Source organism: Schistocerca americana, chromosome 1, assembly GCF_021461395.2.
Source record: "Schistocerca americana isolate TAMUIC-IGC-003095 chromosome 1, iqSchAmer2.1, whole genome shotgun sequence".
Taxonomy (NCBI): Eukaryota; Metazoa; Arthropoda; class Insecta; order Orthoptera; family Acrididae; genus Schistocerca; species Schistocerca americana.
In genome coordinates, this window is record NC_060119.1 from 730,400,797 (window position 1) to 730,689,154 (window position 288,358).

At 40.3% G+C, this 288,358-nt stretch overlaps 1 protein-coding gene across 2 annotated transcripts; it reads left to right on the forward strand.

Annotated features, from left to right (window-relative positions):
* The first annotated feature begins 3,871 nt into the window (after nt 1-3,871).
* On the forward strand, nt 3,872-148,353 carry LOC124610567 (UDP-N-acetylglucosamine--peptide N-acetylglucosaminyltransferase 110 kDa subunit). Of its 2 annotated transcripts, XM_047140168.1 has the most exons (18): nt 3,872-4,019; nt 4,123-4,237; nt 4,702-4,852; nt 36,149-36,392; nt 57,224-57,292; nt 61,132-61,328; nt 124,413-124,502; nt 124,580-124,685; nt 129,679-129,920; nt 130,014-130,167; nt 130,503-130,784; nt 130,896-131,135; nt 136,893-137,213; nt 137,458-137,643; nt 137,744-137,971; nt 140,760-141,012; nt 145,750-145,873; nt 147,421-148,353. In XM_047140168.1, the coding sequence occupies exons 2-18, from the start codon at nt 4,138-4,140 to the stop codon at nt 147,575-147,577; spliced, it is 3,144 nt and encodes a 1,047-aa protein (XP_046996124.1). In that variant the 5' UTR covers nt 3,872-4,019; nt 4,123-4,137; the 3' UTR covers nt 147,578-148,353. The 2 variants fall into 2 exon arrangements, with proteins under 2 accessions (XP_046996124.1, XP_046996125.1); XM_047140169.1 differs by lacking the exons at nt 3,872-4,019; nt 4,123-4,237; nt 4,702-4,852; ... (1 more) ...; nt 57,224-57,292; nt 61,132-61,328 and adding exons at nt 119,110-119,327; nt 122,233-123,029.
* The last annotated feature ends 140,005 nt before the right edge of the window (nt 148,354-288,358 follow it).

Below are 288,358 nucleotides of genomic sequence, written 5' to 3' on the forward strand. Positions count from 1 at the left end.
ACGCCTGTCATATAGTGTATTAAGAATACTCCATACCCCCAGATCTAGCGCCCCTTCCCCCCTACAAAAAATCGTATTCCGTCCCCTGCTCATATATAAACTTCAAATGGCTCAGTTGGTCCAATCTGACATAGATTATATAAATTAAAGTCCTATACATCCTACTCGTAAACGCGTACTTAGTATTCATAAATGCCCGACAAATAATCTAAATAATTTCTTTCGAAGATAAACCGTTGTCTCCCAGTATCTACATCTACATTTATACTCCGCAAGCCACCCAACGGTGTGTGGCGGAGGGCACTTTACGTGCCACTGTCATTACCTCCTTTCCGGTTCCAGTCGCGTATGGTTCGCGGGAAGAACGACTGCCGGAAAGCCTCCGTGCGCGCTCGAATCTCTCTAATTTTACATTCGTGATCTCCTCGGGAGGTATAAGTAGGGGAAAGCAATATATTCGATACCGCATCCAGAAATGCACCCTCTCGAAACCTGGCGAGCAAGCTACACCGCGATGCAGAGCGCCTCTCTTGCAGAGTCTGCCACTGGAGTTTGCTAAACATCTCCGTAACGTTATCACGCTTGCCAAATAACCCTGTGACGAAACGCACCGCTCTTCTTTGGATCTTCTCTATCTCCTCCTTCAACCCGATCTGGTACGGATCCCACACTGATGAGCAATACACAAGTATAGGTCGAACGAGTGTTTTGTGAGCCACCTCCTTTGTTGTTGGATTACATTTTCTAAGGACTCTCCCAAAGAATCTCAACCTGGTACCCGCCTTACCAACAATTAATTTTATATGATCATTCCACTTCAAATAGTTCCGCACGCATACTCCCAGATATTTTACAGAAGTAACTGCTACCAGTGTTTGTTCCGCTATCATATAATCATACAATAAAGGATCCTTCTTTCTATGTATTCGCAATACATTACATTTGTCTATGTTAAGGGTCAGTTGCCACTCCCTGCAGCAAGTGCCTATCCGCTGCAGATTTTCCTGCATTTCGCTACAATGTTCTAATGCTGCAACTTCTCTGTACACTATAGCATCATCCGCGAAAAGCCGCATGGAACTTCCGACACTATCTAGTATGACGCCAATCAATTAAAACCTGCCATTTGCTTTATAATGTGCCCATGTGTTAGTTCTACTTCAGATCCTCACGCATTCTTATTTCCATGAGAACTATAAACCGTCAGTCGTGTAGCCAAAGTCTGTTGAATTTTCATGTTCTGTGAAGTGCGCAACTGTAGCTTATATTCTGCTGACTGCAGTACAAAGTAGTATCATTTTCATGGTTTACTATTTCGAATAGAAGCAAACGTTTCGTCACATGCGCTTAAATCACTGCAAATTCCAGTACACGAACTCCGAATACGATTGAGGTAATCCCCATTATGTGATTTAAGCAACCATGTAATTATTCGCGTGCGCCAGATTCAGAACACAACAATAACGTTTTAATTGACTTGCTCATACTGAGTGAAAGGGGCAATCTATAAATATTCAGTTTCAAGAGAGACAACTTATCAGCCAAGATCGCATTTGTAAAACCTTTATTTACAATGACCGGTTTCCGTAAACAGAGTTACCATCATCTGATCTCGCTAAAGCTTAATGGGACACTTGCATTAACCTTTATCGAGATCAAATGATGGCGACTCTCTTTGCCGAAACCGATCTTCGTAAATAAAGGTTATACAAATGCGATCTTGGCTGAGAAGTTGTCTTGTTTAAGTTGAATATTCTTTTATCCGAGTCTTGGGTCAAGGTAGATGTTCCCTTTACTGTAGTCTTGTTGTCAACCCAAAAGGATGGTCTACTCTTAAACGTGATATTCAGTCACAATAGTATACGCGAGGTAAATATATTATTATGATATTTTGCATGATGTTGTGTGACTTTATTTTATTAATGATACAGTTACTTAGAGCGTAAGGTTATCATACGCCCATGAATAGCCGGACACTCTTGGCTTTATAATTTTGTCTGGGGTTGCACGAATGCCCAGGGTGACGTATATGGGGAAGTGTGGTTGTCGGTTCCGCCACAACTTTTCACTTAGTCGTTTGGCAACGCAATAGGGTTATTGTGTATATGTTGCTTTCGTGTATAGAACAACTCATCTACACGTTTTTGATCATTTTATCTGTATTCGTTTTTTGCCTCATCGTTTAGCAATGGCTAAAAGAAAATGTTTTTTTCATGTTAACCTGCAATAGGAATAGAAATTTTTGAAATATCAGTATTGAGTCAGAACTTCCTCCTTGTGTATTTAATGACACAATGAAAACAAACAAACTATTTCTGAAAGAAAGTCCTGTCTAGTGAAAAATTGCAACTTAATAAATAAAGCTAAATACTTCAGTAAACTGTTAAGACTTTTAAAAATATATTGTGTGTTGGACGCCAAAAAGTAAAAGAAAACGGCGAATGTCCTGGTCTGAACCCAAAAACATATGATATGCCTATTTGTGTGTAGTTTTGTATTAGTGTCACATGTTTCAATCATTTGTTCATACCATCATTTTTTTGTTAGTGACAATTAACTAATTCACAGCAGAACAGTCATTATAATGATGCTATTCAGGTGTGATGAATGGCTGTATGGCGACGACCAAGTGAAAATGAATCTTAATATTGTAAGCATTAAGGACTGATTACCAGTCATTACACTAGACTGACGTTTTGTCAAGAGCTGACAGGATGTTTCCAAAATCTTTCGTGTTGAACATCTTGTAGATATTTTCGTGTTTTGCGAGAAACCTGTTACTGCAGCCAACACAGTCCACATCATTAACTTAAAACACACACTATAACGGTCGTATCATCTTCCATAGGCTGCACCCGAAATTACTGTCATCTATGACACGCTGTCTGCATGTGGGCAAGTGCTCAGATCCGTCGCTAAGATCACCCGATAACGGTATCACTGAGTACGTTTTCTTTAGGAGATTTCGTTGCGATACTGATTTTAAAGATTTCTGAAAGGCCTAAAACAGCTGTCAACAAGGCTGCCTCTTTGCTTGACTTTTTGGAAATTACGTATAAAGAACGAAAGTTGCGTTCCGACGGTCATACGGCGATCGGAACGCGAAATAATTTTTGTTTGGTTGATGCGGAGTGGTAAGCTTTAGCGCCTACTTCAGGCTCGTTAAACGAATATGAATTCAACTTTTGTTTCATTAATCACCGCTAAACCCGGACTCTGTGCAGTTAAAATTTGCACTTTTAGTTGTAACAAGATGATTAACGTGAAGTCAGAGCTGTAGCAGATAATTTCGTATCGATGTTTCGAATGATAAAAAGGAGGCCTAGTATTTGTGCTCACATTTCAGATCTTTATTCCATTAAGAAATATCAATATGCAACTTTGACATTCACCTCGTGTCGTAACAAATATACTCGATTTAAGAAACCTTCATAGTGTGTTCATAAACGCTGTACATCTCTGTTCGTAGCAGAAAGATCTTAAATCCCATTTTAAAATTCCCTTTAGAGTCAATAGACAGGATTTTTATTAAAATTATCTGGCTTTGCCAAAATATTACATGATGACACTTCAAATGAATTACTAAGTATACACTATGGCGAGAGACATTAAAATATCATTGCATTGGTCAGTGAAACGCATATTTTAATTTCATACTACGCGGATTAGAACACGCCACTGTGATGTACCCTGCGCGCTATCTATCCGACGGATTTTGTACTTCGTGAAGTTACTCGGCATTCATAATAAACTAGACTTGCTGAAGAATTTTTCTCTGTATTAACATATTTGAAGCATCGATTGGAAGTGGTGGATCCAAAGTCCACTTTGTTTGCATTTATCTGAGTTTACATTAAAAGCCTATAGCTTTGTATATCATTTTATCGTATTTGCAGCTCCGGCTGCTGCATTTGTTTCCTTAGCCAATCGGAATCAAGGATGTACTCGAACGCTATAGCACGCCATCTGTCTATTTTAGTCACCAATCATCCAAAAAAGTGCATCCATCTTGATTGCTGGTAGGCAACGTGGAATGGGTTGGATTGTTAAAAATTACGTGTAATTGCTGTAGGTTCAGCTGATTAGTGTATAGATATTAATTTATACCTGTTCAAACTGGAGTCGTGGGCGGCTTCGATGCAGGCACAGCAAGTGCAGCAGCAAGCCCAGCATCAGCAAATTACCGGGGCCAATGTCATTCTCAAAATGAATGATATACAGCAGCTCTCGACTGTCAGTAAGTATTGTTAATGTTCTTGATTGGAGGAAGATTAGTATTTAAAACGAATGGTACGCCTTTTTCTTGGATATATTGTTTTAGGTTATTGTGGACATTTTCAGTAGTTTTGATAAATGCCAAATTACAGAATTATAATGTCGGACATATTAGTTTCATTGCATTGAGTGATATCCACGTTTATGTATTTGCTTTGGTGTTTTTCCGTGATGAAAATAGTACCATTGCGAGATTCTGTTTTTTAGTTTTTGTAGCTAAGTAGTTCTAATTGTGTCGATGGTTAGTTAACTCTCGCACTCATATTTTACTAAAACTCGGTCGTGTTTGTTAAATTTTATTTTTCTTTACTTCAAAGTTTGACCAAATCTGAAATTATGTTGTGATCTCATTTCTTTGAATAATCAGACATTGACGAAGTTGCACTGGACGTTGGTAACTTAAGATTTTACCCTCTAATTTTCAAGGCTTGCTGGAATTGGCGCATCGGGAGTACCAAGCAGGCGACTATGAAAATGCTGAAAGACACTGTATGCAATTATGGAGACAGGAGACAAACAACACTGGAGTATTGCTGCTCCTGTCATCTATACATTTCCAGTGCCGCAGGCTTGATAAGTGAGCAATATCATTTTGTTACCGCATAGCGTTACAGTATAATTATATTTACATTTTTCACTTGTGTAACAGTGTAATACCATTTCACAAACAAGTGTATATGCAGGGCATTAGCAGCTGCTGAAAGTCCTGGTTAATGAAAACATGGGTGACAGCTCATAACATTTGGTTGAACCATACTAACAAGTTAATGGCTTACAGCTGCAGCTTCATGTGCAACAAAAATAGTGACATTAATCCATGACAGGTTAACCCAGTCTAAGAATATTTTTCACCTTTGATGATTAATCTAATAATTTTTGTTGTACCTGGAGATGTGGCTGTAAGCTAGGAATCTGGTAGTGCAGTCAACTAAAACAAAGTTTTACTAGGTGTGAGAAATTTTTTTATCATGTCATAGCATTTTCCACAGTTGCTACCCACTAGGCCTACCTAGATTAATATTGGAATTTGGACACTTAATTGAAATATCATTGTGTTCAGGTAGAAAATATTAGAAAAGGCCTGTAGATCATAATGAAATGGCTAGAGAAAATGCCTTATTTCAGAAGTGTTAACTGTAAATCCCAGTACTTTGTTTTGGGACTTAAAAAAATAGAAGTTAAATGACAGTTCTGTATTAATGTCTTAAGAGTGATAAATTTCTACTTGCCTTAAAACAAACAGAAGTTTTTTGTGATTTCAGTCTTTTGAGCTGTAGTGTCATTTTGGAAGACTGGGCTGCAAAGATTTTTCCAGCCATCTTGATGAGTTTTGTGAGAGATTGCTTAGTTCTCTTTGGCAAATGCTGGGCTATATTGTGGTAGAGGTCCATCCCCTTCCCTTTCAATAGTCCATTTTATGAGAGACCACCTAATAACTTAAACAAAAACACTATTTTGCCTGGTCAGACTGTATAATACAGAAAAGTCTTAATTCTGCCTCCAGATTCAAACAAAATTTTGGTAATTTCCAAGAATGATTACCTATCGAAGTCGCGATGTCCAAACGATAAATACCGAACATGTGAGCCTAAATTGATCACACAACTCTGGTGGTGGGCGTTACGAGTATGTTTATGATGGTCACTACAGCAATGACAAAAGAAGACCATTAAAAAAATACTTGTAATGACAACGGAGATGACTTACCTTACTCGTTGTCATCATGCGGAAGTCCATGTGATGTGTACACTATGGGAACAATTCCCATTTTGTCATTTATTCTCGGAGGTATGTAACTTAGAGCAACTAAGGCAACGACGGAAAACAGATAAAGACAATCACAAATAATTGATCATAACACCGGCCACCAGAGTCGCATGAGCGATTTACAGTTGCTCGTTCCATATGTATAATTTGGACACCGCAACTTTGATGGGCAATCATTCTTGGAAATTATCAAAATTTTAACCATTATTATATAGCAAGAGCACTAACGGACACACGATTCAACAATGCATTGTCTAAATATGTTACTTGACTATTTTAGTTTACTGTGTCCAGCCTAAGAACTAAACCAGTGCCTATAAACTAAACCAGGATACATTGAACCATACATTCCATAAGTTTTTTTATTTAGAATATTGTGAAACATTCCATGGCATGTATTGCAATTTAAAAAAAATTTATACTTGGTGAATGTAAAAGAGCTCCCTCAGTAGGATATCCATTTTGAACTCCAGTCTGATTAAAAGTACCACATTGTTCTGAATTCACAATATGAAAATATGTGGTCTTCTCGAACATTTTGGAAAGCGAAGTAAGAAGTGAGGCTGGCAGTTAATTATTGATACATAGTAACATTTCTTTGAGAAGTCTAACAATGACAATTTGAATCCATCTGGGGAAACACCTCACATTAATTATATTTTACATTTGTAACTAAGTCACATTACATACTATAAGTACAATAAATACAGACTTTTACTTTTGAGCTTCATGGTGATTTTCCTTATGGTAGATGGAGGTATTTGAGAAATTTCCACAGTATTGCTTCTTCAGCCCACCATTTTTCTCTTTTGAACTATTTTGCCCAATTTTCTCACCAGCCTTTGAAAAGTTTTATTATTATCACCACTTAACATTAAGTGATAAGTTGTCAGTCTTTTTTTAGTAGAGCACTTTGTATCATGGTATCATGATTGTTTTGTAGATTTCCCATTTTTCAGTTGGAAGATCATGCAATACCAATATGATACTGTGTGTGTGTGTGTGTGTGTGTGTGTGTGTGTGTGTAGACCTTACTCCAGTCACTATTTTTTAAGCTTTGCGTGGAATGTTTCTACGTTAGATAATTAATCTCTCTCAATTTTTCTGTATGTACAGCTAATTGTAGAGTAACTAACTTTGCACCATGACTTGGCAATTCACTTACCAAATGATAGAAATGAGTTCAATCAACTTTTCCTCTTATGAATGCACAATTTGTCAGTGCAATACTGTCTTTGTCTACTTGAGTAGTGAACTTACACGACTGATACTAAATGCTAATAACATCTGTAGAACACCTTTTCCGTGAGATTTTTGTAAGCAGTTTGTTAGAATTGTCAACCAATAATCCATTCTACTTGTTCCACAGTATAATATGTTAAAATGTTTAGAGAAAATTTCCCATTTACCTAGTGGTATTGACCTGTATACTGTAGTACAGTATTACATTGTGTAGCATTAATTTGTGGGATGATGTTCAGGCAGTGTGTTTCTTTCATACTATTGAGATCTCACATTTTTTGAAACAACCAACAAATTTATTTATTACCTGCCCCAATATTCTGATCAGACAAATTGATTTCTCCTTTCTCCCTAATCGTATATGAAGAATTGGAAGTCTGACATAATTATGTTATCCTGATTAAATTCCCTGTAGTTCTTCCAAATAGTTCCTGCCAAATATTATAATGGCACCTCCTATGGCAAACACCTTTCTCTTTTCTTGCCCAGATTTGCCTTATTATATTGATGCTGGAATTTTAGAGTTAAATATTTTTGACCACGTGTTGTTGAAATTGTCATTCTGGGTCAGCCAGTTGCACTACCATGGTTTCCTTGAGTGTGGTTGACTCATTCAAAACAACATTGACAGTATAACATAAAAGTTAAGAGCCCCTTCAGTTGCAAGAAGAGTTGGACTCTTACACTTCCTCTGGCATGATCCACATGTAAACAAATTGTACTGATAATATAGGAAAGCAAGCTTAAACTAGCCTCCATTGCTTGTTAGTGTGAGTCTCCAGTCAGTTTTAATCCTCAAAACATAGCAAACCCACTACATTTTCGTGGATTACAAGCTTTTGGTAATGGCAGCTCTTTCACGGATTTTCTATGTTTGCATTTGTAATATTTTCAGCAAACGTGCATTCTATATACACAGCAGTCTTGTTGTTAATCGCAATTATCCTATTCATGCTACCTTACTTGTTAGAAGGTTTAGTTTCCTACCTACCTGCAGGTACTAAAAATTCTAAACGCAATTGCTTGGTGCACAAACACCTTGTAGACTGTGACATGTTGTGGATGCATAGTGTGACCACTGACACTTCACTGTCTATAAAAGTCAGTAAGGTCCAGAAAATGACAATGAACAGATGTGAAATTACCATATGACACTTTAAGAGTGTTAAATTTTTCAGTTGGCCATTAGGATCAATTTATCAAATCATCCATAGGTTTGGACCCCACAGTGTCGAATAATTCAGATTTGTTACTTTTTTTATTGTAAGTACCTATGCAGCAAACAAAACATACAAAATGTCATACTTGCACTCTGCCTACACCACTTTTTTCCACATTTCGAGATCTGAAAGTGGCTCGACCTGAGAGCGTCTTGAAACAAAAATATCCATAACTTCAAAACTATTCTGCCAGAAAATTGAAACTGTCATGGTAAAGCTCTAGATTTAAGCTGTAATTTGATGTAATAATTTTGTCATTTATCCTTCATACTACTAAAATCCAAAGGCATTCCTTTGTAAAACGGCCTTTAAGTCTTAAAAATTTCTTAAATTTCACGAAGGATAAAGAAAGGGCTATTGAGTAATAAAATTAAAGACTGTAAATTACCCAAGAGAACAAAGATGTTAGTGATAAACTGGAAAGTCAATATATTCCTTCAAAAACAGCTGACGTACAGTAGAAGCCCTTCATAATGTGGTTGTGGTTGGACATGCTTTACTCCCATGTCACAGTGTACTTGGGGTATATGGAGTGTGAGCTATGCAGTGATAAACTACACATGGAAAGTTACGAAGTGCACATAATCCAATATTATATAGATCGTACTGTACTTACATCTGAAGAACAGCAGAAGTAAAAAAAATTCAGAAACTTACCACATAGGGTGCAACTACACAAATTTCACTCAAATGCTTAACAGACAATTACAGGAGTTTAAGTGTATTACAGTAAAATATCAGATATAGTATTAAAATTTACAACACTGCTTTCAAACTACAGGGTGTCACACAAAGTACTGCTTTAAAGAAGTTTAGAAGTTTGCCGTCTGTGGTTGGTCAATTCATGCAGTGTCTTCAGTGCATGCTGTTTTAAGCTCAAGCACAACAACACAATTTGGTTTGGTTCACTTTTTCACTCCATCCATGTAATCAGTTTCTTTATATTGTGCAATATTTCTATGTGTAGTGATATCAACATCTATACTTTCTTCTTAAGTTCGATCATCCTCATCCTTGACTGCTTCACTACTCTCGTTTCAAACAGCATTGTAATGTCCTTGTCATCTAAGATCTCCGAAATCTCTTCTTCATTGTCGACAACCACCCAATGGTTCAAAGTCTAAGTTCGATATTGCACTGCAGAACATCACATGCAGACTGGATGTCACTGCTGTTGAAATCCATGGCGCTTCAGTGTGTATTCGTTGCATTTTCTTCAATGGAACACTTCTTTAGCAACTGTGGGTAGTGGCTGGAAATATGTGTTGCCACAGCGGGCCTACTGAATATGTAACACACTTAAGAATGTCCCCATTTCCTCCTCTGATTACTGTTGAAGTGAGCAGTTCATGGCAGTAATGAGCCTTAAATGCTCATATGATGCCCTGATCTAGCAGCTGAGTTAATGCCATCATGTTTCTTTGGCAAAAACAGTGTTTTTCTTTTTCCATCTTTTGATTGCAATGCCTCAGAAGGTGGATGAACCAGATAGTGATCAAGGATTAGTAGAGTTGCTTCTCTTAGCTTAAGAAACTGCCATTGCTTCCTCACTGACAGAACAAACTCTCCTTGAAACCAACTGGTGAAAATGTCCCATCATCCAAACATTACTTGACTGCCTGTAAGTGAGTTGTAATGACATGTTAACACGCAGGAAACATCTTGCACTTTTATCTTTACATATACAAATAGCTTTCAGCTTATGTCCGCCAGATCTATTCGTGGCAAAGAGGAGGGTTATTCTACGTTTGTTAATTTTCAAACCCATTGTACTTCCTGCTTGCTCCCCCTCCCCATGAGAACTCCATTTGGAAGCAACTGGTGATAAGTGGCACATCATCACAATTATACACATGACAGTCATTTAAATGTTCGTCTACCAGTACTTAATGTAAAATTTCATGAAACTGAAGCAGATTCACTGATGCAAGACATTGCTTCTATGTCAATGGTCGTTTGGCGCATTCAATTTCCATAATGAAAACCAAATGTCGGAAGCTATAAAATCTTTGTTTGCCATGTAAATCAAAGTGAAAATTTTCAGCTATGACATTATCAACTGGCCTGGAAAGTGACACCTTCACTTCTCTTTATTAAGTCATCTATAAAGGCATTCATAAAGTTCACTGTCTCTTCCTAGTTTAGCCCTTTCTCTGTCCATTCCGACATCACTTGCAATTGTGTTCACAAAACTAAGTTTATTCTCATCTTCATCCTTCCCCAGATTGTTCCTTCAGGCACACCACACTAGGCTGATAAACTTTCTTTAGTTTCACCACTTTTCACACTACCAATAATTTTTAGTTATCATTCACAGAATATACTTTCCATTTCTGTGAGAGTGTAACAAGTACTCAGAAAGCTAGACAATGAATAAATAATTTATAATCCACCTGATGGTTCTGCTCATTTCGATTAATGCCAAGCATTGTTGCATAGTCACTTTGTTGACTGTATAACAGTGTTAACCGTGAGACATGTATGCAAACCTTCTGTCCAGCAACAATCCTGATCTGTTAAGGCGATCCTTCTGGTTTTGCTTATTGTCTAGAGAGCTTGGAGGTTTTGCAGCAGTAAATTATACTGCAGAATGGCTACATGCAGACTGTAATAAAGTTTTTCAAGTTTATAAAATGTATTGAAAATGCAAAAATCATTCATAAATGGTATTCTATTTTGGGGGCATCTTATTTCATACCACATTTTACCCATATCCGCGTATGTTGAGCTTCTACTGTATTGGACGTACTAAGAGCTGGATTAATGTTGTAGGAAAGTTCTTTTAGAATATAAATACTTTTTGAATAAAGGAGACCAGTTGTTGAAATGTAGAAGGGTGGAGTTGATAGGCACAGGCAAAAGGAAAGAAAACTCGTTAGCTTTTGGAATAATCCTTTTTTGAGTTAGAGTGAAATACGCAAGAATTTAATTAAGATGCCATTAATCCTCCATTATGTGTGTGATGATGGTCCTAAGTAAGAAAAGCCAATTGAAATAAAACTACATGGGAGTACGTGAAATCTTCTCGGGTGATCAGCCGAGTAAAGGCGTCGTCTTCTCGCAACGTTTCGAAGGGTTTCGTACCCATCATCTTCAAGCGAAGATGATCGCTTGAAGATGATGGGTACGAAACCCTTCGAAACGTTGCGAGAAGACGACGCCTTTACTCGGCTGATCACCCGAGAAGATTTCACGAATGGAATATGCCGAGAAAGTCTCAAATCACATTTACATGGGAGTAGTTTCAAATGTCTTTATGTGGCAATGAGGAAGGAAAAAGGCTGCACAAGGCAATTGCTTGAACTATGTTGCTTTAAGTCTAATTTGTCATGACACCACTTAATTGTTTTGTATAAGTGTGTTGGTGGTGGTGGGTGGTGGTGGTAGATTCTTCCAGTATCTTTTTAGGATACAGTTAGCTACAATCCATACAGTAAAAGAAGAGCCGTAACAGTTACTGAAAAGTTGGCACGGCTGCTTCATGCCTCTACCATAACCAATTGCATATTGCAGTTTTTCTACGTGTTTTTACATAGTATAGCTGGTGTGCGCAACGTCTGTGTGCAGGTGGACAACTTTAATAGTGTGTCTTTTACTGCCTCTGACAGTCTGACTTCCATTTGTGTATACTTTCATGTGGGTTATGAACCCAGTAAAACATTATTAACTGGGGTAACTTTTTACTGCATCAGTCAAGTCTTTCAAGTGAGTCAAATAACATTGGAAAATGAAAAGATATAAGATGGATGGAACACAGTTTCTCAGTATTCAAAAATTTGGCAGAGGTAGTTTCCAATTCTGGAAACATCAAATGGAAGTTATCTTTCGTACTGAGAAATTGCTTTATGTTGTTGATGGATGTAAAATAAGGCAAATTGCATGGAACTTTGGGGATGAGCTTAATGTCAAAGCAATGCTTTTTATTTTATCTGGCACGGAATTAGACCAGCTGTAAACTGTTATATTTTTTGTTACGAGAAATATTTGGAATCATCTGAGGATAATTCATGAACAATGATCGGCAATAAATGAAATTACATTGAAACAACGGTTTGTGAAAGTGCCGCACTGTATTACTATTGTGCAACACACTAGTAAAGCTGAAACATTGGGGCAGTCTCTTGCAGAAGTTGGTGAACCAGTGGGAGACATAGATAGAATTGCCAAAGTTTTTGGTGGACTTTCAGCTAACTGTGGTTTTTTTGTTACTGTTTTGGACTCTTGTGATGAAAGCAGGCAGACTTCCGATAATTATCAGCAACATTACTGAGAGAAGAGCAATGTTTGTTGTAGACAGAAGGAACGGCAACTGCATTTGCTGCTGTTATGGTTATTCACAAAAAAGAAGAAATCAGTGTTCATAAAGCAATTGAAGCTAACAATTCTTTGATCAAGAAGCATGTTGAGTGCTATTATTGTCATAAGAAAGGTCATTGTGTTGCTGAATGGAAAACAGCACTGTTCAGATTATCAAGAGAAAGCCAAACTAACCACCAGGCTGTGTGTGTGTGTGTGTGTGTGTGTGTGTGTGTGTGTGTGAGAGAGAGAGAGAGAGAGAGAATGAATTTGAAACATTTTGGCCACTAATTGTGATGTTTAGCTTGCTGATAGTGCAATATCAAAACCTGACTTCACAGGTAATGGTTTTCAACATTTAAACTACAAAGGAAGTTCAAAGTTTCTGTCCAGGTAAGAGATAAATCAGCTGTCCATGCTGAAAGTATTGCATCACTTAAGTTAAATGCACTACGGTCTTTCTGTGTACACTCAGATATTTTGGTGCTTCCTAAGGTCACCATTTCAGAATCTAGTGATATTTGGTACATGAATGTCTTAATAGTAAAGATATTTTAATAGTGAAATGGCCAAATAGTGCTGGCCTAACTGTACTATTTTTGATAAATTGAGGTTTGAAGATGCGAGGGAGTGTACCCAGTCACTAATTATGAACCAGTTTCCCTGTTTTCAGAGGCCTCTTAATCAGTAATGAGTTGATCTACAGATCTTCACCCTTTGGTTCACTTCCAAAATTCTGAGAGTTGTGCAGCAGTTGTTAATGAACCACAATCTTTCAAGAAGGTGATGGTGTCGAGAGACAATGAAAGATGAAATTACCTCATTGGCAATAAATGCTACCTTGGACTTACTGGATTTACCTCTGTGTCATCGGAATGTTAGCAGAAAATTGGTTTACAAAATTAAATTTGAACCAGATTGTTGTATAGTGAAGTATAAGGGCAGTCAGATGAGAGACAGATGGAAAAAAGTTAGTAAACTGTTAATTATTTCCAAATTAATCTCTATAATTGTCAGTGCGGCAAGATGGACAGTGCCTTTATCGAAAAATGTTTGTGATTGCCTATTGAGCCATAATTGTACCCAACTATGTGCCGCCTCTTCCAAAGCAAATAAACGGTCATGAATGTCTTTTTCTTCAGAACCCCAAAATTATGGAAATTGCATGGGTAGAGGTGTAAGAGCTTCCCAGCTAAATTTCTCCACGTAGTTGAAACAGACTTAGCAGCATGTGGGATAAGTTACGGCGATTACTTTTGTAATAATAAAGTTTACTTACTTTTTTTCCATCTGACTGGTTTTCATTCGGCTACCCCGTATATAAAGTTTGATCATGTACAAAAAGATATTCCCAGAAACTCAGACTTGATTATGGGGAACCTTTCCCCTTGTTATTAAGTGTGAATCAACAGCAAACAAGAGTGGGATTGGTACTAAGTATGGGCTGTTGTTCTGTTTTATCTAGTGATATCTTTGTGCAGGTCGACAGTATCTTATTTGTGCAGCTGAAATAAATGTATCTTTGTCATCACCATCCGACTCATGATCTTACATTCCTTTGTGTGCTTGAAAGGTTGCCTTTCTCCAATTTCTACTATGCTCTCTATCGGTGGGAGATTATCGTATTGCTGGAAACTTATCATATGGTAAATCCACAAATAACAAGCTTTAGATAGATTTGACTGCCTTTCATGTTCATTCTACATATAAACTTTGCAAACCATTGTGAAGTGCATGGCAGAGGCTGCATTCCATTTTACCAGTTATTAAGGTTTCTTCCGTTACATTCACAAATGGAGTGTGGGAATAATGAGTGTTTGAATGCCTTTGTCTGTCCTGTAATTTTTCTAATCTTGTCCTCATGGTACCTGTGTGAGTGGTACATAGGGGGCTATAGTATATTCCTAGAGTTGTCATTTAAAGCTGATTCTTGGAACTTTGTTAAGACTATTTCAGGATAGCTCAAGTTTATCTTCAAGAGTCTACCAGTACAGACCCTTCAGTGTTTCTGTGACAGTCTCACGTGGATCAAACAAACGTGACCATCTCTGTGTGCATTCAGTATCCCTCTTTACTGCTATTTGGTACGGGTCCTGCACACTTGAGCAGTGTTCTGGAACTGGACACACAAATGCTTTGTAAGCAGTCTCCTTTGTAGTTTGGTTGCAATTCCCAGTATTTTACCAATAAACTGAAGTCTACCACCTGCTTTGCTCATGACTGAGTCTGTAATAATTCCATTTTATATCGCTACAGAGTGTTGTACCCAGGTATTTGTATGAGTTGGCCTATTCCAACAGTGACTCATTGATGATACAGTCATGCGATACCATGTTTCTTTGTTCTGTGAACTGCAGTGTTTTACATTTTCGAACATTTAAAGCAAGTCGCCAATCTTTGCACCACTTCAAAATCTTAACAAGATCGGATTGAATATTTATGCAGCTACTTTTAGACCGTACTTTATTACAGATAACTGGATCATCTGCAAAACGTCTGAGGTCTACAAGGTCATTAATATACATCATGAACAGCAAAGGTCCCAACACACTTCCCTACAAAAAAACAGATACAAACTAGGCCATCTTGTATAACTTTTTTTGTGCTCACGTAAGCAAAATAATAAATTTTTCTGAAGCTGTTTGCGTATGAATAATAATAAACCGACCAACAAATTTAATGCTCAACAAAAATGTGAAGTTTTGCTTTTTCTGTCTCCAATGGTAATTGTGGGGTACACTTGAAACTTTGCACATTCTCCTGCTGCTTTCTGGTAGTTTCCAATCTGAGAGTGGAGTTGATGGCTTTTCTAAAAGTACCAGAAATGGCTGTTTTCAGCCAGTTTCTTCAAAAAAAGTATTTTTCAAACACTTTTAAACAGTTTTCATTAGAAAGACCATGTTCTAAACCATCTAAAAATATATATTTGGTGTTGCAATGTGAGGATATAAGGCTTTAGAAAAAGAACAAGTTGGAGGTGCACTGAAAATAGCCCATATTCCCATGGTACTCAAATTAAATCTGATATCTTTTATTATGTTGTACATTATTTTAGTACTATCTGTAGAAGATATCCAAAGTTCAGGTTACTGGTAAATGAACTCGAGTCGAAAAAACTGCTCGTAAGCAGTCTTTTTGTATTTAAGATATCTTACAGCATTCAGCTCTAAAAATTCTTTTTGAAAAAAAAAAAAAAATTAAATGGCATAAGGAATCGAATAAAAAGAATAATTTTCTCTTTTTTGTGATCCTTATAATTTGAGGTAATCACATTTGAAACTTGTTAATTTTTTGGGTTCTCTTGTATCAAAATTTCTTTCCAAACAATCCCATGAGTGACATCTGGCTGGCAGTAAAGTTTTCCTCACAATTCTACAAATTAAGTAGCTTGAAGGAAACAAACATGAGATCCTAAAACAGACCTCTTCCAGCTGTGGCCTCTTACATTTACAGAAACTGCAAGCGTGGGAAACTCTAGCGTTGAAACTAGAAACTCTGCCCGACAGGCCATGAAGGCCCAGCTGTACTGACCAGCCGCGTGTAATCCTCAGCTCACAAGTGTAACTGCATGCGGATACAGAGGACACACCACTCTTCTGGCCGTATGTCAGTTTACAAGGCTAGAGCCACTGCTTCTCAATCAAGTACCTCGTCTATTTCGCTCACATATATTTGGCACCCATCCTAATGCTAGCCCAGCTCGACAGTACTTTACTGCAGTGGTGTTACCACTGCAGCAAGGCCATTGCGAAACCAAGCATTGGTCACATAAAACTCCAGCATTGGTCACATAAGTTTGAAATTGTTGTTATTATTATTATTATTGTTATTATTATTATTATTATTTTCTTCTTTCCTTTCTCAGACGTTATGTCTGGTTAAAAATGGAAAGTGATGCGGACCTTGATCAAGTGTGATATCCTTTTAAATGTACGGTATACGTTACATTGCATTTAAGAACTTTCGGGTAATTGAACATGTATCAATAATTACAGATTTCTGTAGTTGTATATATATGTTTGGATGTAGCTGTATTGCGTTGATGTACTGGTGGATATTGTGTGGTATGACTCATGTAGTTGACAGTGTAATTGGTATAATGTCAACTTTATCTTGATGCTACATGTCCTTGACTTCCTCACCCAGTTGGATGTATTTCTCATTTTTTCTGTATATTTGTTGTATTGGGTATGGATACTTTGATTAGTTGTGTTAATTTCTTCTTTTTATTGGTGAGTATGTTGTCAGGTTTGTTATGTGGTGCTGTTTTATCTGTTATAATGGTTCTGTTCCAGTATAATTTGTATTCATCATTCTCCAGTACATTTTGTGGTGCATACTTGGATGTGGGAACGTGTTGTTTTATTAGTTTATGTTGTATGGCAAGTTGTTGATGTATTATTTTTGCTACATTGTCATGTCTTCTGGTGTATTCTGTATTTGCTAGTATTGTACATCCGCTTGTGACGTGATCTACTGTTTCTATTTGTTGTTCGCAAAGTCTGCATTTATCTGTTGAGGTATTGGGATCTTTAATAATATGCTTGCTGTAATATCTGGTGTTTATTGTTTGATCCTGTATTGCAATCATGAATCCTTCCATCTCACTGTATATATTGCCTTTTCTTAGCCATGTGTTGGATGTGTCTTGATCGATGTGTGGCTGTGTTAGATGATACGGGTGCTTGCCATGTAGTGTTTTCTTTTTCCAGTTTACTTTCTTCGTATTTGTTGATGTTATGTGATCTAAAGGGTTGTAGAAGCAGTTACGAAATTGCAATGGTGTAGCCAATGTATTTATATGAGTGATTGCTTTGTGTATTTTGCTAGTTTCTGCTCGTTCTGTAAAAAATTTTCTTAAATTGTCTACGTGTCCATAATGTAGGTTTTTTATGTCGATAACTCCCCTTCCTCCTTCTTTTCTGCTTAATGTGACTCTTTCTGTTGCTGAATGCATGTGATGTATTCAATATTTGTGGCAGTGTGATCGTGTAAGTGTATTGAGTGCTTCTAGGTCTGTGTTACTCCATTTCACTACTCCAAATGAGTAGGTCAATATTGGTATAGCATAAGTATTTATAGCGTTTGTCGTTTCTTGCTGTCAATTCTGTTTTCAGTATTTTTGTTAGTCTTTGTCTATATTTTTCTTTTGGTTCTTCTTTAATTTTTGTATTATCTATTCCTATTTTTTGTCTGTATCCTGGATATTTATAGGCATCTGTTTTTTCCATCGCTTCTATGCAGTCGCTGTGGTTATCCAATATGTAATCTTCTTGTTCAGTGTGTTTTCTCTTGACTCTGCTATTTTTCTTACATTTGTCTGTTCCAAAAGCCATATTTATATCATTGCTGAATACTTCTGTTATCTTCAGTAATTGGTTGAGTTGTTGGTTTGTTGCTGCCGGTAGTTTTAGATCATCCATGTATAGCAAATTTGATTTTGTGTTGGTATGTTCCAGTAATATTATACCCATAATTTGTATTATTTAGCATGTTGGATAGTGGGTTCAGAGCAAGGCAGAACCAGAAAGGACTTATTGAGTCTCCTTGGTATATTCCACACTTAATCTGTATTGGCTGTGATGTGATATTATTTGAATTTGTTTGGATATTAAGTGTGGTTTTCCAATTTTTCATTAGTATGTTTAGGAACTATCAATTTAGGATCAACTTTGTATATTTCCAATACTTGTAGTAACCATGAGTGGGGTACACTATCAAAAGCTTTTTGGTAATCAATGTATGCGTAGTGTAGCGACCTTTGTTTAGTTTTAGCTTGATATGTCACCTCTGCATCTATTATCAGTTGCTCTTTACATCCTGCTTTGCAGCAGTCCTTTTGTTCTTCATTTATAATTTTGTTCTGTGTTGTATGTGTCATTAATTTCTGTGTAATGACTGAAGTAAATATTTTGTATATTGTTGGTAGGCATGTTATGGGGTGATATTTTGTCGGGTTTGCTTGATCTTTAGGTTTCAGATAAGTTACTCCTTGTGTAAGTGTATCAGGGTCTGTGTATGGGTCTGCAATGTAACTGTTAAATAGTTTAGTTAGATGTGAATGTGTTGAGGTGAACTTCTTTAGCCAGAAATTTGCTATTTTATCTTTTCCAGGGGCTTTCCAATTGTTTGTAGAATTAATTGCTCAGGTGACGTCATGTTGCAAAATTATCACTTCAGGCATTTGTGGTATCATCTTGTATGTGTCTGCTTCTGCCTGTATCCACCACGCATGGCTGTTATGCTGTACCGGGTTTGACCGTATGTTGCTCCAGAAGTGTTCCATGTCTGTTATGTTTGGTGGATTGTCTGTTTTAATGTGTGTGTTATCTATTGTCTGGTAAAATTTCTTTTGGTTTGTGTTGAATGTTTGGTTTTGTTTCCTTCTATTTTCACTTTTTTGTATCTTCTAAGTTGTTTGGCCAATGCTTCTAATTTCTACTTCTTTTCATCTAATTGCTCTGTTGCTTCGTGTTATGAGAGTTTACCTAACCCCTTTCGTTTTTTGTCTGATATTTCATTTCTTACAAATTATTATTATTATTATTATTATTATTATTATTATTATTGCATATCCAGGGTTACCATAGGTTCTGGAAATCAGGGAATTTCAAAAATGTCAGGGAAATTTGAAGAAAACGCTGTAATAAGTTATTTTTTGTCTGTAGATGAAATGTTTTGTTTACTGAGGTGCTACACATCGTTGCTGCCTGGGTGAGCTGAGCCCGTGTGCCGCTTCCCTGTTCCCTCACTACTACTGCTTCTCCCCTTCCCCACACTCCCATCAGCTTCCAGTCAGTACTGCCACCACTTCTTACTGCTAGCCTAGCAACCTGCCAATGAGGGGCAGGGAGACATGGTGAGTGGTTTGTTTGGGTCTGATTCTAAGATTGTAGATGCAGTGGCTGGAGATGGCAGCCATGTGTGCATGAATTGTCTGAGTGATCGTGTGAATGTGTGTTTGCTCTTGTTTTCTAACAAAGGCTATGGGTGAAAATTTAGTTCTGAGAGTGTGATTGCATTTCCTGCGTGCCTGTCTGTGGCTCAGCAATTGTCTTTACAATGAGTTGCTACCTGTCCTCATTATTGATTGTCAGAGTATTTGTACAAGTTACTTGTTGCATGGGTTGGTCACAGTGGCCTCATTTTATCAACATGCTGTCTGTGACTTGTGAATAGCTGGCCACATGAGTGCATTTCCATAATAACAAGCCAAAACTGCAGACTCTTTCTAAGGATATCTAAAATGTATCAGGCCAGCCAGTCTGAAGCTCTTTGGTTCCCACTAATGTGCTGGCCCTGCCCGTCAGATCTAGTCTCACCAATCTGCCTGCGCCGGCCGGAGTGGCCGAGCGGTTAAAGGCGCTACAGTCAGGAACCGCACGACCGCTACGGTCGCAGGTTCGAATCCTGCCTCGGGCATGGATGTTTGTGATGTCCTTAGGTTAGTTAGGTTTAAGTAGTTCTAAGTTCTAGGGGACTTATGACCACAGCAGTTGAGTCCCATAGTGCTCAGAGCCAACCAATCTGCCTGCAGGCCAGGTCTGTTCGTGTGTGCGTGTAATGCTGGGGATTTTCATGGTTTATCTGTGGACCCAGGACTGTGGTGCTGCTCAGCAGGCCAGAGGCTATTTCTGATGCATTTCAGGAATTGTGACTGTCTCACCACAAGTACATTCCACATTGTTTTATAGAAATTTCATATGTTCTAATACATTTTGGCACTTCAAAAGTAGTTCATATATTGGAATGTGTGGGCGATAAGAAGAAGAAAATTGTCAGTTGCTGGCAGCTTGTGAGGAGTATTCTCACGTATTTTTTGAAAGAAAAATCACACAATACTTATAAAATAATAGATGTAATAGTGGGTAATAACTGACAATGATGAATATAGTAGAACCAACCTTCAATTGGCAATCACCTACAGTGCTGGTTTATACAATTCTTCCCTGTCTTATACTCTTCTTTCAGGAGGCTTACTTTCTTTGCAGGTTATTTCTGAAATCATTGAAGGTATTTTAAATCCTTCTTGTGGCTCCAAAACAGCCTTATTTTTGTCGCCAAATGTTTCATTTTATTGATATAAAATATCAGCAGTGGTCTTGATGAAACATATATACCATTTGGCTTGCTTTCTCCATCTAAAAACCGTTCATTACAGATGATGGTGTTAATACTTAAGGTTTTTGCTCACATTAGGAAACACAGTCTGCTTGAAAGTTTTTTAGATATTTCCTTGTTTACACTATTGTTTCTTGTACTGTGCTTGTAAAGGTGGATTGTCGTAACTTACCCTTGAGATCTCAAAATTTATCAGGTAAAAATGCTAGAACTTGAATGGAAATCAGGGAATTCCACCTGGGGAAAGTTGTTGCAACCCTGATATCAATTCGCCAGTCACCATCTTCAGTGCAAGGTGGGAGACTCACTCAGTCATTCACAAAATACCACTTCAAATGTAGGTGTGTGTTGTGAAGAACATGACAACTAGCAGTTTACAGAAATATATCAGCAGCTTGGATTCTGTGTACACACACTCTTATCAGGTTTGGGAACATGTGGTAACGAAACTCACCCATGACTGCTGTTCCACAGCTATCGGCCATGGCCCCTTTGGTGTTGGGGGTGCTGGTTTTCTCACTTTAGAAGGAAGAGCAGTGTTGAAGCCAGCATGGACCATACCAACACATTGATACAATGTTTCATGTGTATGCTGAAGTTCCATATTAACTGCAAACTAAGCTAACAAAAAGTATGCTACACATTAAACCAGAATTAAACTAGCACATCAATAACATTACACAATGAAAATATTTAATAATAATTCTCTACAGCATTAATCCAAAAATCTCAGGAGGGCTGCTGTGAACTTCACCAAAATTCACACACTGTGATGGTGGTGTAAACCCTGCGGACTGTTTAAAACAGTGTGTGATGCAGCTGTTATTTATATGAATGTGTGGTGTGTGTTCTTTTGGACATGCCCGGAAGAACAGACACTACGGGGAATTCACAGCTGTGATATAATATATGTAAATGCAACTATTTTAGTGTCACTTCCTAGTCATCAAGTGCATACTAAATAATTGTAGAACATAGTAAAAGATATCAGATTTATTTGAGTTCCAATGGAAGATAGGTCCATTTTCAGTGCACTTCCAGTGTCATTAATTTGTAGGGCCTTACATGCTTGCATTGCAAAACAGATATATCTTTTTGGTGGCTTAGAACATGGTCTTTCTAATGAAAGTGGTTTAAAAGTGTTTACAGAAGACCCTTTCCATTTTCGGCATTTTTAGGGAAATGGTCACCTTTGCCCTTAATTTGTAAGCTATTGGCAAGCAGTAGGAGCCCCTCAGGTGGCTCACCACCCTTTGGTGAGTACGTGCTTGGCTACCACGGACCCCTAGCCTCTGCAGCATTGCTTTCTCTAGACTCTGTTACCTCCTCCAACTTTGTCACATGGTTCTTTCGATTCAGACCCTGCTTGGACTTGTTCATGATTTTGGTCTTGATTTTAGTTTCACTCCCAGTGCTATCTTCACCTTCCATTAACGGTTATATGGTCCCCATTATTAGTTTTGACCTGACATTTTTTTCAAAACTTCAAAGAAATGAATGTCATGCAGGGTTGGTCGCCCATTGTGGTGTATGCCCGTGTACCCTTCCACCTTGGTACCCTTCCACCTTGGTACCCTTCCACCTTGGTACCCTTCCACCTTGGTACCCTTCCTTCCGTTTTGATGAAAGAAGAAACGGCAAGAGTATCTTAAAGAATATTTTCTCATAATGAAATAAATTGCCAGCTGTGCTGATTTTGATGGTGACTGATTAATGTCTCGCTATTTCAATATGTAATTGACAAAATGGAAGATATTTTAGGCACAAAACTTTTACTTCATGGTGCTGGAAGTGCGAAAAAGTTTAAGGAAAAATTGAGGCTTTACAAAAGAACATTGAAGTCATTGTCGAAAGGAGAAACAAAAGTTTCAGCAATGAAAATTTTGCAAACTGCAGTAAGATAATGCTGAAGGCTAAAGTAATAGAAATACTGCGAGTGCAGCTTACGATCTAAACAAAAATTATGTAAATTACGGTGCTAGTGGCTACAGGTTAAGTGTTTGCAAACACAAGAGCAAGGGAAAGATACACTTAAATAGCAAAAAGTTACGCCATATCTTATCTGAGTGTGTGTGGTGGTTCCATTCATTTGTTTCTTTGGATTGTTGAGAATTATATTTTGTAACTGTGAGAATAATAACTAGTTACACATGAAAGTCGGAACTGTTTTTCCTACAGTTGCAATTCTGAAAGTAATATAATTTATGCAAATTCTCATTGTCTGACTTAGGCCCTAATTAAAGATGGGTGTCATTTGGTCCAGAAACTTCAGGGCAACAGAAGTATAGAATCAACTTAAAATCTAACAAGCCTAATGGTACAAAGAAAAAGTAAATTTAAGTGTATTCAATCTTTGATTGCAATTCTCTCTCAAGTTAAATAATTTTAGAAAAAGTCTGGAGGCAAATTTTTCTAATGATGTTCGTTAATAATTCCAAAACGACTGATTACCTCAGTCACAATTCCTTATTACTATTTACTGTAGTAAAATTTTTAGTTACTCATTATTTTTAATTTGGTTTCCAGCGAAACTAAATGCATGATGGTAATTAACATATTAAAAATTGTCTGAATATTGAATATACATGAAATAAGGTCAGAGTAATATCTCGACAGGTTTAGGCTTATAATTCATATACAAGATGTGTACGACTATAGATTTAAATAGAAATAAAGAGAGAACAGTTACAGTCGTTACCAGGAGTGCAGTAAGAGCAGATGGATAGATTCCAGCTAGCTCTTTTCGTACATTTGTCTTATTACCATTTTTAATGGAATCGGTTCTTTATTTTGTGTTTGAATTGACTTTTTCTTTTTACTTACTGTTCCCAAACTGTAATAACTTGATTACAGTCTAGCCAACATACATCTATGGCAGTGCCTCAGTGTTGCTGCAGCTCTATAGAAGAGTATTGTTTTCAGTTACTCGGCTTTGGTATTGTTTGGATAAGAGTTCAAAAAATTAAGCTATAGGTTCCTGTGGAGAAAGAACAAAACAAATTTCATAGATTGATCATCCCTTTCAAGTCTGCATGAAGCTTGGTACCAACTTTAACAGGGTTTATATGATTAAGATCATTTATGAATCTGCTTCAATGACACTGACGGGCGAAGTGTGCTGCATAGAAGTGGTCTACATACTTGATTTACTATTAACACTTGGATCGAGAATATGTGGTTGTGAGCCCTTTGGGTGATTTTTGAGTTACTGAATTGAGGGAATGTGTTTATTTAGCTCTGTTAGTATTGAGGGAAGTCTTCCGGTTGCTAAGGTATCAGGCTTTGATTTTCAAATGGTCTTCATAAACTTGATTCAGTTACTCTCTTGACAGTCCACCACGAACTCACGTACCATGCCCCATTCTGCCTCTATATTGTAATCAGTCTTGTGATGGCCATTGTTGAGACAATTTGTTCACTTTTTATGTTGTGCAGCAGTGCCAACAGAAAAGTAGGATGTCCTTTGTTTTTTAAGTACACAGTTTTTCTTGTTACACAGAGATCTGTGCATTGAGTGGAGTCATCAAATGCTGCCGCATCATGTTCTGAGCAGTTGGTAGGTGGTTGAAACCTGAAATTGATAGCAGTGAGATTTTTGGGAAAAACTTGTGTATCACAAGGATAGGCGAGTGGGAAATCCAGGTGATATATTTGTTGCAATAGAAAAGAACGAAAGAAAAAAAGACCTCAGATCCCCTGAGATAGAAATTAAATCTGCATGTGAGATTGTTTGGGCAAGACTCAGTATCAGCAGTGGGCATAAAACTGTTGGATGCGACCTCAAATTCAGCTTTGAGGTTGTGAAATCGCACAGTGTCAATGTAGCATTGCCATCCCTGCGTCCCACTGTGCAATGATCCATCAAACTCTTACCTTAAGGGGCGAAACCACCAGTTACACAACCAGTAGGCAGGAAAGGACAGGAGGAGTACTCCTGTGAAGATTTCCTCCGTCCCTCCAGCTAAACACCACCAGTTTTTCCTTTAACCGGAAAGGCTTGAAGAAGTCCACCAAAGGCAAACGGTCTTCTCCTTCGCCAACTTGAAGATCCTCTTCGACCATGTTGCTGTGTGGTACCTTAGCCCAGCCAGCCTCTGTCTCGCCGTTGTGCACAACCAACTGTTTTTCAGTGTTGGACTCCACGGACCGACTGCACAAGCCAGCTAATGCTTCTGTGGAACCCATGGCGCAGGATCCTCCTGCATCTGTACTCTGTAGTAGTGACTCTATACCCGCTGTCACTTGGCAGTGGCTGAGTTGACACACCTACATCTCTTCCTCCTCATGACTGTCCTCCAGTGGAACGTTCGCAGCCTTCGGTCCCACGAAGATGATTTACAACTGCTTTTGGCATTACATTTCCTTCAGAAAACAAAATTTCACTCTCGCAGCCGCTTCGAGCTTTCACATTACTTACCGATCCGTTTTGACCTTCCCCGTGTGGTCGGCATTCCATCTCATGGCAGCGTCATGCTGCTCATAGGGGATGACATTCATAGTCAGCCCTTCTCACTGACTGCTCATCTTCAAGCTGTTGCAGTTCGCTTTTTCCTTCCCCACCTGACTTTTTCCTTCTGTACTATTTATGTACCTCCATCATTGGATGTCACCAGGACAGACTTCCTTCAGCTTATTGGGCAGCTACCTTCCTCATTTTTACTACTCAGTGACTTTAATGTGTATCATCCCCTTTGGGGTTCTCGCAGGACCTGTCAGAGAGGTTCCCTCTTGGCTGACCTTAACCAACTTAATCTCCTCTGCCTTAACACTGGAGCACCCACTTTCCTTTCCGACTCCTTGCACACCTATTCCCATTTGGACCTATCCTTTTGCACTGCCCAGCTTGCCCATCGTCATGAATGGTCCATTCTTTCTGACACCTACTTGAGCGACCATTTTCCATGTGCTCTCCGTTTGCTGACTCCTACCCCATCCACGTGCAGGCCCAAATGGCAGCTTACTAAGGCTGACTGGCGGCCTTCGAATAGTTAGATTCCCCAGTTGTGATAACCAGGTGGACTATATCACCAACGTTATCCTTACTGCTGTAGAATATTCCATTCCTCGCACTTCCTCTTTACCACGTAGTGTCCCAGTCCCTTGGTAGACTGAAGCATGCTGCGATGCAATTCACGCACGGAGACGTGCTCTTCACCTTTTTAACTGTCATCCTACAATGGCAAATTGCATTCATTATTAACAGATGCATGCAAAGTGTCGTCACGTTCTTCGGAATAGCAAACGAGCTAGTTGGATTTTATTCACAAGTTCTTTTAACAGTTCCACCCCTTCCTCTGTCGTGTGGGCCAACCTCTGATGGCTCTCTGGGACCAAGATCCATTTCCGGCTTCACAGTAGCAGATGTTATCATGGACCCTATTGATATTTCAAACACCTTGGGGCCACCAGTTTGCGGAAGTTTTGAGCTCTTTCCCACTATCACCCTCCTTCTGCCGTTGGAAGTGAGCAAAGGTGGCTCGGCCGATACCCTTGTCTTCTCTGAATCGTGAGTGCTACAATGCCACCTTTACTATGATGGAGCTTTATCATGGTCTCAGTTCATCCCGCTCCCCCACCCCAGGTCTGGACGCCATCCACATTCAGATGTTGCAGCACCTTTCTCTTGCCGGCAAGCACTTTCTCCTTACCATGTAAAACCGCATCTGGGCAGAGGCACACTTGCCAGATGCTGGCATGAAGCCACCACCATACCCATACCTAAGCCTGGTAAGGATAAAAACCTACCTTCTAGCTACCGCCCCATCTCTCGTACCAGCTGCGTTTGCAAGGTGATAGAATGTATGATTCATGCCCAGCTGGTATGGTGGCTCGAGTCTCGCAATTTACGGACGAATGCACAGTGTTGATTTTGAGCATGGTGTTCTGCAGTTGACCATCGCATTACATTGTCCACCCATTTCATGATGGTTTTCTGTGGAAATCCCAGACTGTGGCTGTGTTTTTCGATTTGGAGAAGGCCTACGACACCTGCTGGAGAACTGGTAACCTCCGTACTCTTTACACGTGGGGCATCCGTGGCCACCTGCCCTGTTTCCTTCAGGCATTTATACAAGATTGAGTTTTCAAGGTGCGTATGAGTTCTGCGTTGTTGGACACCTTTATCCAGGAAAACAATGTGCCTCAGGGTTCCGTCCTGAGCGTCGTCCTCTTTGCTATCGCCATTAACCCTATCGTGGCCTGTCATCCACCAGGCATCCCAGGCTCCCTTTTTGTTGATGATTTTGCCATCTATTGCAGTTCTCCATGGACCTGTTTCACTGAGTGGCGTCTCCAACGATGTCTTGATTGTCTTTACTCTGAAGCATCAACAATGGCTTTCACTTTTCCACTGACAAAACCGTCTGTATGAATTTCTGGTGATGCAAGTGGTTTCTCCCACCATCTTTACATCTTGGACCTGTTGCCCTTCCATTGAAACTATGAAATTACTGGGGCTCGTGCTCTATAGGAAACACTCTTGGTCCTCCCATGTATCTTATGTGGCAGCCCGTTGTACGCGGTACCTTAATGTCCCATGTGTCCTCAATGGTACTTCCTGGAGTGCTGATCACACCACTGTCCTTAGTTTGTACCAGTCACTTGCTCATTTGAAACTCGACTATGGGTGCTTTGTTTATGCATCTGCACACCCACCCTCTTATGCCGTCTCAACACTATTTGCCATTGTGGCATCCGTTTGGCTGCAGGCGCCTTTTACACCAGCCCGGCTGAGAGTATGTATGCTGAAGCTGCTGAACTATCCCTGTTCTACTACCATGACTTTCTCCTCGGCGGGTATGCATGCCACTTGTCTGCCATGCATGACCACCCGTCCTATGCGTCCTTCTTTTACGATTACTTTGATCATCAATATGAGGCTTGTCCTTCTTCTCTGTTACCTCCTGGAGGCTGCTTTTGGTACTTGATACGGCAGCTTAACTTCACATTATCTGCACCTTTCCCGGTGCGTGTGAACCCTTCACCATCTTGGCTTCATGAAGTGGCCCATGTTAATTTTGGCCTTCATTCGCTTCATAAGGATACTACTCCAGCCTCAGTCTATCGCCTTCAGTTTCACGACCTTTGCATGGAACTTCGTGATAGTACCTTTGTATACTCTGATGGCTCTCGGACTGACCGCAAGGTCGGGTGTTTCATCATCATTGGCACTCGTGTCTTTCAATATGGGCTTCCGGCACACTTCTTTATATTTACAGCTGAGCTCTTCGCCTTGTATCAGGCCATGGAGTACATCCGGCGACACAGCGTTTTCGATTGTGTCCTCTGCTCAGACTGACTCAGTGCCTTTCAAAGTCTGTCCACTTTACACCATCCATCCCTTAGTGCAGCAGGTCCACGAAAACAGTCAACTGCTCACTCTTGGCAGAGCCAGTGTGATGTATCTGTGGGTTCCTGGTCATGTCAGTCTGCCAGGAAACAAGGCTGCTGCCAAAGCTGCAGTCCTCCCTGCAATTACCTATATTCCCTCCGATGATCTCTGTGTTGCTTTTTGTCAGGAGGAGGTGTCCTTTTGGCATCACCAATGGTCCTCCTTTCACGGGCAAAAGCTCCGGCTTACTCAGCCTCTCCCAGTGGCTTGCATGACCACCTCTCGGCCCTCCTGTTGGGAGGAGGTTATTTTAGCTCGGCTGTGTATTGGGCACTGGCTTTTCAGCAATCGTCATTTGCTAATTGGCACTACCCCACCAGTTTGTATACATTGCACTCAAGTTTTAACTGTCTGCCACTTCCAGATAAAATGTCCACTTTTTAGCCTTTTAAGTTCACGTTTGGTTTTGCCATCAGAGTTGTTGGCCATTGTAGCAAATGATGCGCGGACTGTCGACCGCGTCTTACTTTTTATCCGCCAAAGCAGTATAGCAAAGGCCATTTAATTTTTAGTTTTGGACCTCTGTTTCTGTATGGTGTCTTTTTTTAGCCCTTTTTCGATGTGCCTGTTTTTAGCTTTCTTCTATTATATCAATTGGGACTGACATATAGTCATGTTTTAACTCCTCTCTGTCCTCGTCTTCTATAGTTTTGACTTGGGCACATATGACCCCAGTTGTTTTTGCGCCCTAAAGCAAAACAAAACCGAACCAAAATAATTGGATCCTTCTGTTGCCCATTTTTCTTATATGTAGGTTCCCCAGTTGTACCGTAATAATCAGTGAAGATGTTAATCATGCAACAATTGCTTGGCAAAATTACAGTTTTGTTACTGGTGGGTGTAACTAAATGCTTTCTCTGAAAACTACCTACAACAGTGTGTTAGGAATCCCACTCATGATGAAAATATATTGGATCTGATGGCAACAAAACAAGGCAGGAGCATGTAGACGAACTCTGGCTCAAATTTAAGAATAAATAGTTGACCATGCACTGGATAGGTGCATACCTGCATACCCAGTAGAACAATTCATAATGGTAGGGAATCTCCATGGTCTACAGTCCCTGTAAAGAAACTTCTAAAGAAACAGATTACTGCATAACAAGTGTAAAACAAAGTGTAGGGCTATAGATATGGAGGTGTTGAATGAAAGATGTTTGGCTGTCAAGAGAACAGTGCACAATATCTTCTGAGACCACCGTAGCAGAATATTGTCAAGTGAACTTTCACAGAACCCAAAGAAATTTTGGTCATATGTTAAGGCTGTTTGTGACATCGAAGCTAGTGTCCAGTCCCTAGTGAAAAAGACAGTAACAGAAATTTGTGTCCCAAATAGCTTCAGGGCTCGGGCTTGAGAAATTGAGCCCCCACTCATATATGATAAATGTAATACTATCTGTTAATACTACAGTGAGGAAAACTGTCATAAGACAGCAGAAAAAAAGTTACAACAAAAATTTCATAATTTTTAGTAGTCAATCATTACTTGCAATATGAACTGTTCTGAAAAATCCTTATCAGTGTGGTGGTGTTTTTGAAACTCTGTTACTCCTTTCAACTTATTCTTTCACTAGTTTAAAATTCTATCAGAGGCAAACATAAATATGAGGGTTGGAACTTAAATAGTGGCAACTACTTATTCACAACTGATACAAGAGTCACATGTTTGCACCTGTGACTGCCCTTCAAAGTAGTGATCATCGTTGTGTAGAACCTGTTGCCAGCGATGTGGAACGTGTAATATACCGTTACCAGAGCCTGTTCTGTTGATGGTGCAAACGGGGCGGTCTACTGCCTGTTGAATCTCTGGAACAGTTCTGAAGCGAATGCCACGAAGTGATTCCTTCATCTTCAGAAACAAATCAGTCACTATGACTTAAGTCCCGGAAGTATGATGGATGGTACAGTACTTCCCAGTCCCATCGACCGAACAGAGCAGCCACAGCTTGCGCTGTATGTGCCAGTGCATTGTCGTGCAAAATGATGGTTGGGTTGTGCAGAAAGTGTCGCCGCTCCTTTCGCAAAGCTGGTCACAGGTGATGCTCCAAAAACGAACAGTAATACTGTGCATTGATAGTCTGCCATGGAGGAATGTAATGCATTAGGATAACACAGTTGTACACGAGAAGCACCGTAACTTTACACTGCTCCATTCACATCATCAACATAACAGGCTCTGTTACCAGTATACCATGCCTTACACATCACTGGGAACAGGGTCTACACAATGCTAGTGACTACTTTGAAGGACAGTAGCAGGTGCAAACATGTAACTCTTTTGTATTGGTTAAGAGTAAATAGTTGCCACTATTTAAGTTCCAACCCTTGTATATGTGAAACACATTTTCTGACAGTAGATAAAAGGGGTGTTTCTGAAACTTATAAAAACCAAACCTTTTGGGTTTTTGCAAGATTGTTTTCACAACAATGTTGTGTTCCTTACCAAAGTAAAGCACAGCTCCAGAGATAAAGTGATGCCATAGTCAATTTTGTAACTTTAATAGTTTGATTCTTCTCGTATTCACTTTTATGTTGGTATCTTGAACATCTTGGCGACCCACCTTCTTTTTATGGAGAACACGACCTTTTTCATAAATGGCGTATGCCAAGCCCGAATAGTTGGCCAGGACAGTGGTTGCCTTTCATACCATGTTCGAAAGTTTCATTGCTCGTGGCTATCGATTTTTGTCTTTATGAACCAGGCCACATACTGATCTTTCTTCTTTGGTATCTTCATTTTATCATGTTTTAAAACTCAATTTTGCATAAGAATTGCATCACCTAGAAAACTAAAAAAAAGAAAAGAAAAGAAAAAGCTTAAAGTTGATTTGCCCCAGGTTGAAATTATCTAATCATATGTTGAAAAACATTTGTTAATATCTCGTATAGTTTGTTATTAAAATCTTAAGTTGTAAAGATAATTTACAGAATGCCTGTACATCCACTGTGCCCCACTCAGCTGCTCAGAGATTTCCTATTTTAGTCTGTGTTTTTTGTCATTCATACTGGGAAACGCCTCAGAAGTAATCTTGATCGTATATAATGGGCTAAACTACTCAGTGTTACTTGTGGCATTCTCCATTTTCTACCTTAGTTTAGGATTGTCAGACGTGGTGTTGTGGAGAAAAAGAAGAGAGATAAACAGCAACAAACAGTGAGGTGAGGTGGGTTGTACAGAAAACATGAAATGAAATGACCGTGTATAAGAATTCCTTGGTGGAAGATGTAACCATTACTGAAATTAGTGTTTTGTTTCTATTAAACTACTATATACAGTATTGTGCATGTTGTAAAAAGGTTCGTCCCGTCTATTTCTGCTGATGATTAACACAACTCTTGATTCTATGCTTCTTATTTGCAAGGACTTTATAGAGATCACAGTTTTTGCATTGGCATTGGTTGGCACTGGTACTCTCTTGTTGTTGTTGTTGTTGCCGGCCGGTGTGGCCGTGCGGTTCTAGGCGCTTCAGTTTGGAACCGCGTGACCGCTACAGTCGCAGCTTCGAATCCTGCCTCGGGCATGGATGTGTGTGATGTCCTTAGGTTAGTTAGGTTTAAGTAGTTCTAAGTTCTAGGGGACTGATGACCACAGATGTTAAGTCCCATAGTGCACTGCAGCTCTTTATGTCTGAAATCTGTTTTGCCTATAAAGTTTTAAAATTAGATACAAGAAATTTGATGAAAATTACTGCCTGAACTAAAAATGTATTTTGTGACTTGCTTTTGAAGTTGTTAGCTGAAAAGAAATGTTGGTGTACAAGGTGATAAGTCATTAGATTATGGCATCTGTGTGGGTAATTAATAATCAGTGAAATTTTTGGTGTAACACTGCAGAACAAAAATTGAGAAAGTTGATTGTACACTTACAAATTAGAATTACAGGTGCCACTGTATTACACGACAGCATTCACATTAGCAATAGTACATAATAGCTGTATATAACATGCCTGTTTTGTAAAATGTAATTTTTGTAAAACAGAGGATGCAAAAACATTTAACTACATCCAGTTATTATCTGTAGTTGAGATAATTTAGTTGGTGTAATTCATCAGCTAGAGGTGTGTGTGTGTGTGTGTGTGTGTTTCCGAAGGCTTCGTTGGTTGACAGCTCACTTTGAGTTCGTTTGTTTGTGCCTATCTGTGAGTAGCAACTGTCCTTTTTTTAATATTGTTACGTTCCAGCCTGGATTTTCCAGTGTTTGATTTGGAATCATAAGTCACATTTTTGTGTTTCATTTTGAGAAGCATATAGCAACAAAAGTGGAGGACAGATGGTCTGTATAAAAGCTACACATCACAAAACTCTCAGCAGTGTGCATGAGCAATGATACTGTTGAAGTAATTCCTTGCTACATCACCATCTACTCCTTGTCTACTTTCCCATTCACCTCCATCTCATTACACTCAAAATTTGATCTTTGATGCCAATGTGATCTACAGTATTTGTTTCCGTACCTCACCCAGAATTCCAACACCTTACTTTTCCATTGCTCACTAAGTAACCCACAATTTTCAAGTGGTTTTTACATTAAAAGTTTGTGTTTCATTGCCATAAGTAAAAACTAGTAACACACACAGACTGTAAACTTCAGGTGCTTCGGCAACTTCATTTTGTAACACTGTTTAATCCACCAAAGGCTCTCCTCTCTCTCCTGCTGCACTCCCCTCCTGTGCCACCCCTACACCTCACACACCAAGAAAAAGAATTGTTGTTTCAACTTCCCAAATCAGCTGCATTTTTTACTTTTCCTTTTGGTGAACTCCTTGAATATTAGTTGAGCTGATTTCAGACCTACTTCCAAACATGCTCTATTCAGTTATTCCATTCATTGTTGACTGTTACTTGCTCTAAAGACAAAGAGGATAATGTTGTCAGTAAAATTAAGGTAGTCCAAGTGCATTACAAGTACACATTCCTTCTTGGTTCAGCAATTGAGTAGACAATGTTGCTCTATAGCAACACTAATTTCCAATAGCCATTTTATGAGCAATAAATCTGCTGCATTTTAATAATTGCCCTGTTGAGCTGCTGGATGGCACGTTTTTTTTTCCTTACTATGTCTGTAAACGGTCCAGTGCAGGTTCTTATCAATATAAATATCCAAAAATCATTGAATATTCTGTTTAACTTGTTGAGTTTTCCCTTGTGTATGATTTGTAACAGTGCAGTCAGGCATAGTGCAGTAAGAATTGCTGTTTCCAGAGAAATGTTTTAAAGTTCCTTCATTAGGCTTGATTGTACTATTTTCATCTTCAACAAGGATTACTATTTCAGCCTGGATGTATGATGGCAGAATCTTTGTGTGATAAGAATGGATCCAGTATCATTCTTCGTGGAATGCCTGAATTGACTATTCTCCACTCCGAGTATACTGTATTGTTATGTAGTTTCCTGTGGTTTTTTTAATGTAATGATGCATTCTTTTTGTGAAACAGAATTAAAATTATGGGGGTGATTATAGTTACAAAGGTCAGGAGTTTGATCCCTGCAAGTCCCAGAATTTTTACACATCACTCATTTCATTCACTACTGACAATTTTTTTTGGTGTGAAAAAATTTGTTACAACATAGTTTGACAAGTTCTAAAAATAGCAGTGGAAAATGTTTTTGTCTTTTAGTAATAGTATAACCTTATCCTTGAATTGATAAATGGCATCTTCTATAGAGATTGTTTCTAAATCCAGATTGAAACTGCCTTCTTTACGAATAGATTTATCATCCATGCATACATAATCTTTGCAAGTATCTTCAAAGAGGTGGTGAACAGTAAGATTTGTTGGTAGTCTTAATGTTACTATGCCTGCTCACCATACATCAGTCAGGCATCCGGCAGAATGATTGATAATTGTCTTTGAGTTTGGTATTTAATGTTACATATGGCAACTGGAACATTTGTGTTTGGACCTTAGAACAACTTTGCAATCTGAAGACACTCCACAAACTAAACCACAACACAATAAATGTGTAATAATACAGCCGAGGTGGTTTCCATAGTAAGTATTACTGTATATTACCACACGTACAGCATATTTCAGCCTATCTGGAAATATACCATCTGATAGTGATGTTTTGCGTCCATGCGTGCGGGCAAGTACACTCGCGCGTACTGCTGAATAGCTGCGGATATATGAAGATTATTATTTTAGCGATTTACGCAAGATGATATCAATCGTGTTGCAGTTGCTTTTGGGAGGGTTAATTACACACATAAATTATTTGGCAGAGCATTGAGTAATTAGAATTTGGCTGTATGTGTGGGGGATTGCGTCTTGTATGTGTTTTCTTGGTTTATGTCTTGAACTGTCCACATTACTCTCTCTTGTTACATTCAGGAAATGACCATAAAATGTGTTTGTTACCTGTCCACTATTGCTTACTATTTGGTCATGTTCTTAAAAATGTAAATCTTTACATTCCTCAAATGATTTTGCTGTTTGTCGTTTAACTGTTTGTCATATAGATTCAATTTTACTATCTGAATTATAGATTTAAGGTGTTACACAAATTAATTATCTATGTTAAGACAGCACAAATTGTACTTTAAGTCATAAGAAATTAGTCTTCTGATCTCTTTGCTTGCCCTTAACAATTTCATATTTTTCCATGCACATGATGTTGGAATTCTTTTTGTAATACATGACTTTTGTGTTTTATTAATGTGTGTGCCTCTCTCTCTCTCTCTCTCTCTCTCTCTCTCTCTCTCTCTCTCTCTCTCTCTTCCCTCCCCCCCTCCCCCCCCCCCCCACTTTTAGCTAATGAATTTTACATCTGATGATGACAGTGAGGGGTAGGGGACACCGCACCAAGCGCACACTTCATGCTACAGATACTGTGGGTAAAGGAAAGAAAGAAAGAAAGAAAAGAGACCAAATTACATGGAAATATAAAATATAGGTCCAACTGTGAATGTGAAAGTTACAGAGAACTACAGTAAACAGGTTTGCTTGTTATGCAAAGAAGCAGCCAGCTATCTGTTACCTTAATTACTGCAGATTGTGCAAGATTAGATTTGTTATTGCATGAAGATGCAAGATTTTATATAAATTACTTACAGTTTCTTCCAGAAATGGCTATTGTTTATGAATGCATGATGTCTGTTCTTTCGGACATGTTTGAAAGAACAGATAGCATGCATTCATATACTTGATTGCCTCGATGACCAAGGAATCTACCAGCTTCATCGCAAATGCACATTTATGTCCGACCTCCTGCGGGTATCTGGAAATAAGTGAGTGTCTAGGACTTGGATGGGTAATGTGGAAGGTGGCACTGAGTAGGAATGTGGGTTGCCTGGGAGGCAAGACCAAGATAGTCCACCCAGTTGTGATAAACAGTGTACTCAGGGTGGGCAGTGGTTAACACAACTGAGTAGTAAGCAGGAGACAACAGGTTTGAACGCCAGTCCAGCACACATTTTTCATTCATCACCACAGGTTCTGCATCAAGTCTCTATGCAGCTGACATCAATAGCCTCTTTCCTTTCCTTTATCTCCCTCCTATTTACATAATATTATTGGGTTATTACATTTATTCTGCCGAACATGGTGGTCTTGTTAACTGAGAGTATATTCTGTGCTGAATTCTGTTATACAATGTGTAACAGCATATTATATGATGGGTGTCACAGAAAAAGCCCTTCAGATTTTACTACTAGTGGAATGTTTTTACAAATGTCTATCACTTATTTAGTTTTAATAAATTGGAAGAAGATCGTATGATATGATACAAAATATTGTATCATAACATGTAGCTTCTTCGTTTAAAAATTCTTGTAACATTTTTAATTGACACTGCTGTGATAGAATTCCCAGAATAATCTGTCTTCACATTTTCACAGATCAGCCCACTTCAGTACCTTGGCTATTAAACAGAATCCATTATTGGCCGAGGCATACAGCAATCTGGGCAATGTGTACAAAGAGCGTGGTCAGTTGCAAGAAGCTCTGGAGAATTACAGACATGCTGTTCGTCTTAAACCAGATTTTATTGATGGTTACATTAATTTGGCAGCTGCCCTTGTGGCGGCAGGTGACATGGAACAAGCAGTACAAGCATATGTTACTGCCCTCCAGTACAATCCAGTAAGTAATGCCATTAAACATTTTTTTTACTGTCAGCCATTTCATGTATATTTGAAATGTTTACCTGTCATGAATACTGTGGAATGTGAAAATTCAAAACTAGTGTAGGGTGCTGATGAGACAGTGCAACAAGAAACAGTTGCAGAACAGATTAGAGGAAAGGATACGTTTACAAAAACTGACTTCACATCAGGCCGTGGTAGAGAGACAACAAATTCTAAGTACATTGAATCGGCATACTGCTGATTAGGATGTAATGTGGTATAAAGTAAGCCCCCCATACCCCACCCACAAAAAAATCATTTATGAATGATTTTTGCACTCCCAATTATAAACTTGAAAGAAATCTTATTGGTCTGCATGTAACTTTTCTGCAGTATAATTCACTGCTGCAACCTCCAAGCTCTCTAGACAGTAACCAAACCAGATGGCTGTAATTACTCTGTTTGGTTTGTGTTGCTTGGCATTAATTAAAATGAGTAGAACCATCAGGTGGATTATAAATTATTCATTCATTGTCTAGCTTTGAGTGCTTGTTACACTCTCACAGAAATGGAAAGTATATTCTGTGAATGATAACTAAGTGGTGAAACTAAAGAAAGTTTATCAGCCTAGTGTGGTGTGCCTGAAGGAACAATCTGGGGAAGGATGAAGATGAGAATAAACTTAGTTTTGTGAACACAATTGCAAGTGATGTCGGAATGGACAGAGAAAGGGCTAAACTAGGAAAAGACAGTGCACTTGATGAATGCCTTTATAGATGACTTTTAATAAAGAGAAGTGAAGGTGTCACTTTCCAGGCCAGTTAATGTCATAGCTGAAAATTTTCACTTTGATTTACATGGCAAACAAAGATTTTATAGCTTCCGACATTTGGTTTTCATTATGGAAATTGAATACGCCAAACGACCATTGACATAGAAGCAATGTCTTGCATCAGTGAATCTGCTTCAGTTTCATGAAATTTTACACTAAGTACTGGTAGACGAACATTTAACTGGCTGTCAGGTTTATAATTGTGATGACGTGCCACTTATCACCAGTTGCTTCCAAATGGAGTTCTCAGGGGGAGGGGGAGGAAGTAGGAAGTCAAACGGGTTTGAAAATGAACAAACGTAGAATACCCCTCCTCTTTGCCACGAATAAATCTGGCGGACATAAGCTGAAAGCTCTTTGTATAGGTAAAGATAAAAGTGCAAGATGTTTCCTGCGTGTAAACGTGTCATCACAATTCACTTACAGGCAGTCAAGTAATGTTTGGATGATGGGACATTTTCACCAGTTGGTTTCAAGGAGAGTTTGTTCTGTCAGTGAGGAAGCAATGACAGTTTCTTAAGCTAAGAGAAGCAACTCTACTAATCCTTGATCACTATCTGGCTCATCCACCTTCTGAGGCATTGCATTCAGAAGATGGAAAAAGAAAAACACTGTTTTTGCCAAAGAAACATGATGGCATTAACTCAGCTGCTAGATCAGGGCATCATATGAGCATTTAAGGCTCATTACTGCCATGAACTGCTCACTTCAACAGTAATCAGAGGAGGAAATGGGGACATTCTTAAGTGTGTTACATATTCAGTAGGCCCGCTGTGGCAACACATATTTCCAGCCACTACTCACAGTTGCTAAAGAAGTGTTCCATTGAAGAAAATGCAACGAATACACACTGAAGCCCCATGGATTTCAACAGCAGTGACATCCAGTCTGCATGTGATGTTCTGCAGTGCAGTATCGAACTTAGACTTTGAACCATTGGGTGGTTGTCGACAATGAAGAAGTGATTTCGGAGATCTTAGATGACAAGGACATTACAATGCTGTTTGAAACGAGAGTAGTGAAGCAGTCAAGGATGAGGATGATCGAACTTAAGAAGAAAGTATAGATGTTGATATCACTACACATAGAAATATTGCACAACATAAAGTAACTGATTACTTGGATGGAGGGACAAAGTGAACCATACCATATTGAGCAGTTGCACCTGACAAGCATACAAAAAGCTATGCACTGACAGTAGTGCATTGAATGATCTGCCAAAGAAAGCTGGCTGCTTTAAAGCCACAGAATAATGATGTACTGTAGCTTGCAGGCAGTTTTGTAAATTATTCTACTGCATTTAAACTCAAACTCTTCTTGTTTGGTAAGCTTCTGAAATGTTTTATTCGTAATGTTTTCTGTATTGCCTTCAGAGTTCGCATAATCTCCTCAAACGTTAGAGAAAAGCATCACCACATCGGTCACCTTAAACTGTTTAGTGCCTGTTAGAATGGTAAGGCTCCCGGTTCTCTTCTTGTCTACAGCTGATAGGTATTCCTGGAAACGAATGGTTAATCTTGTTATTGTTAAAGAGGTCAGCACTGTGACATTATTGGATTTCCCACAAAATTCATCTAAAACACTTGTACACACATTACTGACATAATACTGTACACCAATGAAAATTTGTTGCTCTTGGGATTATAACACAGTTACCAGGCAGTGAACTGCATTATAATACAGATTTCATGTGGCCTGTATCTGTTAACATTGATGCCTTCATTTGTTGGCTGTAACACCTGAGATGCTATCATGCGGTGTCTGATAAAGTAAATACTATGCATGTCCTATTTACAGAGGTTATTTTCAGATGTAAAACAGTTTGATCATACTATAGGATAAAAAAACCACTCACTCTGTCATTTGCGTCTCACCACTCCCGACTGCCTTGATCCTGTCATTTTTTTCTCTTTGGCTGCACAAAAACACAGTTTTTTGTACTGTTACTGGTCACATTGATAATTTAATAAGCAAGCCTGTGTTCGTACTGTATAAATACAAACATGTTTAAATCAGCCAGAAACAGTTGTATTAGAACTTTCACAAATTTTGTTGAATTAACAAAACTTATTGTTAGCAAGTTTTCTTATAGTCTCCATTTTTTAATTTTACTGTGTCATCTGAAATAAAGTAAATGTATTTTGTCAATGACAGAAGGTCTAAGATTCGCTTTTCAGTGTGCAAATTGTTACCTATTTACTCATTGACCTTGAAGATGAATGGAAACTTAGCCAGATTACAGCGAATTTCTAATTAATAATGTACAGACTGCAAGTTTTACAATATGGAACCTGCTGCTCTTGAATCTGAAAGATTAACCCCCATCCTTTATTTTTTAGAAATTCTTTTCATATATTTGGACACTAGCATTGAGTGTGTGATGATTTGCACAGATGCAAACAGTTGATAATATTTAAAGTGAATGTGATATCTGAAGTGCAGAATACCTCTCATAACAACCCAATGGGAAACTATGTGGATGTTAAATGAACAAAAATACAATCATCAGAGAACATATCCTCATGAGTTGTTTTTGATCCCCAAATTTTGCACTTTGGTGGAAACTGTCTCCTTATGCCCCGAGGAACTGAGAGTAAATAATTAGTAAGCTGTCAGTGGAAAATAGCTACAGATTGATAGCACTATACTTCAGTGAATAAAGTAATTTCAAGAAAAGTTGCTACTTACCTTATAGCAGAGATGCTGAGTCACAAATAGGCACAACAAAGACTGTCACAAATAAGCTTTCGACCAATAAGGCTTTTGTTGAAAACACACACACACACACACACACACACACACACACACACACACCTGTGGTCTGTGGCAGCTGTTGAGTGTGGTTTCAACTGCCAGAGACTGTGTGTGTGTGTGTGTGTGTGTGTGTGTGTGTGTGTGTGTGTGTGTGTTCTGTTTTGTTTTCAACAAAGCCCTTGTTGGCTGAAAGCTTATTTGGGACAGTCTTTTTTGTTGCGCATCTCTGCTATATGGAAAATAGAGGATGGAATGTAACAATATTACGAAAAGGGAGGTTGATACTCATCATTCTCTAATAATTTCACTGAGTATAGTAAAAGACAGACCTGAATTGTTACAGAAATGCAGTAACTTTTTAGAGTTCATACATGCCGCTTGCAGTTGACCTACTGTGGAAAACTGGTAATCACTGTTCAGTGGTAATATGATACACATACATCAGGATCATCCTAATTTTTCAATTTCCTAAGAGTTCAACCCCCCTTCCCCAGTTTTCTCCGCTCAGCAAAATACAGATCTGTGCAAAATTAAGCTCAAAACTGCAAAATAAGTTGTGAATAAGAAGTACTGAAATTTTCACTCCAAATTCTTCAGATAATTCCTGTTTTATTGAATCTATATGCAATCACTTGAACACACTAGTAATGGATTTTGTTTGTTTTCTGTTAACTTAATGAACTTTGCTAGAGTATGTGATTTGCTGTTGCGAAGACATGAGAAAATGCATAATATTTAAAGTGCAAACCGTTCTACCAGATTGTTACTTGCATTGTTATTATTAGACTTACACTATTACCACTTCGTAAATTTCATTAGTAAAAATTTATATATCTATAGTGTTACATACTTGGTTTATTTACTTCATAAACAGCAGTCATGTTGTCTTTCATTGATTGGTTTTAAATAGTTGTTTCAAACCATTTGTGTGGCTGTTGCACAGGACTTCAGTGATGGGCTCGCCCTAGATCTAGCTTATTCTGATAGTTTATCACAAACACCAAGAACTCATTTTTACATCTTGTTGACAGCACTTGCATTCAGATCATTAGGGCCAAAACTGCCTTCTTAAGTTTTAAGGATTTTCTTTTACACTTAGTCATAAAGCTTACACAAATAGAAGTGCAATATTGATCACTCAAAAAGCACTTGTTTTTAGGCGAAAAGATTACAATTCTTGTTGGAAGAAACGATCGTGCCTTTGAAAAATTACTCAATCTCTCTTGTGCTCTTTGTGCAAATGGTGAATGTTTCATTGACAAGCTTGTTCTGGTCCTTTGGAACAGTGGAAAAAGAGATTAAAACTTTTCATGACAATAAGGCTAAGTGGCCTTTAGTGATGTAGATAAAAAAAAATTGAATCACAATGAAGATTGAAAATTCTGTTTCAATACAATGGAAAGGTGCTCTCAACATTCACTGGCATTCAAAGGTTTAATAGATACAAGAAGTAACTTTCCATGGCAAGGGGCCATTGCTGGGAGTCCCTAGAATTGTGATATCTTAAGACAGAGAGCAAGCAAAGGCCATTTCACATATAGTAGGGAAATGGAGTGTAACTGACTAAATTCAAAAGCTTCATTCTAATACTACAGACAGCAACACAGGTGAGGAAATGGTTCCTGTACAGATGTAAAGAAAAAAAAAATTCATCCACTTCAAAGTTCATGGAATTTTTGAAATACATTCATTGAATTGTTAATTCTTTCAGCATCAGCTGTATTCAGCAGCTATACTGTCCATACAGCTGATGCTAAAAGAATTCACAATTCAGTTAATATATTTTGAAAAATATTTGGATGGCTGTAGGATTGTCAAGTAAAATAGGTGTCCTTGGATTTCTTGAATACAGCCTTTCCACTCTGAACCAACACCAAAACAAGAGTACTTTCTCTGGTTACTGGCAGGTTACTTATACCAGGAACGTACGTCAGTGTAAGTGGGTGGCAAAGCGTTTTCACATTGAATACGTACCTATCTCAAGATCAATAATTGATATAAAATTCAGTTAACTTGAGGAGAACGGCTCTTTAAAAATATATGTATATTTCTTGTTCGAATGTACATACAAGCCTGACTTCTCATCAGAAACAATTAAAGCACCATATTGTGCTTTCATATTCGTGGGTCATCTGATTGTCATAATACTGCTGTGCCTATCACTTAGGTTGCTATGAAGAGATTTTTCAAACTGCACCTTGTGTGTAGTTCTTCAATCTGACTCTATCCTTAATTGATGATAATCAGAGTGTACATGCTGTGGGCAACTGGGAAATCTGGGATAAACCCAGGAATTTTTTGTCCAGGAAAAAACTCGGAAAAACCCAGGAATGTTAAGAATTCTGGGAATTCATAATTGTTTTAGTCTTTAGTTAATTTTTTTTGTAATGTTGACTGGTAAGAACAGCAAAATGTGTCAAAGACTTTAGTACGAAGTCTAAGGAATACTTCACAAAAGCAAACTGCTACTGATAAGCATTACATCACAACTGTTTACATAAAGTTCATTCTGAGCAGTTGCCAGCAGGCTGATGTGCATATGCAGTTCAGTTGTGTAGGAGCAGTGCCTTCTCCCACTTCTGGCTGCTGAAAATGTGACTGCATCAGTAGCAAGAAGCAGTCATGCTACACAGAAAAAATTTTCTGGTGTGGCCAGTTTGCCAGATTCATGCATCCGCAGAGCATTCTGGGTTTTAGTGGGGAGGGGAATAGTGACCCATGTTTATGTTTAGTGATTTTGCTGTTTCCTGATGTCCTGTTTCTTCTTTGCTTAAAGTTCACATGTCAAATAAAAGCAAAACAGATTTCTGTAGCCGGGAGCTATCAACTGTGAATTAAAATATATTCACATAATTATGGGAGGCTGTTATTAGCTTAAATTTTCTATTTTATTTTCACATTTTTGGCAGTCAAGCATTAATTGCCTTGCACAAATGAAGTTATTTTTGTCGGTTTGCTAAATAAATGTGGATTTTATTAATCTTTTCTGCAGATGCTGTCAGTTTATAAGAAATGAAGTGTTTACATCCCACAGTAGTGGTCAGTTTAAACTGTTCGCTGAATTTAGATGCACATTTTCATCTTCTAGAACTTAGGGCATTATGCCATAATAAAGAATCAAACATAGGGCACTACAGTACTGGTACACCAAGAAAAGTTATATCCTGAAAACTGCACTGAGAAGCTTAATATCAGGTTGGGGCCTACTTCATTGTCAATCAGGACATACGAATTTGTTCTTTAAGCCGAATTATGCATTCCTATGTTCTTGTAGTATCCTTTGATATCGTATTTCTCGTATGACGTCATGTAAGTTCTCTTAATGCTGCATGTGTACGAACATACGGGTTTCCTACATCATCGTAGCTGCCCACGTGCAGTAACACTTGTTCACTTGTTTTCTGGTGCTATCTGGCAGTTGCTGAAACGAACACATGTCTACACCCAGAGTTCACGGGAAAATATTGCAAATGGTTCTTCAAAAAGCGTTATTATGTTCAAAGGAAATTTTCTGTTAAACAAGATGAACTATGTTATGTGTGAGAATTTGCAGTGAATTTCTTAAATTACAGGGCGTTTGACTCTCATTTAAAAAGTAACACTTTCAGGACCGGCTACTTTGAATAATTTCGAGCCCAAAAGACCAGACATTGTCGTCGTTTAAAATTTTACTGGCACATTTGTGTGGTGTATCTTAAAGTGTAACACACATTAAAAAGACAAATAATATATATGAAGGCTTAGCTATTCTTGTAGCTACACTATGTACATCAATTTAAACCATTTACTTTCCCTGTTTGTGCATTCGTGCTGCTGAATAGTGATGTTGCTATTGGCTGACTACATCACGTGTCCCATGCTCTGAATATCTGCTGTCATTGGCTGATGACATCACGTGACATGAGCTATGACTGGCATACAATAGTGCATTGCAATCTCTATTTTAGTGCTTTGGAAACTAATGTGCTGTGTTTGGTAGAATTCAGATTTATACTTCCGTAATATGAAAGTATGGAGTGCATCGTAATATGAAAATATGCAGTGTACATGTTGTTGCACATCAAAGATCTTTCCAAAACGTGCTGGGAAGTTCTCGCTGGTGTATGGAACCTTTACCATTCAAAGGATTGATGTTTTTACAGTTGGAACAAATGTATTTTTACCTGGTAAATTTTTTGTCCATGTATACACCCTGATATTCCAGCAGTGATTAAGGCAAATATGGCGCAAGTTATGCTCTAAGCAGACAAAGCTGAACAAGAGGTTGAAGAAGATAAATCACCTGAAAGGGTACAATATGCATTAAAGAGGTTTTTCTTCCTCCAGACATCACATTTCCATCTTTTGTTACTCTTAGTGCCTGTAATTTTTTCAGGAGATTCTCTGTTACCAACTTTCTTGAAGAAGCCCTTTCAGCACGAATGAATGCTCCTGCTCACAAAAGCGAAATTAAAAATATATTGGATAATATTTCTTTGCAGAAAGAGAATTCATTCTTCAAAGTTTACAATAAAGTTCTAAAAAAGGTTTAGAGTTAGAAACAGTTTATTAAACATATCAATGCTGGTGAGGGTAACAAATACCTAACTAAGGCCAAAGCCATTCTTAGGGAGAAATAATGATCAGTATGTCTTTGCTCAAATCATGTATATTTGTTGAGTAATATTGGGAAATATTATTTGGAAAATTTGGGTGGAGAATGTTTAAAAGGTCGTGCTGTGTCTTTGATGTTTCTGTAAATTTGTATGAGAATAAAAAATAAATGGCAGAGATAGGAAAGAGAGTATCAGTTTTGAAGAGAAATAATTGATGCATTTACTGTTTTCCTACTTGTATTTGTTTTGGTGTCACGTAGCCGTGGTCCAGTTGGGCAGAATTTTTTGTGAATTATTTTTTTTACTCTGGTAGGATTAAGGATAGAAAGCAACATTTTACCTTTCAGAATGTTAGCTATAGCTATGGGCCACCTTAATGCACACATATAAAATGGAATTACAATCAAATCCAAAGAAACCAAATGAGTTTGTGTGATATTCCATCTTATGTATGTATGTATGTATAAATATAATGGAAGGAAACATTCCACGTGGGAAAAATTATATATAAAAACAAAGATGAGGTGACTTACCGAACAAAAGCGCTGGCAGGTCGATGGACACACAAACAAACACAAACATACACACAAAATTCAAGCTTTCGCAACAAACTGTTGCCTCATCAGGAAAGAGGGAAGGAGAGGGGAAGACGAAAGGAAGTGGGTTTTAAGGGAGAGGGTAAGGAGTCATTCCAATCCCGGGAGCGGAAAGACTTACCTTAGGGGGAAAAAAGGACAGGTATACACTCGCACACACGCACATATCCATCCACACATACAGACACAAGCAGACATATTTAAAGACCAAAAATATGTCTGCTTGTGTCTGTATGTGTGGATGGATATGTGCGTGTGTGCGAGTGTATACCTGTCCTTTTTTCCCCCTAAGGTAAGTCTTTCCGCTCCCGGGATTGGAATGACTCCTTACCCTCTCCCTTAAAACCCACTTCCTTTCGTCTTCCCCTCTCCTTCCCTCTTTCCTGATGAGGCAACAGTTTGTTGCGAAAGCTTGAATTTTGTGTGTATGTATGTATGTATAAAGGTTGATGAGCTTTACAATTTTTATGACCCCACATTCTTTCATCCAGGTAAAAAGAAGATATCCTCCAACTGGTCCTTGACTGTTGTGAATACTCATTTTTAATTTCTTAGGATGTAATAAATAGTTCATGAAATTTTGGGCATGCAGCCATGTAAATACTACTTTTAAACTAATATTTTGGACGCATGTCATCCAGCCATCCTCAGAGCAAATTGCAAGACTGACAAGGTGCCAAGCACAGCCTTACATGCCCCACCGCAGTGGTAATGCGAGTGTGGGTCACAGATGCTATTTGGCGGCAGAGAGGTGCTCTTAACATACGCACCACCTGTGCTGAAATCATTCAGATATTGATTCACTTATCAATGTATAATCAGTGGTGGCAACACCTGGTCGACTTTCCTGTAATTTAATTACACCAAGATCTGGAGTCCATGCCTTACCCAAATTAAAATCATTATCTCTGTTTATTAAGTTATCGGTTAATCTAATTTCTATTGCTTTCTTTAAAATAGGATCCCAAAAGGAAGAGGTGGAGGTTAAAATCTTCCGTCACTGTAGTTCATCAAATGTCCCATATCTATACAATGCTCTGCCACAGCTGACTTGTCTGGCTGTAGTAAGCATGTGTATCTTCAGTGTTCCATGCACCTCTCATGAATGGTGCATGTTGACTAACCTGTATCTGATTTATCACAATTTCTGCAATGTGTGTGATAAACGACTGTGTTACGAAGCAATAAATCATCTTTCACAGAACTGAGTAATACTGCAATTTTTACCAATGACCAGAAGATAGTCTTAACACCGTGGTTTTGAGAATACGGCTTGTCTTAGAGGAAAGAGTGCCCACATAAGATAAGAATGCTCTTGATCTGGAGATATTAGTTTTGTCTTCCAGATCACATACTTACTTTGTAGGATTCACATTGAATTCTCTCCAGATGTGTTGCTGGGATTATCCATTCGCTTTAAAAATTGTCTTAAGGTTTATGATGAGCTCCCCATACAAATTGTCATTCTCTTGGATATACAGTGTGCCCTATTTACTAAGGGCTTAAGGACACCTTTTATTTTTGAAGGATGATGGCAACTACTTTGATGTAAATGTAGATTCATACATGATGTCCCAATGCGCCTTCAACTTCACGACGAATGAAAACATCCAAAAAGAGGTGCAGCCATCTTTTGTATTTCCATAGCAAATTTAATACTAGATTGTTGAAATTTGGGTGCTCAAGAAATTGATGTAATTCTTGCTCCTTGTGAAGCCATACTACAAATATGTTGTCCATGCACCTCCAGAAGACCGTTGGTTCAAAATGTGTAATCCAGTGCCTTGCCCTCTTAAGTCTTCCACAAGTAATTTAGATACCAGGGGGAGAGGGCACTTCCCATAGCAACACCATCAGTCTGTTCATAAAATTCTCATTAACTTGAAAATAAAATGACAGGAATACATGCCCAAATAGGGATGTGATGTCTTTGTCTAAATGTTGGCCAATAAGAGACAAAGAATCCTTTGAAGGTATGAATCTATATTTACATGCCAGTAACTGCCATCTCCGTTTCACAAATGGGGGGGGGGGGGGGGGCGGCTCCTAAAGTCCTGAGTGCAAAGGGCAAACTGTGTATCCTATAATGACAATTTCCAAGATGATCTCAAACTCCTTCAGAGTGCTTCTAAAGTGAATGGGTATTCCCAGCAGCAAATTCACATAGGATTCAGTGTGAATCCTAGGATGCAAGTGCATGATCTGGAAGAAGAAAGTAATACATTCAGATAAAGAGCATTTTTGCAATATGTGGATGCTCTTTCCTTGCAGATAAGCCATGTTCTTGAGAATCATCCTGTTAAGATGATTTTGTGGCCACATAAACAATAATTATAGCCTTACTCGGTTCTGTAAAGGATGATTTATTGCTTTGTAAGATGGGTGTGTATCAGATGCATTGCGGAAATTGTGGTAAATCCTATATAGGTCAGACAACATGCACTGCTTACGAGAGGTAAACGGAAAAATAAAAAAAAAAGCTTACAACAACAGTCAGCCAGTTGTGACTGAGCATTGTATAGACACGGGATATTTGATGAACTACAGTGAACGGGAAGTTTTTACATCTACATCTTCCTTTTGGAATTATATTTTCAATGAAGCCTTTCAAATTTTATTAACCGATAACTTCATATAAATAGAGATAATGGTTTTAATTTGGATAAGCCTTGGAATCTGGCTCTTAATGTAATTAAATTGCAGAGTAGTCATGAAGGTGTTATCACCACTGAATATACTTCGATAAACAAGTCAATCGTCTGAACACTTCCACTTTAGTTCGCGAGCGCGCGCGCGCGCGCGCGTGTGTGTGTGTGTGTGTGTGTGTGTGTGTGTGTGTGTGTGTGTGTGTGTGTGTGTAAAAGTGTACCTCTCTGCCACAGACCAGCATCTGTCATCCACATGCGCAGTACCACTGCGGTGGAGCACACAAGGTTACTCTCAGCACCTAGCCATCAGTCTTGCGACTCACTCTCAAGATGTCTAGATGATAGGCGGCTGAAATATCAGTTGAAGAAGGGTATTTGCATGGCTGCATACCCAAAATTTAATGGATTATTACTAATATTATTTATACTTGACAGCAAATTATTCAGGCAGTAGAATGGTCCAGTATTGGGCAATCCACTCGGGTTCCTTCCAGAAATTTTCGTGAACAACTTAGAATTACAATATTTCAAAAGTAATGATGAAAAATCTACTCACTTAGCGGCGGCAGTGGCGCGCGCGCGCGCGCGCGCGCACACACACACACACACACACACACACACACACACACACACACACACAGACGACAGTTGTAATTAGCCAAGCATTCAGAGCCAGTGGCTCCTCCTTCAGGCTGAGGGATTGAGGGGGAAGTAAGAGGGGTGAAGGAAAAGGACTGGCGAGATCTAAGAAAAGGGGTTGATTTCAAGAGAGTCACCCAGAACTGTGGGTCAGGGCAGACATACTGCACAGGATGAGAAGGAAAGACTGTTAGGGGCTGCATTGGATGAGATTTGAAAACCTGATATCTTGAAGGTGGAAGACAGCATAATACTCAAGACAGGGATTACTGCGTAAACATCATCCACGAGTTAACTGCTGGTATATGACATAGGTTGTTTCACATGTCGTTCACCCTTTGATAATATATGTTTTGCCAGTTGCAGAACTTCTATAAGTGGTGGTAGGGGGTGCATAGTGCAAGTCCTGCAGCGGGGATGGTCACAGAGGTAGGAACCTTAGAGTAGGGAGATTGGTGCAAAAGGAGCGTAGGATCTGACAAGAATATTGCAGAGATTGGTACACCAACTAAAAGCTATTCTAGGTGTATTGGCAAAATCTCAAACAGAATGTATGCCAATTCAGGGCATGATTTTAGGAAGTTATGGCACTGTCAAAGTAGCTCATTAATACATTCCAGACCAGGATAATGCTGAGTCACCAGTGGTATGCTCTGAAGTTGTTCCCTGAAGGGATCAGCAGTACCAGGATTGGGTGTGTTGAACTAGGAAATCTGCTTTTGAACTAGGCTGGTGGGTTAATTCCGCACAGTGAAGGAATGACATCATAGGTTTGGAATTAGATGGGCACTGACAGAGGAAATGTTCAGCAGACAGACACACTGAATTTAGTGTGGTGGCATCAGCGGCTACAAGTAAGGTGTGTGATGGGAGTGGGATGTGCACAGACTTCAGACATCTTGGAGACAATTTGTATCTTTGATATAGGAGGGGGGGTCTTAGTACTACGAGTTGCGGATGCTGGTCAACTAAGGCAGATATTCGTTTGATTGGTGCTTTGCAGCCAGCAACTATAGGAGAGCTAGGATTATTGGTTTTGTAGATCTTAGGAAGAGGGTAAAAGGTGGGGGTGTGTGGTTTGGGTGGTGTGAGAAGTTCTATGGATTGAGGTGTTAATCCTTTTGAGGGGCCTGAGGTTTTAAGCATGGACTGCAGGTAAGTTTGAATCACAGGGGTTGTATTGATGGCAGACATTGTAGGTAGAGGTGTCAGACAGCTGTCATAGACCTTCACTAACATAATCCTTTCGGTGAATACTACAGTGTTAGATCCTTTGTCTGCTGTGAGGATAATGATAGAGCCATCAGCTTTTAGGGAATGTAGAGCCTGGAGTTGTGCAGAGGACAGTTACGGTCATGTTGTAGGGACCCGAGGAAGGTCTGTGAAACAATGCGGGATGTGAGGAATTCTTGGAAGGCTTGTACGGGATGATGTGAGGCACTGGTGGTGGATCAAGAGGGATCATCCTGTTGGAGGAACATCTGCAGCTGAGCAATATAGCAGAGGTTGAAGAAACCGCTTCACTTGTAAAGTTCTTTTATTATCACAAGACCGGTTTTGGACTCTTACAAGCCCATCTTTAGGTGTCGGAACGTGGCACTGTGGCCCCCGAGCGCCGCTTTGGACATGTGTTACTCCTTGTTCTGCACTCACAGGCAGTACACTGCGCCTAGTACACGTCCACTGTGGTGCTCGGGGGCCACAGCACCAAGTTAAGACACCTAAAGATGGGCTTATAAGAGCCCGAAACCGGTTGTGTGATGATAAAAGGACTTTACAACTGAAGTGGTATGTTCAACCTCTGGCATTTCCAATTGTTATTACATGTGAAGGAAAATAGGTCATTCACCAAAGCAACATGATCAAATGCAGGTGCAGGGCTGAAAGAGATACCCTTAGATAATACAGTTATTTCAGGAGGGGAGAGTGCTTTGGATAAGAGGTCGACACTGTACTGTTATGACACTGATTATGGGTTATTCTTGGTCTGGGTGGCAGTGGTGACAGCTGTGGGATGTTCAGGAGGTTGGCCAAGCTTGGTTTGTAGGAGAGAGGAGTGGCGGTTTATGGTGTGACTGTTTAGGGAGCCACAGAGGGACAGGAAGGGAAACACCACTGTTCATGTAGTTTAGGAGAAGTTGGGAAAGCTTTTTGAGATGAAGTCTGGTGTGTTGTCAAAGTTTGAATTTGGCTTGGCAGACGATACCATCCAAGGAAACATGAGGGACGGACAGACAGCTGCAGAACTTTGCAGGAGAAGTGAAGTCTGGTGGAGTGTAAATTGGCTGGTGAGGAATATAGTCACAGATTAGCCTGGTAGAAGCAAGAGATTGCTGTATTTGAAACTGTGAAAGAGCCTGGTGTAGAGTAGTATTACATCCAGAAATGGGGCCTTTCAATGTTAGGCCTTCGGAGTAACTCCAAGGGACAAGCAAGTTTCAAGAAACAGAATGAGAGACTAGTCTCGATAGTGCAAAAGCATGTTTTCGACAGTGGGTGTAATATGGGATGGGATTCATCATGGCAAGAGAGGATAGTTCGAAGAGTTAGAAATCATAGGATTGGCAAAGAAATAAACAAATAGATAAATAGATAAGCAGAGCATGTTAAAGATAGAAAAATGGAAGAAAAGAAAGGAAAAAATTTGGTTAAACCAGAGAAAATCCGCACAAAATTGTTAATAAGGGGTAATGAGTGGGCAACCTGGTGATACGAAAAAAATTATAGAAAAAGGAGGAGGGGAAAAATCGATTGGGAAAGTCGTGAAAGCAGACAAAATTTTAAACTTTGCAGCCTTCCAACATTGCTTCACAGCCCTTCCTCAGGTCCCTACAACATGACCCTAACCTGTCTTCTCCACAACTCTAGGCTCTACATTCCCTAAAAGCTGATGACTCCATCGTTATCCTCCCAGCAGTACTTGACTGAAAGGAGTATGTTAGTGAAGTTCTATGACAACTGTCTTGACACTTCTACATGTGTCTGTCATCAGAATCCCATCCCTGTGATTCAAACTGACCTACAGTCCATGCTTAAAACCTCAGGCCCCTCACAAGAACTAACACCTCAATTCATAGAACTTCTCACCCCACCCCACCCAAACCGTGCACCCCCACCTTTTACCTTCTTCCTAAGATGTACAAACCCAATAATCCTGGCTGTCCTATAGTTGCTGGCTTCAAAGCCCCTATCAAACGTATATCTGCCTTAGTAGATCAGCACGTGCAACTCACAGTACAAAGACTCACCTCCTATATCAAAGATACCATTTCCTAGATCGTCTGAAATTCCTTAGTCAGTGCCCACCTGATTCCAAACCTATGATATCATTTCTCAACACTTCCTTACAACTACTTCACCTTTGAGGGGCAGACATACAAACAGATCATGGGTATGGCCATGGAACCAGGATGGCTCCTTCCTATGCAAACCTTTTCATGGGTTGCTTGCAGGGGTTTCCCTGGGATCCATAAGTTTTCAGCCCCTGGTTTGGTTTAGATACATTGATGACATCTTTACAATATGGGCTCATGGTGAGGCTGACCTGTTGAAATTCCTGGAATCTCTGAATACCTTCTCCCAATTAAATTTCACATGGTCCTGTTCCCGGTTCAGTGCCACTTACCTTGATGTTGATCTCCTCTTCACCGAAGGCCAACAAACAACAGTACTTAACATTTTGACAGTTGTCATCCTTTCCATGTCAAATGTTCCCTCCCATACAGCCTTGGCATCCAAGGCAAACATATTGGTTCACATGCAGACTCTTTAAAGCAATACACCACTATTCTCACCTCAGCTTTCACTGTAGGGAATTACCCCACCGGCCTAGTACAAAAGCAGATTTCGTGGGCCATCACATCCAATCCTGGTACTGCTGATCACTCTACAAAACAGCTTCCGAGCACACCACTAGCGAGTCAGTATTATCCTGGTCTGGAATGTGTTAATCACCTATTTCAACAGTGCCATGACTTCCTAAAATCACTGAAATGAGATCTATTCTGTCTGAGATTTTGCCCAACACACCTAGAATAGCTTTTTGTCACCCTCCCAATCTTTGGATATTTGGCTCATTTTCACTGGTCATTGCACATTTTAACTAAAAACTAGTGATGATGCATAATTTGCTGTTTTTACAGTATGGTATAACCCTACTTCTGTGTTCCTGGAATGAAGGTTAAGTTTCTTGATACCAGGACCCTATACTCAGTGAATTTGAAGCAATAAACATATTAAGTTGGAACAATTTGTGCCATAATTCCTGCCTTGCAGAGCTCTGTTCGGCGTAGTATCAGATGGGAGTAACTAGGTTTGTCTGAGTAAAGGTATCATGACCAGTCACAACCATTTTCAAATTGCGTATGCCCAGTTTTGTGATTGTTGACATCTTTGTCGAACCATACTTAGCATGTTTCATTGTTTGACCACTTGTAGCCATAGTTGACACCTTCACTCACTTTGTGTTGCTCAAATGTTTTTAGTTTAAAAAAAGAGCCAATTATGTGTTTCATGCTGAGCAAAATGTGTCTGAGAATCTATCCTCCTTGTAAAGTGCAGTATTTACGTATGTATTTTTTGTAACATAATACGAGCAAACAATGCGAGTGACAATTTGCTTGTGTGGTTTTCTTCATAACTCAGGAGGCACAGTACCTGATAACCTCAAAAAGATGACTACAGTGCAAGAGACTCAGAACAACACATATGAAAACACTGCACAAAATACTTACACAAATACGTCCACTTGACAACAAGAAAAAAATTCTCAAAATGCGTCATGCTAAGCATGAAAAAATGCATAACTAGCGCAGTGTTCCATTATTTAACAAACAAATTACAGCTGGAGGCTTTCGAGAAACATTGATTATGACTTGCGTAATTAAGTAAGAAGTTTGTACTTCTCAGACAATTATCAGTTCCATTTCCATCAGTGGTTTTTATTAGATAATAAACAAGACCCTGACAAGTATTTTCATGTATATTATGTACGTATGACCTACATAAAGTGCGAAAGTACAAGAGGTGTCCTGTATGTAACTTTCACAGCTTAAAACGTTGTTCCCACATTTTAAATTTCCTGCATTTAATTTTTTTTGTTTAGTCCTGTGAAAAGTGTAAAGGTGAAGTTCCACTGTATTTTATAAATGTATATTGGTATGGTCAATCTCGATCTCATTTGGATGCTTCACAATATGACTGTGACGTACAGCTGCATGTGATTGCTAACTGAGAGGCTACTGGTTAACAAACTGATTACGAACAGGAAGAGGCATGCAGAGTCAATGCGCCTGCTGCCCACACCCCTGGTTTACCCATTATCCCTTCATACCAAAAGCTTTAGCAATAATTAAATTATATTACTTAAGTTGTTATTTGCAAGTCCATAGTTTATTTACATTTATTTTTATTTGTACAAAGTTTGGAGTGTTTATATGTAATGTGTAACGTATTGTGCACCATGCTGCCTGAAAGAAGAAATGTTGTTTCATGGATAACTGACCATCCTGGAATACTTTTGTCAGTAGCAGGGATTTAACCTCCAAAGATAAAAATACTTTTAACATGGCTCTGTATGACGCATTCATTGCAAATAATATCTCTCTTCACAAACTTATAAACACTATCCTCAAAGGTTTCCTGCACAAATACTGCTTAAATCAAAATATGCCAGATGAATCAACATTGCATAAAAATTAATACTGGCAGTTCACCTGTGTGTTCTGGTGGAAATACGGAGTGAACTCGAGGACAACATTAACTGAATTTTAGTTGACAAAACTACCGATACTTAGGGCTGTAAAATTACAAATGTAATTGGTGGTGCGTTAAAACGAGAGTTGCCTTCTTCCTGTTTAGTGACGTGCAAAGAACTTGAAAAGATAAATTATTCTATGATTGCCTGCTGGGGTGGCCGAGCAGTTCTAGGTGCTACCGTCTGGAACCGTGTGACCGCTACGGTCGCAGGTTCGAATCCTGCCTCGGGCATGGATGTGTGTGATGTCCTTAGGTTAGTTAGGTTTAAGTAGTTCTAAGTTATAGGGGAGTGATGACCTCAGATGTTAAGTCCCATAGTGCTCAGAGCCATTTGAACCATTCTATGATCACTAGGTTTGTGAATGAGGGTATAAAAAAAAAATTTCCGGAATTTTCTGCAGACGAACGAGTGTTAGTGTTTCTCTCAGATGATGTTCCCTTTATGATCAAAGCAGGAAAAGACCTCCAAGTATTTTATCCCAATTAGATTCAGGTGAAGTGCTTTGCTCGCAAAGTACATCACCTTGCTGAAATAGTACGATCCATGTTTTGGAATGTAAGTACATTGATTTCATCCACAAAGAAAGTGTTTAAGGCACATGCTCACATCAAAACCCATCAAGAAAAACTACAAAATGTGCTGTTACCTCCTGAAACAGTGGTAACACGTTAGGGTATGTCGGTTGAAGCTGTGTTTTACAGTGAAAATTTCAATGCAGTCAAAGGTGTAGTAAGTGACTTTGATAGTGCAGATCTGTGGCAGAACTCCTCACTGTCAGATATATTCCCAAGAAAACTTAAAGAAAAGTTCAAAAAAACATTTTGAATAGTAACCCAAGCAGCGATTCCTTGTCCCAGATTGATAGTTTTATTAATGGGATGGGTGAACTTTTGTCAAAAATTAGTGGCAACATAGAACAAGGATTCAAATACTGCCCAGTTACTTCAGTTGATATAGAACGGTTCTTTCCTGCTTATAAAAAAATGTTTAGAGTGCTCGAAGATACAATCCTACAACTGAACATTAACAACAGTATTTGATCGTTTGTGTGTACAATTATAGCAAAATGTAAAATAATTTGTAAGTGAAAGTTTAGTTTGATAATATTAATTAAATTTCAGCATTATTAAAAAAAATCCTGCTTGTATGTTGTTCTTGGAATAACATATTACGGAGTTCTTGAGCGTGCTACTCTGCATGTGAACTGTGCATATAGATTGTTGTGTGGCAGCTAACTTGCATCGCATTTGCTTGCTACCGACAATGATAGCAAAGAAAAAACAATACTTGAAACAAGGTGTGAGTCTTCTTTTTGGAATTTGTTTAAAAAAGTAATCTCAAAAAGAACCCTGCCTAACCTCTACCAGAAAGTATACAGATCATGAGATCAACATTCTAAATGTTTTGATTTTTCACGTGGCTGGCACTTTTCCTCGCAGTCGGTATGTACAGGTTCATCGGGGAGATATATTGCATGCAATAACTACTATGTTTTTTTGTTATATGATCTTGTATGTCTCAACACTTTCCATGCATATTTTAAACAGTTTTCATGTGTATTTGCAGGTATATTTTGAACTTCTTATGTTGTATATAGTCTGTTCTCTACTTAGGAAGCGCTAATATAATGGCACGGTGGAAGAGAGTAATTAAGTTTGCAACTTGGTTAACAGCCCCGACAGTAACACACATTTTACAATAAAATTTGATGTAAAAAGAAGCATAAATTTCATTGACATGCATCAAAGAATTTATTTTCCAGTTAAGTGCCTCAGACATTTGCTTTTGGCATGAATCCATGACTAGCATTTCCGACATTGTCTGACTTAGTGAAGCAACACAATGTTACAGACACACAAGGAAATTGATATACACGTACTATATTTCTACCCGTTGTGGTCATTATCAAGTATCGTTTATAGTTTCTTCTCCACTGGGCTTAGTATCGGCTGTGTGTACAGCTGATAATTTAACAAGTGCAAGATTGGTGATTGTTAGGGCATAGGTCCCTGATCACTACTGCTGCTTGCACTTTTCTTCACTCATTTTGGGATATTTTGTACTAGTCAGTAAGTTAGGGTGGTACAAACAGCTATAAAAATTCACTCAGCCTCAAGGTTACAGTGTATAATTTGAAGGATTTAGCATGAAAAATGATATATGCTAAATTCAGAGCTCATGTCCATCCTATTCACATAAAGATAACTCAGCTGTGTTGGGTGTTTCTTCCATGAATCATGTACTCCTCCACCCTCTCCCCCAAGACCCCTACCCAGCACCTTATGGACTAAATGATTCTAACAAAACAACCTAGAAATTCCTAGTTCAGGTGGTTTTGGAAAACACACACACACACACACACACACACACACACACACACTCACTCACTCAATTACCGCTGCCTCCGGCTGCTGAGGTCAGCCAGAGATAGTTTTTCTTCTCTCTCTCTCTCTCTCTCTCTCTCTCTGTGTGTGTGTGTGTGTGTGTGTGTGTGTGTGTGTGTGTGTGTGTGTGTGTGCGCGTCTGGTTTTTTTTTTTCTTTTGTTTTTTCTTTTCTCCAGAAAGAGTGTTTTGGTTGAAAGCTTACCTGTTCAGTAGTATCTGTGGCATGCATGTCTATAATTCAACTTCTGATGTTAAGAATTCAGGCATACAACAGTAGACAAAGATCAGCCAATCTCATATAAGGGTAATGTGGCATTGTGGTTTTTCTCCACACAAAATGTATCAGTAATGTAGGTGATAGCTCATTACTCTCCAGGAATGTATATATTGCACAAAAATTCATAATCAGGAAAGTATTGTTTAAAGCAGTTAAGTTTTCTAGTCCTCCCTGTATAGTGTGTGCTGTATTGTAAAAGAGTAGTTCAGTTCCGTTTAGTGTAAAAAAAATGGTTAGAGGGATAGTCAGGTACATAATAGTAGTAAAGTTTTTCATTAAATGTAATATGTGGTGATCTGTGTATGATAATAGGCATTGGATTGGGACAGTTTATTACATGGTTGTATTTACTTGCTGTTACAGGATTTATATTGTGTGAGAAGTGATCTGGGAAATCTGCTTAAAGCACTGGGAAGACTTGATGAAGCTAAGGTAAGGTTTTGTCTTACACCTGACCTTTCCATTCCTTTCCTTATCACATGAAGTTTACTCAGCTTGGCAATTATAGAGGAAATGACTGGGGACAGTACTTCCTCTGCATTTAAGTATTCTTTTAAACATTGAATGTTATAATTCTTGCTGAAAAACCATCTTTGTGTACAATTTAGCAAGCTGAGTGAGCTCCTTCCTTTCCAAAATCCTATTCAACTATCTTTACCAATAGTCATTAACACAATGGTATGAATTTTCAAAGGCTGCTAAAAGTAATTCACAAAATTTGTTGGCTTGCCTGGTGAAGGAGTAGATATGCATCCAAGTGTATTGAATCGTAAATATTCCTGGTTAAGATTTTTCTTTTTGTCTGAGATTTATGGTAAAAGATTATCCACTGTGTCATCACACACAACGTTAGAAGAAAAGGAGGTTGCAGTAACATTTGTTCCAAAAAAAGAAAAATATGATGGAGTGCCTCACGTTGCCAGATTTTTGGGCACATAGGAGTAAAACAGCTTTTTCCTATTGATTGTATTGTCACATTCACCAGCTATGAGTCCAGGTGGTGTTTTCTTGTTGTTGGAGCACTAATGATGAATTTGACATTACATCTGCATTCCTTCCTTTCTCCTGCTTCCATGTGCAGCTTAATGCCCAGTGACTTTACCATGCTAATTTCTCATTAGCATGCTAAAGTAAAGGCTGGAAACATAAGTGGTATTGGACAGCGCATTTGCCAGTACCAACTATGGAGACTCACAAAATGCAGCGCCACAGTTTTCAAGAAATAACAGCAGTGTGGTTTGTAACAGATGCTGATATTTCTTGAATTATTTTGCTTCCATTTAAGAGTTACTCGTGAGGGAGACGACATGAGTTACGTCAAAAAGTGTTACTTTGTTTACAGTTACTGTTTTATACTTGGCAATTCTCGACGGGTAACTCGCGCAGCTGTGACCTTCCATTTTCCAGTCCTTGGCGATATCAAACAGGAAAAAGTTGTTGAAAGTTTCATTTGTATGTATGATCTTACCTGGATCCAGATGAAAAATTTATATTTACTTGCAAGTTGGTAAAACCATTTGATAAGTTTCATATTTTCAGGCAATTTTCTTGAGTTGCGCAATGTATCAGATTAAGCATGTGTGCATAATGTCTTAACTTATCATATGGTTTACAGCCAATTTCAGGCGATAGTGGTTTGAAATTTTTTCATGTACTGCAAATTAGCCTTTGAAAGATTCAAACACATTGACTCATAAAAGCTGAGTGGAACCAAAGTGCTGGAGACAGGGGGTTTTCAATTCATTCAAAATCATCTGTTTCTGATACAGCTTTCCTTGTTTGGTTGGATGGAGTTTATTAAAGTACATACCTGTTTGAGTAGTGAAGCTTTCATAGAATACTATTAAGATTTGCTGTGAATTGGCATCATTGGTTACATTGCAGTTATTACATTAGTTTGCTTTTTCATTTCTGACTTTACACACACACGTAATTCAGTAGTGAATAAATTCCAACATGTAAATGGAAATTAGTCTTTGTAGGAAATGTGGGAATAGGTCATGCATAAAACTAGACAATGAGTGCTCAAACCTTGTTGTAACTTCTTTTTTTAATTTTCTGGTGAAAGTTGTATTAGAAACATGTGTAATTTTACTTATTGCATTAATGATTTGTTAATCTTCGTGCAGATTTTACTGGTGAAGGAATAAATTCTTTCATCAAAGTGACTGGCAAAGTAATTTTGGAGATTCTTGTTACATAAAATGGAAGTTCTGTAAGTAAAAGTAGAACAAAGCATTAGTCTGTTGTTTGTTTTCGGCATATTTTACCAAGCTCTGCAAAGTCATTGAAATTCATAAATAGTTTACTGTTATCAGTTAAAATACATGGTAGTACTGCTGATTAAATTTCAGCTCAAAGGCTTAGTGTTTATCACATTATAAGCTTACATATTTTACAGAGTAGACATGCTTTAACACAGAACATTTTAAGAAATGCACCAAAGCCTTATTGGAGAGCAAATTGTGTGGCTCTTCCATTTTTGGCTTGCTCTGAGGTAATATTTGAACTCTAATACACTATTATTGCAAGTGTTGTAGTCTTTAATTATGAACAGACAGCAAGCTTCTATTTTTGTAGGGAGGGGGGTGGAGGCAGTACTACATCACTCAATGTCACCAAGAAAGATTTTATTGTATAAGGAGTAATAAAGTGATAGAACCGTAATGCCTTTCTATAGGCATTAACAAATGGGAGGCTTGAATTGCTCTACAGCAAAGACTGAAATCATTGTTACGTCTTAAAAGTTTTTAAGTATATATAGAGCTTCTTTGTGCTCTGTGCATCAAACAAGGAAAAGTATACCATTGCTCAAAGTTCATTAATCCATTTGTGTGGGAGGTGAAATATGAGGGAAACAATACATAACAGAACTTAATGCATACTTACTTAATTTCTTAATTTTCCTGTCAGTTCTCTGTTTATTGATTAATAAATGATAGGAACTCCAGTTTAGTTGTTGGTGCCGCCCAGGCTTGTCACGTGTGCCTTTGTGCGCTGATTAATGACATGCTTCTTGTTCTTTCTTCCCCCGACTGGGAATGGCTCTGTTAGATGGAGGCGTTCATCTCGTCGACTGCGCGCTCGATGGTGGGCGGGCTTGTTGGTGTGCCAACTCAGTGATAAATGTAGTCCTAGTGGCTGGTGCCCCTCAGGTAAAGTAGACCACTGGGCCAGTCTCCTACCTCCCCGCGATGCTGCAGGAAATTAATTAGTTGCGTGCTGTTATCCTTAATTATTCTGCACATTCCCCCTCAGAATGAAAAAAAGATTCTTTTGTGTTTTTTTACCCGTTTTCAGAAGTGATACATTTGATTTTTTTAATTCTCGAGTCTTTATGAAATTGGCTGAATGTGCTTTTGTTTAATTGCAGTATGTAGCTGATTCATGATAGAAACCAAACCATTAAATAGTGAATGATGTTTTGGAGACAGCTCTAAATTTTGAGTTTATTATGACAATGTTATCATCACTCCTTCAGTTCAGGAAAAGGTACAATTTTGTTTCTTCCAAAAATGAACTTTATTTATTGGTTTGTTCCTTTTAAAAATAAATTTAAAAAAGGAATTGCATCTGACATCGTTTTTAAGTCTGGCTTATTTATGTAACTTATCCATTTGCATAACCTCCTAGGAGGAGACTGGCTTTTCAATTTAAAACAAAAATTTTCTGCTGCTCATATCTTGTGTGTTTTAGGTTACGGAGCAAATAACACTTTTGTGTTTCAAGCCTTGTCTCCCGCGCGCGTTAGGCGATTTGTTTATTCCTTACATCCATTGCTGCAATTTCCATTACCTATCCTCTGTCACTAATGTAACATGTCCTGGTTGAAAGTAATTTCGTATTTTAGTGGTTGCATTCAGTGTTGTTAGAGGCACTATTGTAGTACTCTCACCCAGGGCATGTTAGGCTATAGCTGCAGCGTGCTGCGTACGGCAGTATCAGGTTATTCACATTGTTAATTTGATCGCCTGTGGATTACCTGATACTGTGTTTTACAGTGGAACCAAGTGTTACTGCCCTTTGTCACTTTGACTTGTCTTATTAATTTTGCTGTGGCACTTGATGATGCTGTCATAGGATGACCATTACTCCCTTCCTTTATGAGTATCATTATTACTCTTGAAGGGAGCGGTCCGCAATGCTTGGGAGCAAGGCTTTGCTAGCGCGAGCAGCAGCGTTTTTTGCAACTGCCTGCGAAGCACCTTCTTGCTGATTAGCTTTTTTTCCTGCCCCCACCCATCTTCCCTCGTACCCTTACCCAATTACAGGCTTGCTACCTAAAAGCAATAGAGACTCGACCAGACTTTGCTGTGGCATGGAGCAACCTTGGATGTGTATTCAATGCTCAAGGAGAGATATGGCTGGCTATACACCATTTTGAGAAAGCTGTGGCACTTGACCCAAATTTTCTGGATGCTTATATAAATCTTGGAAATGTGCTGAAGGAAGCAAGAATATTTGACAGGTAAGTTAGTAAATTTTGTGTGATTTTGTAGGATATGAAATAGTTGTCTGTCTGTGTGGATGTGGTATGGGAAGCTTTTGATGAGAATTAACATTTTTTACTCCTTTTTCTGATGTTACAGCATTTTTAATTTTTGAATATTGATTTTATTTCAAAGGTAGACACAAGTAATCCGATCTAACTCTCCTTTGCTTGCTGGTACATTTGTTAGTTCATTTTGTGATTTACAATAAAGTTTAGAGAGAGACAAGTAATGAACTTAGAGTTGATACATAGTTGCTGACAAGCAATACAAATTGCAAGAGCCAGGTGAGTTAATATAGTTATTTGCAAATTCTTGAAGTGAGAGGATAGTTCCAATGAAGTTTACAAAAAATTACATTAATCACTTCATGATTTTTTTAAAAGTATTGTGCTACTGTTGCTTCTAACAAGGAGAAAATCCCCAAGTGTTTAGCTAGGTATTATTAATGAAAGTTATTAGAGCTGTGGCTACTGTAATTATGAATGTGGTGAGCTACGAAATCAATTCAAGAACTTTGTACACAAAATTTTTGTAAAATTACCTTCTACTTACTGTGCATGGTATCCTTCAGAATCGGGATGCACTGAACCCTTGTGAGGCAAACGGGAGAGCTACTTGATTGAGAAGTAGCGGCTCTGCTCTTGTGAACCAACATACGGCCAGGTAAACCAATATACGGCCAGGAGAGTGCTGGGCTGACCACATGCTCTCCATATCTGTATCCAGTGGCGATGACGCCTGTGGGCTGAGGATGACACGGCGACCGGTTGCTACCATTGGGCCTTCCAAGGCGTATTTGGACGGCGAGAGAGAATCCTGCAGAATACTGTCATCTACAATTCATATACTGTTCCCAGTACTGTTTCCACTTCCAGAAGCAGTCTTCGTACGCCTCTTGCTGAATTGCACAAAGTGCTGTCTGTAAATTTTGTTCTATCTCATCTGTTGTTGCACATCTTCGTCCTTTAAACATCTCAGCCTCATAACCATAGACCTATGTCACATCACCAGTTAAGATTCTCATTTGCGCGATTCAAAAGGTCTTCAAAGTTTCTTTCTGGTCTTGACTCATGAGCCGCACGACGAACTTGGTGGCAACACAATGCATTCCAAGATGCTGTGTCAGGATTTCACGACATTATCCCACTGAAATTTTACATTCTTTTGCAATCTCTCGGACAGTCGATCTTAGATTGGCACGCATAGTTTCACTGACCATGCCGACATTAGTGCCGTTAGTAGACACTAAAAGACATCCTCAATGAGGATCATCGTTCTTCCACCCAGCCATTTTTTAACTGTGTGAACCATTCATAACACAAAATATGGCTTAAGTGCTCATCACCGTAGGCATTGTGCATAATTTGGTGAGAGTTTCACGGAAAATTTGCAGACGTGTTGTTCCTACAACTTTGCCATCTCAAAATTTGCAAACTGTGTGACACAATGTTCTACTCAATATGGCACTGAACAATAACTAACAGACATGCAACAATAAAACTTCTGACAGTTATATGTTAAAACATGGGTACTTGCAGGGATGCTAACTGCATTTCACTCCAACGCACAGTTGGCACAAAATTATTAATGTTTTGGAATTTTTTGAATAGACCTCGTATATCAGTGTCAGGTTAAATATATGCAGTCTTATGCTATTTATTGCCATAAGCTACTCTACAGAGAAGTTTAGTTTTAACATATCATAACTTAAGCACACATTTGAAATACCAATAACAGTTCCTTGCAGCTCTGCACTTATTCCCTAGTACTGCAGACTTAGTTTCCTCACAGTAAAACTTGCAGTTGCCAGTTGTCGTAATGTACTTTTTTGAAGCGTGTGACGATGTTATCTCGTTCAGACCAATGAACTCTTTTTGAAATTGAACTCCATCTTGTTAGCATATTTACTGCTTGACCAGTGCAACATTCATATGTTATATAACGCAGTTTCATCCTGCTCTTAGTGAGTTCATAAGTACAACAAAAGCAAACAGCTCAAGTTAGCTTGCATATGTGATAAACAGCAATCTTCAGGAGAAAATAGAATGCAAAGTGAAATAGTGAAGCAGCCTACTACAGTTACCGATTATAAGAAGAGATTTTTTTCCACAGTTCATCATTTGAAACATTCAGTGTTTTCTTATATTTGCAGATTAAACTTTCTGTTGAGGTTAACAATATTATGAAAGAGATGCTGAGTCGCAGATAGGCACAACAGACTGCCACAAAACAAGCTTTTGACCAATAAGGCCTTCATCAAAAATAAATGGACAGATGACTTGTGCTTGCCACATCCACCCCCTACAGCACGTGCGCGCGCGCACACACACACACACACACACACACACACACACACACACACACAGACAGACAGACAGACAGACAGAGAGAGAGAGAGAGAGAGAGAGAGAGAGAGAGAGAGAGAGTGTGTCTCTGGCAGCTAAAGCCAGATCCATTCATAATATTGTTACATTCCATTGTTTGACTTCTGTTGAGGCTAACATTTTTGTATTGATTAATAGTGTGTGTCGGGGTCATCTTAAGTAGCTTTGGCTACTGAGGTCATGTGCAGGTTTATTTTGTAGAATTCATAAGGGCAGTGCTGAGCAAATGGTAATTGCCTTTGAAAAGACACAAGATTTCCTGATGACCCGAAGCACTCGATACAGTATCGAGGTGCTCAAACAGTCGCGTGGCATTTGACTCGCGGGGCACTAGGGCAAGGGATATGTGAAAAAGTGTGAACCAGCCACTACAGTATCAATTGCTATGCTTGAAATATGACAATTTTGTGACACACACAAGGAAATAACACCAAATTCTGTCATCTGACAAACACTGGGTGTATTTGAACAGGTTCGCAGTGAAAGTTCATACTGTGTACAAAATGCCGCTTGCTTAACTAAAGGTAACATTCAAAAGTGGAAATGTTGTCCTTCAAAAAACACTACTTGGTTTGGAACCCAGATCAGCATTTTATTTGATTATGAGAGACTGTAATGATGATCCTGAAATTCAGATGAAACAAGAAGGGAAATTTATCAAAAATTGTCTAACAATCAAAATAAATCATGTTGAACTGACAAATTTCTTTTGGGAAAATAAATGACAGTGGCAAGACCTGTCGTGGAGATAGTATCAACATACCCGAGTTAATGGTGCGATGAGCCCAAGTTAGAGAATTGGACTGAATCGTCATTACGAGCTTCTGTTTGTGTGTTAGTTGCTGTTTTTTCATATGACTTGCACCCTAGGAGATAGTCCGTGTTTCATAGTTGGTCAGACACAGAAGTACAGGAGGGTTGGAAGGGGGACTGGTGAGTGTGGGAAGGGGAGTCGTGAACCGGCAGCAAATTATGACATTTTGCCAACCATGGGAATCTGTATTGTGTACTTCAGGTTTTTCCATGCTACAATGTTGTAGGAAAGGCGCTTACCGCTGAAACAACCGGTTATACCGGTTATTTTCTATGCCAGTTCAACCTGACTTCTCAAAACCGCTAAAAATAACCAGTTTTTGAAATAACATATTTTTGGTTTTTTATTCATAGTACCATGCTTACCCGATCATAAGATAAGGTTTTTTCCAAATTCGTCATTCGAAAAATATGGGATCATCCTATACCCAGAGAGTAAACTATTGTTGCTGAGGCCAACATTTTTACACAGTTCAGTAGATAAATATAGGGATTGTCTTAACATTTGCAGATGAAGCTTTGGTTATTGAGGATTCATACAAATTTGTTTTGAACCGTCCCAAAGGGCTTGGCATACCAAACAATACTTGTATTCGAATAGGCTTGAGATTTCCCAATATGCCAAAGTGCTTGATACAGTATTGACCGTATTGGAGCGTGGAGACTGCGTTAGTGCCAGGGATATATGAGAAATAATGAACTAGCAACTACAAAAATAGAACGCTCCGCTTAAAAGTTGACAACTTTATGAAGTGAACTTTAAATTGTGTCAGATACACCCATTTGTTGTATTTGAAGAGGATTCAAATAAATGTTCTCATACATGTATGAAGACCATCTACATATATTTATATTGCTTTTTAAGTAAAGGTAGCATGCAAAGGCAAGAATCTTATCCTTCAAAAACCATTACTTGAGGCAGAACCCAAGTCAATATTTTATTTCGTTATTAGAAATTAGATTGGCTTACATGTTAAATACAATTGTTACAGGCTTGTAATCAGCTCTAGAACAAGATGACATTCAGATGAACTGGGAAGGCAATTGAATCCAGAATGAAATGTCTAACTAACGAAATAAACTGTATAACACTAATTGTCACTAGATTGCGAGACAAGTGAAAGTTTGATAATTGGACTAAATAGTAATCTTCTATTTATGTATTAGTTGCTGTTTGTATATACAACCTGCACCCTATAAGATATTGCCTTCAGTGTTGCTCAGGCACAGCACTACAGAAAGTTTGATAGGGGACAGTGACCCAGCTTGGCTGAGAACTATAAGTGCGTGGAGGGGAGTGTTCAGCAGGCAGAAATTTTGTAGTACAGCCAACAATGCGAAAGTATATTGCATGCTTTGGCTCTGTATGAACATCTACCATGTTTAAACTGAAGTAGGCCTGAACTCTGAATCAAGCTGACTTCAAAATAGGGCCAGTACTCGACAGTAACATAAATGTCAACAGGAGATGCTAAAGTCTAGATGGGGGTCAGTGACTTACTTCCATGTTTATGACTACAATGTTGTCATATAACTGGAACGATTGGGTCTGTATCACTTGCTCGTTCTTCATAGCTAGTGAGAGAGCGGTAGGCAGAAAGTGTGTTTGGAAGCAAGAGACATAGTGACATTCTCATGTCAGTACAGAAGCGAAATCGGATACTTATTCGGATAAAAACAGCTGTGTTCTCAGGCCCCACGGTAACCACAACCTCAGAAATTGCAGTTTAGTCAGAAGAAACAACCTAATACTTCTGGCAACAAAGTTACAAATCTCACAGCTGTGTTATTATTGCAAATTAATGTAAACCATGTAGACAAACAAAAATGACATAAATTTAGATTATATGCATTGTTAAGTTTGCAGAGAGATACTTTGTCAGTAAAATTTTGATTAGTTGGAATACGTTACGAATAAATTTTTCTTAAGGAGCGTCTTGAAAAAGGGGGGAGGGGGTTGTATATAATCTGGGTCATCTTATACCCGGGTAAATACGGTAACAACATGAATCAAGGCAATTAACACTTTGCCGTCCACAGGTCTCGTACAAATTAATTCGCTTGGCGCTGGCAGCAATAATTCAGATTACTTGGCTTGTTGCTGGCCACTTGTGTCCTTTTAGTTGATGACAAGCTTCAAACACATGGACTTTTGTTCGCTTCAATTTTTCCAGAAATCCTCTGTTTTGCCATATCGTTCCACAAACTTGAGTTTTCTTTTCAAGTAACTTCTCTTCAAGTTCTACACTGTTATAATAATTATCCACGTAGAGGTGGCCACTTCCATAAGAAGTTCCATCACTGTTTTTGCTTAAGGTTGTCCAGCGCTGCTATATGTCTTGAATGAGAAAATGTATCCCGTACTCGAGTCTCTCAGAATCTGAATGAGTATGCCATATTCCGTAGTTTTCGAATTGTAAACTTTAAAATTTAACTTTCCACGCCATGGTATCATTCCTTCATCAATTGGGATGTTTTGGCTTAGATTAAATGTTCCTTTAAACTTTTTGGAAAAATAATCAATTACGAATTGCACATTGAAAAGCTGGTCAGCATTATCTGGTTTGTTGTTATTGTTGGAAAAATGTAAAAATGATAACATTTGTCTGAATCGGTTGTGGGACATCGTTTTGCGAAATACCGGTGTGTGTATCAATGTATTTGTTGACCAGTAATCATCGATCCTTGCTTTTTCCACAATTCCCATGAGGATAGCAAGCCCAAACCATTTTCTAAGTTCGGGTACCGTAATGTCATCAAATTTGGCTTTTTTTATCCAGTTTCCTTCTTTTGCAATTTTGACTGGTTTTCATGGTTTCGCCTTAATATATTCAAATAGATCATTCCCATTATATAATTCTACGATACCCATGACGCTCTATGTATCTTTGGGAAATATGTGTGGACCCTGAGATACTCCAAATTTTTTTGTTGGTCCTCAGTAAATCAGTCTGTTTTCTTCGTCTGATTCATCCGAATCAGTTGGCAAACGTAGAGTTTGCCGAATTCTTCTTGGATGTATTTCACTATCTTCTGACGATTCTGCTTCACTTTCAGTTTTTTGATATCTTCTTCTTCCCAATTGGCCAAGTCGTCCGAAATGTCAGACAAGATGTCTGCGAATTCATCGTAAATAATCGTATCGTCTCTTTCGTCTGCCGTGATGAAAGTGCACAAGTACTTTTAAAAACAAAAAACTTGTTGTCATGTGTAACTTATTGTCACCTAAACAAAACACGAACAGAATGAAAAAGATACTGAAGTGCTGTAACTGGCCACTGCATGATACTATGCTCACGACACCACTGTGGTGTTGCCAGCCGGTGAGCGATATTATGCACGCGACAACACTGTGGTTTCGCCGGCTATTGACCGCTATTTCATGCACGACACCACTGGTGTCGCTGGATGGCAAGGTGTTAATAAAGGTTTCTATTGTGTTGTCTGTCAGAATAGCTGGTGTACAGACTGGCAGAATTCAGAGGCTCTCCCATAAATTGTGGCAATAAATGTAACAGTGCAGATTATGTTGGGCATTGTTTTCTCTTGGCGTCACATGGAACCATGAGAGTTAAATACTACGTCACCATTACGGCTTTACCTTGTTCACTGTACTAACCAACAGGAATTAAAATATAAAGTACTACTGATAATGGATGTCAGTCCAGATCACCTTGTCTGGCCAGCTAATCTATTGATAGAATTCAGTATTGTTCTTGACAGACAGACATTATGATCAGGATGAAATTGGACTTCATAATATGTGAATATGACAATGGCACAAGAGTGACTTCACCACACTGATGAAGGCCACTTGTAACAGTAGGCAAAACATTGATATACAAGACAGCATGACCACATAGTCACATACCCTGCAAAGTATTACTGAAGACTGTAACAGCTGTGGAAGGCAGTGCTCAAACATATATAGTTACAGTGTTGTTACGCAACTGGAAACAAGTGTTTACAAAGAGTTACTTCACAGAACTTTTCCTTTGATCTCTCTGTTTATTTAGTTTTCTTTCTCGACTTCGCTATAAACATTATTTATATTTCCATAAAATTGCCATTGATTTCTTTATTCGAGCATTGTGTGCTCTGAGGTCCTGCTATACAATTAATTGTTCATGCGGCATCTTCATTACTAGTTTTATTTACAGTTATGCAGGAAAAGCTGATAATGCTAGCAGACATCAATTTTCTACAATGCATGTTTTTTAAGTAAGTAGTTTTGAAATTAAAAAAAAGGATGTGCTAAGATATCTCAATAATTTTATTTTTACACGAAAGCCTGTACCTTAATCTAATTTTCTACATAATTTCTGTCAATATTGAGGCACTTGTCATAACATTATACCAGTTTTCGAATACCCTCCTCATAGAAGTCTGCTGCCTGATTTGTTATCCACTGCATCACCACTGTTTTGACTTCGTCATTGTCTAGAAGATGCTGACCGCTCAGGTGTTCCTTAAAGTGCAGCAACAGATGGTACTCACTGAGGGCAAGATTGAGCTGTACGGAGGATAATGTAAGAGTTTCTCATCGAAAAGATGTTATGAGATCTTTAGTCTGATTCGCCACAAGCGGTCAGGCATTATCTTGCAGCAAAACGAGGCCCTTGCTCAACTTGCCACGTCTTTCGTTCTGGATTGAACGGCGTGGATTGTGGAATGTCTTAGAGTAAGCTGCTGCATTGATTGTCTCATTTCGAGGCAGAAATTCCACAAGCAATACTCCTTTTCGGTCCCAAAAAACTGTGCACATGATTTTCTGGGCACAACTTGTTTGCTTAAACATCACTTTCCTGGGTGAATCTAAATGCCGCCATGCCATTGACTGTTGCTTTGATTCTGGTGTGACGTATGCCACCCACGTTTCATCGCCCGGCCCGTAACAATTTGGCTTAAGAAATCGTCACCGTCATTGCGGTACTGCTCAAGGAAAGTCAATGCACTGTCTAAATGTTTGGTTTTGTGCACATCCATCAACATTTTCGGTTGCCAACGTGCACACAATTTTCGGTAATTAAAGTGCTCGGTAACAATGCCATACAAAACACCATGAGAAACATTAGGAAAGTCATCCCGCAAGAAGGAAATTGTAAAGTGTCGTGTTTTCTCGCATCTTATTGCCCACTTCTTGCACCAAACTTTCATTAACGACCGAAGGACGCCCACTCTGTTGTTCATCATGCACATTTGTGCGGCCATCTTTAAATGCTCTCACCCACTTTCTTACCATTCCATGACTCATAATGTTTTCTCTGTAAACTACACAGATCTCATGATGAATATCGATTGCTTTTAGGCCTTTAGCACTAAGAAAATTTATAACAGTCCGTACTTCACAGTCGGCGGGACTCACGATTATCGGAGGCATCTTAAACACTCAGTACACAACGTAAACAAGGAAGAATCAGACTGTAATTGTCAGTGCGTAGACAACAGATGTAGGTACCCAGTGCGCATGTGCAGAACGCCGACCGCAGCACTGTGGCCGTGGTGTGGCAAAATGGTACTTAAAAAACATGCCTCATATATTCTTTCAGAATTCTGATAATGGCTATTGCTTATAACCAAAGACATAACATTTACGAAACAACAGTATTACGAAAAAGATGGGTCCCTACTCACCGTAAAGACAACACATTGAATTGCAGACAGGCACAGTGTAAGGATTGTTACAAATAAGCCTTTGGCCAAAACCTTCTTCAGAAAAATGTTCACATGACCGCTTCCTCCGACCAGACAATAGAAACGCATTGAATAGGAGCAACAATCCTGAGTGGTGTGGGGAAGGGGTAGGAATAACAGGATGCAGGTGAGGGAAGAGGAATTAGCACAGCCAGGTGGAACATGCAGAGTCTGCAAGTGCCAGGACAGGACTGACAGGTGCATTGCTAGGAGGCTGTAGGGGGGAGGGGGAGGAGAGGTGGGAAGACTATGAGGAGCAAAGAAGAGGAAAAAAACCAGTGGATACACTGGCAGAGCAGTGCACAATTAAGTAGAAAAGGCAAATTGTTAGGATGGGACAGAAACAGTTGGGTGGAGGGTGTGGGGGAAATAGGTTACCACAGTTAGAGGCCTTTCTGAAATGCACAGATAAGAGTTATTCTTCCTACAGCCCCTACATGCTCTGCCCAAGTAGCGCCATTTAGTCTTCGCCACCTGTACCCTGCTATCCCTCCCACTCTCCCTTCACCTGCCTCACTTCGGATTGTAGGTCCTGTTCAACAAGTTTCTGTTGCAGTCTGGCTGGAAATGGCAGCTGTGTGTGTGAGGTGTGCTTGCTTGTTGCGATGGGTACATGTTTCTCTTTTCCAAAGAAGGCTGTGACTAAAAGGTTCAGTGTAACAACTGGAAACAATTCTTTATGAAAAGTAAATTCCAGAATTTCTCCTTTGATCTCTTTCAGTTTAATTCTTAAGACTGCAGTCATCTTTTTGGTGAGAAGCAACATATCCTTTAATTGTAACACTGTTGACGTTCCAACCTGAACTTTCCGTTGTTTAACATGTACAAAACAGTGTGCGTAAGAGCATTGAATATAGCTCTGCAACTAACCATTCTAACAAGACAATAATATATATATATATATATATATATATATATATATATATATATATATATATATATATATATATATATTTTCCTTCCATTATATATATATATATATGAATTAATAGAGGGAAACATTCCACATGGGAAAAATATATCTAAAAACAAAGATGATGTGACTTACCAAACGAAAGCGCTGGCACGTCGATAGACACACAAACATACACACAAAATTCAAGCTTTCGCAACAAACTGTTGCCTCATCAGGAAAGAGGGAAGGAGAGGGAAAGATGAAAGGAAGTGGGTTTTAAGGGAGAGGGTAAGGAGTCATTCCAATCCCGGGAGCGGAAAGACTTACCTTAGGGGGGAAAAAAGGACGTGTATACACTCGCGCACACACGCACATATCCATCCACACATATACAGACACAAGCAGACATATTTAAAGACAAAGAGTTTGGGCAGAGATGTCAGTCGAGGCGGAAGTGCAGAGGCAAAGATGATGTTGAATGACAGGTGAGGTGTGAGTGGCAGCAACTTGAAATTAGCGGAGATTGAGGCCTTGTGGGTAACGGGAAGAGAGGATATATTGAAGAGCAAGTTCCCATCTCCGGAGTTCGGATAGGTTGGTGTTGGTGGGAAGTATCCAGATAGCCCGGACGGTGTAACACTGTGCCAAGATGTGCTGGCCGTGCACCAAGGCATGTTTAGCCACAGGGTGATCCTCATTACCAACAAACACTGTCTGCCTGTGTCCATTTATGCGAATCGACAGTTTGTTGCTGGTCATTCCCACATAGAATGCATCACAGTGTAGGCAGTTGGTAAATCACGTGGGTGCTTTCACACGTGGCTCTGCCTTTGATCGTGTACACCTTCCGGGTTACAGGACTGGAGTAGGTGGTGGTAGGAGGGTGCATGGGACAGGTTTTACACCGGGGGCAGTTACAAGGATAGGAGCCAGAGGGTAGGGAAGGTGGTTTGGGGATTTCATAGGGATGGACTAACAGGTTATGAAGGTTAGGTGGACGGCGGAAAGACGCTCTTGGTGGAGTGGGGAGGATTTCATGAAGGATGGATCTAATTTCAGGGCAGGATTTGAGGAAGTCGTATCCCTGCTGGAGAGCCACATTCAGAGTCTGGTCCAGTCCCGGAAAGTATCCTGTCACAAGTGGGGCACTTTTGTGGTTCTTCTGTGGGGGATTCTGGGTTTGAGGGGATGAGGAAGTGGCTCTGGTTATTTGTTTCTTTACCAGGTCGGAAGGGTAGTTGTGGGATGCGAAAGCTGTTGTCAGGTTGTTGGTGTAATGGTTCAGGGATTCCGGACTAGAGCAGATTCGTTTGCCACGAAGACATAGGCTGTAGGGAAGGGACCGTTTGATGTGGAATGGGTGGCAGCTGTCATAATGGAGGTACTGTTGCTTGTTGGTGGGTTTGATGTGGACGGACGTGTGAAGCTGGCCATTGGACAGGTGGAGGTCAACATCAAGGAAAGTGGCATGGGATTTGGAGTAGGACCAGGTGAATCTGATGGAACCAAAGGAGTTGAGGTTGGAGAGGAAAATCTGGAGTTCTTCTTCACTGTGAGTCCAGATCATGAAGATGTCATCAATAAATCTGTACCAAACTTTGGGTTGGCAGGCTTGGGTAACCAAGAAGGCTTCCTCTAAGCGACCCATGAATAGGTTGGCGTACAAGGGGGCCATCCTGGTACCCATGGCTGTTCCCTTTAATTGTTGGTATGTCTGGCCTTCAAAAGTGAAGAAGTTGTGGGTCAGAATATAGAAAATCCATGGTAATACATGCAATGTGCAAACATTAAAAGATGGGGAGTTAGATCGTATTACACACCTCATAAATTCCATCAATTGCTTCCTGTAATCAATAACCATTAGTAGTATTGTTCGGAGTTTGAACCTCCCCAATTCCAGTAAGAGTGTAAACAACTTGATTTTTACCTTACTGTCCTTCACTCTTACTTGAGACATGTAAATACAGAGTTTATTGTGATTATAACCACAGCAGTAAGCACAATTCATTACATTGAGAAACACTAATAGTATTTGCATTAATTTATGCTCTTTGTACAGTTAACATCATAGTTCAGAATAGCTTCTGTTGGTGGCAATAAATGTTTCAGAATGCTGATCATATGTATACAAATATTCTGCAGTTTCATAGTTATCTGTTGAGAGGAATCTTCTCCTTTGGGATCTAAGGTAAACTTAAAAGAGAGTGAAAATTATTGTCAGGAAATAAGTCAGTGGTGATGGTGGCTGTATGAAGGACTGATGACAACTGAAACATTGAGAGTTCCCATACAAGCTACTTCAAAAGAAATATTTGGGATTAAAATCAGGAGACCTCCCTGGCCACTAAAGGGGATTGCCACACACCATGCCCGACATAGGCACCATTCAGTTAAGTTGCTCTGTACAGCAAGTTCATAGTGAATCATTGCTCCATCCATTTGAATTCACATGGGTTGATGTGGATTCTGACAGAATAGGCTCTGAGAAAAAATAGAACAGTGTGGAATTAACTCTCTCTGTAAGCAAATGTGTACTTTGTATTTATCCAGTCAAAGTTGCAGCCCAAATGTAAGTGGATCATTGGATTTGAAATTGAGTGTTATCTGATGCACAGTAATGGGCCTTTCACATGTACAAAGTATTGTCTGTGGTAAATGAGGGGTAATTGGGCCAAAGACTGTTTGTGAAAAAAAAATCTCGTTGGTTATTACTTGGTTCCCACAGGCAATCACTGAATTCAAGCCTGCAATAATGGCCTTCAGAGGGCAAACATTTGAATTCCAGTACAATGTGGATCTAAACATTACGCAGCATTTGGTGCACAGGCACGATGAGGCAGCAGTTGGAATGCCTTGTTTCTGAAATATCTTGGACTTATCTACTAACTCTCAATGTACCTTATCTCTTAATTGCCTTAGCGGACTGCATTTTAACGTTATGTTTTATGAACAGTTGGTTGGAAAGTCTGACTAAAATCTCTGATGTGGGGAATAGCTAGAGGTAATCAAAGTACTAAAAACAGTGGTAATAAGAATTTTGAGTAAAGTAGGGTGGTGGTGTCTTTATTTTGAGAATTTGTTGAAAGTACTGCCTTACTGTTCATTATTCCATATCATAGTAATATGGCAAAACTACCCAAATCACTTCCACAGCATAAATTACACTAGAGCTCAGTGAACATTAAGAATGACACCACCACCACCAGCAAGATTTCTTAGTTGAAGAGCACTTACTGCAGACATCATCTACAGTTGCATTGTAGTTTCTGAATGTTTTGATTTGTTACAATTGTTGTACCATAATTTATACTAAACCAGTATGTGCTTCTTATATGTACTATTCCACCTACAAATAAAATTCAGCCTTGATACAGACCAAAAGAAATTTTCTCTGTGAAGAGTGGCTAAAGTTATAAATTAATGTAAGAATACCTGTCTAAAGTAGTGATTCTCTTAATTAAATATTAAGATTGTTTAGATATTGAGGTATTCTATAATGCTCAGACATGGCACAATTTGCTACAATGGTCATTAGTGATATTATTGATGAAGAAATCCTTACATCGTATAAACTTTTATACACAAATTGTACTGTAATTGAGACTTGTAATTTTTCTGGGTCATAAAACAAAAGTTTTTGAAAGTTTATTCTGTTGCAGAAATGGTAGGGAAGGTAAGTCTTACAGATCTACTATTAACACAACAGATTTATATTTGTTTCTCGCAGTTGGATGTTGTTGTTATTTGCATTGCATATGATTGTTCGAAGTGCATCATAAATTTGAACCTCAGCTAAAGACTCAAGAATTCAGTGAGTGGTCTACTATAGCACAGTTACTGTTTTACAAGGATGTGACTGTAATCATAAAGTAATCAGTGTGCAAATGTAGCTCTTGCAACTGAAACTGTCAAATGTAGTTCATGAAAGTTTGAAGTAAACACTGTTCACCACTTTAAAAAATTTTAAGCTACACCATAGTACAAAGTAAACATTATGAGACAAGCATAATTCTTTCAGCTCGGAGACGAGCATAATTCTTTCAGCTCGGAGACGAGCATAATTCTTTCAGCTCGGAGACGAGCATAATTCTTTCAGCTCGGAGACGAGCCTAATTCTTTCAGCTCGGAGACGAGCCTAATTCTTTCAGCTCGGAGACGAGCCTAATTCTTTCAGCTCGGAGACGAGCCTAATTCTTTCAGCTCGGAGACGAGCCTAATTCTTTCAGCTCGGAGACGAGCCTAATTCTTTCAGCTCGGAGACGAGCCTAATTCTTTCAGCTCGGAGACGAGCCTAATTCTTTCAGCTCGGAGACGAGCCTAATTCTTTCAGCTCGGAGACGAGCCTAATTCTTTCAGCTCGGAGACGAGCCTAATTCTTTCAGCTCGGAGACGAGCCTAATTCTTTCAGCTCGGAGACGAGCCTAATTCTTTCAGCTCGGAGACGAGCCTAATTCTTTCAGCTCGGAGACGAGCCTAATTCTTTCAGCTCGGAGACGAGCCTAATTCTTTCAGCTCGGAGACGAGCCTAATTCTTTCAGCTCGGAGACGAGCCTAATTCTTTCAGCTCGGAGACGAGCCTAATTCTTTCAGCTCGGAGACGAGCCTAATTCTTTCAGCTCGGAGACGAGCCTAATTCTTTCAGCTCGGAGACGAGCCTAATTCTTTCAGCTCGGAGACGAGCCTAATTCTTTCAGCTCGGAGACGAGCCTAATTCTTTCAGCTCGGAGACGAGCCTAATTCTTTCAGCTCGGAGACGAGCCTAATTCTTTCAGCTCGGAGACGAGCCTAATTCTTTCAGCTCGGAGACGAGCCTAATTCTTTCAGCTCGGAGACGAGCCTAATTCTTTCAAAAAAGAGAAGTCACTGTGTTAATCGAGAAGCATATACGAACAGAATACCACGTTGCACATTTGGAATCGCAAAAATTCAGTAGAGTTCTAGCCTTCTATGAAAGTGGAGTCAGCAGCGGCAGCTTATCAATTGCGCACAGATTGTATACATTGTTTAGTTTAGTGGTATTTTTACTTACATCTGAGTAGAAGTGAACAGTACCACATTATTCAGCTGTTTTAGTACTAGATATTTTTGCTGTAAGAGTTAGCATATTTTACGATAGTTTGTGTTATTTCAATTTGCTGGGTTAGGGTTACATATGCTTCAGACAATAATTGATCAAAGTGGGTTGTGGACTGTGTTGTGTATGGATGCAGGGGGAATTGGACACTGTCTGTAAACAGCTGGAAGCCAAGTTGGCCACAGTTCACATGCTTCAGGCTGCTGCTGTGGAGTCAGGTGATGTTGGGGCATCTGAGATAAATGCCTTGGCACATATGGAGTCAGTAGCATCGCTGGGCATACCTGCTTCTACTGCATCTTCTGATTCTCACGTCCTGGCCAGTTGACACCTGAAGGTGATAGGCGAATGGTGGCAGGGGCACGAATCTTGGGGTCAAAGGGTACTGGCCACACAGTGTGCCATATTTCTTAAAAATGGGGCTCAGGTATTGTGTGCTGCTGAAAGTCTGCCAGAGACAGCACAGAACACCTCACTTGTTGGGACAGTGGCCCGGACAAGCACAGTGTGTGTGATTGGTTGTCATTGAGAGCTCCAATATTAGGCAGGTGATGGAGTGCCCTCAGTAAAATATTGAGCAGGTTGGGAAAGAAACCCACTTTCCACTCAGTTCGCCTGCAAGGGGCTCTCATCAGAAATGTGGAGGCCGCTCTGCCAGCAGCAGTTAAGCGCACTAGGTACACTTGGCTGCTAATTGTGGTTATGTAGGCTTGAATGACACTTGCGTCTGGGTTCGGCTGCCTATTCTTGGTTCCTACAGGTGTCTGGCTGACCAGATGAAAGACAGCTAGACCCACCTGCAGTATGGAAGCAGAACTATAGTTTTGTAGCATCATTCTCAGAACTGATTGTCATCTGGTTTGGAGCAGGTGAAATTTCTAAACCAGAGGCTAAGACAGTTCTGTGATTAGTGTTGTTTTTGGCGGCAGCGGTGGTGATTTTATCTTCTTTATTGTTCTTCTTCTTTCTTTCGCAATTTCTTCAGTTTTACTCCACAGTTGATAACCAGTAAATTGTGGTCAGAGTGCAGTTCAGCCCCTAGAAAAGCCTTAAAATTTAAAACGTGGTTCCAAAATTTGTCTTACATAATCTGCCTCCAGGTAACTTCCACACAATTCAGGAGCAAGATTTGTCTGGCTTCTTTACAGATACCCTCCCTGTTGTGGATGCACATACGGTACAGCTACCTGTCTTGCTGAGGCACGCAAGCTACCTTTCCAACAGTGAGGTCCATGGTTCGTGAGGGGTGAGACAGTATTGGATGCAAATTTCTCGACCTCTGTTACCAAGTAGAGAATTAAAAGTTTCCCCTTAATAGGTCAGGAAGAAGATAAGGTAGTGTGTGTGTGTGTGTGTGTGTGTGTGTGTGTGTGTGTGTCAGGATAAATAAATTCCTCCACAAGCTAGATAAGATGTCTTTTGAGTCTAGATAAAGTAGCGTTTGTCATGTTAGATTAGAGAAACAGTTAATATGTTATTAGTTAACTGCAGGAGTGTGTATGGAAAGGTGCTGGAACTAATCTCGCGTACAAACAGTAAGGGTGTCTACATAGCTCTAGACTCTAAAAGCTGGCTGGAACTTAACATCAGTAGCAGTGAAATTTTAAATTTCAATTGGATTGTATATTTCAAAGATAGGTTGAATGCTGTGGTAAAGGCATGTTGTTGAGCCTTAAATATGATGAAATCTGGGGAGTCTTAACACAGATGGGTTGAAGACAAGTGTTAAAGGCGAATCAAACTTGCTCATGAGATGCTTTTGTAGACCCTCCAGCAGGAGCAGTGCCAGAGCAGTTGAGGGGAGACATGAACATTTTGAATAAATTTCGTGGTCATGTTAAAGTTCCAGGTTGAGATTTTAATTTGTCAGCTACAGTCAGGGTGACTTAAGTGATGAAGACAAGTAGTGGGGACAGAATCATTTGAAACTGTTCTAAGTGTTTTATCAAAAAATTATCTTCAACAGATAACCAGAGTACAGATTTGCGGCGATACCTTAGACCCGCTGGTGACGAACGGACCCAAACTTTTCGACACGTTGTAGAACAGGGAATCGGATATCTTAATGTTGTTCCAGCATCACTGGATAAGGCTGTAAATGGGAATAAAAAGAAAGGCCGGACGATATTTCTGCTTACCAAGAATGACAGGAAACAGATTTCTTGTTACCTGAGTGGGCAACACAAAGATTTCATATTCAGCACTAACAAACTTCAGTATTAATGGACAAAGTTGGAGATTAGTAACATACTTTAGACTGTTATGTGCCGAGAAAGCTCTGAGGGATAAAGAAAGACCTACCATGGTTGTACAGCCATATTAGAAAACTGCTACGAGAGTAAAGACAAGCCTTGCAGACAAACAGAAGTAAAATGAAGCTTAAATTTGTGTGAAGCAAGGTAAACAGTAAATGTTCAATGAATTTGATATTAAATTCTGTCTACTGACATGACAGAAAATCCTCAGAAGTTGTGGTCTTACGTTAAATCAGTAAACAGATCAAAGCCATCTTTCCAGACACTGAGTGACCATAACACCATTGGAACAGAAGATGACAGAGAAAAGGCCAAAGTACTAAAGATCTTTTTCCGAAAAGTTTCAAACTGGAAGATCACTGTAGTGGCTCCTTCAAATTGTTGCACGAATGACAAAATGGCTCATAATGAAATAAGTGACTGTAGCGTAGAGAAGTAACTAAAATGAACTTGATGGGATACTGATACAATTCTCACGCCATTCCCGTTTTATAGTAGGATCTTCGAATAGAAGCCCAAACCTGTAAGTATCTACCTCCGAAGTTGGTTATTTATAGAACTTGGAACATGTTTTATGCTTACATTTTATGACATTTCTGGAGGCAAAAAATTTTCCAGTTTAGAACCCAACGTGGATTCTGTTAAGTCGTGTAAAACCCATCTCACTATTTTCATCCACAAGACAGGGAGAGCAGTAGATAAACACAGACACCCAGGTAGATGCTATGTTACTTTCATTCTGGAAGGCATACAATACAGTTACACACTGCTGCATAATGAACAAAATGTGTGTGCACAGACCAGAAGACCAACTGTGTGATTGGATTGAAGAGTTTCTAGCAAACAGAATACAGTGTCTTATTCCGAATGGAGAGTTATCTTCAGATGTAAAAGTAACTTCTGGTGGGGAGGGTTACTCTACCATTACCTTCTACAATATTCATAAATGGCCTTAGTAGATGACATCAGAAGTTCCATGAGGCTTTTCACAGGTGATACTACTGCATGCAGAGAAGTTACAACCACGGAAAATTCTAGCGAAATGCAGGAAGTAGTATAGAGGATTGACACTTAGTGTAGGGAGTGTCGGTTGACCCTCGACGTGAACAAATGTAAAAGGTGACAATTATTGATATATATGAAATAAAATCGTCATAACTTCTGAACAGTTTGTGTTGGGATGTTCAAATTGCATGGTTGGCAGCAGAGCAGGATCAGAATTAGTATGTGATGTATGATTTGGTTTAGTGATGAAGCCCACTTTCATTTGTGTGGATTTGTCAATAAGCAAAATTGGCGCATGTGGGGGACTGAGAATCTGCATTTTGTTATAGAGGTCTTTTCACTCTCAATGGTGATTGTGTGGTATCCAGTGTCCAGTCACCAAATAATCAGTGCGATATTCCTTGATGGCACAGTGACTCCTGAATGGTATGTGACAAGATGTGGTTCATTCAAGTCAGAGCTTGACTCTCATCAAAGCAGGAGAGTGTTCAGTATCCTGGAGGAGCAGGTTTGGGACCTGCATTCTGGCTCTGGGCTACCTACAGGCCACTGGCATGGGCCTCGATTGGCTGACGTGTTCTCCGGCTGTAAAAACTTGAGACTTCTTTTTGTGGGGCCGTATTAAAGACTAGTTGTACACATCAATAACCCCAAAACCATTGCTGAGCTGAAAAAGCCATTTAGGAGGACATCGACACTGTCTATCACCCGACACTTGTTCGCCTGCGCCACATCGTAGCCAGTGATGGCAGGCATATCAAACATGTCATAAAGTAAACCCGAATATCTTTAGTGATGTTCACATGTTGTATAAAGTGTGGTCACCCTGTAACTTATTGCGAATACATAGACCCTTTATTGTATGACGGCACAGTTGCTGAACAATCGCTGGAAGCAGTTACTTCAATAAAATACCTAGGAGTATGCGTACGTAGAAATTCATGAAATTGTGTGTGGGGGGGGGGGAGGGGGGCGGGGAGATTCATCGGAAGAACTCTCAAGAAACGCAGTCCATCAAAGCAAGTAGCTTAAATAAACAATCTTTTAACCAGTACTTGTTTTTGCTCATTGTGTGAGATTCGTACCAGGTAGAACTGATAAAGGAAGTACAAAAGATCCAAAGAAGATCAGTGCATTTCGTTGAAAGTTAATGCTTATTAGCATGAAAGCATCACAGAGATGATCACCCAACTCCAGTGGTAGACGCTGCAAGAGAGGTGTTCTGCACCACATTGTGGTTTATTGTTAAAAGTTTCGAGAGTACACATTTCTAAAAATAGTTGAGAAACGTATTACTTCCTCCTCTGTATATCTTGTGAAAAGACCACAATACACTTAGTGCATCATGCCCACACAGAGGCTTACGGACCGTCGTTCTTTCCACGGACTGCTCACAACTGGAACAGGAAAAATGGGTAAGTGAGAGTGGTACACAAAGTACCTGCCGCCGCACACCACAAGGTGGCTTGCAGACTACAGATGTAGAAATACATAATATTTGGTAGTTTTGCATGGATTGCTCATTTTTAATTCTTGTCAGGTGTTCTGCCTGTGAAGAATCTCTGATTTGCTAACTTGAATCACTGACAGCGTGTGTACAATACTTCAGCATCAGACGAGCTATAGCTTATACAAGGTGGTCCAAAACAGTCTGAAAAGTTTTCAAGAGTGTTGTAAGAGAGGCTCTGCTGGGAAATAATAGTTATGAAAAAATTTGGATATGTTCACACAGTTACAGACTTACTTAGCACTGAAGTTAGCCAGTCAGGTTGTCACGTGTGCAGATTACAGCCTGCCAGAGGTAGTGTTGCCAAACATATTAATTGTTTGGTTAGATGAAACCAAACAAAAAACATGGGAAATTTTTGGAGGGTACTAAGGATCGAGCCTGCAGCCATTCGCCTTAGTGAGCACTCATTTCAAAGTAATCCATGATGAAAAAAAGAAAAGAAAATGAAATTTTAAGAGACATCCTAGTGCACGAAAAATATAGTTCTGCACAGAGTGGAGGTGTAACATAGTGGTTAGGCGACATAAGTAACATGCAAAAGCTTGTGGGTTCGAACCTTGTCAGGTGATTTGAAATTTTGAATTTCAATTTATTATCAAAATGACTTTGAACATAACTTCGATCAGTTCTTAGCTAGAGGGATAGGGACTGTGTTGTGTGCGGATGCAGGAGGAGTTGGCCACAGTTCAAACGCAGCTGGAAGCTTTGTTGGCCACAGTTAACAAGCTCCAGAGTGCCACCTTGAGGTGCGGTGGAGATGGGGTGCGTGGGGCAGCCTCTGCTGTACTAGATGTCCAAAGGGGGGTGGGGGGGGGGGGATGTCACAGCTCTGTCACTGAGCCGACCTTAGGTGCGACTGAGCCAGCCAGCCCACCCTCACCTCGGTGTGGGTGGTGGACTATGTCGAGGTCTCGAGCCTCAAGGCGAAGACTGCATGGAGGATGCAGCCTCCTGCCAAATCCCATGCACTTTGCTAATAGATTCAGTGTGCTATCTGATGCTGGGGGGAGGCTGAGTCGAATCGGAATGCACCTTCTGCCAGGATAGTGGCCGCTCCTTCAGCAAGGTCCAGACAGGCACGTGGGGATAGGGGTTTGTTAGTTATTGGGAGCTCCAATGTAAGGCGGGTCATGGAGCCCCTTAGGGCGGGGAAAAAGTCCGACGTTCACTCGGTGTGCTTGCCGGGGGGCCTTGTCCGGGATATGGAAGAGGCTCTTCTGGCGGCTATCGAGTGTGAGGGGTGCAGGCAGCTGAAGATTGTTGCACATGTCGGCACCAACAATGCCTGTCTTTGGGGTTCCGAGGAAATCCTTGGGTCCTTTCGATGGGTGGCTAAATTGGCATGGGGGCAGCCTCCATCTCTCGAGGAGTGGAAGCAAAGCTGACAATCTGCAACATTGTACCCAGGGAGGACCAAGGTCCTCTGGTTTGGAGTCGAGTGGAGAATCTAAACCAGAGGCTACATCAGCTCTGTGATGAAAATTGTTGTAGATTCCTCGACCTACTCTATGGGGTGGAAGGTTGTATTACGCCTCTCGATAGATCAGGGGTGCACTACACACAGGAAGCAGCTGCATGGGTAGCACAGTACTTGTGGCGTGTACATAGAGGTTTTTTAGATTAGCTTGCTCCCCACAGGAAACAAACTGTTGGTCTGAAAAATTACCATTTCATGTCACTGATGTTGGTGTGGCAACTGTAAAAATTGTTAGCTCGCCTAAACAGGTCATTCCAAAGAATTTAAATTTTCTTAATCTCATGTTAGTAAATGTTAGAATTGCCTGTAGCAAGATCTTAAAGTTACTCTCCGAAATAAACTGTAGCAATGCCAACATTGCATTAGGCACCGAAAGCTGGTTGAAACCATACATAAAAAGCAGTGAAATTTTGGACTCTGACTGGGCAATGTTTAGGAAGGATAGGACTGATACTATGGGAGGTCGTGTGTTCATTGCTGTCAAAAGCTGTTCAAATGCAGTTAAGATCGATACTGGGTCGGACTGTGAAATAGTCTGGATAAAGCTGTCAATCAGACAAGGATTGACTATTCTATTAGGATGTTTTTATAGACCACCAGCATCCACAACAAACGTCGCAGAATGGTTCAGGGAAAGTCTTGAGTACATAGCAAATAAATATCCAAATCATCCATTAGTTATAGATGGAGACGTTAATCTGGCATCCATTGACTGGGCAAATTGCACGTTTATCGCAGGGGGCAGAAGCAAAGCTTCGAAGTTATTCTAGGAGCACTCTCAACATACAACCTTGAGCAGTTGGTTAGAAAACCTACTCTAGATGGGAACATATTAGATATCTTGGCAACAAACAGACCTGATCTTTTTGAGGATGTTAATCTAGAAGACGGTATTAGCGACCATAATGTTGTGGCTTCTATGTCAGTGGAAGCTACAAAAAAAAGCCTAGAGTTTTCTTGTTTGGAAAAGCAAGTAAAAGTGTCATTAATGAATATCATCATAGCTCGAAGCATTCACTGCAGGACACAAAGATACTGAGCATCTTTGGTCGGAATTTAAAGGTTATTTTCCACCATGTGCTAGAGAAGTAGTATGTGCCTAGCAAAAATATAGGGGAGGGAATGGATCCACCTTGGTACAGCAAACATATTTGGAAGTTTCTGAGAAAGCATATAATTTTGCACATTCGTTTTAAACGTGATCACTGCCCTGCTGACAAACAGAAATTATTGCGAAATGAAAGCAGCTGACAGAAGGACAATGAGAGAGTCTTTCAACCAATTTGAAAGCAATATTTTATCTGCAGATTCTAAAAGTAACCCCAAAAAATTTTGGTCGTACGTAAAATCTGTGAACGCTACAAATAATTAAATACCTTTTCTTGCTGACCATATGGGTAATGTAACGGATGATGATAAACAGAAGGCCGAAATTTTAAACCAAGCTATCAAAAACTCGTTTATGGTAGAGGACTGCAGTACCATTCCCCCTTTCAGTTATTGAACAAACGCAAGGATGGCTGGCGTCGTGTTTACTGTATCTGGAATTGTAAAACAGTTAAGATCCTGAGACACCAGGAAGGCATCTGGCCCAGACGGTACCCCATAAGATTTTATGTTGACTATGCCACAAATATAGCACCATTCTTATCAATCATCTATCAGACATCATTGGAACAGCACAAAGTTCCATGGGACTGGAAGAAGACCCAGGTCATAGCAATCTACAAAAAGGGTAGATAATCGGATGTACAAAATTACCGGCCAGTTTCACTGACATAGATTTGTTGTAGAATCATGGAACATATTTTGTGTTCAGACATAACGACATTCCTAGACTCTGAGAAGCTCATCTGCAGAAACCAGCACGGTTTTAGGCAACAGCGGTAATGCGAGACACAGCTGGCCCTCTTTGTGCATGATACACAACTGGCTCTAAATACCGGCTCCCAGGTTGAGGACATATTTCTTGACTTCAAAAGCGTTCAACTCTGTTTCGCACTGTCAGTTGCTCCAAAAAGTGCGTGCTTACGGTCTGCCCTATGACATAAGCAGTTGGATATAAAGTTTCCTGACAGACAAAGAGCAGTATATCATCCTGAATGGGGTGACTTAAACAGAAACAAGCGTAACTTCAGGTGTTCTCCAGGGGAGCGTAGTAGGTCCGCTGCTTTTTAAGTTTTACATAAAAGATCTGGTTGATGGTATTGGCAGCAGCATTAGACTGTTTGTGGATGATGCTGTAGTCTGCAGGAAAGTAGTATCACACGAAATTTGTGAACAAATCAATGAGGATTTGCAGAAAATTAATGTGTGGTGTAATGACTGGCAGTTATCTCTCAATATTAGTAAGTGTAACCTACTGCGTGTAACAAGGTGAAAATCCCCATTAATGTAAGAATGCAAAATAAATGCCCAGTTTTTGGAAGCAGTAACATCCATCAAGTATCTGGGTGTGACTATTCAAAATGATCTCAAATGGAATGTTCAGATTACACAAATAATGGGCAAGGCGAACTCTAGATGTAGAACATCATTTCTATGGAATTAATTGCATTAAATGTTCATTTTGCTTCATTTTTTCTTCATATCGTTTTACCCATTGGAATCTTTGTGCAACTGATGTGGATTATTTTTATTCATCTGCCATAATATTGAAACATTTGAAATTGGTTAAAAACCAGTTAAAAACCAAAATACGAAATAGTCTATATTTATGGTGCAGTGGCATCAGAAGTGTATTTCATTACAAGAGGTGGATGTTGTGGATGGCAATCCTCATACAGATATTGAAAACATAAATCTTCGTTGCACTATAGAAAAAATAGTCACATGAACAAAGGTAGCAAATAAAAGTGATCTCCCCTATTCGTCTTATCAACCACTACAAATGAATTCGCACGTGGAATAACCCAGATTGGAAATACAGTGTTGTAAATTGTGCGAGCCTCCAGTGCATTTTGACCCACAGCACTGTATATTAGTGTATTCGTCAAATGAACAGTGATGTTGCAGCATGGTTCCCATACATTCTCTGCTGTGGCAGTGCATGTCACGCACACCTCCGTTGTTGTCCCATCGCATCTCATTCCATGTACATTTGCAGCTAAATGAACACTTCAGACAATGATTATGTCTGTAAGATTTCGGAAAATCATCAAATGACTGGCAGATAAGTCTGCTCAGTTGTGCTTATAGTGTAGATGGCGGCGCAAGAGACTCCTGAGCTGTTGGTTCGAGCTTGGTCCTTGCTTCTGTAAATTCATTCATTTTTTGTGTTGCTCTCTCTTGTTTGGGTTGAGGATAATAAATAAAGAACACATTTGGCAACACCGCATCTGGCAGACTGCTTAAATTTGCATTTGTAATGACCTGATTGGCTAACTTCAATGACATATAACTCGGAAATGGCGCAACATATCAAATATTTCTTTTGTAACAATTATTTCACAGCACAGCCTCCCTTGCAACGTCCTTACAAGCTTCTCAGTGTGTTTCTGGCCATCCTATATAAATACAACAATTGGGCACGAGTTGAAATAGAATAGTAAATAGAGGGGAATATTTTTCTTCAGGGGAAGGGGGGGGGGGGGGGGGGGGTAGCATTGTGAGAGTATAGTAGTGGGTTTTCGTCAGAGTGTTTGGTATCCTCTAAGTTACTTCATGATGAGACTTCTGTAGTTAAAATTTATAACTGAGGTCTTGGGGGGTTCTTTGAGTAGCAGTTGTGTGCACAGATCATTAAACTACCGCCTCTTAAATTTTTCTGTTGGCACTACACATGCTGGCAGATGACGCTCACCGGGCATTCGCCATACCCACACCTTGCCATCACATCGCCGCATTGTATACAGTGATTTGTCACTCCACAAAACAGTTCTTCCACTGTTTTCCAATGCCGTCCAGTGTTTACTTTTCTTACACAAAGTGAGGCTTCATTCGGCATTTACCGGTGTGATATGTGGCTTTTGAGCAGGGGCTCGACCATGAAATCAAAGTTTTCTCACCACCCGTCTAACTGTCATAGTACTTGCAGTGGATCCTGATGCAGTTTGAAGTTCCTGTGTGATGGTTTGGATAGATGCCTTCCTATTACACGTTATGACCCTCTTCAACTCTCGGCGGTCTCGGTCAGTCAACAGACTAGGTCGGCCTGTAGGTTTTTGTGCTGTACGTGTCCCTTCACATTTCCACTTCACCATCACATCGGAAACAGTGGACCTAGGGACGATTAGGAGTGTGGAAATCTTGCGTACAGATGTGTGCCACAAGTGATACCCAATCACCTGACCACGTTTGAAGTCCGTGAGGTCCGCGGAGCACCCCATTCTGTCTCTCACGATCCTAATATTATGTTGTCTGGTTGCTGGTTAGCCAAACCAGTTAATTCTGCATTTCATGAAGCTCAGATCTTACGGCATAACAAAATTGTTCCCTTCAATCAAGCATGGTGTATTTTTAACCTGTTAACTGTTTGACCTTAATTCCAGTTTGTCTAATTTCATACAAGGCACATGTGCACAAACTTGCACAGAAAGTTGATTCGTGAAGCTTGTGAAATGATTGACAGACTCCAATGCAAGGCAGCAAACATTCATCATTTCTCGCTAGCTGTGATTGATGACAATACACAGTGCATTGTATGCTTCAAAAAGACTTTGTGTAAGGAACAGTGTCAGCTGGAATTTGTTGTTACACATCGTGATAGTGTTTTTAGCATATGGAAATGAGCCATCTGGTTGAGGTGACAGGTAATCTGAATTGGTACTAAAAGGGCCTCCTTTTGAACCAGATATTACATTCTGCTCATAATCTTAACAATGGTCGTAACAGTACCAAGCCTAATCAAGTGGTCCGTGTTCTGTGTATGGCATTTCTTGTCATGGTTTTGGTCACTACAGGCTGTTTTATCATACTTTCTCTTGTTAATGACTCTGTGCAGAGAAAAAGATATCAGATGGGTCTTGTAACTAGAGTTACATTACGAATCATGAAAATATGTCGTGTTGGCCCATTCATTGGGATATAGCAGTCTCACGTGTGGAACTATAAGAAGGAAGCTAAAACCGGGACTGTCTTACTAGTTTTCAGAATTTGAAGGTGTACGAATCCACTATAAGCAATATGTCAGATATAAGGGATGATATTTGAAAAAATCTTTTTATTTTATAGCTGATTTTGGTGTTATTTGCCAATTTTGTTGTGAGTTAGTGAAACCAGCTATTCCGAGCTGTCATCTACTGTTGCAACATGTTTTAAATTCTTCCATCTGTCAATATGACGACGACTGATGTTTCCATGATGTCACATGTCCTGTGCTGTGATTTGTTGATAGAAGCAAAGGGACGGCACTTGCTGATTCACATGTTTACAAAACTGAAAAGCATTCAACAAATATTAATTGCAAGTTTTAGTGAACTGATGTCCTCAGAGTTATAATGTTTTTATAGGAGAGTGATCCAAATTTTGTGACATTTCACTAAAAGCTGCCAGTTTTGAATTATTACTTTCTTTACTGTTCTTGCAAAATTTTCTTGTCTAACAGTATCATTGCACAAATGGATAATCTGCCCTAGTTATGGTGGGAGTATTTGGACAAGAAAGTCACCTTAATGCAGAACTATGGCCAGTTTGTTGCAAGACTCATAATTGAAAACCATAGTGTCTGTAACAGTTGTTTCAGACTTTGTTTCAGTTTCAAAACTTGGATTTTCGTAGCCATAACATTGATCTTAGGAATTTTTTGTTTCAAATCTGTCTGCTTAATATTATTTTGGAGGATGACATAAATGGAAAAATTGAAACAGAGTTAATGCACAATTCAGTTTCCTTTGCATGAAGAAAGATAGTCTCATTTAATTTGAAAGAAGGTCTAAAACCATTTAGGAATTAACTTATGTCATATTTGCACTGGGGCAGTAACCCACAGAGCCATCAGTCCACGCACATGCGCGTATGCACGCAAAATTAACTTTGTCGATAACTGAAATACGAAGATTTCCTAGTGTCTCTTTACTTTCTTGGGTTTGATAACTGACATTGCATGCAGTCTCATGAAGGAAATAAGCATCAAATGTTTGTGACCAATGAGGTTACATGTTTGTCGTGTAAAGGCAAGTAGTGGAGTTATCGTTCGAGCTTTGAGGAAGCTCAGATGTATTTAAATTTATTGAAGGACGAAAAAATGGAGCCAAAATATTCCTTAAATGTGTTCCATGGTAATTAAAGGGAGTGGTAAACCTATTTTGTGATATAATGTGAAACAGGATTTTTTAATTGCTCTCTTATCTTCACTGAATGTCCTCGTAAGATTCACTGGCTCAAAGAACTTACAAATTTTAACTCACATTTCATACTCTAATCATGTAGAGAAGATTGCCTCCTTAAACTCACTTTCCTTACATTTATTACAAGTATGTAATGAACAGGGGAATTGTAGAATAGACAAATCCAGTCTTCATTTAGAAGAGGAAGTGGTGCCAATGTGAGCTTGAGAAGCATTACTGCTCATGATCTTACTATCAAGGCTGTTGAGTTGTGCATTGGTGTAAGAAAAAGTGACAGTAAGTGAGGGATAATGAGCTGCAGCTGTGAAAAATGCACTGTCCTTTTAGAGTCATTGGTGGTATGAAATACTGTTGCCCCTGTAAGGTGTTTGTCAGTGACATGGCAGGAACATTGGTTTGGACACCTTCACAGAAACAGTTGCCAATCTGAATGTTCTTCCAGTGCTATATAGTCCTGTTGGAGAGGGTATGCTCGTGCCTTGAAGCAGTGTGGGTGGACACGAAGTAAGTTACTTTAGTGGATCGTAGAGTGTTCGTTTTTCATGTGAAATTTTACAGTAAACTGAATGACAGTGTCTTAAATATGCAGCTCTCTGGGCTTCCAATTTGCATATTGAGTTTGGTGGTGGTGGTGGTGGTGGTGGTGGTGTGTTTCATTTGCAAATAAATGAGTTTCGTGTCCAAATTTCACTTCTTTAACTTAAGTTTCTGTGAATTAAGTATTTTAATGTCAGGTTTTTGATGTACCGAAACTGTGAACGCAAAAGATTTTGGGTGACAAAGTTTATAACTGCTGTTACACAGATTGCATCCCAATTATACATTGGTGTTGAAAAGCAAGTTACCTTCTTAACCGGATCAGCTCTGTTCCCTATGTGCCTGTCTTGCAAGTAGAAGCTATTAACTGTAGCAGTACCAGGGGGGAGGGGGGGGTTGTGTACTTAATGCACTCCTTTTAAAATTTTTGTAATCACCAGTTACTTTATACTTCAAAATTTTGAGAAAAATACTTGTTTGATTGGCTCTTCCTACCACATTCCATATGTTTTACATCTTACAGTTAAACTAAACTGGGAGCTAGGAAGCAAGAATGATTTTTATGCTATTTTATTTGGTTTGTACACCATAAAAATTGGCAAGAAGTAATGATGAGCAAATCAATTAACATTTTTTTTACGGAGTGCACAGCAATCATTAACCCTCTTTCGCACACGGTTCTTCTGCACTCCCTTGCCGCCCCCCCCCCCCCCCAAAGCGATTTTCTAAATTCCGCCACAGAGCTAATAAAGTGCTCGTACTGTTTAAAATTGCTTCTTGTGCTGATTTATGATTTGGAGGGAGCGGTTTTCACCGGTGTGGCGGGAACCCCGCTGGCAAGCATACGTTGCGGCAGCCAGCGGACGCTTATAGCGCTAAATAAAGGGACAGACCGTAGCGACCGTTGGAAATAGAGCTCCGGGCGTGTAGCCGCCTCTAACTGGACTGGCGTTGCCTTAGCCCTCGATTCATCGTCCGCGCGTGCCGCAACGGCCTCAGCTGCTTGCCGTCTAGAAGAACGTTTGGCCTGTCATTGCACAAGAACACAAATACCTCCAGTTGAATACTTAGCACGTAGTGTTACGATCTTCCTGCCAAGTGCCAAATTCAAAAGCCGTGTGTAATATCTAGGCTATCATACATCCACTAACAGTAGCGTTGTAGGGCTTCGGCAGTAAGAAAAATCGCATTACAGAAAGCGATCAAGCAAATCAAATGAGTAAAATGTTAGCTGCATCATCGACCGATGAATGTTGTTCGGTAGTGTTGGCGCTTTCCGGGAAAGTGTGTAAATGTGGCTAAAACAGAATCAAAACCGAATTTCAACATTCAATATCTGTTTGTCAGGAATTGTAGTAAACCGCCCTACATACTTGAAATAACCAAAAGAATGATAAAATTGCCTGTTGGAAGATAAGTGTGTAAAAAGATTGCAGTAAAGTCCCATGCCGCCGCTTGTACATCGGGAAATTTGACTCGGCAGATCGATAAGATACCAAGGACAATACGATTCGGGGTAAATATTTGTAATAAGCTGGACTCCCAGTATGTTTCGAAAATAATGCAGGTGTCAGGTACGACAAACGTTTGTGCTAACTTAAAATATTAGATATCCCGAGGATGTATGTTGTAGTGGTAGTAATAGTAATAATAAAAATAATATATTGCTCAATGGCCTGGTGCAAGTCGTACAATTGGACGGCACGTCGGCGTCTTGGTGTCCCTGTATGAGTAGACTTATTTTAAATTATGAGCATAAAGGTATCCCTTAAAGCCACGTACGAAAATCCACGGCCAGTGTTACCATATTGCGTTTCTTGTACACAGAGACGTGCAGTGTATTTAAGTATAGCACCGAAAGGCAGTGAAGGTGATTTCAGATAGCATTCCGATCGAATTGGTAAGTTGGTGGCCCTTGTCAGCATATTCCGGTTTTGTTCGTGATGGGAGTACCTCTAGTACAAAGAACGTTCTCTGTTGTGGTCAGCATCGTTTGTTTATCATTTAAATTCACAAGAATGGGACATTTCAAAAGACAAACCCATGTGTCGAATAGTTCAGTGACCAATTTGATCTCAAAAAGCAGTTGAATTAAGCACGCTGTTTCATATGCGGATTCGTTGATCCAATTAGATGCCATATCTTGTACCTACTAAAATCATAAATATTTTAATACTTCCCATTTCGAAATAGATTATTGATTACCGTGTTAGTTTTTAAAAATTAAAACTTTCGAAACGGGACGTGTTACGTAGAACTTTCGGAAACAATTTAAGCAATGTCGATTTCATATCTTATAACCTTTCTACTGCATACAATGTTATCCTTTAAAAAAATTAGTTCAAAGTGAGTTGCAAATGCGCATAGTCGTAATAAAAATTCGCTTTCAGAAAATTATGCGGAGTTCTATATTTTAGGCACTTGAGTTTTAATAGAAATATGTAACGTAATAAAGGTCCAGGAAAATTAAATCTGTAATGGTCTTTATTTAGATTTTATCAGACCTTAGTGTTGTTCTGCCACGAAAAGGAGATTTCGAAATAGATGGCGACCGTGCACCCATGTGACGGATGACGTCAGTTGGTCGTGTTCCAGCCGTAGCGCTCTCAGGAATGTCACAGAAGAATCAAGGTCAGCTGTGCCATTTTCGTGTCCTGTAGTTGAGTGTATTTATTGAAGCCTGATGGCAAGAATAACATGTAAATGATCTCGTAGAATGATAACGCAATTTGTTTGTGAATACTCAAAACTTCATTTGATTTTATGGTAGCGCTACCGCTTGATGCAGGCTAACTTTGTTAGAGCAGTGAGGAAATAAGACACAGCAAAGGCAGGCGCACTTCTTCAGACAGTATCTGCAATGAAAGGAATTGGATACATATGCGCCAGTTATTGCCAGTTACTATCGAAACTTCTGCAAACGCGGAAATGCATTCCTATTGTGAAATAATTATACTGTAATACATTGGGGACTAAAAGGACCAACGCACATTGTAGTGCTCGGTCTGCTGCACGATTGCCCTAACCCGCTTAGAGTATCGAACTCTGTCTCGGCGCACATGTAAACCAAAATGATCAAAATTCAGTATGTTTGAGTCGACAAATGCGATTATGCGGTAACGAAATCATTCCTTATTATTCGGAATTACAATATCGTGATATGGTTTCGCCCAGTGTCGTCACACATTCAACGCTATTTGAGGGAGGGGGCGGGAGTCTTAACACTGTGGAGCGATCTCATTTCCGAAGCTTTTGGGGATGGGGAATCGAATTCCTGTGTATTTGGTACTGTTTCCCATAGTTTTACTCTATGGAATGTAGGGAACCTGCACGTACGAATTAGTGTTAAGAGATTGTTGTTGCCATAGTCAATCGACACGATTTCGTTATTTGTGAAAGGGGGGAGGGGGGCGGCGGCTCGAAGTATCCTGTGGCTATAAATCAGCAGCCAGTGGAGAAGAAAACCCGACCACGATAAGGCTGATGTGAAAATCACACAGCATTTCTACATAGGACCCAAGTGGACACTGTATCTCTGTGTGACTACCACCCATTTAATTGATTTGCCTGGTGTTTGAGGAGCAGTGGATTTACAGTCAGTTCCACACGGAAGTGTACGCCGCTACCTGTATGAAATAACACTATTATAAACATGTTTACATTAAAATACATAGTACTAATTGCACAATTACCTAATAGTTAATTCAGTCTCCGCCATTATCGATTAGAGCTTGTATCTTTTTAGCATGATTTTCACGAGATTTTCGGGATATTATCTCGGTAAAGATTTACATATCGTCCTGATCTTACATGGGAGCTGTTTCAAAGTGTATACAGGGTGGTCCATTGATAGTGACTGGGCCAAATATCTCACGAAATAAGCATCAAAAGAAAAAAACTACAAAGAACTAAATTCGTCCAGCTTGAAGGGGGCAACCAGATGGCGCTATGGTTGGCCCGCTAGATGGCGCTGCCATAGGTCAAATGGATATCACCTGCGTTTTTTTAAGTAGGAACTTCCATTTTTATTACGTATTCGTATAGTACGTAAAGAAATATGAATGTTTTAGTTGGACCGATTTTCTCGCTTTGTGATAGATGGCGCTGTAATAGTCACAAACGTATAAGTACGTGGTATCACGTAACATTCCGCCAGTGCAGACGGTATTTACTTCGTGATACATTGCCCGTGTTAAAATCGACCGTTTACCAATTACGGAAAAGTTCGATATCGTGTTGATGCATGGCTATTGTGATCAAAATGCCCAACGGGCGTGTGCTATCTATGCTGCTCGGTAGCCTGGACGACATCATCAGTGTCCTGACCGTTCACGGGATAGTTACGTTATTTAAGGAAACAGGAAGTGTTCAGCCACTTGTGAAACGTCAACTACGACCTGCAACAAATGATGTCCAAGTAGGTGTTTTAACTGCTGTCGTGGCTAATCCGCACATCAGTAGCAGACAAATTGCGCGAGAATCGGGAATCTCAAAACGTCGGTGTTGAGAATGGTACATCAACATCGATTGCACCAGTAGCATATTTCAATGCACCATGAATGTCGTGGCTAATCCGCACATCAGTAGCAGACAAATTGCGCGAGAATCGGGAATCTCAAAACGTCGGTGTTGAGAATGGTACATCAACATCGATTGCACCAGTAGCATATTTCAATGCACCATGAATTGCATAGCGACGACTTTGAACGTCGTGTACAGTTCTGCCACTGGGCACATGAGAAATGGAAGGGAGAATAATTGGCCCCCATTTCATAGATGGCAATCCAAATGGTGCAATGTATGCTGATTTCCTACGTAATGTTCTACCGATGTTACTACAAGATGTTTCACTGCATGAGAGAATGGATATGTACTTCCAAAATGATGTATGTCCGGCACATAGCTCGCATGCGGTTGAAGCGGGATTGAACAGCATATTTCATGACAGGTGGATTGGTCATCGAAGCACCATACCATGGCCCGCACGTTCACCAGATCTGACGTCCCCGGATTTCTTTCTGTGGGGAAAGTTGAAGGATATTTGCTATCGTGATCCACAGACAACGCCTGACAACATGCGTCAGCGCATTGTCAATGCATGTGCGAACATTACGGAAGGCGAACTACTCGCTGTTGAGAGGAATATCGTTACACGTATTGCCAAATGCATTGAGGTTGCGGACATCATTTTGAGCATTTATTGCATTAATGTGGTATTTACAGGTAATCACGCTGTAACAACATGCGTTCTCAGAAATAAGTTCACAAAGGTACATGTATCACATAGGAACAACCGAAATAAAATGTTCAAACGTACCTACGTTCTGTATTGGAATTTAAAAAACCTACCTGTTACCAACTGTTCGTCTAAAATTGAGACACATATGTTTGTGACCATTACAGCGCCATCTTATCACAACCGAAAAAAGTGGTCCAACTAGAACATTCGTATTGCTTTACGTACTACACGAATATGTAATAAAAATGGGGGTTCCTATTTAAAAAAACGGAGTTGATATCCGTTTGACCTATGGCAGCGCCATCTGGCGGGCCAACCATAGCGCCATCTTGTTTCCCCCTTCGAGCTAGACGAGTTTCGCTCTTTGTAGTTTTTTCGTTTGACACTTAGTTCGTGAGATATTTGGCCCGGTCACGATCAATGGACAATCCTGTATATTGGCTTTCATTTACGCTTCATGTTAATATACGACCACACATTCCGATCCGATTTGTATCCGGAGACGTTTTAGGTCAATCCATCCTGGACACCCCGTTGTCTTGTTTCCAGGCTATACAGAGACGGCTGCGATGTTACGGATCGTTATCCTCTGAAGCACCCATTTCGCCTCTTTCGAGCCATGTAGCTTTTTAACGGACCTCAGAAGCACCCATTTCGCCTCTTTCGAACCATGTAGCTTTTTAACGGACCTCAGAAGGCATTTTTGATAAATACTGCACATTTTTGCACTGCCTCGTGACACTTCAGATATTTTGCACTCATTTTGAACTGCAACCAACAAAACATTCAACACACACTGTTTATCTACACTGAAGAGCCAAAGAAACTGGTACACCTGCCAGATATCGTGTAGGGCCCGCGCGAGCACACATAAAGTGTCGCAACACGACATGGAATGGACTCGACTGTCTGAAGTTGAAGTTGTAATGGAGGGAGTTGACACCATGAACCCTGCAGGGCTGCCCATAAATCCGTGCGTGTACGAGGGGGTGGAGATCTCTTCTGAACAGCACGTTGCAAGGCATCCCAGATATGCTCAATAACGTGCCCATCTGGGGAGTTTGGTGGCCAGTGGAAGCGTTTAAACTCAGGAGAGTGTTTCTGGAGCCACTGTAGCAATACTGGACGTGTAGGGTGTCGCATTGACATGCTGTAATTGCCCAAGTCGGTCGGAATGCACAATGGGGATTAATGGATGTAGGTGATCAGACAGGATGCTTACGTACGTGTCACCTGTCAGAGTCGTATCTACACGTATCAGGAATCCCATATCACTCCAACTGCACACTCCCCAAACCATTACAGAGCCTCCACTAGCTTGAACAGCCCCCTGCTGACATGCAGGGTCCTTGGATTCAAGAGGTTGTCTCCATACCTGTACACGTCCAACCGCTCGATAAAATTTCAAACGAGATTCGTCCGACCAGGCAACATGTTTTCACTCATCAACATTCCAATCTCTGTGTTGAGGGGCCCCGGCGAGGCGTAAAGCTTTGTGTCGTGCAGTCATCAAGGGTACAAGAGAGGATCTTCGGCTCCGAAAGCCCATATCGATTATGTTTCATTGAATAGTTTGCACACTTCACACTTTTTGATGGCCCAGCATTGTAATCTGCAGCAATTTGCGGAATGTTGAACGATTCTCTTCAGTCGTCGTTCGTCCCGTTCTTGCAGGATCTTTTTTCGGCCGCAGCGTTGTAAGAGTGTTGATGTTTTACCGGATTCCTGATATTCACGTACACTCATGAAATGGTCGTACGGGAAAATCTCCACTTCATCGCTAACTCGGAGATGCTGTGTCCCGTCGCCCGTGCGCCGACTGTAACACCACATTCGAACTCACTTAAATCTTGATAACCTGCCATTGTAGCATCAGTAGCCGATCTAACAACTGTGCGAGACACTAGTCTCACCAGTGCCGAGCGCAGCGCCGTATCCCGCCTGGTTACGTGTCTCTGTATTTGGCTACGCACTCCTATATCAGTTTCTTTGGCGCTTCAGTGTATACATTGTGCAAAAGCGCATTGAGTACAGATTCGAGACCACTATCAGAGAAGTCGCTGCGGACATAGTTTTAAAAACAATCTCGTACACTTTCTTGTGGAACTGACTTTACATTCTGACGTGGTGAAGCTGTAGTCATATGCCCTTGAAAGTATGTTGCCAGCTAGTCAGCCGGACGGAGCTGTAAAATGACATTTCATAGTAATGACTGCAAAGTTAACTAGGCCTACGTTGGTTGTATAAGGCCCGCATTTCAGGCCACATATTTAATCTAGAGCTATTGCTCGCAATAATTCATCAGCGAATTGTTTCGTCATGACTCTTATGCACTATTATACATGGTGCTATTGGGGATGGCATGTCTCGGTTTCCTCAAACATCAGAAATTGTTGATGTAACCAAATTGGGTGCGATTACACATTAATGTGAAGGTGGACCAGTGTAACAGGATTTTCACTTTCGTATTACGAGGGTTGTTTTTTAAGTAAGGGCCGTTTTTATTTTTAAAAAAGATACAAATACTTTTGTAAAAAAAACTTTTATTTTCTGATTCTGCACACTTTTACCTATTTCTCTACATAGTTGCCTTGTTTATTTAAGCACTTGTCATACCATACAACTAAGTTTTTAATTCCCTCTTCAAAGAATTCGGCCGCCTGCTCCGACAGCCAAGAGTTCACGGCCGCTTTCAATTCATCGTCGTCATTGAAGCGCTGCCAGCCAAGATGGTGTTTCAGGTACCGGAAAAGGTGAAAATCGCTAGGAGCAAGGTCGGGGCTTATGGTGCATGGTCCAAAACTTCCCAGCCAAAAGAATCAATCAAATCCTGAGTCTTTTGAGAGGTGTGAGGCCTAGCGTTATCGTGCAGGGGCAAAACTCCTTTTGTCAGCATGCCGCGCCTTTTGTTTTGAATTGCTCTGCGGAGCTTCTTGAGAGTTGCACAGTAGGCATCTGAGTTGATTGTCGTACCTCCTGGCATAAAGTCCACTAACAAAACACGGCGCCGGTCCCAGAACACAGTTGCCATAATCTTGCGCTTTGACAGCGTCTGTTTGGCTTTGACCTTGACGGGTGAGATTGTGTGTTGCCATTCCATCGATTGTCGCTTGCTTTCGGGAGTGATATGGGATACCCATGTTTCATCTCCAGTGACAATTGGGCTCAACATGTCATCCCCTTCTTCCTCGTAACGAATCAAAAAGTGCAATAAAGTGGCAAATCTCTTCCCTTTGTGGTCTTCTGTGAGGAGTCTGGGTACCCACCGAGAAAACAGTTTGTTAAAGTTTAGGTTTTCAGACACAATTTTGTACAAAACCGATCTTGAAACTTGTGGAAATTCCAAAGAAAGAGTGGAAATTGTGAATCTTCTGTCCTCACGAATCTTTGTTTCGACTGCAGCCACCAAATCATCAGTGATCACAGAGGGCCGGCCTGAGCGTTCTTCGTCATGGACGTTTTGACGGCCATTTTTAAACTCTCTAACCCATTGACGCACTTTACCTTCACTTATTGCATTCAAGCCATAAACTTCAGGGACCGATGGCCATAGCAGTCTGGTCCCTTTACTCCCCCCAAACCAACCAACCAACCAACCATAAACTTCTGTTAAATGACGATGAATTTCTGCAGCTGATAGGCTTCTCGCGGTCAAAAAACGTATCACTGACCGTATCTCACACGCGGCGGGCGATTCAATAGTCTTAAACATTATAAAGTAGCACAGCGATGCGTACACGTCAGCTACAGAGCTGCAACTTGCATCAGTGTGAACGGGAAGGATGCCGGCAAGTGGCGCGGTGGCTTGTTGCGGCGTCCGCGCGAACTACGGGACTATACGCGCGAACGGCCCTTACTTAAGAAAACAACCCTCGTGTATATATATATATATATATATATATATATATATATATATATATATATATATATATATACCATACAACTAAGTTTTATATATATATATAACCCTACGTTCAGAAAACACTGCAAAAAGTAAAATGACATTAAGAACCAGATAAATATCCAGCTCAACCGAGACTCAAGCCATAAAACTTTGTTTTTTGAAAGTGACAGCAGTTGCGTCACCACATCACTCTTAAGGAAATAATCTGATTCTTCTTGATCGAATGCTATGGTCTGGGTCGTAGGCAGATCTTGTTGTTCATGCAGTAAAAACAGTGGCAAAATGTTTGGAAATAACTGGGTAGCGTATTTGCTGTTTACGAATGACGACTTCGGTCTGCTGCGACTGACAGTAAACAGACCCGAGTTGAGTGCGCCCGAATGCAGATCCACTTCATGTGGGCATGTAGCCCACTGGGCGTAAGTGGCACAGCGCCGGCCAAGACAAAGATGAGCTGCCATAGCTTTAGCTTTCAGTTCTTGTTTGTTTCGTGATGAGGCATGTGTGGAGACCACCGCCCCCGCCACTGGGGGTAAGGTGAGATTTTACTGCTGCTTTTATGGAAGTGCCTCACGTGAAGTACTAGTCGCATCTGTAGCACTTCGGAGATAAGAGTAAGGTAGTCGTAGTAGCCTATAGTGGGCAATCTTTAATGGTAATTTCATAAGAACTACATCTTCTTGTAAAATACGATTTTGTAATTCATAATGTGTGTGTACTTGAATGTTAAAGGTTATTTGAAACTCTAAATAATAACTTACATAGCCACAGTGCACTTATTTGACGGGTCGATGTATTAGGATGCAACTTTCGTGGTGGAGCACCTTACTATACCATCACTTCCCTTTTCACTTCTTGTTACCATGCCTTATCTCGTTCAATGCCAGACACGTAAACGTATACTGTACTAGTTTTGGCTACTTTGTTTGGTGTCTCCGAAACCATTACGTTTAGTCATTACTATTTATGGATAACACGACGGATCTGTAAGAGGTATTTAAATAGTCTCAATAACCTCTTCGTTTCAGTGGTGAGTTAAAACTAAAAATTTATGGAGGATTCCTCCGCTCAATCAGGATTAAAATCTCTTGCCTGTGTATCCTTAATCAAACGTTCTGCCTGCTGTCATTAATTACTTTCTTGGCTAGATGGAGAGATTACGGAGGAAGGGGCGAATGGAAAATGTTACAAAATCATTTATCGTCCGAAAAGATATATCACGCGCTTCACTGCTCCTCTTCCAAATTTCCATTACTATAGCCATATACGAATATTGCTTGAAAGAGTGGCAGGTGAATTTCGTAAGCGGCTCTCTTGTCTGCAGAAGTCTCTGAAAAATAGTAGTCCCCGATTTACTTTCCAATTCATTCTCTTCCGAGTTTCATGTTTCACGTTTTTTTAGTGTCACTCTAATCATGCGCTGTTTGGGTAGCCTATATTCATAATAGACGCTAACCAATCCTATTTGTTACCTACTTCACCGAAAGCTAGACATTGTTCCAGAGCCAAAAGAAATGTTGTGTTCTGCATGCTACATATACCAATGGGCTTTAGAAACCTACTTGAATTTCAGAAAATTCTTCTTACTTGCATGAAACAAAAGATTAAACTCAAGCGAAAATATCATTCACTCAGTGCTAATTGTCAAACAGTTTCGTCTCTCTCTCTCTCTCTCTCTCTCTCTCTCTCCAAACTTGAAAATTTCTCCAACGCCTATAGGCGTGAACTTGTTTGCATGTACGTTGCTTGTTAAAGAAATCTGCACTGCAGTAAAGGACACATTGCGTGGCTGCATTTTTAAGCAACAGCTGCATTGCGTGCGTATCTCACTTCGGTTGTGACGCAGTAGCTCGTCGTTCCACATCGAAATAGATCGACCCGCTGCATTTATTTCAGTCAGGCAATCTTCGTGAAATGTAAGCCAATAGGCGGTGCAGCTGTATGATATTCTTAACAACGTTCTTGTCCTCGGGGACTGTTACGTCACTATTCACTTCGCATATCGTAAAGTTTCAGGGATTACGCTATTACGTAATATACAATATCTGCAGCCTTGGTACTTCATTGCGTTAGTATTACACAGTAACACGGAATTTACCACACACACACACACACACACACACACTCACTCACTCTCACTCTCTTTCTCTGGCATTAGGCATACAGATTGTATTGAACACAACGCTGATTTTCTCGTGTCAGACCATGTTTTCATCTTATAGCCGGTCATTAGACTTCTGTACCAGATGGTTCAGCGATTGCCATTGGACACTGAACTAATTTATAACCTTCATATTTAGATCAGTTTAGGGTCGCTGTGCTCTATTCCATTGTTCATTAGAACAATAATTCATGTTCAGAATGTATTTCGAATGCTAAGATAAACTTTGCTTAAGTGTTTGGTAGTCCATGTGTTGCATAATTTTGAGCGATGCTATACATTTTAAACCTTAGAGATTTATGTATCATTGAATGTATAATCTGAAGTTCGCAAATCTTGTACATGTGTCGCATCTAACTTGAAATTATTCGTTATGTCATCTTGCTGTACTCCTCTAGCTTCAAGTAAAAATGTTTAATTGCCAGAACGGTATTCGGACTTGTATCCCATCAGTGCCATATACAGGGTGATTCAAAAAGAATACCACAACTTTAAAAATGTGTATTTAATGAAAGAAACATAATATAACCTTCTGTTATACATCATTACAAAGAGTATTTAAAAAGGTTTTTTTCACTCAAAAACAAGTTCAGAGATGTTCAATATGGCCCCCTCCAGACACACGAGCAATATCAACCCGATACTCCAACTCGTTCCACACTCTCTGTAGCATATCAGGCGTAACAGTTTGGATAGCTGCTGTTATTTCTCGTTTTAAATCATCAATGGTGGCTGGGAGAGGTGGCCGAAACACCATATCCTTAACATACCCCCATAAGAAAAAATCGCAGGGGGCCAGTGATGAAATGCTCTGTCACGGGCTGCCTGGCGGCCGATCCATCGCCTCGGGTAGTTGACGTTCAGGTAGTTACGGACAGATAAGTGCCAATGTGGTGGCGCTCCATCCTGCTGAAATATGAATTGTTGTGCTTCTTGTTCGAGCTGAGGGAACAGCCAATTCTCTAACATCTCCAGATACTGTAGTCCAGTTACAGTAGCACCTTCGAAGAAAAAGGGACCAAAAACTTTATTGGCTGAAATGGCACAGAAAACGTTCACCTTAGACGAGTCACGTTCATACTGAGTTGTTTCCCGCGGATTCTCAGTGCCCCATATACAGACATTGTGACGGTTGACTTTCCCGTTACTGTGGAAAGTTGCTTCATCACTAAACACAATCTTTGAAACGAAAGATTCATCTGTTTCCATTTGAGCAAGGATAAAATCACAGAAATCGATTCTTTTAATCTTATCAGCTGCAGACAGTGCTTGAACCAATTTCAGACGATAGGGTTTCATAACTAACCTTTTTCGTAGGACTCTCCATACAGTTGATTGTGGAATTTGCAGCTCTCTGCTAGCTCAGCGAGCGATTTTCCTGGGCTGCGAACAAATGCTTGCTGGATGCGTGCTACATTTTCATCACTCGTTCTCGGCCGTCCAGAACTTTTCCCTTTGCACAACACCCATCCTCTGTAAACTGTTTATACCAACGTTTAATACACCACCTATCAGGAGGTTTAACACCATACTTCGTTCGAAATGCACGCTGAACAACTGTCGTCGATTCACTTCTGCCGTACTCAATAACACAAAAAGCTTTCTGTTGAGCGGTCGCCATCTTAGCATCAACTGACGCTGACGCCTAGTCAACAGCGCCTCAAGCGAACAAATGTACAACTAAATGAAACTTTATAGCTCCCTTAATTCGCCGACAGATAGTGCTTAGCTCAGCCTTTTGTCGTTACAGAGTTTTAAATTCCTAAAGTTGTGGTATTCTTTTTGAATCACCTTGTATTATGTACGTCTGTATCAAATGACTTGTGTGTCAAGCATGTAAGTTTTGTGATAAAACTGATGTGGATCCCTGTGGTAGACAGGTTGCGGTGTGTACATGTTCTAACTATTAAACAGTCACATTCCTTGGTCGTATTGGACACTACTGTCACGGGAACATGGAACTCATGGTGTACAAATAATCTTTTTATGGTTTCGTACGTTAGAGTCGAAGAAATGATAAATGAAGCGCAATATTCATACGATATCTGCAATTACATAAGGATTTAAGGTAGTTGTAACTGTGGTTGGGTTGTCAGTCCTAGTTGTTATCGTTTCCCAAGGTTGATGCGAACTTCAGCCAAACTCTCAGTTGAAGACCACTACTAGATGAAATGGTGTTGCAAGAAGACGGCTTAAAATGTTAAGACTCAAGGAGTACACTGTGCCCTGTGAGTTCGTGTGTGTACCTCTCAACCTGAACCACGTGGGTCTGTGAAGGACGGTTGTTTGTTGGAGATGGGCGCCGCTGTGCCGCGGGCTGGCGTCGCTGCGGTATTGATTTATTCTGCGCGCCGCTTGTGAGCGTAATGCGCATGCGTGACCCGCCACACAAGCCGCCTGCTCTACCGGCCGCCTCGCGTCCTTGCCCACCGAGCGAGCTTCCACACCCCACACTGGTACCACGAAATTGTTAACTGTGGATATTCAGTTTGCGGAAGTGCAGTGGAGATAAAGCGAAGTAATACTTCCAATCTCTTTATACTTCGTATCTCTTACAAAAGTAAAGTACTCAAGGATGCTAGTTTGGGATAAATGTAGTTGCGTTGCTTTCCACTTCAATGGAAGCATATTTCACCGCTGTTGTACAATAATCAGTGGGTTCATTTTATTTCCAAAAACGTCCTATATATTGAGAACCAGCGTCTTCAGTTCACACCTGTACGTATCACATTGAACTAACACCAATAAATTAAAAGTTAAAGCAGAATTAAGATGTACGCACGATCCGTCTTCGAGAGATTGAATATAAATAGCACATACTTAGTGTTACTAGAACTAACATACACATAACCAAATTCAGTAGTTCGAGAGGTAAATTGCAGTTATGAAAGGTAGTAGACATCCCAGTATCTGTTGCAAAAGGTGGTAACAAACTGTGATAGAAATGGCAAAATAGAGAAATAAGAGGACTAATAATCACCCGAAGGTGCATTCATTAGTAAGCATACGTTTCATGGCGTGATGTATGACAATATGGTCAGTATTACAGAGATTATTTTGTGCGAGAATGAATATGCTGTGATCGCTCAGAGAAAATACTGAGATGCCAGCGAGGAGGGTTGCCTTAATTTTGCGCATTGGTAACTAGCGTTGTCAATAGCTGACGTGGAGCCTACAGAGGAAGTATGAACATTAAAGTCTAGATAGGATGGAATCAGCTGAGCTTGAGAGGGCAAAATGTCCGTTTCATGGCACGTGTTACCCATTTCAGCTGATAAATTTTTGCTATGTAAGTTTTTTGAAGGAAAGTATTTAATTCTTACCATGGATGGTAACTGAGGTCAACACGGCAATGGGAATTAACGCAACGAAGTTTCAAAAACTGCGCCTAATATACAATATTGAACATTGTTTATATTCTGCGTCTGTAGCTAAGGTCAGACGTAATAACAATGATTTGTACCAGACAGTTTTCTCTGCAGAGAAGTAACATTACTATGTCGACTGACAAAAAAACCGCATTCGCACTGTAGACACTTTAATGATGTGTTTCTGTGTGGGGTTCAACGTTCGACTCCTATTCAAAGTATTTGACACTTTCACCGCGGCCATAGTTAACACAGACCGAGCTAGTGCAGTGACTACGGCACTGGAAACTCGTTCAGGAGGATCGGAGATAAAATTCTCTACCAACAATGCCGGATCGGATTTTCCGTGATTCGCCTGAATCTATAGACGAAATGCCTGGTTGATATTATTAGAAGGGACACGTCCGATTCTCTTCCATTCTTTGTTTAGTTACTTTGCGCTTCGTCTCTAACGACCTACGTCAACATTAAGGCATTAACATTCCAAGTACACTGTTCATTGTGCACTGTAAGAGAAGTCTATTAGCGGAGCTAACAGATTTAGTTACGGCTCACATACTTACGAATGGATGTTCAGTTTTTCACTAACTGCAACGCAGTAATCTTAGTCTTGTATTGTAAAGTCCTTTCACCGTATTATTTGGCAAATTGAAGTGGTTCCGTAGGACATCTGCTAATTTTTCATAAAATTATGCGTTATGAATGGGTTCAGACATCTTTTGCACTAATCACATATTGGATCAGCCTTGGCAGTAGATAAATGTGGTCAGTTAGTGGAACTACTACGTGGTTATGATTACACTTTCGCTACGTGAGTATCCTACAATTACTCGTTTTCCATGGGGACAGAGAAACTGCGAGGAAGCATTTGTAACGATTTTGCGGGAGAGAAATGACGAGGAAACCATTGAAATAAAAACATTTTATTTTCCACATGAGAGGGTAGCATTTGTTAATTGCGTACTGCGTTCACGTCCAGGTTACAAACGGTGCTCAGTGTGCATCTACGACAGCCTGGAACCGCACTAGAGATTGCTTTACTGCTGCCCGAAATATTTCTGGTGGGATGTTGGCTGTCGTGACACAGCTCGTGCACCGCTTGAAGATCGCGTTCTCAGCCATAGCAACAGTAACGTCTTCAATAACTTGTGGCGCATTTGGCCGTCGGCCTCTTCCAGGAGCAATTCCCAAATCGCCAGTTGATTCAAACTTCCGAATCATGATCTTCAACCCCGGTGCAGATGACGAGCTCTTCGTATTCCTTTAATGCGTCGATACATGCGAAAAAAAGCAGCACGATTGTTGTTGTTCTGATAAAACAGCTTTACGAGTAAAGCTTTGTCACCTTGTCAACAACCATGTTGACTGTCTGCAACTATAATGCACACTGATTGCGATTCAACCCTGCACCACCGTACCAATATCGACGCCTAACGCCGAATCATGACGCTTAACAGTACTTATAACGCAAGTCCTGCAGCGCACAGACTGAACGTCATTCCTATAAATTTGGATGCCCATGCGGTTAATAGTTTCTCGGTTACACTGGCTCAAATAGTGAAAGTGTAATTATAACCACCCATTACGTCAACAGTTGCGGCAGTTCCTGCAACAGTGTGCATTATTAGCAGAAAGTAACAGCACTGAAACACAAGATAAGTAGGTAAATACCTTCATCAAAGTTATTACACGCACGACCGGTACCTCAGTTTTCTGTCAGACGCAGTTGCCAGAATTCGTAAATTATTTTCCGTCGTTAGACGATGCGCCGCGACGTTCTCACCTGGTGATCGCAGCACACGACGCTGTTCAAAAGTGACACGTAGTGCAAACGTGGAAACATTCATAGCACACAAAATGAGAGATCGTGCAAACGTGCAATCATTCATAGCGCAGAAGTAAAGTTTCCGGGTAAGTGGAAGACATACTTCTTACACACTAACGCAGAATTGGGCCTTATTGCTGCATCAGTTACACGCAATTTTGAAGTCTCTAAAGAACTCACATTTGTCACGTCCTAAGTTTCAGTTCTTCACGTACTATAATTGTGTATTTACTTGCTTTGTGTTGTGGAGCCCGTCGCTGTGTTCGCAGAGATATTATAGCCAGCTGTTATTCGTAGTAAGTGAGAATTCAAAGCATTATTTAATTCCATTTTTACCATCGAGATGAAGAGGCATAAGTTAGAAACTTTTTGCCAGGCGATTATGACACCCCTCCACGACACGTTCGCGATTGACTCGTTCAGTTTGTAGTACTATTTATTTGTAATTGGCTGCGATCTGATAACTTTAATTTCTGTCATGGGATGCTAGCGCGAAACCCTGCTTTGTCAATAATAAAGTTCGACATTCGCGGCTAGCTGTTCGTGCTGTTGAGTAAAAAAGATCGCCGTAGTACAGACATAAAATGAGTAACCATAACGTCCAAACGGCGGCTTAAAAGAATCTGCCCACGAATTGATAAACACTGTTGTATCATCCTCTATTATGCCGTCCTCTGTTGAATTAAGATTACTTCATTGTGTGATCTGTGGAAGGTGCACCTCAATTACAGTGTTTAATTGCTTAAAATCAGTTCTGAATATTGCACTTATAAGCAAAAGAGGAATCGCGGTAAAGTAAAATAATAAACCTGGTGTAATAAAACTAATGCAGGTCCAGTTCTTCGACTTACCAAATGGGAAAAAAAGACAGTACAGAGATCATAAGAAACAAAGTTACTAGTGAGAAAGTAGCAAAAAATGTAGAAGTATTATCAGCTGTAGACTGTAAACAAAAATGAAAGTGCCAAAATCAAAGTTGTGAGAAAACAGAAAAATCATTAGCTTCATCAGTTTTTCATTCCGGAAACGCGTGAAAAGTCTTTACATACAATAGCTTTTGAAAGCTTAATGTCATCTATAGAATACTATCCAAGCAATTACAACTTTTTTGTGAACATTTGATGAAAAGAGGTATGTGCAAATTCCTGGGCCCTTAAAACTGAACGAAGTGCCCTAAATTATAAAAAACAAAATATACAAGTGCAGAGTAAGCAAACAGTAAGTTGAGGATAACATTTTGGTAAAGAAAGGAGAAAACTGTCTTTAATAAATTTGATTTATAAAGCAAAAATACTGGTACGTGGGGCTATAGTACGCTTTAAGTAAAATGTTGAGTATTCTTGAAAACTTATTACCGAAATAATTAATTGGAAGAAAAATGTAGGGTACAGTACTTCTATTTGGGCTGAATATAAATATTAAAATCCTATTAACTTTTAATAAGTAAAAATTCTTCAAACCGTGGCTAGTAATTTAGTTCAGTGTCAAGTTCTTCCTTTATGCATGAAATTCTTTTATTCGATATGCTTCAGCTTAAGTCTTGATTTCATTCCCAGCTGTGGCAGTATTGTCATTCGTTACCTCCCTTTTTCTTACATATTAGTCTGACAGTTTCCGAGGAAACCTCTGAACTCTCAACTCATTTTCTTTTTTCTGTGAGACTAAAAGCGGTCACAGCATAAGTAGCAGTAGACTGGGACAACATACTTACGTTGAACCTCGTCAACGTAAGTGCTAGAAACCAGTAGCATCGTATTGTTATCTTGGCCACCGGAGTTGTCGCTCTATACTACTATTTTTTTCCCCGTGTTAGATTATTTTTAATGCCTGTGAATATGCAACTGGCGATTACATTGCCTCCCTGACCACCCGAATCCTCATGCTAAACAAAGATAAATCGCCGATTGCTGTCAGCCATGAGCAAACAAAGAGCAAAACAAAACAACTGTAGTTAGTAATAAATATGGCGGTTTAGTGTTCATAAAGAGAACACTGGCTGCAAGTAGACTGAAAACGTACAGGTATCTCTTACAGAAGCTACTGATTCTTCACGATGTTTCACTATTACTTTGGCTCGCAATTCATTCCTGTGGTGAATTTAGAGTGAGTTTCTGTGTCAGTTCCTCTGCTCATTTTATACTTTCCTGTGTAACAAATAGCACATATTACGTAACAAATAGCATACATTACACGTGGCTTGTCTCGGTTACCGAAGTCTTACTGTTAGACTTTGAGAGTGTGGTCTCGCTGATTTTCCACTCTGGGTCATGGCACAGTAGCTTTCCTCTTTGGGTAAAATTTCAATACATCAGTTATTAGAGCTACACCATCTGCGGTGTATATTCACTTTTACGTTAGTTAACCTCTACGTTCAATATAGACGACGTCATCTTTTTTTTCTGCAGCCAGAGTTTCGCCGCTTCGCTTTGTGCCGTGAACTTCAAGGAAGTTTTTTCCAATGCGTTTCCCCATTGCCACCAGGAAGTGACAACAAAGCAGTTGTCAGCCGACGACTTCCTTCTGGATCTGTGCGCTCCAGCATTGCCGCTTACGTCTAACGTCACTAACGCGTAACAGTCTGATGAAATATGAATTTTGCTTCACGTTGTTCGCCGGGCTGTAAAATTGGTAAAATGTATTACCTTTTATTTATAATCATTGTTCTCGAATTCATAACGGCACCGGAATTAGAGGCATTACTATTAATGGCATTACTATTAATGTGGTTGTTGCTGTGAACAACTAAACTACTAGAGCCTTAAGGGTCCATTCTCCTCAGCGAATAAAATCAGCAGTTTTACAATGTTTTTTGACAGACTAATGAAGCAATTACTGTGAATTTATTTTCTCATCATTTATTGACTCTTGGACAAAATTTTCTGATTTTCAAAAGAAAATTTCATTGTTCGCCTCACATCCGAGGAATTAAAATTTGCTCTGTCCAAAATGAGATGTCCATGAAGGAAGACCTGCAGTATGCAAATCTTACCTGAAATCGAAAAAAAATTTCCTGGTTTATAGGATATTACGCACGAAGTTTTTTGGACTTCGTAAAAAATAAAAGGTTGACCATTGAAACAGAAATGTAGTTATATCGTGTTTTTAGCCAATATTTTCGAATAACTAATGAATAAAATAAATGCTAATTTGCGCGAGTAGTGAGTGAGCCAAATTTCAGAAACTAAAGTTTCTGATATTTGTGTCAATTACTTGCACATGTCTACAAGGAGCAATAGGCTAATTTTTTGTTTTAATTTATTCATTAATTATTGCAAAAAATGTGACCTAAAACACGAAAAAGATCTCTTTTCAAACCTCAATTTCATTATTTTTCAGATTTCAAAAAAAAGTATGCCATTACTTGGTATGCAATATCCCATAGCTTAAGAAATTTATTTCAGATGAGAGTTGCAGAATGCAGGAATTCCGTCGTGGACGCGCCTCATTTTCACAGAGCAACTTTTAACTCCTCAGATGAGAGGTTTAATGCTGATTGAATCCAAAAATTTTCTCCAAGAATCAGTAAATAATTTGCAAAAACATTTACGTTAATTACTTCATTAGTTTTTCCAAAAATAGTGTAAAAATTGCTTATTTTATAGGGTGTCTGAAGAAATGAACCCTTAGAACAATCTTAGGCCTCCTCTCATTAGCTTCAAAAAGAAAGCCTATAAGGTTAACATTAGCGTTTTAGACCTACCTCATTAGGGCTCCTTTAGGAGGAACAGTTTTTCCTTCGTATCTGTCCCCGTCCGACCCACTTCTCCCCTTTGGCGGCGCTTTTTGAGGCACATAACTTCATTGAAGCTCCGCAATACACTTGAAACTCTGAAAACACGGCAAAAAGCAGCACACAGTAATCTCCAAGACGTCCAGATAACCACAAAACTAGTCAAAAGGTGCTTGGCATATGACCGGATTTGGATACACGGCAGGCGCAATCTTGTTGCTGAAGCTGGAACTGTTTTCGGCCTGACCATCACATAACCCGGTTTTACCCCATTGGCATAGGAACATGCCAATATCTTAGAAATAAAATGGAAATAGTAGACACTGTGCATCTGAGGACCTCGGTAAAAATTCAGTTGCCTGTTCTTGATGTCCATTATTTTTGCCAATCATTTCCCTCATGAAATCGGACTTCTTAGGCCGCTCTGGAAACTGGCCACATTTTCTTTGTTGGTAGTGTAGCTGATTCTCTTCTTTGTTGGGGCCTTTTCAATCTTCCCTAGGTTTGAGACTTAGTGCTACCAGTGCTTCGTATTCAAGAAGTTGAACTTCATTGCCAGCCTGCCTATGCCGAAGCCAACAGTGTACCACAGTCACATCAGTGAAATAAAAGAAAACGCGCAACCACTATCTCCTGTTTCGCTGTGTGCGTGCTTATGTCAGCTATTGATATCCACTTGGCATATCGGTTGGAGAGCCGCACAAGCTGAAGCGACTTGAATGCACGAATTGTCAAACCAGTTAGTGATGGTAGTATCACTACCTTCTGTAATTGACAGAAACGTAAATGAGAAGTCTCCCTAACAATACCGGGTGATCAAAAAGTCAGTATAAACTTGAAAACTTAATGAACCACGGAATAATGTAGATAGAGAGGTAAAAATTGACGACACACATGCTTGGAATGACATCAGGTTTTATTAGAACTACATCTACCGTTATCGGGCCTTTTTTTCTTCGAGGAAATGCGTGATTCTGGTTTTGTAACTGCTACCGTGACGGGTGAGAGGTACGCCGATATGTTACAGAATCGCATCATCCCCAGCCTGGCTGATCAACACCAGCTGGAACATATGATGATTTTGCAGGATGGCGCTCCACGCCATATTGCTAGACGTGTGAAAGATCTCTTGAACGCGTCGTTTGGTGGTGATCGTGTGCTCAGCCGCCACTTTCGTCATGCTTTGCCTCCCAGGTCCCCAGACCTCAGTCTGTGCGATTATTGGCTTTGGGGTTACCTGAAGTCGCCAGAGTATCGTGATCGACCGACATCTGTAGGGATGCATATTGAGCATTTCCTGCAAAGAACATCATCTTTGCTTTGTCTTACTTGTTATGCTAATTATTGCTATTCTGATCAGATGAAGCGCCATCTGTCGGACATTTTTGAACTTTTGTATTTCTTTTGTTCTAATAAAACCCCATGTCATTTCAAGCATGTGTGTCAATTAGTACCTCTCTATCTACATTATTCCGTGATTTATTCAGTTTTCAAATTTATACTGACTTTTTGATCACCCGGTATGTAACGATAATCAGTAAAATGTTTAATAGATAATGTGCAGTTAATGACGTCAGTTGCGTCTTCGATGAGAGAAGTGCGGTATGATGATCAGCCAAGTAGAACCTTTAATGCGCGATGTCTACTTCAGTGGACAGATGTCTAATGCGTTCGGAAACTATAAGTATGTTATGTGCATAAAAACCTTATAACTTTACAACAGTACCACCAGACAACAACTGTAAAATTATTTATCAATCTTGACGAGCGCTCATAGAACAACCAGGAGCAATAGTGGACACAGCCGCTCGTTTACGATTTATAATGGCCATTTTAGCTACCTCTATGTTCGCTAAACTTTCTTAGGGGTTCATTAGGAACTACCAAGGAAGCAACACCGGTCGGTCATGTACAATACAGTGGACTGCCTGTGTTTGCAGACCGTGGACTGATTACAAACATCTGTCATTGTAGTGTGCAAATAGTAATGCACCAAACCTTTGAATTTAAATTCCTTCTCTAACGCTCTGAGTAAATTTGGTGCACAGGGGGAGCTATCTCAAAACACTAGATGATTTTGGGTGTATTTCGCATTAGTTTGTGTTGACGGGTTATAATTCTTCTCTGTGTGAAGCAGAAAAAAGTACAGTTACTGGACAGGATTCGCTTACGTAACATGGTCACAGTAAAAACTGCTTCCTTAGCCACCATTCCGTTTCTTGGCCTCCCACGAAGTATCATAAAAGTGAGGGTTATTTTATCTCTTGATAAATAAAATATGGTATAGACAAACGTTACATCATCGTATCACAACATTTCAAGATTGCTTTACCAGAAGTATTTTTCGTTTGGCAGCGAACAGTTTCGGGTATTCTTCGGATAATAAACATGTTTAAACAGTATCTTACCGGAGACTGTTTTCTTGTGCGTTAATTGCTTGTGTGGCGGCAGTTGATCGAGAATCTTGTTCCCGTTGCTGTCTGATACGCGAGAGATTTAAATCGTTGTTCGCAGTTAGGGTCAACTTCTAAAGAGTTCAAGCTGGAAAGTAAAAACAGTTTGCCCTTGAGAGCTGTAAGACAGGTGAGGTATCTCCTACTTCAACGCTGCCTTAAGATTGTTTGTGTACTCCTAAAAGACGAACGAGGTGCGAGCAGAGAAAATACACAACTTATACAATGGCGAAACTTCGTCCGTTGCTTTGATACCGTGCTAAAGCATTCCTAAACTACAATGTTCTGTCTTAGATATAACAAGAGCCAGTTTTAGAACAAGCGTCTAGTTCTTGGCTGGTAAGCTGAGATAATGTTCAGTGTGAAGACAGCTGATTACCACATCACTACCCCATAGTCTTTCGCAGTGTTACGCGCATCCATTGCTCCTTTCTGTGGAGACATTGTAGTCCGGGTGTTAACAGGAAGTCGCCGAACAAGTAGATTGAGACTTGAAGAAGAAATAAAGGGTGTCCCAGGACGACGATCATTCGAAGCACAAAAGTCAGTAAACATACTAACATGTACACCTTAAAAAAACCATGAGCACCTCTTCAGTAGAAGATATATTACACAGTAGCAAAGAAGAAAAAGTGCTCATAACTTATAGCAGTATGCACTTTGAGCCCATGCCTATGCGACATGAACACTTCTAATGATCGTTCCTATAATATCGTTTAATATTTACCATTCCTCCTGGACACCCCGTACATACGTGGAAAAGTTTTAACTCAGACAATAACTTGTGCGAGTAATTAATAAATCTTGCTTCATTTTGGGGTATTAAGACAGTAAGCAGCAACTGGGAACTAAGCTAAATAGTGTACGTTAGTAAACCATAGCGTCCAGCAGTATTTTAGTTTCCCTTTACACCTGTATTTAAAAACATTTAATATAAACTTCGCTGACGCTTTAGTCGTTCTCCGTGAATCATTCTTCATTTTTATTGACCGCTTTCCCCGGTTTCTTTCTTTATATATGTAGATTATTAAATTCATTTTGATTTCACTGAAGCCCTTTGATGAATCGTTGTGACAGGAAGTAGTTTCCTCAAGCAGAGAAGCGTCACGCCGTATTGCAGATATTGATCGCCACCGTCCCGCCTCTCTTAACGTAATTCTGACAACGTATTGGGTCGCAGTAGGTCGGTTGATTTACTGATACGAAATCATAGGACATTCTATTCCAGGAGAGCATTTTTCTTTATCAAAACTGTCGTTTCGTACTTACAGCTGATCATTATTGTAGATTTTAGTTTCCCCTTCTTTCCTCCGTCAAGAGTACAACTTTCTTCCCTTTGTTTTCAAGTTACCTTTTGTAGCCTTTCTAAAGAATTGTTAGTAAGTGTAAATTCGTTTCAACAATAAAGGCACAACTTGAAAATTTGCAGAATCTGATTTAGCGCTGTAGCATCTCACTACTCAATTCTCAGACTTGTATTCAACAAAGTACATGAAGTGCGAATTGATTAGTGCTCTTGTTGTTCAAGGAATAATTGTTTTCATGGCTGCAAACTTTAATTAAGAGGGTAGTCCCAAAAGTAAGGTTTTCTATTTTCTAAAAGTATATTGACCTGCTTATTTCTGCAATGGTTTACATCAGTTTACAGCTTGAACATTTAGCTATTTTTCGACATAATCACCATTTCTTCCGATGCATTTTTGTAGACGCGGTGGCAGTTTTTGTATGCCCATCTCATACCAGCTCGCCGCCATGCTGTTCAGAAAGTTATGAACCTCTTCTTTCAACTCGTCGTCGGAGCTGAATCGCTGGGACAACAATTAACGCTGACAGGTACTGTGAGACTGAAAAAACTCAAACGGGCAATTCTGAACCGGAGAAGAGGAATGATGAGCAAAGGCGCACACATTCTCGATGTCAACGCTCGCCCACACATCGCTCGGCAAACCGTTGCTCTCCTGCAACGGTTTCAGTGGAACATAATCACCCACTCACCCCTTAGTCCTGACTTAGCGCCCAGTTGCTATCACATGTTCCCTAGGTTAAAAGATCATTTGGCCGGAAAGCGATTCAGTTCCACGACGAGGTGAAAGTAGAGGTTCATAACTTTCTGAACAGCATGGCGACGTGTTGGTATGACAAGGGCATACAAAAACTTGCACAGCGTCTACAAAAATGCATCGACAGAAATGGTGATTATGTCGAAAAATAGATAATGTTCAAGCTGTAAAATGATGTAGACTATTGTACAAAGAAACAGGTCTATGTACTTATAAAAAAATAGGAGACTTGCTTTTGGGATTCCCCTCGTAAAATGTCTGTGCCAACTAGAACGGAGATATCATCTAATTTAGTAGAACTGAACTAGAATTCAACGAGTTCACATATAGTGCATTACTTGACTTGTCGGGGGGGGGGGGGGGGGGTTGTCAGTATTCACAGCCATTAGTACGAAGTACAGGAGCTAATAGTTACCGCAATGGCCAAAAAATTGGTCTTGCTTGCTGGAGGAGAATGAATCAGTCTCCGGCCTGTTATACTAACTAAATGTAGTTCATGGTTTTCACTAGTAACTCATCAATTGCTCTGGCTGTAGTGACCTCGACGTTGATGGTACGTCTAGCCCTGACCTCACTGACTCGTCATCGCCTGTTACGATACCATTTTTATCAGGGAGCTATTACATTAGAACATTGATAATTAAAAACAATTTTTTCGGATTGCTATCATTTACGAAAACACATTTTACTGGCGTTCATAGAAATAAGAAACACGAAGTACAAAACTGTTCGTATATTATTTCGTATTACAAGCCTTGTAAACAGCAAAGAACTGACCAAGTAGCCAAGGCTGAAAAATTCAAAATGGGTATTAAAGTACAATAGTGTACGAAAAGAAGATCAAAATTTGTTGTTTTTTAGTAGTAGACTCATTTTTTACTATTTTGCTAGTTCTCTCAAACGTTTTAAAGATATCACTCTCAGCTTTTTATAATCATTTTATTATATTCGTCTCAAGGGTTGATCCATTTTCAGCACGTCGTTGTTGCTAGACTTTCGTTGGGTCATGGTAGTCGATGACTCTGCCAAATTATTTCATCGTTCTTCAGCATTTGATATTGTCATTACATTTCATGTAATTCTGAATGTGTGCCCTTCAATTGGAGAAAGGGCACAGTCCATCACAAGCGAAAGTTCACAGGGAGGTAAATCTTACTGCCCATGTTTCGGTAGGACATGGGTAGATTGGCTTGAGAGGTTGCGCAGTAGTATTGGAAGAGGAAAAAAAAAGTTTCATACGTTTGGCGCTTCCGAGCAGTATTGTGCTGTTTGTGGGCAGTATTGGCAATATACTTGTCAGTTGCTTGCATGCTTCGTTAATGTACAGTGTCAACGCTTTAAATGAGTCCAAAACAGGAAGAGATTCCATTCATGCACCGAAACGTACAAATCATTGCCGACGTTATGGGACATTAGAATGGATGAACATAAAAGCCAGAAAATTACTCCTCCTAAGTTGTTGTTCACCAAATACACTTCAGTTTGGAGGGATGCTTTTTAATTCTTTAAAATCAAAGTTCCAGTAGCGTATAAAATATTGGAACACCAACTAAAAAGTTCTGGCATAATCATTTTCTCTTTCAGCCTCAATTATCTCAATAAATTTTGACGAGTGAAATTTTACCTCACCTTGTTTGGTGGAAGAAAACTTTTGTTTTTTCTTTATGCTTGAAAGAAAGTGTTATCGCCCAGAATTTCAAACTAGACTAAATCACATTTTTACGGCCAGCTCATAACTAGCGGAACTTCTAGGTGGTGCGCGTGCGCCAATTTGAATTTGCCAACTGGAACGCCTTCGGTTAACCAGCCTTTCGGGTGATCGCTATTGGGATAATAAATTCCCTTTATCTCTTTCGACAGCGATGGCTTTATTCTTAAATGTTCCATCTGTGGTTCCCCGGTGTGCCATGGGACTGACTCAAAATACGTTAATTACTTGGGCACGGATTTTCCAAGGCGAAATATTATGTATATATATATACGGTCCTTGCGGTGCATCATTGTTTCCAATCAACGGATGTAGTTAACTGCATAAACAAAGAAGTGGAAACGTGGCCTCAGTTTGTTGGCAGCGGTAGCAGGAGCAGGTGTTGCGTTTCCTGCAACTACAGACTTCGCGGGCACTTTGATGTACGATGTGCCGCATCTAATTTCGTCCCAGTTTAGAGACAGCCCTGTGGACTTGCCAGTTCCAGCCGTTGGACTTGGCCCGCCATCCCGAATTTTTCTTTTTTGTATTCTGTGCTCTTTTACTTGTTTTGTTTTTATATGTCTCATTTATAAAAATTATATGAAATCTGCTAACTTTGACGCGTTTGCATCTTTTCGACTGCTCTGCTTTTTCAAGATATCTGCCGCGAATTAATTTTTGGGAAACTCATAAAATCGTAATGTAGATTAACAAGACTAAACCTTGAACGATTAGTAAAAGTATTTTGACAGGAGAGGATGTTTTATACGAAGTAAATTTTTAACACGCATGGAGGTGACTTGCTCCGTGTGCAGAGGCGTGTGTTATTATTCTCTCTTCACATCTTATCACCTGATCTATTAACAGTTCGTTGGAATGCTAATATTTTGGCTGAGTCGCTATGATTGTAGTGCTACCGGTGGCGTATGATAGTGATGCATGCCAAAGGTTACGCCACCGGGAGCAGCTGCGGCTAGCAAATTTTGTTCGTGTGCCAGATGCCCACTGATACACTGGACTCGCTCGTAAGATCGCACCTTACGGATTGAACACGCGTTACAGGACACTATTTCTGTAAACTATTTTCAAAACTAATATACGTATGTCCAATTTGAACAGTAAAGCTGTTAAATTTTGTGTGTCCTTTGCCCCATTTGTAGAAAGCTCGAAGTTCTCAGTAAGAATTATACACCTACTGCAAATGTACATAAAATCTTAACGCCAAACGCCATCGTTGTCTGGCAAGTTCGTGCCGTGACGCTGTGATGGGCTCTGTATGTAACAGAGTGGTAGAAGTTATGGATTTACAGTTTTTCACCAGAATCGTGACGTTACGAGAGAATGCTTCATTGTCTTAACTGTTTTAGGACGGTAAACATGTTTTTATGAACTGTATCTTCACATCCCATGTATTTGTGTAGTTCGTATTGATCATGGTTATATAATTTTTGAATGTAATTGTGATACCTTCCCCCACAATAGGAAATGTTGTTAATGGAAGTACATTCATATTTGGAAAGTACTTTTGGGAGGGAATAAAGCTCTGGACTCGGAACTTCACAGACATGTAAAGCAGCAGTTACTAAATTAGGCATTGTATTTCGTAGCTGACGTCAACCAAAGGGACCAATCGCAAAATCGGCCGCGTCTCGGCTTTAAGAGTGCAGCTGAAATGTTTTCAATTGAGCAACGACGAGTAGCAGCTGTGCCTGCTGCATTCCATAACCACCCTGTCAGACTGTGACGCATTTTCCGACGGTGGCCGATTACAACAGATCGATCGTTAGGGCATCGGTCACGACATTTGCAAGCTGCGCCCATTACTCGCGACCAGATCTTCAGTTTGTTGCTGAATGTGAAATCTTAGTTCTGTATTGCGGTCGGTTTAACAGAAACTATTTCATGGGACTTCGCAGAAAAGCACACTAAGGTCGCTCTGTGGTTTGTGTGACATTTTGTCAATTTGCATTCCTATTTCCGATTTTGTATGTTGTCTTCAGGTACTTACCCTTTTTGCCACTCCCCCAATACAAGTGGGATGTTGTTAAAGGAAATCAAGAGCAACAGCTCTTACGTTATACTGTAATCTCCCCTTTCCTGTATTCTTGCGATTCGCCACTGGGTTCAATCAAGTCACCCTTGGTCACAAATAAAGGGTGTACATAAAGGTGGGGAACACTTCCAATTATTTATTGCACAAGAACTTAACATTGTATAGGTGTCATACATATTAAATTTTGAAGAGAAACTCTGAAAGTCTTTTCAAACATTCGATATGCGAACCATGAGTGACCCGGCAGAAGTCAATACTGTAATCGAATTCTTGCCATACCCGTTCCATCATGGCAACGTCAACTGTGGCAGTCGCTTCCCGTATTCTCACCCGGAGCTCTGCTAAATCACGTGGTAGAGGCGGTACATACACCACATCTTTAATATGCCCCCCACAGAAAAGTCACACGAATTGAGATTTGGTGATCTGGGAGGCCATTTCATGAAACACATGTCCCCTTCTGTAGCACGGCCAATCCATCAATGCGGCAGCTCCGTGTTTGCGACTAGCGTTGACTATCGGCAATTTACCAAACTACATGAGGGGGGGGGGGGGGGGAGAGATGACGCATGTATGATGTTTGGTTCTTGTGCAATAAATAAAGTGTTCCCGGACATCATGTACACCCTGTATAGCTGTAGGCGTAGTGGAACTATTTGATAAATCTTTCCATGTACGGGATTCACGATTTCGTAAGTGGTATAGCATTTTATAGCAAAGCACGAGCTCTGTTTCGTTAGAAAATTATTTATAGCACCTGAATGTGCTCGCGCAACGTTTTTGGCCATGGAGCCCATGCAATCCCAAGGAAATGACCACGTCTGTTTTTGTAGGTCAGCCCGTTTCGGTTTCCTTTCTTGGTGAATTTTACGTTGCTGCCGAAGATTTTGGCCTTTCTGCTTGTCGTCACGTATTATCAGTGTGGAATTCAGAAAAAAAATCCCAACAATGTAATCTTCGTTCGTACAACTTTAATACAAAACTTACTCCTCTTTAATCGTTGACGCGTTGGGGGGTTCTTGAAAGATGTACGTAACTGATTACAGTACATAACCCATTTCTTTTAACAAGTTTTGTGATAATTATTCAGCTCGAGCAGCTTATGGTAGTACTGGCCGCTTAATTGAACGTTGCAGACAGTTAAACGCATACGCAGGCGCAGTCGTAATTTCGTTTCCGGACGGGGTCATGTACCGGCCACGGTATGACCCACGCCGCGCAGGATATGACCTATGGGGGCGTGGCCCACGTGGGTTGGTGGAGACGTCACGGGCGCTGCTGCCGCTCCCACTCGCCCAATCACTCAGTCGCCGCCGAGCACTGGCGCAGGACGCGTCGCTGTTGTACGCCTCGTGCACCGTTTTCTCTCTTGCAGTTTTTGGTTCACCGGTAAACTTAAGTGAGATTGCATTAGCACGGTTTGCCTGGTTCCAGGTTTCTGTTTAGTACTGGCGCTAGGTTCGAAGCATTTGATAAACATACGGTGCGTTTCGTATATGAGTAAAGACACAGAAGAAGCGGAGTGTTTAATCGTACTCCCGCAAACAACACGTCTTCTTGGTAAACGGTTATAATATTTGATCATGTCAGACAGTAAATAAACTACTTAAACGTATATTTAAACAGTAATAAGTCGTCTAAGATGGGTTTATCCATTACTGCATTTGTCACGTATTATTGACACCTGTTACATGTATCGTATCAGACAGGCGAACTGTTTTACAGTGATACAGTTAGACATTAATGTTGTTTGTTTTTATTTTGCTTATGGTTGGAGGCTACAACTTTCTATGTTGATCAGGTTTACAGAATTGTCAGCTTACAAAGTACTGACAACAGCATCATTTAGCAGTTTGGTAACATCCTGGGTCATTTATTCCCCAGTATGTGCTTAGTGTGTGTGCACCTGGTATGAATTCACATCAGGCTTAGTGAAGTACTGTGCTCATGGAACACCTGAGGAGCCTGAGAAGCACAGGTTGTTTTCTGTTCATAATCTCACATTGTTTCCACATGTGATGAAGGGAGTTACCAAGGATAATTCCTCTTCCTTAATTTGAAAAGAAATTCACCTGACCTATGCACTTGGCAGTGAGATGCTTCATAAATTTTAATACTCAGTTTAGGCCTCGGCCTTTAGTTCATGTAACTGCAGACATTCTGTGCTATAAAGGATACAGTTGGAATGTAAGATACTTCTGTTGCAATATACATGACAGCATTTGTTAGGTCTAGTGACATTTCTTTTTTAAATATCTCAGTGTGATTCATTGAGATATCCCTGACACGAGCTTACTAATGAATCCTTGATAAGGCATGAGTAAATATAGGTTTTTGTTTTTTATGGCAAATGAAAACAATTGTGAACTTGACAATAACAACATACATTTTACTGGAATGCAGATACGATTACAGCAATTTCTTCATGCATGGGTCATAAGGTTTATGTGTCTTTACTAATATCTCCAGATTGTTTTCTCTAGAGCCTGAAATTGAGTTAGCTTTACTAGCATTAGAAATCAAATTGGTCGATAGCATGTCTCAAACTGTTGACTTAATTTTCTTCCTTTCTTGTAGGTTCTCTAAGTTCTCTCATCCCACATTCAGCTTGTCAGGTGGTGTTCTATTATAATTAAGAGATGTAAAAGTCCTTTCTTAATCACATACAACTTGGTTAATTGTCTACATTAACTTCAGCAGATGTGGAGAAATTCCTATTATCTGGTCATTTTTTTGGTATAGCGCTGAATATTTGGCTCGCATTCTAATGATTCATCTTTGCCATTTAAACTTTCATGGAGGTAAAATGTTGTGATGCATTAAATTTGTGTTTATAGAAATAAGAGGAGTCACACTTATTTCTTCTTCTTCTTCTTCTTCTTCTTTTTTTTTTTTACAAACAGTTCACAAGCAATTAATTTTTTTACTCTTGTGTGTGACTATTCTTAAAAAATGTTAACTGTCACAATCATTTTCTGAAAAATCCTATATTTATGTGTGTAAATAGTCTAGTAATTTGGACAATTGCACCTGTATATTAGTTGAAGATGCAAATGCTTCTTCATTAGGGGTTCAGTCTGTTCTGAAAGTGCATTTTCTATCTGTTGAGGTTGACCTCAATCTCGTTCCATAATAAGATTTCTGAACTGCAGGTATCCAGATTAAGATGAAAGATACTAGCCAACCTACTACAGTTTCTATTATGTACACATAGTACACAGGACAGTGGACTTAATTATGTGCAGTTGTTCATAGTTATTGTTACAGTGTATCAGAACACACTTTTGATTCAGTATCTTTATATTTTTACAACTGTGTTAAAGTGCAGGTTTTACCAAAAGGTGGGGGAGATGGATTTTCATAATTGATGAGTTGGTTTCTATGTGGAATCTAGCTGTCAAATTAGTTTCTCCTTCTGTCTGGAGAGTATTCTGTAGTCACCTGTTACATGCACTGTGTCTTTAGAAGTTGTTATAAATTTAATTTGGAAGTTTTTTTTAAGATATAAATTGTGATGGTTAAGTTTAGAAACAAGCTAAATACAATCAGGGCTCTTTAACCTCAATATATTAGCACAATTTTGAGAAACAGTGTCAAGGTATGTGGGGAAAATTTATATTTAGATCCTCAATGTGCATGTATATTGACACAATTTCATGTGTAAAACACTTAACTGATCAGTGTACATAGAGATACTTTATATAGAGAATGTAACTGGCAGTCTCTGGCAAGAGGAAGAAATGGTATTGTGGATTATGAGATGTACAGAATATTACCATACAACAGTAGTAAATATAATAATCTCCCAATGCTTGAAAACAGCAAAGAGCATAGTGAAAGTGTTAAACTTAAATAGCAGTAATCATCGTGCCTCTTCTGAGTACAGTGTCCGTAAAACTGTCCAGAGAATCAGCTGAATCTCCTCTTTAGGTAGGAAGTGCAGTAATAACAGGAACCATTTATGATAAGTTAGTGATGGGTTGCTGCTGTTAATGCATTACTGATTGCAGGAAGTGATGTATCTGTAGCAATGGTTCCTTCTTGCAGTATATTTTAGTCATGGTAAATAAGAAACTAGCCATGCTGCCTTCCATACGTTTGTTAATACTACACTTGGATTGCCTGGCTATAGTGAATTTTAATTGATGATGTAGTAAAATGTCTTTCAAACTGTTTGACTGATAACATCCAAGGCATATGATTACCAATGAAAGATATTTTGTGTGTGCGCGCGGGCGCCTGCCCGCACGTGCCCATGGGTCATTAACTACAGTTTCATTTCCAGTGAACGCAGCGTTGTCGTTGTTTTGTTGTTGAACAACAGGGTAAATTTTCTTGGTCTGTAGTTTCTTGAGATACTAAGTAGTTAGTGAAAACTAGTAAACTTTCAGTATTCTTCAGGGCAGACTAGTACTCTTATAATGTAGCTGTAAACCAGTTTATATTTCTTTTGAAATTTTTGTAGCTGTTGCTGATAGTGGTTTTTCGTGGCGTAGGAGGCCGAGTATAAACAGCAACAAACTGCACGTATAAGTTGGCTTATTTCAGTAGGCCACATCTTAGAAGAGGATTGTTGCAGACAGCATGTGAATGATTTGCTACAAACAATACTTTCCTGTACATTCTATACACCACCTTCTATTAAAGTGCCATTCTTATCCAAGAAAAGAATGTTCGTCTTTCTAATGGTGAAGCCTGTCAAAATGTGGTTCTGCAATTTTTAAATATAAATTGTGGGCATAACAGGCATGTTTCCCCAGCTTATAACTGTGGAGCAAAGCCACACAATTAAATTGATTTTTAAAATGTGTTGGGACAGTTCGGTGAAGTGACAAGTATTTCACAGTAAAAGAAAACATGAACAACACAGTGTTTCCAGTCTGTCACTTTCGCTGCTCAATAAAATTTACGTGGATTTAATCCTTAGAAAGGTAATTGTAGTTGTGGAATCATGTTGGGAACTGAGGAGTGAAACATCTGTGAAGAAGAAACTGTGTTTACAGGATAATATAAAGTTTAACATTTAATATATTTGAAAAGGTGCTTGTGAATTCGAAAGGAAATTGCGGAAAAGTCTTTATGCACAAGTCATGCTGGTCACACCATGGACTATCAGTGCATCATTGTATATACGATCATCACCATCTTGCCACCCAAGGACAACCGACCAGTCTCTGGTTCAACAAGTGGCGACTGGGAACAGCCATCAAGGCAGCATGGTGGTACCTGCTGTTTTGCGTGGCTCAAGTGCTGCCTTAAGAGGTCCGCATTATTAAAACGTGCTCGAGTTACTTCCGTAGTTAAATGAATGGTTAATATGCATGGACTGTAATAGCAAACTTGTCAGCATGTTTATCTGTTTAGGAAATTGTTTTTAATCAGTTCTTTGTGACTAATTGCTGTAACTGACAAGTTATTAATTAAGAGAAATTGTTACACAATTCACTAGTTATGGTTTTCCTAATCTGCTATGCAAGACCAATAATGCACTGATGTTTGCTTGAATGCAATGCATGCTTTCAGTTTCTTGCTTTAAGTTTTTTCACCTTCTTCTTTTGATATGCCTTTGACGAGTTGTCAGGTAGGAACAAAAAATGTTGGAGACATGATACATAGTGTGCTACTTGCTAGTACTTTTCATGTCATTCAGATCATATGCAGCTTTTGTCACCTAGCAGTATGCCGCTAATTAAGACCATTGGTATACAACTATAGAATGCAGTACACTGTCATGACACTTTTTCTTATGCTTCTGTATGGTAAACTTTTGAACCATTTTTTTACCTCATCAGAATAGATGCTGCCTGCTGTATTTCTGTTGGGTTGGTCTGTGCGTTTTGTAGGCGAATGTGTTTATGAAAAATATTTACTGCAGTCTGTAGTGTTGTTCTTAGATCAGGTGGAATTGTGTTACTGTCATTTAATAGAAGTGCCTGCAACTTTGTCATATTGATACTATACATTAAGACCAAAGCCACAGAGTGTAAAAATGAAAACAACTTCAGAGAAGTCCTATTAAACATCAAGAAATGTTTACAAGTGATAGCTAGTTCTGGATTAAGGATCAAATCTATCAGATAAAATGGCAGTGTATAACATTATCTGGGTAAAGAACTCATTGTTTTATTTGCATGTTAATACTACAGTAAAAGCAGCACCTGTCACTGTGTTAAAGGCCAATATACTAAACAAAAGAAATTGTAAGTAGTTTCTTGTAACGTAATGTAACAAAGAAGCTAAACAACAGTGAGCTGTAGGGTGACTTGCAGTAGATATACAGACATTGCCAATAGCCTCCAGTATCCATGAACATTTTTTACAATGATAAGAAAGTTGAGCAGCTCCATATGTCTTTGTGATTAAGGCATTGTGATGATATGTCATGATGGGAAAAGAGTTATCTGGAAATTTGTATGTTTAACAGCAGAGTTTGATGTAGTTGAATTAGTTGATAGTCTTCAATCCCTTGTTCTGATTTGTTTAATGCAGATAGGTATATGGATAATGAAGCAGAAGGGGCACATACAGGTCTCAGTTACAGTTTGATTTTTAAAATGCTTCAGTTCATCATAAGAAACTGTTTAGACATAGATTCTGTACACTTACTATGTTCTGAGGAATGAATGCCAGTTTTTCTGTCAACAGAGCGGTAGCAGCCTATCTCCGTGCCCTTAATCTCAGCCCTAACAATGCTGTTGTGCACGGGAATTTGGCTTGTGTTTATTATGAGCAAGGGTGAGTAGTACATTAATTTATGTAATTTTTTATGAAAAGATTTGAATATATGGTAAGCCTTTGTTTCGTGTTTGTAGGCTTATCGATCTCGCCATTGACACATACCGTCGTGCAATTGAGCTACAACCTAATTTCCCTGATGCCTACTGTAACTTGGCAAATGCTCTCAAGGAAAAAGGACAGGTATGCTTTGGTTTAAACCCTTTTTTCCATAATCGAAATTTTAACTTCAGTCTCATTTGGTGCTATTAGTATTGACATGTCGGTGAGACAGGTGACACTGAAGTGATAAGAAGTGATAACATGATCATCAATTTCTCTCTCTCTCTCTCTCTCTCTCTCTCTCTCTCTCTCTCTCTCTCTCTCTCTCTCTGTCACCTTTTGATTATTATTAATAATGCAATATTGGCATACTAAGCCTGATGTGTAAATAATTTCCTTTCCCTGTCTGCTGTCTCGCTGAAATAATTTGTATTAATCCATTGACTGATAAGTTATGAAGTGGCATGCTGATAGTTCACATACTAATTAAAATTTAATAAAATGATGAGGTATTAATAATAAATATTGAAGTAAAGATGGTCTTAACTGTTCTGTTAAAGTTGTTCTGCACAATAAGGAAATTTTTTTAAATCTAACATCTCTTCTTATTGTGGATGGAACTGTGAAAGGCTTCAAACCGTTTTCAGTCATGTGGCACATTGCTTCAATGTGTTTCTCTCAGAAGTTTAAAAGGGTCTACAGTAGTGTTTAGATTGTGGTAAAGTGTTGCATAATATAGCAATGGTCTTTAGTTATAGACGAGATCCAAGTGAAGTGACATATTGGCTAAAGAACTAGCTTTTGATTAACATCTCCACCCTCCCATCCACAGTTTGGTATTTTGTGGTTTTCTTGCAACAAAAGTTGGGTCTTTTGACGACACGTTTGATAAATTTGCTGCCGTTGTGGTCCCCCCCCCCCACCCCCCCCCCCCCCCCCCCCCACCCCCATGTGAGCTAGTGCTCTGTTTCCAGTGACCTCTGCCTCAAATAAATATCACGTTTGTGCTCTGTTTTCATCCATGGTTAAATTAATAGGTGTTTCCTTTACATTCACAAAGTAATGAGTGGGTGTTCGTATCTTCTCTTCGTTTAAGGATTAATTTCCTCTAAATAATTAAAGTTTCTACAACTTCTTCTACATTTTCCATCCATTATTCATTTGTAATTTAATCTAGTATTTAATTTGGTTTGTTTTATTATAGTTCATAGTTATTTTCATCACATTGACCATCCAACCCCTCCCTTCTAGTTCCCACACCCTGTCCCATTGCAGGTCTTTACCTTTCATAGAATGACTCATTTTCTTTATTTCAAACTAATTCTGAATAGAATTAGTATCTCCCATATAATTTGGCCATTGATCTGAAATATTTAAACTATCTCAGTGAGTGAAGTATTTATCAGTCTATGCTAGACTTGTAGATAGTGAAATTTTGAAAAACCCTTTGTATTGTGAATGAAATAATCTACAATGTAAAGGTTTTGATAATGTGCTATCAAGTGGTCAAGATGCTTCTGAAAACCATAAGTTACAAATGCAGTTACCTATGACAAGCAGGACTCTGAGAATAGGGGAAATTTACAAGCAATAAGTTGATTATAGCCAAAGAAATAGTTTGAAGAAAAAACTTTCATATTCAAAGCACCTTGTCACCAAAAAAAGAGTCTTGCAGCCAAAGTAAACTTCATTGTCACAAATTGCAAAAACATAATGTGTAGATTACCTAAAGAACCATGACTGTACACTATGTGATCAAAAGTATCCGGACACCCCCAAAAACATAAATTTTTCATATTAGGTGCATTGTGTTACTACTGCCAGGTACTCCATATCAGGAACCTCAGTAGTCATTAGACATCATGAGAGAGCAGAATGGGGCACTCTGCGGAATTTACGCACTTCAGACGTGTTCAGGTGATTGGGTGTCACTTGTGTCGTATATCTGTATGCAGAATTTCCACACTCGAACAACAATAAGTCCACTGTTTCTGTGATAGTGAAGTGGAAACATGGACATGTACAGCACAAAACTGTACAGGCCGACTTTGTCTGTTGACTGACAGACTGCAGACAGTTGAAGAGGATCATAATGTTGTAATAGGCATCCATCCATCCATCCAGACCATCACACAGGAATTCCAAACTGCATCAGGATACATTGCAAGTACTATGACAGTTAGCCGGGAGGTGAGGAAACTTTGATTTCATGGTCGAGTGGCCTGCTCATAAGCCACACATCACGCTGGTAAATGCCAAACAATGCCTCGCTTAGTGTAAGGAGCAGTAAACACTGGACAACCGAACAGTGGAAAAACATTGTGTGGAGTGACGTATCACGGTACACAGTGTGGCGATCCGATGGCAGGGTGTGGGTATGGTGAATGCCCAGTGAACGTCATCTGCCAGTGGTGTAGTGCCAACAGCAGAATTCGGAGGTGGTGGTGTTACGGTGTGGTCGTGTTTTTCATGGAGGGGGGCTTGCATCCCTTGTTGTTTTGCGTGACACTATCACAGCACAGGCCTACATTGATGTTTCAAGCACCTTCTTGCTTTCCACTGTTGAAGAACAATTCAGGGATGGTGATTGCATCATTGAGCACCTGTTCTTAATGCACGGCCTGTGGTGGAGTTTGTACACAACAACAACATCCCTGTAATGGACTGACTTGCACAGATTCCTGACCTGGATCCTTTAGAACACCTTTGGGATGTTTTAGAGCAGTGACTTCGTGCCGGGCCTCACCAACCAACATCAATACCTCTCCTCAGTGCAGCACTCCATGAATAATGGAGTGCCATTCCCCAAGAAACCTTCCAGCACCTAATTGAACGTATGCCTGTGAGAGTGAAAGCTTCAGCTTTACCAATGGAGGGTGCCACGAACGTTTATAGGAATAGTTCCGGCCACTTACACTGTTGTATTTGGATATATATGTTTTATAATTGTGTGCAAAAATTAAGTTGTGGTTGTTAGATGCAAAATATTGTAATTTACCTGTAGAGAAAGGTTTTGCATCACATCACACCAGCCTTGATGTTGCCATCAGCAAAAGCACTCCACCTCCAAGAACATGTGTCAGATTTAAAAGAAAATACAATCAATAAAAAAATCAATTAAATGGGACATGGGTGTCAATGTTTTGGCTGTTTGTGGTACAGATTGTTTACTTGTGTTGAACACTTCTTGCCAGTTGTCATGGAGACACTGAAATGTTGAGACAATTGTTTATAACAGGCATTTCTGCTGTGAACTGTAGCAGATTTAACAACAAAATAGGTTTTTGCATATTTACACAAGTTGTAGACAAGCGCTGCGTAGATAAATTGATTTAAAAAGACGTGACAGCAAACATGCATAGAAATATGCTTGAGAAAATATGAAATAAAAGTAGAGTGAAGAACTGTTACATATACTTCCTTGGAAGACTGCAAAGCAATGTTATTAGCATGGCATAAGAGACTGATCCTGAAACTGATTGCAAAGCCACAATCCTGACAGACAATACACAGCCGTGAATGTTCAGTAGCTATGTATGAGGTGAGGTGTCACTAGGAACTAAGGTTACACCGATGATATTCCTGGAGTTTCGTCTCTTTCAGAGAAATTAGTGTGCAGTTATTCAGAAACTTGCAGTTGCCAATTGTGCAGAGTTTCAGCCACTCATCACCTACAGCACTGGTTATAGGTCAACACAAACGGTGATTTGTGTGGGTAACTGGTCTTGTGAAACATTTCGACCAGTTATTAAATTTCTGTGGACTAAAAAAAATTGCAACCACAGCTGAAATTCACCGCAGTTCGTAAAGGTTTACAGCGAGACTGTAATGTCTTGTCAGCATGTTGCAGAGTGGCATCAAAAGTATACAACTCGTCTAGAAAACTTGCTGATGATTATTGCTGTGAGTGACCCAGTGAAGTATCAAAAAGATTTAAACACAACTCAGCAAGTAAGAGCTGAGTCAGGACAATAGGAGGATCACATTACAGCAGATGACAGTAGCATTTGGAATGTCATTTGGAAGCATTTGTCTTACTGTTCACAGTATTTTGCAGTACATAAGTTTTTCATGATGTGTTCCACAAAATCTAACCAATTAGCACTAGGACAAGCATGTGGGGGCAAGCCTAAAACTTTCGCAATGGTTCTCCACAGAAGAGAACAGTTTTCTTCACCACATTGTCATGGGTGATAAAACATGGGTCCATGACTGCACCCCTAGTAGTAAGTGGTCTTCAGTGAAGTGAAAACACACCTCTCCAAAGACAAAGAAATTTGAGGAGATGCCATCTGTGGGAAGGTGACAGTCACATTGTTTTGGGACAGGATATGTGCCATTCTCATGAGCTTTTTGCAAAGAGGGAAGACAGTGCTGGCTGATAATGCAAGACATTGGCACGATTGCGTGAAGCAGTCTGGAGGAAACAGCCAGGAATTCTTAAAAAGGGTGTCAGCTTCTGTCATGATAATATGCGAACTCTTGCAGCTTAGAAAATCGGTGTGCTGTTGAAGCAGTTCTGCTGAGACATTGTTGAACATCCTCTCTACAGTCAAGACCTCACTCAAAGCGACTTTCACCTTTTTCCCTACTCGAAGGAGCGTTTGGGAAGCTGACGACTTGTTCTGACAAGGAGGTCTATCAGTTTTCAGTATTGCTTCAATGAAATAAAAAGTGCACGTTCCACTGCAGGGCTTTGTAACCTTAGTTTCTGATCATCCCTTGTAGCATTACCCACAACATAAGCAAAAAGAACAATCACTATTGACAGAACCAATCATTACAATGGTAGTTTGTTTTTTTCTTAAAGTGATGAATGAAAATGTTTTGGTTGCTTAAGTGTCTAGTAGAAATTATAACAAGTACCAAAAAACATAGCTGAAGTTACAGAAGTTGTCATTTTTGTAGCGATTGGTTATTAAATAAAACCTGCTTGGGTGTCAGGATATGCAGACCATCATTGTTCTGACAAACTTAATTATTTTAGTACTAACTCAGTGGCACTTGAAAATATGAGTAAAATGCTTGTGAATGACTGTCACCTATACTTGATACGTAGCAATAATCTGCAGAACATGGGTTTGTGATTCCTTTACCAAGACGACAATACAAATCTATCCTATTCAATTTATAGGTTGTGGAAGCAGAAGATTGTTACAACACAGCATTGCGGCTATGCCCCACACATGCCGACTCACTCAACAACTTGGCGAACATCAAGCGTGAGCAGGGCTACATTGAAGAAGCTACTAGACTATACTTGAAAGCCCTCGAGGTGTTTCCTGAGTTTGCAGCTGCACATTCAAATTTGGCATCTGTTCTGCAACAGCAAGGGAAACTCAATGAAGCACTTATGCATTATAAGGAAGCTATCAGGTAATTATAATAATTCAAAAAAGGTCCTTAAATATTGTCTGAGATTAACACTTTCAGATTACTTCAAACGTGTTAATATAACTGCTTACACAGGATCCAGCCAACATTTGCTGATGCCTATAGTAACATGGGCAACACATTGAAAGAAATGCAGGATATACAAGGTGCCCTACAGTGTTACACAAGAGCCATACAAATTAATCCAGCATTTGCTGATGCGCATAGTAATCTGGCATCAATTCATAAGGTAATACTAATAATAGTTCACGTGTTCTATAAATCTTTCATTGCAGTTATTTGTAATTGAGAGAAAACATTATTCACTAAAGTTCTCTACAATTTCACTGTTATTTGTGTGTGTGTGTGTGTGTGTGTGTGTGTGTGTGTGTGTGTGTGTTTGTGTGTTTGTTTGTTTGTTTGTTTTGCCAGTTGGCTACATTTCTATTGATAATCATTATGAAATAAAGATTCCTTCACTTTCAGAAATTCTTGGTAATGGGAATTGCTAACTAAATATTGTCATTATGTACTAAGATCTTACAAACTCTAATGTGAATGATATCTCTTTTTGCTCCCACGTAGGATTCAGGAAACATACCAGAAGCAATTCAGTCATATCGGACTGCTCTGAAATTGAAGCCTGATTTCCCAGATGCATATTGTAATCTTGCACATTGTTTGCAAATAGTATGTGATTGGACAGACTATGAGGCTCGCATGAAAAAACTTGTGAGCATTGTGGCAGAACAACTTGATAAAAATCGTTTACCGTCAGTTCATCCTCATCATTCAATGCTGTATCCATTATCTCATGAATTCCGTAAGGCTATAGCAGCCAGGCATGCCAATCTATGTCTTGAAAAGGTAAGCTGCAACAATTCTATTGTGCCAAATATTTAGCCAGAAAATTTGTAGTACCTAATTACAAATACTAATTGCATTAACTTTTCCCCTGTTGTCCACTTTTTGTTACAGATTCACGTCTTACACAAACCACCTTACAAGTATCCTAAAGAGCTAAACGCTAGGTTGCGCATTGGTTATGTTTCTTCTGATTTTGGTAACCATCCAACATCACATCTTATGCAGTCTATTCCTGGACTACATAACAAATCTAAAGTAGAAGTCTACTGCTATGCTTTGAGTCCTGATGATGGGACAACTTTCAGAGCGAAAATAGCAAGAGAAGCTGAACATTTTGTTGACTTGTCACAGGTAATTTACTTTACAATGCTTTTACTGTTAAGAAATGGAGTATTATTTCTTTGGCACATTTATAAAAAGAATTAAGAGATATGTTGCTGTTGTTGTTGTTGTTGTTGAGATATGACAGTTTGAAAACCCAACTGCTTAAGTTGAATGGTACACAGGCAAAGTTTCTGTCCAGTGGGTTTAAAATTTTCGTGGTAGTGATGTAAGAATGAAAGTTCCTTTGCCTGGAAAGTCTGCAGCTCAGTTGATCGTTAGTCAAGAAACGTACCAGAATTAAAGAATGCAAGATAGTTCTTTCTTTCATAGTTACCAGATTCCGTTCATTGATGATTGACTATTGGAAGTTTAAAACCATTCCTTATTAATTACGAGAAATTACCCAGTCTTCCGATCACTCTCTGTTAATCATATCATTAGCAGGGTGTAAAAACCCTAATCTTCCTTTCTGTTTTTGCCAAAATAATTAAAATGTGTTTATAATACTCCTGCTGGTGCCACAGCAGTGTTGTCGAATTATTGCAACATTGTGAAGAATCTGAGTGTGCTGTAATCTCTACATATTTTTGTATGTTTTTAGTTATGTTAGGTGAGAAAGAAGGTGAAAGTTTTTCTTTAACTGTCAAATAATTGCAGGATGCCAGTCATCGTAAAGCAGCTGTATTTGCTGAGTATAATGTTTTAAGAGAAATGCAGTAGCTCGGAACAGTGTATGATCTTGGAGTGGTGAGCAGTGTAAAGGCTCATCAGTTGTGTATGTGAAGAAAAATTACAAAGGTTTTCTAAGACATTTTGTGCTGCAATGTTCGGAGTACTTATTGCACTGCAAAAGTACATTCAATATTAGTATAAATTCCCTATACATATGACAGTGGAGTAAATGTAAACAAGACATTGAGTTAACAGAGCACAGCGCTGAAGAGGTCTGCCCATCCAGATTCCCCTAAGTCGTTCCAGGCAAATGCCGGGTGATTCCATTAAAAAAGGACAGTCAATTTCCTTCCTTCCCTCCCTCCCTATCCTTCCATAATCAGAGCTTGTGCTCCGTTTGTAATGACCACATTGTCGATGGGACGTTAAAACTCTTAAATGTTACTTACTTACTTCTTGGTTTGATGGCATAGCAGATCATTGCCAAATTTAATACCCTTGAGGGCATTCAGTTGACAGAAATCTTACAGAGAATGAAAGCAGAGTTCGTTGTTGGCTCTTTCAAGGCCTCGTGTGTTTGATTGGCAAGACCACAAATAAGTTGAAAATGAGGGCCCTGATTGTCATCTGCACATGAGCGTTGTAGTAGAGAACTTAATGCCATTAGTGATTTCAGTGAAGGTGACATACATTTTATAGAATGCAAATTTTATATTAAGATTGGATTAAGTTACAGATGCTGTCAAACCAACATTTCAACGGAAATAGGTCACCACAAATTTGAACAGAAACTGAGACATATGCAAATTAGTGAAAGCCTCAAATGTTCGCAGCTAAAGACATATTTGTTCCAGCCTCATTGTGACCTGTGATAAAATGTGGGTACCCCACTACACGGTTGAGTCCAAACAAGTTTTTAAAGAGTGACAAAGGATTGGTGGGACAAGCAAAGTGAAAGCGAAGACTCGATTGTCAGGTGGCAAGGTGTTTGTGCCAGTGTTTTTTAACAAGTGTGGTGTTCTGCATATTGGCTTTTGGCATGTGCATCACACCACCACTGCAGCAGATTACTGTTGCCGTTTGAGTGAAGTTACTCAAATATTGCAGCAAACAATGTGATGAAGCAGTAAAAGTCATTCTCCCTGATGGCAAAGGCACATTACAGTTTATACCTTTGTCTTAAGGCTCTTAAGTTTTCTGTGTCTTTGGAGGACAAGGAGACTCTAATACACTAACAATATGAGGGTGACTCAGCAGTGGAAGATTTCGTACGTAATTGGCAGATGATGTTGCTCGAACCAATCTATCTCCCCTCCCTCCCTCCTCACAACACTAGGGGAGGTGCATTTCTAAATCAGATTATGTACAAAAGTTATGCATACTTTTTTGTGTCATATCAACAAATAATAAATTGAAAACAAAAGTCTGAGTAACATGTGATCTGCCCTCGTAGAAGCAGATCTTTACAGTAGAAAATTATTGCATGATATCTTGTGTGAACTCTCTAGGTTAAATGTTGGAGTTTTATGTTTAGCTCGTGATATAAGGAACTCCAAAATTGCTGGTGAATACTTTAAAGACATTTTTTTATTATATACAGTTGAACTTCGGTTATTTTCTTTTATTAGTGCCAGGCAGTTGTAGCAACTGGAGCCATTCCGTCTTAATACCATCTACATTCAGATTTATTGCTCTTGATAACTCCGTGAGCTCAGTAGGTTATAAAGTGTGTTCTGCCTCTTCTTCTGCTAAATACATACTATACTATCGACCTTATAATGTTTGATGGAGGCTGTTATTGGATATCACTATCACTTCTCCTAGGCAGTTCCATTCATGGGTGATGGATGCAAAGCACGGCTGTTGGTAACACTGTATATAAGCTCAGATTTCTGTGATCTTTTTGTGTCATGGCCATTTTGTTGAATGTCTGTGGGAAGAAGTAACGTGCTTTCCTCTTCTTGGAAGGCCCATACTCTGAAATCTCACAGCAAACATCTACATGCTTCATAATGATTCTTTTAGTGTCTGCCACTAGTTAGTCGAACATCTGTGATGCTCTCTCACATATTAAACACACACTTGGAAAAAATGTGCTGCTTTCCAAGGAAAAAATGTGCTGCTTTTCCAGGACTATAGTTGCACATGAGTCTGTCAAACGGCCCGTCCGAGAAAAGGGAATGATGTATGCCTGTTTCCTGACTTTGAAGACCTTGTTGCTCCAGGCCCTATGTTAAATTGCTACTGCTTTTATTATGTTCATTTGCCTTTCCTATGTTGAGCTGGTTAAGTTGATTTTCCATTAGAGAATCAAGTAGCTGCAAAGATGTCTGATCCATTTGCATATTTAAATAAAGAACAAAATAACTGAAGATATATTGTTTACTTGGTAGAAAAACATTCATTTGATGCTTGCTCTCCTTAAGTTTATTTTGTCGTGTACAGCTTTTGTGTGTCTATAAGGCTTTCACTTTGCGTAATAGTGTGCAGAATCTATCTTTGCTTCCTTAGTGACTTGTTGAACTGTGGCAGATTTTTCTGATACCTCACCATCTTGTTTGGCACAAATGTATATGTACAGTACTGAGGAATTGTATCCATTGGTACTCCACATTTTCGACCTCAGAAATTCATGCTGCCTGCTCAAATAATGTGCTCTCTTTCCATCACAATTGTTTTCTCAACGTTCCTCTAAATGCCTCCAGTCATTAATGCTATAATTTTTATGACAAGATGATGTAAGACCTTACCTTCACAAGGTCAAGGTAAGTTCAAGAAAAATCTTGCCCAATACCTGTCTGTGGCACCTGTTCGTAACATTTCTCCCACATTGTTCATCTGGCAAGTTGGTATCTCCCCCATTACCATAGCATGACCGGGAAATGTGATTTCATATCCTCAAAGCATTCTTTCATTGCCTTGGTTTTGTAAAAACATCAGATTACATTTGACACCCCCCCCCCCCCCCCCCACCCCTTTTTTTTATTTATTTATTTATTTTTTTTTTATGAAAAAACCTGGTTTATTTTCCACTTACCATACAGCAACAAATATGCCACCACCAGTACCACCTAGCCTATCCATGATGTATGTTATTCCAATTGAGATTTAAAATTTGCTGCTGATCAATTCTGATTTCAACCAGCTTTCTGTTGCTAGTATTAAGGGGTTTAGAGGCAGCAGAAAAAATCTGTAGTATGTAGCAGTTACTGAGCACACAGTTGCTGTAGTAAATAGTTACTGGTATTCATCAGTTATTTTAATAATAGCCAACACTGCATGCAATCAGTTAGCGAACTGCATCCTGACCATGTCATATTTGAGTATCGATGGAAATAACATGTTCCATCTAGTTCAAAGTTTGGTATTCCAGTACTCTTGTGTCTGCTGAAATAATCATCACTGACACTCAAGTAACAATACTTAAACATAGTGAATTGTGATCTATACAGGATTAACTATCAAGTCCACTTAGATGAAAATACTGAATCATTTTGTTGACATTTAATTTGTAGTTTTACATGAATAACTGAAGTGTCAGTAATTCACAGTTGGCATTCCAGTTCCCCAATCTTTTACTGCCACATGAAGGTATAAAAGTCCAGCCATTTGTTTCTTTTATTTCATTGTTGTAAATAAGAGTCTTACAGTGGTGTTCCTCAGAAAAGCAACCATTTATTTATTTTTTAATTTCTGAGGGGGTTCTAATTTTTTCTATGAATAATGGCAACTTTGTCATGAGTTTTGAATCAGAAAACAGAGCACAGTTCAGAGTCCCTGTAATTATCTTGTTTTGCAGTTTGATATTATTATTATTTTGAGTCACAAGTTTTCTTCAGACATTCACACAAGTGTGTAACATACCAGCATCTTTCCAAAGCTTTTGTATAATGTTCATTTAGAAATAAGGCAAACAAAGATTGTCCTACAACAAAGAATGACAAACATCCTGAATATTTGTATGACTGATGTGGACAGCTGATTAGTTTTAATGTCAAAAGAAACTCTGGTTATAATACTGATTCCTTTTTTAATCTGAGTCAATTTTCTCTCATACGCTTACATTACCAAAAGAAAGTTTTATCCTCTTACACTAATTGGTAAGTCAACGCTGTGCCACAAACATGATTACTCCATTGTTGGTGGAATGTAGCAGCTATTCTATAATTCCACAGTATTGATCAAGCATTTGACCTGTAGCATTTTTATTGCTACTTTACAGTATTTGTGTGTGTGTGTGTGTGTGTGTGTGTGTGTGTAGGGAGAGGTGTTGAAGATTCGAAGAAGAAAATAGGAGACTAATAAAAAGAAAAGGAGAGAATCTGAGAGGAAGAACTGTGGAGGCTGTGGGCAGGAAGGAAGATTGTGATAGAAAGGGAAGCTCATCATGGGATTAACTTGGAAGGATGCTAGAGAAATTAAAGAAATGACTGTCCAAAATTTCTTCTTAAAAAATGCAAGACTTCGCTTCCCAGCAGTAGCAACAAAGATACATCAGTATACAAATACTGAAATTATGCTGCCAATGAGCACTACAAATGCATTTAAAATGTTGATCTTTCGCATAGTAAATGTTCATTAATATGCAAAGGAATCATAAGTCTTTCATTTTTAATTAATAAAATGTGCAAATCAATTACATTTCTCTCCACTGGTCCATTTCAGTTGTCTTCTGAAAGCTCCTGATGTAATCAATATTTCCCTCACAGAAATAACAGAACTAGATAATGGCATCCTGTTTGTAGTGGACGCCTGAGCTATTTCAGGTGCCGCTAAGTTAAACGTTTTTAACAATAATAGTATTGTTATAGGAAATACATTTTCCAAAGAATTGCTTTGCTGACTTAAACACATTACAGCAATATTGACACACAATCTACATGTCATTAGTGACTGTCAAGTTTTGCTAGAAACCAGAATGCATTGGAAAATATGGCAATGTAGTACACTTTCTACATTTCATTATTTCCAAACGCATAGGTGTTTCTCATAGGCATGGTATGTTGGAAAAACATTTTTTAGAATTTGAAACACCCTTTAAGGAGTGGAGAATTGTTTTCAGTTTGTGATTTTTTGTAATATCTGTTTTGCCTCCTTTCTTTTTTTAAATAGGTTCCTTGCAATGGGAAAGCAGCTGACAGAATAAATTCTGATGGAATACACATTTTAGTGAACATGAATGGTTATACCAAAGGTGCTCGTAATGAAATATTTGCACTCCGGCCAGCGCCAGTGCAGGTAATGTGGCTGGGGTATCCAGGAACAAGTGGAGCATCATTTATGGATTACCTCATAACAGATGTAGTTACATCACCTCTTGAATTGGCTAGTCAGTACAGTGAGAAATTAGCATACATGCCACACACATATTTCATTGGTGATCACAAGCAAATGTTTCCACATCTCAAAGAGAGAGTTATCCTTACAGACAGGGTGAGTGTTATTTAAGCAAGTTTTTGTAGTTCATTGTGATAATGTAAAAAGAATAGTATATGTAATCTGCTACTACAGATAGTATTCCCATTTTTATAAAATAATTGAACAACCTGAGTGAGTGTGTATAATGTGCATTAGTGTCTTCATAAAACACAGCATCTACAGCAGTACTTCCTGAAATGATTATTTTATTCCACTGATTAAATTTTATAAAAAAAAAAAAATTACATACTTTTTTCAGTCAACTGGGAAGAAGGAAGTGCCGGATAACGTAGCAGTTATCAATGCTACAGATCTGTCACCTATTATGGAAAACACTTCAGTGAAAGAAATACGTGAGGTGGTTTCTTCAGATAGCAAACATAGTTCGCGACCTGTTGAAATTTCTTTAAAGGTAGCTGAGCTACCGACTACCACACCAATTGAGGTTTGTTGGAACTTACATGAACAGAGACGAAAATTAAATTTATGTACAGATAAGAAAAAGTTCATTGTTGAACTGGACTAACATTTAAAACTAATTTCAGACAATGATTGCATCAGGGCAGATCCAAACATCTGTCAATGGTGTTGTTGTTCAGAATGGGTTGGCTACAAATCAGACTAATAATAAAGCTGCAACAGGAGAAGAAGTTCCTCAGAGTATTGTGATAACAACTCGACAACAGTATGGCTTGCCAGATGAAGCAGTTGTTTATTGTAATTTTAATCAGTTATACAAAATTGACCCTCTCACTCTCCAAATGTGGGTCTATGTAAGTATTACTACCATTTACAATGCTTGTTTCCTCTTGAAAACTGAAAACTCTGAGATAAGTTGGAATGGTAAAATTAGAAATAGGTACCAAAGAACAACCACATTCAGCACTTAGTCTGGCCTTAATTCATTGTAAGTTCAATAATTTGTTAATGTGGATGTTCCCTTCAACAAGGTCATGGCCAGTTCTGTAACGTTATCCTTGATTAGATTAGATTAATACTAGTTCCATGGATCATTGTACAGGTATATACAATCAATGTGTTGTTGCATTCTTGTCAACAGTATTTGCCTCATTACTAAGGAAATAAATTTTTGTGCAAGTAAAAAATGTTGTTGGTAAAAGTTGAATAATAGCTATTTGACATGTACCATTGGTTTTCAGTTACATGCATCCATATTGCTGGTGTGTGTGTGTGTGTGTGTGTGTGTGTGTGTGTGTGTGTTCATAAAACACAGCATCTACAGCAGTACTTCCTGAAATGATTATTTTATTCCACTAATTAAATTTTATAAAAAAAATTACATACTTTTCTGTACAGTTCTGTAACGTTATCCTTGTACAGGTATATACAATCAATATGTTGTTGCATTCCTGTCAACAGTATTTGCCTCATTACTAAGGAAATAAATTTTTGTACAAGTAAAAAATGTTGTTGGTCTTGTAATCAGTCCTGGTCTTCTGATAAATTTTTGATCTACATATCAAAAATTTTGAAGGTATCTATGAACTAGAATAACAGATACAAATTTGTAGCAAACCATAATTCTGGTTTCTTTCAGCAAAAATATTAACTACCAATGCATTCATGAAATTTAATGCTTACATTTGTGCGTAAAAACTAATTTGGAATCATTCATATTTTAGTGTAAAAGTAGGGATTCACTGTATTTGGTCTATCAATATATTAATAATCAATGAATCAATGCCTCATTTTTCAAGAGCCTTAAGTAAAGATTTTGTTGAAACTGAACCTGTAGCTTTTTCAGCATGCATGAATTCCAAACTGTACAATTTATCCATTGCTTAAAAAAAAAAAATAAATAAATAAATAAATAAATAATTATTATTCAGTTGGAGACAAATTTAATGAGGATCTGGTGGATTAAAAAGATCATGTTGATAAACAAACTATGGATCTTTTTCTTCTCTTCTAAGGTTGAACAGTGGAAGCCTTGCTTCAGTTTTGGATTCTCTTTCTGCAGGCTTTTTGTTAACAGTTCTGCTGCTGCTTTTCATTTGTTTTTAATCAACGCAGTTGAAAACCTGTAAGCTCCATGCACTATACTTTCATATTTTTAATGCCTTTGTACTCTGCATTAAGCATTAATGTCATATTTTTCATTATTGGCTATCAGAGTCTCTGGATTCGCCTTATGGTACTACACAAACATTTATAATAATCTCCATATGCCTGTTCAATATTCTTCGGAGGTTGCTTGAGTAATAAAAAGTCATGTCTAGTAGATTTCTTACCTCCCTCATATGCTTAGTGTTCACAGTCATTTGTGTAGTCATAATTTCTCGTGTCCTCTCAAAATCCCCTGCAATTAGTTCAGTTTAATTTGTCATATTTTTTATGACCCTGTTATTGTTTCTCATTAATAGTTTCCAAGTTCTCAGTATTTGTGGCTCCTACTTCGGGAAGTGTCTGTGGTGATTACGTGCCAGTGGGTGGCCAGAGGGTGATACTGCAATTAGTTGGCAAAAATAAAAGTGACTGTAGACCAAATCATATGTTACCTTATGGTGACACCTGTGTGAACTTAAGATTCTAATTAGCCGTGGAGCTTACAGAAGGCAGATGAAGTAGACTAGTGGAGGGATAAATGAGTGACATACAGTTGATTTGAACTTCTTTTAATTAAAAGTAGATTTAAGCTTCCCTTGAACATTAATAAATTTCCATAATGCAAAAGGCCTTAATTTTATTGAGGTTGTAATGCTAATTAGCAGCGTATTATCACCATTTGTGTTGTCTGTGATGTGTAATTGTTGCTGTTGTAAAACCAGTTCTTTTTCACTCTTGAAAAACAATTTTCAATAATTTCTGAAATTTCTACAGTTTTATTCTGAATTAAATTCTTGACTCTAAGCCCCTTCTGTCACATCCTTGTTTCCTGACCTCAACAAGTGACTTTTTCCCTCAGTCCGTTCTTCTTTTTTGCCCTGCTCCATACTCATCCATTTTTCTTCTAATTTTCACACATAATCACTAATCATAGAAGTAGCATTTAAGTTTGAGGATAGCTGCGAGATGGAGCTTCAAAAAGTGGCTACATCATCAGATAACTAAGGGTTAGTGATGTATGTAAGCAACATGGACTGTTATTGATTAGTCGGAGGGGCTAATTCTGTGGCTATATGAGTGTGCAACAAAATTGAGGTTCATTTATAAAGCGAGAAGGTATGTTTTTTGGTCATGGCCATCCATTTGGTTGGTTTTGGGAAATAATCAACAGAATGAGGAAATACGGAAAAAAGGGCTAATGGTTGCCTTCAGTGGGTCCTTAAAATCTTTGTGCAAATTATTTGTGAGAACATTCCTATACAAATAGATTAAAAGTGCCAGAGAAAGTGTTTCTTATGTGAGATACAGTACTTGGTGTCACTGCATCGCAGTTACTTTTATGAATAAAATTAGTAGAATTTCACTGCTGGGCATTGTTTATCAATGGGGAAGGTAAGGGCTACAATCTTTCTATCAGTATTCATTTATTTTTAGTAGTATTGCTACTTGCAATTGCAATGGTTATCCCTCTAATTGAGACACATTGTTTTACAGATTTTGAAACATGTGCCAAACTCAGTTTTATGGCTGTTAAGATTTCCTGCTGTGGGAGAGCCAAATTTGCAGGCTGCAGCCCAGCAATTAGGTTTGCCACCAGGCCGTATTCTGTTCAGTAATGTAGCGGCAAAGGAAGAGCATGTGAGACGTGGCCAGCTAGCTGATGTCTGTCTTGATACTCCTCTTTGTAATGGCCACACGACAAGTATGGACGTCCTTTGGACTGGTACCCCTGTTGTTACATTGCCAGGTAATTCATAGTTTTAAGAAGTGATTGCAATCAATATGTAATAATGTCTCTGTTCTTCAGTATGCATGTTGAAAATAATGGTCCTGTGAAGGAATATGCAGGTGAAACAATTTTCATAAAACCAATGAATTAGTTGTGTAATGTAGTGCTATAATTTCTTTATATTACAAACTTTTGGAGGCTTGAGAGATGAACTTTGAGTAGAGCTACATAAAGCCATTGTATTTACATTTAATGTAATTTGGTTAGAACTTGACGTAAATGAGAAGAGTGAAGGACACATCATATTTCTGTGTAATTAGCTGGCATTGGATAAACTACTCCATTAGAAAACAAAAATGCAGTTTCTTAGTCAATAGACAGAATAATAATAATAATAATAATAATAATAATAATAATAATAATAATAATACACAAGGAATACGTATCTGGAACCTAAAGATCAAGCAGACACAGCAAACCCAGCAAAATATCGCTCCATAACATGCATACCAACAATATACAAAATATTTACTTCAGTCATTTCACAGAAATTAATGACACATACAACACATAACAAAATTATAAATGAAGAACAAAAAGACTGCTGCAAAGCAGGATGTAAAGAGCAACTGATTATAGATGCAGAGGCGACATAACAAGCTAAAACTAAACAAAGGTCGCTACACTACGCATACATTGATTACCAAAAAGCTTTTGATAGTGTACTCCACTCATGGTTACTACAAGTATTGGAAATATACAAAGTTGATCCTAAATTGATAGTTCCTAAACATACTAATGAAAAATTGGAAAACCACACTTAATATCCAAACAAATTCAAATAATATCACATCACAGCCAATACAGATTAAGTGTGGAATATACCAAGGAGACTCAATAAGTCCTTTCTGGTTCTACCTTGCTCTGAACCCACTATCCAACATGCTAAATAATACAAATTATGGATATAATATTACTGGAACATACCAACACAAAATCACATTCGCTATACATGGATGATCTAAAACTACTGGCAGCAACAAATCAACAACTCAACCAATTACTAAAGATAACAGAAGTATTCAGCAATGATATAAATATGGCTTTTGGAACAGACAAATGTAAGAAAAATAGCATAGTCAAGATAAAAATACTGAAAACAGAATTGACAGCAAGAAACGACAAACGCTATAAATACTTATGCTATACTCATTTGGAGTAGTGAAATGGAGTAACACAGACCTAGAAGCACTTGATACACTTACACGATCACACTGCCACAAATATAGAATACATCACATACATTCAGCAACAGAAAGATTCACATTAAGCAGAAAGGAAGGAGGAAGGGGAGTTATCGACATAAAAAACCTACATTATGGACATGTAGACAATTTAAGAAAATTTTTTAGAGAATGAGCAAAAACTAGCAAAATACACAAAGCAGTCACTCATATAAATACATTGGCTACACCATTGCAATTTCATAACTGCTTCTACAACTCTTTAGATCACATAACATCAACAAATACGAAGAAAGTAAACTGGAAAAAGAAAACACTACATGGCAAGCACCCGTATCATCTAAGACAGCCACACGTCGATCAAGACGCATCCAACACATGGCTAAGAAAAGGCAATATATACAGTGAGACGGAAGGATTCATGATTGCAATACAGGATCAAACAATAAACACCAGATATTACAGCAAGCATATTATTAAAGATCCCAATACCACAACAGATAAAATTAGACTTTGCGAACAACAAATAGAAACAGTAGATCACGTCACAAGCGGATGTACAATACTAGCAAATACAGAATACACCAGAAGACATGACAAAGTAGCAAAAATAATACATCAACAACTTGCCATACAACATAAACTAATAAAACAACACGTTCCCACATCCAAGTATGCACCGCAAAATGTACTGGAGAATGATGAATACAAATTACACTGGAACAGAACCATTATAACAGATAAAACACCACTATATAACAAACCTGACATCATACTCACCAATAAAAAGAAGAAATTAACACAACTAATCGAAATATCCATACCCGATACAACAAATATACAGAAGAAAACAGGAGGAAAAAATTGAACAATACATCCAACTGGCTGAGGAAGTCAAGGACATGTAGCATCAGGATAAAAGTTGACATTATACCAATTACACTGTCAACTACAAGAGTCATACCACACAATATCCACCAGTACATCAACGCAATACAGCTACATCCAAACGTATATATACAATTACAGAAATCTGTAATTATTGATACATGTTCAATTACCCGAAAGTTCCTAAATGCAATTTAACATATATCGTATAGTTAAAAGGAAGTCACGCTTGATCATTGTCTGCGTCACTTTCCATTTTTAACCAGACATAACGTCTGAGGAAAGAAAGAAAGAAAGGAGGATGATGATGATGATGATGATGATGATGATGATGATGATGATGATGATGATGATGATTGTAAATCTGTTGTTGTATGGTGTGTAAGGACGTTTAACTGTATGTGCATAAAGCTATCCCTGGAAATAGCATAGATATTTAACTGATAGTGTGTGTCAAAAGAGAACTCCAGAATGCAGCACTGAATGTGGTACATCGTGGTTCAGGCCACAGAGGTGAGGTGAAAGGTATATGAACTAGGAAATAGTTTTTCGGGTTCAAATCTAATAGTGTGCCCTACCTCAAAATGGGCACAACATGTCTTCAGGGCTACACATCCGTTGTCACTGTACCACATCCATTGTTATTTATAGTTCTTTCAGTGGTGGTCTGAAAAGTTATTGATGTTTGTTTCTGCTGTTGGCAGTTTGTAGCCGCCACTTTAATAAAAACAACTACACCCATTGAAGCAATGAACATAATACCTTTTTTTTTTAAAAAAAAAAAAAAAAAAAAAAAAAAAAGTGATAGTAAGGATATTAAGTTACTTGCTGCTGTTCCATCTGTTGGTTACTGCTGATTTTATAATGCGCATATGAGGGAACTTCAGAAAGTTATTTATATAGTATGGCAGTCCAAATAACTTTTATTGAACACTGTACTACCCTTCACAGTGACATAAGTACTACATTTCAACATACTAACAAAGTCTCTGTAAACAATGGTTGGAACTGCCCCAAATCGTACAGTCCCTCGATGATTCAGATCAGCTTCTTGGTTACAGAGCAATTGCCAATCATTGTTCTGGACACAGTCTGTTGTAGAAATATTTGATGTCAATTTCACGTTGAAATAATCTTCATGTAATAGCAACAAGCTCAAATCTTAGACAAAAACATTGCAGAGCATTACAGGCTGCCAGTATCTTATCATTAAAGAAACAAATCAAATATTTAAAAAAGAGTAAATTTGTATATTTAATGATCATTTGCAGTCGTGGATTGGTTTATGACAGCATTGAGAAATGTAGCATTTCATGATCTTGGCACACTCGACTCTTCTTCTTCTTCTTCTTCTTCTTCTTCTTCTTCTTCTTCTATTCCTCCTCCTTCTCTCTCTCTCTCTCTCTCTCTCTCACTCTCTCTCTCTCTCTCTTATTTCCAACTTCAATCGTCGATCACAGTACATTGAAATTGCCTGGCAATTGATTTGTATTTTAAAAGAGTAAAAATAGTAGAAATAGTTCACTGAATTTGCAGTCTTTCCAGTTTTACATAATTTTTAACAATCATTTAAAGTTCTTTTCAGACAAGTTAAGACACTTTAAACAGTTTTTTTTTCACTACAGAACCCTATTGGGTGTATTTGTGTAGCCAGGAAGTGCCCATTATGCAGAGACACCACGTCATAAAGTTTTGTCAGTGAAAAAAAAAGCTGACTAAAACATAATTTAGTGACCTCAGAACTTCCGCAATGATGATAGAAACCTTGCCACATATCACTACTTTGATGCCTCATACCTGATATTACGAGTAGAAGTAGGCTGACTACTTTCATCAAGATCGTTATCTTAAGAACATGTGGTAAAAATGTTACAGAAGTGGCCATACCCATAGTTCGTAGTTTCTGTATGCGAAAAGCATGTGTTTTTGGTATTTTCTCCAAAACATAGCATGAGCAAATGGCACTTTCATGAGACACCTGAAGTCCACCCTAAACCACAATTAAAGCAACAGAACCGACCAATTTGCTCACCGGGCATGGAAGGGGGAAGTGCTTAATGTTTAGATTTTGACTATGTACCGTAGGATGGCTACAGTATGCCCTTTCTTTAGATAAGTGTGCAAATGCTCACTAGGCCAAGAGCCAGCCAAGACGTGTGACCTTTATCTCTGTGGTCAGTAGAACCTGAGATATGGCCCCTGCAAAACCGCATTTTCACATGCAGCTTTTTGGATCGTATTGGTACTAGGCAGTTTTGTGCATGTCTGCCAGGTCATTCATACGCAACATCAGTAGTAAGGGTCCTAACACACTGGGGCACAGCTCAAGTCGCTTAGTTCTTCCATTGATTCCCCATCCAAGATGACATGGTGCGTCCTCAATCCAGTCACAGATGTAATAGTTACAAAACACAAATGCCCCTAAAACCTAAGCCACCAGCAGTTGTATGCAAGAACAAGTCACTGTCCAGTAAACAATTTATGTTGCCTTGGTCTAGACCATTTATTTAGAGTAAAATAGAATGGCAAAAACTGAAGCTTCCATTTGTTGTTGTTACTGCATTTTTTTTTTTACTCCCACCCCACTGTTTGGATGCATATTGAGATGTGTGTGTGTGCGCAGGTGAAACGCTGGCTTCAAGAGTAGCTGCATCTCAGTTGGCTACATTAGGATGTCCAGAGCTTGTGGCAAGCACACGCCAAGAATACCAGGACATAGCTGTTCGTCTTGGTACAGATAGAGAATAGTAAGTAAATTAATATTCTTGAGAATAGGTTTGGGGTCTTTGATAACATATCCATGGTGTGTGTGTGTGTGTGTGTGTGTGTGTGTGTGTGTGTAAAATTACAAATTTTGTTTACAAACTTCACTAAATTGGTTTCTGTCTGATGAAATCAAAACTAGTCTCTAGCATATTGATTTCGTCCAGTAATTTCCATGATAGTTATAGGTCTTTTAAGAGAGAATTCATGTTGATTCAATTAGGATAACACTATAACAGACAAAATTGTGTTACATACCCTATGTGATCAAAAGTATCCGGAAACCTGGCTGAAAATGACTTAAAAGTTCGTGGTGCCCTCCATCGGTAATGCTGGAATTCAGTATGGTGTTGGCCCGCCCTTAGCCTTGATGACAGCTTCCACTCTTACAGCCGTACGTTCAATCAGGTGCTGGAAAGTTTCTTGGGAATGGCATCCCATTCTTCAGAGTGCTGCACTGAGGAGAGGTCAGTGAGGCCTGGCATGAAGTCAGTGCTCCAAAACATCCCAAACGTATTCTATAAGATTCAGGTCAGGACTCCGTGCAAGCCAGTAAATTACAGGGGTGTTACTGACGTGTAACGACTCCGCCAAAGGCCGTGCATTATGAAGAGGTGTTCGATTGTGTTGAAAGATGCAATAACCATCCCCAAATTGCTCTTCAACAGTGGGAAACAAGAAGGTGCTTAAAACATCAATTTAGGCCTGTGCTGTGATAGTGCCATGCAAAACAACAAGGGGTGCAAGCCCCCTCCATGAAAAACACGAGCACACCATAACACCACTGCCATACACAAAGTGGGGCGTCGTTTGGCATTTATCGGTGTGATGTGTGGCTAATGAGGAGCCGCTCGACCATGAAATCAGAGTTTGCTCACCTCCTGCCTAACTGTCGTAGTACTTGCAGTGGATCCTGATGCAATTTGGACTTTTGGTGTGATGGTTTGGATAGAGGTCTGCCTAGTAATACATTACGAACCTCTTCAACTGTTGGCGGTATCTGTCAGTAAATAGACGAGGTTGGCCTGTACACTTCTGTGCTGTATGTATCCCTTCACATTTCCACTTCACGAGCACATCGGAAACAGTGGACCTAGGGATGTGTAGGAGTGTGGAAATCTTGCGTAGAGACGTAGACTTAACACCAAATTACCTGACCATGTGCAAAGTCCTTGAGTTATGTGGAGCACCCCATTCCGCTCTCACGATGTCTAATGATTACTGAGGTTGCTGATACGGAGTACCTGGCAGTAGGTGGCAGCACAATGCACCTAATATGAAAAATGTCTCTTTCTGGGGGGTGGCCAGATACTTCTGATCACATAGTGTATATGCCAACTTGCGAAACAACCTTTCAATTTACTTAAAAAGTAGCTGGAGGATGGGTAGTAAAGAAATCTGGGATAATATAATCTTTTTCCCTGTTTTTCTCACTTTTGTGCCCCCCCCCCCTCACGTTTTTTTTTGTACATAGTCTATTGTATGCTATTTCCATGAGAAGTTACATTATTCGTTTCCTTTTTTTTTCCAGCTTGAAAGCCACTCGTGCTAAAGTATGGCGAGCACGAACTGAGAGTCCATTGTTCGACTGCTTACAGTATGCTCAGGGTATGGAAAAACTGTTCCAGAAGATGTGGGAGCGTTATCAGCGAGGTGATAAGCCGGACCACATAACTGACGTCAAATAGGTGCACTATTTGTACCGAGATTCTTCCCTTCTTTAGCCTGTACCAATCAGTACATTAGCCGCCATACGATAGGCGGTAGTATCCTGATCTATTTATGTCATGAAGCTGTGACTGCATTAGTTCTTGGCCCTGATTTCACATAAGGCACCACCATACCGTAGCCTCTCTTTGATAACTGTGCCAGATGAACGTTACCATCTGTGTTAATTATCCGAAGTTGGGCATCAGATGCATAATTGTTTACTGTGAGTGGTGGTTGCCTCTAGATATTTTTCCGGGTTGAAAATGAACTTCTGCGTTCCCAGAAGTATTATCTGCTGCATCCAGTTGTTGCTTGCAGAGATCAGTTGTGTTGCTTTAAGATGTATTTCCGTTGTGTCGAACATTAAAAAGTATTTGGACTGTGCTGTGTGACTGAAACTGTTGACACCATGTGTCTTCAGAGATAGCATGCACAATATTTTTAAGTGTCTGTATGTTCTGTTTTCAGTGATTGTGATATGTTATATATGTTATGTGATATTTCCTATGCCAGTTGTGGAGTAAAATGACGCAGAAGACACAAGGAGGAGCCATATGAAGTTCATTTTTAAGAAGTGATGTTTAATTTTATAGAACTAAAGTACCTGTGAAGGACAATTTTCTGTGCATTATTCAAGATCTATCTCTACAAAGACAGCAGTGTCTGTCTGGTGTATCTGCTGTTTTTGCTGCTCTCAGAGATTTATGAAACCATGAGCTATTTTCCTAAAAATAAAATTAGGCCTCTCCTTTTATGATTGTTTTCTTTCTTCCTTTCTTTGGCTCTTCTTTGCACACTGTAGAATACGTTGAAATTACCCCAGTTAAATAAATAAAAATGTAATAAATGCTTTTGTATATCATCTAATTATTTATTACTTTGTGTATCTTGATTTTGTTGTGCTGTTTCCAGAATAAAATTAATTGCTACTATTTTTAGGTGTATGAGCAAAACCAAGGAGCCTTCCTTTTTTGCATTTTGAGGATTTGTGAGAACTTGCATTAATGAAGTAAGCAAGCTGCAGGAATTTTACGACAAATTTACCTAGAGGGCAAAAAGAGTTCTTGTTGCAGTTCTGTCAAAAGTGTAGAACACACAGGGATGAGCCATGGATGCATTAAATGTTACTTATGAAACACATGCATTTGCACACAGTCTAAAAGTGTGACAAAAAAATTGAATATCTTGGATTTAATTTCATCTCTCTACTGAAATTCCTTACAGAACAACCCTTAAAGATTATGCAAGATCTGTCAAAAACTATCACTGGATTTTATCTTATTTTTGACTGATGAAAACACGAAGTAAATTATGGATATTTTACAGAATATCTACAAACCTATGGTTTGTACCAGACATCTCATTGGGGAATGCAAGTTCCCCGCTTTTGTAGTGAGTAGACCTTCATGGGTTCTACTGAGAACCTTAACTGCTCTCTCTTCTTCAGTAAGAAGTGTGATGTTGACCAGGATGCTGAACTTTGTTCAGAAATCCCTCTCTTTAAATAGATAAAACCAATTTTTCTATGAAAGGTGCAAAGTCACAAAAACAGCCACATGAACTAAGTCGGTCTTGTCCATTATAAAATATCTTCTGCTGCCAGTCAAAATTTTTCTTAAATTTGTGCACTACAGGTTTCAGGAACTAATTATGTTATCAAGAGCATTTTCCAAAAGCTAATTATTTCCTGAATGCAAGGTGCACAAAATAAAGCAAAATCTAGTCTGCCAGCAGAAAATGTAACAAAAATCATCATTTTTTACAGTCCCAGACTTTGAGTAACATATATAATGGATAAAATACAACTAAAGTATGTTGGACCACTTTAACTGACTCTTGTTTATTTAACTGCTGCATGCAGAAAATGTTCTGTTAAGCAGAGACTGTGCTTCAGACTGAAGTTACAAAACAACAGTTAATGCAAGAACTGGTATCTAGAACGTTTTCTTTTCAGTATGAAAGGCAACAGAGATAATTTAGTCATCTATAGTTAAAAATTTAACATGTTCCTGGCAAGTGAAAACTCACATACTTTTCACATAATATATTCCTTAAAATTTATAATGTCTTGTTCATAGCTTTATAAGATCTTTCAAAATGTCCCACCACTTCAGCAGCATAGTTATACATAAGTAATACTCTCTTGAAAAAAATTTTCACATCGTACTACCATACTCCAAAAAGCAACTTACATTTGGTTGCGAAGAAAATGTGGGCAAATGCAACAATTTTCTGCTGTATTCAAATGAAATTTAAAACATTTTGAGCTGCTTCCCAACATAGTATGTGACATCAAATAGTAGATAGCACTTGCAAAGTCTCATCATAGAACTCTGCCATCAACGACCTTAACAGTCATTGGTAAAATTCTTTCTTTCCAGCTTGGTGAACTGGTGTAATTATTGGGAGGCAGATCAAAGCTGTTAAGATGATTCTCAAAAAACTCATTTGAAAGTTACAGAGGGTTAAGAATTTTCAGGACAGTGCTTTGAAGATCACTGTGGTACAGGAGAAAGATACCAAAGCTTAAAATACCATTCGTTTGTTTTTAAATTTCTCTTCTTACCTTTCTTAGTGTTCCAGTGTAACAATTTGACTGGTGTGCATCTTTCCAAAGAATTTCAGCAATACATTTGCCAGAAATAAAATACTGAATAAAAAATGTCTGCAATCATTTCACTTTTGTATTGTGAACTGAAGTGCATGTGTACCTTGCAGAAGGCTGTTGTTTCCGTGTTTGCCTACAGGGTACATGTTTCAAAACTTACAACGAACAGTTGAAAAACAGTTATATACATATCTTAGGAGGAACAGGGAACTTGAAACACTTTCATAGATCTCTCTCTGTTACAAAGAAAGTTTGAGGCCCAATGGGCACAAAACTAGTAGCTTGATATCTCAGTTAACCACACCATGCAAATTTTTTTCTTGAAACAGTAGAAAAATGACACTAATTCTTTAACTACTGATAGTGTTATTAGTGTTTCATCCATTTTGCACATAGGGGTTGGGTTGTTTGGGAGAGGAGACCAGACAGCAAGGTCATCAGTCTCATCGGATTAAGGAAGGACAGGGAAGGTTGTCGGACGGCCCTTTCAAAGGAACCATCCCAACACTTGCCTGGAGCAATTTAGGGAAATCGTGGAAAACCTAAAGCAGGGTGACCGGCAGCGGGATTGAACCGTCGTCTTCCCAAATGCGGGTCCAGTGTGCTAGCCACTGTGCTACTTCGCTCAGTTTTGAACATTAGTCTCTGAATAGGCAGTAGTTACCACCTTGCCTGACCATTACATCACTTCGTACATGGTGAAACAGGTGGTGGTATTGTAACTCTTGACATTCTCTTTTAAACGACACTAATTTTGTAGTGAATGCTGGAATGTTTATCCTTTCACCCAGAGAAAATTGCCATCCTTATTTTTGTTGGTCAGATAAAAGATTCCAGTGGCTGTGCCAAACATTCATCACACAAGACGTTAATGTTGCAATCGTCTTCCCTTTTGGGATACTTGATGCTTAATGATCCAATATTATATGCAGAACATTACGTAAGTGAGTAACTTTCCAAATGATCTCCTCCCCCCCCCCCCCCCCCCCCCCATTTAAATCTCTCTTTCTTTCTGCTGGAGCTGTTCAGTTCTTCTTGCAAAGATTTAAAAGCAATATTTTCTATTGAATTAAAAACTTGAAGATATCAAGTGTTACTAAATCAAATAAGGAACTCAAACTCGTTGGAGAGGACCAAAGTCGGAGAAAACTGATAGAAGAAACTATGTTGTGGGATATTTGAAGCAAATTTAACGAGTTGTTGAAATACACCACACGTTTTCAGTGTCAGCGATACAGGGCACGACTGGAAACAACAAGTGCTAGAGATTTATGTAAAGTTTCAAAACACGGAAAGGTTGTGCGAAGTATTTGTGACCAAATACTTGGAAAAAACCTGTAATTTCAGGTACTCGATAGGTCCCTCTTACAATAAAACTAAATATTTGTGCGTGGCATACTGATACATTAGTCTGTGAATGTTGTATCGCACGATACGCACGTATTTAGAACAAATGGAGAGTTTATTTTTGGTAGGTGCTGAAGAATCTTACATACATGAATAGTCAATGCATATTTTTTTCCTAAATTTAAGGATGAAAAGCTGAGGTGTGTGCACAGATTAATTGTAATAATGTTGGTACTACTTTGTTTCGAAGAATAGATCCCATTATATTGTGGTGTCAGTCTGTGATGCTATGTAACACATTAGGAGGGAAGTATCAAATGCATGTAAACATGCCTAAAAGTTCTCGTCATCACTCGTACAAAGCTAAAGAAAAATTTACATCATTGAAGAACCAGAAAACACTGGAAACTGTGCAGCCGGAATAAAGAACAATGTGAGCAACGGTTGTATTAGTGACATGAAAAACAAAATATGGCTTCAAGAAGTGCTTCAAAAAGTGAAGCATTTGGACCTCGAAAAAAAAGACTGTGTGATTTTGTAGATGAGGAGCGACAGTATGGATGCACAGTGTCCTGTGAAATGTGCCAACTCAAAAGTATTGGATTTAGCCAAAGAACTGGGTTTCAAAGGTAGCCATAGCTGGCTGCCTATCTAGATTTTTCATTTGAAATTGATTAGGCTTCCTGAGGAAAAGTACCATTGCTCAACGGCTTCCAGATTCATTTCTTTTAGATAAATTTGTGCCACGAACATTCCTACCACTAATTGGTAATGTGGAGCAAATTCCAGTGTGTTTTGAGATGCCACTCAACACAGTGAACGGTAAAGTGGAATCCAGCACCATCAAACGAACTGGCAGCCATAAGAAGCAAAGGTGTACAGTGATGGGTGTAAATGGCGATGAATGAAAGCTACCATCTTACGTAATATTTAAATGGAAAACTGTTACGAAAAACAGTGAACAGCATGTTGGTGAGAACTAATCTTAAAGGGGTGATGGGTAATAACCTTTTGGTTCACTGGGTGATGTGAGTTTGGCAACATCGCCCACATGCGTTACTGAATTTAAGTAACTTGTTGGTCCTGGAGAGCTCCCTTGGACGTACGACTGAGGAATTGCCAGACAAGTTACAAAATGGGAAAACAGTCTCCAGCAGTAAGACTTTAACATTACTGCTGGAGACTAACACTGATCCTGCAGCCACAAGATGTTTGTATAAATTGGCTATTCAAAGCTGCACTTAAACAGCAATATACACAGTGGATGGCCAGCGGAAACCACAGATTCATGCCATGTGGAAAAATCAAGTGGCTGGATTTGTTAGAGATTTGTGGGTGTGTGAAATGTACATGGGGCTCCATTCTGCTAACACTGGTAGAAAAATCCATCAAAGAAAAATGAAGTATACATTTCAGTGGATGGAACCAAGGAGGATGATGTGTGGGGAAGGTGGTGGCAACGATTATTCTTCTGCTAATGGTGATGAAGAAAGTGATGAATAGAATCATTGTTAGAATAATTAAATAAAACACAAATTAAAGCTCTCCATCTCCCCCCTCCCCCCAATCCCCATTAAAATTAGGGTGTGCAGATTATTTGATGGTGTGGATTATTTGCTTTTATATGGTGGTACTATTGCTGTGAAATGCAGCATCATTTGTTCCCAGTTAAAAATGAAATTATCACTTTATGTAAAATGGATTACATCAGGGAACTAGTCAGTTATATTTAAATGTCGCAAATGCATGAAATGGTTGAAGTTGGAATTGTAAGTTAAGGATTATCTTCATTGCAGCATCTCTGTGTGAATAAATCCTTTTCAGTATGGTGTAATTGTAGTTAACACAAGAACATTCATATCTCACTGCTGATACAGTGATGTTCACTGATACTTCGTGTGCTGGGGATTCATCTTTAGGGCCACAAACTTGACAAGGAACTGGAATTCTGACTATGAAAACTCCCCATTGCACCCCTCGCAGATTTAGTGGTAAGAGGGCCCAGTGGACAGCTCATCAAAAACTGAACAAAGGTCAAGCCTGAAAACAGGAAGACAGTGTACTGAACAGTGGAAAAAAACGGCAAAACAGAAACAGTGAATGATTTAACACAAGAAGTCCAATGATGAAACAACAGTGTCGTGGTTCAATGGTCACTGTGTTGGACTGCCAAATGGGCGAGCCGTGTTCAAACTTCTCTTGTGCCAATTCTCTCCCCCCCCCCCCCCCCCCCTTTTTCCCCCACTGTGTTCAAATTTGTGTCTGTGCTCTGGTGTAACATTTGTTTGCAACAATATGTAAGGTAGGGACATACAATGACAGCTGATTCTGCACTACTACTTTATTAGCTGCTAGTAAGAATGGCTTTTGAATAGGAACCACAAATGTTTTATGACATGGTGACAAGTCTGCTGAATCCTCCACCAGAAAACATCTCTCATGTGTCATACGTGGTATTAGTGACAGTATGTGTGTCATATGATAGGAATCGTATACAGTGCATGCCTGGTGAGGGAGTGAGATATTCCTCCTTGCCCGAAGTGTTCGTATGAATGTGAATGTGATCACTCCCAAGTAAATGATGAAAACATAAGTTTGTTACATAAGCTGCAACAAGTGAATGCAACAGTTCACACTCACAGTTCTCTGTGCTCTGTTTTTGAAGTTGTATTCCATTCTGGAAGTTTAGACTCTTGAATGCCTTTGTTGTAACATTTTTCAAACCTATTTATTTGTTGTTTTCATTTCTGCTAGACATCTATTTGATATCTCCTTTGCTCTCATTGTTCATCATATTTACTTGTGACTGTAACATATTGTTACCACATGACTCACCTTGTGTAACAAATGTATAGTATAACAGCTGTCAAGAATACAGTAAGAGAACAATCATTTCAAAGGCCAGATGGAGAGTTCATAATGCTGTGAAAAAAAGTAAAATAAAAATAAATGGCACGAGCAAGTTTTGAACTTGGGTCGTTCGGTTTACAGTCCAATAACGTAGCCACAACGCCATTGATCCTTTTAGTCACTCTATATTTTACTTCTTGTCCTTGGACCAGTCACTGTTGATATTACGCATTTTTTTATCCCCCCACCCCCACCTCCTTGTGAAATGAATGTTTTTAAGCTGTCTATGACTTATAGTCATTCTGTCTCAGTACTGCTGATAGTTGTGTTTATAATGATGCTCCATTAGCAGAAATGTTTGTATGAAGAAAAGCAAAATGCCAGAAATAATAAAAGTATGTGTCTAGTTTTGACATAGAATGCAATGCAGTCAGTTTGCTAGTATCTGTTCCAGAAATTACACCTGTGGAATACTTCAAACTATTTGGCTCTGATGAAATGGTACGATAAAATTATAATCATTGGGTGTGCAATACATCAGAGACTATGTACTTTATATGGTATTAATCACTTTCTAGGTAGTGTGGAGCTCTCAGATATGTTTGTTGCACTATACAGGATAAATACAAAGCCTAAACCATTTTACACCTCACAGAAATGTATCTAATCAGTATTTGATTTCTTTTGTGACATTATCAATGTCAGAAAGAGAAGCATATGTCTTTGCTGAATTTCTGCTGGAAGATAGCCAATGCACTTCTGCAGATTGGAAAACTCTAGGGAAAAACACTCCGTCTGTCATAAAGAAGTACATAAGCATGTGCAACCTTCAAGAATATATTACTTATCCGGTACTGGTAAGTGATGCAAAATTTGAGCTGCTTGTATATTGGCCAGTGCATATCATCTCCAAACAGAGGTCCATGTTGCCTTCAGAATGTAGTGTACTAATAAAGTGCTAAAACTGTAGTGTGGTTTTGTCTCCATAAAAAAGTTATCCAGTGAGAGAATGCTTCAGAATTGATCATTCTTCAAGAATATTTTATTAAGATTTTCACACAACTGCTAATTTGTAGTAGGTCGAAGTAAATTCATTTATATACAAACCATTACATTGATATTTTCAATTTTTTAGACTTCACACACACACACCATTTATTCTTACCTCAATTATAAAGTCTAATGAGCAAAAGAAAAGGACCTATTACCATGAAGATGCTTTCTCTGTGAATGTATAAGAACTACTACACCTTACTGGGCTTCTCTGTTGTCATTTGGTGGCCGAGCAGTTCTAGGCGCTACAGTCTGGAACCGCGCGACTGCTACGGTTGCAGGTTCGAATCCTGCCTCGGGCATGGATGTGTGTGATGTCCTTAGGTTAGTTAGGTTTAAGTAGTTCTAAGTTCTAGGAGACTGATGACCTCAGATGTTAAGTCCCTTAGTGCTCAGAGCCATTTTGTCACTTGGCTTGTCAGCAAGGAAACCTTAATTCCTCATCCAAGTCCCACATACGGCTCGACAGTCAGCTAAGGCGAATGACAAGTAGTATTTAGGACAGGGTTGCATAAATCGATGTTGTCAAAGTCCTGGGACTCTTGTGGTTATTAGTTTCTCTGCAAACACCAGACATAATTTGTTTTAACATAGAAACTGTATAGGCACCAGTATTCTTGCCCTTCAGCTTTAATTTTGCTCCGATTTAGATAATTTTATTGCTGCAAGATCAATTTTGAGCTGGAAAGTTTTCTCCATACACCAATAGAAGCTAGCACACTTTTAGAGTTATTACTGCACTGTATCTGCAACCTATCATCTGGAATCTTTTGTAGTAACACAGTTCCAAAGGTTTCTGTGCTTGCATCAATGTGTGTCCAACTACGAATATTTATTTATTTAGTTAGTTTTTAATTATCTGATGACAGGATGTCTTGGGATGTTTCGAATGCTGGTCTCTGTTCTTCAAACATATATTCCTGATTATTCGTCAGTAAGTTGTGTGGCGATTTTGCAGTTGTAGAGTTATTTGAGATTAACCTCCTAAAGTACACTATTAGTCGTGGAAACTATATTACTGCAGTAGATTTCAGTCCTGGAAAGCCCTTTTTTTTTCTGCTCAGGTGGTGGTCCAGTTTGTCCATATGACATAGCCAAGAAATTTAACAGGTTTTTTCAAGAAGCGAAATTTTGCAAAATTAATTAAAAATTCTATTGTGATGTAATTTTCAACACGAAACCAAACTGCTGAGGTACCTTACTCTCACACTTCACTGTTATTATTATACTGTATTTGTAAATAAATACTACGTTCTCTTGAGCCATCACCGAGAACTGTAGGTGAATTTGATAATCTAGGTGGAGCTTTCATGTGTAGTCAGTCACAAAGTAAGTGTCCTTTTGTCTCTCCTCTTCAACAACATGAAACAATCAATTCTTGAGGTCTTATGTGCAAAACACACCGTCATTTTGCACTGCATCCAAGAGATCTTGCAATTGTAGTGGATGGTTATCGTTCACTGTAGTAGTGCGTAATTTTCTGTTGTGAATATAAAAAACATTTTCCCCATTTTTCTTTTTTACTTTTGCAAGCTGGCAAGTATTTCTGAATGAACATGGTTCAGTTATTCCTTGGTGAAACTGCACCCGGACGTGGTTGTCAACAATTTCTTTCTCTCCTGGTGACACTATCTAGTTCTGTTACAAAATGATTGTCCGTCTTTAACAACAGTCTTCGTTCTGACATTGGCATACAGTGTCTTTGTTAAAATATAACTAGGCACTAAATTTCAATATGTTCTGTTGTTTTGTTGCTGTCAGAGCTTTCAGTGTTTGGATTGTCTTCTCTATGAGTACACAAGATGAGTATCCATTTTTCTTCATAATATTAACTCCAACCTTGTTTAATAAAACTTCATATTGTCTTGAAAGTCATTCATAGCTACTGTGACTAAATTACACTGCCTCTAGAAAGAAAATAAGTATGTTAAAATTTTAATATCATCAATCTCAACTGTATTTGTAAAATATCTCTGTGGAGAGACAAGCCTTTTCCCAAAATCCTCTGGAGATCACATCTGTATCCCACAATGGTCTCAAACATCTTTTCGTAATAAATTGACTTTCAGAATCAACAAACGCTCTCACTTCTCAACAGTGTATTCAAGCGTATTAAGTTTATAAGTGTTAACGCTCTTCTTAACAGCATTTACATTCCTTGTCACCTTTTTTTAAATATCTCATTTGCTTTCACGATTGCAATAATTTGACCTGCAGTCACTGACACCATAATTGTTCATGTATGATGCCTTTGTTGCTTTAATCTGTAGTTTCTTTGTTACTGGAGTTCCTGAAATTGTTGTTGCTGTAACCTTAACTATTTCCTTTTGATAGTGACTTCACAGTAATTTTGTGGTGCCCTTTTTCCATTAAATTAAAACATTTGCAAGCACAAGAGTAGTTCTGTATGTGAATTGTCTTCTATCCCACACATCATGTAATGGAATAGCGAGTCATCTTGGGTCAGCACGGCTGGGAATATCTTTCAAATGAGAAAACTGTTTCGAAGAGACATCATATCTTCTTGTGTTGATACAGTAGTTTGAGTGTCTCTGCTGCACTTCATGTCAAATTATTGCAATGCTTTTTTTTACTGTGCAGCTGAGCATTTTTTGAAAAAGCAAGAATTTGCAGTTTGGTTCAACACATTGAAAATGCTATTTCCTTGAATCCAAGATCCAATTTTGAACAGGATTTCTATCACTGCCACTGAATGTCCTCAGGGTAACAACATTTACGTAGGTCACGTGCATGTGAGGAGAATTGTGCTTCACATTTATTATCTGTTTCTGAATTAGAATCTTTTTTTCAGCTTCTTCTACAGTAGACTTAGTATTTTATTGTTATCCTTTCAGATTGCATTCTCTTCATATCTGGTATCACTTTTGTTTACATATTCATTGTCACCAAATGTTGCTTCAGAGTTAATGTAAAGGTTAACATGCTGTTGAGAGATCAAACTTGGGGTGCCATATTCAGACTTGTTTCATCTACTAGTATTTTGTTTCGTTTCGTCTTTGGCTACAATGTATAAAATTTCTCCTTGCGTCTTGGTGCTGCTAATTGTGAATTCTTAATATAGGTTTAAAACTCCACACAATAACATCATTATTTCTTTGCAGACAAAGTGGCGCGCACAAAGGCTTGTCTTAAATCCTGCAGATGGTCAAAAATTACGCCATCAATTGTTTACTTGATTGTGACTGGGATCCCCCAAAATTTGAAGGAAAAGCCTTTCTATTCTAATTTTCACGGAAATGATATTATGGACTGACACAAGAAAAACATAACACTTAAATGTCATTAAAAAAAATTTACTTTACATCCCAGTCACTTTCATGCCACCAATATACTATTTTACGATAAAATACTGTTGTATGGTCTTGTTATGAGTCTAGAAGATTGCAAACAAATCAAGCCATAAATAGAAGTAAGATGAATGGATTAATACTTCTTGACAGGCTTCTCTCTGTGTCTTTAAAAGTGTGCATGTGTTACCTCTTTAGTCACAGCATCCAACATTCCAGGCTTGCTCCTGATTGATGCTTCAGTGTACTCTTGAGGAATCATCTTCCATTCGTTCAGGAGGACCTCCGATAAATCCTTTGAATAGAATTGATAGGCCCTGCTCCCCAACTAGTCCCCCAAGTCATAACATTCCTCTCCACGTCATCCAAGAACTTGCACGAATTTTGTAACATGGGTGTGCGTTGTCACGCATTAGTGTAAACTGTAAAACTATCACCCGTAAAATGGAGCAAAAGGCACATAATCATCTGAAAGGATTTTACCAGTGTGTCTGTAAAGCTCCCATGCCCCACAAAGACCAAATCTTTCCTTGAAATCGTATGGATTCCTGCTCACTACATGAGATAACGACCACAAAAAGGCATCCTGGATGAGAATGTGCAGGGGGAATACCTTACTCCAGGCATTGTCCCCTCTTTACCATCAGGTAATCACAGGGCAAACAGTGGACAACACTTGCTGAAACTGTTGCACTCTCCAGCTATTCCCTTGTGAAACATAGTTGAGGTATAGGATGCTGACAACAGTTCTGGGCCTGGAGCAGGTTTTAAGGATTGAAGTGTGTCTTATTCCAGTCATCTTTGAACAGTTCTCTCACTAACACTGACTCCTCCAATTTGGTGGAGGCAATGTCATGCTTCAGTGGGGGTGGTTTCATAGTTGTAGAGAACTAGAAGTTTAAAAGAGTGGTGGTTCTCTCTTGCCACTGTTAAAGTCTTCGGGCTTGGCAACTGGTTTCCTTGCTTAGCTGCCAGTTCCGTTGTACTTTCCTATGGTTCTGGAAATCATGGAAGGTGTAGTTCTCAACACTTCTGCAGTATAATGCTTGTTGTGACCATCTCCCGCCAAACAGTGGCTTTTACTGCATCTTCAGGGCTTAAAAACATGGTTACTTCAGAAAACTGATTATAATCACAGGAAGATTATACAAACATGTATGACTGAAAGGGGAACAATACAACAACAAGTGCTGTATTCACATTGGAGTGAATTCCGTACTTTGGGCTAGAAAGATTTAACATACCACAGAATGAAATGTGTTGTGAATCCTAACTGTTGGAAATAATGGGTTTAATTGTGTGGTGAAAGGCTGAGGAATGAATTGAAACAAAGGTAGTTCACTGTGCAAAATTTATGGAGTTAGAGTTGACAGATGTTAGCTGAAAGGAAATACTATAGGAGAAATGCTAACAAATAAAAGATATAGAAAGGGTGGTGAGAAAGATTAATGGTGGTTACACAATGGGGGGTTTTATACACCTTTCAGCAGTTGGCCCTGCATTTTAAGGAGTTGTAGAAAAAAATGTCAAGGAAAAAGGTTGAAAGAAACCAAAGGGGCTGAGCAAGATGTAAAGATTTGGAAATGTTACTTCAAACCAACACTGTCAGAAGCATCAGAGTTCTGTTTGAGTAACATGTAACGAGAAATCCGCAGTGGGATGTTCATGTGTGAGCTGTTGTCCAAAGTGTGAACAAGCAAGTTTGCAGCACCCAGTTAGAAATATTTTTAATTCTTTTAAATGCAAGACCAGTCTCATGACAGCCAGCAGTAACATTCTTTCCCAGTGACAATTACATGGATGGTGAATAGATAAGCATTTCCAGGTCTTAATGGTGTCAGTTATGTTCATATTTAAACTGTTGTTACAAGAATTTAATTTACAAAAATATTATAACTATGTATTGTAGTGACAGATGGTATGATTAAGTTTGTCAGGTAAAAATCGTTACACTAAGTTTATAACTGCATCACCTCATCTGCCAACCTTCAAATGTATTGTGCACAAAAATAATCTTTGCACTTACATGAGACTGACAGTGAATGTTTAGTTTTCATGAAAATAATAATTGGTTTCTAGGCTGTAGTCACCTCGAAACTATTTTTGTCTTTTTAGCTTGTCCTTTCGATGGAGAGAAGGCAGAATCTTGCAGTGTTTTCAGTTACGTGTGTCCCTGTCACTGGCAGAATTTACTCTATAAGAAAGCCGTAAATTTTTCTACTACTTGATTATTGTACAGTTCTTTCCCATATGACCACTCGGAAAGACGAAACATGTGACACAATTGTTTGCTAACATTATGCCTTGTGTAAAGAAGTTGTTACTATGTCAGCACAGGCCCTAAATTCTTAGTTAGCAACTGTAAGTAAGAGAAGTGATATCAAGAAAAAAGTTGGGTTCTCTTTGCATTGCATTTTACTGAAAATATCTATCTCCCTGAGGAAAACACATCCTTCAGAATAAGGATGCTGCAGATTGAAGAGACTTCCCAACGTTTGACCTTCTTTAAAACCCATTTGATACATTGTGTTTAGACAGAAGCCTTCCTCTGTTCAAAGGGACATAACTCACAAGCATTACACTTACAACTTGTGGAGAATAAAAGTGTTAATGTTGCAGTTTCAAGAGTGGTTACAGCCTAGCTATGATTGTTTATGCAGGAGGCTCTAGTGAGAGATTATGAACTAGAGAAAGTGAGAGATAAATGACCACACTTCTAAAACCTTACTTTCAGAAAGGACATTACTTAAGTTGCCTTTACCTTGCAATATTGAAAACAAGAGAATGTGGCAAGTACTAAACAAATCTGATTAATGGGATAAAAAATGCTTGAGAGTACTGGATGAGAAAAGGTCATGATAATGCATCTGTCCACTATGTTGCTGTGGCAAGGAGAAAACCTGGAGATCAGACACATGAAATGGAATATCTACCCTATTTTCCAGATTTAGAACCTTTAGATTTTCACCTGTTCAATATATAAATAAATATGTGGCTGGAAAAAATGTTTTGAAGTCCAGTGACGAAGTTATATGTGGAATAGGTGGGTATTAGGGAAAAATGTTTTATTTATTGAGAAGAGTGATTGATGTATTAGACACACATTTTTATAACAACAATGGAAAGGAGAGATTGAGCAAGAGGAAGCATTGAGTTGCAGACAGGTACAGTGAAAAAGTATGTAGAATATTTAAGGCGGCGTCATTAGGAAGTAGAGCGCGCGTGCGAACGACCACTGTATGCAGGACTGAGGACAGAAAGTAATGCCGAGAGTGTGTGTGTGTGTGTGTGTGTGTGTGTGTGTGTGTGTGTGTGTGTTTTCTGCTTCGAGAGGAGTACTTTACCCAAAAGCTTAAATATTTAGCACTCTTTTTCATTGTGCCTGCCTGAGCCTCAATGCTGCCTCTCTGTGATGAGTAGCAATCCGTCATTGCTGTTTTTTAGTTATTCCTCCCTGGACTTCCCATTTTTAGACACAGTTGCATTTATGAGGAGACTTCAAAAGGTAAGTTACACAGTGTTATGGCAGGCCAAGTACTTTTTATTGAATGCTGCACTACACTTCTAAGTGACACAGATAAATGACACTGTTTTTTATTAGAGTTTGTAAACAGCAATTGGAACGTTCTACATCTACACCTACATCCGTACTCCGCAAGCCACCTGACGGTGTGTGGCGGAGGGTACCCTGAGTACCTCTATCGGTTCTCCCTTCTATTCCAGTCTTGTATTGTTCGTGGAAAGAAGGATTGTCGGTATGCTTCTGTGTGGGCTCTAATCTCTCTGATTTTATCCTCATGGTCTCTTCGCGAGATATACATAGGAGGGAGCAATATACTGCTTGACTCTTCGGTGAAGGTATGTTCTCGAATCTTTAACAAAAGCCCGTACCGAGCTACTGAGCGTCTCTCCTGCAGAGTCTTCCACTGGAGTTTATCTATCATCTCCGTAACGCTTTCGCGATTACTAAATGATCCTGTAACGAAGCGCGCTGCTCTCCGTTGGATCTTCTCTCTGTCTTCTATCAACCCTATCTGGTACGGATCCCACACTGCTGAGCAGTATTCAAGCAGTGGGCGAACAAGCGCACTGTAACATACTTCCTTTGTTTTCGGATTGCATTTCCTTAGGGTTCTTCCAGTGAATCTGTCTGGCATCTGCTTTACCGACCATCAACTTTATATGATCATTCCATTTTAAATCACTCCTAATGCGTACTCCCAGATAATTTATGGAATTAACTGCTTCCAGTTGCTGACTTGCTATTTTGTAGCTAAATGATAAGGGATCTATCTTTCTATGTATTCGCAGCACATTACACTTGCCTACATTGAGATTCAATTGCCATTCCCTGCACCATGCGTCAATTTGTTGCAGATCCTCCTGTATTTCAGTACAATTTTCTATTGTTACAACCTCTCGATACACCACAGCATCATCTGCAAAAAGCCTCAGTGAACTTCCGATGTCATCCACAAGGTCATTTATGTATATTGTGAATAGCAACGGTCCTCTGACACTCCCCTGCGGCACACCTGAAATCACTCTGACTTCGGAAGACTTCTCTCCATTGAGAATGACATGCTGCGTTCTGTTATCTAGGAACTCTTCAATCCAATCACACAATTTGTCTGATAGTCCACATGCTCTTACTTTGTTCATTAAACGACTGTGGGGAACTGTACCGAACGCCTTGCGGAAGTCAAGAAACACGGCATCTACCTGTGAACCCGTGTCTATCGCCCTCTGAGTCTCGCGGACGAATAGCGCGAGCTGGGTTTCACACGACCGTCTTTTTCAAAACCCATGCTGATTCCTACAGAGTAGATTTCTAGTCTCCAGAAAAGTCATTATACTCTAACATGATACATGTTCCAAAATTCTACAACTGATTGACGTTAGAGATATAGGTCTATAGTTCTGCACATCTGTTCGACGTCCTTTCTTGAAAACGGGAATGACCTGTGCCCTTTTCCAATCCTTTGGAACGCTACGCTCTTATAGAGATCTACGGTACACCGCTGCAAGAAGGGGGGCAAGTTCCTTCGTGTACTCTGTGTAAAATCGAACTGGTATCCCATCAGGTCCAGCGGCCTTTCCTCTTTTGAACCGATCGCGGTCCTCTGGTTTGGAGCCGAGTGGGAGGCTTAAACCAGAGGCTCAGACGATTCTGCGGAGATCTGGGGTGCAAATTTCTCGACCTCCGCTATCGGGTGGAGAAATGTAGGGACCCCCTGAATAGGTCAGGCGTGCACTACACGCCAGAAGCAGCTACAAGGGTAGCGGAGTATGTGTGGAGTGCACATGGGGGTTTTTTAGGTTAGAGAATTCCCTCCCTAGGCCCGACAAGACGCCTCCTGAGACGCGGCAAGGTATGAGTAGGCAAAATGCAACAGGGAATAACAATATTAATGTGCTAATAGTAAACTGCAGGAGCGTCTATAGAAAGGTCCCAGAACTGCTGTCATTAATAAACGGTCACAATGCCCGTATAGTACTAGGGACAGAAAGTTGGTTGAAACCAGACGTAAACAGTAATGAAATCCTAAACTCAGATTGGAATGTATACCGCAGAGACAGGCTGGACAGTGAAGGGGGGAGGCGTGTTTCTAGCGATTAGAACTGCAATAGTATCGAAGGAAATTGACAGAGATCCAAAATGTGATATGATTTGGGTGAAGGTCACAGTTAAAGCAGGCTCAGACATGGTAATTGGATGTCTCTATAGGCCCCCTGGCTCAGCAGCTGTTGTGGCTGAGCACCTGAAGGATAATTTGGAAAATATTCCGAGTAGATTTCCCCACCATGTTATAGTTCTAGGTGGAGATCTTAATTTGCCGGATATAGACTGGGAGACTCAAATGTTCATTACGAGTGGCAGGGACAAAGAATTCAGTGAAATTTTTTTAAGTGCTTTATCTGAAAACTACATATTAGACCTTCTGGTGACAAACAGACCCGAACTATTTGAAACAGTTAATGCAGAACAGGGAATCAGCAATCATAAAGCGGTTACGGCATTGATGATTTCAGCCGTAAATAGAAATATTAAAAAAGTTAGGAAGATTTTTCTGTTTAGCAAAAGTGACAAAAAGCAGATTACAGAGTACCTGATGGCTCAACACAAGAGTTTTGTCTCAAGTACAGATAGTGTTGAGGATCAGTGGACAAAGTTCAAAGCCATCGTACAATATGTGTTAGATGAGTATGTGCCAAGCAAGATCGTAAGAGATGGGAGAGAGCCACCGTGGTACAACAACCGAGGTAGAAAAAGCGATTTTAATTGTTTCTCTATCCCTCTGTCGTCTAATTCTATATCTACCATTTTGTCATCTGTATGACGGTCTAGAGAAGGAACTACAGTGCAGTCTTCCTCTGTGAAACAGCTTTGGAAAAAGACATTTAGTATTTCGGCCTTTAGTCTGTCATCCTCTGCTTCAGTACCATTTTGGTCACAGTGTGCGTGGGTATTTTGTTTTGATCCACCTACTGCTTTGACATAAGACCAAAATTCTACCGATTAATCAATTCCTAGATGACAGAAATTCGCTCCTAGATCATGGAACCATTTTGAGAACAGTTGCGTGATCGGCTCATTGTTGTAAAATCTTCCCCATGGAAATTGCATGGTGCAAGATTTTCTTTCCTTCCTTTGTGATCAGCACCTACATGCTGGTGCAACTTTGGTCAAACTGTTGGCACCATTTCACTACAGCTTGATGCAAAAATTGCATTTGTTCCGTACACCACCAGAATTTCACAGTGAACCAGTGTGCAATTTAGACATTTTTATCACAAGAACTGTACTGTATCATGTATTTCAACTTTGGAGTTTCCAGTTTCTATGCACACAGTGATGCACCTGTTATCTGAAATGCAGAACAATTGTCTCTGCAGGTAACCTGGAACATGTACTCGGGTCTAACAGCACTCCAATCTGGTTGTGCAAAGGTCTTAGCATGGGGCGACGTGTAATTTAAACTTCTGAAGACCTTAAATATAATAATCATATTACAAATTTGTGTCTGATGTAAAAAGTTTATACGTGGGTATTTTGTAGACGTTATGGAATTGCATTTCAGGGATGGAGTACTGAAAAAATAGGGAAGAGATGGCATTTACCTTGAGAGACACTACACTGTAAAAATAAGTAATAGTTTGACTCTTTTACGTAGTATTTCACTGTCTAATAACTTTGCACAGCTTTCCCAAGGTAGGCATGTAAAGCAAAATGAAGTATACTGAGCTTGGGGGAGAAATTTGAAAAAAAATAATTATTGTGGCTCTAAATTGTCATTCATTCTGCAGCCAAGTGTGCTGCAGTTCTGAAACTTCCTCGCAGATTAAAACTGTGTGTAGGAGCAGAACTAGAACCTGGAACTGTTCCATGTGCAGGCAGTGCTCTTACTGAGCCATACTGCTAAGAGTAAGGCTCTTAGAGTTGGTCATGGCTGGGTAGCTCAGTCAGCAAGGAGAATGCCAGCAAAAGACAAGATTCTGAGTTTGAGTCCCCGTTTGGCACACGTTTGATCTGCCAGGAGACTTATTGTGACTGTTCAAATGACTGCTTAGAGACAGTGGAAGGAAGAGTGAAAAAATAAAGAAACCATACAAAATATTTTGAATATTCATAAAAAAACTTCAGCTTGACTACAAACTTCCTAATTTTTTGGTGTAAATTTCACTACTGGTTTAGAAGCACTTGCAGATACCTAAATACCTGCACTCAGGGCCGTGACAACTGCTGAATACAACACACAAGCACCATTTTCACCTCTTAAGTTAAGATGGCAAATAGGATACATTTGTAGGTACCCTCTGCCATGTACTTCACAGTGACTCGTAGAGTGTTGATGTAGACAACTAGAATACGTAAATAAGGTTCCTCGTAAGTGTCGTGTCGTCGGTGGTATCTTATACACTTAGCAGCTATTCAATTTTAGCACATGTGTTAGCCAGTATGTCTTGTGGGATCATTGCAATGAATGTCCTCCTCCTCCTCCTCCTCCTCCATCATCATCATCCTTGTTGCCAAATCTATTACAGTTCTTCTGTAGACATTATCCTTTGAATACTGTACAGAAGAAAAAAAACAGGTGAAAATTAGTTGTAAGCAATTACACTGTCATTAGTGATGTATCCTCCAAGAAAAATATTTGGCGCATCCAGTAATGTCATACAACGATATGCATAAAATAAGTGAATGATCTACCTAAACCAGGGACCTTGCCGCTGTGAGATGATCGACATGATTCTAGGAAGGTTATCATTGGAAAGGCTAGACAAACTTGTTTCTGGAGATGGGGCAGCAGTTTTGGTAGTAGTTGCAAGAATGGTCTGGTTGATTGACAGACAGACGCCTTGTAACATTAGCCAAGGTGATATTGCTATGTTGCAAGGGGACATTCCAGCCGTTGTATTTCCTGAGGAGATTCAGTCCTATTGCATGGATTAATTTTTATGGTATACTTGGGCTCAAACAGTTCCCCTTTCAGTACTCTGGGCAGGTGTTGTTAAAGGGTCTGTTAACATGGAGGGAAGGATAATATCTTGCATTCTGCGTATCAGTTTGTAGAATGTTATGTCTTGTAATTGTGCAGGTAGATTAATGAATCTGAAAAGAGGAATTGATAGGTTTTAATGAGGCATAGTGAGAATTCGTGAATTGTCATGGTGTGCAGAGCAGGATTCCTGGTGAGGATTACTAGTGTATGAGTAAATCTGATTATGATAAAGAAAATAGGAATGTGGGTAAACTGTGAACAGCAAAGCAAATAGATTATCAATGTAGACACAAATCACCACATTATTACAAGTATAAAGAGCTGCTCGCCCCACAGATCTATAGACTGAAAAAAGTCATCATGAGTCAACAGAAATTGTTTTGTTCAGTAAGAGAGAGAGAAAAAAAAAATACTGATAGAATACTGTACAGTGCACAATTTAATTGGGAACACTTAGCTCAATAAACATCAAAGAAGGCTGTAAGTGTACATGGAAGAGACCTGAAACATGAGAAGATTTCAGGTAGGTTATATATGGTAAGACAGTGATTTAGAAACCCAGTGTCTAAAGTGAAAACATTTGCAGGAGCATAATTTATTAGTTATGAAATGCAGATTAAAGCAGAAGAAGCTATGAAATTAATGGAACTTGGATAAGTTGTAACAGCTAGATGTTGTTGTGAGTTTCAAATGGTACTTTAGGCAACAAGTGACTGGAATAGTACAAATTGATATGATAGAAGATGAATGGGTAGCTCTGAGTGATTAAACAGTGATGGCATCAGAAGGCAGAGCCTTGTCAAAATCCCTGAAATACACCTAAGATGCTGACAGTTTGTGAAAGAAGAAAATATATAAATGAAGCTAGTATAAGGGAATGCAGGTGTATAAAAAGGAAAAGAGATAGAAAGTGTAACATTCCTAAGCAGGAATGGCAAGAGGAGAAATGCAAAGCTGTAGAATGCAGAAGTGGAACAATACTTTTGGAGGAAAAGAGGATTTGTTGCCTGAACATTATTCAGATGGCGAAGCAGTACTATGCAAAGAAGGGAAGGCTGAAAAGTGGAAGGAATATATAGAAGGGCTATGCAAAGGAAACAGTCTTGAAGGAAATATTGTGGAAAGGGAAGAAGTAGTATATAAAGTTGAGGTAGTAGGTATGATAATGTTAGAAGAGAGTGACAGAGCATTGTAAGCCATAACAAGCCAATGGAAAAGCTGACATTCCCTCAAAATTACTGATATTCTTCAGGTAACATAGAATGACAAATCTGTTCCACCTGGTAAGTGGGGAGCTAAAGAAGAAATTTAATAATCCCGATTTCAAAAAAGACAGGTACTGTTACGTGTGATTATTACTGCACCATCAGTTTAACAAGTCACAGATGCAAAACAATAACAGGAATTATACATAAAAGGGCAGAACAATGAATAGAATCTGTTTATTTCTTCTGCTTGCCATCCAGTTTTTTTGTCTTCAACTGCTGTAAAAACAAAAACTTGTAAACTGATCCTATGATTCCATTGTTAATTTGTAGAATTTTCTTTTATATGTGTTCATTGTACGTTATTTTAGTATTGTTATAATTGATTTTCAGGCTTGCTTTCAACTTGCTCTATTAAATTATTCCATTCACTGTTGCCTTAAAGGCAAACAGTAAAATGCCATAAGCAAAATCGAGGTAATTCAGATGATATCCATTAACTTGTATTCCTTCTTATTCTCACTTCAAGAGTTGGAAACTTCTCTAGGATTGTTGAGAATGGTTTTGTTGATATGGAACCTCCTTGCCTCACTCCTCTTTCATTTGTAAATTTCTCACTATTCTGTTGGAAGCTGTAGCATTTATTTATTTATTCGTAAGGTTCACATGCAGTTTAAAAATTACAGGTACACAACATTAGTATATTTATATAGTAAGAATGCAAAACTACTTATAAAACATAATTTCAGTATCTAAGTTCTTAATCCGTACAACAGCTGTATCATCCATCAGCTTTCATGTGGTTGCTCCCACCCAGCTGATAGGAATGCGAAATGTTAATTGTCTGTTACGGAGGCTCATGGTCACAAACCAGAGGATACGTAGCACCCCTTTTGTAAAGAGTGTCTGCGAATCATCCATGCTTAGTGTGAGCTATGTTCAATTTGACCCATCATTTCCTGGCGAGTTCTGTACCAGCAGTGTCACAGTTATACTTTCAGAACCACTCATGCTCTTCAGGAAGCCAATAAGTTAACAGTTCTGACCCCACAGGTGTCTCACCCTGTATTACTGGCATGTAGCTGTTCTGTTTGCCATAATGGTGGGTTTCTTGAATGAAGTCTGCTTTGTTGTAGATTTGGTATGATTTCCTGTATTGGTAATCCCAGGTTCTCCTGCAGCTTGTGGTATTCCATAAGCAAGACCTCACTTCTATGGATTGTGGATGGATACATGTTGCTCAGCAAAGGAATCCAATAAATCAGTATTGGCCAGATTGTCCCAGTTATTAACCACATAATTTGGTTCAACTGGATGTCGATCAAGCATGTATATTCTTCACTATACATACGATGTACCAATCCCTTGTTTCTCAAGAGATGTTAGTACATAAGTAACTGAAACTGAGTAGAGAGCTTTCTCAAAATCTCTGATCCCAGACAGAGTGATAATTCATACTTATTGCTCCTTTCTATAATTTCATTCACAATGGTCCACTATGCTGTATCCATTTTTAAAGCCAGTTTGTTCCAATATCTGTTTAAAATCAGATGTTTTTTCAGTGCAGTTTTCATGAATGCTTTGTGTATTACTGATAATAGGGTAGATGTAAAGTAGATAATTACAGGATTTCTCCGGTTTTGGGATGTTATCTTCTTTCACAAACAATCTGAAAATAATTGTGCCAGTTTCTTTTCTACTTTCTTTCATCCATCTGTAATAGTTTCCTTTGAAATACTGCAATGTTCCAGTGCCTTCCCTTTCTTTATACTTCAAACAGCTTTGTGTGTTCCTTGTGGAATTTTTTCAGGAATGTAATTTTTTATTATTAACTGTCTTTGTTTCTCATGGTAAGTAGTAACTAAAAGTGACATTTTATTGTGAATATGTTTATTAACAGATACTGTAGTTGAGTGAGTGCTGCATTCTCATTTAAGTGGAAACAATTAACTTTTGTATCATACACCTGAAGTGCTAACCTGTACAACTAATTTTTGCAGCTCACAAATAATGAAAATTTGTGTAGTGCAAAGCATGCTAAATGATTTAATTCTGTTTTTAAGTATTTAATCTGTGTTGCAATGCATGATAAGTGTGTATGGTGCTGTAGCATAGTCGTGCAGGGAGTGGTATGTGCAGGTTGTGGAATGGAATTCCTTTGGGGCAACTGTAATGGGGATTTGAATGAGGAGCTCAGTGAGGCTCTCCCATAGAACTATAAGCTCCACAAAAAATACAAGAGAATTCCTGGACAGAAGGCAAAACTTTGTGCCCTTCAGGCTGAATTGGAGTACACAAAATTTGAACTAGATTGTTTGAAGGGGAGGAGAAGATCATGGGTACTGGGTAAAAGTAAGAAGTACTGGGCAAAACGGGAACAGCTCTTCAACTTCTTCATCTACATTTGAGCTCACAATATCTACTGAGTTTGACTTCTGACATGAGGTAGGAGAGGAAAAGCCTCATCCAGCTTTAGGTTACAACAGGAGTCAGCAGTCTTCTAGCAAAGAAACTAAGTAAAGGTCAGTATCAAAAGAGAGCAGAAAAAAATGTCTATTAAGATAGTAGCCATGATGGGTGTAGACCAGATGGTACAAGACAAATTAGGAACAGGGTACCAGTAACAAGTAGTGTGAAGATGTAGGGAATTTGTGTAAAGATTCTGACAAAGAGGATAAGGTCATTGTAGTAGGTGGAGTTGGGAACAACATAGGAAGACAGTATTAGGGATGGCTTGGATGAAATAGGAGTAGCTGCTACACACACAAATGTGAGTTTTGTGGAGGTCGTACTGTGGCCAGCTCTAGTTCCACACTGCTGAGAATCACGTGAAAATGGAAGTGAGCTGAACTCAAACGAAATGAAATGAAATCTCATATAAAAGTGCAGTGCCTATTGCTACAATTGGGAAGTGGGGATATACTAGTCATGGCCTGCACTTGAATAAGTTGAGCTTCTTGCAGAAGATGTAATGGGGACCACTATCACATAAAGCTAGATTCGTGTATTTGCTGGTGGTGGAGCGGTACCTTCATTTGGTTAGAATCAGGATTCAGGCACCCCGTTACAAAAGAAGTTAAAATAATAGGAGAGCCTCACAAAATGCTTAAGAATTCCCAGAAAAGTAAGTTTAGCTTATTTCATCAGAATATTAGAGGACTGAGCAATAAGGTAAAAGAGCATCTTGCCTGCTTGGAAATTTTAGAGGGCTCTGCAGAGATTGACATCCTGTGCCTATTCAAGCACCACACAGCCACAGGTTAGAAAAGTTAAATATAAAAGATTACACTTGAGCATCTTACCCACGTAGAACTAATATCGGAAAAGGAGGAGTAGCTACACATGTTAAGACAGAACATAAGTTCAAAAACATCTAGCACATATTCCAGGAACACCAGTTTCATAATACCCACTTCACACACAATATTCTAAGACCCAAGGATAGGAAGAACCTTGTAGATTTGATATTTAAATTTTTTAAAGGTTTTTGATTCTAAACTGAATATGTTGTAACAGGCAGAATGCAGCAAGTTATTCTGTATGGAGAGCTATCCACTAACTCAGAACTAAACTCAATTGCTCCCTATGATAGCATTGAAACTGTTCACATTATTTATTAGTGATTTATCTGATAATGTTGGTTCTAACTTATATAGATTACAAAGTTCTCTTAAAACACAAGGCAGTAGCAAGTCCAATTTTAAAAAAATCAGCACAGCACAAAGACCAGCAACTAACTACTATCAAAGAGAACTATAAGAGTTATGCCCTGTTTGAAGTGCAAAACTTTAGTAGGCTGTAACAGGACTAATGAGTCACATTGTGTTCAGTCATGCTATGCAAATGTTGTTATATGGAGATGTGATGCAGTGCGATCACATAAGTTTGGTTATAGGTAAATCAAATGATATACTTTGATTTAGGTAGTTCATGAAATAGATAGCTTACACTTGTGTGGCCTATAGAAGAATACTTTTCAAATGTGTGGGATGCTTACAAGGTTGAACGAATAAGTGATATCAAGTGTATGGAACATAAGACAGCTTGAATGATCACAAACTAGTTTCCAGTGAGGGAGAGCTTAATGGGAATTTTAAACATATGCCATACAAAAATGAAGAGCTTGTATAATGAAGAAAAAGAAATTGAAAATTGTCTAACAGAAAATAAATAAAAATTGAGGCACAACAAGGTTTACTTTCTTCCTTTCATTTTGAGAAAGATGACATCATGTAATTATTAGACATCAACTTTAAGAATGCCTAACTAAAAGTAAACAATCAAATATGGATACTTAGGCAGACACTTCAAGTACCATTGACAGTCAGGTTGCTATGGTGTAACCAGCAAAGATTTAAAAAAAAAGTAATTGAACTGGCAAAAAACAATAGATGTTCTGGTTTCAGAAATTGTATACTGTTCTGACTTAACAGAACCTCTCTATACCATTTTCTATTGTCTTTCTCCTTTCATCCAGTGTCCTCAGCAACTGACTCATGTAGTAGAAGTGTCTATTCATGACATTCAAGTTAAGGTTTTTTAAAAAAAAGTAGCCTATAATAGAATACATAAACAGTTTTCCAAATAGTTTGATAATAACCCCTCAGTTTGGTTTTTCCAAAGTTTTTTTTTTTTTTTTTTTTTTTTTAGAGAGAGAGAGAGAGAGAGAGAGAGAAAGGCCAAAGTTGGTCAATGAAAAGTTGTTACGTTAATATTTGCTGAGATCATGCCAAGTATTTTTTTATCATGGTACCATTTTTTTACTTCTTTCATGACTGTATTACCTCCATAACAGAAAACAAACATTTCTATTAACATACTTGCTTTACACAAGTAACAATAAATTCAGAAAGGGAGACATTCAAATATGGCATGCCACTGGACTTTCGCACTTGGCCTGTTCCATTGTGTATATGGTTTCTGACACAACAAAGTCATTCATAACAAGAAATTACAAAAACTATGAGATATACTGATGGTATGAGTAGAATAGTGATAGGGGAGAAGGAAGTTCAACATGTCATCAGTATGAGGTAATTAGAGATGGAACAGCACTATAGTCTGATAAAAATTACTTGTTAACTGACACCTAATATCCTAGAAATAGTCTCAATGTTTCTCAAGAATTGTCCACTATTGCAAACAGATCACTATAATATTTGGAACAATTTGATCTGCCACAAATTACAACAGTCAACAATTTGTACATCGTTCATGAGTAGCTGATTCCTGTTTGACTGAACTTCGACCTAATGGAAGGTGACAGCTGTGGTAGCAATACTGTAGTGGTACATGACAGGTGTCAACTAGAAACTGCTTTTAATCAAAGTGTAACTCGGTTGGATACACATGGTACACATTAATAATCATTTGCATTCTTGTTTAAGGAATCTTTCTCGAATTTGCAAGAAATGATGGTGGATGAGGATTTTAATCCTACTTTTTCTCTATATGAGTCAAGTATAAGTCTCATTAACACTGTATTAAACTGCTGTATTTCAATTTTGCTTCCTGTTTGCTCATGGACTCCACTCCAAGATGGAGATTCATAGTGACAGCAATTTCTTTTTTTTTTTTTTTTTTTAATGAAAGACAGCTGTTGTAAGGGTCCTCTTTGTTATGAAAAGAATGGAATCCTTTTTTATCCAATCATGACTAAAGAAGAGACTGAACACACTGGCTGCACCAGCAATAAAACATGGCAATAGTAGGAGATACCTCAAAAATGTGGTTAGTGATTCAGTAAGTCCCAAAAAAAGTTTTTAATAATAAATATGAGGAGAAGACAAAGAATTTTTTTGGGCCCAAGAACACAAAAGATCTTTTCTTTCATTCACACGTCAAGAAAAGTCAAATTGTACTATAAATGGCACAAGCAGCCTTTGTGGATTAGTTCTTTAAAGCATACTGAACACTAGTTACAAATAAGACAAATCTATGTATTTATATCTAGATCACTTCATATTTCATTACCCACCCACCCCCCCTCCCAATATCTCTCTCTCTCTCTCTCTCTCGTGTGGTATCAATCATTAACGTGACCACCACTTGTGTTCACTGTCAACATGCAATAACCACTCATAGACAGCAGGTGGCAGCGCTAGCAGGGGAGGGTATATACAGTGTATCAGTGGGATGTGGAAAAAGGTGCAGTCATTATCATAGAGCAGAAAGAGAGTGATTTATCTGACATCCAATGATGCACGATTATTGGCTTTCAGGCCAAGGGCGGAAGCATTTCTGAAACATCTGAGTTTGTAAATTGTTTATGTGCTTTCTCACATAATGTGTACTGTGTATGACAAAATGCTGACTGAAACTGATGCTAAGGTAACTGGGGTGCACCAGAGGCCATAGACGACAGGGGTGAACGACAGCTGCAGAGATCGGTCTACCAGCAGCGTCTCCTCAATAACCATTCAGTGAATGTTGTTCTGTACGGGTCTGCAGCAGGTGCCTGGTTCATGCAGTCATGTTGACTGATGTTCATCAGCAACAGTTGACCTTTCCAGATGAATCATGCAGTCTAAAATTAAACACCTTGCAACAGTCATCAGAATAGTCCAGGCCAGAGGTGGGAGCATTATGATCTGTAAAATGTTTTTTTTGCATTCTGTCATTGATCCTGTCATTCTGGAAGATACTACTGATCAACACAAACATGCACCTATCTTTGTGACCATGTCCATTCCTATATGCAGTTTTTCCCCTAGGAACAATGGCATCTACCAGGACAATATAGCATGTCACACTGCTCTCAGACTATGTGCGTGGTTCTGTGGTTGGAAGAACACCAGGATGAGTTTACTGTACTTCCCTGGCCATCAAACTCCCTGTATTTAAACCCAATTGACAATTTGTGGTACCATCTTGATCAGGCTGTCCTTGCTGTGGATCCTCAACTGAGAAATGCAGCTATGGATTATGCTAGGCAGCTCAGAGCATCCCAGCAGGGCACCACAGCAGTTACACGGATCTATGATATATTTTCTGTGTTTGTGTCCAGCAGCACTACTACAGTCATGGTATTTTAGAATCTACATATCTGCTGGTTACTATGGCTGTCAGTTTCTGCCTACAGCTCAGAAACAATCAAGATTCTAACAGAGATACATGGACATTTCAATGCATTTGCATATCCAGAAGTGCCATCAGTTTTTATTATTCTCTTTACTCATCATGTGACATGCTTAACTCCTCCAATGACAGCTGATACTGGTCTCTGTAAAGTTACATAAATGCTTAGTATCAGGCAGCAGCAGCTAAATAGTGTAAGAGTAAGGACAGTTGTTGTTGTTGTTTCTCAAAGTAGCGGCTGCTTTTATGAAGACAGTCTGAAAATAATTCCCAAATTATCAGTAAGAATAGGTTAGACCACTAATGATTTCTTGTTGGGATAATTTATAGAAGGAGCCTACAGCAAATGCTTCTGCCAGTCAATGTGTAACTCAACTCATTTCACACATCTTCATGGGTGGGGTTTGAGGAACATGATGTGTGAATTAATGCTTCATTCTTGACAGCTGTGTCATGTATGGCAACTATTCACAGATTCGTTTTTTTTTTTTTTTTTTTTTTTTTTTTTTTTTTTTTTTTTTTTTTTTTTTTTTTTTTTTTTTTCTGTCCTTCAAGAAGCGTAACACGAAATTATGTTTCTTTGCAAACTGTACACATCTATGATAGACTCGGATATAAAGTTTGTTTTATATTTTAAGTTTGTAGCGGTAGAAAATGTGAATCAGGTATTCAGCTGATCATGTCATATTAGTGGTCCAAACGAGTCCATGTCTGATAGTGGGTCAGAAATAAATTTGTGGAGTGATGACTATTCAATAATAATGTACAAAGTGTTCATCACATATAACTATGTGAAATTTAATTCCCTTGTAAACTCTGTATGATTGGTGACTAGTATTTATAATTTCAAGGTACATGGCTGATAAAAATCGTGATATCAAAACATTTATGGGATAGTGACCTTATTCATGGTATATAAATTCATATGTGTGTATGGCTCATTGATTTTTTATACTAACCTATATGTACTGTGCTGTTAGTGACGGTAAGTTACTTTCATGGACATTGATCTCTGTTTCACTCAGGCTTGCATTCCAACTTCAGTCCACGTAAGACCAACAATATCTCCATTTCAAAAGCTGAAGCATATTGCACATTAAACATTCCCTTCTGTACAGCTGAGGTATTCATAGTAAATCTACCTGCTCTTAACAGTAAAGCCCTCAACATCTTTACCAGTCACTTCTAACTTGTTAGTTAGTTATATGTTACATAGCTTGTATCAAAATCATGTGGAACAGGTAAGTTTATAGGATAAGTGTATATGACACGATTTTAGTTTACATTTAAAACTTGTTTTGCTATCTGTCATGCATTTCATGGTATTGAGCAAATGACCAAATTTTTGTTGCTGCATATTGAACTCCATTGTGAGCCACTGACAGCTTTAATAATGGGTGATAAACTTCATTTTTCCTAGGCATTGTAGGCATTTACTTTGCTATTCTTGTCTTAATGTGATGGATAATGTATGATGAACTTCATTAGTAAATATATTTATTGTGATGGTGCAGTTAGAATGCGTAACTCCTAGAAGAGGTGCCTTCCTGACAATTGTGGAGGAACACCACACATGTTATTCTCACAGTTCACTTACGTGCAACCAGTACTTTCTTTCTAAAGGATGAGTTACCCCAGCAAATTATTCCACAAAACATTATTGAGTGGAAATATGCATAATATGCCATGAGGTTGATGTGATTGTTTCCAAGACTAGCAATTGTACAAAGAACAAGAGAAGCTGAACTTCATTGTTTGAGCATCTCAGTAGTATGCTTCGTCCACTTGAGGTTTTCATCTGTATGTACACCTAAAAATTTGGAGTATTCTAGGCTGTTTATCGACTCCTGTTCATGTGATATATCAGATTTTGGTATGACTGTTTGTGGAATAAGCTGAATAGAATGTGTTTTCTCAAAATTAAGGGGGCTCCAGTTTCTTAGAATTACTTAATAATTCTTTGAAAAAGTCATTAACAAACTCTTTTGAAGAGGTTTGTTATAACACTAGTATCGTCTGCAATAAGAATCGATTCTGGATGATAGTGGAAGGTCATTCACATAGATAAGGAATATGAGTGGAATCAAAATGGAATCTTGTGGGACCCCCTTGATGCTTTCTCACAATAACTAAACTTTTCTTTCCATCAGCCCTTTCAGAATGCTAAGTGTGATGTGCTAAGTAAGTTTTTATTTTTTTTACTTAAATATGAGACTGATCTTGAGTGGGAAATTTCCTGGCAGAGTAAAACTGTGTGTTGGACTGAGATTCGAATGCAGGACCCTTGCCTTTCTCAGGCAAGATGCTCTACAGACTGAACTACCCAAGCATGACTCGTGACCCATCCTCACAGCTTTGCTTCTGCCAGCACTTCATTTCCTACCTTCCCAACTTCGCAGAAGTTCTTCTGCGAACTTTGCAAGAACTCCTGGAAGAAAACATATTGCAGAGACATGGCTTAGCCACAACAGCCTGGGCGTGTTTCAAGAATTAAATTTTCATTCTGCAGCACAGTGTGCATTGATATGAAATGTCCGGCAGATTAAAAATGATGAATCCTCGACCTTGACACCTCCCCCTATTGCAGGCAAGTGCTCTACCAACTGAGCAATCCAAGCACAAATCACAACCCATTCTCACAGCTTTGGGAAGGTAGAAGATAAGGTAGCTGGCAGAAATGAAGCTGTGAGGATGGGCCATGAGTCGTGCTTTTGTAGCTCAGTTGGTAGAGCACTTGTCTGTGAAAGGCAAAGGTCCTGAGTTTGAGACTTTGTCCAGCACATAGTTTTAATCTGCATCCACTCCACTGCAAAGTGAACATTTCATTCTGTTCTTGAGTACATTGCTTTTTTGAATATTTTGGAAAAAGGTGTCAGTAAGGAAATTGCACTGAAAGACCTAAGTCAAAACAAGGCCTCTGGAGTAGATAACATTCTGTCAGGACTACTGATAACCTTGACAACCTTGATAACCTTGACAAAATTATTCTATCTTGTATGAAAGATGCATGAGGCAGGAGAAATACTGTCAGCCTTCTAGAAAAATGCAAAAATTACAGTTCAAAAGAAAGTAGGCGCTGACAGGTGTGAATATTACTGAACTATCAATTTAATAAGTCGTGGTTGCAAAATACAAACACAAATTCATTACAGAAGAACAGAAAAGCTGGTAGAAGCTGACCTCAGAGAAGTTCAGTAGCAGGAACAAGTGAGGTAATACTGTACCTGTGATAGGTTAAGGAAAGGCATTTGTAGCCTTAGAAAAAGCTGGAATACTCTCTTTGAAAATCAGAAAGCAGCAAGGGTAAAATACAGAGTGCGAAAAGGTATTTACGACTTGTACTGAAATGAGTTGAGTTAAGGGGCATGAATGGGATGCAGTGGTTGCGAAGGGAGTGAGATAGGGTTGTAGACTATCCCTGATATTATTAAATCTGTATTGAGCAACCAATAAAGACAAGCAAAGAAACATTTGGAGTAGGAATTAAAGTTCATGGAGATAAACAAAAACATTGAGGTGTTGCCAACAACATTGTAATTTGGCAGAGACAGCAAAGGCTAGAAAGAGCAATTGAATGGAATGGACAGTATCTTGAAAGGAGTAAATAAGATGAACATCAAGAAAAGAAAAACAAGGATAATGGAAGGCAGTTGAATTAAATCAGATGACACCAAGGGAATTAGATTAGGAAATGAGACAGTAAAAGTAGTAGGTCAGTTTTGCTTTTTGGATAATAAAATAACCGGTGACGGCCAAAGTAGAGAGATTATAAAATGTAGACTGACAATGGCAAGAAAAGCATTTGAAGAAGAGGAATTTGTCATAGAGAAGACCACCACAACAACAACAAAATTGGGTGATAATGAAAGTCCTTGTCACCTTTCATATAAATATGTTTAATATTTGCATATTTTAATGTCTGGAAAAATTATGTTTGCTAGTGATACATTACTTATAGCACTAAGGACATTAATTATTAAGCGAAAAAAACTTTTCAGAATTCCTTTTGAAAATCCAACAACACCCTATGAAGTTTTGTTTTTTTGAACTTTTATAATTCTATCAGTTTCAGTGATGGATGTTGGTGCTGTTTCTAGTTGCTTAACATTTTATTGAGTGACATTTCTGATAGTCTCTTGTTTATTCAAATAAGCCATTTAATCCTATATCTGTTGCTACATTTAGAAAGTGACTGTTAAAAATACTTGAAGCTTTTGAATTATCTCTCACAACAGTGTCATTTAGTTTAATTGTAATGGTGTCTTGTGCACTGAGTGGTTGTTCCGTTTCCCTTTTCACAATATCCCATTTAGTTTTAATCTTATTATCTTCATTATTAATTTGTGTTAGGAGGTGCATTTTTCTAGACATTTTAATGACTTTTCATAAAATATCACAACACTTTTTGTAGAATGCAAATAATGCTGGATCTTGGCTTATTCTGGTCTCTATATAACTTTCCATTTACCTCTTACAATGAATTTGTATATTTATTGATCTACTCAGTCATTCAATGTACATAAGTGTACAACATGACATGGGACAAGTCAAACAATGATGTGAGAATATATATATAGAAATAGAACTGTTTCTCTAGTGTACATCTCACTGAAGATATATTACATATATATTCATAATAATTCCAGAGTAAGAATAAGTTCAAACAATAATGCTGATCGTAATCAAACGGCAAAAGTTTATTTATGGACATTAGGTTATTTCTAATGAAACAGTTTGATTTTGAAACATAATAAAAATATCTAATTTAATTTTTGATAGATAACATTCAAGAAAGTCTTGAATGATGTAAAAGCAATGCTTTGTTAGGAGTGCTCTTAAGGTTTTTTTAATTTTGTTGATTCTTGAATACTTTCTACTTCTTTCAGATGATGGTTGTAGAGTTTGATTACTATACATTTAACACTATCGCTATACAGTTTAGTAGAATGGGGAACTAGTCTTAACAATTTTTTTGACCTAGTGTCATGATGGTGACGGTCCAGATTCCTGTCTAATATACTGGCGTTATGTTTAATAAAACAGAGAAATTCAAATATATATTGGCTAGGGAGAGGCAGTATCTTAGATTTTTTAAAGAGCAATTTACATGTTTCTCTTTGCTTTTTGTACAGGATTATTCTGGGCCCCAAAAAAATTCCATTGCATAGAAAAGAGCATAATAGATGCATTCAATGTGCTGGCATTTAGCTTATCCTTCACTCAATGGAGCATAAAACAAATTTCGCTTAGCATGGAACTGATCATGTCAATGTGGTTTCTCCCTGTGGGTGTATCAGTGATGTCACTCCCTACGAATTTTCTTTCATTGACAAATTCTACATTGCTGCCACTTAGTGTTACTGTTGGAACATGGGGAATAGTCTGGAAGGTTAGGCATGCTGTGTTTTTGAATTTAGGAACACTCCATTTGATACAAACCATTAGACTAATTGGATTGCATTTCTATTAACCGCTGACTGAAGAGATTTGTCTGTATTTACTTTAAAGATATTAATCTCATGAATGAATAGAAACATCTTGCTAGTGGGTAGCGCAGAAGGGAGATCATTTATATAAAGTTGAAATAACAAAGGACCTAGAACAGTGCCCTGTGGCACACTATGTTTTATGACTTGTGTAGTTGAGTGCATACTATTTAGGGTTCCTGATTGATTCATTTCATTTTATTGAACGTACTTTGTTCGGTCTGTAACATAAATGCTGAGCCAGCAATGGGTAGCTCCCCGTATCCCATAAGAATCCAACATTTGCAAAAGCATGTTGTGATTTACTGTGTCAAAACCCTTTGTGAGGTCAAGAAAGACAACTATTCTTGTCAACAAGATGTAGAGTAGTATCAAGAAATTCATACACTGCAACAGTAGTGGTTTAATTTTCCTGGGACCCATACTGAGGATAAGGAAGAACATTATTTTTTCTAATAAATGATTTTAGTCTGGCAGCCACTGCATATTCAAATAAAATACTGAATACAGGCAGCACTGCAACTGGACAGTCGTTGCAAGGATCTTATTTAGATCCCTTTTTATTTACGGATATGACTTTTGCTATTTTAAGTTTTCTTGGGAATACTGCATCTGAAAATGAAGCATTTATTGCATGACACGGTGGCTTACTATCCATGGCTTACTCGGGTTTTTAATGAACTTTTTAGATAAATGTTTAGGAGAGCTACCTTCACATAGTAACACAAATTTACTACGGATTATGATGATTTTCACATTAGCCTCTCTTTCTGTACATATCTCATTCTGTACTACCTCTTTTAACTTGTTCTTAAAATTTTTCAACATTTTCTCATTTATAAGCCTGATTGCTTTGTATGAACATATCTCAGGGCTGTAAGATGCTACATTGTTGATAATAGTTGTCGATATACTGAGGGCGGAAGCGATATTTTTAAAAATATAAATATATCAGATTCCTAATAGTTTTAAAAATATCAACAGTCCTATCCCATACCATGTAGTTCCATTTCTCCCACATTTCGCTTTAAAAATATCGATATGTAGTTGTTGTTGTGTTCTTCAGTCCTGAGACTGGTTTGATGCAGCTCTCCATGCTACTCTATCCTGTGCAAGCTTCTTCATCTCCCAGTACCTACTGCAGCCTACATCCTTTTGAATCTGCTTAGTGTATTCATCTCTTGGTCTCCCTCTACGATTTTTACCCTCCACGCTGCCCTCCAATACTAAACTGGTGATCCCTTGATGTCTCAGAACATGTCCTACCAACCGATCCCTTCTTCTAGTCAATTTGTACCACAAGCTCCTCTTCTCCCCAATTCTATTCAATACCTCCTCATTAGTTATTTGATCTACCCATCTAATCTTCAGCATTCTTCTGTAGCACCACATTTTGAAAGCTTCTATTCTCTTCTTGCCTAAACTATTTATCGTCCACGTTTCACTTCCATACATGGCTACACTCCATACAAATACTTTAAGAAACGACTTCCTGACATTTAAATCTGTACTCGATGTTAACAAATTTTTCTTCTTCAGAAACGCTTTCCTTGCCATTGACAGTCTACATTTTATATCCTCTCTACTTCGACCATCATCAGTTATTTTGCTCCCCAAGTAGCAAAACTCCTTTACTACTTGAAGTGCCTCATTTCCTAATCTAATTCCCTCTGCATCACCCGACTTAATTCGACTACATTCCAGTATCCTCGTTTTGCTTTTGTTGATGTTCATCTTATACCCTCCTTTCAAGACACTGTCCATTCCGTTCAACTGCTCTTCCAAGTCCGTTCCTGTCTCTGACAGAATTACAATGTCATCGGTGAACCTCAAAGTTTTTATTTCTTCTCCATGGATTTTAATACCTACTCCGAACTTTTCCTCTGTTTCCTTTATTGCTTGCTCAATATACAGGTTGAATAACATCGGGGATAGGCTACAACCCTGTCTTACTCCCTTCCCAACCACTGCTTCCCTTTCATACCCTTCGACTCGTATGACTGCCATCTGCTTTCTGTACAAATTGTAAGTAGCCTTTCGCTCCCAGTATTTTACCCCTGCCACCTTCAGAATTTGAAAGAGAGTATTCCAATCAACATTGTCAAAAGCTTTCTCTAAGTCTACAAATGCTAGAAACGTAGGTTTGCCTTTCCTGAATCTTTCTTCTAAGATAAGTCGTAGGGTCAGTGTTGCCTCATGTGTTCCAACATTTCTACGGAATCCAAACTGATCTTCCTTGAGGTCGGCTTCTATCAGTTTTTCCATTCATCTGTAAAGAATTCGCGTTAGTATATTGCAGCTGTGACTTATTAAACTGTTAGTTCGGTAATTTTCACATCTGTCAACACCTGCTTTCTTTGGGATTGGAATTATTATATTCTTCTTGAAGTCTGAGGGTATTTCGCCTGACTCATACATCTTGCTCACCAGATGGTAGAGTTTTGTCAGGACTGGCTCTCCCAAGGCTGTCAGTAGTTCTAATGGAATGTTGTCTACTCCAGGGGCCTTGTTTCGACTCAAGTATTTCAGTGCTCTGTCAAACTCTTCACGCAATATCATATCTCCCATTTCATCTTCATCTACATCCTCTTCCATTTCCATAATATTGTCCTCAAGTACATCGTCCTTGTATAGACCCTCTATATACTCCTTCCACCTTTCTGCTTTCCCTGCTTTGCTTAGAACTGGGTTTCCATCAAAGCTCTTGATATTCATACAAGTGCTTCTCCTTTCTCCAAAGGTCTCTTTAATTTTCCTGTAGGCAGTATCTATCTTACCCCTAGTGAGATAAGGCTCTACATCCTTACATTTGTCCTCTAGCCATGCCTGCTTAGCCTTTTTGCACTTCCTGTCGATCTCATTTTTGAGATGTTTGTATTCCTTTTTGCCTGCTTCATTTACTGCAGCCGACTGCGGTGGCCTGCGGTTCTAGGCGCTCCAGTCTGGAGCCGCGCTGTTGCTACGGTCGCAGGTTCGAATCCTGCCTCGGGCATGGGTGTATGTGACGTCCTTAGGTTAGTTAGGTTTAAGTAGTTCTAAGTTCTAGGGGACTGATGACCACAGCAGTTGAGTCCCATAGTGCTCAGAGCCATTTCATTTACTGCATTTTTATATTTTCTCCTTTCGTCAATTAAATTCAATATTTCTTCTGTTTCCCAAGGGTTTCTACTTGCCCTCGTCTTTTTAACTATTTGATCCTCTGCTGCCTTTGCTATTGCATCCCTCAAAGCTACCTATTCTTCTTCTACAGTATTTCTTTCCCCCATTCCTGTCAATTGTTCCCTTATGCTCTCCCTGAAACTCTGTACAACCTCTGGTTTAGTCAGTTTATCCAGGTCCCATCTCCTTAAATTCCCACCTTTTTGCAGTTTCTTCAGTTTTAATCTACAGCTCATAACCAATAGATTGTGGTCAGAGTCCACGTCTGCCCCTGGAAATGTCTTACAATTTAAAACCTGGTTCCTAAATATCTGTCTTACCATTATATAATCTATCTGATACCTTTTAGTATCTCCAGGGTTCTTCCATGTATACAACCTTCTTTCATGATTCTTGAACCAAGTGTTAGCTATGATTAAGTTATGTTCTGCGCAAAATTCTACCAGGCGGCTTCCTCTTTCATTTCTTAGCCCCAATTCATATTCACCTACTATGTTTCCTTCTCTCCCTTTTCCTACTCCCGAATTCCAGTTACCCATGACTATTAAATTTTCGTCTCCCTTCACTACCTGAGTAATTTCTTTTATCTCATCATACATTTCATCAATTTCTTCGTCATCTGCGGAGCTAGTTGGCATATAAACTTGTACTACTGTAGTAGGCGTGGGCTTCATGTCTATCTTGGCCACAGTAATGCGTTCACTATGCTGTTTGTAGTAGCTTACCCGTACTCCTATTTTTTTTATTCATTATTAAACCTACTCCTGCATTACCCCTATTTGATTTTGTATTTATAACCCTGTATTCACCTGACCAAAAGTCTTGTTCCTCCAGCCACTGAACTTCACTAATTCCCACCATATCTAACTTTAACCTATCAATTTCCCTTTTAAATTTTCTAACCTACCTGCCAAATTAAGGGATCTGACATTACACGCTCCGATCCGTAGAACGCCAGTTTTCTTTCTCCTGATAAAAACGTCCTCTTGAGTAGTCCCCGCCCGGAGATCCGAATGAGCGACCATTTTACCTCCGGAATATTTTACTCAAGAGGACGCCATCACCATTTAATCATACAGTAAAGCTGCATGCCCTCGGGAAAAATTACGGCTGTAGTTTCCCCTTGCTTTCAGCCGTTCGCAGTACCAGAACAGCAAGGCCATTTTGGTTAGTGTTACAAGGCCAGATCAGTCAATCATCCAGGCTGTTGCCCCTGCAACTACTGAAAAGGCTGCTGCCCCTCTTCAATAACCACACGTTTGTCTGGCCTCTGAACAGACACCCCTCCATTGTGGTTGCACCTACGGTACGGCTATCTGTATCGTTGAGGCAAGGTCCTTGGTTCATGGGGGGGGGGAAATATCGATATATCGAATTCCTAATAGTTTTAAAAATATCAGCAGTTCTATCCCATACCTCATGGTTCCATTTCTCCCACGTTTCTGTGCGTTTTAAGGTATTCGTGCACCTTTTTTGCGTATTTTTACGTATCTGTGCCATTTTTGCGTATGTGTGCGTGTCTCTGTGTGTCTTTACGTATTTTTACGTGTCTTTCCTCTTGTCCAGCTAGTCTCTCAACCATCTACACCTGTTTAGCCAATTTCTGCGTCATTCCCGTTTCCTTCATACCATTCCTGCCACAATGTATCCCTCCTCCATCTTTCTGCAGCAGTTCATAAACGTATCCCATTCCCCAGCTGAAGCCTAGTCCCACATCACATTTCTCAAATGCCACCTGAACCAAGGAAACCCCCCCCCCCCCCCTCAGATGGCCTAACTATAAAGATTTCTTTCTCCGGATCCCACACCTCCTTTCAAAATGACCTCCACTTTTTCAGATTCTACCAGTCCCTGGCCCTCATACACCTGGTACTACAGAAATGCATGTCCATGGTACAGGCATCCCAGAACTACCTCTGCTCTTTCTGCAAGATACTACGCCCAACCATTTGTTACAGATATGGAGTAACTTATTCATGGAGAACTGTGGGTTCATTGTCATACCTAAATATATAGTAGGCTGCTAAGACATTATGTTACAACTTTTAGGAAACCTAATTGGTACGATGCTTCTAAGACTGAAAAGTGCCCTCAGATTGTAATAAATGAATTAACATACAAAAAATGTTCCTAAGTATAACATATAAACAATAATAGTGAATTTAAATTTAATATCATTATAAAACTTCAAAAGACCTTTAAAACGATTTTTAAAACATTTAAATTTTTTATTGTATCTTTTCTTCTCTCTCTTTGATAAGTGTATAGGGAGCTCCTCCTCTCAGGCTGTATGCAGCTCTACGCTGATGTTGCTTGTGCCATGTCCAATACTGCCATTAGTATGCTGAGAGCTGCGACAGCTGGTATTGGTAGCGTGTTGCTCCAACGTAGTTTGAATTGCACGCCAAAAAGAAGACAACCAATCAGAGACTGTGCTCGACATCTATTGAGCAGCCCAGAGAGCATCCCAGAGTGCCCCAGAGAGCATCCCAGAGTGCCCCAGAGAGCTAAAACACCAAGAAGAAGTGCTTCTCGGCTTTTGGCAAGATCAATGTATAGTTTTTGTGGCCCTTAAAAGGGCCGTTTGTTGAGAACTGCTTTCAATGATTATAGATGGTACAATCACCAACAATGCGACAATCTTCCAAAGAAGAAGGACCACTAGCCTTCACCCATAAGTGAATACTACAATCGGAATTTATCTTAAAACGTTTACGACAAGATAAAGACAAACTCCCGTGCGGTAAAAGGTAGGAACCCTCACTAGCAATAATAATCTCAGAAACAGGTATAGTACGGTAAGCCAAGATTTCACGAGTTTCAAAGGATTCCAAACTGGCTCTCCCTGCATTGTTACAAGCAACGAAAGCAACTGTTATCCATCCGTTACCCAAACTGGATCAAAGCTTCCTCTATGACTATCATCTTTGGCTATTGTTGGACGTAGAATTTTTCTCCGTCTATTATTTTACTTGTCTGTTTGTTGCTGGAAAACTCACTTCCGGCAATGTTATTCTTATGGATATGAGACTGATGATAAGCAATAACTCTAGAAAACTAACTTCCAGTATTTAATGAGCGTTGATAAGGACTTCCGCTGCAGCTTTAGCTCTTGTCCTTTAAATTAGCACTTAGAGAATGTTTTTCAGCACAACACAGGCCCTAGTATTACTAGTGCCTGTGTTGCTGAATATTTCTTTTTAGGTTATTTTTTATTTATTAGGGTGATTTATTATTACCTCAATAGATTAAAAACCTCAAAGTCCTGCTCAGACGCACAGCCGAAGGCCATCCTAGTCTTAGAAAATTTTCTCCGTCTATTATTTTACTTGTCTGTTTGTTGCGTGAAAACTCACTTCCGGTTGCGCAATACCACTGATAAGGACTTCCGGTGCAGCTTTAGCTGCTTGTTCTTAAAATAGATCTTATGTAATCCCCCCTTTCTGCGCAACACAGACTATCCCATTTTAGAAATACTGCTTAATGATCAAAGGGATTTTATGCATAGGAATTATTATGAAATTTTTAAAGGCATGTTTTAGCCGTTCTTATTGATGAGACATCAGCTGTGGAGGTCCTCAGCATACTGAGGTGTGAATTGAACACGACGGAGGAAATTTCAGTGTGGCACTGTGTGCTGCCTGGCGCAGGGGAAGCTTCCTCTGTGACTATCATCTATAAAAAATGAGAATACCCATTTCTTAATTTTTAAAAAAATTGTTTTAAATTTCTTATACATCTTTAGTTTAAATTCATCATCATTTTTCATGTCTCACACTTGAGAACATTCTAGAGATGGAGGGCATTTTTCAGTGCTGCTCAAGTTAGTTTCCTTAAAAATTGTAATTTATAATCTTAGCAGCTGAGAATATATTTAATTAAGACAGTGAACTTGCAGTTCTGTATCGACAAGTCACTTCATGTGTTAACAAATGGTGTGTTACACCACTTCTGCATTGTAACTCTGAAATGCTCTAAATATATGCCATGAGTCAATTGTAGATTAATTTTTGTGTAACTGATCTGAAGATAGGCATCTGGCCTGAAACTGATTATCTGAAAATGAAGAAAAGTGATCTGCCGATTGGAATTGGACATTTTTGTTTAAATTAATTTTACCTTTTTGGAAGCTGTTACACATAAATTTTACATAAAAAATGGCGTAGCATGAAGGAATTACCCAAATAGGACAGAAATTGGTAGATGTGACGCACATCTATAGACAAACAAAAACAAGCTATTCCAATTTCAGGAAAGGTTGGGTGATTTATTCAAGAGGAACAGCTTCACAGATTGATCAAGTCAATAACACATTGGTCCGCCTCTGGTCCTTATGCAAGCAGTTATTGGTCTTGGCAATGTTTGATAGAGTTGTTGAATGTCCTCCTGACGTATATTGTGCCAAATTATGTCCAATTGGTGCATTAAATTGTCAAAATCTCAAGATATTTAGAGAACTATGCCCATAATGCTCCAAACGTTCTTAACTGAGGATAGATCCAGTGACCTTGTTGGCGAAGTTAGGGTTTGGCAAGCACAAAGACAAGCTCTCACTGTGTACAGGCAGGCATTATTTTGCTGAAATGTATGCCCAGGATAGCTTGTCATTGAGGGCAACAAAACGATTCATATAATATCGTCGACATTACACAGTGCTATAAGGGTGCCACAAATGGCAACCAAAGGGGTCCTGCTATGAAAATAAATGGCAGCCCAGATTATCATTCCTGTTTGTTGGACCATATGGCGGGTGATGTTCAAGTCAATATCCCACTGCTGTCCAGGACACCTCCAGACATACCTTCACTTTGTCATCGGGACTCCAGTTTGAGGTGGGCTCATTCACTGAAGAGAATTCTACTCCAGTCAACGAGATTCCAGGGCAAGGACATGTTCTGAGATGCCCCTGACAGTGACAGGAAACCAACCTGACTGTCACCCACCATACGGCCCGACAACCAGAAGCCCTTTGGTTATCGTCTGAGTAGGCTTACAGAACAGCGGTATGTCAACGAGATTCTATGCTCCGTTTTGTTGCCCTACACAGAAAACCATCCTGGGCATTCATTTCAGCAAGATAATGCCCACCTGCACACAGGATGAGCTTGTCTTAGTGCTTGTCAAACCCTACCCTGCTCAGCAAGATAACCAGATCTCTCCCCAGCTGAGAACCTTCGGAGTGTCATAGGCAGGGCCTTCAACCTCCAACTAGAATCTGACGATCTAACATGCCAACTGGACAGAATGTGGCACGATATCCCTCAGGAGGCTATCCAACAAATCCATCAATCAATGGCAAACTGAATAACTGCTTGCATAAGGGCCAGAGGTGATCCAGCATGTTATTGACTTGCTCAATTTGTGAAACTCTTTCTGTAGAATAAATCGTCCACCTTTTCTGAAATTGTTTTCTTTTTTCTGTACATGTACATCATATCTACCAGTTTCCATTCCATTTGGATAATTCCTTTGTGGTGCACAATTTTCTTTTTTTGTCCTGTGTATTGTGGTCCTGTCCTGTTCTAATTTCTCTCTGTACTGTCTGTCTCTAACCTGATACTAACCTATAAAATGTGCCCCTCTAGCTCAATTAATAATAGGGATTTTGCCTTGTGTGCGAGTGGCCATCTTACACTTTCTGCTAGACGCTCAGGCAATCTCTCCATCCCCATCCTATCCAGATGCAGGTCATTATCGGAGTATTCCCATTTCCCAACTGCAGCATTAGGTACAGCACAGATATGAGACACTGTTTCAGTAAAAAATAATAATAATAATAATAATAATCTACATAGCTCTTTGTTTACATGGCTCAGAGAGAGAGAGAGAGAGAGAGAGAGAGAGAGAGAGAGAGAGAGAGAGAGAGAGGGGGGGGGGGGAGGAGAGGGGGGGGGGGAGCTTTATTCTTCTGCAGATCTGCAGATTCCCTACTGTTGCTTATCCACTAACAAATCTAGCAGGCATTTGGAGACTCTTCATTCGTCCCTTCAATTAGCATATACCCTGCTCCTTCAAGCCTTCATTGTTGTGGTAGATTACTCTGCCATGATTTTCTCAGGTCAGATCACCACTTTCTGATATCCTTCTCACACCACGCATTGTTTCCCATCCAATTATTTTTTTTTAATTTGTTTGGTGTTGGGTCCTGGACTGTATAGTCAAAATATAGCAGTCTCTCTCTCTCTCTCTCTCTCTCTCTCTCTCTCTCTCTTTCTTTCCTTGCTAGCGAAATTACATAAAGAAAACTGAAATTTATAAATGATGTCCTTACACCACCTGATGAAAGAATGAAGCACCCAGAAGTCACGGTCAGCTGTCAATGTAATTTCGTACATGTACGCACCATCAGCGGGTATGTAAATGATTAGAGCTGTAATTCTCAGTTTGTTCTAGGCGCGCAGGCCGGAACCGCGTGACTGCTACGGTCGCAGGTTCGAATCCTGCCTCGGGCATGGATGTGTGTGATGTCCTTAGGTTAGTTAGGTTTAAGTAATTCTAAGTTCTAGGGGACTGATGACCACAGTAGTTAAGTCCCATAGCGCTCAGAGCCATTTTTTTTTTTTTTTTGTAATTCTCAGTGACAGGTAGAGTGGCCACAAGAGTATATTAGTGTTGCTTGTATTTAGTGTATTTACCAGGACCAGTAGGGTATATAAAGGATGAAAATAATTTTAAATGCTGAGTCGTCATTGTGAAGGACATGGATGTGCTGTGTACTCAAGTGAGACGGCATTATCGGTATATGACAGTTTGAGAGAAGCCTCATTGTAAGTATCCATGTGGTCGGCTGTTTGTAACGTGCAGTATCTAGATTTGTGGGGTATTCAGATGTGAACGCAGCACGACGTGGACTGCATGGGAAGGTGAGAGCAACTATTTTTATTGTTAACATTTGATCATAGATGTCTAACCACCACGAGTTTAACCATGTTGCACACCAAGTACATAGTAGCCCCGTCATATCCGCGTCTGCCATCCTAGAACAAGTAATGAACTTCCTGCAACTTTCTGTGTCATCCCGCACCATTGGTCTGAGACCAGCAGCAGCTGGACTAGGAAATTACCGTGCCATATGTACGCTGCCTTTAACACCACAGCACATAACAGTAGCATTTGGGGTGATCCTGTGACTGGAAAGCATAGACTGCTGATAAATGATGTCACATTGTGTTCAACGATAAATCAGGGTTCTGTACTATCCGCGAATACCCTTTGTAATAGCAGCGACCTGGGGAGAGGTCCTATTCTGTCATTGTTTTGGAGGGGCACAGCAGTGTCATTCCTGGTGCCATGGTGTGGCAAACCATTGGGTACAAGTTCAGGTCATGGTTGGTGCTGGTTGAGGGAACTCTGAGAGTGTAATGGTACACAACAGACACTCTGCATCCCCATGTGTTATTTCTCACCCGACACTACTGTCATAGCATTTTTCAACAGGTAAAACTCGTACACACATGGGACGTGACTCTGTTAACTGTCTGCTTGATGTTGATGAACTCCCATGACCAGCAGGATCCCTACGTCTGTCCACAGTAGATCTGTGGGACCAACTCAGATGTCAACTCTGTATAATTGCCAGTATCTGGGATATCAAGAACCAGTAACAACAGCTGTGAGCCATTTTGCCTCAGAAAAGGAACAACGGCTTTATAACACTCTCCCCAACCATATCAGTGGATGATACCAGCTCAGAGGGGATGACGTCATGCTGAAAAGTGGGTTCATATGTCAAGGTCTTTGTAAATTTGACTTGATTTTGTAATTTCTGGAGCAACATCACTTATGCTGTCAGCCTGTGAAGTTCTCGGTGTTTTTTTTTTTTTTTTTTGTTTTTTTTTTTTTTCGATCAGTGTATGCTGAAATCAATATTGTACAGGTACTTTAGCTTGGTACATACTGAAGTTATTTGCAGCTAGTAACGTCATTGAGCTTTATAGCATACAACGTTGGCCCCCAAGTATAGTAATTATCTCCGTGTGCTTTGCTCTATTTGCAGCCAAACAGTATTTTTCCACATCTTTTTTGTGATTCCAAGAGCAATTTGCTGTATCTGGCACACCTGTCTAGGAGAGGTGTGTTTTGTAGCATCCATAATTGTACTTCAATTATGTAGTCATTATTGAGAATTTTCTGGAAAAGTTATGGTGATCATTTCTGAGGAGATATATTCAGAAGAGCAGATCTGTGTGCAGAATGAATTTTCACTCTGCAGCAGAGTGTGTGCTGATTTGAAACTTCCTGACATAGAAAAATGGGTGCTATACTGGGACTCGAACCTGGGACCTCTGTCTTTCGTGAGCAAGTGCTTTACTATCTGAGCTATTGAAGCATTACTCGCGACCCACACTCACATAACTGTTCTTGAATAGCTCAGCTGGGAGACCTTTTGGTGGCATGGTAGCTCAGAGTGTTCGGTCAGAGGTTTAGCTACTCTCTGTAACAAAAGAAAAGAAACAAAACTGAGTGAACGGATCAACAAAGAACCTAAATGGGTGTCGTCTGACATCTGACCTGAAAAAATTCAACGAACAATATAGAACAAAATGAGATCAACAACAAAAAAGTTGGCAGAGCACTTGTCCGCAAAAGGCAGAGGTCTCAGGCTTGAGTCCAAGTCTGGCACACAGTTTTAACCTGCCAAGAAGTTTTCAGAAGTGTATGATTTCTTTTGTAGGTATCATATTTAGATTATTTCAGCTGAGTGACCATGTTATCTTTTCTTACATGGACATGCCATTGCTGTATTGTAGTACAAAGAAAACTCCTCGTTTGGTTAACTGGTCCAGTCTTTTTTACCTGGAATATTACTTTCTGATTTTTGGTAAGTTGTAACTACTCTTGGCCGTGGTAGCCTAGCGAGTAAAATGCTAGACTCTGGCCCGCAATATCTTGGGTTCAATCCTGAACAGGTCAGGGGATTTCTCTGTATTCCAGTCCTTCTGGGGTGGTCACAGAACCATTCTGCCTGCTATTAAATGAGTGCTGGGGATCTTTCCTGAGGGTAAAAGGTAGCTGGGCGATGGGCCCACCACTCTACCCCACCTACTGCGGCAGTGAAGAAAGGCTGCACTCTACTTGCAATCAGGCCAATAATTCAGTCACAGGCTAGCACCACAGACTTTACCTTCAGTGTTATAACCACTCTGTTCCCTTGTCTGTTATTCGTTGTACTGCTTTTAAAATACCATATACATAAAGATGATTTTTTCATTGTTTAGTGTCAGTCTTTAGTAATGTCAAGGCAGAATAAGAGTTAGATTGTGCGTTATGTTGTTTCCATTTTCCCCCTACTGTGTACTTAAGAGCTTCTAGTATTGCAACCAACTGGGCTATGTGCCTGTGTGGGTGAAGTCACGTGACTCCTGCTCCCATAAACCAATTCATGCTGCACGATAGGCGTAATTCCATGCAAACATTCTATATATTTTGTTTTCTTCTATCTTAAACTGTACCTCCACAATAGCACTCATCTTCAGAAAAACTAATGTCATTTGTGACCTGCAAGCCTTGGCAGTAGGGGATAGCTTTTACAATAATTCTGATGGACTATGCACACTTAGAATCTAATTTCAAAAGCCCCAGTTCAAAGGTTTTTACAACAATAACAATTCTGATGGACTGTGAGCTATATAGATATATATACACTTAAAAACTAATCCGACTTGGATGGCTAGCAGCAGGTGAAAAACCTTAAAACTATTCTATTTACAAGACACACATGGTGTGTACATATATATTTACAGACTGCACATATATTACATATAAATAAATAAATACACAAATACCTTTTTCTGTTTATGTTTCACTAATATTTTTTGTTTATACTTTTTAGCTTTTTTCACACACATGGTGTGCATGTATAAACATTTTTTCTTTTTACCTTTTTTTCCACACATGGTTTGTGTGTGTATATACAGGTGTACATAGTGCATATAAATATTTACATGACACACACACACACACACACACACACACACACACTTGCTTACACTATGATAAAAGGGTTGCACTACTACTCTGCAGTCTCTCTCTCTCTCTCTCTCTCTCTCTCTCTCTCTCTCTCTCTCTCTCTCTCTCTGGTGAGTCACCTAACATTACCGCTGGATGTATTTCGTAAACCACATCAAATACTGACGAATCGATTCCACAGACCGAACGTGAGGAGAGGGGCTAGTGTAATTGGTTAATACAAACCATAAAAAAATGCACGGAAGTATGTTTTTTAACACAAACCTACGTTTTTTTAAATGGAACCCCGTTAGTTTTGTTAGCACACCTGAACATATAAACAAATACGTAATCAGTGCCGTTTGTTGCATTGTAAAATATTAATTACATCCGGAGATATTATAACCTAAAGTTGAGGCTTGAGTACCACTCCTCCGCTGTTCGATCGTGTGTATAGGAGAGCACCGAATTACGTAGGGATCCAAAGGGAACGGTGATGGACCTTAGGTACAGAAGAGACTGGAACATCACATTACGTCCACATGCTAACACCTTTTTATTGGCCTTTTTCACTGACGCGCGTGTACATTACCATGAGGGGTGAGGTACACGTACACACGTGGTTTCCGTTTTCAATTACGGAGTGGAATAGAGTGTGTCCCGACATGTCAGGCCAATAGATGTTCAACTGCTGCACACAATTGCAATCTCTCGCGTAATGAATGTCGTACACGCCGCAGTACATCTGGTGTAATGTCGCCGCAGGCTGCCACAATACGTTGTTTCATATCCTCTGGGGTTGTAGGCACATCACGGTACACATTCTCCTTTAACGTACCCAACAGAAAGAAGTCCAGAGGTGTAAGATCAGGAGAACGGGCTGGCCAATTTATGTGTCCTCCACGTCCTATGAAACGCCCGTCGAACATCCTGTCAAGGGTCAGCCTAATGTTAATTGCGGAATGTGCAGGTGCACCATCATGCTAATACCACATACGTCGACGCGTTTCCAGTGGAATATTTTCGAGCAACGTTGGCAGATCATTCTGTAGAAACGGGGTGTATGTTGCAGCTGTTTGGGCCCCTGCAATGAAGTGAGGACCAATGAGGTGGTCGCCAATGATTCCGCACCATACATTTACAGTCCACGGTCGCTGTCGCTCTACCCGTCTGAGCCAGCGAGGATTGTCCACGGACCAGTAATGCATGTTCCGTAGATTCACTGCCCCGTGGTTTGTGAAACCCGCTTCATCGGTAAACAGGTAGAACTGCAACACATTCTCTGTTAATGCCCATTGACAGAATTGCACTCGATGATTAAAGTCATCACCATATAATTGCTGATGTAGCGACACATGAAACGGGTGAAAGCGGTGACGATGCAGTATGCGCATGACACTACTTTGACTCAGTCCACCGGCTCTCGCAATGTCCCGTGTACTCATGTGTGGGTTCATGGCAACAGCAGCTAACACACCAACTGCACCCGCTTCTCCTGTGACGGGCCTGTTACGGACCAGTTTTCGTGCTACGACCATACCTGTTGCATACAGTTGGCGGTAGATGTTTTGCAATGTGCGGCACGTTGGATGCAGAATAACAATAGCAAGCGCTACATGCGGACACTGCGACAGCTAGACCAAACCACAACAGTGTTCTACAGCCACACTCGTAAACACGGTCGTCATCGTAAACGTGTCCCTGCAGATGCTGCTCGCCGACCGTGGCCCGTCTTTGTTACAACACGCAACCGGGTACCGTCCTGCATACACCCTGCAGGCTTCAGCTGCATTTCGTCGACACTCGCCATATATTATCATCTCCGCCTTTTCAGAGTTCGAATACACCATGGTCACAGTTCCTACAACACTACACTATCACAGACGTGTGGTAATACGGTGTACTACAGTTGGTCTGCGTGCGGAGACGAATGCAGAATAACAATAGCAAGCGCTACATGCGGATACTGCGACAGCTAGACCAATCCACAACAGTGCTCTACAGCCACACTCGTAAACACGGTCGTCATCGTAAACATGTCCCTGCAGATGCTGCTCGCCGACCGTGGCCCGTGTTTGTTACAACACGCAACTGAACGTCGGAGGTTTGAAGCGTCAAATTTAGGTTACAATATCTCCGGATGTAATTAATATTTTACAATGCAACAAACGGCACTGATTACGTATTTGTTTATATGTTCAGATGTGCTAGCAAAACTAACGGGGTTCCATTTAAAAAAACGTAGGTTTGTGTTAAAAAACATACTTTCGTGCATTTTTGCATGGTTTGTATGAAACAATTACACCAGCCCCTCTCCTCACGTTCGGTCTGTGGAATCGGTTCGTCAGTATTTGATGTGGTTTACGAAATATATCCAGCGGTAACGTTAGGTGACTCACCCGGTATATATGCCTCCACCATATACCTTAGATCAGAATCAGCTGCGATGCCCCCTATGAGTTTTCCACCTAATCTCTTGCATTCGTCTTCAAGTACCCATCGAAACTCTCCAATCGGCAGTGATTGTTGCATGGCGTACCCATATAAGTTAATTACATCCAGGTACATTATGTTACTCAAATCAAGGGATGTTTAGAACCTGTCACTCGTCTGTGCATTATTTGCCTTCGCTTAACTATGGACACATTTGCAAAGTCTCCCATGGATCCTCAAAGGAAAGAAGCATGTCAGCATCAGTCAATAATTTGATGCTGCACTACATTTTCTTGAGCACTGTGTTCCAAGATAACCCAGGTGCCATGCAATAAAAGGCGGGAGCCACAGAACATGTGGTCATAAATAGACTCCGGAATCTCGAAAACGTTCACAAGCATGCACACGTCTGTGTCCATGCAAAGCTGAGCATACTCTCCGAAAGTGGATATGTTGAATTCCCGTGAGGCATGCATGGCATGCTCATACTCTGCATCCGTTATGGCATCGCTTGTAAGGTTGCTGGAGAATGCAGTTGTGCTGGGTAGCCTGGTTTTGTTGAGTTTCACCATACTATCCACGCACTCGTATGCGAAAACCTCTTTCCTAGTCACAAGTTGAAACTTTTCCTCTTCGGGAAATGCAGTTCGAGCGATATGCATATCCTCCTGAGGTAGAGTTTCAACGAGTTTCTGTAGTGGTGCCTTCATAAAACGTAGCACATCAAGGAAGCAGAGAGTAATTTTTGGCGTCGTTCAATTGGAGAATGAAACATATTTCTCGACGCTCTCAGGTAGGAGACTGACGTGATCTTTCTCCATGCCGAAATCAGCCAAATGCTCAACTAGAAAGTGAATGCCATACCCGCTTAAATTATGGAAGAAAACGGGTATGTGCCTTAGTAGCTGGTACTTCACATTGCATGTATTGTGAGCTGCACCATGGAACACCCCATAAGATGACAATGGTCCCTATGAGGAGTTTCCGCTTTTCTATCTAATGACAGCCCACAAATAGACAGTCAACCCTGTTATTGTACAGATCTTTCTCCTTCGATTTGGTCATGGGAACGTTGTCACTGTAAAGCTTATCAAACTCCCATGAAAGTTTTTCGAGCTCAGTGAGCAGTCAAACTGCAGGATAACCCCCGACATAAGATTTGTAGCAGTTATGACTCGAATAATAGGATGGTACAATTTGGTTGGCTGGCTCTGAGCACTATGGGACTTAACTGCTGTGGTCATCAGTCCCCTAGACTGAGAACTACTTAAACCTAACTAACCTAAGGACATCACACACATCCATGCCCGAGGCAGGATTCGAACCTGCGACCGTAGCGGTCACGCGGTTCCAGACTGTAGCGCCTAGAGCCGCTCGGCCACTCCGGCCGGCTACAATTTGGTACGTTGCCGTATATGGTACGTATTTTTCTGTGAAGGTGATACGTGAGGTCGCGGGTTCACCTTCACAGCAGGACACAAGAGCGAGGAGGCATTCAAAGTCGGCGTACACCACAAACGGGCATCGCTCCTGGTGGTGAGCATTCTTGATCTTTATGAATATGTTTTCCTCAGTAGGCTTAATCACACATACTGGGTTCTTGGAAGCACAGTCTACTAGATGCGCCGCTAATAACATGTCTGAGGAAAAATAATTAAGGCACCTCAAGCAAATATGCTTTTTATGTTCAGGTTTATTCAACTGAGAGAATAGGAGTTGGGACATGTCTTTGATCCACTCATAGTGATAATTATCACCTTAAGAGAAGAGCAGCATTTTCACATGCTTCTTATGTTCACTGGCAAATTTTGAGAAATGGAGAGTGCTGACAACAATATGCTTTCCCTGCTCATCTGGCTTGCTTTTCTTCTCCAGGCCTTAAAAGTGAATCGATTTTCCAGTATTCTGCATCTCAAATTTATGTATGTCCTGGAACTTGTCGGGGGACTCGATTCCATTAAAGTTATAACACTGACCAACGTCAAGGTATCTACCGTATTGAGATGTGCACGCAGGATTGACCATGCAAAACATGCCTGATCCCTTTAAACTGGACATTAATACATGCCCTCTTATTAACTATATCTTTGGGTAGCTTGATATAGCTAGACCCTCCATTTACTGGATCATAGAGACGTGTATGGATGTCCAGGTGTAATATTCAGCTGAGTACTTTAGTTGACCCTCTCACTTCCATCTCGGAAAACTGGACCAGTATAGTACTCAAGGTCGATTTACGAAACTACTTGAGGATTCACGTGCTCCGCGTTATTACGCCATTTTCTCCCAAAAGATAATGAAGACTTGTCTCTTCAGTGCCAGAATCAACTTTGGTTGGCGGGGGGGGGGGGGGGGGGCGGGGGGAGGGGGGGGGTGACAATTTCGATACAGCCCTGAGGGAGGGCGGTCCATGGACGCCAGAGTGATGTTGGGGTGGCTGTGGCGAAGCACGCCGCACAGGACCGCATTTTGCCGCCCCCAGTACCAGAGACATACCATATTGCGTGAACTGCCGCATCCCTCCACCCCCACTCCCATCTCCTGACGCAGCCACTGTAGAATAACGAAAAAAAATTAAGTACAACGTTTTAGACATCGCTTGCTGCCGCTGCTGCTACAAGGAAGGAAAGGATATTGATTATCTGTAAGCATAGAGAGTATGTATTACCTATTTCGCTCTGGCTTCTTGGCATCTCCCTCATCTCCTCAAGACAACGAAGGTCTTCCTCCATCTCCTCAGACACTGTGGCATTGCGTCCTCACCTGAGTTTGGGAAGATCCATCTGTCCAGCTCCCCTATATCGCTTACAACAAAATGATCTAATAATAAAAACATAGACACAAAAACTACGATAAACAAATATATTTTTTTTAGAATATATATTCACATGAGATCTGCGATGGTTCCTGGATACCCCTAGCACATACCCCTCCCTGTGCCCCTTCTTCGCCTGTCAGGAAATCATCTACAACAACAAAGAATATACATCATATTACATATATAATGAAATTTATTTACATACACACAGTACTATGGATACGAAAAATATTAATGGATATATATTTGCAAACAATGCGAAATTCTTAGTTAAATGAAAAGGAGGAACGTTTATCGATTTTGATCCTCAAAATCATCTACAGCAACAACAACATATTTCGTAAACAATGAAAAATATATACACTACTTACTATGGTATTGCTGCTACTGTTAGACCTCTGCCTCCAACTCTTCCACATTTTGGTGTATATATACTGAAACAATAAGGAAAAAATTAACGCCTAAATCTGAAACTGATGCGAAACTTTTTACGAAAATATACACTGCGTTATCTGACCATATGCTATGAAATTAAATATGTGTTTACCTGGTAATTTCCATCCCCTCGGGTGTTTGCCGCCACTGACATTGCCAAAGCCGCTTGTTGCCGCTGATCTCTTCCTTCTTTTTTCAAATAAACCGGTAGCATACACACATGACTGAGAACAACACAGTCGAGTTGACCCCGCCGTGGACTATGGCAGAATGAGAGCGACTGTACCATGACGTGGGTTTATGTAACCTCCACCCCATCCACCTGCCATTTTATCCTGGGAACCATTAGGAGTGCGCCATTCTACCTCACCTGCAGATGAATGCTGGTCTGAGCTCACATGACGAGTTGGTGCTGGTCTGGCCGGCTATAGTTTTTGCACGATCGTGGATTCAGCTGGAAACACCCTGCTTCTGGTCTGCATTTCAGTCAGTGGCGAGCTACTTTTGCTGGTCCCCCAGTTACGACCGTGCACCATGTAGTAAACTACTGTGATAGCATATTTAACAACATATTTTTGTTACGTGGCGCAGGATCATCTTCAGAGTTTCGATGCATTAATTTGCGGTTATTTATTTTAGCAATGTATTCTTTTCGAGTGTATTTTGCCGTAATGTATTTCCGTTCCACGTGCACCTGGGAAGGTATTACAGCTTTTTGTGTGCGAGTGTATTTGAAACAAATTGTTTAAAGCAACATTTGCAAATGTATGGAGACGTTAAACACATTACCTTATTTGCTTATGCATGCAAGTGTTTCAGAGTAGTGGAGGAAGACTGAGGGGTTTCGCAAGTGTTCTGCGATTTGTTTTTTAGAGTCCGTGTTAAAGTGTGACGGTATACCTCGCAAAATGGAAGTAAACTAGTATTAGAAAAAGCGGAGGAGGAGGTGGACAGAGACGGGAAGATGGATGGAGAAGGAGAGGAGAATGGAGAGGAGGAGGAAGTGTTGTGAGAGACAGGGCGGCACATGGAGGAGATGGAAAGGAGACGGATGGGCAGAAGGAGTAGGTGGATAGAGAGATGAGGTAGGACTAAATGGCCAAGAGAGATAAGGGAAGAGGGGATGAACTGACATAAAACTGGGATGAATAAATATCCAGGCAGCGCCGGGTTTACAGTTAGTAATTAGATAAAGATTTACACAACAATGGGCTTGTTCATTTGAAAGAAATTACAGAATATTTCCCTATGGTTAGATGCGGCGTATAAAGTCTCGATAACTAGAGTGTTGTTCTTGAAGTCTACAGACGATAAATTCGTTGCTTAATATAGATGACTCCACCAAAGTTCATCTAGTTGGAATTTCATCTTTATAAAATGAACTACATAATAATCAGCTGAAAAATGCTCCTGTTGGAGCACAATAAAGGCAAATATGATCGTGTTTAAAAGTCTCTTACAGAAAAGTGGGCAACCAGCTTTCTGAGTCCTCATTCCGCCTTCCTCACCAAAAATTCTGGAAGCTTCACAGGAAGAGTGACCATGTTATGTAAGAAATTTACCAAGTAAAGTTTCAGTTTTGTTGAGATAAAAATTCAATAAATAGCAGATTGTGTATTAGAACTTTAGAAATACCGTTAGAAACATACTTTTGTGAATGAGATCTGCCAAATGGAAATAATTAGTTTCGTATGACATATATGACGAAACTCCAGAATCGGCAAGTTAACTTTGCGAAATTATTGATGCTGATCGACGACGACACTGTCTGAGAAACGGTGACAACATCTGCACTGAGGGTGAGCGACTAGGGTAGACAAGCAGTGGGGGAGGCTCAATTCACAAACATCTCGATAGGTAACCGGTTGCTCTGGACAGCTTCGCTACCTGCTGCACCCTTGTAGGAAACCCCACGATAGGAAACCTCACGTAGCCGCCAGTGGTATGCTGCAGCAGGAGAAAGAGAGAGGGAGAGCACGTGTTCCGACAGGAATGTCTTGGGTACTTTTGTTCGGGGATTAGTGTGACATCTAGTCTGTCAGTCACGGGGCCCGAGCGGCCTCCTCTTGGACAGCAGTGCTTGGCATGGCCACTGACGGATGCGTCGCTTCGCGGAGGCCTCTGGTACAACGCTACTCCGGGCACTCTGTATTGACCAATGGACGGCCGACAGTGCGTACTTCGTGATCAAAAGATTTTTAACAGCGTAATTATGTGCAATGGGTGTTTAATGACGGTATTCCTTGCGGAATCGGGATAAAAAAAGTGATCGAATTAATTGCTTCTTTTGGATGTATTTTACAAGACTTGTGTCTTCCCAAACAGCAGAGAATGATGAGCATGAGAGATCCAACCCCTGCAAACTGAATTTTTGTAAATATACAATATACTCTCTGCTGTGCAATTTAATTTCCTGTTGTAAGGTCCTTCCTCTCCAGCACAGAGCCACCAATTCCCAGGTAGGGAAGGGGGGAGTGAAGGAGAGGGATGGGGGTTTACCAGAGGGGGATGGGATAATTAATTGATCTGTTTAATCAAGTAGTCAATCAAACTGATAGAATGAAAACAGGCTGTTCGAATAACTCAGGTCTGGAAGTGTACCTGTATCAACAAGGGGAAGGGGGGAGGGTTGGAGGTTTCCTGAGGGGTTGGGAGGAGGAAGGGGAGGGGGAGGGGTTGGGGAACAATAGGTTAAGGACCTGTCAATCAAAAGGAGGGATTATCCACAGGCGGTCATAATCCTCTTAGCAGAACAATAGGCTAAAGACCTGTCAATCAAAGGACAACAATAGGTTTTCCCATGAATGCATACTTGCCCTGATGTAGGTAACCTGCACTAACAAAATCACTGATGCCGCCCTTCTCCCACTACTCACAGGGGCACATGTGTCCATGGCTAGTAAGAGCCTAGTTGGTCAAAAAAAGTTGAACCCATGATGTTATAGGCTGCATGGAACAGATCATGGGGAGGTCACACCGTTGAGTCAGTGCACATGGATTTTCATACAGGGAAGCTTCAGTTTGATCAGTGCATGGAGGTTGTACTACCTGTGAGCGAAGGCTATGACTTAATCCTAAGGGTAGATTTCTGATTTCAACAGTATGCCAAAATTGACTTTGGACAGCAAACTCTGAAGCTTATTGGAATCTTATTTCAGCTGGGAAAACTGTTGTCAATGCAGAACTGTCACGAGGGGCATTCAACAAAATAAACAAACCAATTGAAATTATAAATTAGCAATAAGGCTCGATTCGCATGATTGTGTGTCTAGTGGCACAGGAAAATCACTTTGGGTGAGTGTGCAGTCAAGTCTACCTGTGGGTATGGCGTGTGTTGTCGAACCATTAGAAGAAAGTGACATTTTGGATCCATTAGGTTGTTTTGTGAAATGGAATATTATACACACACAGCAGGGGAAAGGAGGACGAGTAATGCTCGTGAACAAGGATAACTGTAGCTCCATGGAAGTGGATTTGAGAAAAGGGATGTTGGTAGCCAATTTAGATGTTCCAGATGAGGAGGGTTGTTGCACAAGGTGTGTCCATAGTGAATAACCACGAGCCGAAAATAGGACTGCATTATGTAAGAAAATTGAACATTTGAAACGGGTGGAGAAGGAGCAGATGGAAGAATTGTTATGAAAATTTGAGGATTTGTTTTTCTGCAAGAACAGTTGCCAGCATTTCCAATAGTTCCAATGGGGAACGAAACACTGATTTACTGTAAACTCTATCATATACCAAGGAATATGCTACCGATAGTGGAGGATTTTATTAACCGGCAGCTAGCTGATGGTATAATATAATATACAATGAAGAGCCAAACAAAATGGTACACCAGCCTAATATTGTATAGGGCCCCTATGAGCACGCAAAAGTGCTGCAACACGACGTGGCATGGACTCGGCCAATGTCCGAAGTAGTGCTGGAGGGGACTGACACCATGAATCCTGCAGGGCTGCCCATAAATCCATAAGAGTACGAGGAGCTGGAGATCTCTTCTGAACAGCACATTGCAAGGCATCGCAGATATGCTCAATAGTGTCCATGTGTGGGGTGTTTGGTGGCCAGCGTATGTGTTGAAACTCAGAAGAGTGTTCCTGGAGCCACTCTGCAGCAATTCTGCACGTGTTGGGTGTCGCATTGTCTTGCTGGAATTGCCCAAGGCCGTCGGAGTGCACAATGGGCATGCATGGATGCAGGTGATCAGACAGGATGTTTACGTATGTGTCACCTGTCAGAATCATATGTAGACGTATCAAGGGTCCCATATTACCCCAACTGCACACGCCCCACACCATTACAGAGCCTCAGCCAGGTTGAACAGTCCCCTGTATCCGCTGGATATAATTTGAAACGAGACTTGTTCGACCTGGCAATACGCTTCCAGTCATCAACAGTCCAATGTCGGTGTTTACAGGCCCAGTTGAGTCGTAAAGTTTTGTGTCGTGCAGTCACAAGGGTACATGAGTGGGCCTTAGGCTCCAGAAGCCCATATCGATAGTGTTTTGTTGATTGGTTCGCACGCTGACAATTGTTGATGGCCCAGCATTGAGATCTGCAGCAATTTGTGGAAGGGTTGCACTTCTGTCACGTTGAACGATACTCTTCAGTCGTCATTGGTCCCGTTCGTGCAGGATTTTTTCCCGGCCCTCGTGATGTCGAAGATCTGATGTTTTGCCGGATTCCTGGTATTCACGGTTCACTCGTCAAATGGTCGTACGGGAAAATCCGCACTTCATCGCTACCTCGTTGATGTTGTGCCCCATCGCTCGTGTGCCGACTATAACACCACGTTCAAACTCACTTAAATCTTGATAAGCTGCCATTGTAGCAGCAGTAACCACTCTGTGTTAGAATACGCATGCCTATGCCAGTTTCTGTGGCGCCATAATGTAGTAACAGTGCTTGAGAAGCTGGAATCGTGGTTGCGCCAAAAAAGCTCTACGGTTGGGACAAGGAAATCAGGTTTTGCTGTGACTTTCGTTGTCTCAGCAGCAACACAGTAACGGATGCATACCTTATTCCAGATATATCTGAGACTTTGGATGACTTGGGACAGCGCCAGTACTTTTCGACCATGGGTCCGACGAGCGATTAACATCAGTCAAATTGACTCCTCAGGATTGTCCGAAAACTGCATTTACCATGTCTGGAGGCCACTATCAATACAGAAGGATGCCATTCGCTCTAAAGAATGCTCCCACAACGTTTCAAAGATTGTTGGACAATGTGTCGAAGAATCTGTAACCATGGCACTGTTTCGTATACCTAGATGACAATAAAAAATGATTCAAATGGCTCTGAGCACTGTGGGACTTAACATCTGAGGTCATCAGTCCCCTAGAACTTAGAACTACTTAAACCTAAATAACCTAAGGACATCACACACATCCATACCCGAGGCAGGATTCGAACCTGCGACCGTAGCGGTCACGCGGTTCCAGACTGAAGCGCCTAGAACCGCTCGGCCACATCGGCTGGCCAGAAGACAACATAGTACTATATTTTGGAGTAGCATGGAACAGCATAGGCAGCGTCTAAGGGAAGTGTTTAAGAGACTGCGAGCGAAACGTTTGATGTTGTACCTGGATATGCGTCATTTTTCATTGGAGGAGGTGAGACATTTGGGCCGTATTATTAGAAAGGATGGCGTGCGGACGGATCCGAGGTTGCTACAGGCAGTGCGGGGTTTTCCAGGACCAAAAACAAAGAAGTTCAGTCCTTTCTCCGGATCACGAATTGCTATAGAAAATTTGTGAAGGGACTTGCTGACATAGTACGACCGTTGATACGGTTGTTACGAAAAGTTGTGAACTTGGAGTGGACGGGGAAGTGTCAGGAAGCATTGGCCAAATTAAAGGAAGTTTTGACATTGAGTCCAGCTCATGTTTTCCCAGATTTTGAGAAGGAGTTTATTCTAGCATGCGACACATCTAATCAAGAATCTTAGCAAGGAAATTGGTGGGAAGGAGTATCCTGTGGCCCATGTGTCAAGATAATTGAATGCAGCAGAAAAAAATTACTCGACGACAGAGAGGGAAATGCTTAGTATGGTTTATGGGTAACGAATTTTAAGTGTAATTTGTACAGGAAAATAGTCCGAGTGATAACAGACCATACCAGTCTGAAGTGGTTACTGGGACTAAAAGATCCAACTAATAGACTAGCAAGATGGGCTTTAAGGCTTAGTGAGTTCGACTATGAACCCGTACACAAGCCAGCGGAAAAGTTCGATATTGGAGACACACTAAATAGAGAAGTGACAATGGTGAAAGTCCTGAGTTACAGTCTTGCAGAATGACAGAAAATGCAAACAGTGACATTGCTAGCAGTGCTGGACACAGCCGCAGCTTAGCACGTATAACGGTCTTCTGTGTAGAGAAACGAGGTAAGGACCACAGGTAGTGGTGCCACCATAGTTGAAGGTGGAAGTGTTAAGGGAAGCGCATGAGCATTTATTGTCCGGACATGGTGGATGTAGCTTTTCGAATAGGAGAGTGGCGGTGGTGAAAGGGAAGGAGGAATGATGTTGACCAGTAAGTGAGGAGTTATGTGTAGTGTGCGCACAGGGCCGATTTGAGTCGGACACAAACAGAACAGCAGAAGTTCCCAGAAGTGTCAAACCCATTTTCTGTGTTGGGGACTGGCATAATGGGAACATTCAGTCGAACACCGGCAGGGGACAGATTAGTTGTGATGATAACAGACCATTTTTCGAGGTATGTAGAAATGGTAGCCAAGCCAAATCAGCACGATACGACGGTTGCGAATGTGTTGGTGAACAACTGGATTCTGAAGTTTGGTGTACCCGAAATGATATTTACCGACCAGGGCACCAATTTTACGTCAGATATATTGAAGGAACTTCGTCGGTTGCTGAACATAAGGAAGTTGAGGACGAGCACACCGCTTCCACAGGCAAATGACAGGACAGAACGTGTGCACAGAACGACTAGTAAGAGGCTGTGTTGTTATGTAAACTCACATCATCAGAACTGGGACGAATATGTGCAGTATGTCGTCTGAACTTACAGCTCAAAAGTCCACACAAATATTGGGTTGTCTCCATATGAGATAGTACACGGATGGAAAATGGTGTCTCCATTTGACTTGATAAGGTAGGAAATGTAGAAATGGGGAATCAGCGTGCGAGTTCGCGAAAATGTAGGAGGTTTGGAAATGAGTGCAAAAGGCATTGGAAAAGCAGGTCGGAGGCAGTGAGACAGATGGGGAGTGTGCAGAGTGAGGCAATCGATGATGCTCTCCAGCCCTTATACGGCGATAGGGGAGACCAAGAAATTCTTTACCAGGTATCAAGTGCCATATCAGGTAGTAGAAACCACCTCACGGTCAATGCTAAACCCCATTTGCCCACCAGAATTACAACTACGCACATTGGGCATGTGAAACAGTTTAAGGGTTGTTCATAAGCAACTCCAGCTATTTTCCAAGAGGAAAAAGAGGAGAAGACAAAAGTAGAACGAAGGGAGAAACAGAAAGATGTGATTGGGCCAGAGCATAAGGTGCCTTATGCATTGCAGTCTCAGGAGTAGTAGGAAGTATGTGTAATTTTTTTCTATTAGTTAGTAGCGAATGACTGTTCCATTTTGTTGTGATTTAGTTATGGTGTTTGGTTTTATGTGTATTACAGAGCCTGCTAGAGGCAGCATTCTTTGAAAATGGAGGAAGGGTGATGGTGATCTCTGTTCTCAGGTTACCGAAAATGAGAATCTTGACGGTGGAGCATCTTGTCATCCTCTTCGGGGTGGACACCTTGGAAGTGCTGGATACCAGGATTGAGTTGACGAGACTTTTGCAAGGAGTAGCTGACAGTGTGCGGGATGTGCAGGGAGTAGTGAAGAGCCTGCAGGAAACAGCACGCCTTAACTGGGCAGCTGAGTGGTAATTTGTTACCGCCTGGTCGGTACTTGCTGGGATTACGTGAAGTGCAGGAAGAACTACCGCCAGCGGTAAATTTGTAAATGGAACCTAGCAAGCAAAATCTACGGTTTTACTATCAAGTGGTATCAGTGGAAATAGAGACTGACTAAGCACGACTGGTTTGATTTCCAGTAATGGGAAAGCATGCGAAATTCCAGTGCTACACCATTGACACGTAACCACTAAAGTGGGGGCCTTTGAGGAAGCTCATGGAAGTGAGGATTGATGGGATTTTGCTAATCTCGGCAGATAGAGGCAAGTACGCTGGAATTTCAAAGAAAAAATTTCAAAATTGCCATAGGAGAAGGATAACTGCGCGTTCATCCAGGGTGATACACATCGATCCGAATGCCTGTGCGATGCAGTTGTTTCTAACCAGGTAGAAGGATATAGACTGCCTGAGAAATATAGTGAAACCCAAGCTGAGGCTACAGTGAGTCGGGCTGCATTGGGTTCACTCCAGCTGCGAAAGTCTGGTGGTAATAATAAGCTGCTATGAGCGTGGAAGCTAGACGCTTGACTCATGGGACTCGGAGGAAGTGGAGCTCTGGTTAATGGGATGGCGTTCAACATAATACGATCAACTTTTCATCTACCGGCATCCATTTCAGGGGTCACGCAATTATGGGATGGCGTGCAACATAATTGTATCTACTCTTCATTTACCAGAATCAATTTCAGGGGTCACACAACTGAACGTCACACAGCCACAGCTGTACTGGCCGGACGCAAAGTTAGAATTTTTGCCCGAACGATATATAATCTTTCTGAAGCAGATTTAGGAGCCGGGCCTAATGCAGTCGGAGGATCAATTCACCGCTGAGCAAGAGGGAGGCATCTCAGGCGAGCAGCTGATGCAGCATGTCACGCGTTACAGAGAAGGACAATAGCAAAGGACTTCTGAGTGCCATCGTATCGAGTGTCGTAGTGGCCCTGTCCCTGCTATGTGTTTTCATTCTTAGAATGCGGAAAGCCCCTGTTTGTAATCAGTATTCTGTTCATGGATGATGCTGGATTTACCTGTGACAGTATTTTTAACTACCATAACTGTCACAATTGGGCCGATGTCAGTCCGAATGCAATACACGTATCACGACATCAGCAGCGTTATTCGTTGAACGTAAGGGCAGGGCTGGTCAGAGATTGCTTAACTGGATCACACTTCTTACCACAGAGACAAGTTCTACGAACGAATTGATGGTGTGGCTATAGAGAACCCTCTCAGTGCAGCTGCAGGGAATTTTTACTTGAAAAAATTTGAATGAGCAGCCCTGCAGACACCGAAGAAGAAACTCACTTGTTGTTTTCCTTACGTTGATGACACTTTCGTTGTATACCGTCCTGGAGAAAAAGAACTCTCAGAATTTGTAAATTTTCTGAATGATATTAATCTTATTGTAAAGTTCTCTACGGAAAAAGAGAAAGAACATCACATTTTATTTTTCGATGTAAAGATGTTTAGAAATCCTGACTTAACATTACGGCATGAAGTCCACAGAAAACCATTCACACGGACAGATATCTTCACAGGAATTCCGATCATCATCCCAAATAGAAAAGACGAGTTCATTGATGCACCGGGCTTAAAGAATCTGTAAGCCACAGTACCTCCAGGACGAGTTCGATCATTTGAGAACTGTATTCAGAAGAAACGGCTACACTGACAAACAGATAAATAAGGCACTACGCCCTAAAAGATCTGGAACTTCTAATTAAAAAGAAGCAACTAAAGGGAAAGATTTCCTTCCAGTCGTAAAATCGATCGATGCATGAGCAGAGTGCTCAAAAGAAACAGTATTAACACAGTGTTTACACCAACAAGAAAGGTACGCGAATATTTTTACACTGCGAAGCACCTACGACCGCCGCTTGCCACAGTTGGAGTATATAAAATCCCTTGCACATGCGGTCTGGTTCAAATGGCTCTGAGCACTATGGGACTTAACATCTGCGGTCATCAGTCCCCTAGAACTTAGAACTACTTAAACCTAACTAACTTAAGGACATCACACACATCCATGCCCAAGGCAGGATTCGAACCTGCGACCGTAGCAGTCGCGCGGTTCCGGACTGAGCGCCGAGAACATGCGGTCTGGTGTACGTAGTAATTACAAATAATTGTCCACGTGCGAGTACATTACGACTCACGCACTTGGGGTTCCGTAGAAACTTAATTACTTATGCAGACAGTTTATCCATTCCAGGAATCGAGGATACTGATGATTTTTGCGTCTTATCGACATTGATACTGGCAAGGTATCGGTTTCAGGGATATGAAGTTAGATAACAAGTAACGAAAGAAATATTTTTTCTTGTGATATAATTACAAATCAACGAGAACAGATTTTTTCCTTTACTTGTACTGTTAAACTTTGCTTCTTGCTAAATTTCATGATTCTAAGACAACGGGAAGTATCCTATACTTTTTAACGAGTCAGTTTTGGAGTATCAAAATATATATCATAAATGGCCGTATCTTTTGACTGCATTGACTTAGAAGCTTAAAATTTTTACGTCACCAAGGGACCATCGACGTTAGTATGTGACATATATTTGAACATGATACGCCAAATTGTTTCAGAGAAAATTGTCTTAACAGACGGACAGACAAACTTACAGGTGGATAAAAAACGACGGCAAATGTTTCGTCGTGTTGTCTAATAACAAATTAAGAATTCTGTTTTTTTTTCTTTATTTGTATTGTGAAACCTTACTTCTTGCCAAATTTCTTGATTGTAGGTCAACGGAAAGCACCCTATAGGTGAGTTTTCGAGTATCAAAGTGAAATGAAACGATCGTATGGCATTGTTGGCCGGGAGCCCCATGCGGGGAAGTTCGGCCGCCGTACTGCAAGTCCTTTTTAGTTGACGCCACTTCGGCGACTTGCGAGTCAATGATGATGATGAACACCCAACACCCAGTCATCACGAGGCAGAGAAAATCCCTGACGCCGCCGGGAATCGAACCCGGGACCCCTGTGCGTGGGAAACGTGAACGCTACCGCAAGACCACAAGCTGCGGACGAGTATCAAAGTATGTGACATAAACGGTCGTATCTTTTGATTGCATTGACTTAGAAGCTTAAAATTTTTACACTGCCAAGGGACTATAGGCTTCAGTATGTGACGTAAGTTTAAACTTGATACACCAAACTATTCTAGAGAAAAGGCTCTTAACACACGGACAGACAAATAGACAGAATAACATGAAGTGACAAATAAAAAGTAGTTTCTCGTGGAATACAGGGTGCTCGGAAATTCCCGTTACGAACTTCTAGGACTTGCAGAGAGGAGTGAGTACATCATATTTTGAATAGGAACACATGTCTCGAACGTACCGTTTCCGTTCTACGACAGTTTCAGTTCAGATGTTTAACTCATACACTTCTGGTTGAGGAACTGAATTAGGTGTGACAAAGTACGGTCATTAGGTGACAATTAGAAAGGAAACATAACAAGACATACATTTATCTCTTAAACTCATTTGTCTGTATTAACGCTTAAACATTGCGTATTTACATTATTCCAAAACAAAAGAGAACCCCGCATATCGTACAACAGCGGCTCGATGTTCTGACCACGAACATTGTTACAGTGATTGTACCTAAGCAGCATGTTCTGGAACACACTCCCCATCCCAGCTGGTGCGTCTTCAATTTCTAGTGCAGCAGCCAGAACTCGTGCCAGCAGATCTTCCTCTGTCTTAACAGGAATCCCGTAATTAGACTTGGCAAGACAGACGTTAAGTGACATCAGGTGACCGTGTTACTTGGTACACATTATCCTGTCTATCTTATTGCGTACTACGACACGCAGTTCAGACTTTTCTCTTTCCCTCGGCAGACGTGGTTACGCTACACATGTGAAGTGAAACCGTCGTAGAACGGAACCGGTGGGCTTACGGACATGGTTTCCTGTTCAGAATATTAGCTACTTACTCCCCTCTAAAAATTCTAGAAGTTTGTAACGGGAATTTCCCAAGACTATCTATAATTAAAAATTACGATTTTTCGGTTTTTTCATTTACTTGTACTGTGAAACCTTGCCACTTGCCAAATTTCATTATTCTAGGTCAATGTGAATTGCCCTACAGGTTTTGAAGGGTGTTTTCGGGTGTCGTAATTTTACATAAATGGTCGTATCTTTTGGCTGAATTGGCTTAAAAGCTTAAAATTTTTACACCGCCAAGGGACCACAGATCTTAATATGTGATACAAATTTAAACTGGATACACCTATTCGATGCTGAGACAAAGGTTCTCAACAATGGGATAGACAGACGGACAAGAAAGTGACTCTATAAGGTTTCCGTTTTTACAGACTGAGGAGCGGAACTTAAAAAAGAGGCAATAGAAATTAAAAACAAAAACGAATAACAACTTTATCAGAAAAGAAGAAGGAATGAAACAGGCAGGCCTTGGGTTATAGCACTAAACAAAGCTCCATAACACGAGTCGGGGCGACTCAATGGCGGCGGTCTGATGACGTCACTAACCGACTGTTGCCCTGATACGTATAAACATTTGGACTTGATGAGCTCGTTTGAAATTGTAACTGCTTTCTGAGTTGTTATTGCCTTTGCTAATGTGACTACCACTGGAAGAGGGAACGTTAGACAGACAAACACGTCTTTCACCACGGCCTCATATCCATAAAACAACTTTCATGAAGAAACTCAATACCAGCCGTAGAAGCCTACGCTGTATGAGTGTTAGAAATGCTGCCCGAGACAAGAGGTATTTCGCATTGTGGAGAAGTCTGAGGTGGTCGCTGGACGTGGGAGCTTGTGCAGCGTGTGTCCGGCCTGGTGGCGTTGTTTACAGGGCTCGGGCCTGCGGACCACAAAGGCGGAGGGAGTCAAGGAACTCTGCTGGCCGCGGCGCGTGGCGTGGCGTGGCTCGGTGTGGCGGCCACGTGGTGCGCCGCGGGGTCGACGACCGCGCCGCTGCTTTCCCGCCAAACGCGGCCCGCCCGCTCTCTGCGCGTGCGCAGCTGCCTTGCACCGCAGCCCTTGCTTTCACAAAATCCCCGCCAGGCACTTTTACCCACCAATATCAACAGCTGCTCAATAAATTTGAAAACTGACACAGAGTAACGATTGACACGGGACGTAGGTTTGCGAAAGCAATTTTTTTTTTTTTGGTACCGTTTATGGTATCGTCAGTAGGCGTTTATTTCTTACTGCGTTGATTACAAATCGTGTTCCTTGTGACTCTGTGGTGTTTTCCTATGTGTACCTCAAAGAAACATATAGCGCTGATGTTAATCACTAATGTGCGTAATAATGTTTAGATCTGTCAATGTGATTAACTGATTATACTTGGCTAAACCGCCGCTTTTTTTTTTTTTTTTTTTTTTTTTTTTTAAATCCACCAGCTCCCTCACTGATCACCCGTTTCTCCCACATATTTCATCAGCGATCACTGTTACAAAAATTTGTCCCACAAAGTAGCGCAGTATCGACAGTTCAGATTCCCTGACCGACAGACCTCGCAAAGTTTTTGTATAATAATCGATGCCATTGTCTGTCGACAAGTAATCCTTTTTTCTGTTCGTGCTTCTGCAGAAAGAGTTACTTCGGTTCACAGGAATGCAAGGAGCAGAGAAAGGATGATGTACCCTACGCATCTAGAGGGGTCGTGAGGGGGGCAATGTTTATTTCCTTCTCGGTCAGAATTGGGAACTCACGAATGTGCTCGCCTCATACCGATCAGCAGCTATGGTATGAGTGATGCGAGTATGGTGGAACAGGAACAACAGAAGAAAGTTGGGTTAAAATATTTAAGGGTTTAAAACACAAATTGATTTGCCAAACCTTAGTAAAATTACAGGATTTGTATTAAGTATTGAAGAATCAAATACACAGTTAGAATTTTTTCTCTTATGAACAATAAGTGGACTGTCGACAGAAACAGCATCAGCTTAGAACTTCGATTATAATGGCAAAGAGTTTTAAAATTTGCACAGGAAGACAAAAATTGCAGAGTTACGCAGTTTTTGTTGATAAGTATTTTATAGGATAGTCATAATATAGTCTATATGTATAGATTTGTTACATTTTATTGTCATTATATTAGTGTATTATATGCCACAAAAATATATTGTTTCGTTTAGAATATATGCGATTTGTATATTTACTGTTACTTACTCTCCCATTAACCTCTCTCAGAATCACGGTCTTACGTTGGTCATCTGCCTAAAAACACGACCAAGTAAATGTTGGTCACTGTACTAAAAAATCCACTGGAACAACTATTTTTAAGAGTACAAAATACGTTACTGAGACCTTAAGTAAGCATCTGATTGCACTACATTAATATTACATCGCTACTCTCCAACATTTCAATTATTATTATTATTATTATGATATGATTGATCAAAGCAAAGATGAATTAATAGAAACATTTTGCTGCATTCCTGTTATCTTCTGCTAGGCCTCTCTATTCACGGCATCCTCTTTGCGTACACCGCGATGCTCCATTATTTGGTCTTTCCAAGAACGCCGTGGTTTGCTGCGATTACGTCTGCCAGATGGTTTCTACTCAAAAATTTTCTTTGGTCACCGACGATACGGCATTGCCAACAAATGTCCGTACCACTTTAATGATTTTCTTTCAATTTTATATATCACTGTTCCATTTATCTTCAGCTCTTTCTTCGTTAGTTTTTTTTTCGATTCTTGCTATTCTGATGGAAACGCAATGAGCGTATGGTTTCGTTGGCCTGGAGGCTACTATTCGGGGAAGGTCGGCCGTCAAGTGCAAGTCTTATTTCATTGGGCGACTTCCGCGCCTTGGTGATGAGGATGAAATGACGATGAGGCCAAAACAACACCCAGTCCCTTAGCCGAGAAAATCTCTAACCCGGCCGGGAATCGAACCCGGGCCCGCTCGCATGGGAGGCGAGCACGTTACCACCCTCTTTTTTTCGTTATGGTTCGTTGTATTTCCTCGTAACGGACGTCACATGACATCCGTTGAAGTTCGTTGTTGACCTTTTCTCTCAGTTTTTTTAATTTTTTATTTATTTATTTATTTATTTTTTTACAGAGGCCAGGCAGCTCTCTGGCCGAACACGCTGAGCTACCGTGCCGGCTTACCACCTAGCTAAGCAGGCAGACTGCTATTCTGATGTTCCTTCGTGAATAATCCATTTCCCCAGCTATAGTCTTCTTTTGAGATCAGCGTATACAGTCGATAGTTCTGATCAATAGCAGAGGACAGATTTAGCCATTAGCCTACCTACTGTTTTCTTATTGTTGTTAGAAGTGTTTGTCGTACCAAAAAGAATTCTTACACCCTATAAGTTTTCTTCTTTGTTCTACTCTGTATTTCACTTCTGTAATACTCAATCCACTTTTGTTGACATATGTCCCCAGATGTTAAAATTTTTCTACTTGTATCAGAGCTGCTCCGTTATTGATGTATATTTCAGGTCTAGCGTCGCTATTCACTACCAGATATTCGGTTTTTGTTAGGCTTATCTGTAGTCCCTATTTGTCATACTCCTGATATAAATGTCGTGTCATGAACGCTATATTGTATTCATTCTATGCTACAACAGTTTGATCGTCAGCAAAGCATAATGAAAACACATGTGCATCGTTAACAATTTCCGCATTATTCCACGACTGGTCTTCTAATTTCGGAGAGCCACGTATAAATTGAACAAGGTCGGTGACATTCTGTAACCTTGTCTCACCTCATTGGTGATATTAATAGAATCTGATAATTTTGAGCCTCTTCTAATATGTACTTTATTATTTCTGTACATATCACTTACACATAGATGAGTGTGTTTGTGTGTGTGTGTGTGTGTGCCGGCCGAAGTGGCCGTGCGGTTAAAGGCGCTGCAGTCTGGAACCGCAAGACCGCTACGGTCGCAGGTTCGAATCCTGCCTCGGGCATGGATGTTTGTGATGTCCTTAGGTTAGTTAGGTTTAACTAGTTCTAAGTTCTAGGGGACTAATGACCTCAGCAGTTGAGTCCCATAGTGCTCAGAGCCATTTGTGTGTGTGTGTGTGTGTGTGTGTGTGTGTGTATGTGCGTGTGTGTGTGTTTTCCACATTTCCTCCTAAACCACTGGAGCGATTTCAATCAAACCTGGTACACATATCCTTTACTGTCAGTCAACAATCGCCGTGGTGGTAAGAACCATCTACCTAGCATAGTTCAGGAGACGTTACATTATAAAAATGAGATGTGTCAAAAACTTCCGCATTATGATCGACTTTTAGATGTATTGCTTCTGTGCTTCTAAATGTATTTGAAACAAATTTAGCAGGCGGTATCCGCATATAGCGCGGAATGTACCTACGCAAATATATCATTGAACACTGGGATGCTTGAAAAATTGCTGCATCATACATGAACTTTCAACACATTTATTCTTTACTACTAAGACACTAAGTCGAGTCAAACTGAGGAAATCCCTGACACCTGGAAAGGCTTTTGATAGCTTTCAAGTACCAAGCGCAGACAGCTGTAGGTGAAAACGGCTGTCGTGCAGTTCACACTAATATCTTTGTAGCAGTGAGTGTCTCTTCTATGCTCCTTCAGAATCAAAGCCATGTGTGATCTTCTTCACTCCGATGAAACTGCAATCCGTTGGCAAGATTTGTTCACGAGGCGCATTATTATTTTCTTCAAATGGTGTCTTCCAGCTTTCAATAATTCTATAGGAATATTTCCAGGATCAGGTGACTGGCAATAATTGAATTACATGTTGAAATTCCAAAGAATAAACAGCTGTCATAGCTTGCAAGAGTCAGTTACATCTTTTAATTTTAAAACTTTGTCATTTAAGAAAACATAACTGTAGTAGACACACATCTGTCGTTAGTTCCGCACAGTTTATGAAATACAAGAAAAAAAAGAAAGAAAAAAACTGTAGAAAAGTAAACGTTTAGTATACGCTTGTTTCCTCTAACCTTCTGAATATAAAGTAATGAAATCAATAGTTCTAACGTAATACAACCAAAATTCGTCAGTCCGTTTCGAGTACAAAGAAATGACTGACTATTACAATACAAAGGTAATTATCACTTTTTAAAAATTAAAAACTATCGTGGAAGTTGCCTCATTGTGTTCCTTGCCCACTCTTCATGGCTTCCGTTACATCCACATCAGTTTTTTCTGTAGGCGATACTGAGTGACGGCCCAGACGTTCTTCGCCAGTCAGTAACACGAGCAAAGCGAATTTGCCTGATTTTTACCCTTTTTATATGACTCAACAGTCGAGCCCTTTTATGAGGCTCTCTCGTAATAATTTAATATTAATTTAATTAATAATTCTATAGGAATATTTCCAGAATCAGGTGACCAGCAATAATTGAATTACATGTTGAAATTCCAAAGAATAAACAGCTGTCATAGCTTGCAAGAGTCAATTGCATCTTTTAATTTTAAATTTATCCAAAAAAGAGGCCAGATCATAAAATTGTTTTTTTTTGTGATATAACCGATTCTGTGAGTTTAGGGTGTGTCGTACACCAGAACCAAATCTGAAAGGAAATACAAAATGTATTTCGAGCGGAATCATTGATAGTTTCGGCTCAGTAGTTTTTGGAGGAAGAGTGCTTTGATACCTTTTAAACGTACGTTGTTTGAAGGGACAGAGAATAACAGATTGAGGACTCTATTTTGGCAATGTTCGGAAAATCTCTACATCCGTCTCGTCCACAGCACAGCGCCGAAACCACAGCCGCAATAAGGAAGCAGCACAAATTCCTGCCATCAGCCTGACAACCAAACTTTGGAGTAGACCGTGTCAGAGCCCAGATCTGGCACAACCACATATAAACATATCTAGAAATATGCGAGAATTCTATAATGTAGTGTCAGCAGTAAAAATAACTAATTTCCGAACCGTCACTGACAAGTTTGTTTTTGCTGGTGGTGATAAAGACCGTGAGAGATGGAAGAACATTGCCATGCTTTGTAAATAGGTACTAGTGGACAACCCAAGCTGTGACTGTGGAGCACCTCAACAAACTGTGGACCATATCATAGAAGTGTGCCTCATAAGAAAATGTGGTCGAATACTTGTTATGAAGTGGATACGAGATCTGTGTAATCAACAAGTAGTCATGCATGCTATACTGCTATTTGTTTAAATTCTGCACGTTTGTTATGTTACACTTATTACGTCCTTTATGTTCTTATATATGTACTGGACATTTTAATTCTTGTGTGAATCTTAGACGTCACGGTACTTAACACTGCCATCCGACTGGAAACTCGGACCTTTTCATCATTTGTATTCTTGTTTATTATTGTATTCATATTCTTATATGTACTGCTGCACCTGCTGCCATGTGCTATACGATAAAAAGTAACTAAAATCACAGAATTTTGAAGAAATTGTAACATGCGTGTTTAACTGAACGTGTATTCCACGGTGAGTTCCTGTACTGTCTCCTGGGTTATCTATCAGAAAACAGTGCCACATCTATGCACTGTTTAAATGTTATGTGAGCTATCGTGTAGTCAGAAAATGTAATAATTTAACTTTAGAATCATAAGCCACCGCAGAAATGTATCCACGGGGTGAGGAGAGAAATGAGTTGCTGAGTTCCCAGAGGTGTCACGCCACGAGAAATAAATTTTATTGGTGACAGGAGAAACTTAATAAATCCTATAGACTTGATGATTAACCACTTACTTCTAAAAGTGTATGAGATTTTTGTAATGAGTATAAGTCCTATACTCCAGATTCCAAAGGCGAAGGGGGGGGGGGGGGGGGCTGAAGGGAAAAATACCCTCTCTTAAAACCACGCTCCATAGCGGACACCTATGTTCAGAAATATTATTTTATTTTTACTAGTCTTCAATTTCTCTTCAATAAACTGAAATAAATGTACTAGTATCTATTGCCTATTAACATGTGGTTTTATGATCTGTTATCATTTACATTATGTTGTGTTATCACTGTTCGATTGGCAGTCACTTGTGACAAATTACTTATTTTCTTATGCCTAACGAATTTGTGAGTAAACCTCAACTCCAGGGTTGCGAAGGAATGTCGGTTCCAGTCGCAGAGATAGGATAATGCTGCACTACCAGGTTTAGCCGCAGGTTACCATCAAAATGATACAATTAGACACCACGACACGACCTCTGGGAGCATATAGTCTCAATAACCCGATTGCACTTTCTTTTATGGCTGCGTGTCTCCCAAGTTAGTACTACCACATTCTTGCTGTTTTTACGCGATATATGTGTTGCAGGCAATATAAATGCTTTACGGTTTGTGTAGAGCAGTGGTAGTCAACATAGTCCCTACTATCCACTAGTGGGCGTTCCACCTTTCATGGTACTTGAAAGGCGATAAGGATTTTAAAAACACTTTTATTAGGTTTTCATAAAATTCTGACAAAGTGTTTCGTAAGTAATTATTATAATATGCTTTAACCTGCTGCAACTCGGTTTTATAAATCTGATAGAGTAAAGTTACATCCCTACTTTCTAAATCACCATTAGTGTGGAACTAGTGGACGGTCAGAAAATTTTACTGCTAACAGAGATACAAAAGTGGGCGGTTGCTAAAAAATATAGGTTAACTACCCCTGGTCTAGTGTACTGCTTCTTTAAACTCGACTAGCAGCCTTTGGTGAAAGACTTCCAAATATTTCCAAGTAATATCCACAAGCCTCTCGTATTGGCGTCTCTAAATTCCTCCGAACTCCTCCTATTTATACTACCAGTCGAAGATCCAAAACACTCGATCAATTCTTAAGAGTCTGTAGTACGACAGTGTCTTGAGCGCGATCTCCTTTGCTACGTATTACATTTCCTAGAATTATCTCGCTAAATCTACGTCTCCCTACGACTGAGTTTATACTTGTCTGTCATACTTCATATCAATTCCTAATTTTGCGCTACTAAATTTCACTGATGAGAATGAATTCAGTGGTATATAAATAGTGCTGTACTTCGAAGGCACTGCTTTTTCTATGCTACTCACTATCTCATGAAATCTCCCGGAGAGATACCGTGTCTCGGACCGCTTGGTGTGGCCGGCCGGTGTGGCCGAGCTGTTCTAGGCGCTTCAGTCTGGAACTGCGCTACCGCTTCGGTCGCAGGTTCGAATCCTGCCTCGGGCATGGATGTGTGTGATGTCCTTAGGTTACTTAGGTTTAAGTAGTTATAAGTTCTAGGGGACTGATGACCTCAGATGTTGAGTCCCATAGTGCTCAGAGCCATTTGAACCATTTGAACATCTTGGTGCACAGCTCTTCAGTATTTCTACGAGAAGAAAGAAAATGCCGCTGCTTGCACCCAGAGACCTCAAGCAGATACGTAACTGACAAGTATGTCACAGGTCAAGCGTTTGAATGTACAGTTTGTTGGTATTCGGTTCTAGTGTTGACATCATTAGAACTACAATATATTCAGTATCTCAACAACGTTGTGTACATCTAATCTCTACATTTTCATCTCTGCGATATCTCTGTGAAGTGCGAGGTAGAGGGTTCTTTTTATTGTACCATATATTAAGTTTTTTCCCATTCTATTCACGGATGGACCCTGGGGAAAGTACAGGTGTTTATAAATTAGTTATACAGAGGTAACCTTTAATTGTGAAAAGGATAAATAATTTACAGCAATGTTTGATACAGCGCTAAATGCAGAATGTCTTCAAATTTTATTCCCGCCTAATACTGTTAGCTCCCGACGTTCCCGCTTGCTGGCGTGCGCGAATGAGTTATCCCAAAAGTCATCATGGAGACATATAACGGCGCAGAGAGTGCCGGTGTTATTTATGATTTCATGAATCCACATCCGCTACTACAGTTCAGAGACAATTCAGGACTAAATACCGTGAGCCAGCACTTCAGAGAGAAACTGTTATTAACTGGTACAATTGATTCACCGAAATTGGCTGACGCCAGGTCAGGGTCGGCCAGCGTTCTCTGTATTGATTACAGTTGCGACATTTGTCGTGTTACAAAAGGTAGCCACATTGAACATTTGTAAATAAATCTTGAAGCTATATTGCATACAGTGCTGTATCAAACTTCTTTTAAAATTAAAGGTTAGTTTTGTATAACTAATTTATAAACATCCTGTACTTGTATGGCTCCGTGCGAGTCTAATTTCATCTGCACGATCTCTGGCTGGCGCATAAACTGGCCTGAAGAGTATTGGTCGTTTCTGCCGTAAGAGGGCGTTAGCCTTAAGTTTTTCGTACGGGTTCTTGCCAGACAAACGGCACTTTTCTTCAACCGTCTGCTAGTTAACGTTTTTTAATAATTCTGTTCCACTCTCTTGCCATTCAGACCATCCTGTGACCATGAAGACCACTCTTCCCTGCATACGTGCAGTGTCCTTTGATATTATGAACTGATATTAGTCCCATAGACTTCGGCAGTGTTCAAATACGAGATGTACAAGTGTCTTGTTATTTTCCAGTATGTAGTCCCGCCAATTAATTGGTTCAAATCTCTCTGAGCACTATGGGACTTAACATCTGTGGTCATCAGTCTCCTAGAACTTAGAACTACTTAAACTTAACTAACCTAAGGACATCACACACATCCATGCCCGAGGCAGGATTCGAACCTGCGACCGTAGCAGTCGCGCGGTTCCGGACTGAGCGCCTAGAACCGCGAGACCACCGCGGCCGGCTCCCAATTAATTCACCTACAAATGTTGTCATTCTACTTCATACATCTATACACTGCTACTGGCAGATAATTGAATGATGTGACTGGCTCTAGTTGTGACTCATTCATCCTATAATCAGACGATATCACGATTTTGCGTTTCATAAAGCTCACAAACTGGCATTTCTCTACATTAAGAACTATTCGCCAGTATTTGCACCAGTCTGATATTATGTCGACGTCTAACTGGATATTACTGCGATTTCTACGACATAGAGTTTCGTCGTAGATAATAACTGCACCATCTGTAAAAAGCCTGAGATTGGGAGTAATACTATCCATTAGATATTTAGTGTACACTACTTGACAAAAAGTGTCCAGATATCCAGCTGGAAGCGTAAAAAGAGGTGGGGAGTATTGTGTCGTCAGTAGAAAAGCAGTAATAGCAGAATGAGTCGCTCCCGAGTGCCAACTCATTGGATCTCACCTGAGTAACAAATCCACCAGGGGCAGCATTTCAACACTTATACAGCTGCAAAAGTCGACCATTGGTGATGTGACTGTGTAGTAGAAATGTGAAGGAACAACCACCACTAAGCCAAGAACAGGGAGACCTCACATCACGAGGTACAGAAATTGTCGAGCGTTGTGGACGATGAATGTAAAAAACCGCACGTAATTAGAAGAAGGATTTATTCGTGAATTCTAAAGTGCTACCAGCAACCCAGGTAGCACAGTGACTGTGTGTCTGTAGTTACAAAGAATGGGGTACAATGGGCGAACTGCTCCTGATAAGCGACCCATCTCTGGAGTCAGTGGACTTACTTTTATTGCTAGCAGGACTGGTTGGGGAATGTCTGACGTGTAGGAAGATTTCCCGCAGTTAGTTGGGGCCAATGAGATGAACGTTGTGCGAATGGTAGTACGTCCCTGGGCTAGCTGTTCCTATACGCGAGTAAGGAAAGGTGTTGGGCGGTTGCGGACCAGCCAGTATTCCAAGGGCTAACTGGAGGCTCACAGTGAGAGCGAAGGCAGCGGCGGAGGCAGCAGGCAGCAGCCGGAGGTGGCATCGGAATCGGGCGGCGGCAGCGGTGGCGGTGGCAGCAGCTCCTGCAGAAATGTGCAACACCTTGTCCGTAATTGTTAGGTCCCATATTTTACACACGTGTCTCTAGAATTTTGTAGAACAAGAAATGATGAGACTGTCAGTCGTCAGACGGTGCAGCTCCCTATAGCTGCATTTGATCGCATAACAGCACAGATGTTGTGATCCTTGTGAGTCAGTGATTAGATAAGAAGGTGAAGTTTATTTTTTTGCTGCGCTGTGGCCACTGCTCAGTCTCTTTTGGGTGGAATGGGCGTGTATAGATGCTTTGGATTATTTCCATATCTATTTAAGAGTCTTACAGTGATATCGCACACTGATTTTGCAAGAGTTTATTTGGTGTTACTTTTTTTTTATCCTGCCTCGTAGCACTGGTAGATCTCGCTCACCGTCAGCGTGCTAGCCGGCCGCTGTGACAGAGCGGTTCTAGGTACTTCAGTCTGGAACTTGCGACAGCTACGGTCGCAGGTTCGAATCCTGCCTCGGGCATGGATGTGTGTAATGTCCTTAGGTTGGTTAGGTTTACGTAGTTCTAAGGTCTTTAGGGCTGATAACCTCAGATGTTAAGTCGCATAGTGCTCAGAGCCATTTGAACCATTTGAAATCAGCGTGCTTGTAGGATTGTATTTTTCACTAAAGTTTTTGCTGTCTGCCCAGTATGAGGCATATGTAGGGGAGGATTATACTGGTTTCGTCGCATTGCACCACTCCTGCCCACATTTGAAGTATACACCAGACTAACCTCACCCATGTGATGGACACAGGAGCATTGGGAGTGACCTTGATCAGTTGGCTGGGGGGAGGGGAGTGGTGGGTGACCTTGAATATAAGTCAACCAAATGTGTAACCGTAGATTCGAAGTGTAACCTGACGCCGGAAGTGATCTTTGAGTCAGATCATTATCCCGCCCTCGAGCCTGCCCTTTATAACTACTGAGTTGGTGGTATAGGGTGTTTTCCGTGGTTAAAAGTTAGCAATATATTGTACGAGTACAGAATTGTGCAGTGTGTACAGTAAAGGAACAGTTCAGAGATGGTGACTGTTTCTGTTATTATGACGATGCACTCTGCCATAAAGCAACATCTGTGTGCCAGTGGTTATTAGAGAATAAGATTGCTAAAATGGGCTGGCCTTCCCACAGTCCCAATCTGAAAGCTATGGAACATCTTCGCTCCGGACCCTAGCGTACAACTACACTACTGGCCATTAAAATTGCTACACCACGAAGATGATGTGCTACAGACTTGAAATTTAACTGTCAGGAAGAAGATGCTGTGATATACAAATGATTAGCTTTTCAGAGCATTCACACAAGGCTGGCGCCGGTGGCTACACCTACAACGTGCTGACATGAGGAAAGTTTCCAACCGATTTCTTACACACAAACAGCAGTTGACCGGCGTTGCCTGGTGAAACGTTCTTGAGATGCTTCGTGTAAGGAGGAGAAATGCGTACCATCACGTTTCCGACTTTTATAAAGGTCGGATTGTAGCCTATCGCGACATTGCTGCCTGCGTTGGTCGAGATCCAATGACTGTTAGCAGAATATGGAATCGGTGGGTTCAGGAGGGTAATACGGAACGCCGTGCTGGATCCCAACGGCCTCGTGTCACTGGCAGTTGAGATGACAGGCATCTTATCCACATGGCTGTAACGGATCGTGCAGCCACGTCTCCATTCCTGAGTCAACAGATGGGGGACCTTTGCAAGACAACAACCATCTGCACGAACAGTTCAACGACGTTTGCAGCAGCTTGGACTATCAGGTGGGAGACCATGGCTGCGTTTACCCTTGACGCTGCATCACAGACAGGAGCGCCTGCGATGGTGTTTTCAACGATGAACCTGGGCGCAGGGAATGGAAAAACGTCATTTTTTCATATGAATCCAGGTTCTGTTTACAGCATAATGATGGTTGCATCCGTGTTTGGCGACATCGCGGTGAACGCACATTGGAAGCGTTTATTCGTCATCGCCATACTGGCGTATCACCCGGCGTGATGGTATGGGGTGCCATTGGTTACACGTCTCGGTCACCTCTTGTTCGCATTGACAGCACTTTGAACAGTGGACGTTACATTTCAGATGTGTTACGACCCGTGGCTCTACCCTTCATTCGATCCCTGCGAAACCCTACATTTCAGCAGGATAATGCACGACCGCATGTTGCAGGTCCTGTACGGGCCTTTCCGGATACAGAAAATGTTCGACTGCTGCCCTGGCCAACACATTCTCCAGATCTTTCACTAACTGAAAACGTCTGGTCAATGGTGGCCGAGCAACTGGCTCGTCACAATACGCCAGTCACTAATCTTGATGAACTGTGGTATCGTGTTGCAGCTGCATGGGCAGCTGTACCTTTACACGCCATCCAAGCTCTGTTTGACTCAATGCCCAGGCGTATCAAGGTCGTTATTACGGCCAGAGGTGGTTGTTCTGGGTACTGATTTCTCAGGATCTACGCACCCAAAATGCGTGAAAATGTAATCACATGTCAGTTCTAGTATAATATATTTGTCCAATGAATACCCGTTTATCATCTGCATTTCTTCTTGGTGTAGCAATTTTAATATCCAGTAGTGTATACTATCTTCTCTGGTTTCGCCTACTGTGGAGAAACACACCTATTCAAAATGTCCTCAGAAGAGTTCAAGCTGTCATAAAGGCGAAGGGTGGACATACACCATAGTAGTGTCCACCAATATGTATCCCGATAGCCGGCCACTGTGGCCGAGCGGTTCTAGGCGCTTGAGTCCGGAACCGCTCTGCTGCTATGGTCGCAGGTTCGAATCCTGCCTCGGGCAAGGATGTGTGATATCCTTAGGTTAGTTAGGCTTAAGTAGTTCTAAGTCTAGGGGACTGATGACCTCAGATGTTAAGTCTCATAGTGTTCAGAGCAATTTGAACCATTTTTCTCGATACTTTAGATCAGATAGTGTATAACACGAACACCTAGGGCCCTTTTAGATTCCCTGGGGCGGATGAGATGTTACGCCAGTGTCTGTAGATGTCTCTCCATTCCGGATAACGTGTTGCGTCCCGCCTATCAGAATATTTTCGTAGTTGAATACGCCACATAAGCTTGCTTTTCGAAAGTCTAGAAACACCGAAGCAATTTCATTTCCTGTCTCTGTGGCATTGAGGATATTTTGCGTCAAGAGGCCGAGCTGTGTGTCCTCTGAACGATAATTTCAGGATCCTGAAGCTTTAATGAATTTTAGCGATCTGAGTTGCTTTTCATCATCACTAATTCTGATTACTATGTCGCTCATCTCTGTAATTGTAGGGCTACTGGATGATGGTAACATTAACTGATTTTTCCTTTGTAAAGGAACGTTTGAAGACAGGGTGCCACATTTAGTATTGTTTTACTATTTTCTGTTTCGATTCCTGTCTTGTCCACAAGTGTCTGGGTACTCATCGTGCCACCGATAATCTTAACATGTCCAAAATTTCCTGCGATTTTGGGACAGATACTGCGACGATATTTTGCTACGGTTGTTATCAATAGCTTTAAGCTTTGCTCTACAGGTATCTGTGCACGTTTCAATGACCACCTTACTATCTGCTGATGTATGGTTTATATTGTAGTCACAAGTACTGTGCAGCAAGTGCTGTTTCTTGAAAAGCTATATTTTCTGTATGGAAAGGGATATCGCCAACATGTTTCATTACTCTTTCAGGCACTTATTATTCTAGAGATTGGCCAATTCTTCGTATGAACTTGTACGTGTTTACATACTGAATCAAATGAATCTATTTTATGGCTGAAAAATGAGATAACCTCTTCTATTTTATTCAACATGTAGACTTTACTGCTTAATGTTATAGCCCTTGGTTGGTAGAATTGCTTCGTAATCACTGACCCCAGTCTCAACTAGAATGCCCCCAATAACGTCCTATCTCTAGAATGGATCTTTCATTCGGCAACGGAGGGTGCATTGTTTCTGAAACTTCCTAGTCGATTAAAACTGTGTGCCGGCCGGCCGCGGTGGTCTCGCGGTTCTAGGCGCTCAATCCGGAACCGCGGGACTGCTACGGTCGCAGGTTCGAATCCTGCCTCGGGCATGGATGTGTGTGATGTCCTTAGGTTGGTTAGGTTTAAGTAGTTCTAAGTTCTAGGGGACTGATGACCACAGATGTTAAGTCCCATAGTGCTCAGAGCCATTTGAACCATTTGAAAACTGTGTGCCAGACCGGGACACGAAACGGAACGCGGTTTTAATCTGCGAAGAAGCTTCAGATCGGATCGGTTTGTTGCCTACAATTAGTATACCTCCATTACGGGTAGGCTGCCGAAACACTTATTGTAAGTGATTTTTAGAAAAAAAACTTTTCCAACTATTTGAAAGGAAGTTTTCTCATCTGCCATTTGTAAATCTGGGAATTAGCTAACGAGTTGTGGGGGATTAAAGTTCCTTCCAACTAGACTGAAGTAAATTGCGAACTTAAGTATACGGAGCAGAAGTTCAGTCTGCAGTTACCAGTTACTTCTGCGGCTACGTCTGGAGGCCGACAGAATTATGTTGCTTTCTTCCATTCGTGACTACACAATTCTTGCCCAAACCGTTGGTTAGCATTCTGTTTCTACTTCAGTTGACTTAAAATCCTTGTCTACTGCTACAAATCCATTATCTCCCATGGCCCATCACTTGGAGGATGCTCTTTTTGCTAAGCACTTACATTTACGCCAAAAATCACTTTACCACCAGTTTCTGGTTTCGGCCAACTCTTGGTGTCGAGTATTACGTGGACACCAGAACGTTCCAACAATGCTTCAAAAACAGACACTTTTTTATGAATGTGTCTAAAATTTATCGCTAATATCTTGATAGTATCTGGGGCGGTCGTTTAAATCGCTCCATCGCATACTCCTAGATAGCTCACAGCATGATTGCTTCCGTTATTGACCACTAATCGTGTAATCAAACAGTAGTGGATGTTTCAGTCTAATTATACGCACTAACCTACATTTACTTATACTGAGGGCTGCCTGTTAATCATTATTTCAGGCGCCGATAGCCCCTCCTGCGTTTCGCTAAACATTTCCGGCGGTGCAACTTCTTTACACAGCAGCATCATTAGGAAAGAAATCGTAGAGTTTCATCCGTTACGCTCTCGATAATTTAGATAGACTGATTCAAATGGAAAGTGTTACACCATAAAGCAACAGCCCCGTATTTGTCAAACTTTGTGGAGAGGTCCATCGCATAACGGATGCTCAATGATAAAGGTTTCATTCCTTTCAGAACAGATGTTCGTCATTAACATAAGTATGAGGTGTGACACCCACAGATACAAATACACAGTTTTTTGCAGTTACATGGAAGCGAACAGTATCAGTGTGTCACCTTGAGGAATACTCACCATACCTGAAACAGATGCTGTGTCATTTAGGGAAGACTGCGGGCAAGAGGGTGCTATGAAAGTATATGTCATCCTATGGATATCAGACATGCCCTATAAGTGACAAGTATGGGTATGGGGAAGGCCAGTCAACAATCCATGGCGTTAGTGGGGTGAACTGCAGTGTGGGGTCTTGCATCATCCTGCTGGAATATGCTGTTTGGGTGTCTCGAGAGTTGCTGCCTCCTGTGACCTATCACCAGGTCATCTACAGACAGGCTGTCATTGATGTGAGAAACAGAAGTGAGACTCATCGCTGAACGTCACAGAATGGCTCTGAGTGTCCCAGTTGACTGTAAATATATACCATGTAAATCGGAGTTGTCTGTGGCAAGGTGTCAGTGGCAAGCACGCATGACAACTCAAGATCTCAACCCAACTTCCAATAATTTGTTGTGGGGGTTTGGTAGTGACACACTTTCTTCTGCATGGACAGTCTGCACTCATACACCTAATTGTCAGAGCCAGTTGGACGGTCTTAGATCTGCATCTGGCATAGGCCTTCTGGTAGAACACGTACCTAATCTTCTTGACACAGGGCTGTCCTGAGTCCATCTCTTCACTGCGCGTTCCGCAGCCATTGCACTACTGTGCAGTCAGTCAGTATGGTGCTCCCATTCTCATGTTAATTATTCGCTCTTTCTCAGTCTCTGGAAGAGGGCGACAAACTGCAAGTGCACATTTTTGGGATTGCCATGTTGTGATCTCCTCCTGAAAAATTCCAGCTTTGTAAGACACTCTTTCCTGGACAGCCATGCGTATTAAAGTGCCACTTCCAGGATGGGGAGGTAAGCCTGGGAGCATTAACGACGAGGGTCGGTGTGTCAGCCTGCCTGAATGTAGCTTTTTGGAAATTTGTGGTAAGGTCTTATGGGACCAAACTGCTGAGGTCATCGGTCCCTAAGCTTACACAGTACTTAATCTAACTCAAACTAACTGGACAACACACAACACATCCATGCCCGAGGGAGGACTCGAACCTCCAACGGGGGGAGCCACGCAGACCGTGACAAGATGCCCTAGGCCGCGTGGCTACCGTGCGCGGCAACGTGCCTTTCATGAGGTTCCCACATCCCACTACGTGAACACTAGGCTGGTACACAAGTGTCGCTTCAGCTTCACGATTCACAGACTTTTACAAAACTTTCACTCATTTTCACATGAAGAACATTACGCACAGACAGCTGGGGTACACATATCACCTCCCTGGGTGGGGGAATGGGATGTTGACACGAAGGGCATCCGGCCACCCCTTAAATTAACCATGCTAGATCCGTTCCTAACTATGCTGACTCTGCGATGATGTGGGTCAAAGATTCAAGAAAAAGCAGAATAATGTAATTTCTCATAAGCATGAAATTTAAATCAACACATCCCACTGTCATGGAAAAAGGAATTCCGAAATGTGAATTTGGTACCGTCCCATCAAGGTTTTCAGGGTGTAACACCTTCCATTTCTGTCAGTGCACAATGAGAACAAAAACGGATCTGTAACACTACCCTGAGGAACGCCTGAACCTACTTTCATGTCCAACGATTTCTCCCCATTAAGAACGACATGGAGAGTTCCCTTTACTAGAAAGTTTTAAGACAATCGTGTACCTGGTCTGATGCTCCTTAAGCCCTTATTTTGTTCACGAGGCATCAGAGAGGAACATATTTTAGAAGCCAAGGAACATGGCATCAAAATGGGATAAATGACTTTCATGAGATGGAATTTCCAGAATCCATATTGACTCTGGAAAGGAGTGTAAGTGAGTGTAAAAAGTGTTCCATAGTTCTAGAAATAGTTACATCAGCAATAGGGGCCTATAATTATGTGCATCTGTCCACTGACCATTATTGAGAACTGGACTGATTTCTGTATTTTGCCTACCATTATCTGCCACTACAATGGGAGCACGTCATTTCACGTAGTCTACGTAGAATCGTTCAGTCGTAATCAGATATAGATGCCTGTCCTCTGTTGAGCGATTTCAGGCGATTTGTACTTCGCCATCATTCACTCTACAACTAGCTATTACCACGTTCATTGTAAGGAGGAACTGCAGCAGGATCTTCCTCAAAATGGTTCAAATGGCTCTGAGCACTATGGAACTTAACATCTGAGATCATCAGTCCCCTAGACTTGGAACTACTTGAACCTAACTAACCTAAGGACATCAAACACAGCCATGCCTGAGGCACGATTGGAACGAGCGACCGTATCAGCAGCGCGGTTCCGGACTGAAATGCCTAGAACCGGTCGGCCACAGCCGCCGGCGTCGGGACCTTCCTCATTCAAACAATTTTGAAGGAAAGAATGCAGTATTAGTTCATAATCAGTATTATTTACTAACATTGGTTGGTTGGTTGATGTAGGGGAGAGACCAGACAGCAAGGTTACCGGTTCCATTGGATAAGAGAAGGAAATTGGCCGCGCTCTTTCAACGGAACCATCCCGGGATTTACCTGAACCGATTTAGAGAAATCACTGGAAACCTAAATCAGGATGGCCAGACGCGGGTTTGTACCGTCGTCCTCCCGAATTCGAGTTCGTTATGCTAATCACTTTATTAACGTTGGCATTTCAGACACTCAAATCATTTTAATACTATTTATCATACTATAATCGTTATTTCTTAGAAAACTGTGATGTAAAAAAGATACTGTGTAAGTGAAACCCTGGTTAGATGTCAGAGGGGACCTGGTGGCCCCAATCAGATGAGGTTAAATAAATAAATATTTCGGCCTTTCTCTATTCATCCTCCATTTTGGTGGAAGTGGGATCACAGAGTACCTGGATAGATAACTTTGCTCCATTTGTATACGAACGTAATTCCAGAATTCCTTAGGATCTTTCCTCATATTGGAGGACATAATTTTTAATTTCGGTTTCCTTGAAAAGTTCCAGCATTGTTCTTCTTATGTTCATTTTGTCTCCGTTCAGCCTTTATTACTCGACAAGGTTTTGATGTAGTTTAAAATTGTGATGAAAATCTCTTTGTAGCTATTTTCTAATACGGTGGATATTTCCAGTCTCACAACGTTGCTCTGTACATATGTACCAAAGGCATATTGTTCAGTGCTCTTTAATTTTTCCTGTTGACAATCCACATTTTAAGCCCTAGAGACGTATGTGTGGTGTTGATTGTTCAGGTAAGCAGAAATTTTTGTCTACCTTTCTTAGAATTCTTTTTAATGCATGCAGTGACTGGCTGTACATTAGCCGATTCCCTTCTCTGTGTTAACAAAATCTAAAAATTCTAATCTCTTTGCAGCCAACAAACCTCAGGTGTTACTGTCACAAGTCAGTTCTTTAACTGCTCAAGGTAATTTTCCCATGAGGTATTTAGGACAATGTTACACGAATCCCTGTCGTAACGCTATAGATCCGTAAAGCCGGTGTACTTGTCATACGATTTTGCAAATTTCTTGTGACCTCAATCTAGCGTTGTATTTTTAAGTGATTCCTCACATAGCACACCATCTACCGTAAGTGATAATTCTCAATCAACCATCATCTTACCTCGCCTATAACCCCATCAATATACCACAGAACCTCTGTCACACGGTCTACGTGGTTTAAAGACAGAACGCCTAACAAGTACTGTTTGTTAGCATGGCAAATATCTAGCACAGCGAGAGGGAATTGCAAATACCTTACTTTCTAAATTCGGTGAGGCGGGTGATTTTATTACGAGCTTACACCGCTGGCGACGTGCACCGGGAGTTTCGGTCCGTTATTATACACCTTGCGATCACTGCCTGGATTCAATATCGCGGTATTTTTGTGGAAGACCTCTTCATTCTGAAGCAATACCATACCTCGATTTACAAAGCATGCTTAGTTTTTAACATGCATATCGTTAGCGATACTTGTGTGTGCCTGTAGAACCAAACCCGCATTTTATGCAGGATGACAGTAGCACGGTCATTGCGATCGTGTTTTTAACATCTGGCCGCTTATGTGACGATTACATCTCTCTTCCTAAGAGACACTGGTACCACTTTCAAGAAAAACAAAAGAGGCACGTCCATCCATTGCGGATTTTCAATCAATACTATTTGTTACCACTAGCATTCTGTTATTGGCGAAGTATTATACTTAGTAGGGGATGTGTGATAGGTTCGTGTGATCGGAAGGCTTATAAAGTTTGTGTTGGGGTGTTATGGGAGACTGCGATTTCAGTGCACCAACAACTGTAAGGGGGATGAAGGATTTTATGTGGCAAATTATGTCCAGCCATAAGAGGGATGTAGATATTGATATTTCCAGAGCCACAGCCATGAGGTGGAGGTATTTCCGATGCTTCGCTCATTGTCGAATGCCATCAGATTCGGGCTGCAATCGTAATATTTAATTGTAACTACAACGTCCGCCTCATTACCTGAATGGTCAGCGCGTTGCAATGCCGTGCACAGGGGCCCGGGTTCGATTCCCGGCTGGGGTGGGAGATTTTCTCCCTTCAGGGACTCGGTGTTGTGCTGTCCTCAGCATCATTTCATCCCCATTGTCGACGCGCAAGTCTCCCAATGTGGCGTCGCACTCAATAAGACTTGCACTTGCCGGCCGAACTTCCCGCCTGGGAATTCCCAGCCACTGACGCTATACGATCATTTCCATTTTCCATTGTAATTACAATGATAAATATGTGCCCGGTCTCTTAGGACGACACTCTTTGGCAAGTGGGGCGCGTGGCGGAGGTAGCTTGTGGCCGGAACGAATAGGCATTTCCGGCTAAAGGCTCTTGCGAATGGTGGGTAGAAAGAAAAGTTTCGGCTAATCGGTTCTTGCCCGCACCTTCAGGGGCAAGTCCCGCTGGTGGCGCCCTCTGGATAACTGATCAGCGAACTAATACTCAGTAAGCGTTGGGTTTGTCTCTGCGATCGCATATGTTGCCTGTATTCTGCTTGGAAAATTGAGTGATTCGATATCGATCACTGCCAAGCGCTGGCGCTGTACGTATTGATAACATCCGAACTCCTACCACTCCAATCATCCCCAGATGCCCTCCACCTCCGTGGCTGGGGGTGGTGCGCTGTGGTACACACCCACATACATGACTGCGGCTGCAGTGACGGTGGCAGTGCACTCATTCTCAGATACTGAATGAATGCAGTCTAGCTATATGTGTGTCTTGAGCTATGCACCTTTTTTAACTACCACCCCCCACACCTTTGAGTGGTAGGTGTTTATTACTCCTTCAGTGGTTCTTTCCAGACAGTATGTTATATGTTTACCAGGTTTGGTTGAAATAGATCCAGTGGTCTAGGAGGAGATGCAGAATGTACAAAGATATACATCCACTTTTATAATATGTATGGATTTATGTATTGGACAGTACCTGGTGTGAACAATTTAGTTTCTCGTTTTGGAATGCTGCAAACTACAGTATAATATAGTACAATATGAAAAACAAGAAGTACATCTTGTGATGTACTTTGGTTTCAAAACCCGAATAACTCGAAATGGCAAACCCACACTCTAGATTCAGGAGAAACTCCACTGCTTTTGCCTCTCAGCTGTTCACAAGAACACATCTGTTGTAAATATTCAAGTTATACAGAAATGGTCGAGTTTAACGTAAACTCTTACAGCATAAGGGCACAGTTCAAAGTCAAAGCTTAGCCATACATTAATCATTAATATGCCATGAAAGATAATTCCTTTATAATGTAAACTGTCTAGATTCTTGATTTCAGTTTTGTTTCATTTATTAGTGATTATTATTCTACACATTCGTTATAATACCACAACTGTTATCAACAAGAGATACCATCTCAATTACCTCCATTAGAATAGTTTTTCATTATAATGGTGTTATATTAATGTGGCATTTTTCTACCATCAGCAACTGTGTCTACTTTTCCTATTTATAATACAATACGATAATATTACTTTAAGGATGTAATAAATCCAATTCCAAAGAAATAAAGTGGTTACAGGTGTGCATATTACCGAACTATCAGTTTAATAAGTCACAGTTGCAAAATAATGACAAGAATTTTTTACAGAAGAATGATAAAACTGGTAGAAGCCGACCTCTGAGAAGATTAGTTCATGTTCCAGAGAAATGACAGAACATGCGAGGTAATACTGACCTTATGAGAGGAGAAAGAAGGCAAACATATGTTTATAGCTTTAATGGACTGGCAATGTTTATAAAAATACACACTTTGAAATTCTGAAGGACAGATGGATAAAACACAGGGAATGAAAGTTTATTTACAACTTGCTCAGAAACCAGGAGGCACTTATAACAGTCAAAGGACATGAAAGAGAAGCAGTGGTTGAGAAGGTAGATTGATAAGGTTGCAGAATAGCCCCAATGTTACTCAGTCTAAGCACTTAACAGGCAGCAAAGGAAGTCTAAGAAAAATTTTGAGAAGGAATTAAAGTCCAAGAAGAATAAATAAATGCTTTGAGTCTTTTCAATCACACTATATAATTTAGTCAGCGACAATGAAAGACATGGAAGTGCAGTGACCCAGAACGACAGTGTCCTGAAAGTGGCACATAAGATGTGCATTAACTAAAGTAAAACATGGATAATGAAATGTAGTCAAATTAAATAAGATCATGCTGAGAGAATTAGAGTAAGAAATCAGCCACTGAAAGTAGTAGGTAAGTTTTGCTACTTGGCTGTAAAATAATGGATGATTGCCAAAGTAGGGGTGATATAAAATGCAGACTGACAATGGCAAGAAAAGTGTTTCTGAAGAGAGAAATTTGTTAACGTCAAATATTAATTGAAGTAGTAGTAGTAGTAGTAGTAGTAGTAGTAATAGTAGTAGTAGCTTCATTCATCTGTAGATCTCTTTTTACATAGGACATGTCAAAGTATTTATGAATTTATATCAGTTTAAAATAAGCTAATTTGTATACACATATATTTACAGACTTCTAGTTAGAGACAATTATTAGATTTAATATCATTATTATTATTACTTATTTGTATAACATTTTTTATCCTACTCCTACTCTGTTTTAGCTAAGTAGTACTTCAATGTATAAAATGTATTGCATAACAGGAACTTTTTACCTGCCTTTTTAAATAAGTGTATTTTTGCAATTTCTTTAATCCGTTTTGGTGATTTATTGTACAGTTTTATTCCTTGGTACAAAATACTGTTTTGAGTTTCATGTTTATTTTTTCTTGGTAAATGTAGGTTGAGTTTATCTCTTGTTGCATGGTCATGGACAGAGCTGTTTGTGTAGTAATTATCAATGTTACTTTTGATGTGTACAACTGACTGGTAAATGTATTCACATGGAGTGGTTAAAATCCCCAGTGTTCTGAACGGATCTTTACAATGAGCTCGACTAGTATTTTTGGTTATTTTTCTTATGGCCCTTTTCTGAAGTTTGAAAATTGAGTTCATATTTTGAGCATTTGTTCCCCAAAAAAGAATGCCATAGCTAAGAGTTGAGTGTACATATGAATAATATGAAACTAAATGATACTACAAGTGTTAGGAATTGTTTTTCAGAAGGTACTAGTATGGATTGTACCCTTGTAGAGAAGTGTAAAGTGAGTGATAAGTAGTTCAGACAAGAAGAGAACAGAAGCTTTTGAATGTGGTGCTGCAGAAGTATGCTGACGATTAAATACATAGATAGTATAACTAATAAGGAGGTACTAAACAGAAGTGAGGAGGAAACAAATCTGTGGCGTAACTTGTCTAATAGAAGAAGTTGGTTGATAGGATTCCAAGATATCAAAGAATTGTCAATTTAATATCAAAGGGAAGTGTGGAGATCAAGAGAACAGTAAAGTAAGTAAGTTCACATGGATGTGGGTTGCAGTAGCTATTCAGGGATTAAGAGCCCTACACAGGATGAAGTAGTGTGGAGACCCGCATCAAACCAGTCTTTGGATTGAAGATCAAAACAGCAACAAAAATAGTATTTAGTTTGTTGGTAGTGATAGCATTTGTTTCTGTATTCACAGAGTTTTATGTTTTTTAAGTGCTATTGCAATTGGTTTCTTTCCACTATACATTAAACTGACAGGTAAATTGACGTCATTTGCATTGAATCCAGTTCCTGATTTTCTTTTGATTACACAAATTTTGGGTAATACTCATATTTTTAATAATTTATTAACAACACTTTCTTCCATTCAGTTCTTTAGTTTGTTTGCTGATGTGTTCTGTGACTCAAATTCATAACACATTGCTGTCAGTGGAACAACAAATTGCATGGCTTACAAATATCATATTTTCTTAGTGAATATAAGACTACATGCTAACACTATTATAATTGTGATTTTACTTAGATCTTAATATACAATAAATATAACAACTGCAAGCCAACCCCATACACATTACCTATTCAAAGATTCACCTATGTCGTAAAAGTTGTGAAGCAAAAGTCACTTACATTCATTGTTGAAACTGTTTTCACTGTCTGCTAGAGCTTAATTATCAAAGGATGTCAGGTGTAGATGCAGTAATTACCATATTCAAATAATATTCTCACATAAGGCTACATTTCAGGTCTGTGTTAACAGGATAAAATATATTAGACTGTCTCACAATCTTGTTGACAACTGAGTGAGGTGGCACAGTGGTTAGCACACTGGACTCGCATTCGGGAGGACGATGGTTCAATCCCATCTCCAGCCATCCTGATTTAGGTTTTCCATGATTTCCCTAAATCGTTTCAGGCAAATGCCGGGATGGTTCCTTTTAAAGGGCACGGCCGATTTCCTTCCCCATTCTCCCCTAACTCGAGCTTGTGCTCCACCTCTAATGACCTCGTTGTCGATGGGACATTAAAAAAAAACAAAAAACAAACAATCTTGTTGACACCATTATTTCAAAAGCACTAGAGTATGTGCTTCCTTACAATGATGCTTAAGAATTACAGATATGTCTAACTTCACTGTTCAAAGGCTATTTTCTACAGTTTCAGATCCTCCATATAAGAGAGTGCAATATCAGTTTCTTCCTTTCATTGTTTTGATACAGCTTAAAAGACACAGACTTTTAAGCTACTAACTCATCAGTTTAAGTTACATCTTTGTCAGATACTAAATTTTTCCTGTTACCTAACAAGACTTTCATTTGTTATGCTGGTCTGTGTATGTTAAACATGTGGAGCTGTACTGTGCACTACTGTTGTGACGATGCATTAACCTGAAGTTTCTCTTGTAGGTAGCTGGGTGCAATTGTTCACAGCTAGAAACAGGATGAAGTTACACCAGGTCAAATAGAACCCTGTCTAAACCACTGTGATGATTTGATCAATCATAGTGAGTGCTCTATTTTTTAATATATTATGTTTATAACAGTCTATTTCTGTTTTATGGACAGTTGATCAGCTGTGCTTAAGCTGAGTTTCAAAACTCAGTATTTCATTGCATTTTAATATTTATTTTTTCTGTATTTATAATTATCTCTTCCTGTGAGAAGTGTTTTACTTATTTTTTAACTTTTGTTTTGTAAGAGTATTTTATAAGATCATTATCTCTCTATGATTAATTGTTGTCATTGTTGTTCTGGTCTTCAGTCCAAATCCCAATCTGATGCAACTGTCCACACTGCTCCATCTTGTTCAAGCCTCTTCATCTCTCTACAACTACTGAAACCTACATCCTCCTGAATCTCCTTCTTGTATTCATTCTTGGTCTCTCTCTACAATTTTTACTCTCCACACTTCCCTCCACTAATAAACTAGTGATCCCTTGATGTCTCAGGATGTGTCATACCAAGTGATCCCTTCTTGTAATCAGGTTGTGCCACAAATTTCTTCTCTCCCCAATTCTATTCGATACCTTCTGATCTGTTATGTGATCTACCCATCTACTCTTCAGCTTCCTTTGTAGCACCAAATTTCAAAAGCTTCTATTGCCTTCTCGTCTAAACTGTATATAATCCACGTTTTGTTTCTGTACATACAAATACTTACAGTAAAGACTTCCTAATACTTAAATCTATATTCAGTGTTAACGAATTTCTGTTATTTAGAAACGCTTTTTTTGCCCTTTCCAGTATGCATTTTATATCATCTCTACCGTGTCCATCATCAGTTATTTTGCTGCCTCAATAACAAAACTCATCTACTACTTTAAGTGTCTTGTTTCCTACTCCGATTCCTCAGCATCAGGTGATTTAATCTGACTATGTTGCATTATCTTTGTTTTGCTTTTATTGATGTTCATTTTATATCGACTTTTCAAGGCATCTTCCAGTCCCACTACTCTCGCAAGTCCTTTGTTGTCTCCGACAGAATTCCATTGCCATTGGCAGACCTCAGTGTTTTTATTTCTTCTCCATCAACTTTAATTTCCACTCCAAATTTTTCTTTGGTTTCTTTTGTGGCTTCCTCAATGTACAGAGTGAATAACACTGGGAATAGGCTACAACTTTATCTCACTCCATTCTGAATCACTGCTTCCCTTTCATGCCCCTCAATTCCTATAACTGATGCCTGCTTTATATGCTTGCTGTAAACAGGATTTAATTGTTAATATTTTAATTTTTGTTATGTTTTTGATCATTCATGCCTTGAGATGGAACATTTTATTTTTTATGTCATGTTGTGGTTGATTGTACTTCTCATTATCCTTTCCTTCTTTTTCTGGGGCACTACTGTACCCTTTTCTGGTATAATCTTATCAGCTCTTCTAGCCTAAATACAAGTAACAATTCTACAGTCAACAAACGTGGAACTGCCTAAGTAGAAAATTTATATTTCAGTCTTGGAGAAAGTATTAGCTTGGAAACACTCTGATACATATTTGAATCTTTCATGAGGTATCTGGTACACTGTAACTCTACAGTTAGAAAAATATGCTTTCCAGGCACAAAAAATTACTTATTTGACAAGAAGTGAGTGCAAATTGAGTACAACATAGCTTTACCATTGTTTTGGCTGTACAGGGAAGGATATGATGAAGCTTTCAATTGGAATTTACCAGGGGTCCTTCAGAGATATTCACTATTATTTTTACAGTTGCTCACTGTTGTGCACCACCCTTTGTGTAGGTTGTCATGTCATCATTCTGCAAAATTGCGTTGGGCGTTTGGAGCCAATTCTATCAAACTGAACCTCACAAAACTTTCATAAATGATTCATTAACCAAACTGAAAGATGATGACGTACATCTTCACCACTCACAATATTCGGCAAATTATGACTTTGGCATATATTGATCCAAGCATTGAAAATTAAAAAAATAAAGTAAATTTAACTTGTCTTCTCACACTGAAGAGCAAAAGAAACTGGTAAACATGCCTAATATTGCATAGGGCCCCCACAAGCATGCAGAAGTGCCACAACACGACATGGCATGGAGTTGACTAATGTCTGAAGTAGTGCTGGAGGGAACTGACGCCATGAATCCTTCAGGGCAGTCCATAAATCCTTATGAGTACAACGGGTTGGAGCTCTCTTCTGAACAGTACATTGCAAGGCAACCCAGATATGCTCAACAATGTTCATGCCTGGAGAGATTGGTGGCAGGTGGAAGTGTTTAAATACAGAAGAGTGTTCGTGGAGTCACTCAGTAGCAATTCTGGGTTTGTGGGGTGTCGCATTGTCCTGCTGGAATTGCCCAAGTCCGTCAGAATGCACAACGGACATGATGCAGGTGATCAGGCAGAATGCTTACATACATGTCACCTGTCAGAGTCGTATTTAGACATATGAGGGGGCCCATATCACTCCAACTGCACATGCCCTGCACAATTCCAGACCCTCCACCAGCTTGAACAGTCCCCTGCTGACATGTAGGGTCCATGGATTCATGAGGTTGTCTCCATACCCATGCAAGTCCATCTGCTTGATACAATTTGAAATGAGACTCGTTCAACTTGGCAACATGTTTCCAGTCATCAACAGTCAAATGTCAGTGTTGACGGGCCCAGGTGAGGCTTAAAGCTTTTCGTCATGCAGTCATCAAGGGCACACGAGTGGGCCTTCAGTTCCAGAAGCCCATATCGATGATGTTTCGTTGCATAGTTCACACACTGACTCTTGTTGATGGCCCAGCACTGAAATCTGCAGCAATTTGCTGAAGGGTTGCACCTCTTTCACATTGAACAATTCTCTTCACTCGTAATTGGTCGTGTTCTTGCAGGTTTTTCCGGCAGCACCGATGTCGGAGATTTGATGTTTTACTGAATTCCTGATATTTACAGCAGACTCGTGAAATGGTCATAAGGGAAAATCCCCACTTCGTCAATGTGTCAGAGGTGCTGTGTCCTATCGCTCGTGCGCCACCTGTAACACCACATTCAAACTCACTTAAATCTTGATAACCTGCCATTGTAGCAGCAGTAACAGATCTAACTACTGGGCCACACACTTTTTTGTTTGTATAGGCGTTATCGACAGCAGCGTCGTATTCTGTCTGTTTACATATCTCTGTATTTGAATACGCATGCGTATACTAGTTTCTTTGGCGCTTCAGTGTATATGATACATAGCTAAAATCATTTGGATTATTGATATGAAACTATTCTACATCGTTATGCTAAGTACGGCGGTGCGGTTGTTTCAGTGTTTTACTTTGCTCGGATACTGAATAATTAGAGCGTATACATTGGAAATGCTACGTGAGCTGACCGTCTTTCTTGCTGTTCCTCCTACAACTGATTATGCCTCTTACAAGTCCGATAACAAAACAAACAATGAGTCGAACAGTGACCAGAGATGAAACAGAGAAGCGGAAGAACTTGGAAAGAACTGTGCGCCCCCAACGTTTCTCACCGACAGTCGTGCCTACACGCCCTTCACGGGGTAGAGATTAGCGTGAACGCGAGGCGCGATCTCTGCTTCGGCTCGAGGGCTGCTCGGCTCCCGAAATCGATACCGGGCGCGCCTCGCCGGCTGCGTGGATTTCGCGCGCTCGCTCGGCAGTTGTCGGCCTGGCGCGGCCCCGGCTGCGATCAATACGGCCCAAAATAACACGTGGTTGCCCTAGCAACGCGTAAAATAGCCGGCTGCGCGCGCCGCATGCCATAAAACAGAAGCGCTGCCACCGCGACTGCGCTTGCGCCGACGGCCAAGCGGAAGTACGCTCGTGTGAGGCCCGAGGTCTGCCTTGTCTTCAGGCAGCCGTCTGCCTCTATCTAAGCCAGTGAAAGCTGTGGAGACTTCGTGCTTTGTCTTCGTAACGCTGGATGAACAGAACAAAGAGTTTCATGAGATTATTTCGATAGTGATGGAGAAAGCTTTCAATGTTGTTGATAATTTATCCCCAGAGAAGCTGTTGGCGGCAGAAAGGGCACAAGCCATGAGAAGTATTAAAAAATAATCATCAAATCTTGAATGAGGGATTGCTAATCACTACCACCCTGTCACGGCGTACAATTTCTCTGGAGAAATAACCAATACAAATTCTGGCACTAACATATTGATTCATCTTTTCTTTTAATTCTTGCTCTGAGACAGTCAACTAGTGCAGTAATGCACCCATGAACAGCCAATGTAGAACTCTCTTCTCAGTCCTGTTAGTGAAACTCAGCGTGTAAGAAATTTAGCGTGGAAGGTGGTATCACAGTATTGGAAAATAGTCTGAGTGACAGAACAACTCACGCGTTTACACTGACACACCCAACATTACAAAATCCAAAAATACAGTGACATTTATATAAACTTCCCACAAAAAATTCAGGTCAGGACAATTTAAGGACTACTGTACGAACTGAAAATGCTTGAGTGGAGGCTATAAGGAAACTGTCATAAAAGTCCATTAGAAACAGAATGAATTACAACCAGAAAAAAGTTCTTAAACTGCAGAAAAAATATTAAAATGAATGGGCTAACTGCTTACCATTCAGCAATAAGATAAAAAAAATAGAAATAATAAAGCGTAGCAGGAATACGGCAGTAACACCCCAATAGACATTAAAATTCGGGAAGACACAGCAGAAGCAAGTTACTTATCCCATGCGGGAAGCAAAATTACTCATGCTGAGTTAATCAAAGGAAGACATCAAGAGGAATGGGCAGTGACAGTGAATCATTAGTCCAGTAACACAACCTTTCTTGTGCACGATACTGACCTATGAGGGGAAAAGAAATTTTGGACATTTTTGGGCGATGGAATGTGGTAACTAGGATTAATGTAAGAAAGAAATAACTTATGTTACTAAATTATTTTAACTGTGGAAGGATGTTCCAAATGATATAGATAACAGACATTGCCTATATGAATGTCCTTGAAGAAATAGTACGAAATACCCCTATAAGAAAAAGAGGTAGACTAAACAAAAAGTTTTTTCTATGTCATCCGAGGCTAATCGGTTGGGGAATGACGTAGGTAACAGAAGGAAAAACTCGAAGCAAAGAAAAATATCATGATTCTATCACGTATTTTGTGAACACTGGATGTAAGAGATACTAGAGATGAAGTTATTAAGTGCAGGGCTATTCAAAAACAAGTAAATACTTTCAAACATTTATTATTTCCAAACTGCAAAAGATAGAAACACAATTCCAACGTTCCTGGAAAGAGAAAAGTTCTAATTTTTATGTATTCAATGTGAACACCACGTGTTACACGACAAATATCAAAACGCACGTCCGACGTTATCTGAACGACACCATTCCCAGGATGTTGGGTTGGAAGGAGGAGGAACAGAAAAAGAATTTCATCGCCAGTGGACTCCCAGGTCTCCAGACCTCACACCTTGTCACCTTTATCCGTGGGGTTACGTAAAAGGCCGCGTATTTATCCCCCTAAGCCTGACATTCATGAAAGTATGCAACATCGCATTGTTGAAGCTGTGATTTCGATGACAAGAGATCAGCTGCTTCATGTGTGGCAGGAAATGAGTCATCATTTTGATATTTGTCGTGTAACAAAATGGTTCAAATGGCTCTGAGCACTATGGGACTTAACATCTGTGGTCATCAGTCCCCTAGAACTCAGAACTACTTAAACCTAACTAACCTAAGGACATCACACACATCCATGCCCGTGGCAGGATTCGAATCTGCGACCGTAGCAGTCGCGCGGTTCCGGACTGAGCGCCTAGAACCGCTAGACCACCGCGGCCGGCTGTCGTGTAACACATGATGCTTACATAGAATGTATAAAAATTTGAACTTTTCTCTTTCGAGGAATGTTGGAATTGTTTTCTATCTTTTGTAGTTTAGAAGCAGTAAATGTCTGAAATCTGTTCCTTTTTTTAAATAGGCCAGCATATAACCAACTGAAGCTGTTCATGACCTGAGATTATGATTTTGCTGAAAGCTTTCAATACTGTGTGAAACACATGTGTCCAGATTCATTTGAAGGCAGTTGGGAGCAATTTATCTTCAGAGAAGGCAAAAAAAATATGTTGCTGTAAGCATATAAACAACAGTTTGTTTGAAACCTCGAAACATATTTCCAGGAACAAACCAAAGCTTTAGGCAGGCTTTTGGGGAAGCTTCAAATAGCGAGTGCTGTGTTTGGGTCTAATAGAGAATTTTCCAAGTTCACCACTGGCTGGATAAAGTGTAACGCTTTTTATGAATTATCAAAGACAGGAAAACTCCAGAAAAGATGGAACAAATGAGTTACACAGGCTATGACTGTTGATAACTACAATTACCTGGAGAATTTAAGCCAATTAACAGACACTTGAGAAGAAACCCACCTGAACCATGGCGTCACGCGGTTGTCTTATGGCATTTGGGACATGGCTAATAATGCACAATTTACCAGAATTTTTTTGATGAAATGATAAATGGCAAAACTGCAACATCCATTTCAAGTTGTGGGGCTGTGAATCTATAGGCGCAGTCAGCAGTAAAGTAAACTAGGACTCTCATGATAGGGGTAAACAGCGAGTATGGAATGGCAAGAATTTCATATACATAGTAGTGGGGATGTACCACCACTAAAACGAAGGGTCCATTGTTCTCCACTTGTAAACAATGACATCACTTGAACTCAGCCTTTACGTGTGCATGTTTGCTCTTTCAAATGTAAACAATGACATCAATGTAAATAAGCCACTCACTTCGCATTTTGTATATAATACAGCTAACGTAAAATTGGTTGCTGTGGAGGTCTTGCCATGGAGCAAGTAAGTCAGGAAATGAAATGTTCAATGTCTCATTTATGACAATATCCCTAGTAACCAAGAAACGAGTTATAGAAGTTATTAGCCTGGTGGCACTGGCTGGTTCCTGCAATGGCCTGTGGCTTACATAATGATTCAAGACAGAGGTCTACTGTTCTTAGAGTTATGAGATGGGAGTCAACTGTATATATAGGTGTAGACCCACATGCATTCATACTAGCAGTTGCACAGAAACGGACTGGTGCACGGTAACATTTCAGATGCTAAACGACAGTAGTTGTGAGCACTCAAATGAAATGGAGGTAGCAGCAGCAGCAGCAACAGCACTAACAGAGGTGAGCACAACCATGGGACTCTTCATATTTTCTTTGTTTTAAATTAAATGTATATCTCTCAGACACTTGAGTGAAATTGTTTAAACGTGGGATGTTAGCCTAATTTGGTGATGTCTTGTGTGTTAAGCAATGGATGCATTTTCTGATTAACAACATTAAAAGTTATAAACATTGGATGTCAGTACAACTTGTTTAAATACTGCATTGTGGCAACTGTTAAACACGAAGTCTTGTATTAACGTGTGGCTTTGGATGCTGATTTTTTTTTTAAAAAAAAGTGGTTCAAATGGCTCTGAGCACTATGGGACTTAACATCTGTGGTCATCAGTCCCCTTGAACTCAGAACTACTTAAACCTAAATAACCTAAGGACATCACACACATCCATGTCCGAGGCAGGATTCGAACCTGAGACTGTAGCGGTCACGCGGTTCCAGACTGAAGCGCCTAGAACCGCGCGGCCACTACCGGCCGGCTGATTTTTAAAGATAAGTATTTGAAACAAAGGGAGAAAATCAGCAAAACTTGTAACAAATAGCAGCAAAATTATAAACATACATGGAAGGTGGTCATATGTTGCAGAAAATGCCATTGTACTTCCATGACAACATTAAAATATAATAATTCAGCTGACAGGTTTATTTTTCACACCTACACAGTACTATTAAAGTGTCCAACATTTTTCAGGTCGCAAATTAGACTAATTAATATCAGTGTCACATAAATATACAGACGGCCATGTTATGATAGAGATGATAAATTGTATTAATTGAGGTAAGTAGAAAAACATAATTTATAGTAACAAAGATCCTGGTATCATAAATTATGTGATAAATTATAGGTGATGTACGCTACTATTCCTCAACCTATAAGATGATACACTCTTCTTATTTCCAGCCATTTTGACATCACCGAATTGATATAGAGGTGTGGGGAGGGGTAACGGGAGGGAGGAGGTGGAAACTTGAAAGTAGATAAACACCCCTGACTTAAATAAACGATAAGAACACAAACGGTCATTTTGTTTACATTAGGGGCTCAGCTAAGTGACTAATTTGTTTATACAAGAACCAGCAGAAAGATGTTCCTATTGGAGCTCAAAAAAGGCTGGTATGTTCAACTTTAATAGACCGACAGAAAAGTGAGCAATCAGCTGCCCCTGTTCTCATTCCACCTTCCCCACCAAAAATTTTGGGATGTGAACATATTCACGCTAGAATGAGATTTTCACTCTGCAGCAGAGTGTGCGCTGATATGAAACTTCCTGGCAGATTAAAACTGTGTGCCCGACTGGAAACATCCCCCAGGCTGTGGCTAAGCCATGTCTCCGCAATATCCTTTCTTTCAGGAGTGCTAGTTCTGCAAGTTTCGCAGGAGAGCTTCTGTAAAGTTTGGAAGGTAGGAGACGAGGTACTGGCAGAGGTAAAGCTGTGAGTACCGGGCGTGAGTCGTGCTTCGGTAGCTCAGTTGGTAGAGCACTTGCCCGCGAAAGGCAAAGGTCCCGAGTTCGAGTCTCGGTCGGGCACACAGTTTTAAACTGCCAGGAAGTTTCATATTCACGCTATTTTAACACAGAACAATCTAAGACCTTTTACTCATGTCTTCTTTGCAGTCAAGCCATCATACTCCCCTAGACCTGAAGACTTTAAGACATGAGTAGAAGGGATGGGGGAAACTGAGCAAAATTTTTAACAAGTGGGTATAGGAAGATGGGGTAAAATTGACAAAAGTCGACTCCCACTACCCCTCACACAATCTGGCGACTGGTGTACATGTAGGCCTCCCTCTTTCGCTGCCACCGTCCACACTTCTTTCCTTGTCTCTCATTGATGCTCTCTCCTCTCTCGCTTACAATGGTTCATCTGCCTTTCTCTCCCACTACCAGTGTCACCCTTATCTCAGTTACATTGTCTCCTGTATTTACATTATATCCCACTGCCACTGTTCCTTCATCCATACCTCTTTCTCTTTCATTGCCACTTTTTCTCTCCCACCGTCATTGCTCCTCTCTCTTCCATCATTGCTGTCTCTCTGCTACTCTCTTTCAGCACAGAAAAGCGTAAATATGTTCACATGCTAAATTTGTTGCTGATGGTGGCGGAATGGAGATTGAGACAGCTGGTTAGCCATTTGCCTATCAGAGTCTCTTAAAGAGGAATATATTCGCCTTTTTTGTGCTCCAACAGGAACATTTTTTCACTGTTCCATTCTTTTCCGTGCTACTGAAGGGTATGCTGCTTGTATAAAACGAATTATATGGGTCAGTAAAGTTCTGACAGTTTATTTATATATTTCAACGAATTAGATACTTTGACACATATAAATAACTAGTAAGTATGCATCACATAAGATTAACAAAAAATTGTTGCTTCACTTTTTTTCTGATACTTCGCTCCTCAGTCACAATCTATCGAAAACGCCCAGCTTATAATTTTCGTCTAGAAAAAGTAAAAATGTTTTTGGAAATATTACTGAATTTTCAGTCTTTCGAGTTTTACATAATTTTTTAGGGTTCTGTGCCTCAATCTGTAAAAATGGAACCCTCATACGATCGCTTTGTTGTCCGTCCCTATGTCTGTGTGTTAAGACGAGTTAAAGTGTCATGTTCAAATTTATATCGCATATTAAGGTCGATGGTCCCATAATGATGTAAAAATTTCACGATACGAAGTCAATTCAATCAAAACAAATGGCCATTTATGACACATATTTTGATACTCGAGAACTCACTCATTAAAACCTATAGGGTACTTCCTGTTGACCTAGAATCATGAGTTTTGACAAGAAGAAGGCTTAAAAATAAAAGTAAAGGGAAAAATCCGAAATTGTTCATTTGTAATTACATCAGATGAAAAAAATATTTCTTTTGTCACTTGTTATCCGACTTCAAACGTGAAATTAGAACATTCTCGATAGGTTAGAATCCCTGGGACCCATATTTTGCAGTGTCGATAACAGATAAAAATCGCCAGTATCCTCGCTTCCAGGAATGGATAGCTTTTCTGTATATATAATTAAGTTTGTTAAGAGCCCTCAATGCGCAAGTCCTACTGGCATCTGGCCACTGTTTTTGTAGGTCATTAAGTTCTTTTCAAGCATGTTAACCCCAGAACACTAGCTGGTAGTCGATTCGACGAACACATTGCCCTTCAATAACCCTCCCCCTTGTTGCGGGCGAGAAGGGCGTACCGTACTCGTAGCGGTGCCTAGGTGGGCTGTTTGGCACTGATTCCACCGACGGATTGATCTACACCGCTCTTCGACCAGGTAAACTATATTTCGGTCCGAAGTTACAACGTCGAATCGACGAAGGTGTAGGTGTGCCGTAAACGTATATTCTCGCAACGACTAATTGTAGTATTCACGAACGAAATGGACTCGTCAATTCGACGAAGGTTTAACAATGAGCGACCAGTTTGCTACACGTATCTATTTGGATGTTTGATGAAAAGAATTCTTTCCTTCACGTGAACTGTTGTACCTATTCCATAACTCTCATTTTCTTTTTATGGTCTAAAGAATTATCCGAAACGGAGAGTTATTGATGCAATGGAATCATATCTTGACATATCATCATCTGATGACTCTGCCGAAGGCCTCAACTTCGAAGGAGGAGACATAGTTTTATGACCATCAACTGTGCATCAGATTTGGATGAAGAAACGCTCAAACAGTGGTGGCCAAAACTGAGAAGGAAGCGTCTGTCGTTAAAAACAAGAAGAAGGTAAAACAGTCAACTATTCGCCCTAAAACTTTTGGCCCGAAAATGTGCAGAACACAAGTAATGAGAAGATGGGTTCCTCAGCAGCTTCCCATCCGTCAGCCATTATATCGTCCTCTGCAGACAACTTCCAGTACACCTTGGTGGCATCTAAAGGCGATCTAATGTCTAAGACGGAATGGCTTGGAAAAAGAAAATATGCGTGAAACCACTATCACAACAGCAGCAGCATTTATCGTAGTCCACATTCGTCACAGACTGATTGCTTGCACTGCATATATGTGTGACATTCTAAAATGTTTTGGGTTATTTTTCTCTGGTGACATTCTTCTTGTCTTGTTTTTATAACCATTGTGTGTGTTCAGTGCTCCTGGCATGTGATGACTCAAATTAAGGTATAAGAGTTGATGCAGTTTTCTTTTGGGTACTTATTCTACAGTGTTGGTGAATCTATGTGGTGTGAATTTTGTGATTTACTGCAATGGAAAGACTGTATAAACCCTGAAATGCTTTCCTGCGATAAACGATTTATAGTTCTACCGTTGTGTAGCTTTCAATCACTTTCCTAACCAAACCGACGTGTGGTAGTCGAATCGATGAAGGTATCAGTGTGAAGGGTTAAGACTATATACACACACATAAAAAAAGTTTTGGATCACCCCAGTTCCCAGAACTCCTGAAGATAGACGATGACTGTGGATATTGTATCACAGAAACAGTCCCTTTGACTGTTCAGAGATGTCACTAAACCCACCCCAAAGATGTAAACAACCATGCATGACCAGCGCCTATTCGACGGAGGGGGTCCGACAGCCGATCAGTTCCAGTCATTCCACAAGGAAGGAGGTACACGGCCCGTGTTATGTGTAGTTCAACCATGCCTAGACAGTCAATACTGCGGTTCGATCGCGTTCACACTGTTACTTTGTGCCCAGAAGGGCTCTCAACAAGGGAAGTGTCCACGCGTTCTGGAGTGAACCGAAGTGATGTTGTTCGGACATGGAGGAGATACAGAGAGACAGGAACTGTCGATGATATGCCTCGCTAGAGCCGCCCAAGGGCTACTACTTCAGAGGATGACCGCTACCTACGGATTATGGCTCGGAGGAACGCTGGCAGCAACGCCACCATGTTGAATAATGCTTTTCGTGAAGCCACAGGGCGGCGTTTCACGACTCAAACCGCGCTCAACAGGCTGCATGATGCGCAGCTTCACTCCCGACGTCCATGGCGAGGTTCATCTTTGTAACCACGACACAATGCAGCGCGGTGCAGATGAGCCCAACAACATGCCAAATGGACCGCTCAGGATTGGCATCTCGTTCTCTTTACCGGTGAGTGTCGCGTATGCCTTCACCAGACAATTAACGGAGACGTGTTTAGAGGCAACGCGGTCAGGCTGAACGCCTTAGACACACTGTCCAGCTAGTGCAGCAAGATGGAGGTTCCCTACTGTTTTGGGGTGGCATTATGTGGGGCCAAAGTACGCCACTGGTTGTCATGGAAGGCGCTTTAACGGCTGTACGATACGTAAATGCCAACCTCCGACCGATAGTGCAACCATATCGGCAGCATATTGGCGAGGCATTCGTCTCCATGGGCGACGATTCGCCCCTCCATCGTGCACATCTTGTGAATGACTTCCTTCAGGATAACGACATCGCTCGACTAGAATGGCCAGCATGTTCTCCAGACATGAACCCTATCGAACATGCCTGGGATAGATTGAAAAGGGCTGTTTATGGACGACGTGACCCACCAACCACTCAGAGATGTACGCCGAATCGCTGTTGAGGATTGGGACAATCTGGACCAACAGTGCCTTTATGAATTAGTGGTTAGCATGCCGCGACGAATACAGGCATGCGTCAGTGCAAGAGGACGTGCTACTGGGTATTAGAGGTACCGGTGTGTATAGCAATCTGAACAACCACCGCTGAAGGTCTCACGGTATGGTGGTACAACATGCAATGTGTGGTTTTCATGAGCAATAAAAAGGGCGTAAATGATGTTTATGTTGATCTCTATTCCAATTTTCTGTACAGGTTCCGGAACTCTCGGAACCGAAGTGATGCAAAACTTTTTTTGATATGTGTAAGATTTTTTTTAGCTCATTTCTGTCACTGCAGTACCAGTTTGGGCATATTCGATACTTGCTAGAACTACAATGACAAAATATTAGCATGTGACGAAAATTTCATGCACTGATTGGCTCATCTACATCCAACATGCACAGATATCAGCCACAATTAAAATGTGGTGTTTCATTTGGAAGTACAAAGAATTTTGTATGACAAAATAATTTTGTGTAAGGTGGTCACGCCGCCAAGTGATACCATCTAATAATTTATAGGTCAAGACAGCCTGTACAGGCTTGAAATGACCATTATACAGAGACAGTGTGCCACAAAGTTTTATTGGTGAAAAAAAATGCTGGCTAAAAACTTAGTTTGGAGGTTTGAAAACCCTTGTGATGCCCCAAGAACTCTTGCCATGTTTTCAATACGTCAGTTAAAATTACGTTTACACCTCAGACTGGATATTATGTGTGCATTTTACATGCATAAATACCGCAACTTGGAATCTCTGGATGTCGGAAAAAGTTTCAGGTTCCCCGAGATCACCGTCTAAGGAACACACGGCAAAAATTTCGACGATTTGCTGTGAATAGAAATGATAGAAGTGGCCGTCTATAAAATTTGTGTAATTGGTACCCAAAAAACCTTTTTTTTTGGGTGTATCTTGATAACCGATAAGGATTTTCGGAAACGGTACAATGACGTTTCTCGTTACGTGTCTAAAGACCATACAATTAAAGTATGAGCAGTTTGCTATGTTTAGTTATTTTGATAATTGCGGCCTGTGGTGCAAAAAACAGCTAAAACCGGTTTTTGCCGTTGTGTCAGGAATTTCCCATGAACAAATTGTGCTTTATAAGCTGCGTATGTCGCACCATAGACAACAGCTCATGTAAAAGAAAAAAGGAATCGATTTGCTAAGTTCGCCTGGGCTGGGGAATGTATGTATTTTTTAACTTTTGACCCCGTATTGTAGAATAGCTACACATTCTTCTGACTGGTATATAAATGGTCGTTAGGCCAAGGCCTACCCAGAACAGTTGACCCCTTATCTCTGATCAACAGAACCTGAAATATGAGGCCCCCCTGAAAAATTACATATTTATGCACAGTGTTTTGGAATATTGGTACCATGTACTGTGGTACATTGACTCATCGAAGTATCCAATGGCTGTTTTGTTTATATAAGAGGCTCAGCCAAGTGATCAGTTTAACAACGTACATAATGTCATTGTGTACATCTGGAAGGGCACACATGTGTGCATAATGGCCATGGACAAGTGACGTCATTGTTTACATGTGGAGAAGAAGGGACCCTTTGTTACAGTACGGTTGTTACAGTACTGGCACATCCTCACTACAATCTGAATTTCCCATCATTCTGTATTTATTGTTTGCCCCTATCTGAGCGTCAAACTAACTTTTGTCGTTGTCTGCGTCCATAGATACTAACCCCCACTATTATTTCATAGTACAGACATTGGACCATGTGACTTCTAGTTATTCAGAAAATGATACACCACTGTTAAAGGAAAGCGATTTAAGAATGTTGGAGAAAATACAGTGTGGTAGGCCATGGTCATCTGAAAGATTGAGTGACAACTGCTTAGTGTGAAGTGTCCGCTCTTGGGTTTAGTAGTCTCTTCAGTGCATCTGACACTGATTCAGTGCAGTTTTTGCATACATTTTGTAATTTTTTGGAGATTAAAACGAAATTTTACTAGCTCACAAGAGATGATATACACGAACCAATAGGTTGAAAATTACTACTGAAGTGCGGTCTCGATATTTCGAAGTGAACGGCATTGGGATTACCTCAAACTAACCAAAATTCTAACTATCGAAATTTATCTGGGAAAAGGAAATAAAACGATGTTGGTTGGTTGGTTGGTTGGGGTTGAAGGGACCAAACAGCAAGGTCATCAGTCCTTTGTTTCAAATGTGGTCCATTCCGATAGTGTGATATCTCAGAAAAGTCAGAACGATAAAAAGGAAAAGGCTAAAAAAATGTAAAAGGGCAGTCATGTTGTCAATGGTAAAAACAAAATGAGGTAAGTCAGCAAGAGAGAGAACCCAGCGATATGCTAGAGGCAGGAAATATCCCACTGCTGAAACAGCAGAGGCAAGACCACCTGCGACTGAAAAGGTGCAACCGCTAGAATGTAGAGGTGCGTATGGCAAAAGGAGACTAACCAATCCTAAAAAATGATAAAAAAAGAGTAAAAGGGGAGAAAAGAGGATTGTGGTCAGGGAGGGGAGTCGGTAATCTCCAAACACGACTTACAGTGGGAGATACCCCAACATTCACCGCCCTGCCCCAACACCAGAGAAAGATTAAAAATCTTAAAACTGAGAATAAAAACCACTTTCCCGGAGGAAACCAAGAATCAGGTAGACCATCCGGAAATTGTCAGCCAACATCAAAGGTAAAGTGCGGTGGAGCCTGTACTTAGCACACAGAGCCAAAAGAAGGGGGCATTCAACCAAAATGTGGGCTACTGACTGGAAGGCTCCACAACCACAAAGTGGGGGTGGCTCATCACGCAAACGAAAACCATGGGTCAGCCTGGTATGGCCAATGCGGAGACGACACAGTGTGGTCGAGTCCTTTCGGGAGAGGCGAAAGGAAGAACGCCATGGGCCTGGTGTCACCTTAATCGCACGAATTTTATTAGACAGGGAAGTAGCCTCCCAAGAGTTGGCCCATGACTGTGCGAAGTGGGATTTGATGTGAAGCCGTAAATCTGCTGCAAATTACAGAAAACGGGGGGTAAGTAAGTGACTACTCCCCCAGCCAAACGATCAGCGAGAACATTACCCAGGATACCCACATGGCCAGGGACCCAAAGGAAGTCAACGGAACAAGTAGCACTGTGAATATCAGCGAGATGGTCATGGATGGCAGAGACCAAGGGATGGAGCGAAAAACACCGGTGATCAGCCAGAAGGCCATTCATTGAGTCCGTACATAACAAAACGTGGTTGTGTTGGGACTGTTTAATAAAGGTAAGGGCCTGGGAAATTGCCATCAATTCCGCAGTAAACATCCCACATGTAGGTGGCAGCAGATGATTTTCCGTTCCAACAGAGGACGTGAAGGCATATCCCACATGATCAGCAGATTTAGAGCCATCAGTGTAAAAAACAACAGCATCCTAAAACTCCCATAAAATTCGGCGGAAAAAGGAACAGAACACCATTGGGGGGATGGAATCTTTCGGACCTCGGCGGAGATCCATCCGAATTCGAGGCTGAGGAACTAACCGGGGGGGGGGGGGGGTGGAGGGGAGGGAGCGAGGAAGACAGGACAATGAAGGAAGCTGAAAATCACGGCAAATAGACGCAAGGCGGAGCCCAACTGGTAAATCCGCCCGAGGGCGGGAATCAGGTGGGCGACGTCCACGGTCTTGGAACAGGAGAGAATAGGAAGGATGAGTGGGAGAGGAACGGACAGCGAGTGCATAAGACACCAGAAGCTGGGACCGCCGAAAAGAAAAGGGGGGGGGGATCCCAGCTTCAACCAGGAGACTATCAACAGGGCTAGTAGGGAAGGCACCAGTGGACAAACGGATACCACGATGGTGGACTTGATCCAGCATGTGCAGTGTGGAAGGAGCAGCGAAACCATAAACTTGACAACCATAGCCCAAGCAAGACAGAACTAGAGCATGATAAAGACGGAGGAGGAGGGAGCTGTCCGCACCCCAAGAGGAGTGGGCAAGGAAGCGAAGGACATTGAGTTTACGGAAACATCCTACCTTCAGAAGTCTGATATGGGGCAGCCAAGTGAGCTTGTTGTCGAAAAGAAGACCTAGGAAACGAAACTGTGGGACCACAGGCAATCGTTGTGCATCGAGATAGAGCTCTGCATCAGGGTGGATCGTAGTACGGCGACAGAAGTGGACCACCCGCGATTTTAAAGGAGAGAATTGAACCCGTGTGAGAGGGTCCACACAGAGGCACGCCGTATAGCTCCCTGGAGCTGCCGTTCTGCAGAGGCCATCGAAGAGGAACTAACCCAAATGCAGAAATCATCCACATACAGGACAGGGGCGACCAAAGGACTGACAGAAGCCGCAAGTCCATCGATAGCAATGAGGAAAAGAAGTACATTCAAGACAGAACCCTGTGGGATGCCTGTCTCCTGGGTCCATGGAGAACTAAAACCAGTACCAACACGAACCCTGAATGACCAATGGAACAGGAATTGGCGGATAAAAATCGGGAGTGGGCCCCAAAGACACCACTCATGAAGTGTAAGTTAGATGTGATGGCGCCAGGCCGTGTCATAGGCCTCGCGTAGGTCAAAAAAATACTGCAACCAAATGGCGGCGGTGGGAAAAAGCCTGCTGAACTGCAGATTCCAAGTGAAGTAAATGATCGATCGGAGACCGTCCCTCTCGGAAGCCACACTGGTAAGGGGACAATAGATCCCGAGATTCGAGGACCCAATTGAGCCGACGGGCTACCATCCATTCAAGTAACTTGCAAACAACATTTGTCAGACAAATTGGCCGATAGCTGTCAACAAATAGGGGGTTCTTACCAGGCTTAAGGACAGGAACCACGATGCTATCCCTCCACTGAGAGGGGAAGTCACCCTGGAGCCAGATACAGTTAAACACCCGGAGAAGACGCCGTTGTGGAGCACTGAGATACTGAAGCAGTTCGTTATGAATGGAGTCTGGGCCAGGGGCTGTATCATAAGAAGAAGAAACTGCGGAAAGAAATTCCCATTCAGTAAAAGGTTCGTTGTAAGATTCTGACTGACAAGGGGTAAAACGTAAGGTGGAAGCTTCGGCCCACTGTTTCCGGCGAAGGAAAGCAGCCGGATAGGAGGCTGATGCTGATGCCATTGCAAAATGGGTCGCAAGATGTTCCGCAAGAACGAATGGGTCCGTACAAATGCCATTTGGGGGTTGAAGGCCTGGGAGGGTGGACTGCCGATGGCAACCTTGGAGAGAGCGAAGTGTAGCCCATACCCGTGACATAGGGACAGTAGAACCGAGGGAAGAAACAAATCGTTCCTAACATATCCGCTTGCTCAGTCTGATTAAACAACGGGCTTTAGCACAAAGGCGTTTAAAGGTAATAAGGCTGGCAACGGATGGGTGCCTCTTAAAGTGTTGCAAAGCTCGACAGCGATCACGGATGGCAATGGCAATGGCTGTACTCCACCACGGGACTTGCCTGCGACGAAATGGTCGAGATGAGCGCCGGACAGCAAGGCTAGCAGCGCGAACAATCGCCTCAGACACGTCACGTAGGACGTCATCAACAAAACCCGACAAAGAGGGAGAAAACACGACATGTGCGGTGTATAGAGGCCAATCGGCGGGTTGGAAAGACCAACGAGGTAACCTGTCCATCGGGGAGCAGGAAGGGAGAGAGAGAATCAACAGGAAATGGTCACTATCACAAAGGTCGTCGTGTGGCGACCAGTGTAATGAAGGCAGGAGAGAGGGAGAAGAAAGAGAAAGATCAATGGCGGAAAACGTACCATGACCGACACTGAAATGAGTAGGGGAGCCATCATTAAGAAGCCACAAGTCATGGTCTGCAATAAACTGGTCTATGAGAAGACCTCGTCTAGATGGAAATGCACTGCCCCACAAGGGATGATGAGCATTAAAATCCCCAAGAAGGAGTAAGGGAGGAGGAAGTTGCTGAAGAAGGACAGTTAAGGTAGCAGGTGTAAGAGTCCTGTCAGGAGGGAGATAAAGATTGCAAACCGTGACCTCAGAGTCCAGGTGGACCCTAACAGCAACCGCTTCCAAAGTAGTTTGAAGATGAATCCACGTGCTAGCAATGTCTGTACGGACCAACGCACAAACGCCACCAGAAGCCCGCAGGGGTCCAACCCGATTTCGACAGAAAACACGGAACCCACAGAGGGTCGGTGAGGGAGCATCAGTAAAATGAGATTCCTGTAGAACCACACAAGCTGCAGAGTAAGACGAAATAAGGGATTTCAATTCCAGAAGGTGACGATAGTATCCATTACAATTCCATTCAATAACCACAGAACGATGATTTAAATGGGGGCTGAACACGCTAAAGCCAGTCATACCACCGGGTCACCACCCGTCACCGACAAGGAGGGGGCGACATCCATGAACGACAAGTCAGAATCTGGTTGTGAAGCCGGGGATGAGACCTCTGGTGACACCAGAGGCTCTTTTTTCCGGGACTTACGTTTCTTCTTCTTTTCAGGTTGAGGTCAAGGAGGGCTGTGTGGCATAAAGGAGCAAGCTGCAGCAAGATCGGGAACAGAAAGAGATCGGGCGACGTGGGGGCCGACAGACCGCGGTTCTCACGGTCGTCGCGTGGCAGCAGACCTTTGGCCTGGAAGGTGCCGGGAAGGGGCATCCCAGGAGGGGAGCCGTTGACCAGCAGATGCCGAAGGAGTGGGACACTTCTCCGGCTGGGTAGGGGGAGCAGCGCCCAGAGGAGAAGGTGTGGGAGCCGCATGGGAGGGGGGCAGGAGAGGGGTCTGGGATTGGGGTAAGGAAAGGGGAGAAAGGGGTGAAGATGTAACTAAAGCATAACTAGATGTCATGGACACAGGGTGAAGACATGTAATACTTCTTGCGAGCCTCAACGGACTTATACTCCTGTATCTTCTTTTCCTTCTTATATACTGGGCAATCTGGTGAATGTAGAGAATGATTGCCATGACAATTAACACACAGGAGGGGGAACACAGGGACTCCCCTCATGGAGTGGACGCCCACAGTCACCACAGAGAGGGGCCTGTGAACAGCGGGAAGACATGTGTCCAAAATGCAAGCACTTAAAACACCTCATAGGAGGTGGGATGTACGGCTTCACATCACATCGATAAACCATAATCTTTACTTTCTCAGGGAGGGTATCACCTTCAAAGGCCAGGATACAGGCACCAGTATCAATACGATTATCTTTAGGACCCTTCTGAACACGCCGAACAAAGTGAACACCCCGCCGTCCGATATTGTCCTGAAGTTCCTCATCAGTTTGAAGGATGAGGTCCCTGTGAAAAATCACACCTTGAACCATATTTAGAGATAGGTGGGGGGGGGGGAGGGGGTAATGGACAGGAATTTTGCCAAGATTTGTACAGGCACGAAGGGCTGCAGACTGAGCAGCTGATGCAGTTTTGATCAGCAACGAACCCGATCGCATCTTGCTCAGGGAGTCCACTTCGCCGAACTTGTCTTCAATGTGTTCCACAAAGAATAAAGGTTTGGTATTGGTGAAAGTATCCCCATCAGTCCTGGTGCAAACCAAATAGCGGGGGAAAGGTTTCGCCCCTAGCCGACGGGCCTGACCTTCTTGCCAGGGGGTAGCCATGGAATGGAAGGCCGAAGGGCCAAGAGAAGCAGCACTTGAAGAATCAGTTCCACGCAGAGAGACGGCTGCAGAAAAACGGCCAGAGTTCTGGACCCGTATGCGTTTCATTTGCATAGTGTCTGCCCTGATACCACCTACTCCGATCAGGGGCTCTCCTCACGGGCGCCACCCAGCCACAGCAAGGGCCCGCTGGCACGGCGGCCATTGCCAGGAGTTCCAATGCTCCATGATGATGAACAACCACTCCAAGGATTGCATGAGGAGGTCACAGCTCAGGTATTAGAAGTGTGATCCCTGTGTGTTCAGGGGACTCAACCAAACGGGTAGATAGCGACCCCACCACTTGGGCTGGCTACGCACCCTAGCATCAGACAACGACGTGAAAGAAGAGGTGGAATGTACTAGGAGGGCACACGTCGGAGACACTAGGTAAGGTGCTCTTCCCCAAATGGCTCACACTATGGAAGAGAAATTTAGTAATGAAGGTCAAACCCCAGAGGGGGACCAGTGAGTGCCAAAAGGAGGAGGTGATTATGCAACAAAGCCAAATTGAAAAACCAACAGAACCAGGAGGATAGCGGGGGCCAACATAAGCAAGGACACCAAGACAGGGAGAGGAGAGGGCGAGGGGGAAGGAGCAAGGAGAGGAAAGGAGGGGAAGGGGAAGGAAATGCATCCCTGGAAAGAAGGAAGGCTGCAATAGCTCGGGGCCCCGTGCTCACCACGCACGTATCCACAAAAGAGTTGTGGACCCCCTGGGGAGGGGGGGGGGGGGGGGGGGGTAAAACGATGTTGAAAAGGATACTGGCGTAAAAATGCGAACATTATTAAAACAAAGTGTTTACATATGCATTTACATTGAAAGAACACAGTTTTTAACATGTCTAGTAATAATTTATTTCACGAAATCATAATGGAGTGCTTTTTGTTTGATGACTCTGCAACTTTTACGCGAGACAATATCACCCCGCCATCTGAAGAGCAGGTTGACAGATGGTGCCTCCTCAAGATCTTGCTACAAGTAGCGCATGGCCGCCTCAAGTGTAGCGTAGACATCGATGTGACTCTTCAACGGTACAGTCTCGACCACATCATCCCCAGTATTCTCACACTGCTTTGGGATGATAATGTCTATTCTAGAAAAATGAAAACATGGTCCGAACAGGCTTTAATTAATTTATTGTCTGTGCTATTAGCTAATTTCGACCATTGGAGATTTTCAGGCACTTAGCACAAGCTTCAAGCTTCACATCAAATTTGACCAAATAATCAGGATGTATGGAATGGTACATGTTTTCATTTGCATGTGTAGCAAAGCTACATGTATGTGTATTACTCATGGATGTAATCTAGTGCACTAGTTGATTGTATTGACAGCCCACTTATCAGCGATCCGCCGATATATAGCAACACCTTTTTTAAAATAATTGTGTTTATTCCTCTACATCAGTGTTATCCCCTTCAAAATATTTCCCAATAGATTTCTCTGCGATCTGTGTGTTTGCTTTCACCTCTGTCTGGAAAACGACAGCCCTTGAGAGTTTTCTCTGCTTTAGGGAACAGGAAAAAGTCACAAGGGACAATGTCAGACGAATTCGAGACTGGGGCATCATTACAATAATTTGTTTGTTTATTTATTTTTTTGGCAACAAGTATACGACCAACGAACGAATTATCAGCAGGTGCATTATCGTTGTGCGGAAACCATGAATTCTTTCATCAAAAATTCGGATTCTTTGACGAAACGGCGTTGAACTTTTACGTGATACTCCTTATTGACCGTTCGACATTTGGCGAAGTTTCATGGTGCACTATGTCAGTAAAATCTAAGAACACGGTGAAAGCAACCTCCATATCTGATCGCACTTGTCGAGCTTTTCTCGGACTTTGCGATCCAGAACACTTTCACTGGAATTGTTGAGCCTTAGTTTCGACGTCATATCTGTAAACCCACGTTTCATCGGCTACTATGACACGTTTCATTAGTCCTGCATCGCTTCTAACTTCTTCTAGCGCCTCCTGAGCAACTTACATTCGCCAGTTTTCGTTACAAATTGAACAGTTTTGGGGAAAAAATGTGATGTTACATGTTTGAGCCCTAAATATCTGAAAAGATTTCCTGGCATGAGCCAGCTGATATGCCAACATTGTTAGCGACTTTGCTGATTGCGATTCGGCGATAGTTCACTTTCTCCACGATGTAATCAGTTGATGACGCGCTGGGGCGTGGAGGGTGCTCGTCATTTTCAACATCTTCACGGTCCTCAATCAAAACCCTTATAATACTCGTAAACCCTCGTTTACCCCTGCACTTCATTAAGTTCTTATTGCAAAAATTACATCAAATTTTTTGATCCGTTTTATACAAAATAAATAATTACAGATACTGCCGAAACGCATGTAATCTTTTCGGCAGATGACGAGAGTTTAAATGTCCGTTATGAATAACACTGTACATTTGCTTTTCACACATGTTTATCAACACAACGAACACCTCGCGCGAATCCGACTGATAAAAACACGCGAAATTAGAAAATTCCCTTTACTTTTTGAACACATTTGGTATGTGTGTATACTGTAATAGTTTTAACAGTTAGTGGTAGCGGAGTTTCAATATCAGCAGCAAATGTGAGAAGTTTGATTGTCAGTGTTAAATATGGTACACAAAAGGGTATGTTGGTCAGTGACAGCCGGCAAAATATGTGCTTAGCAAACGACAATCCATAAACATGAACGCCAAATCAGAATTATAAGAGGTAACATCCACTAGAACTGCACGAGTAACGACAGTAAGACGATGATTACTTTCAATGACACATTCTATCAGAAGATCCACGATAGTGCCGGAAACTCAAGAGGCAACGTCTTGCCCAATCTCACGAAGCCGTTCATTGGACCGTGCAAGAATGAAGATAACTGACTCGCTTGAATGGAATACGTAGCATTTTCTTTCCAACTGCTGGAATCGGGCGCGTTGCAGAGTACTTTGAAATCGGTTGCGAAGGAGACGCTGTGAGCGATGACGAAATACTTGGGCCGCTTTGGCGTGTCATGAAATGGATTCATTGATATTACTAAAAAACGCGGTCGACCTTGGCTGTGTGAAGGGTTATTTGCAGACGCTTTGTAACCCTTCGTGCAGTTCACGTACCCTCAAAACAATAATATGTTCCAGGAGCGTCGTGTACCTGGTGACAGCACAGGGAAAGAACAAAAATTATTTGATGAACGTCCTTTAACATTTAGAATGACCTGCACATCACACTCACCCACAACAAAATGAAATGGACTTGTATGAGATCGGGCGCAGGACTGTGAGTCCAAGTTTCTTCACATCGAAACACGGCGAAGCTGTATGCAGTGATTGATGTGGTATCATTATGATCACCATCATCACATCAGCGACTTGCAATTCACTGCCGTATAAACGTCTCATTCTGACTTTTCCCTTCAGCTGTTCTCACCCATGATGCACGTTTTCCATTTGAGAGTCGTTAGTCAATTCTTTGTCTGACATCACATTTTACTCCGTAAATTCTATTAATGACAGTCAAGTTTCTACCGCTCGATTCATACTGGTTGCTAATTACGATAGTGGTATCAGTGGTTGTAAAGATCAAGCTCTCTCTTTGTAACCACACGCCTTATCTGTTCTGACGAGAATGTTTGCATGTGGAACAGTAACTGTCGCTTTTGATCGTTGGTCTGGGAAGCTAGCGCTATGCCACAGCAGGGGCTGCGTGTCGAGATCCCTCCAGAAACACTTTCTGAAGGACAGAGGCTGACTACTGAGGACCCTACCAACAACAGGAGGCGTGATGCCACTGATCAGTCAGGATGCAGGTATTCAACCCACCAACATTGTTCTGGTGGGTACCATTCCAGAGGTTGTGCAACTTTTTCCCCGTGGTTTGTAGGCGGACAGAGCAGACAGCGTGGGTCCGACTAACAAGTGGAGGCCGCCAATTGTGAAATTCAGATCCGATTCATACTGCGCTCAATAAAAGCTCATGGCCAGACGTGTAATGTGGCAAAGCATCAAGATCCACTTCTCAGCCGTTGTCGAGAAAATCGACAGTTAAAAGAAACCGTTGCGGTGAAATACCCTCTACGATCAATAATTTTATACAGCGTCATAGCGCAGCGGTAAGCGCTCGGGTTCGTAGTCCGAAGGTCGCCGGATCGAATCTCGTGCCATGCAACTTTTTTTTATTATTAGTTTTTTGTAATTCAAATATATATATATATATATATATATATATATATATATATATATATATGTGTGTGTGTGTGTGTGTGTAAACTATTAATGAATTGCTTATGCATGTTGGTGAAGGCGGATCGCTCTCCAATTGTACCGCATCCATTTCTCCGTTTGTTTAACATGGTGTACCAAAGCTCTCACGTCCGCACTGATTTTCGACGATGTTATAAGTTGCGCTAGGGACCGCATCTACTTTCTTTCGAAGTTGGCAGGCAACTACGCTGTTATGCGGCGGCTCGTTTCGGCCCATTCAACATCTGTCCTTCAAGTGTGACGAGCGAGTAACGGAGTTTATATTTCATACCTGCCACAGCAAATTTTTGTTCGTGGGGTTTCTATTCTAATTCGAACGTTTGACTTACGCTATACGTATTCGTTTCGGAATATCGTTTCTACGTCTTCCGTTAACTATACGTGGTTAACATTATGAAGACAATTAATAACATTTGTGAAATACAACTTTGTTTGCGGAAAAGATAATGATGTTCGAAGTCACCAGTTTTTCCACGACAAACGACTTTCAACAACTTACTATATGCAAAATTGTTGCAACTGATTGCCGGGAATTATATATATATATATATATATATATATATGTGTGTGTGTGTGTGTACACACATTTGAATTACAAAAAACAAGTACTAAAATAAAAAAAAAAGTTGCATGGCGCGAGATTCGATCCGGCGACCTTCGGATTACAAACCCGGGCGCTTACCGCTGCGCCACGACGCTGTAGATAATTATTAATCGTTGAGAGTATTTCACCGCAACGGTTTCTTTTAACTGTCGATTTTCTCGACAGCGGCTGAGAAGTGCATCTTGGTGCTTTGCCACATTACACGTATGGCCATGAGCTTTTATTATGCGCAGTATGAATTGAATCTGAATTTCACAATTGGCGGCCTCCCCTTGTAAGACACGAGAATGATGAACGGTGGAGAGAGCTGGCCGTAGGAAGTAAACGGCCGATTTACAACCAGGCCCTGGTTGGTCAAAGCACGTTTGACGGACGACATTGTGCTCAGCCCAGTGACTTCTCGGTGGAATAGGAAACAGTTTGAAGAAGAACTCTATCTCCTTTATGTAAGGTGTTAACGGCCTCCGGGTGGAAACGAGTTGCGTCAACTAGACGCCTACCGCAGTGGCATGAGGATTTCTTACACCAAAAGGCAGAAGATGATCTTACTGATCTTTTTTTTTTAAGAAAGTATTAGAGAGATGGAGACAAAGATCTGACGTTCAGAAAATCTTGTATGCGGGAAAACCACCGATTGATGGACGCCGGCCGATGTGGCTGAGCGCTTCTAGGCGCTTCAGTCTGGAACGGCGCGACCGCTACGGTCGCAGGTTCGGATCCTGCCTCGGGCATGGATGTGTGTGATGTACTTAGGTTAGTTAGGTTAAATTAGTTCTAAGTTCTAGGGGACTTATGACCTCAGATGTTGAGTCCCATAGTGCTCAGAGCCATTTCATTGATGGACTAAACAAGACATCGGTGACACAGAATGTTCTAGAAACAGAATCGCTGGGAAGCCGGGTGATTGGATAACTTTTTACACTACTTCTTTGGCTGGAGAACAGACAGCACCTTAACAAATACATCATTGGTCAGAATTTTATACTTTTATTGGTGGGTTGTGATTTGTGACACAGTCACTGTGCATATCAGGGTCTGGAGAGGAAGTTTTTAGTAGACTATGGAGGAAGACGCGAGGCAGTACACACGTTCAGAGCTACGAATGGAGACTTCAGTGCCGTGAAGTAGCAGCGAGCGGAACGTCTGCTCCGCGAGGCAGCCTGTGCGGTGTCTGATCAGCACCAACGGCAGCCGTCTGTACCGAACACATTTCGCATTACCACACGTCGATCATAGTGAGATTGTCTGGCAGCGTCGGCTGGCTAGAGATAAGTGAAGTTGGGGGTTTTTCGCACTTAAATTCATGAAGGCCATCAGTGACCCAGCGAACACGAGTAGTTGCATGTTTCCTTTACTTTCACTGTTCGGTTCGATCTTATAATCAGCGTGCACTCATCAGTGATCGTGTTTCATGCACTTAAGTTGTTAGAATGTCAACTATTCTCTAAGTCCCAGGTTCCTTTACCGAGAACTTTGCCAGGTTAATCTGTTCTTGTTGTATCTCGTTTAATTCTCCTAATCAAATGTTGCTTTTGTCGTTTGCTTAATTAAGATCCAAGTTAACGTTTTTTTGAGTCGTGCACGTAGAGAAATATAAACTTCGATTAACCTGGGCCAAGATTTTGAGTCAGTAGTTAGTGAAGCTCTTTTTCTCTGCAGTATACCTTGAACGATTTTGTCAAGCCCAAAACCCAGGACTTATTTCTTGGGGCTACCCCTTCGATAGTGATAAATCTGTTGCGCGCAACTCTTAATTTAGTGTCGAGTTCTTTGGTGAGTAATCTGCCTCTCACAAGGGAACCTCCCCATCGCACCCCCCTCAGATTTAGTTATAAGTTGGCACAGTGGACAGGCCTTGAAAAACTGAACACAGATCAATCGAGAAAACGGGAAGAAGTTGTGTGGAACTATGGAAAAAAATAAGTAAAATATACAAACTGAGTAGTCCATGTGCAAGATAAGCAATATCAAGCAGAGTGTCAGCGCAGGAGCGCGGTGGTCCTGTGGTTAGCGTGAACGACTGCGGAACGAGATGTCGTTGGTTCAAGTCTTCCCTCGGTTGAAAATTTTACTTTATTTATTTTCGCAAAGTTATGATCTGTCAGTTCGTTCATTGACGTCTCTGTTCACTGTAATAAGTTCAGTGTCTGTGTTTTGCGACCGCACCGCAAAACCGTGCGATTAGTAGACTAAAGTACGTTCCTCTCCAATGGGAACCGAAAACATTTGATCGCAAGGTCATAGGTCAACCGATTCCTCCACAGGAAAACACGTCTGATATATTCTATACGACACTGGTGACGGCATGTGCGTCACATGACAGGAATATGTTGTCGACCCACCTAACTTGTACACTTGGCGAATGGGTAAAAAGATCTTCTACCTTGCCCAATTTAGGTTTTCTTGCGGATGTAAGAATAACTCCCAAAAAAGTGATGAAAACATAAGAGTGTCACATAAACTGCAACAAATGAATGCAACAGTTTCACAGTCACACAGTTTTCCATGTGCTCTGTCAAAACATATGTTTTTAACGTTTTCCAATTTTTTCCGTGTGTAGACCGTCAAATCCTGCATATGTCCAAGCAAATCTGAACATGTACTGGAATTTTCGAGAGCGAAGTTGATTGTGTGAGTGCCTGAACTTTGATAATTGACACACGTCAATTGCTAGAAAATAAAAAAGTTAAAATTCTTACTCAAGGGAAGACTTGAACCGAGGTCCTCTCGTACCGCAGTTGTTTACGCTAACCACGAGACCACGGCGCTCCTCAGAATATATTGTCCTTCATGCGTCTTATGTTACACATCGACTACTCAATTTGTATATTTTGCTTATTTTTTTCATAGTTCGACAAAACTTCTTCCTGTTTTATCGATTGATCTGTGTTCAGTTTTTCAAGGCCTATCCACTGTGCCAACTTATAACTAAATCTGAGGGGGGTGCGATGGGGAGGTTCCCTTGTCAGTAGCCCAGCTGATGCACACTGCATGGGGGCTTAATTAAATATATATGATTGAAAATGATTTTTTGTTTTTAGTATGTCCGATTACGCAAGTCTCGTAATCGGTTGGCCCTGACTAGAATTATTACGCTATCTGACTGCAACAAACAATGTAAGAAAATTTCCGTAAACACAGTTAATTAATTAAGTCCCCAGCAACTATAAAATCTACAAATCCTGGCACAAATGTAACTGTTCTGTATGTGGGAGTGTGACTCAACGTCCACATCTGGCACGGTTCTTTTCCAACAAGACAAGAATTTTTAAATACCAACTATACTGGCGTGACAAAAAAAAATTTAGAAAAACTATAATTACGCAAGAAAATCACAATTACACTCTAATCCAAGAACACAAGCCAGATGCTTTGTTGACTGAACCTGTAGTGACACATTATTTCAGATACACAACCAATAAATAAAAACATTGTAATTTTTACCTTCATATATATTGACGAAATGCACTCATTACAATAACATCTGCTATCTCTCCCATCAAATAACTGCATAAGACATGGAACTACACTCTTTACTACAACATCTTGCTCCAACTTCACAACAACCACGAGCTCTGCCCACGCACACACTGCTACGAGCTCTCGACAAAACTGACTCTATGAGTTCTCAACACGCACTGTCCTCTCCGAAGTCACAACAAGCACTGACTTCCACGAACCCTAAACAGGCACTGTGGAGGCGGCTTAATAGTACTCTTTGGCGCACTCTCTGGCGCAGTGGCACAGTGTAGCCACCTTTCATATGCCCCTCCTCCACAGGCCAGAATTTGATGGTATTTTTGCCAGCATTGGTGGTGAAAATACCACCAAATTCGTCCACAAAAATACAGACAAAAATAAAAGATAATATTAATACCTAAATATCACATAATTAGTTAAAAATTTTGGCTTTGCACTGACCTTTTACTAACCTAATATATGAAATACAGTCAGCAATACAACTTCTTTTCATACATGTGACTTTACATAATAGTTTACACAATATACAAAAAATCAGTTTATACAAATGTTCACATAAAATGCTTTCAATGATTAGTTTATACAAAAAAAAGACACCAACAGGTTACATGTTTTCCGTAGAAGCAGTCCATCAGTGGCACCCAGTAAAGTTTAGCAGGTACACCCAGCAACAAGTCACATTAGTTCAGTAGAAGCAATCCATCAGCTGCACCCAGCAATGTTAAGCAGGTGCAGACACCAACAAGTGATATCATTTCAGTAGGAGTAGTCCATCAGTTGCACCCAGCAATGTTGAGCAGGTGCAGACAGCAAGAAGTAGCATCATTTCAGTAGAAACAGTTCTAACAGTGGCACCCAGCAATGTTGAGTAGGTGCAGACAGCAACAAGTGACTACATTTCAGTAAAAACAGTTCATCAGTTGCACCCAGCAATGTTGAGAGCAGGTGCAGACACCAACAAGTGACATCATTTCAGTAGAAGCAGTTCATCAGTGGCACCCATCCATGTTGAGCAGGTGCAGACACCAACAAGTGACCATCATTTCAGCAGAAGCAGTTCCATCTGTGGCACCCAGTAAAGTTGCAGAGGTACACACAGCAACAAGTCACATTAGTTCAGTAGAAGCAGTTCATCAGTGGCACCCAGCAATGTTGAGTAGGTGCAGACAGCAAAAAGTAACATCATTTCAGTAGAAACAGTTCTAACAGTGGCACCCAGCAATGTTGAGTAGGTGCAGACAGCAACAAGTGACTACATTTCAGTAAAAACAGTTCATCAGTTGCACCCAGCAATGTTGAGAGCAGGTGCAGACACCAACAAGTGACATCATTTCAGTAGAAGCAGTTCATCAGTGGCACCCATCCATGTTGAGCAGGTGCAGACACCAACAAGTGACCATCATTTCAGCAGAAGCAGTTCATCAGTTGCACCCAGCAATGTTGAGAGCAGGTGTAGACACCAACAAGTGACATCTCTCAGCCGAAGCAGTTCCACAAAATTCACTAGCACTGATCACACAGTTCATCAGCAGAAATTAAACACGACCAAATGTCACACATCATGTTGAAAAGTGCAGGTAACAGTTCAGAATATTTATCTTCACTAACCAGACAGTTCAGGCATGAACAATAGTTTGAATGCACATACAAATGCTTTTACAGTAACATACAAATCATAACAAACACCCAAATGATGTCAGATAATTTTCATATTAACTATTACAATACACAAATACCAGTAAACCTATAATATTTATGGGTGTCAGTGCAAGCCACTACCAACAAATAAAATAATACTTAGGAGATAGGTGGGTAGGATTAGTAAAGGAAAACACACAGAACACACTCACTCATCCTTCATCCACATTAAGTACTACTGTGTAATTGAATAGTGTTAATTGTGTAAATGTAATTCTGTCAAAATCTGATGTTCATCATGTGTATCAAGTAGTAGTGGCAGCAATGTATAACAGTCAATAATAGTTAGGTCAACGTCATAGTCATCATGTCAAGACGAATGTTTGCCAAGCCAGATCAAAATGTACTGTTGTTGAACAACTGTCAGTGAGCCACGATATGCAATTACTTCCTCTCTTCAAAAAAAAGTATATACTGCTTAGTGATATAACAAAGTGTGTGTATAGACTATCTTCCTTCTATTTTAGTGTTTTAGTCTGCTCTCTTCATCCTCTTGTTCCATAAGACCAACAAAAAAAATATGCTCCTCACTTACTTTACCTCTTATCCACCAAAACTCCAGTAATTATCAGCATCACATAATCTCAATAATACCTCAATAATACGTCGATAAATGTAAACCTCAGCACCAATATCACCTTACCTCTTGTCCACAAACAACTTCATATACTCTCAATACCTATAATAATACATCGATAAATATAAACCTCAGCACCAATATCATTTCACTTCCATAACAACTCTTTCCTCTCGTCAGTCTCCTCGAACAAGAACAGATAAAATCCTAATGCAACTTCAATTCAGCATCCCATACAATCCGAAGACACAGTGTCAACACACAACCTCTGTGTAATCCATCTGACCCAAATTTTCTACTCATTATAAATTATAAGATACATTTTGGTTCCTTGTCCATCATTAAATAAAAGAAATGCATACCTGACCTCTAACAGACTTAGTTCGAATAACTCTCAGTAATTAAGTACGATTACGGAGTGTGAATGATCATAATATTTCACAGTGTGTACCCACTTCAAGAATCATAGCAGAAGCAAACATGTGGAGTATTTTTTGTGTCAAGTGTCACTTCCTATTTCAATTGCTTACGAAAAATGCAGTCTAATAATTGTTAATGGTCTAAACCTAGTTTCAGGTCTGTCATGTCGTTAGCCTCCTTCCTATTTGCATAAATTTATACAGCTTCCATAAAACTTTAGCTCATGTGACTTGAATGACTTTCTTGTACTAATGTCGTTCGTCGAATTATAGCAGTTAATTTTCTTATCTTAAAAATATAAGGCACTGAGCGTAAGCAAAACAAGCAATAGCGATTAAATATACCAGTAGTGAACAGAATGTCCACAAGTGTATGCAGCACAATTCCTACAACGAGGCTCTGCCAAGCGAACAATCTATAATTAATTCAATAGTGTGACCTAAACTCTATGTTTATACACAGTATATCAGCATTTCTATACACCAAATTAAAGAGCAGTTATGGCAACAAAACAGAAATGTGTAAATATGTAATCCATGCAAAAAGCAGCAAACATATATCTTAAGTAATAAACAGGTTATTAGCAACATATCAGCATAAGCAAATAAATGTTCATATGTCATCTTAATAAGTAAACATGGAGGCGCAAGCAGATAAATCACAAAGTATAACTTACATACCTAACCACATCAGCACAATAAATCAGGTTACCATTACAATTTAAATAAATAAGCACTACAGACACATAATAAGAAAATATGACATCAGTGAAAAAGCATAGCGGCTAAGCGATGCATAATATATACAAATCACAACCCAGTTCATTAATCAATAATTGTCAAAATCAGTAAATGTATACAAGCACGTCGCTTCACACGTAAATTCATAGAACATGAAATTTAGCACAAAGTATGAATCACGTAATCGCGAGCAGCAAATTACGTCTAAAGTACGTACCTAAGTGGAAATAGGTTACCTGTAAATGAACTCAATGAATAGTTACCCTTTTTTAGTTTATTAGTTTCTTCTTCGAAATTACATTCTTCCTGAAAATTTCTCGATAGCAGGTCGTCTTAACGTCGGACACGCACAGAATTTACCTGAAGGTCTTAAATATTTTATACAACCGTATCCTGCAAAATACTGAATGTTAATAACAAAATTCATCAAGTCACTATAGCTTTATACTGAATTTAGTCGGAGAAATTAGACTGAGTATTTGTTTACGGCTGTCAGTGCATTCGCACTGAGCGCTCGATCAGCTGTGGGCGCGTGACGTAGGAAGCAATTGTTTGCGGTCAACGACTGCCTTGTACGGCGCGCAGACTTGACTGTTGCTTTGAGTATGTGCCGCCGCCAAAACACAGCGCGGTATCCTTGTACTCTCCGCATGTTTACATGTAGCTGTTAGTTTCTCACAAGTATGTCATTCCACAAAAATTTTAACGTTTGATATATGATGTATTCCTTTAGAGCGTCGAGATTTAAGAGTTTCTACTTCAACAGTGTTATCATGTATAATTTTGCGAATTCTATATGGACCGTTATAAAGCAGAAAAAATTTGCGACACAAGCCTTTTCCTTTATGAGACAAACGGTGGGACTTAATTAATACCTTTTGACCAACTGAAAGAGTTTTTAAACGACCAGGACGCTTCGCCGATTTCTTTCTTCTAGCAGCCGCAGATGCAATATTTTGCAGAGCCATGTTCACAACTTCAGAATGCCGCAGTTTCCGTGAAGGCGGAAAAGGAACGATTTCAGAAATGCGATTTGTCGGTGCTTTATTTTTTAATATCAATAGAGGCGGTAAAGAAGTTGAGTCATTAGGAAGTTCATTCAGAATGTTTTGAAAAATATGAAGGTACTGATCCCAAGTTCTGTGATTCTGATGACAATAAAGACGGCACAATTTATTGATTTCCTTCATCCATCTCTCTGAAGCGTTCGATTGAGGGTGAAAAAGTGAAATGAAGATTGGTTTAATTTTACGACGCTGTAGAGTACGAAACCAAATTTTAGAACGAAACTGTGATCCATTATCTGATATAACCTTATCAACATGACCCACTTCTTTAAGAAAATGTTTGATGAAAGCATTAGATACTGAACGAGCTGTTGCTTTGCGTAAAGGTGTAAAACACACATATTTTGACGTCAACTCCACTGCTACGAAAATGTACGCAAAACCATTAGTAGAACGAACCACTGGACCAAACAAATCGACTGCAGCCATCTCCTTTAATTTCGCTGGAATGATGGGAAACATCGGTGCTCTGTGAGAAATCGTTGGAGGCTTAGCCATTTGACATAATTTACATTTGGCAAGAACAGATCGAATACGTTTTTCCATATTATTGAAGTAACAATTTTCTCGTAATTTGTGAAAGCATTTTCGGGGACCAAAGTGTGCATAACTGAGATGCGTATACCAAATCAGTTTATTGACCCACTCATCAGGAATACAAACTAACCAAACAAAGTTGTCGACGGATTTTCGTTTAAAAAGAATGTCATTGCGAACTAAATAATGCTGTCTAATCGCCACGCTTTCCTTTCTCCTCCACTTCTCCTTAATGTCCTTCCAGATTGGATCCTTATTTTGCTCCTTAGCGATGTCCTGGAGCGAAGACGAAATAAAGTTCTCAAACGCAACACCTTGAATATACATCAAACAAAAATTGTTTTCCTTGCAGTCCTCTTCAGCACTTTGTTTCAAACCCATAGGTGCACGTGATAAAGCATCGGCAACAATATTAGAAGAACCCTGTATGTAAACAATACTAAAGTCAAATTCCTGTAGGTACAACGCCCATCGTGACAATCTGCCATGAGTTAATTTTGTTGACATAAGAAATTCCAGAGCTCGATGATCGGTGTAAACCTTAGTATGTCTGCCAAACAAAAATGTGCGAAATTTTGTGAAAGCCCAAACAACAGCCAAAGCTTCAAGTTCCGTAATCGAATAATTCTTTTCGGATTTAGAGAGAACGCGACTTCCAAATGCAATAGTCTTCTGTACTACAACGCCGTTTTCTTCTATCTCTTGAAATAAATGTGCTCCTAGGCCTTTGTATGATGAGTCCGTCGCCAAACAAAATTCTTTCGATAAATCCGGATGTGAAAGAAGTGGAGCAGCAACTAAAGCATCTCGAAGCTGTTCAAATTCTGACTGAGCTTCCTCATCCCAACACCAATTAGATTTCTTTCCGGATAGTTCACATAAACGAGGTGTGGCCAAATCGTCCAATCTAACAAAGCGTCGAAGAAAATTACAGACACCAAGAAAACTACGAACATCACGTTTTGTGGTAGGAACAGCATAATTACGAATAGCGTCTAATTTTTCTGGATCAGGAAGAATACCTTCTGTAGAAATAATGTGACCGAGAAATTTCACCTGTGAACGACCAAATTCAGATTTTTCTAAGTTCACTGTAATGCCAACTCTTGCAAAGATACGTAACAATGAATCCAAAATTTTGTTGTGCTCACTCCAAGAACGTTTAGCAATAAGAATGTCGTCAACATAAGAAGTAATGTTGTCACGAAGATAAACAGGTAAAATTTCATTTAAGCTACGAATGAATGCTGCTGAAGATACAGTAAGTCCAAACGGTAATTTACGAAATTGGTAACAGTTACCAAAGGCTAAAAAGGCGGTGTATTTTCTACAATCAGGGTGGAGTTCTATTTGCCAAAAACTTGCGCGCATATCAATCGTGGATAAGACTTTAATTCCATGGAAATGTTGAAGAAGTTCATCTAAATTTTGTGGGCGGTCAGTTTCAGGAATGATGATGTTATTTATCTGTCTGGAATCCAGAACCAAACGAATTGATCCATCCTTTTTAAGAACAACGTGTAATGGGCTAGTATAAGGACTGACTGCAGGCTCAATAATGCCCTGATCTAACATGTACTGAAGTTCATTCTTAACCTTGTCTCTGTAAGCCAAAGGAATAGCGTACGTTTTCCCGCGAAATGGTGTGTGTTCTTTTACTTTAAATAAATATTGTAAGCCTTTTATAGTTCCTGTGTGATGACTAAACACTGTAGCATGTGAAGTCAAAATGTGGTGCAGCTCTTCTCTTGCAACGTCATCTGGCACTTCAGCTTTCTTAACCTTTTCATTAATTAATTCTTCGCTATTAATTATATCATCCATCGCGTCTCTGTATCTATTGTCATTATCATGAATAAACACATTGTCGTCATAATGCTCAACGAAAACATCAGAAGTAAGAAATCTTAAACATTTTGTATCTGACTCAGATCTTGTTAAACACTCGAAAAATTTTAAACATTTCGGCATTCCAGCAACAGTCAAATTTACACTTCCTTCTTTAAAATTCAAAATTGCCTTATGTGCGTTAAGAAACTCCATACCTAATATAATTTGTGTACTGAGTAATGGAACAATAATAAAATTTGCAGAAAATTCGTATCCTTGACAAATGAAATTTAAATTGGTCTGTTGTTTGACTTCCACACTTTTTCCAGAAATAGCACCTCGAATTGTAGTTTTAGAAATAGGTAACACAGGACAGGCAATAGTTCTTTCACATATACGAAAAACTGATTCACTAATGACATTCAATGGGCTCCCAGAATCTAAAACTGCAGTGAACTTATTCCTACCCACACATACTTTAATAACAGGATGTAAAAATGCGTCTACATTATTTTCCTTTTCATCTAACAAAATGTCTCTCATGTCTTCCAGGCGTACGTAGTGTAAAGCCGTAGTGTCATTACTTTCTAAACCGTCTATATTGCTGCCAGAAGCCGAAGCTGCAAGTCATTGTCGATTGTTTGCGTCACGTCTTTGAGTATTCGCGTCATTTCGCGGATCCATTTCTACAATTTGCACTTGTCTCTCTGAAATTCTGTCACGTGGAGGATGCCAATTAGGTCCCTCCTGTCTGTTAGATACAAATTCTTGGTTGTGTCTGTTATTAAAATTTCTGTTTTCCTGTCTGTCTGCATAACTACTTCTTGTGTAATTTCGACTGTCATTTCTGAAATTATTGTTGTATCTATTACCCTGATTATTTCTGTAGTAAGAATTTCTATTACTGTATGAATGATTTCTGTCCTGATGATACCGATTACTGTTTCCGTATGATTGATCATTCCGGTACGAATTACCGCTATTGTCTGTGTAATTTCTGTTAGAACGTCTGTTATTGTCATAGGGCTGGTATCTATTGTCGTGTCTGTTACGTCTGTCATTCTCAAAATTACCCATATAACGCCCGTTCCGATCACTGTCCCTTTTATCTGAAAATCTATCATAATTACTGTTACTGAAAAAATTACAGGTAGTCCCGTCGTCATTGTCGTACTCGAGTTCTTGTAGCAAAGTCTTAAAAGTCTCGATGTCGTCTTTACATCTTCCAGCTAAAGCAATTTGTCTTATGGATTGCGGCAACTTAGTTAAACAAATGCGAATTAATTCAGTCGGGCTATAAGGGTTGGACAGGAACTGATTCTTTCGAATCATGTCTTCAAAGTACTCTGCCGGCGTGCGGAACTCAGACTGTTTGAAATTACGCTGCATAATAAGACTGTGTTTGACTCTGTCTTGCGTGTTTTCGGACCAATATGCCGATAGAAATGCATGATAAAAATCATTTAGATTATTACAATCTCTAATGAGTGCGCGCATCCGCGTCGCCGGTTCGTTTTCTAAATATCCACACATAAATTCCAGTTTGTGACTTAGTGGCCAATTTGGTGGAAGTGCGTACATAAATTGATCTAACCATGCACATGGATGTATGTCATTCTTAGAGTTGCGGAAGATCTTAAATTTCCGAACAGTCAAAAAGTGTTTATAGTCAAAGTTTTCGCCTCGTGGCGACAAAGACCTACCGCGTCTGTCCCAGTCCGAATGTCGATTATTGTAAAGTTCGCGCGCCTGGCGCTCTCTTGTTGCATCCCGTAAATGAAACAAATTATTTTCTTCAAACCCCTCTGCTACCTGTGATTCTAAATTTCTTCTGCTATCTTTTCCTACAACTTCGCCTTCGATCTGCTTGACTTGCTTCCGTAATGCCTCAAATTCCTTTTTCACGCGTTCATTAAATTTTCCCTGATTTTCAACATGCTTATTTATGTTCTGGTATTCTTCGGTTTCTGCAAATGGTAATGGAGCTGTATCATCCGAATCTCTGTCCCCATGTAAACTAAGATTTGTCAATTTATCTGAAATTTCCTCAACTCTTTCCGATAAGTCACCTATTTTTTCTTTCTGTTTGTTTACTTCTTCCGTAAGTGTCGCGACTCGGGTTTCAGTATTGACACATTTGGTAGTTAACTGTTCATATTGTCGTGTTAGATTATTTATTCTGTCATTTGGTACGGATTCCTCGATTCTTTCAAATATTTCTTCCTTATCCTTTGCACGTTGTAAATTTAACTCTGAAAAATTCTGTACTATCACGCGATCTCTTTCTTCCTGTTCTCTATCCTGTTCCCTTTGTCTGATTTCTACTGCAATTAATCTATTATTGTGAGAATTCAGAATCGGTTGTACTTCTTCCCTGATTTCTTTCTTTAATTCATCTTTCATATTTTTGAAACATGTCCCTATTCTTGAATCTAACCGTGTTTCCAAAGTTCCCATCTCTGTTTTAATTGTTCCAATCTCTGTTTTTAATTCAGATCCAAACCGTGTTTCCATTGTTCCCATATCAGTTTTAATTGTTCCTATATCAGTTTTAATTTCAGATCGCAAAGTTCCCATCTCTGTTTTAATTGTTTCCATTGTTTCCATTCGTGTTACCATTGTTCCCATTTGTGATCCCAGATTTAATATTGCACCCATCAACTGCTCCATTGTAGCCGGTTCGCAATTCTTTTCGCGCCTAACATTTCCCGCAATTCCAGTTTCCTTCGTCATAGCTGTAAAGCTATCTGTGTTCGATACTATTTCAGAATCTTCTATCGTTAATCTCATATTCTGTAAATTTTCTGATTGAGAAAAATTTTGAAATGGTTCTGGACTATTTTCCCGACTTATTACATTGTTTTCAACTCCATTATCCACCATACTGTTTTCCTGTGTTGGCGAGTTCGCCATGTCAACAATTTCGTTATTCTCACTATTCATCATTTTTGCCTTTTTCATTGATCGCGTAATCATTTAAAAAATATACGAAAGATTCGTCACTGTACGAAAATTACACCCAATGACTCTTTATCTCCAACAATACTATTCACATGCAATGTCTCCCTCAAACACGATCAATCGAACAATTGAAATAATTGCACTAATTTGTCAAACGCGTATACAAGACAATAAAAAAATTAAATTTTGAAAAATACCATTAGAAGAATGCCAATTACCAAATCTACACACTCAATACAGACTACAATCACTAGCTACAAATTACTACAACAATACTACAGTCTACAATTTTCACAATCAGAAAAATTTCAAGGGACGATCCGAAGCAGCGGTCGCCACGTGCATGGGGGCTTAATTAAATATATATGATTGAAAATGATTTTTTGTTTTTAGTATGTCCGATTACGCAAGTCTCGTAATCGGTTGGCCCTGACTAGAATTATTACGCTATCTGACTGCAACAAACAATGTAAGAAAATTTCCGTAAACACAGTTAATTAATTAAGTCCCCAGCAACTATAAAATCTACAAATCCTGGCACAAATGTAACTGTTCTGTATGTGGGAGTGTGACTCAACGTCCACATCTGGCACGGTTCTTTTCCAACAAGACAAGAATTTTTAAATACCAACTATACTGGCGTGACAAAAAAAAATTTAGAAAAACTATAATTACGCAAGAAAATCACAATTACACTCTAATCCAAGAACACAAGCCAGATGCTTTGTTGACTGAACCTGTAGTGACACATTATTTCAGATACACAACCAATAAATAAAAACATTGTAATTTTTACCTTCATATATATTGACGAAATGCACTCATTACAATAACATCTGCTATCTCTCCCATCAAATAACTGCATAAGACATGGAACTACACTCTTTACTACAACATCTTGCTCCAACTTCACAACAACCACGAGCTCTGCCCACGCACACACTGCTACGAGCTCTCGACAAAACTGACTCTATGAGTTCTCAACACGCACTGTCCTCTCCGAAGTCACAACAAGCACTGACTTCCACGAACCCTAAACAGGCACTGTGGAGGCGGCTTAATAGTACTCTTTGGCGCACTCTCTGGCGCAGTGGCACAGTGTAGCCACCTTTCAACACCCTCATGACAGCCAGACGCTCGTGCTCATAGCCCAGCTGGCACTGGATGCAGTGTCACCTGCCCACCTCGTATCAAGTCCTTGGTGCAGTCCCATCTTATGTCTTGGAAGCCAGAAAAGAATTTCCTCGGCTTATCCACCATCCATTTCCCTGTTTACATGTGCTCCCTAATACTATTGTTTCTTTGTCTGTCCCTCCTACATGTTGTGCAACTTCAGTTTTTGCATGGTTTTCACAGTTAAAGTCCATGTCTTACTGCCATGAATCAAAACTGGCAATATAATTAATAATGATTGTCAGTTTTAATTTTCAGACTCTTCAAAAATTTAAGTTGAGAATCCTGTGTAGTTTAGCAAAAGCTCTCCAAATTGTTATTACCCTGCTGTTTATTTTGTTTCCCCGTCATTCATCTGCAGTCTTCAGTTGTCCCATACAGAACAGCTCGTCGACTGGTTCAATGAATTCATTGTTATTCGTATAATTTTTCTTCATTATGCTTATATAAGTTGCACTTCGAAATAGTGTACTTGGTGCAGCCGAGTAAAATTCAGATGCTCTCACTGGTAATGCAAAAAGCCAAGGAAAATGGGTCAAGCCACAACAACCAGGCGGTATTTCAATAAGGAGAGTCCGCTTATACAGCAGTATTATAGGCGCACCACTGGTTACTTCACAACGTAACAAACGGGACATGTAGTTAGCAAAAATCTAGAAATGTTTCCGACCGTTTTACTTCATATTTTGCGGGATACTGTAATAAACGTTCAGACGGACTATAAATTTTTAAATATACGCTACTGGCCATTAAAATTGCTACTCCAAGAACAAATGCAGATGATAAAAGGGTATTCATTGGACAAATACATTATACAAGAACTGACATGTGATTACATTTTCACGCAATTTGGGTGCATAGATCCTGAGAAATCGGTATCCAGAACAACCGCCTCTGGCCGTAATAACGACCTTGATACGCCTGGGCATTGAGTAAAACAGAGCTTGGATGGCGTGTACAGTTACAGCTGCCCATGCAGCTTCAACACGATACCACAGTTCATCAAGAGTAGTGACTGGCGTATTGTGACGAACCGGTTGCTCTTGAGAGATCTGGAGAATGTGCTGGCCAGGGCAGCAGTCGAGCATTTTCTGTATCCAGAAAGGCCCGTACAGGACCTGCAACATGCGGTCGTGCATTATCCTGCTGAAATGTAGGGTTTCGCAGGGATCGAATGAAGGGTAGAGCCACGGGTCTTAACACATCTGAAATGTAACGTCCACTGTTCAAAGTGCCCTCAATGCGAACAAGAGGTGACCGAGACGTGTAACCAATGGCACCCCATACCATCCCGCTGGGTGATACGCCAATATGGAGACGACGAATACACGCTTCCAATGTGCGTTCACCGCGATGTCGCCAAACACGGAACACATCTGAAATGTAACGTCCACTGTTCAAAGTGCCCTCAATGCGAACAAGAGATGACCGAGACGTGTAACCAATGGCACCCCATACCATCCCGCCGGGTGATACGCCAATATGGAGACGACGAATACACGCTTCCAATGTGCGTTCACCGCGATGTCGCCAAACATGGATTCGACCATCATGATGCTGTAAACAGAACCTGGATTCATCCGAAAAAAATGACATTTTGCCATTCGTGCACCCAGGTTCATCGTTGAGTACACCATAGCAGGCGCTCCTGTCTGTGATCCAGCGTCAAGGGTAAACGCAGCCATGGTCTCCGAGCTGATAGTCCATGCTGCTGCAGACGTCGTCGAACTGTTCGTGCAGATGGTTGTTGTCTTGCAAACGTCCCCATCTGTTGACTCAGGGATCGAGACGTGGCTGCACGATCCGTTACAGCCATGCGGATAAGATGCCTGTCATGTCGACTGTTAGTGATACGAGGCCGTTGAGATCCAGCACGGTGTTCCGTATTACCCTCCTGAACCCACCGATTCCATATTCTGATAACAGTCATTGGATCTCGACGAACGCGAGCAGCAATGTCACGATACGATAAGCCGCAATCGCGATAGGCTACAATCCGACCTTAATCAAAGTAGGAAACGTGATGGTACGCATTTCTCCTCCTTAAACGAGGCATCACAACAACGTTTCACCAGGCAACGCCGGTCAACTGCTGTCTGTGTATGAGAAATCGGTTGGAAACTTTCCTCATGTCAGCACGTTGTAGGTATCGCCACTGGCGCCAACCTTGTGTGAATGCTCTGAAAAGCTAATCATTTGCATATCACAGCATCTTCTTCCTGTCGGTTAAATTTCGAGTCTGTAGCACGTCATCTTCGTGGTGTAGCACTTTTAATGGCCAGTAGTGTATATGACCTATAAAAACCTATATCTATACTGCCACTATACAGCGTGAACATCATTTTCCCGAGGATTGTCTGTAGCCAGTATACTACAAATATCCCTGATTTGCAGTGGTAAAGGTTGCTTCATCTGTAAAGAAGACTGATGGCAGAAATCCCATAATTGTGATGGTCTGGTCCAAAAACCATCGACAAAATCCTTCCCGCAGAAGGAAATCTGTGGCTGATAAACATTGCACTCGTCGCAGGTGATAGGAATACTAGCGGCTGTCATGCGGGATGCACATAACCGTATTTTGTCTTACGCCATGCTGGTGGGCCACTTGCCTGCGGCATTTACTAGGATTCATCTCAATATCCTGTAGAACCTGTCCTTCCAAATCTGGTGCACATGCAGTCCGCCGTCTCTCTGTAAGGACCCATGACCACACGAACCCCAAAAAGGGCTTGAAATGTTGTGTGATGTGGATGCTGCCTGCGAGGGTACTTTTTTTGGTACAGGCGCGCTGCCTGGCGACCGTTTCCGCCTGCTTGACAATACACAAACCACTTCTCGGCTCGTTCCCGGCATGGATACCGGACCGTTCTGCTTCTTACAGACCGCTGGGTCAATCACGCAGCCTGCAACGCACGAGAACACACAGCACGTGGTCAGAGAACTTTCATTCGTCAGCGCCATCTACCGTGGCAGCGATGCATTTTCCGACAGTGTTTACAGGACCTTTTTTCCTCCATTTCCAGTCCGGAATTTGCCCCTACAGTTTTCCACTTTTGTTAATGTTCACTCTGCAAAGAAAATAAAATAGGTCGTTATGTAGCGTTGTTACCATAAATATCGAGTTCTTGACCGACTTCATATTTTTCACGGTACTCTGATAAACGTTCAGAGGGACATAGGCTACATATTTTTTAACATTTATCGCAAATATATAGGCAGTTTGTATAAGTTCGTTGTGGGGAAACGTTGTTAGTGAATGTTTCGAAAAGTTCTCATCGATTTTTTTCCTATTTTTATACAATACTCTAAGAAACATTTGGTCGGGCATAAGCTACGAATTTATTAAACGTATGTGGTAAACAAATAAACTGAAGAGCCAAAGAAATTGGTACACCAGCCTAACATCGTGTAGGCCCCCGCGAGCACGCAGAAGGGCTGCAACACAAAATGGCATGGACTCGACTAAGTCTGGAGTAGTAATGGAGGGAATTGATACCATGAATCCTGCAGGGGTGTCCATGAATCCGTGAGAGTACGATGCGGTGGAGATCTCTTCTGAACAGCACGTTGCAAGGCATCCCAGATATAACGTTCATGTCTGGGGAACTTGATGGCCAGCGGAAGTGTTTAAACTCAGAAGAGTGTTCTTGGAGTCACTCTGTAGTAATTCTGGCCGTGTGGGTTGTCGGATTGTCCTGCTGGAATAGCTCAAGTCCGTCGGAAATCACAGTAGAGATGAACGGATGCAAGTGATCAGACAGGACGTTTACTTACGTGTCAAAAAGGGCTTGAAATGTTGTGTGATGTGGATGCTGCCTGCGAGGGTACTTTTTTTGGTACAGGCGCGCTGCCTGGCGACCGTTTCCGCCTGCTTGACAATACACAAACCACTTCTCGGCTCGTTCCCGGCATGGATACCGGACCGTTCTGCTTCTTACAGACCGCTGGGTCAATCACGCAGCCTGCAACGCACGAGAACACACAGCACGTGGTCAGAGAACTTTCATTCGTCAGCGCCATCTACCGTGGCAGCGATGCATTTTCCGACAGTGTTTACAGGACCTTTTTTCCTCCATTTCCAGTCCGGAATTTGCCCCTACAGTTTTCCACTTTTGTTAATGTTCACTCTGCAAAGAAAATAAAATAGGTCGTTATGTAGCGTTGTTACCATAAATATCGAGTTCTTGACCGACTTCATATTTTTCACGGTACTCTGATAAACGTTCAGAGGGACATAGGCTACATATTTTTTAACATTTATCGCAAATATATAGGCAGTTTGTATAAGTTCGTTGTGGGGAAACGTTGTTAGTGAATGTTTCGAAAAGTTCTCATCGATTTTTTTCCTATTTTTATACAATACTCTAAGAAACATTTGGTCGGGCATAAGCTACGAATTTATTAAACGTATGTGGTAAACAAATAAACTGAAGAGCCAAAGAAATTGGTACACCAGCCTAACATCGTGTAGGCCCCCGCGAGCACGCAGAAGGGCTGCAACACAAAATGGCATGGACTCGACTAAGTCTGGAGTAGTAATGGAGGGAATTGATACCATGAATCCTGCAGGGGTGTCCATGAATCCGTGAGAGTACGATGCGGTGGAGATCTCTTCTGAACAGCACGTTGCAAGGCATCCCAGATATAACGTTCATGTCTGGGGAACTTGATGGCCAGCGGAAGTGTTTAAACTCAGAAGAGTGTTCTTGGAGTCACTCTGTAGTAATTCTGGCCGTGTGGGTTGTCGGATTGTCCTGCTGGAATAGCTCAAGTCCGTCGGAAATCACAGTAGAGATGAACGGATGCAAGTGATCAGACAGGACGTTTACTTACGTGTCACCTGTCAGAGTAGTATATCTAGGTGTATCAGGGGCCCTATATCAGTCCAATTGCACACGCCCCATACTATTACAGAGCCTCCAATGGCTTGAACAATCCCCTGCTCACATACAGGGTCCATAGGCTCATGAGGTTGTCTCCATACCCGTACACGTCCATCCATTGGATACAATTTGAAACGAGACTCGTCCGACCAAGCAACATGTTTTCAATCATCAACAGTCTAACATCGGTGTTGACGCGCGCAGGTGAGGCGTAAAGCTTTTTGTTGTGTAGTCATCAAGGGTACACAAGTGGCCCTTCGGCTGCGAGAGCCCATATCGAGGATGTTTCGTTGAATGGTTCCCACGCTGATGCCCCAGCACTGAAATCTGCAGAAATTTGCGGAAGCGTTGCACTTCTGTCACGTTGAATGATTCTCTTCAGTCGTCGTTGGCCCCGTTCTTTTAGGATTTTTTTTCCGGCTGCAGCGATGTCGGAGATTTGATGTTTTACCGGATTCCTGATATTCACGTTACACTTGCGAAATGGTCATGCGGGAAAATCCCCACTCCGTCGCTACCTCCGAGATGCTGTGTTCTATCGCCCATGCGCCTACTATAACACCACGTTCAAACTCACTTAAATCTCGATAACCTGCCATTGTAGCAACTCTAACCGATCTAACTACTGCGCCAGACACTTTTTGTCTTATATAGGCAGCGCCGTATTCTGCCTGTTAACATATCTCTGTATTTGAATATGCAGGGCTATACCTGTTTCTTTGGCGCTTCAGTGTATATATCTAATACATATAGGGAAAATGCTTTTAGAAAAAACTCAAGAGTTTTTGACCAATTTGCTCCAAATTATTAAGCAATACTCAAGCAATCGTTGATTAAAAAGCTCAAAAAATTCTTGGCCGTTTTGCTTAGACTGTTACACGATACTCTGCCAACGTTCAGAAAGAGAGGAGCTATAATTTTTTTTAAACAACAATTTACATATTTTCTCTTAAAACAGATTGCGAGAAAGAAAATTCTGTGCTGTGGAAGTATGCGGTTTCGTTTCCTTTCTCGCTGTCAATTCTAACTTGGCCATTAGAGCATTTAAACTATTAGACAAATTGTTTCTTTCATATATATTCTCTCTGTTTTTCTACTGGTATATAATTTTAAAGAAAAATTGTATACACAACAGTGCATTGTTTTGTTCTCTTCGTCGAAAGTTTTAAGAGGAAAAAATGTAATGGCTTGTCAATTTATTAGAACACTACAATAAACCTGAAAAATCCGAAACTTTGCAGCCCTATCCGTTCGCAGATTAAAATATGAGAAATACTGTCATTGAAGCTGCCGTTCGCACAGAGCCAGTAGCTGGAGAGGTATCTCTTGTAGCCCTTATGTTAACGGTTCCAACCGATTTACCATTCATTTTAAGTGACTTCATTTCCTAATCTAGGTTTCACTCCAGTGATAACAGACAAGGATCAAGGTCAGAGAGAGAGAGAGGAGAAAAGAAGATGGCCAGAGAGGAGAGAGGGGAAAATGGAGAGAAAAAAAGGGAAGAAGGAGATGGACAAAGAAGAGTGAGGAGGAGATGGAGTGAGAGTGGACGGAGGAGGAGGAGGAGGAGGAGGAGGAGGAGGAAGAGGAGGAGAACATGAACAAAGAGAGGGGGAAGAGGAAGAGATGGAAAAGAGAGGGGAGGAGAAGGAGTTCAGGTCATTTATACAATTGCCATACAGATTCAGCAACTGAGAAGCATTGCAACGTTCGCTACTATTTATATGTAAAGCTTAAATTTTACCTTGCGACCGAAGGTATTATTCAACTGATCTTATAGGGCGCCTCCAGTGACGTCTTCATTAACGAAACTTTGTTCTATATCCTTCCTTTTAACCACATTTCAATGTAATCTGGTACGACAGTGTGTAAGTCCTGGAGGGAATCGTGCAGGTTGGCGAGAAGCCAGCCCATCTTGTACATGGTATAGGCAAAATAAAGTGAACAGTGGTAATAATGGGATGGCTGTATTTGACGGTCGACAACACAAGTAAGGCACTTGTCGCGCTGGACTGTGCGTGTTCAGTACCGACTAGGCGTCACTGCAGGCTGTTTACCAATAGTGCACACTTCGTATTTGCATTCAGAGGCCGAGGTCGACGTGCAAAATGGTTCAAATGGCTCTGAGCACTATGGGACTTAACTGCTGAGGTCATCAGTCCCCTAGAACTTAGAACTACTTAAACCTAAGTAACCTAAGGACATCACTCACATCCATGCCCGAGGTAGGAGTCTAGCCTGCGACCGTAGCGGTCGCGCGGTTCCAGACTGAAGCGCCCAGAACCGCCCGGCCACTCTGGCCGGCCTGGCCGACGTGCGATGGAAGACCTAACAGAGTTCCAAAGAGGGCAGACCGTGGGGTCCCGATTAGCTGGAGCATCAGTAACCAACTTATTGAATGTTTCAAGAGCAACTGTTTCAACTGTCATTATAGCCTACACAAACATGGAAAGACATCACCGTGTAAACGTAATAGTGGGCGTAATTCAAAAAATAAATGACAGAGATCGTCGTATGCTAACACGAGTTGGGTCAAAACAATAGAAAATTACGGCGGCTAAAGTGTCTGGAGAGCTCAATAGCCATCCTCGAGACCCCGTATCTTCGACACTGTCCGCCGAGAACTCCATAAAGCGAATATTCATGGACGAGCCGCTATACCGAAAAAATTAGTGACGACAACCAACGCAAAGAAGCGTAAAACATGGTGTCAGGAGCATACATCCTGGACGGCTGATCAGTGCAAAGACGTCAAATGGTCCGACTAGTCAACGTTTTCGTTGTCCCGGACCTGAAGCGCCGACTCAGGAGCAGATTTCCGCCTCCCTCGACACTACAGGAGTTATAAGAGGTTCTGATCTATGAGTGGCATAACATTCCACTGGAGACCACACAATCATTATATGCCAGTATTTCAAGAAGAATGGGAGCTGTATTACGAGAAAATGGGGTCCAACCCCTTATTAATAAACCATTCCCAAGTACAGGTGTTCACATTATTTTGTCTATTTCCTGTTGTTGTCGATGAAGTGTGTTATAGGTAACAAGTGAGGTAGCGCAATGGTTAGCACACTGGACTCGCATTATAAGTCCGCGCTGGCCATCCCATCAAGATTTTGGTTCTGTAATTCCCTTAAACCGTTCCAGGCAAATGCCAGGTGATTCCCTTGAATGGGCATGGCCGGTTCCCGTCCCCACCTTTCAAACAATTCGAGCTTGCACTCCGTCTCTAATGACATCGCTGTCGACGGGACGTTAAACCCTACTCACTCTTTCTTTCTTTCTTTCTTTCTTTCCTTCCTTCCTTCCTTCCCTCCCTCCCGCTGAAGGTAAAAGGGTTGCCTGAAACACTACCAAGGTTTGACACTGATAGTTCAGTAATGAACCTGTTGCAGTCCAGCGCTCTTGTCTGTCTGTTGCAGCTCTTCTATGACCTCCCAGATGGAGACACACAATGGTTAGTCTGACAAATGCAAGATTAATTACTGTGGGGATAACTAAATCAGTTGTAGCCGCTTTCGTCCTCAACCGCAAAAGATTAACCTTTGGGTGGCTGTACGCAGAATAATAAAGATTTGTAAGTAGGCTGTTTAGGTTTTTTTATTGGTAACGCCAACTCTGTATGAAAATCACTGGCTGTGCTGTGTGCAGTCTGTGGCTGCTTTGCATTGTTGTAATACTCGCCATTGTAGTGTTGGGCAGCGGCAGCTGGATGTGAACAGCGCGTAGCGTTGCGCAGTTGGAGGTGAGCCGCCAGCAGTGGTGGATGTGGGGAGAGAGATGGCGGAGTTTTGAAATTTGTCATGAACTGCTGTATTTATATATGATGATATCAAGGTAAATACATTGTTTGTTCTCTATTAATATCTTTCATTTGCTAACTATCCCTATCAGTAGTTAGTGCCTTCCATAGTTTGAATCTTTTATTTAGCTGGCAGTAGTGGCGCTCGCTGTATTGCAGTAGCTTGAGCAGCGAAGATTTTTGTGAGGTAAGTGATTTGTGAAAGGTATAGTTTAATGTTAGTTAGGACCATTCTTTTGTAGGGAATTTTGAAAGTCAGATTGCGTTGCGCTAACAAAATATTGTGTGTCAGGTTAAGCACAGACTTGTATAATTGTTCTAAGGGGACGTTTCATATGTCGACCCTTAGCCGAGGATACCTCACTGGAATCTTCTGATTTTTTCCTGTAGTTTGTGTAATTAGTGTAGCTTTTGTTTATTGCTAGCGCGTAATTGTAGAGAGAATCTCCTTTGTAGTTGCAGTCTTTCATTGTGGTACAGTAAAACAGTTGTAGCATGCATGCAGTTTTACACCAAGTATTTCTCAGCAGTGCGTGCAATTAACTAGATATTTTTTCAGTGCTATGTTAATGTGTTCTCTTACTTTTGCTCTTCAAATTGTGCTTTTCTGTGTTATCGTGTGAAATATTGCGGCAATAATGGCGTGTGAAAAACGTAACACTAGGCTCCAAAGTAAACTGAGAAATAATAGTGACGACGAGCGTAGCTTATCAGCGCCGCCGAGTAATGAATTTACTAATGTTCAAAGTAGTAATTTGGTAACTGTGCATAGGGAAATGGAGCGGGCGTCAAATAATGGTGTAGACAGTGAAACAGGTAGTGAACAGGGAAGCATTATCGATCGATCGGTCGGCAACAGCTCGCCTCGGGAATCGGGAATGACAGAACACAATATTGCAAATACTGTAGACTCAGGTTTTGGGTTCTCACCGTTTTCTCAAATGAGTCAAGACACATTTTCCGCTTGTCAAAATGTGAATGTTGCCGGTGCAAATTCACTGCCGAAAAGCACTGAGGAACATGTTTCAGACACCAATGCATTGTTATTACAATTAATACAACAAATGGGACAAACACAGCAAAAGCTTCAGAAGTTAGACACAATGGAACAAAATCAGAGACAAACACAGCAAAAGCTTCAAAAGTTAGACACAATGGAACAACACCAGAGACAAACACAGCAACAGTTAGACGCAATGGAACAAAATCTTCACACCTCGCTTGAACAAACACATGAAGATTTAACTACTGAGTTACATAACATCGAATCGAAATGTCAAAAAGTCTGTAATGACGTAAAAACACAAATTTGTGAGCATTTCCAACCTATTTTTTCGCGTCATGAAAATGCATTACAGAATCATGAAGCAGCCATAAAAGAACTGCAAACTATTGTTCATGAAAATCACAACACCTTGCAAGCTAAAATTGACTCAGTTGCATCTACCGATTCGGTTACGCAACTTGCAAAAACTCAAGAAAACTTAAAGGACACAGTAGATACGATTTCAACACAAATGGACACTCTGAAACTTGGTTCAGAAAAACACACTGAGGAAATGTGTTCACTATCGGAGAAAGTAGCCGAACTTTCGGATAAGGTCACTAACTTATCTACAAAGGTAGATGATGATCTGAATGACACAAGACCTGTAGCCTTCACTGACACAGAAGAGTATGAACAAATTAGAAAATTCAAACAGAATCAAAATCAAATCAATACACAGTACAAAAGAGAAATCCGGGAAGTACAAGATCAGCTGACACAGGTAATACAAGAATTACGTATTTCAGAGGATACTCGCGCCCCAATACGGGAAGAGGGACACAGAAATACGGAACAGCCACAAAATAATAACACAGGGCATTTCGGAAGTTATGAAAGAAATTGGCAATGTGCACCGAATTTTGAGATGGAACGGCCGACACGACCTAACAATGACCGATATGCGACTCGCCGACATGATGATTTTGACTATAAGCTGTTCATTACTACACGTAAATTCAAAACATTTAATAATTCTGGCAACGACATTCATCCACAAGCATGGCTCCATCAATTCTCGCATTGTTTTCCTCCCAACTGTTCGTTAGAACACAGATTAGAATTTATGTGTGGCTACTTGGAGAATGAACCAGCTGTAAGAATGCGATCGGTAATTCACGATTGCCACAGTGAAGGAGAGTTTTACCATGCCTTCCTCTCAGCATATTGGTCTCAAGCCACACAAGACTGAGTAAAACATAGCATCATAATGATGAAACGTTTCAAACAATCTGAATTTTCCAGTCTTATGAAATATTTTGAAGACATGTTGCATAAGAATCAGTATCTTTCAAACCCATACAGCCCCTCAGAACTCATCCGCATTTGCTTAATCAAACTGCCTGAACATTTACGACATATTATTTTGGCAGGACGTTGCAAAGACGACATTGAAGCATTTCAGGGACTCTTACAAGAATTAGAAATTGACACTGACAATCGCGGAACGCGAAACCAGGAACACAACAATTACAGGTCACATCCGTCGCAATTCCGCGATGAAAGAAGTAATAACTTGACACGACAAGGCTATTCTCACAACACAAATCGTGACCAAAACAGACACCACCCGTATGACAACCGTTGGCAGAGTAGTAATAACTACAGGGAAAGATCACCTCTCCGTGGTAATGACTATCACAGAGACAATAAGAGAAACAGACAATATGAGAACCAAAATAAATACTATCAAGGGAGACAGAATAACTTTAGACGCAACGGACCAGCGCGCAGTTACGATTCAGGGAGAAATTCTCCATCATGTGACCGACAAGAAAGAAACTATGGAATCTACCGACATGACGACAGACGATATGATCGTAGCAACAGACCTGAATTGCATCAGAACTGGCGGGATTCTCGTCACGGTGAATTTGTAGAA

Excerpts from the sequence above, each read along its gene's own strand:
- LOC124610567 (XM_047140168.1), top strand. The coding sequence starts at position 4,138 with ATGCAGGCACAGCAAGTGCAGCAGCAAGCCCAGCATCAGCAAATTACC. Across the intron at positions 4,238-4,701 it reads ACAGCAGCTCTCGACTGTCA|GCTTGCTGGAATTGGCGCAT; the intron begins GTAAGTATTGTT and ends CTAATTTTCAAG. Across the intron at positions 57,293-61,131 it reads GAAGACTTGATGAAGCTAAG|GCTTGCTACCTAAAAGCAAT; the intron begins GTAAGGTTTTGT and ends ACCCAATTACAG.